General features: G+C 44.5%; 4 protein-coding genes across 4 annotated transcripts; 3 read left to right on the plus strand and 1 right to left on the minus strand.

Annotated features, from left to right (window-relative positions):
* Positions 1-3,017: 3,017 nt before the first annotated feature.
* PSMB8 (proteasome 20S subunit beta 8) lies at positions 3,018-28,028 on the plus strand. The gene is made up of 6 exons (XM_073598271.1): positions 3,018-3,582; positions 12,521-12,665; positions 15,145-15,256; positions 21,730-21,859; positions 22,377-22,581; positions 26,053-28,028. The coding sequence occupies exons 1-6, from the start codon at positions 3,451-3,453 to the stop codon at positions 26,142-26,144; spliced, it is 816 nt and encodes a 271-aa protein (XP_073454372.1). The 5' UTR covers positions 3,018-3,450; the 3' UTR covers positions 26,145-28,028.
* A 44,366-nt stretch (positions 28,029-72,394) lies between these two features.
* TAP1 (transporter 1, ATP binding cassette subfamily B member) lies at positions 72,395-104,574 on the minus strand. The gene is made up of 12 exons (XM_073598272.1): positions 104,354-104,574; positions 95,297-95,815; positions 93,392-93,506; positions 89,035-89,165; positions 86,510-86,715; positions 86,121-86,318; positions 84,645-84,773; positions 82,786-82,974; positions 81,836-82,009; positions 77,506-77,665; positions 77,286-77,422; positions 72,395-75,076 (listed from the first exon to the last, which is right to left on the minus strand). Exons 2-12 carry the CDS (start codon positions 95,805-95,807, stop codon positions 74,846-74,848), a joined length of 2,181 nt encoding a protein of 726 aa, XP_073454373.1. The 5' UTR covers positions 95,808-95,815; positions 104,354-104,574; the 3' UTR covers positions 72,395-74,845.
* On the plus strand, positions 104,564-193,338 carry TAP2 (transporter 2, ATP binding cassette subfamily B member). The gene is made up of 12 exons (XM_073598273.1): positions 104,564-104,772; positions 129,265-129,783; positions 134,735-134,849; positions 145,181-145,311; positions 155,147-155,352; positions 162,323-162,520; positions 168,185-168,313; positions 171,892-172,080; positions 181,820-181,993; positions 185,259-185,418; positions 188,758-188,894; positions 188,981-193,338. The coding sequence occupies exons 2-12, from the start codon at positions 129,273-129,275 to the stop codon at positions 189,164-189,166; spliced, it is 2,136 nt and encodes a 711-aa protein (XP_073454374.1). The 5' UTR covers positions 104,564-104,772; positions 129,265-129,272; the 3' UTR covers positions 189,167-193,338.
* A 23,805-nt stretch (positions 193,339-217,143) lies between these two features.
* On the plus strand, positions 217,144-245,761 carry LOC141107503 (major histocompatibility complex class I-related gene protein-like). Its single transcript, XM_073598274.1, has 5 exons — positions 217,144-217,272; positions 234,632-234,898; positions 240,057-240,332; positions 241,249-241,539; positions 244,986-245,761. Exons 1-5 carry the CDS (start codon positions 217,161-217,163, stop codon positions 245,114-245,116), a joined length of 1,077 nt encoding a protein of 358 aa, XP_073454375.1. The 5' UTR covers positions 217,144-217,160; the 3' UTR covers positions 245,117-245,761.
* The last annotated feature ends 20,527 nt before the right edge of the window (positions 245,762-266,288 follow it).

Below are 266,288 nucleotides of genomic sequence, written 5' to 3' on the forward strand. Positions count from 1 at the left end.
TCCAGAGTGCGGCTATCCAGGATTTTCTTCACTTCACTGCAATTCATGCAAAGCCAGCACCTGAAACAAGTTCTTACTAGGGCATTTCGGATCAGGGAGTGTTTGTGGGCTGCATCTCCTTTTTCTTTGTTTACATATGTGTGAACCTTTTATAGAACTATATCTAATTAGTGGAGACTGCGAGCCAGGCCTTCTCATCCACATCAGTGCCTGACCTCATAAATGTGCTTCTGGAAGAATGGCCAAACATTCCCATAGACACACTCCTAAACCTTCCCAGAAGAGTTGAAGCTGTTATAGCAAAGGGTGGTCCAACTCAATATTGAACCCTATGGACTAAGACCCCATACACACTATTAGATTTTCTGCAGATTTTTGTCTTCAGATTTACCAAAACCATGTAATATGAGGTCAAACCTTAAGGCTGGTCATACATGGTTGAATTTTCGAAAGACTTTTCTTTTGAAAATCAGAAAATTTGTGCGTTTTGTGATCCGATGGCGCCATCATTGATTTCGAAATTCGACCAACCAAGCCTTCAATTTCACCTCATGTTGCTACAGAAAAGAATTTTCGTGGCTGGGAATCTTCCAGGAATTTTCTTTTCTTGCACATGCGCATTTCTTTTTCGATTACATTTCTCGGGCAATTCTCCCATCATTGATTAAAAAAATCGTTTGTTTACCAAAAGATTTCCAACATGTCCGATTACTCAAATCCGATGGCCGCACGAAAATCGGCTGTTGCTGTAGCCCACTAATGGTGTGAAATACGAATGAAAATTCTTAGATAAGATTTTTCTAAAGAAAATTCTTTCGAAAATCGACCCATGTATGGCCTACATAAGAGTTTCAATTTGTATGCAATCAGGCAGGCCCTTGCACTACATGTTTTGGTAAATCTGAAGAAAATATAATCATGTGTATGGGGTCTAAAGACCCGTACACATGGTCAGAAAATATGAAGATAAATTTCGTCTGATGAACGATCTGCCGATTTTCTGATCATTAGTATGCTGCTTTTGACAGCCGATTACGAATTTTCGGCAGACAAAAACAGGGTTGAAAAATTTTGTCTAATGTGACCACAACGTCCGATTTTCTTTTCATTGGTACTGTTGTCTGACCAAATAAAATCGGAAGAGCAAGACTACGCATGCTCAGAAATGAAAGAACACATACAAAACAATTCAACGCATTACGTCACTTCTGACTGTCATCAGAACATTTTCTTGACTTCACTTTCAATTTGAAACTAGCATCCAACAAAAAACTAACGACAATTCGTCCAATAATCTGACCGTGTGTACGGGGCTTAAGACTGGGATGCCATTAAAGTTCATGTGCGTGTAAAGGCAGGTGTCCTAATACTTTTGACAATATAGTGCATTTAAAATCAAGTAAGACCCCATACACACTATTAGATTTTCTGCAGATTTTTGTCTTCAGATTTACCAAAAGTAAGTGCAAAAGTGTAGTGCAAGGGCCTGCCTGATTGCATACAAATTGAAACTCTTAAAGGGGTTGTAAACCTTCGTGTTTTTTCACCTTAAGTCATCCTATGCATTAAGGTGAAAAAACACCTGGCAGTCACCGGCCCCCCAGCCCCTTTGTTTTACTTACCTGAGCCCCGAATTTCCATCAGCGTGTCCCCACCGTCCCTCTCTCCACAGGTTCCAGGCTCTTGATTGGATAGATTGATAGCAGTGCAGCCATTGGCTCCTGCTGCTGTCAATCAAATCCAATGATACAGGGGGGGACAAGTCCTGGATTCAGCCTCTATGGATGCTGAATGCTGGACTCAAGGGCGCGCCTGCAAGGTAACCCCCTCGGGAGAGCGCTTCTCCCAGGGGGATATCTAATGCGGGGAGGAGCCGCAAGGGCCACCGAGGGACCCCAGAAATGGATGTTCGGGCCCACACTGTGCAAAACAAGCTGAACAGTGGAGGTAAGTATGACATGTTTGTTATTTAAAAAAATAAAAAAACAATCCTTTAGTATCACTTTAAAGTGGTTGTATAGTCTTTTTTTTAAACTTTTACCTACAGGTAAGCCTATAATAAGGCTTACCTGTAGGTAAAAAAAAATCTCCTAAACCTGTATGGTTTAGGAGATATTCCCCTTGCTATGAGCCGCTGACTGCAGCAGCGCATGCACACAGGGGATTCTCAGCTGAAGGCCCGGCAAATGCCGGACCTTGCCGGGAAAGAAATCTCCCACGCACATGCGCGGGGGTGATGACATCGCGGCTCCAGCCACTCACAGCGCTGGAACCGCGATACCCGGAAGACACGCCGAGGCAACATGTCAGCTCCCTCGGCGTGGACCAGGTAAGATACCGACGCCTCATTCTAAGGTAAGTATTTCATAATGAGCTACCCTGTTTCCCCGAAAATAAGACCTAGCGTGATTGTCGGTGATGGCTGCAATATAAGCCCTACCCCCCCAAATAAGCCCTAGTTAAAGTCCTTGTAGGTCTTATTTTCAGGGTAGGGCTTATTTTCGGGGAAACAGGGTAGGGCTTATTTGGGGGGTAGGGCTTATATTGCAGCCATCACTGACAATCACGCTAGGTCTTATTTTCGGGGAAACAGGGTAGTATGCGGTGCATACTAGCTCATTATGCCTTTTGCTTTACAGGGGTAAAAAAAAAAAAAATTTCAGCGGGTATACAACCGCTTTAAGGTTTGACCTCATATTATATGGTTTTGGCAAATCTGAAGACAAAAATCTGCAGAAAATCTAATAGTGTGTATGGGGTCTTAGAGGTCTTCCTAGCCCTCTAAGATAATACTTTGGATCGATAGAGGTCAGCTATGCAGTGAATGTCCCTGGAAAGAGTGTAAAATGTTTCTAAATTTGTGACATTTTGATGGAGAATCGTGCTATCGGTCATGCTCTCTCGCACCACTGAAACCCCCAACAAAGTCAACTGTCCAGCAGAGAACGGTCGGGTAAATCGATCTGCTTTTTATCCTTTTTAATTCTCACATTACTTCTAACTGTTAACAACAGGCCAGGGGAGGAGGAGAGAAGATCTGCAACGCTACTTTCACTTTCTGTATGGGGCGAAGAAGACGACAAGGGAGAGGTGCAACGCAGGAAAAAATAGAGAAAAGAAACGTGGCGGAGGAGAGAGGGTGAGCAGAAAGAGAAGAGAGGGAGAAGGAAGGAGAGAAGAGAGGGAGAGATAGAGAGGAGAGAAGAGAGGGAGAAGGAAGGAGAGAAGAGAGGGAGAGAGAGAGAGGAGAGAAGAGAGTGAGAAGAAGAGAGAGAGGTAGAGAAAGAGTGGGAGGGAGAGTCTTAGTAACATAATTAGAGGAAGTAAAAATTAGATCAGCACAGAACTACAAAGTATTTATTAAATTTATTCAGACTACTAGATATATAAATTTGAGGAAATAGCAGCAGTTTAGTTCCTTGAAAATACAGTTAATCCAGAAACTCCAAGATGGCCCTTCTAAGTGTATGTGGACCCAAACACACCCGGGACTGGCAGATGCCCTTCAGCGGGGATAAAATGAACCCCACCGTTCCTTTCAGGTTGTACGACACTGAGATGGCCGTTCCTGCCGGATGTCAGGTACAGATATTTTTTGCTTAATAATATGTATTGAAAAGAATCTACTTGTTTTGTTGTATTTTATTTCTTTGTATTAAGCTATATAAGGATTCATGCAATTGGGCGGTTTGAGCCCTCAGCATTAAATCCTGGTGTTTTCAGGTGCGGGGGGGAGGTTCAGCAACAAGGCTGAATACATAGCGATTGGACAATGCTCCCAAGCGTTACATGCGTTTAGCACTGTTTGCATTCAGGGACATGCCCCAAGTGCAGGAACCCATGTGGCCCTGAGACCCCATTCACACTCGTAAGACTTGTCATGCTACTTTGGACTCAGTTTCCCAATGAGTACAGTTCATATCTGTGTGACTTAAAGAGGAAGTAAACCCTGTCAAAAAAAAAAAAAAACACCCTGCCAGACAAAGGCATTATGCGGCAGTTTTTTTTTTGTTTTTTTTTAGCCAGTGGCGTGCAAAACACACCTCAAAAACTTCCACCCGGTGCCAAAAAAAGTGCCCACACATAAAGAGTGAAACACAAAAACGTGCAACGGGTGTACAGAGTCCTCCACTAGGGAAGGACCTTACCCTGATCCCCCGGGGCGTTAGGCTCCAGACAGGGACTGAGGTACTCAGACAAAGGGTCCATCTGGCTGAAACCAGGCAGACCCCATCAACTGGAAGGTCTGCCGAAGCAGACCAACCCAAGTACAGTAGGGCTCCCCCAAAGGGAGACCCCTCAAAGGAAAGGGCGAACCAAGCCAGAAGGCCTATGTCCACCCCCTCCCAAGACTTTCAGAGTAGGCCTGAGGACCCACACCCTACTCGCCACACAGTGACAAAACGTGTATACATCACAAACAAAAAAATACAAAAAAGTGACAAACGAGTAAAAGAAAGAGTGGGGAAGATAGTGAGATGGGAGAGTGAAAGTGGCCATTGTGCTATACAATGGCCGGCCCTCCGGCCAGGCATAAAAATTTCCCCTGGTCCCAGCCAAAAGGCCCGGCCCAAGAGGCAGGTGTGAAAAACGTGTGTTGTGGTGAAAGTGACAATGGTGCCATAAAATCAAGTGCTTACACAGCGTGACTATACGGCACCCCTGAACTGCCACTTCAGGGGCACATTCACCACTGGCTTTTCGAAGCAACCCTGACCCACAGCCCAGACCACAGCAGCCCCCACCCCAGGCAGAAAGGCATGGAGTTCTGGAAGCTTGGTGAGAGCCCCTCACCATCAGGCTCCACCGTCGCTCCCATCACTCCTTCCTAATTACATTCGGGAAGTACTAACCACTCCCCCCTAAAAGAGGGGAGTAAGCGTTCTCTCCCAAATAACTGTCCGGAGCTAGATCCGCCCCAATCCAGGCCAGAAGGCCAGGGTCCCAACCCTCCGGTTCAGACCCCGTGGTTCTCCATCCCCATCAGAAGGCTTCCCTTTCGGCTACAAACCGCTCCAGGTCATCTTTACTCCAGCAGGTTTTGCATAGCAACCGCAATCCCGTCTCTATTTCGCCATGGATCAGGGATGGAAGCAAGCGCCACCTCCTGGAAACTGATAAGAACAGATACTACACTTGATCTTAGCCAAAAGGCTGAGTGCATAGCAGAAGCGCAATATGAATTACTTACCTGAGATCGAAGCCCCCGAAGTGACCCTCGTTCACGTCCTCTGTCACCGCCATGATACCCGGAGTGACTTCCGAGTATCGCTGCTCCAGCGCTGTGACTGGCCGGAGCAGCGATAACGTTACTCCGGCGCATGCGCACGGGAGCCGTTGATGACAGCATGATCGCCTTCACTAACGGCATGCTCAGTGCGCATGCACCGTAGACATCGGTGCCCGTTTTTAGGAAAATATCTCCTTAACCATGTAGGTTAAGGAGATATTTCTTGCACCTACAGGTAAGCCTTAATCTAGGCTTACCTATAGGTTGAAGTGGTCTGTAAGGGTTTACAACCACTTTAAAGTTACAGCACTTTTACCTATAGGTAAGTCTATAATAACACTTACCTGTAGGTACCGTGAATATCTCCTAAACTTGCACGGTTTAGGAGATATTCACTGTATCCGCATGTGCCTACGTCATCGGCACATGCGCACAGAAGAAACGGACCGCTCGTGCCGTTTCTTCAGTATCCGTGCCATGACCGGCGGCTCCCGCATGCATGCGTGGGAGTGACGTCATCGCAGCTCTGGACAATCACAGCGCCGGAGCCCGCAAACCTGGAAATAACTCCGGGAGACATGTCACCGGTCACAGTGGTGGGCGGAACTGCTGCAACAGCTTCGATCCAAGGTAAGTATTTCATATTGAACTAGTATACAAAGCATACTAGCTCATTATTCTTTTGTCTTGCAGGTTTTTTTTTTTAAGAGTTCACAACCACTTTAAAGTGGTTGTAAAGTCAGAAGGTTTTGTATCTTAATGCATTATGCATTAAAATATAAAAGCCTTCTGTGTGCAGCAGCCCCTCTAATACTTACCTGAGGTCCCTCTAGCTCCAGCGACGTTGTAGGAATGTCTCGGCAGTCTGGGACTCCCCTTCTCATTGGCTGAGACAGCAGCGCCGCGCCATTGGCTCCCGCTGCTGTTAATCAAAGTCAGTCAGCCAATGAGAATAGAAAGGGGGCGGTGCCGGGCCACAGCTCCATGTCTGAATGGGCACAGGGATCTGTGACTTACCTCGGGTGCCCCCATAGCAAGCTGCTTGCTGTGGGGGCACCCAACAGGAGGGAGGGGCCAGGAGAGCCTAAGAGGGACCTGAGAAAAGGAGAATCAGGGCTGCTCTCTGCAAATCCACTGCAACAGAGCAGGTAAGTATAACATGTTTGTTATTTTTAATAAAAAAAAAACAAGACTTTACAATCCCTTTAAAGTCGCCTGTACTAATTGGGTCTGACTTTCATGCGACTTGAGGGCCATAAACTTCAATGTAAACCTTCAAAAGTCAAAATTGCACCTGTATGATATACATGCAACTTGTGAAAAGGATGCCGGCATACCAAGCCATTCAGGTCTGGTATGGATTTTAAGTGGAACCCCATGCCAAAATTTAAGAAAAAATGGCGTGGGGTCCCCCCCAAAATCCATACCAGACCCTTATCCTTATCCAAAACATACAGCTTGGCAGGTCAGGAAAGAGGGGAACAAGCGAGCCTCCCCCCCTCCTGAACCATACCAGACCACACACCCTCAACATGGAGGGGGGGCGCTTTGGGGCAGGGGGCTCTGCCCCCCCAAAAGTACCTTGTCCTTATATTGATGGGGACAAGGGCCACTTATCCACAAACCTGGCCGGTAGTTGTCGGGGTCTGCAGGCAGGGGACTTATCAGAATCTGGAAGCTCCCTTTAACAACCCCCCCGCCCCAAAGCACTGCCCCATATTGAGGGCATGTGGTCTGCTATGGTTCAAGAGAGGGGAGCCGCTCGCTCGTCCCCCCCTTTCCTGTCCTGCCAGGTTGCATGCTGGGATAAGGATGGATTTTGGGGGGGACCCCACGCCATTTTTTTTAAATGTATTTTTTATTGCTGCCATTCTTTTATTTACATTCAGCTGTCAGTGGGGAAATCTGCTGACAATTGATGAGTCATTGTTAAGGATGCGGCAGGTGGCTTCCTGGGCCATTCCTTAACATCCAGCTACTCTTCACTCAGAAATCGATTTGGTTGATCAATTTTCGACCGATGTGAATTCAAATCGTTCTGAAAACTTGGAAGTCTTTAGAAAATATAGAAACCAAAACGAAATAAATTTTTTCTGTTCTGCACATGTATAACGACTTTGTAGAGCACAAACAGAAGGATCACATTGGTCAAAGCCAAAGTTGCATCAAGTCGCACTGTAAAGTCACAATGGAAATTGCGTGATTTATAAGTCGCACAAGTGTGAATGGAGCCTTAAATGCCTTTAAGTATCATTTAGTACAGCATTAAGTCGTTGTGTATTTCAGCCTAGATACTGATAGGCTTCTGGCAGCAGGGCTGGACACTGCACATGCGAATCCTGAAAATGCTGGGACTTGACACCGATGGGCCAAACTGACCGTGTGCATGTACCATAAATGGTATTTTTTGCTAGGGTAGATTTTCATTGAAAATGATGTGTTATATATTCTATATATATTTTCAACAATTCTCAAAGTTCTTTTCCCTGAGACAGTGTACCTTCATCACAGATGGCATATAGGCCTTGACTCTTTTTTGCCATTAGGTTTGGGAGACTTAATGGGAGACCCGTGATTGGCTGTGGGCAGAAGCCCTATTGAAAACAATGGGAGGCTGACAGCTCCCACAGCTATTTGTGGCCACAGGTAATCACTCATAAAGCAATTACACATGATTAATTGTCCCTGGATGCAGACTGTCTACATCCACGGTCGATCATCTTCAGGTAATCGCTCCATCAGCAATTACATCATATTGTCAAAAGTATTGGGAGACCTGCCTTTACACACACACATGAACTTTAATGGCATCCCAGTCTTAGTCTGTAGGGTTCAATATTGAGTTGACCCACCATTTGCATCTATAACAGCTTCAACTATTCTGGGAAGGCTGTCCACAAGGTTTAGGAGTGTGTCTATGGGAATGTTTGACCATTCTTCCAGAAGCGCATTTGTGAGGTCATGCACTGATGTTGGATGAGAAGGCCTGGCTCGCAGTCTCCGGCTCTAATTCATCCCAAAGGTGTTCTATCAGGTTGAGGTCAGGACTCTGTGCAGGCCAGTCAAGTTCCTCCACCCCAAACTCTCTCATCCATGTCTTTATGGACCTTGCTTTGTGCACTGGTGTGCAGTCATGTTGTAACAGGAAGGGGCCATCCCCAAACTGTTCCCACAAAGTTGGGAGCATGAAATTGTCCACAATGTCTTGGTATGCTGATGCCTTAAAGGGAAAGTACAGCCAAAGTTCGTTTGGCTGTACTTCTCCTGTGGATCACTGGAGTGCAATTCATTTTGCACTCCTGTGACCTATTTTCAGCAGAGAGTGGTCTGAAGTCCGCTGTCTGCTAATGTCACAGAGCCGGGCCACCCACATGCCTGGACTGCCACCCGGCTCAGCCTCTCAGCAAGCCGCTGAGAGACTGAGCTGGCCGTTCCCACCCCTCCATAGCTGTGAATGCTCGGGGAGCTGTGAGAACCGATCGATTGGCAGTATTAGATCGCTCGGTTTCTCAGTGTAGAGGTGGCGGGAGACAGATGCAGCATCGGATAAAGGTAAGTATAAATGTGCAATAACCCTGATTCCCATACTTCTCTTTTAAGAGTTCCCTTCACTGGATCTAAGCAGCCAAGCCCAACCCCTGAAACCTGATAGAACACCCTTGGGATGAATTAGAGTGGAGACTGTGAGCCAGGCCTTCTCATCCAACATCAGTGCCTGACCTCACAAATGTGCTTCTGGAAGAATGGTCAAACATTCCCATAGACACACTCCTAAACCTTGTGGACAGCCTTCCCAGAAGAGTTGAAGCTGTTATAGCTGCAAAGGGTGGGCCCACTCAATATTGAACCCTATGGAGTAAGACTGGGATACCAATAAAGTTCACGTGCGTGTAAAGGCAGGTGTCCCAATACTTTTGATAATATAGTGTAGATATGAGCAGCCATGAATAGCTGTGGAATCTGTCAGCCTCCCATTGTTTTCAATAGGGCTTCTGCCCACAGCTAATTGCCAGGAACCCCTTGAATGCCCAATGTGCCACGGGTCTCTTCCAGGTCTTGAAGGCCTAAAGTCTTGCAGTAATTAAAAAGGAAGCAGTTTTGCTTTGTATGGGACAGCTGCCCTCAACTACAAACTACACAAAAGTCCCCCATGATAAAATAGAAGGCAGCAAAGGAAGCTGATTGCCCAAAGAGCTAGCAATCAGAAATAAAACACAGTTTCTTATTACCTGACCTTAAAGAATATGTAAACCCGACATTTCATATTCCTGATATGTGCCTGCTGTGCCATGTACTTCAATGATAAAGTCTCCTGTTCTCTTTGTATTGCTTCCTTGGTGTGAAATCTCTGGTGTTCCTGCCAGTGCCTCTGTTTTCTTATTAAAAACGGACAACACTAGGCATGAGAGCACAGCGTGGTCAGTTTTCTGGTTGTGCTGGGAGCTAATCCAATGATCAGGGTTGTGTTGACATGCCCCCCCTGCACAGCTCTTCACTAGGAAGGACAATGTACTGCTGTTTCTCCCCCACTAAATCCTGCTACAGCTGAGAATAGACAGTATGTGACCACTCCCCCACCAGGGGCGTATGTATAGGGGTCGCAGGGGTCGCCATTGTGACCCAGCCCCATGCTTCGGGGTGCCCATTATTGTATTCTGTTTTTTTTCTATACTATTCTAATCTGTTCTTTTTTATTCTATTCAAATTCAAATTGATTCTAATTGAATTTTGGGAAATGGTTATATTCTTTCTATTCTAATCTATTCTATTTTTTTATTATTTTCTTCTTTTCTATTCTAGTCTATTTTATTCTTTTTTTCTATTCTATTCTTTTTGTATGTATTCAAATTCAAATGTATTCTATTTGAAATTCGAATTTCAGAAGATGGTTATATACTTTCTATGTTATTCTATTCTATTTGTTCCTATTATATTCTAGTCTATTCTGTTCTTTTATTTTCTATTCTATTTTGTTCTGTTTTACTCTAATATATTCTATTCTTTTATTTTCTATTATATTTTTTCTATTCTATTCCTTTATTTTTTATTCTATTTTATTCTCTTTGGAAATTGGAAAACTATTCAAATTTGAAAAGTATTCGAAAAGTATTTGAAAATTATTCGAATTTGAATTTCGGCCAAATTTTTTTTGTTAATTCGGATTCGTTTAAATTCGGTTCTATTGTAATGTGGAAATTCGGATACATCCGAATTTTCGAAAAAACGAAAATTCGCCCAAATTTTAATTTGGAACGGAACGAACCGCACATGTCTAGTTGGAGGCTTAAAGCTGCTCTGGCTGAACGGGGCGATGCATTAATTTTTGAGGCAATACAACCCCAGGGACAAATACCCTAAAAACAAAAAGTCTGCACTTGTCCCTAGGCGCAAACTGCTGTAAATGTCGGTGGCACTCAGAGCGCCATCTAGCTGCAGCAGCTTTCACACTCTCATAAAGTTTTAGCCGTGATTCACACTTGTGCAGTCGTGCGGCCCATGTTTGCACGGATACGGCAGCTAGGGTTGCCACCTCATCCCTTTAAACACGAACACATAGGAATTACACAGGTTCTGAGGCTAATTTAATGCAGATAAGGCAACAAGTAAGTTTAATTACCACTTTAATCAGCAACAGAACCTGTGTAATTAAAGGGGATGTAAAGTCAGAAGGTTGCATTCTATGCATTAGGATAAAAAGCCTTCTGTGTGCAGCAGCCCCCCCCCCCCCCCCCCAATACTTACCTGAGCTCCAACTCGATCCAGCGAAGTTGTAGGAACGTTTCGGACTCCTCTCCTCATTGGCTGAAACACCAACCAATCACCTAGGTCAGGGATATGCAATTAGCGGACCTCCAGCTGTTGCAGAACTACAAGTCCCATGAGGCATAGCAAGACTCTGACAGACACAAGCATGACAGCCAGAGGGAGAGGCATGATGGGACATGTAGTTTTGCAACAGCTGTAGGTCCGCTAATTACATATCCCTGACCTAGGCGATCTCAGCAAAAGTGGGAGCAGGTACCTGTCAAAAGTAGGTACCCGCTCCCCCCCCCCTAAAAAAAATGACATTCCATATGTGTCAAGGGGGTTAGAGGAGTGCTTAAAGCGGAACTTCCCCTTTTGGGTGGAGTTCTCTTTAACCACTTCAGCCCAGGAAGGATTTGCCCCCTTAAAGTGGGGTTCCACCCAAAAAAAAAACCTACATAGAAAATCCTAAAAAAATATACAAAAAAACATTTCGATATTTTTTTTTTACTCACCTCTAAATGCCTGTTGCTAGGGGGTCCCTCTTAGTCTGCCTCTTCCTTTGCCTGGGCTGGTGACATCACTTCCCCCTCGGCACAGGAAGGGCTCAGCTCTGCTCCCTCCCTCCTGTCAATCATCTGGGACCCATTACAGGTCCCAGGTGACTGAGCGGCCAATCACAGCGCTCGGCGCCGCTCGCGCATGCGCAGTGGGTGCCGGGCTGTGAAGCCACAGCCCGGCGCCCATAGTTGCAATGCCGGCGCCGCCGAACGGAGGGGGAGAGGAGCGGTGCCATTTTTTGCGATACGGCACTGTGTCTCTTGAACTGACAATTGCGCGGTTGTGCGACGCTGTACCCAAATAAAATTGATGTCCTTTTTTTCCCCCCACAAATAGAGCTTTCTTTTGGTGGTATTTGATCACCTCTGTGGTTTTTATTTTTTGCGCTATAAACAAAAAAAGAGCTACAATTTTGAAAAAAAAAAAAAATTTCTGCTATAAAACATCTCTAAAAAAACAAAAAACTGTAAAACGCATCAAAAAACTCACTGGAACACACATGTCCTTATTTAGGGCTGGTTCATACCATAAAAACGCACTCCAGATCTGTTCCAGATGCGTTTCTGCATGTGCGTTTTTAACTGTTTTATGATGCGTTCCGGTGAGTTTTTGGTGCGTTTTTGATGCGTTTCTGGATGCATTCCAGGTGCTTTTTTTTTTCTTTCTTTTTCCTTTTTTTTTCACTATACTAGGGTCCAGTGCCTTTTTGATGCAAAAAAAAAACGCACTGGACTGCATGTAGTGTAAACTGGCCCTTAAGGTTAAGAAAAAAAAGAGGGGGAAAATGCACTGGACTGCATCAAAAACGCACCAGAAATGCATCAAAAATGCACTGGAACGCATCAAAAACATGCACACAGAAAAGCATGTGAAGTGCGATGCTATGATGTGATTTTTAGTAGAGGAGGCTGTAGAATTGTGTAGAGGAGGCTGGCTGAGGATACATGCTTGTTGTTACATGTGTACTGTATTCCCACCTCACAGCCAGCACAATTCCTTCGCCGTATGGAGGAAGGGGAGAACGGTGTGAAGATCGAGCCCTGGCACGGGACCACAACTCTGTCTTTCAAATTCCAGCATGGGGTGATCGTGGCGGTCGATTCAAGAGCCTCAGCTGGGACTTATATTGGTAAGTCATTCATCATTTTTAAAGTGACTCTAGAGCCCAAACCTTTTATTTATAATGCTATATATAGCATGGGGGGAGGATTAGAGCCCCTGTAATGTTTTTATTGTGGTCTGTGTCTCTGCTGGGGAGATTCACCCTCTCAGTATGCAGATGATGACCTCAGTAAGTGGATGATACCTGAATAAAGATGACACCATACGTCTGGAGAGAAAATAATATCTTATATCCGGGCCAGTGGCTGCTGTTGCTCAAAATTTTTGGGGGGCGCAAACAAACTGAAAAAACTCTGAAAAAAAACCCCATAAATTGCCGCCACTGTGCCCATAAAATGCAGCCACTGTGCCCATTAATTGCCACCACTGTGTCATCAAACACAGCCACTGTATCAAATGCTGCCAGTGTGCCCCCCGCCGGCCCACCGTCTGCACTTACCTGTCTCGGTTGGACAGCTCCTCGATGTCTTCTCCCGTCTTCTCTTCCCATTCTCTGCTATGATTGGACACCTGGCATCCAATCACAGCTCCTGTCATTTCAGCCAATCAGGTGACGGGTTAACAAATCGAAGCACCTGATTGGCGGAGAGGCGGTTTAGTGTTAGGAAAGTGAATATTGATTTGCTTTTCTAACACAGCTGAGTGACCTGTGCGCATCCCAATACTTTTGGCAATATAGTGTATGTATTAAATATCCATAGCTGGAATTCTTCTTTAAAGTGGTTGTAAACTTTAGACATGAAATATGAACAAAGCATATGTCTCTATAGTGTGTACTTGTCGTAATCCAGAGCACTAACTGTAATTTCTGTCTGAATCGCTTCTGAAAAGTTTTCCTGACACCAAGAGAAAAAAGGTGACAGGAGAGGGAGCTGCAGCAGATTGACAGCCTCAGCTCTGTTCCTGTGTGCTGTGTGAAGGGGTGGTGGGGGGTGCCCCTTCCCTTCCCTCCAATCAGCTCTCAGAGCTCTCACTGAGATCTTCAGAGTGTAACTTCAGCTCTCCACCTAGGGTTGCCACCTCATCCCTTTCAAACCGAACAAATATGAATTACACAGGTTCTGTGGCTTATTAAGGTGGTAATTAAACTCACTTGGTGCCTTATCTGAATTAATTTAGCCTCAGAACCTGTGTAATTCATATGTGTTCGTGTTTAAAGGGATGAGGTGGCAACCCTATCTGCATCCCATTTTTTCTGAACTCTCAGATAAGCTTTAGAAATTTTGCACTTTGAATGAATGTAGTGGAGAGAAGGATGAAGATAAACAGGTACAACTTATGGAAGAGGATTTGTTTCAAACCCCCTACCCCTCCACCTGCCAGCCCCACACTTATACCATCCAGGTCACGGGCAGCTTCCCCAGGTTCTCCTCCCGGGCCAATCCGGTCACTTCTCTTCCTGGCCTTAGGACTTGCTTCCTGTCCTGATTGGTCGGGAGGAGAAGCAGGAAGACAATAGCAAATGTTGATTTTCTTATGTCACAAGTGGGTGGGCTCGGGGCACAGTGCTCCCCGAGCCCAACCTTTCTAAAAAAAAAAAAAAACTCATAGAAATCCATGCGTCCGGCGCCCCGCATGGACATTAGGGGCCGGCGTATGGACATTAGGGGACGGTGCATGGACATTAGGGGGTGGTGCATGGACATTAGGGGGTGGTGCATGGACATTAGGGGGTGGTGCATGGACATTAGGGGCCGACGTATGGACATTAGGGGACGGTGCATGGACATTAGGGGGTGGTGCATGGACATTAGGGGGTGGTGCATGGACATTAGGGGGTGGTGCATGGACATTAGGGGATGGCGCATGGACATTAGGGGATGGCGCATGGACATTAGGGGCCGGCGTATGGACATTAGGGGACGGTGCATGGACATTAGGGGCCAGTGCATGGACATTAGGGGGTGGTGCATGGACATTAGGGAGTGGTGCATGGACATTAGGGGGTGGTGCATGGACATTGGGGGCCGGTGCATGGACATTAGGGGCCGGTGCATGGACATTAGGGGGTGGTGCATGGACATTGGGGGCTGGCGCATGGACAACCAGACACTGATAGAAGTCACACGACTGCTATATACTGCTGATTAGAAAAGGTATTTAGCAGTTTAGATTTACTAAAATAATGGCATTTCCATGTTCTGTGTACTGTGGGAGAGCAGATATAGTGAATGCAGGGTCCTGGGGAGACCAGATATAGTGAATACAGGGTCCTGGGTTTAGTAACACTTTAATATAAAACTGTGGTACTCTTATCCTTTACAATCCATTCTCAGACCTTGTAACCTGTTTGATACTCCGCCTGACTATCAATGTATTTTACTACCAGCAATTCAGTCATTTTTATCATGAGAGTGAGGACTGCGGCTTATGTTACTCCAAAGCACACCTGTATATTATTTCCTTCTATTACTGTATGTTTTATGGCTGTGATATTATTCTTTTACTGCCTCGTGGTAATTCGTTTGTACTTTGCATTTTCATAGCGACTCTGATAGCTAACAAAGTGATTGAGATTAACCCTTACTTGCTCGGCACTATGGCTGGCTCAGCTGCAGATTGTCAGCATTGGGAAAGACGTCTTGCAAAAGAGTGCAGGTAAGTGACATCTGAAACTTTCTTCCTTTCCGAAAGAGTAAGGCTCGGTTTCCACTGTTGCAAATTGTCATGCGACTTTGGTCTGCAAAGTAGCATGACAAGTCGTACCCCATGATTTCCAATGAGTACCGTTCATACCTGTGCAACTTCAAGTTGCAGCGACTTCAAAGTAGTCCCTGCACTACTTTTGTCCCACTCTGATGCGACTTGAGGTCCATAGACCTTAAGAATACACAGGCATTGCTTCAAGTCCCATCAAAATCGCAGCAAAAACCGCATGACTTTCAGGTTGCAATAGTGGAAAACTAGCCTTAAGGGTTGTAGCCTTTTGTAGTAGGAAAGTGAAAATGTAGGCAATATCTTGCATTGGTTTTGGCGCAGCCCTATTTACTTTAAATGGGTCACATTCAGTGGCGGTACTGCCCATTGAAGGCAGCAGGGGGTGTACAACGCTCTCTGGACAATGTGCTTAAAGTGGAAGTAAACCCATCAATAAAACAGTTTCATTTTCGGCACGTGCCTAAAATGTAACACTACCATTGGTTGTGCTCTCAACCAAACTGTCAAGCCATCCAATGGCTGGTGTCAGAACTGATCACATGTGCAGCATCATGGCAGTTGTAGATTAAACAGAGGCCAAGATGGCAGCTGCCTTGGCTGAAAACGATAGGGGGGTTAACTTCCACTTTAAAGGAGGCAGTTTGGGGGAGGGGTAGAGCTGTACAATTCTGGACAAAATGAAAATCACAATTTTTTTTGCTTAGAATAAAGATCCCGATTCTTAACATCATCGTAACATCATCTTTCACATTATACAAAAAAACTAGGCAAACTTTACTGTTTTGTTTTTTTATTAAATCATTAAAGTGTAATTTTTCCCCCAAAAAAATGTGTTTGAAAGACCGCTGCACAAATACTGTGTGACATAAAATATTGCAAAAAATGCCATTTTATTCTCTAGGGTGCTAATATATATATATATGTATAATGTTTGGGGTTCTAAGTAATTTTCTAGCAAAAAATATTGATTTTTTTTTATTGTAAGCAATAAGTGTCAGAAAAAGGTTTAGTCTTTAAGTTCACCTTACAGATTTTACTTTAAGTGGTTAAACTGACCTCATTTAAAGACCGAAGTTCATCCATTTGATCTAAAAGAACTAAATGTTACATTGTTTATCTTTATCTCAGCCTAAGGCTGGCCATACATGTCCAATTCTCTTGTGCAATTTTCCTTTAGATTTACCAAAAACCATATAATAGGAGGTCAAAACTAAACAACCTTCAATTGTATCCAGTTAGGAAGGCCATTGCACTACGTAGCTTAAGGTAAATCTAAAAGAAAATTGCACAAGAAAAATAAACATGCATGGCCAGCCTAAGCCATGTTGTGATAAACTTGGCAGGTTGCCTGTTTTTTCTTTTTTTTTTTTTTGACAGCTGTCAGCAGTGAGCAGAGAACTCTCTGCACTGAATCAGGAAAATGCTGTGTTAAGATCGTGAGGGGGCAGAATCGCGATCTCGATTCTGTAATGAAAACCGTGGCTCAGGCACCTACTTTTACTGACAGTTTTTTTCAATTTTGGATAGATTAAAGGGTAACTCCACTAATAGTAAACAGGACAAATAGAGAGGGTAAATCTCCCTAATGGGGGCACAGACAGCAATAAAAACTGACAAGCGATCTATTGCGTCTTGATTCCATGGAAATTTATTTTTTAATTGCCTCTAGTTACAGTGTAAGCTTCATACTTTAAAAAACACATTTTTTTTTAAAACCCGCGCCTTTAAATATATTCAGTCACACAAAACTATTGCCTGCGAGTTAACTTGTGTAATAATTTTTCATATATTTATTTATTGCAAAGTGGTTGTAAACCTCAGACATGAAATATGAATAGAAAGCATATCCCTCTGTGGTGTGTACTTGTATCAATCTAGAGCACTACGTGTCATTTCTGTCTGCTGCTTCATTCCTCTGCTATTTGCATGAGTCACATCTGAATAGTTTTCTTGACACCAAGTGTTAAAAAGGTGACAAGGGAGGCAGCTCCAGCACACAGTCTGTGATTGACAACCTCAGCTCTGCTCCTGTGTGCTGTGTGAAGGGGGTGTGTCCATTCCCTCCAATCAGCTACCAGATCTTTCCTCACTAAGCTCAGCAGTGTGTAATTTCTGCTCTCCACCCCCGTCTTCTGAAACCTCAGACAAACTTTATAAATTCTGCACTTTGAACAGGTATAGAGAAGAGAAGACTGCAGATAAACAGGTACAACTAATGTAGGAGGCTTTGTTTCATCTCTGTGTATCACCTGAGGCCAGTCACTTCACTGGGTACAGTATATGTGAGGGTTTACAACCACTTTAACCGTTGGACTAGCAATGGCCTCCTAAGAAGGCGCTGCTTTTTAGGGCCTTAAGGGGCCTGATCTCGAGGTTTGTCTGGGGTGGCAAAAAACCACGAATTGCTCGATCAGTCCTGAGTAGGGGGAAAGAAAAAGGGGAGCTTGCACTCCCAGATTTTAATAAATATTACACATCGGTGGTACTTGCACGAGTTATTGAATGGTCAAAGGGGGCTTTGGATAGGAGGTGGGTAAATATAGAACACAGTTTGAGTAGTAGAGACTTAAGTCACATCATCTGGAACCCTCCTAAGTTTAGAGCACTGAGCACAGAGACTGCGACACTAACACATAATTCTTTAAACTTTTGGGATCAGGTCCACACCCAGAATAAGTGGACTTATAATTCACCTTTGATATATTCGAAAGAGAATATTTTTTTTGAACCAGGGTGGAGGGAGGTGGCAGGGAATTGGATTAAAAGGGATAGTACACAATTAAAAGATGTAATTAGAGAGGGGAAAATATGCACGTATTCTGATCTAATGGACAGGGCTGAGAATTTCTCGATTGATCCATGGAGGTACCTCCAGCTGTCTTTTTTTATCGGGAAATTGCCGAAACCACTCAAAAGTGAAGAAGAGTATAGGCCCCTTGAGCAGCTCTGTGTGAGGGAGCAATTGAGGGGCCTTGTTTCTCAAATCTATAAGATTCTGAATGAGAGGGAGGGGCTGGAGGTGCCCCCATATATCAAGAAATGGGAAAGGGAGCTAGGGTCACGGTGTAGTAATTTCACATTAGGTAAGATTCTGAAGATGCTACATAAATCAGCAGTAGATAGTAAGAGGACAGAGATACATTTCAAATGCCTAGCAAGGTGGTATGCCACCCCAGACAAAATTAGCAAATTTGACCAGGCAAAATCGGAGAAATATTGGAGGGGGTGTGGTGCTGTGGGAACGATGGCACATATCTGGTGGGAGCGTGCCGTCAATAAAACATTCTGGGAAAAAATGATAAAACTAACTAAAGTAATTACGGGTAAAACCTTGTTAGTAGATCCATGGGTTTGTTTATTCCACGGTACCGAAGAGCCCATTAAGCAATATCAAAAATCCATCGTACCCATTTTGCTGGACGCGGCCAAGAAGCAGATTGCTTGGAATTGGCTGGATCCAGTAAGCCCAAACATTCGAGATTGGCTCTTCTGTATAAATGAAATATACAATGTGGAGTGTTTGGATGGTGAGGGAGTAGAGCCAGATGAGGGGGAGGTACGGGCTGATAAATGGGCAGCATGGCAGAATTATAAAAGCTCTTGGAGCTATTTGGAGGAGATTAAAAGAGAGGTCTGATGGGGAGGGGACTTAGGATAGGCCAGCTAGAACAGGAGTGACTTATTAGCATTACTATGACCATCTGCAGGCGGGGGGATGGGGAGGGGTCGGGAAACGTAAGTGGGTATGTAATGATATGATTCTGTAAGGAGCGTTTATGTAGACTCTGTTGGATGAGGGTTATTTATTTTTTGTATTTGAAAATTTAAATAAATAATTTTTAAAAAAAAGAAGGCGCTGCTTTTTTGATGGCCCTCCTAGCCTTCCTACTGGTGACTTGCCCTGTAGCTACACCCAGAGACCCCTCAACCCAATAATGGTGTCAGACAGACTACAGATCCTTTTTCTTGCAATTTATTGGCTCATCTTAGGGAGAGTGGATCAGGGGTAAAGAATACCAAAAAAACATCAAATCAAAAATTCCTCCTGCTTAGTAAAATTCTCACAGAACCATTTAGGCCCAGATGGGATATTGTTCTCGAGTATCTTTTGGCCTCTGCCGCAGTTCAGGTCAGCTTTAGGATATTTTATACCTCTACTACAGGCTTTGTAGGCTTTGTAGGCCCAGACAGCTTCCTTCTGGTTTCTGCAGCTTCTGCCATAGGCCAGGTTAGAACTCTTCAGGCCTCTGCCACAGGCCAATATAGGACTCCCTATGCCCAGACAGGCAGCTGGGAAACACTCTTCTTGGTTCTGGCTCCCTTCTCCAGGCATAAGGCCAAAGATGGAATCTCTGCTGCTACACCCTCTCTAGTCAAGAGCCTGAGAGGGAAGGACTGGACACTGCTACATTCCCATCTACATCAGGCAGAGCATGGGAGGCAAGGTACCTTCTAAAAAAGCTTCTCCATCACTGGCATAAACCCCTCCATGAATGACCACAGCAGAATGAATATTCATAACCCAATACATTGTATCTCCTCACTCTGTCTACTGGAGAATACTTCCCAAAGCAAATAATGTCTTTGGGTTTAGGAGAAACCAATCTCTAATGCCGCGTACACACAGTCTGACTTTTCGGCTACAAAAGTCCGACAGCCTGTCCGACAGACTTTCGACGGACTTTTGGCGGACTTTTGGCGGACTTGCGGCGGACTTTCTAACGAACGGACTTGCCTACATACGATCACACCAAAGTCCGACGGATTCGTACGTGATGACGTACACTGGACTAAAATAAGGAAGTTGATAGCCAGTAGCCAATAGCTGCCCTAGCGTGGGTTTTTGTCCGTCGGACTAGCATACAGATGAGCGGATTTCTGGGTCCGGCGGAGTTACGACGTAAAGATTTGAAGCATGTTCCAAATCTAAAGTCCGTCAGATTTGTGGCTGGAAAAGTCCGTTGAAAGTCCTGGGAAGCCCACACACGATCGGATTGTCAGCCGGCTTTGGTCCATCGGCATCTGTCAGACTTTTGTAAACGAAAAGTCCAACCGTGTGTACGCGGCATTAGGCCCTTTCACATGGACCGGACTCCGCCAGGAGTCTACCTGCTCAGCGGGCATTCTGTTCTCCGATCTCTGCTGAGCAGGCAGATGGCTTGTTTGTGTCCCCTCCACCGAACGCAGGCATAGCAGCTGTTCTCTATGTGCGATCGGATGTAAATGGACTGCCTGTCCATTTACACCTGACGGCCATCCGATCCGTTCTGCTAAATCAGGGGTCTCCAAGTTTTCTAAACAAAGGCCCAGATTACTGTCCTTCACACTTTGAGGAGACCAGAGTGTGAGTAGAAAATGCCCTGGCAGTAATAGGAGCAAACAATGTCCAATCATTGACATTAGTAGGAGGAATAGTACCCCATTGTTGGTATCAGTGAGAAGAATAATGTCTTGTATCAATGGGAGGAATAGTGCTCCAAGAGCCAGATAAAGGCAAGTAAAGGGCTGCATCCCCCCCCCCCCCCGGCTTCAGTTTTGAGACTGTTTTTAGTGGATAGGATTGGATGTCAGCGTGTGTCAATGGACCCATGTCTGTTGACACCTACAGCTCCATTGAGAGCAAAAGATCATGGATGGTTTGCTCAGGTCTGCCTAAAAAACTGACATGTGGACCCTATTGGCCCACCCATGTGAAAGGGGCCTTAGAACCTAAACAAACTTTAGCCTAGCTGTAAACTCTATAAATAGTCTATGAACACTCCAGCTTAAGACAGGGTCGATACAGACCTATTGATTCCTTTTTTTAAGGTTCTTTGAAGCTCAAAACAAACACCAGGTCAAAAAAAGTGAGCACGCGAAAGTGAAGCACAAAAAAAAGTGAAAGAACCCTAGCCCTGATATCCCGGGTGCAAGACTCCTGACGGGGATGGGGTTATGCGTGGTCCACCTGGTTGAAACTAGGTGAACCCCTTTCTTCAGGAGACCTGCCAAAGCAAGTGTGGATCCTAATGTGAACCAATAAGATACATAGCAGAATAATCAAAACGCATCATGGCCGTGGCATGTGTATGCCCCCATATGGCTGCCTCTGCAACTTGGGGGGGTGCGGTTGGGGGGGTGGTAAAAACCCATCTCAAGTGCGTTTTTAAATACCTTCCCAATCGCAACTAAGCAAAGCCTCTCATTCCCAAGAAACAAAAGGTTTTAGCCCCAGAAAACTTGAGTCTTGGTTTACAGGTTATACCAGCCATATAATACTCATGGTGAACATTAACAGAACCAAGGTCTGGCTGCATGGAGGTGACGTTTGCAGACACATAAGGAACATTTTTTATTTTTTTTACTGGACTGACTTTATATTAGCTCCATTTTACAGTAATTTTTCTTTACAGATTGTTCTTTTTGTTGTTCAGGTTATACCAGTTGAGAAATAACACAAGGATTTCAGTGTCCGCTGCATCCAAACTCCTGTGCAACATGATGCTGCAGTACCGTGGGGCAGGCCTGTGTGTGGGCAGCATGATCTGTGGCTGGGATAAGAAGGTAAACCCCCACACTGACCAATTCTTCTTATTTAGGCTGGCCATACATTATACAATTTTCCTTTTTAGATTTACCAAAACCATATAATATGAGGTCAAATCTGAACACTTTCAAATTGTATGCAGTCAAGCAAGTTCTTGTACTACATAGATGAAGGTAAATCTAAAGTAAATTGAATAAGAAAATTGTATAATGTATGGCCAGCTTTAGGTGGGCCTGTCTCAATTTCCTGAACTCAGAAGGTCAAGCTTTTCAACAATGGCCATGCTTCGATGGATGAAAGATTGGGCCACGGTTTCCATTTTTTATCTACTCTCGGTATATAGGAAATATGTAGTTCATCCACCATTTGTTATTTCTATTGCTCCCTACTTCTTGATGCAGTGACATCCAACATTGCTGTGAGATAAACATCCTTTGAAGAATTTGTTACAGTTGGTTGTTAATTGAGTCCAGCTTGGGACTTTCGTACTGAGTTAGGAATATATTATGATTCCTGGTATTCTCAAATCTGCAGGGTCCTGGCTTGTACTACGTGGATGAAAATGGCACGAGGTTAGCCGGTGACCTCTTTGCTGTGGGTTCAGGGAGTTCCTTTGCATATGGCGTGATGGACAGTGGATATCGTTACGATCTGACAACTGAAGAGGCATATGACCTTGGCCGCAGAGCAATTAGCTACGCCACACACCGCGATGGGTCTTCGGGAGGAGTGGTCAACAGTGAGTAACGGCTTTCAGATAACGGTTGCTTTATACATTATCAACTTATTCATTAATAAAAACTACTAACCATAATTGGAAGAGTCTGGTTTACAATTAATGGTATTGAGATGTCTGAGCAGCACAGTGGCTAAGTGGTTAGAACTTCCTCCTGGCAGCACTAGGGTTGTCGGTACGAGTCCCAACCACCAGGGGCGTATCTACCGCGAGGCAAACAAGGCTTTTGCCAGGGTTGGCATTTTTATGTGGGCCGGCATGGACCCTCCACCCCCCTTCCCCTCGCCATTCCTGCACATTCCTAATATTGTTCGCCACTGACTCCACTGCTCCACACTGGACCTGACAGCAGCAACCTGTGACCCTGCCCTCCTTCCCAGCACTGTCCCACTGTCCCTCCCTTACACTGGGATTGGGTATGACCGCGGCTCCTTCCCAAAGCCGCATCCTTCTTCCTAACCTGTGGCCACAGACGGAGGAGGAGGTAGCAGGAGGAGAGGCTTGCTTATAAGGGGCTTCATGATCCATCCCTGCAAGGGAGTGCAGGAGAGCCAGGGTGGGGGAACATAGCTCAGACACTGAGCACCCCATATCTGTCATCCGGATCAGCCCCAGACCTCTGCTGCAGAGATGGTGCTGGGTGATCTCTTCTCCTAGTGAGGGGTTTGGGGGAACACTGTGGCAGGTTAGTGAGGGGTTTGGGGGGAACACTGTGGCAGGTTAGTGAGGGGTTTGGGGGGAACACTGTGGCAGGCTAGTGAGGGGTTTGGGGGGAACACTGTGGCAGGCTATTAAGGGGTTTGGGGGTAACACTGTGGCAGGCTAGTGAGGGGTTTGGGGGGAACACTGTGGCAGGTTAGTGGGAGGTTTGTGGGGAACACTGTGGCAGGCTAGTGAGGGGTTTGGGGGGAACACTGTGGCAGGCTAATGAGGAGTTTGGGGGGGAACACTGTGGCAGGCTAGTGAGGGGTTTGGGGGGAACACTGTGGCAGGCTAGTGAGGAGTTTGGGGGGAACACTGTGGCAGGCTAGTGAGGGGTTTGGGGGGAACACTGTGGCAGGCTAGTGAGGGGTTTAGGGGGAACACTGTGGAGGGCTAGTGAGGGGTTTGGGGGGGAACACTGTGGCAGGCTAGTGAGGGGTTTGGGGGGAACACTGTGGCAGGCTAGTGAGGGGTTTGGGGGGAACACTGTGGCAGGCTAGTGAGGGGTTTGGGGGGAACACTGTGGCAGGCTAGTGAGGGGTTTGGGGGGAACACTGTGGCAGGCTAGTGAGGGGTTTGGGGGGAACACTGTGGCAGGCTAGTGAGGGGTTTGGGGGGAACACTGTGGCAGGATAGTGAGGGGTTTTGGGGGAACACTGTGACAGGTTAGTGAGTGGTTTGGGGGGGACACTGTGACAGGCTAGTGAGGGGTTTAGGGGGAACACTGTGGCAAGCTAGTGAGTGGTTTGGGGGGAACACTGTGGCAGGCTAGTGAGGGGTTTGGGGGGAACACTGTGGCAGGCTATTAAGGGGTTTGGGGGGAACACTGTGGCAGGCTAGTGAAGGGTTTGGGGAGAACACTGTGGAGGGCTAGTGAGGGGTTTGGGGAGAACACTGTGGCAGGCTAGTGAGGGGTTTGGGGGGAACACTGTGGCAGGCTAGTGAGGGGTTTGGGGGGAACATTGTGGCAGGCTAGTGAGGGGTTTGGGGGGAACACTGTGGCAGGCTAGTGAGGGGTGTGGGGGGAACACTGTGGCAGGCTAGTGAGGGGTTTGGGAGGAACACTGTGGTAGGCTAGTGAGGGGGTTGGGGGGAACACTGTGGCAGGCTAGTGAGGTGTTTGGGGGGAACACTGTGGCAGGCTAGTGAGGGGTTTCGGGGGGAACACTGTGGCAGGCTAGTGAGGGGTTTGGGGGGAACACTGTGGCAGGCTAGTGAGGGGTTTGGGGGGAACACTGTGGCAAGCTAGTGAGTGGTTTGGGGGGAACACTGTGGCAGGCTAGTGAGGGGTTTGGGGGGAACACTGTGGCAGGCTATTAAGGGATTTGGGGGGAACACTGTGGCAGGCTAGTGAAGGGTTTGGGGAGAACACTGTGGAGGGCTAGTGAGGGGTTTGGGGAGAACACTGTGGCAGGCTAGTGAGGGGTTTGGGGGGAACCCTTGGCAGGCTAGTGAGGGGTTTGGGGGGAACATTGTGGCAGGCTAGTGAGGGGTTTGGGGGGAACACTGTGGCAGGCTAGTGAGGGGTGTGGGGGGAACACTGTGGCAGGCTAGTGAGGGGTTTGGGAGGAACACTGTGGCAGGCTAGTGAGGGGTTTGGGGGGAACACTGTGGCAGGCTAGTGAGGTGTTTGGGGGGAACACTGTGGCAGGCTAGTGAGGGGTTTCGGGGGGAACACTGTGGCAGGCTAGTGAGGGGTTTGGGGGGAACACTGTGGCAGGCTAGTGAGGGGTTTGGGGGAACACTGTGGCAGGTTAGTGAGGGGTTTGGGGGGAACACTGTGGCAGGTTAGTGAGGGGTTTGGGGGGAACACTGTGGCAGGCTAGTGAGGGGTTTGGGGGGAACACTGTGGCAGGCTAGTAAGGGGTTAGTGAGGGGTTTGGGGGAGCACTGTGGCTGACTAGCGGGGGGGGGTTACTACCCCACATTCCACCAGAATCCCCGCACAGCCACCAGAGACTCTGCACAGCCACCAGAAACTTTGTGAGCCTGAGCTCTTCCTCTGGACTGTTACCAGTGTTTTTTGTTTATGGTTTTAGGTGCCATTTAGCCCCCGTTCACACCGGGGCGGTTTTGAAATCGTGATTTCAAAGCCTCACATCAGTGCAATTTACACTGCCGATTTCATTGCGGCTTTGCGACTTCATACAACAGAAGTCTATGCAAGTTGGCAAAAAGTAGTGCAGGAACGTTTTTCAAATATTTGAACGGTTCCATTGCCAACAATGGGGTGCGACTTGTCATTTGGAACTGTAAAAATCGAATGACAAATTGCGCCGGTGTGAACGGGGGCTAAAAGCCCAAGTCTGAAGAAGTGCAAAAAAAAAAAAAAGAATTGTGAGCTGATGACTTCCAGCACTCCTGGGCACTACCCAGAGGCCCCAGGTGCATGTGAGCCCCGTAATAATCTTGCATTATATAATTCTTGCCAGATGTCCCGGATTTGCTGGGACAGTCTCAATTTTTACTAAGCTGTCCCGGGATGGCCGTGTCCTAGGCAGCACCCCAGAACCTAGGTTGCCAGGACTGCAGGGTTAAATCTACAATTTGAATGGCATTTCTCCCCCACCCCTGTTTCCAGTGATCTTCCATTGCTTTGTAGAGGTTAAGGAAGAATATTACACATTTTTGTTCTTAGGTTTACGGAAACTTCTTTACAATCTGTACTCTTGGTCTGTCTTTGCAAAATGCTATGCAAAGCTGATTGAACGGGAGAACCAAATCTATGTCCACACAACCAATGACCGTTCTTGTGTTTCTTTTTCCTGGCAGTGTACCATATGAAGGAGGAAGGCTGGATTAAAGTCGGACAATACGATGTCAACGAATTGCTGTATAAATACACCGAGGAGAAGAGCCAGTAACTAGAACGCCGTCTTAAAATCCTCTGTGACCTTAAAGGGGCTTTCTTCTTAAACTGTAGACCTATCCATTCCTCTTATCTTGATAATTAAATGTTCTGTGTGGCGCAGAATGCACATTTTCATGACCCTACCATGCCAAAAAAAATGAGCCCCTTATGTCATTCATTCATGTTTTGGTGGAGCTTCCTCTCTACTCCCCTCCCTCCACCAATACCAACACTGCAACATCATCACAGGCTGTGCTTTGTGAATGGGAAGGGGCACACAGGGGCAAAGACATGACACCAGTGCCAGGGTCAATCATCATTACATCACTGGTGTCGGCAAAGGGTTGGAAGAATGAGTAACAGGAATCTGTACCAGCTTACTCAACTAGCAAGAACCTGTCAAGATACAATAATTAGAGCTGCCATTGCTGACTTCTTTTTGGAAGTGCAAGTTCCAGGGCTGTCATCCTCATCTGTGCTTTGTTACCTAATCAATGGGAATCATGACTTACTAACCATGGATTGTTTAACCACTTCAGCCCCGGAAGGATTTACACACTTCCTGACCAGACCATTTTTTGCGATACGGCACTGCGTCGCTTTAACTGACAATTGCGCGGTCGTGTGACATTGTACCCAAACACAATTGGCATCCTTTTTTTTTCCACAAATAGAACTTTCTTTTGGTGGTATTTGATCACCTCTGCGGTTTTTATTTTTTGCGCTATAAACAAGAAAAAGCGACAATTTAAAAAAAGGAAAACTTTTTACTTTCTGCTATAAAACATTTCCAAAAAAAAAGTAAAAAAACAAATTTATTCATCAGTTTAGGCCGATATGTATTCTACTACATATTTTTGGTTAAAAAAATAGCAATAAGCGTATATTGATTGGTTTGCGCAAAAGTTATACCATCTACAAAATAGGGGATAGATTTATGGCATTTATATTATTTTTTTTTTTTTACTGGTAATGGCGGCAATCAGCAATTTTTAGCGGGATTGCAACATTGCGGCGGACAGATCGGACACCTAACTGACATTTTTGACACCTTTTTTGGGAACCAGTGACATTAGTACAGTGATCAGTGCTAAAAATATGCACTATTATTGTACTAATGTCACTGGCAGGGAAGGGGTTAACATCGGGTGATTAAGGGGTTAAATGTGTTCCCTGCAGGTGTGTTCTAACTGTATGGGGACTGTGTGATTGGGGAAACTCACAAGTCCATCTTCCTGCTTAGCAGAAAGACAGGATCTATGTGATCTCCCCTGTCAGAACGGAGATTTGCCTTGTTTACACAGGCAGATCCCCGTGCTGTCACTGCGGGGAACAATCTGATTGGCTCCCCATCCGGCGGCGCGTGTGCACCCACAAAAGCGAGTTCCCGAGCCGACCTAATCCTGCGGCGATTTGCGGGATGGTGTCACCTTGCCACAGTATAATGACGGCGTCTGGTCGGCAAGCGGTTAATCTCACAGTCTCACTACGTAGTGAGGAAAGGATAATGATGACAGACAGGGCTTATGTACATGGGTGGTTTGTCTTGTAAACAGGGCCAAAACTAGAGGGGGTGAGGGGGACATGTGCCCCAGTTCACATGTCGTCGTCCCCCCCCGCTTCACCATCGCTGGTAAAGAGTTACAAATGGATGATTTTGGGCGCCCGGGGGGCTGTATGCTGCACCTGTGCCTACCCGGCACCCCAAAAAAGCCCAGTTTTTGTGCCGTACAAGAAAAACCACCTATGTGCATGAGCCCTAAGACTGAAACTACAGATAAAGTCAGCTGTGGCAGCTCCCCCACTTCTATCCTGAATTATTCTGTGTTCCTTTAATTTTTTAATGATCATTTTTGTCACACTATAACCAGCTTTTGAAAATAAACCGTTAACTGAGTCATTGGTCTGTATTTATTGTTTTTGTGCCATAAGAACCTAACCGTAATGTTTCACAGCGCAAGTGTTTTCATGCATTGAGGCGTGGTGAGTGCACACTGCATTTGGCAGCCCATTGAAAAAAATTGGCTGTAAGGACTCATTTACATCTGCAACTGGGGGGCGGTAAAACACAGCGGTTGAGTCACATTTTTACCACCCCTAAAGGCACCCCTTTTGCTGCAGAGGCAGCGGCTGGAGGTGTACACATGCCACAGCTGCGATACTTTGCCACAGAAAGACCTCGCGAGTGCGGCACAGTTTTCTGATTTTTAAAAGATTAAAGCATGAGGTGAGGAGGCAGTACAACACCTCCTTAATGTCTGTCTAATGTGTTGTGTCAAATATAGCCTTGAAATAAAAGACATCAACGCCAGAAGAGCTGCATTCGACTCATGTATGTTTACTTCAGAATATGCTCCGTACATACGAAGGATCCCTCTCCTTTTGTTATCAGGAGAGTGATGATGATTATAATGCGAGTACAATATTTATAAGGATTTGTTACATTACATTCTATGAGGGGCAAAAGCCCCAAATTATACGTCACAAGTACGCATTTTACTTACCCTGTTTCCCCCAAAATAAGACCTAGCGTGATTGTCGGTAATGGCTGCAATATAAGCCCTACCCCCCAAATAAGCCCTAGTTAAAGTCCTTGTAGGTCTTATTTTCAGGGTAGGGCTTATTTTCGCAGAAACAGGGTAAGGCTTATTTGGGGGGGTAGGGCTTATATTGCAGCTATCACCGACAATCACGCTAGGTCTTATTTTCGGGGAAACAGGGTAGTATTTCAACACAGGTTTGGCTAACTTTAAGGGGTCACTTTAACCCAAAATATTTTAATATGACAAGTTGTTTTGACAGAAGGGAGAAATAATTGTAGGAATAACTACTTGGAAAGAGATTAAGTTGACATTTAGACAGGGACTTTCTATGTCAACATCTTTCCATATCACATCTTCCGAGAATTGTGTCAGGTCATTGGCAGAACATTTTAATGTCAACTGGTCAGCCACATGTGTTGCAATACCAAAAGAATTCAGAAACATTTTACAGACAAAAAAAGTACCATATATACTCGAGTATAAGTCAAATTTTTTAGCACATTTTTTTGTGCTGAAAGTGCCATCCTCGACTTATACTCGAGTCAAGCACTTTTCTGCAGCAAAAAATTTCATTTTCCGAACCGACTTTGGGACCCCGTATCTCAGGGCCACTTGATGCTAGGAACCCCAAATTTAGTGTGCAAACCCAATGGAACTGGTACCATAACATATCCAAAGCTGAAGTTCCTAGCACTAAGTGGCCCCGACATACGGGGCCCCAAAATCGGTTCGGAAAGTCATTCTCTGCTGCAGAAAAGTGCTTGACATTTTCTGAACCGATTTTGGGGCCCCATATCTCAGGGCTATTTGGTGCTAGGAACCCCAAATTTGGTATGCAAACCCAGTGGAACTGGTACCATAACATATCCAAAGCTGAGGTTCCTAGCACCAAGTGACCCTGAGATACGGGGCCCCAAACCCGGTTCGGAAAATGTCATTCTCTGCTGCAGAAAAGTGCTTGACATTTTCTGAACTGATTTTTGGGGCCCTGTATCTCAGGGCCACTTGGTGCTGGAAATTTTATGGAGCTAGTTCCACTGGGTTTGCACACCAAATTTGGGGTTCTTAGCACTAAGTGGCCCAGAGATACAGGGCCCCAAATTCGGTCAACTGTGTCCATCTGCAGCAATGTCATTTCGGGACCCTTTGGGTTCAGAGACCCCAAATTTTGGCTGCAGCTAGGGGGCATCTAGGAACCCTTAACTACCGAGTTTGAAGTTCAGGGGACCTATGGCTGCAAATGGGCACAGTGATGCTGCAAATGGGCATTGTTGACCCTCTTTTCCACTTACAGTAGCTGCGCATTTCTCACCCTTGTCTTATACTCGGGTCAATAAGTTTTTCCCATCTTTTTTGTTGTAAGTTAGGGCCTCGACTTATACTCGGAACGACTTATACTCGAGTATATACGGTATAAGAATTATCAAAAATACAGCTTTATATTGAAGAGGAACTCTGGATACATAAAAAGATATGGCTCCTATATCTCATATCTTCACAGCCCCTCCTGTGTTTAGAATTCTTTCGGTATCCCTTTTAAGCTTCTTCTGTGTCTTTAGGTTGATCTCCAGGTATACGGATCACCATCTCATGAGCAGTTCTGACTCGAGACCTTAGGGGTCAGAAGAACCAATATTAGTACCAGCACGTGTGATTATCTTCAAACAACATTTGCATAACAGGTGCACATTTAACTATTAGGATTATGAGGATTATAATTCCTACAATGTAAAAAATACCGTGCAAAATTCCAGAAAACCATCCTGCAATACCTGAAAACCAGTTGAGAGGATTGAGCCAGGAGAGCCAGATTTCCCAGCTTCCTTCGACCCAAGCAGTTTCGGTATGTTCTTTGCGGAATTTAACCTTCATTTGTTGTACCTTTTCTACATGCGAAATGATGGCATCTTCAGTCTTCGTATCATTTCCAATGTAGTTACAACAAGTAGTTCCCACTATGGTGCATATTCCTCCTTGATTGGCCGTGAGATAATCCAGCACCAGCCGGTGCTGCAAAACCTCTTGTTTGATCATCTTTAATTCTATAGCAAGGGCTATAAAGTTTCTATCATACAAGGCAGTAATGTTATCCATCAGGTCTGCCAAATCAATGATGAAACTGAAAGCCTTTTTAATACAACATCTATTTACCCAAGGAATAGAAAACGATGGTTTAATCTCTCTGTCATGTGACTCAATATTGGTGAAGTTATCATCTGACTTAGGATAAAATGTAGGCCTGTCAGGAGAATCATCATCTTTCTCATTAATCTCAGAGTCTTCTTCTTCCTCTTTTCCTCCCGGGATTTCATCTTCTCCGAGAGCTGACTGATCAGTGAGGTCCCTTTTAATAAGGTGCACTAAGTCTTTTTTAAGAACGTGTACAGGTATTTTGTGGAGCTGTGTTTCTTGAAAGTCATTGTCCTCCATATACCAAGTAGCAGGTATGACTCTACCAAAGTAACAAACCCCATTAGAATTCAGAGGAACCCAAGTATATGCTTTCTTTCCACATATAAAGTAATAACCTGGTGGGGCAGCACAAGCTTTATTGAAATTATATCCTTGTAGGCACATCAATAGCTTCATATTATTCTGCCGGGAATGTTGACGATGTGTGTAATCATGTAACTCCTGATATCTGTCAGTACTCCATACAACATCCTTACCATCAAACCAATACTTGATATCGGCATTATCCATGCAGTTGGAGTTCCCAATCAATCGGGTAGTATCCTGGTAACCCTGGGAAAGTAATTCAGGTGTATAGGTCCATGTAAAGTTAATGCAGACAGCTGGTTTTCTCAATGGAGCATTTGTGAATAGTAGGAGTGAAATGACTCTGTCAATCATTGTTCTACTAACATCACCAAAATGTGCACTGTCCTCTATTTCAGCTAGAGTGCTAGGTATTCCTAACAAAGGTATAGTCTTATGAGAAATAGGTGCATGTGTGCATATCCAGCAATTAGTGATATTCAGCTTCTTGGCAGCTTGCAGGTGCATAGCTACAAAAGAGTTATGGAAAGGCTCTGCCAGCTTGGCATGATACTCATGCGCAGCTTCCCTTCGTGCTCTCAGATCAGCATCTGAAACTGGTTAACGTTGTGACATTTCTTCCATTATAGTAGCATTAAAAAGAAAAGTGTCTTGTATCTTACCCTTTTCTTTCTTGTATGTCCATTCATATGCCATGACTGTAATCCATACCACCACACCACCGCAGAGGATAACACTCCAGAGCCTCACATTCATCTTAGGCCCTAGGAGATTCATTCTGCAGTTTTCTTGCTCGCGCACGAGTCAGTGGAGGAGACCTGGAAGGTAAAGGTACAGAACAATTCTTGCCAGCAGCAGACCGGCTTATATTCTCTTTTGGAATCACAGACTTCTTACAGTGTGAACCATGCACCCAATACTTATAGTCTTTCAGCTTCACTGCAGTAGGAGACACAAGAATGACCTGAAATGGTCCTTTCCACTTAGGAGACAAAGTAGTCCGGGGTGTGTGATTCTTGATATACACCCAATCTCCTCACTTTAGTCCATGAGTTCCTTCACTCGTGTCCACAGGTTGTCCTGCTTTGGCTCTGGAAAAAGTATCAGAAAACACATTTGCCAATTTGCGAACATATTCTATCATGGAATCTTGACCATTTTTTAAAGTCACTGTCTCGGGCTACACAAGAGATGAATATAGTCTTTAAGGCGGTCGCCCAAATAATATGTCAAAAGGTGACAGTCCATGTTTCTCTTTAGGGGTAGTCCTAATGGCTGCCAAGGCTATAGGTAACGCTTCTACCCATGTGTTTTGTCCATTAGCAGTTATTTTGGCCAAATACCTCTTCAAAGTCTGATTGTTGTGTTCCACCAGGCCACTAGCCTGAGGTCTGTAAGGAGTATGCAATTGCTGTTTCATACCCAAAATATTCACTACTTCTGCCATGAGCTTGTTGTCAAAATGTGTACCTCTATCTGAGGAAATTATTGACCCTATACCAAACCTTGGGATCAATTCCCTCGTCAGACATTTTACCACAGTTCTGGCATCATTTTTCGACGTGGGCCACGCCTCTGGCCAGGCCAAAAATTGATCAATGCAAACCAAAAGATACTTAAATTGACCACAAGGTGGCATATCCGAGAAGTCAATTTGCACAATTTGAAATGGCTCCTCAGTATGTGGAATATGCTTCATGGGAGTGGGCACTGACTTCCCAATGTTATGCATTTGACATATAGAACATTCAGTAACCTTTTTAGCAGCATATGCCTAAAAACCTGGAGCCCACCAATCTCTGGCTACCACCCGACACATCCCTCCTGTTGAGACATGGCAAGGCCCATGGCTCAAAGCAAACAAAGAAGGAAATAATGTTGGAGGAGCAACCAGTCTGTGTTTTAGTTTCCATAGACCATCTGCTCCACAAACAGCTCCCTTTGTGGTCCAAAAGGATGTATGAGGCGAGCTTGCCTGTAGAGCTGATAAAATATCCAGATCCACTTGAAGATCTGTGAGCAGGAATGTTGGAAGCGCTGTAGTTGGCTTATAAGAATGTATAGCATCTTTAGCATACCTATCAGCCAAAGCATTTCCAAGTAATATACTATCATCTGCCCTGGTATGTGCTTTACATTTAATTACTGCCACTTTAAGAGGCAGCTGGACCGCTGCCAATAGTCTAACAATTAATTCTTTATGCTGTATAGGAGTTCCTGCTGCTGTTAAATAACCCCTTTCTTGCCAGAGTTGTGCAAAATTATGTACTATACCTACAGCATAAGCTGAGTCACTATAGATATTTACAATAGCCCCTTCTGCAAGTTCCAAAGCAACACACAGAGCAGTTAGCTCAGCTGCCTGTGCTGATTTTGAATTCTGCAGAACCTCTGCATGTAGTAATTTACTGTCACCATTAACTACTGCACAAGCAGCAAGTGTGAGGTCATCAGTCCTCCTAATGGAAGATCCATCTACAAACAAATCAGCACAAGATGGCAGACCTGAGATGGGTTCATCCTGCAAGTCAGGTCAGGGCTTGGTCACACTGTCAATAAAGTTAGCACAATCATGAGTTAGGTAGACAGAATCCTCAATTTCCTCGTTGTCATCTTCCGGCAAGAAGGTGGCCGGTTTCAAGGTCTGGCAGCGTTGGATTTTGAGGTTGGAAGCTGATAGCAAAACCAAATGATAATGTGTTATTCGTTGAACAGAAAAATGTTTAGTGTAAGCACTATTCAGCATAGCTTCCAAGTCATGCGGACACATTAAATACAATGTATTGCCCAGTACTAGGGATGAGCCGAACACCCCCCTGTTCGGTTCGCACCAGAACATGCGAACAGGAAAAAAATTTGTTCGAACACGCGAACGCCGTTAAAGTCTATGGGACACGAACATGAATAATCAAAAGTGCTAATTTTAAAGGCTAATATGCAAGTTATTGTCAATAAAAGTGTTTGGGGACCCGGGTCCTCCCCCAGGGGACATGGATCAATGCAAAAAAAAGGTTTAAAAACGGCCGTTTTTTCAGGAGCAGTGATTTTAATAATGCTTAAAGTCAAACAATAAAAGTGTAATATCCCTTTAAATTTCATACCTGGGGGGTGTCTATAGTATGCCTGTAAAGGGGCGCATGTTTCCCGTGTTTAGAACAGTCTGACAGCAAAATGACATTTTGAAGGAAAAAACACATTTAAAACTACCGCGGCTATTGCATTGCCGACAATACACATAGAAGTTCATTGATAAAAACGGCATGGGAATTCCCCACAGGGCAACCCCGAACCAAAATTTAAAAAAAAAAATGATGTGGGAGTCCCCCTAAATTCCATACAAGGCCCTTCAGGTCTGGTATGGATATTAAGGGGAACCCCAGCCAAAATTAAAAAAAAAAATTGACGTGGGGTTCCCCCTAAATTCCATAGCAGACCCTTCAGGTCTGGTATGGATTTTAAGGGGAACCCCGCGCCAAAAAAAAAAAAAAACGGCGTGGGGTCCCCCCAAAAATCCATACCAGACCCTTATCCGAGCACGCAACCTGGCAGGCCGCAGGAAAAGAGGGGGGGACGAGAGTGCGGCCCCCCCCCTCCTGAACCGTACCAGGCCACATGCCCTCAACATTGGGAGGGTGCTTTGGGGTAGCCCCCCAAAACACCTTGTCCCCATGTTGATGAAGACAAGGGCCTCATCCCCACAACCCTGGCCGGTGGTTGTGGGGGTCTGCGGGCGGGGGGCTTATCGGAATCTGGAAGCCCCCTTTAACAAGGGGACCCCCAGATCCCGGCCCCCCCCTGTGTGAAATGGTAAGGGGGTACTTACCCCTACCATTTCACTAAAAAACTGTCAAAAATGTTAAAAATGACAAGAGACAGTTTTTGACAATTCCTTTATTTAAATGCTTCTTCTTTCTTCCTTCATCTTCTTCTTCTTCTGGTTCTTCTGGTTCTTCCTCCGGCGTTCTCGTCCAGCATCTTCTCCGCGGCGTCTTCTATCTTCTTCTCCTCGGGCCGCTCCGCACCCATGGCATGGGGGGGAGGCTCCCACTCTTCTCTTCATCTTCTTCTCTTCTTCATCTTCTTCTTCATCTTCTTCTTCTTCTTCTCTTCTTCCTTCTTCTCTTCTTCATTTCTTCTCCGGGCCGCTCCGCAGCCATGCTGTGGAATGGAGGGAGGCTCCCGCTGTGTGACGGCGTCTCTTCGTCTGACGGTTCTTAAATAACGGGGGGCGGGGCCACCCGGTGATCCCGCCCCCTCTGACGCACGGTGACATGACAGGACTTCCCTGTGGCATTCCCCGTGACGTCACAGGGAAGTCCCGTCAAGTCACCGTGCGTCAGAGGGGGGCGGGGTCACCGGATGGCCCCGCCCCCCGTTATTTAAGAACCGTCAGACGAAGAGACGCCGTCACACAGCGGGAGCCTCCCACCATGCCAGCATGGCTGCGGAGCGGCCCGGAGAAGAAATGAAGAAGAAAAGAAGGAAGAAGAGAAGAAGAAGAAGATGAAGAAGAAGATGAAGAAGAGAAGAAGATGAAGAGCGGGAGCCCCCCCCCCATGCCATGGGTGCGGAGCGGCCCGAGGAGAAGAAGATAGAAGACGCCGCGGAGAAGATGCTGGACGAGAACGCCGGAGGAAGAACCAAAAGAGCCAGAAGAACCAGAAGAAGATGAAGGAGAAAGAAGAAGCATTTAAATAAAGGAATTGTCAAAAACTGTCTCTTGTCATTTTTAACATTTTTGACAGTTTTTTAGTGAAATGGTAGGGGTAAGTACCCCCTTACCATTTCACACAGGGGGGGGGCCGGGATCTGGGGGTCCCCTTGTTAAAGGGGGCTTCCAGATTCCGATAAGCCCCCCGCCCGCAGACCCCCACAACCACCGGCCAGGGTTGTGGGGATGAGGCCCTTGTCTTCATCAACATGGGGACAAGATGTTTTGGGGGGCTACCCCAAAGCACCCTCCCAATGTTGAGGGCATGTGGCCTGGTACGGTTCAGGAGGGGGGGGGCCGCACTCTCGTCCCCCCCTCTTTTCCTGCGGCCTGCCAGGTTGCGTGCTCGGATAAGGGTCTGGTATGGATTTTTGGGGGGACCCCACGGCGTTTTTTTTTTTTTTTGGCGCGGGGTTCCCCTTAAAATCCATACCAGACCTGAAGGGTCTGGTATGGAATTTAGGGGGAACCCCACGTCAATTTTTTTTTTAAATTTTGGCTGGGGTTCCTCTTAATATCCATACCAGACCTGAAGGGCCTTGTATGGAATTTAGGGGGACCCCCACATCATTTTTTTTTTTTATTTTGGTTCGGGGTTGCCCTGTGGGGAATTCCCATGCCGTTTTTATCAATGAACTTCTATGTGTATTGTCGGCAATGCAATAGCCGCGGGTAGTTTTAAATGAGTTTTTTCCTTCCAAATGTCATTTTGCTGTCAGACTGTTCTAAACACAGGAAACATGCGCCCCTTTACAGGCATACTATAGACACCCCCCAGGTACGAAATGTAAAGGGATATTACACTTTTATTGTTTGACTTTAAGCATTAATAAAATCACTGCTCCTGTAAAAACGTCCTTTTTTATAAATTTTTTTTGCATTGATCCATGTCCCCTGGGGCAGGACCCGGGTCCCCAAACACTTTTTATGACAATAACTTGCATATAAGCCTTTAAAATTAGCACTTTTGATTTCTCCCATAGACTTTTAAAGGGTGTTCCGCGGCATTCGAATTTGCCGCGAACACCCCAAATTGTTCGCTGTTCGGCGAACTTGCGAACAGCCAATGTTCGAGTAGAACATGAGTTCGACTCGAACTCGAAGCTCATCCCTACCCAGTACTATGTCAGTAGTTTTTTCTACCAGCAGAGCAGCTGCTGCTACTGATTTTAAACATCCAGGAAGTCCCCTAGCTACACTATCCAGAGGGTAGCTGTAGTACCCTACCGGACGTTGTTGGCCACAGAAATGCTGTGTCAAAACTCCATTTGCATGGCCATTTACTTCTGTACAAAAAAGATAAAAATCCTTGCTATAGTCAGGCAAACCTAAACTGGGTACAGTTAACAAAGATTTTTTAATCAATTTAAATGCTTCTTTGATCGCTGGAGTTAACTCATCCGTTGTAAATTTGTAATTGCTTCTGGTATGGCCTTTCAACAAGTCTTGTAGGGGACCTATGATTGTAGAATATTGAGGTAAAAACTGCCTACAATATCCCACTAATCCAAGGAATGCTCTCAAAGAACAACAGCATGTAATGTAAAGTGCTTATAGACTGACAATACTGTATGCATTATACGTATCTATCCAGCAGGTGGCACTGCAGTGTTATAGTGTTATGGAAAATCTATTGTAATGCAATAAGAGGAAGTATTATCTTTCCTCTGTTCTGTGTACTCTTTTGTGTTTCCTGTCTCCATGCTGAAAAGATATGTTCTAATATCCCTCCATAAAAGTAAAGCTAATCTCTGCATCCAAGAAGCTTCCAGCGCATTATATCAATACTCTGCACAACATTATGTTCTCTAAAAAGTGATGCAAATGCAGATCACTCTTCAGAGAGCAAAGCAGGTGTAAACAAGGCCTAACATGGAAATGTAGATCCAGCTGCCATTTTTTTCAGTGCAGTGGCACAGCACATGGCACATTGTGGCGTGCTGCGATGCAGGTATGTTTCTGAATGGTGCTGCATCTGACTAACACACTCATGGGTGTTGATTTAAGGCTGGGTTCATGTACTGTATCTGTGGGGCCAGGTTCTGTGCATTGAGTCCGGTGTGGTTTATATTCAGCAGCTTAGGTGCGATTCAGGTGTGAATTTGGCACTTAAATCGCACCTGTATCGGACTGAAAAATGCACAGCACCCTTTTTTCATTTGCACTGCAACCGGCCCGCATATATGTGAACTGGCTCCATTGAAAGCTGTTCTGGTTCACATGTTATGTGAATTTGATGTGGTTCAAAATGCATTTGGACTGGACCATAAAGAGGGAACATTCTGCTAACTTCCATTATCGAATTATGCGCAAGCAGGGCCATCTTTAATATTGATTGGACCCTGCACCCCCCCAATGCAGTTTTGCTCTCCACCTGCTCTGAGACATACAATAAATAGCAGCTGGACTCAAAATCAGTTTACTGAATCAGATCAGGCAGCTATTGTGATTGGTTGCCAGAGGTTATAGTGCATCATTACCGCTCACTGGTTGCTAGAGGTTACAGCACATGATTTCTGCTTGTTGTTTGGTTGCTAGAGATTACTGCGGATATGACCTTAAGGGGGCATGATATACATATTAATGCCACCAGCCACCGCTATTTACATATCAATGCTGACTCTATTTACATATGAATGCTGGTAATTTACATGTAAACACAGGGTCTGCAGGTAAGTCATCTGTACACAACAATAGGGCAGAGCTGGGCAGCATTTGTAGCAGTAATTCACACTGAGATATTTCTTGACACAGCACGGGACTAAAACCTCAAAGGATGAGGGGATTTAAACCAGGATAGTTGGCAAGTATGAGGCAGCTGCTTTGGGCCCCACAACAATGACAGGGCCCAGGACAGCTGCCCCTTTTGCCCTGCTTTAAAGACGGTCATGTGCGCAAGCAAAAATGCTGTTTTTTTTCTTGCATGTGATTGGGTATTCTTTGCAAAGTGAAGCTTTACTTCAGGGGTCGGCACGTGGGCCGCACCCTTCTCACCACTGCTAAATGTCCGGCCCATCAGTGCACATGATGAATTCACGTGCACCCGACCTGCCGACACTGTTTTTCCGAGCTGGTGGATGGCTTTCTTGGGTCAACAACCGATGCGTCCTCCATCCCCGCCACCTTCTGTGGCTCGTCTGGGCTCGCCCATCCCACCGCGAGGCTCGAGCGAACTGCCATCACATTTGCCACCTGGCCAGGGACCAAAATGAAGTTAGAACGACAGTATTCAAAACAGCCAAACTTGGCGTTTTGAATGCTTTTAAGTGCAAAGGAGGGATTTGGGGTCTTATAGACCCCAGATCTCTACATAAAGAGTACCTGTCACTGCCTATTACTGTCACAAGGGATGTTTACAGCAATAAAAGTGATCCAATTTTTTTTAAAGAGACAGTGTAAAATTAAAATAAAATAAATAAGATTTTTTTTTAAAGCACCCCATCCCTCCATGCTTACACAGCTGGGGCTGTGTAATATGAAGGGGGGCTGTATAATATGAAGGGGGGGGCTGTATAATATGCAGGGGGGCTGTGTAATATGCAGGGAGGCTGTATAATTTAAAGGGGTCCAGAGGTATGGGCCTGTGTAATGTAAAGGGGTCCAGAGGTGCAGGGCTGTGTAATGTAAAGGGGTCCAGAGGTGAAGGGATTGTGTAATGTAAAGGGGTCCGAAAATGCAGGGGGCTGTGTAATGTAAAGGGGTCCAGAGGTGCAGGGATTGTGTAATGTAAAGGGGTCCAAAGGTGCAGGGAGCTGTGTAATGAAAAGGGGTCCAGGGGTGCAGGGGGCTGTGTAATGTAAAGGGGGCCAGAAGTGCGGGGGTTGTGTAATGTAAAGGGGACCAGAGGTGCACGGGGGCTTTGTAATGTAAAGGGGGCCAGGGGTGCGGGAGTTGTGTAATGTAAAGGGAGTCCCCTGCAATTTGGACAAAATCTTCCTTTGCAGTGTGGCCCCTTGCACTGCAAGGGTTAAATGCTCATTTAGTCTAGTGGTGCAGGGTTAAGCTGTATTACTTACCCACTCCCTTGGTGCATCAGGCTCATGCTCTGTTCCCTTCAGCCTGCAGCTCCAAGTTGTGGGTGGGCTGTGGGTAGTTTCTTCACACTATCATGTACAGTGCAAGGCTAGTAACTCTGCTTTGTATGTACAGGAGAGGAGGCAAGCATGCAACCGCGACTGAGAGTGCCTTAGGACTTGTTCACATATGTCAATACTCTGCTTTTAAGCAGCATCTAAGCAGCATTTTTAAAGCTTCATACTGTAACTGCCCTTTAATGCCTGCCATGAATATTACAATAGGCACCAAACAGTACAATACACACAAGAGCGGTAGGATTGTGTTAAAAATTAAGCAGCGTGTCACTTTCAAGGCTTACCAGCCACCTCCATTATTTTCAATGGAAAGGCGCCGTAAACACACCTATAGCATTTATGGTGTGTTAGTGAAGCATTTATAAACTGTTAGCTGGGTTCTGGGGGAGAGGCAGTGGAGGTTTATGTATCCCAGAATGCACTGGGAAATAATAGAGAACCAGGACAGAGCAGATCCAGCCACTTCCTGGTTGTACAGAGCAGCCATGTGGAAACACCATTAGCTTCTGTGTGCAGGCAAAAGCACCAGCCAGCCAACAATACTGGCAGTGGCAGGCAGGAGCAGAGGCACTGGAAATTATTGTGAGTGGCAAAGCGTTTTGAGTCAGCAAAGTGTCAATGCCAGCAAGTGACTTCACCACCAAGTGATGGACAGATTCAATACCTGATCTTGAGGCAAATATCAGCCATGAAATCTGCTCACTGCCAATGACAAGGCATGGGGACTTGATGAGAGAAATAATTCTTATCAGAAATGGCAACAAAGAGAAAACTTATGTTCCTCACACCAGTGATGGGACACTATGCCTCTCAATAACACCAATTTGGGGGGAACTATTCCTCCCACTGACACCAATGGTGGGACCACTATTCCTCCCAATACCACCAATGATAGGGCACTATTCCTAACCACTGACACCAAAGATGGGGTACTATTCCTTCCACTGACACCAATGATGGGGCACTATTCCTCTCACTGACACAAATAATAGAGTACTATTCCTCTCAAGGACACTAATGATGGAACACAATTTCTGTCACGGACACCAATGATGGGGGACTATTCCTCCCCCTGACACCAATAGTAGGGTGCTATTCCTTTCATGGACATCAATGTTGGGGCACTAGTCCTCCCATGGACACCAATGATGGGGCACTATTCCTCTCAAGGACACCAATGATGGGGAACTGTTCCTCCCAATGACACTAATAATAGGGTACTATTCCTCTCACGGACACCAATGATGGGGCACTATTCCTCCCACTGATACCAATGATGGGGCACTATTCTTGTCATAGACAATAATGATGGGGCACTATTTCTCTCACAGGCATAAAAGATGGGGCACTATTCCTCTCAACAACAACCATGGGGCATTGTTCACTCCCAGTTATGACAGGACATTTTTTACTCCCACTGGCCACAGTCAAGCCCCTCTAAAGTCTGAAGGACAGTAAATTGGCCCTTTGTTTAGAAAGTTTGGAGACCCCTGTTCTAGAGGGCTCTAGAAGTATAGTGGGAGAGAGAGCAGAACAGGCAGCCTTATGGAACTCCGGCCAGTCCCTGGGGTGGTGTGCCCAGAAGGTGGAAGGGGAACCCATAAGTAGTTTGAGAGAAAAACAAGGTGCGCCAAAAACTAAGTGCAACAGAAGATGCAACGAATGGTATATTTAGTTAAAATCAGCCAAATGGCTACTCACACTAATATAAAGATCAATAGGCATATGACAGTATTATACTGACGCTCCCGTAGAAGTCCGTGTGACGAAACGTACGTAGGGCGTGGCCTTTGACTGAACGCCTTGCTGACATCTCCCTGCAAAGCTGACGCTTAACCATTGTACACCGCTCATTTTTTCCATTACAATGTGAGTACCCTTTTTATCTGACCTAATAAATAGTGGTTTTAAATGGTTTCACTCTATGGAATCCTTTCTTCTTATGTCCTTATGATATCATCCTGGTCCTGGTCTTGCCAAGTACTGCTGCACAGTGGCACATACTGTGACTACTCGTTACCCCTGCAGGGGATATACAGCTGGTGAGTCTCTGCACAATCACTACGCGAGACACCAGCACTGGATTAACACCTGTTGTGTGCTTTGAGGAATCCCACAACGGACGCCTTTTTACACTTATAGTGCACCGGGGACATACCCATATGAACTGTTTATTATCATAGAACCATTTGCATGGCACGTGTGTTTAGTACTTTTCAAAGTGACCTCTTTATAGGGCACTTGTCACTTTGTTATTTGCAACATTTGTAGAGCAATATTTTAATATTTATTTATTTAGCACTAGACACTTTAGAATCTTTTGCATGTCACGTGTGATGTAGTTATTGCAACTTTGTGTTTTCTAGTGTTTAGACATAGACCACTTCATGCTCTTAGCAGTGGTTAATACTGTTTTTTCCTTTTGAGGGAATAACGGAAAATTGTATACTCACCTTTCCGTAATTTTCCTTTCCTGACGCATCTTCATGGCAGCACACACTGGGTTGTGACTCCGCCTCCACAACCTGACAGGATTGGACTAGCTATAAAAGTTGAAGAGAGACACCCCCTACTATTCTCTGTATATATCATCTAAAAACAGGGAGGGTTCCTGTGTGCTGCCATGAAGATGCGTCAGGAAAGGAAAATTACGGAAAGGTGAGTATACAATTTTCCGTTTTCCTGACGCCTTCATGGCAGCACACACTGGGAAATAACTCGCCAGCGGGTGGGTGCAAGAAAAAGTTTTATTTATTAAAGAGTTGTAGAATTGGCTCTAATGATGAATCTGCCAAAGTCTGCTGTTGTTAGCTGAGCAGAATCTATCTTATAGTGAGAAAAGAATGTAATCCTGGACGACCAGGCCGCTGCTTTACAGATTGTTTCTGGTGAAACTTTACAGTATGCTGCCCATGAAGTTGCCACTGCCCAGGATGGGTGCGCCCTGATGCCTTCCGGGATAACCAGTTGTTGAATAGAGTAAGCCTTTTTGATAGAGTTAACCAGCCAGGATGCAATCGTTTGGGAAGTTGCTGGATGACCCTTCCTAGGACCATGTGGAACTATGAGGAATGTATCCGACTTCCTAAAGGAAGCTGTGGCTTCCAGATAATTGGTAATGCTAGTTTTCACATCTAATGGATGGGGTACGCCTTGGTTGTTAGTGGAAGATGGAAGGATGATATCCTGTTTGTAATGAAAAAAGGACGATACTTTAGGAATGAAATGATCCGATGGTCTTAGTACCACTCTATCGGGATAGAAGATTATATATGGTTCCGTTATAAATAATGCTGTAAGTTCCGAAACTCTCCTTGCCGATGTAATGGCGATAAGGAAGATTTTCTTCAAGGTTAGGTTCCAAAGAGATTGAGTCAGCCGGAAAAAAAGGAGGTTAGACAGCGCGTCAAGAACTGTAGAGAGATCCCCTAGCGGAAATGTTGGTTTTTCCAGAGTTCTGATCTGTAGGCAGGCCTTCATAAACTAGATTTCCAGAGCATGTAGAGCCCATCTAATGCCCATTTCAGCTGATAGGTTGGAAACGTGATGTTGTTGGGAGAGGCCCAGGCCGTTGCAAGCTGAGCTGTAGTGGGGCTGTAACCAAGGCCTCCTCGGCCAAAAAGAGATCACTGCTATCACCGTGGCTGATGATCCCCAAAGCCTGGACAGGAATTTTGCGATTAAGGGAGTTGGTGGAAAAATGTATCCCAATTTGAAATTCCACGGGTGGATCAGGCAGTCCACTCCCTCGGCTGATGGGAAGGTTGCTCTCAACAAAAAACTGTGGCATTTGGTGTCCACAGGAGTAGCTGCCAGGTCGATCTCCGGTATTCCCCAAGTTTCTGAAAGGAGAGAAAAAGGCCTGCTGGCTCAATGACCACTCGTTGTTAGAGAGAAGTTCCCTGCTTAAACAGTCGGCCAGCAGGTTCTGTGCTGCTGGGACATATACTGCTCTTAGGTCTATCAGATGTACCTGTGCCCAAACCAGGATAGGAACTTCTTCCATCAGTGTGCGACTCCTCATATCTGCCGCCTTTCAATATATGCTACAGCAACTCTGTTGTCCAGAACGCTCCTCCCTTTGAGGTACGGAGCAAAGGCCAGGAGTTCTTGAAAGGCTGCTCTGAGCTCTAGTATATTTGATACTATACCGTAAGTTTGAACTGCCACTGTCCTTGGGCTGTAAGGTTCTGGTAATGGGCTCCGCATTCCCTCTGACTGGCATCTGAAGTAACGATTTCCGGAGGAGGAGGGACTAAATGCTTGAACCTCCTGAGGTTGCTGAAACGTGTCCACCACCACATTGATTCTTTCACATGTCTGTGCATGTAGATTGTCTGAAGCATTGATGCCCCACTCCACTGCCTTAGAAAGGAATTCTGTAGCACTCTCGTGTGCCACTGAGACCACTGGATCATGGGTAGAGTTGCCGACATGGAACCCAGGATGCTCATACAGACTCCGGCTGGTAAATGTGTTGCTGAGATTAGCCTCTGTATTTTTTAGACTAGAGCCATAACCTTCTGCTGAGGAAGCTGTATTCTGTTCAGAATGGTGCCCAATTCCGCCCCCAGGAATATCATCTTTTGTGTGGGATGCAGCTTGCTTTTCTGCCAGTAAGATCCTCCAGTGCGGAATCAAGATCTGGCGATTTCCTGCTAGTAGTAGTATGTCGTCCACATAATGGTGTATTCTTAGACCCTTTTCTCTGATATATGCAATGATGGGTAGAAAAACTTTGGTGAAGGTTCTGGGAGCCGTTGAGTTGCCGAATGGCAGGCACTGGAACTGGAAGTGATAGTGATGAAAAACTGAGAAATCTTTGAAAGGCAGGATGTATTGGGATATGAAGATAGGCGTTTAATAAATCTACGGATAGCATCCAGTTTTTTAGATTCACTGCTAATAGTATGAACTGGAGGCTTTCCATCTTGAAGGCTTCAAATTTGATGTTCTTGTTGAGTTTCTTTAAGTCCAGTACTGGTTGAAAATCCCCTGCTTTCTTTTTTACAAGAAATAGGGGAGAGTAACGTCCTCTGCCCCTCTAACGCAATGGAGTTTCCAGGATAGCCTCCTTTTGCTTTAACTCCGTTATATATCCTAGAAGGATCTTCCTTTTGATTGGAGAGGACGGGAGCTTGGTTGGGCAAAGGTGGTTTCTGGGAATTTGGTTAAGAACATACACTTGTGACCAAACTTGATTGTGGAGATGGTCCAAGGGTCTTTGATGTTTTTCAACCATATTCGAGTGAATCTCTAGAGCAGTGGTTCTCAACTCCAGTCCTCAGGACCCACCAACAGGCCAGGTTTGCAAGATAGCTGAAATACATCACAGGTGATATCACTTGCTGCTCAGTGATTGCAGTATTCTAGTCTGCAACTCCCCTAGGTAATACTTAAAATCTGTCATGTTGGTGGGTCCCGAGGACTGGAGTTGAGAACCACTGCTCTAGAGTCTGGCGCCCACCCTTGGAGGATGGGCGGTCGTACCTTCAAAAGGACCTCTGCTGTTCGCCCGAAGGGGTGGTTTTTGGTTTTCCGCATTTTCAGGAAAGATGACTGTGTGTTTCTCCAGTTTTGCTTAAACTGTTTACCTGGTCTATAGGTCTTGGCTTCTCTGTATCTTTCAGGAAGGTTGCATTTATAGGTAGGACCTTTTGGTGTTTTGGTTCTCCTATCCGAGGGAATAAGGCCTGACTTGCCTTCCGTCACCTTGGAGATTGCTGAATCCAATTTGGAGCCAAAGAGATTAGATCCGTCATACGGAATTTTGCACCAATTTGTTTTTGATGCAGCGTCGGCAATCCGAGGTTTTAGCCACAAAGCCCTTCTTGCCATCACCGAGGCTAACATTGTCCGGGCCAAGCATCTGATGACATCCACTGAGGCTTCTGCTATGAAATCACCTGCCAGCTCGAGTTCTTGAAGAGAAGTAATTATTCTCTCTTGATCTGCACCCTCCTGAAGAGATTTTTCAATACCGGAAGCCCAACCTAAGATGGCTCTACCAACTGCTGCCGTGGTGACTGCCGGTCTACAGGCACCCCCTGCCATAGAATATGCTTTTTTTAAGTTCTAGATCGATTTTTCGATCTTAAATATATCGGAAGGTGACTGCATCCTCGATGGGTAGAGTGACATGCCTTACTAAGCGCATTAGGGAAGCATCCACAACAGGAGCGATAATCAAGGGGCTAACCTTAGGTCCCTTCAAAGGATACATCTTTGATAGCCTATTGTTAAGGCTGGGCTTTTGTCAGATCTTTCCCATTCATCCTAATTATGTCCTTTAGTTCATCAAGCACGTGCGACATGCTAGTTTATCTGGCAAAGCGGTGGCGCCACATACCCAGCAGGCATTTGCTGCGGGACGGGTGTGATAGCTTCGGCTGCAATGTGGAGAAGTTGATCTTTTATGATGCGATCGGCTAAGCCGTGAGTGGCTGTGCCGAGAGTGACCATGCCAGGAGTGACCATGCCGGGAGTGACCATGGTGCGAATGACTACGGCCGGAGTGTCTATGAAGCGTGACCGGCTTCTGCGGGATTGTCTGCTTGAAGCATGGCTCGACTGTTCCCTATGTCTTGATCCTGACCTGGAAGGGCTGTCAGAAGGTGCCATGATAGCTGGTGTACTCTCTTTTTTCCTCTCTTCCATACTTACCACTCCAGGCGGACAGCCTCTTACCTTATTGGATGAGAGTGGTCTGCGTGGGCAGTGGTCCCCATGAGCAGTGCAGATAAGGTAGGAGAAGAAAATAGGGAACCCTGAAAGGATATACAAAAGGTAGGAAAAGAGAGGAAAACAACACAGAAAAACCGGGAATATAAAAGAGAGAAGGATAGGAGACTTGCCTGAAAATCCTGGGTCATACATACAGCGTTATGTAGGAAATACAGTGATTTGGAATCACTGACAGTAATGTCAATGTTTTTTTTTTTTTTTTTTTAAAAATGGCGCCACTGATACGGCGGAGCTGACGCTCCCGCGCATGTGCAGAGGCGCTGTGAGTGCGCCAGCACCATCTTGGAAACTGGCACAGGACTCAGAACAGCCCAATCTCCTCCCCCAGCGCGTGCGCAATGCAAGAGGACAGACGCGGCGATCATGACGGAGCGGACCGAGTGCTTGTGGGACTACAGGTCCCAGAAGGTAGGAAAAAAGCATAAACTAAATACTACAAAGAATAGCGATTAAAAGAGACCACTGAAATATAAAAAAACCCTTTTTTTTTTTTTTTAAACTTACCCTCGTGCCAGATGATACTGATGTTGATGCCCCTGAGAACACCAGAGCGGAGCAATATGGTGAGAAGGACGCGGCGGCCACGATGGAGAAGATCCAGTGTTGTGGGACTACAGGTCCCAGAAGGTAAAAGAAGCAAGCATACGTTTATTGCCACCAGGTAAGGATTAAATAGGGGTGTAAAAAGAGGAGACCACTGCATTTTTTAAAGCTTTTTTAAAGCTTATTTCCGTGCCAGATAATTCTGTTGTTGATGCCCCTGAGACCACTAGAGTGGGGTTCCCTCCATAGAAGCTCCTTTAGAGACTGTACAGGAGGGACTTCCAAACAGGAGAGGCTTGAACCTGCTGGGGCGATGCGGTAAGAGGCTGTGATGTCCATCCAATCTTGTTCAGGTGAGGATAAAAAAGAGAATAGTAGGGGGCGTCTCTCTTCAACTTTTATAGCTAGTCCAATCCTGTCAGGTTGTGGAGGCGGAGTCACAACCCAGTGTGTGCTGCCATGAAGACGTCAGGAAATAGCACTAGACACCTTGGATGCAATTTATTGCACTCATTATGCTTCTTATGTTTAAATCACCAGTCACTTTAATCCACAGGAGTGGTAATAACTGCCATACATATTTCACTTAAGGGAATACACACGTGACACTTTGGATATAATTGTATATATGCAGACATTTCTTTTACAACTTTGGGACAGCGCCACACTCACACACTTTTCTTTTTTCAGTATTATACTGTGGTCACTCAGCGGGTCCTCGGTGGATGGTGGTGTGTAGATGTTAACATGAGAGGAGAGGAACAACCGGCCAGACATCCGTCCTTTCGTCTCGGAACCAGCATAGAACACACTCGGAGTCACATCGGAAGTGACGTCGGAACATTGAGACAACGTTTCAAAGCATCCGCTTCTTCTTCAGATCTAAATGGCTATAGAGCTAGTACAGGCAGTCCCTGACTTACGAAGGACTCCTACTTATGAACGACCTTAATGCCGGCTACTTGTGCTCTACGCTGGTCCTGGATACCTCCAAGCAGCTATCTTGCCACATTCCACACTGCAGTACTTCATGTACTGCATGGCCAGAAGAGACCCAGAAGCGCCCGGAACATCTCACATCCCTGCACAGGCGGATGCCAGAACATCCCACATCCCTGCACAGGCGGATGCCAGAACATCCCACATCCCTGCACAGGCGGATGCCCGGCCGGTTGTTCCTCCCCTCTCGTGTTAACATCTACACACCACCATCCACCGAGGACCCGCTGAGTGACCACAGTATAATACTGTTATATGCCTATTGATCTTTTTATTAGTGTGAGTAGCCATTTGGCTGATTTTAATTAAATATACCATTCATTGCATCTTCTGCTGCACTTAGTTTATGGCGCACCTTGTTTTTCTCCCATTGTTCTTCCAGAGACTGCTTCACTTTCAAGGGAGCTGCCACTAATGCTGCATATGTATACTTCCTGGACTTTATAGATGTTTAGTTGTGTTATCAGTGTGCTCCGGTACCCTCTCGTGCGCCATTTTGTTTTTTGTCTTGTCATAAGTAGTTTGAGGCCTGAGAAGCAGAGCAGTGTTCCTAGGTCCATTCCTGCAGGAGGATTTCCCTGTTCAGGGGTCTGCACAGCCAAAGTGAAGACATCAAGGTCTCAGCTAGCCTGAGCTGGGGAACCTATACAAAGATCCATTGTCCTGGGATTGAGCTGGGTCAGTAGGAAGCTCACTGGAGAGAGCCAAGAAGAAGTTGCTGGGAAGGAATCCAACTGTCCTGCGGTGGTGTCTGCCTACAACTCCCTCACTAGGAAGAACCTGTGGATATTGGCAGGAGGCAACCGGTGAGCCTGTGGCTAAGTGAGTAAATGACTCCCAATGCTGAGCAGAAATGCCAGTGTGAAGCTTTTAACTTCCCTAGGGAATACAAGTCACTAGCAGCATCAGGAATGCCATGGGACAATTAGGTGCAGCCAGCAGCGGGTGAAGAGCAGCCATAAGTGCAGCCAGCAGCTGCCAGAAGTTGAAGAGTCCTCAAGTTGTTTCAGTTTCAGTTCACCAGGGGTATCCCATGCTTCCTATCCACCATCCAAGTTCCTGTTCCAATAAAAACCTTAAAAAGAACCCCTAGATTGTTTTCTAAGCCAGTGAAAAAAATGAAGAATATACTGTGTGACTGGCTGTGTGTGCTACAAAGAGGGGAAATAGCACCAGGTTCACAAGGGGTTGATCAGGGGCTGTTTAGGGGGTGCACCACTTACCACATGGTTAAGATGTTTTTCAGGTGACACAGGATGCCCCATATTAGTTGTGGTTCACATCAGCCGGGGTCTAACAATCTCAAGAAGGGCATCAAACCCGTACACCATGCAGGTGTAATCAGAGAACTTTTGGGGGTACGCCCACAATTTGTGGTAAAGGGTATGGAAATTATCTGAGAGACTATGGGATTTGGAAATACACAAATATACTGAACAAGAAAAAATATAGCACTTTTTTTTTTAAACACAACACACAATGTCCACTTACACAGAAGTATTTTCTGATGTGCGGGAGCTGAGCTGAGATGACAGAAGATGATTGCAGAACTCTGTTGCTCAGCTCACAGGAGCGTGGTATTTGTAGCAGCAGGAGACACAACAGGGAGCGCTTGTGGATGGGGAGAAGTTGAAGATAGGGTGACATGCTGGCAACTAGGGATGCGCTTTATGTTAGGGTTCGCCCGTTCGCCGAATAGCGAACAATTTGGGATGTTCGCGGCAAATTCGAAAGCCGCGGAACACCCTTTAAAAGTCTATGGGAGAAATCAAAAGTGCTAATTTTAAAGGCTTATATGCAAGTTATTGTCATAAAAAGTGTTTGGGGACCCGGGTCCTGCCCCAGGGGACATGTATCAATGCAAAAATAAGTTTTAAAAATGGCCGTTTTTTCGGGAGCAGTGATTTTAATAATGCTTAAAGTGAAACAATAAAAGTGTAATATTCCTTTAAATTTCGTACCTGGGGGGTGTCTATAGTATGCCTGTAAAGTGGCGCATGTTACGTCGCCGCGAATCGGCATGCGCACATGTGCATGGGGATTCGTCTAGCGCATCCATGGCGAGTACTAGCAGGATTGCCTATTCTTCGACCAATTCCCTGACATATACTTACCTGCTCTGTGTAATGGTTTTGCACCACTGCAGCCGATCCTCCTCCTCTCGGAAAGCCCCGCCGACGCTCCTGGCTCCTCCCGCTTGACCAGTGCCTCCAATAACAAGCTGTTTGCTATGGTACATGTGTCCATAAGACACATAAACAATGGCTCCGCCCCATCCCCGCTCTTCTCCTCATTGGCTCACTGGTTGTGATTGACAGCAGTGAAAGTAAAAAACCTTCAGCTTTAACAATCACTTTATTAACCCCTTAAAGACCAGCCGCCGCAGTTGTACTGCAGCAGGTTGGCTCTCCTGGGCGAATCGCCGTCATTGTACGTTGGCCTCTTTAAGACCACTAGGGGGCGCGTGCGCTGCGCACCTCCGGAGCCGATGCACGTGGCCATTGGCCGCGATGTCCGCGGGCCACCTGCGTTCGCTCCTGAGAGATATAGGACGGGGATCTGTCAATGTAAACAGACAGATCTCTGTTCTGTCAGGGGAGGATAGACAGAGCTCCTGTTCCTAGTGATTAGGAACAGTGATCTGTCTCCTCCCCCAGTCACTACACTGCCCCCACAGTTATAAACACCTCTCTAGGGAACACTTAACCCTTTGATCACCCCCTAGTGTTAACCCCTTCCCTGCCAGTGACATTTACACAGTAATCAGTGCATTTTTATCGCACTGATCGCTGTATACATGTCAATAGTCCCAAAAATGTATCAAAAGTGTCTGATATGTCTGCCGCAATGTCGCAGCCCCACTAAAAATTGCAGATTGCCGCCATTACTATTAAAAATAAAAATGCCATAAATCTATCCCCTATTATGTAGACGCTATAAATTTTGTGCAAACCAATCAATATACACTTATTGCAATTTTTTTACCAAAAATATGTAGAAGAATACATATTGCCCTAAACTGAGGAAGAAATTTTTTTTTTTTTGGATATTTATTATAGCAAAGTAAAATTTTTTTTTTTTTTTTTAAATGATCGCTCTTTTTTTGTTTAAAGTGCAAATAATAAAAACCACAGAGGTGATTAAATACCACCAAAAGAAAGCTGTGTAGGAAAAAAAGGACATCAATTTTTTATGGGTACAGCGTTGCACGACTGCGCAATTGTCAGTTAAAGCAACCCAGTGCCGTATCGCAAAAAATGGCCAGGTCATTAAGGGTTAAAGAGGTTGTAAACCCCCCAAAAAAACCTGTAAGACAAAGACATAATGAGCTACTACTAGCTCATTATGAAATACTCACCTTAGAATGAAGCCCTCTTAGCGGCGCCCACACACCGCTGAGATGGCTGACATCTTCCCCAGTGTTTCTTCCGGGTTTGCGGGCTTCAGCGCTGTGTTTGGCTGCAGCTGCGTTGACGTCACTCCCACGCAAATGTGCGGGAGCCCGTCGGTTACGTCACAGGGCTCAGAAGAAAAGGCTTTGCCAACCGTTCCTTCAGAGCGCACGCGCCAATGACGTAATCGGCGGTGTATACAGTAGACATCTCCTAAATGGTGCATGTTTAGGAGATATTTACAGGACCTACAGGTAAACCTTTAGGCTTACCTATAGGTACAAACAAACAAGGGGAGTTTACGGCCTCTTTAACTCATACAGCCCATGTGAAAGGGGCCTTATGCACATTAGGTGATAGCCTGCAGGGGGTGATGACATCAACAGTAATGCTTGTACTTGACAAATAGTAAGGGGAAATCTTTGAAAAAGAGATGCATGCAGCAATAATGGCAGAGGAACAAACATTTAGATAAAACCTTGTGAGCTGCTATATAGTACCAAAAAACTGCCGGCACTTCCCACACTTCCAAAATATGTGAAAATACAAAAAATGATACAAAATAAGTGCAGCGCTATATCAAAAATCAAATGTGCATATACAAAATGATATCCAATGTGCATATACAAAAATTATATACCGGTATATAAAAAAGTGCAATATGCTGTACATTTCCTGATACTATGCAAAAAATATTCATTGGCGGTTGCAAATATTCATTCACTGTTGCAACACACCTGGGTGGGCTCCGGATGCAATGCTTTGCACCCCGAGCCCACCCTATCTTGAAGCCTATTAGAGCCTCTGGCTCTAATCAGTGCTTCAAAAAACACACCCCCGCCATAGGAAGTCATGCGCCTGGCGTCCTGCAAGGGGATGGGCGCATGGATAGGGAGGGCTGGCGGCATGGATAGGGGGTGCACAATGGATGGGTCTGTTTTTAAAGCTTAAAGCATAACTCCACTTTTGTTGAGAAAAAAACATGTTTTGTTGAGAAAAAAAACAACATTCCCCCTGGGTGATCTATGGACACTGCAAGAATTAGAGCAACCTTTGTTGTAGATTCCTACCTTTTATTATTCTAAAGAAATCCCTGTGTGTTTGTTATCTAATTGAAGAGGTTTCATAATCATCTGTCAGCTGTGGCAGCTGCAGGGCACTAATGAGGAAATCTGCTGGGCCCGCATCCCTTTAGACGTGTTAATATTGGAAATATCTCACCTAAAATGACATTTTTATTGCAGGGGATGCCTGAAATCTGACTTGTATCTTAGTGCAGACTTCTGGGAAAATTGGTGAGCCAATCACACAAGCAGGAAATTATGTTTCTGGGGAGTGGTCAGTACACCCTCTGTGTACATAACAACTCCAGTTAGCCATATTGCATTACATATATAGAAATTTACATTGGCTGCAGATTGAAAAGGAAAGGTAGTTTTTAATAACATTCAATTACAATATGACTTGTATCGCAATTGTGCACACTATATTATTTTTTCTTTATTTGCTATTTTTTTTGGTGGAGTTACCCTTTAACCACTTCATACATCGCCCATAGTATAATGAGCTCCGCAGGAGGGATCTCCCATCCTTAGTGGGCGTCATATGACGTCCTCGGCTTCCCGGTCATCTAGAGGGCGCGCGCCGCCGCATCACTTGGTAGCCTGTGTGCGTGCTCGGTGGCCGCGATGTCCGCCGGGCACCCGCGGATGCATCCGAATGTCTGAATAAAAACATAACGAATTTCAACTAATACAAATAAATTTTAGCGAACATAACAAATGAATTCGACATGATTCGGTAATTCGTTAAAGATCTAAAGAAACAAAAGGTCAACTCAAAGTAAATCTTACAGTCCAATCAGCTGATTAATTTTGTGCTGGAGGTTGGATTACTAGCAAAGTGCATTCCTGAGAACTGAGTGAGAAGGGTGTTGTATTGTATTTGAGCAGAGGAGAAGAGATATTGTCATTGTGTGTGTTGTATTGTATTTGAGCAGAGGAGAAGAGATATTGTCATTGTGTGTGTTAATAGATTCAATAAACAAACGACTTTCCAAACTATGAATCATTATCATGAATATATATATATATACAGTGCCTTGCGAAAGTATTCGGCCCCCTTGAACTTTTCAACCTTTTGCCACATTTCAGGCTTCAAACATAAAGATATAAAATTTTTATTTTTTGTGAAGAATCACCAACAAGTGGGACACAATTGTGAAGTGGAACGAAATCTATTGGATTGTTGAAACTTTTTTAACTAATAAAAAAATGAAAAGTTGGGCGTGCAAAATTATTCGGCCCCCTTGCGTTAATACTTTGTAGAGCCACCTTTTGCTGCGCTTGCAGCTGCAAGTCGCTTGGGGTATGTCTCTATCAGTTTTGCACATCGAGAGACTGAAACTCTTGCCTATTCTTCCTTGCAAAACAGCTTGAGCTCAGTGAGGTTGGATGGAGAGCGTTTGTCAACAGCAGTTTTCAGCTCTTTCCACAGATTCTCGAATGGATTCAGGTCTGGACTTTGACTTGGCCATTCTAACACCTGGATACGTTTATTTGTGAACCATTCCTTTGTAGATTTTGCTGTATGTTTGGGATCATTGTCTTGTTGGAAGATAAATCTCCGTCCCAGTTTCAGGTCTTTTGCAGACTCCAACAGGTTTTCATCCAGAATGGTCCTGTATTTGGCTGCATCCATCTTCCCCTCAATTTTAACCATCTTCCCTGTCCCTGCTGAAGAAAAGCAGGCCCAAACCATGATGCTGCCACCACCATGTTTGACAGTGGGGATGGTGTGTTGAGTGTGATGAGCTGTGTTGCTTTTACGCCAAACATATCATTTTGCATTGTGGCCAAAAAGTTCGATTTTGGTTTCATCGGACCAGAGCACCTTCTTCCACATGTTTGGTGTGTCTCCCAGGTGGCTTGTGGCAAACTTTAGACGAGACTTTTTATGGATATCTTTGAGAAATGGCTTTCTTCTTGCCACTCTTCCATAAAGGCCAGATTTGTGCAGTGTATGACTGATTGTTGTCCTATGGACAGACTCTCCCACCTCAGCTGTAGTTCTCTGCAGTTCATCCAGAGTGATCATGGGCCTCTTGGCTTCATCTCTGATCAGTCTTCTCCTTGTCTGAGCTGAAAGTTTAGAGGGACAGCCAGGTCTTGGTAGATTTGCAGTGGTCTGATACTCCTTCCATTTCAAAATTATCGCTTGCACAGTGCTCCTTGGGATGTTTAAAGCTTGGGAAATCTTTTTGTATCCAAATCCGGCTTTAAACTTCTCCACAACAGTATTACGGACCTGCCTGGTGTGTTCCTTGGTCTTCATGATGCTCTCTGCGCTTTCAACAGAACCCTGAGACTATCACAGAGCAGGTGCATTTATACAGAGACTTGATTACACACAGGTGGATTCTATTTATCACCATCAGTCATTTAGGACAACATTGGATCATTCAGAGATCCTCGCTGAACTTCTGGAGTGAGTTTGAGGCACTGAAAGTAAAGGGGCCGAATAATTTTGCACGCACCACTTTTCAGTTTTTTATTTGCTAAAAAAGTTTAAAATATCCAATAGATTTCGTTCCACTTCACAATTGTGTCCCACTTGTTGGTGATTCTTCACAAAAAATTAAAATTTTATGTCTTTATGTTTGAAGCCTGAAATGTGGCAAAAGGTTGAAAAGTTCAAGGGGGCCGAATACTTTTGCAAGGCAATGTATATATATATATATATACATACATAAATATCGAATTTCAACAAATACGAAAGAAATTATAGCGGATATAACGAATGAATTCGACATGATTCGAGATTCAGTATAACGAATATCGACACTCTACAATTAATAACGAATATTCTGAAAACGAATTAATGTAACATAACAAATATAACAAAACGAAATGATGTATTTTACGAATGACAATGAACCGAAACTAAACAAAATTTCCCGCTGTGCACAAGTCTAGTGTTAACCCCTTCCCTGCCAGTGACATTTACACAGTAATCAGTGCATTTTTATAGCAACGATCGCTGTATAAATGTAAATGGTCCCAAAATAGTGTCAAAAGTGTCCGATGTGTCCGCCGCAATGTCACAGTCATGATAAAAATCACAGATCACCTCCATTACAAGTAAAAAAAAAAAAAAAAAAAGGCATAAATCTATCCCCTATTTTGTAGACGCTATAATTTTTGCACAAACCAATCAATAAACGCTTATTGTGATTTTTTTTACCAAAAATATGTAGAAGAATACGTATCGGCCGAAACTGAGGAAATTTTTTTTTTTTTAAATTGGGATATTTATTATAGCAAAAAGTAAAAAATATTGTGTTTTTTCAAACTTGTCGCTCTTCTTTTGTTTATAGCGCAAGAAATAAAAAACGTAGAGGTGATCAAATACCACCAAAAGAAAGCTCTATTTGTGGGGGAAAAAAAATGATAAAAATGTAATTTGGGTACAGCGTAGCATGACCGCGCAATTGTCATTCAAAATTTGACAGCGCTGAAAACTGAAAATTGGCCTGGGCAGGAAGGGGGTGAAAATGCCCGGTATTAAAGTGGTTAACTGAACAAGTTGAAGCTAGAAGCTGATTGGTTGTTATGCACAGCCGCTCCAGATTCTGTCTGCTCCAGTTTTGATAATTGTCATCCATGGTGCCTTGATTTCAGTTAAGAGAACTGTCAACCTTTTGGTGACAAGCAATAAAAACGTTTGCTGTAGCTGCAGCTATACTGTACTATACTGTACTGTACTTCGTTTTATTATACTTCATATCTAAGCAAGCCATGTTGTCATAAAAATGTTCAAAGACAAATATCAGTTCTATGACTTTAAGTCTGGAGGGGGTTTCCAGGCATCAAACAACCTGCTGTGTTTGCTGTCAGTTATCTGCCTGTCTGCAGGTGATCATGTGACTTTCTTGGCACGTCGGAGGCTTACCACGAACACGGCTGATTTCTCGGAAATCATCATAGGCTACAGTTATGCATGCAGCGCCTTCATTGTTGTACTTTGGAAAATCCCTGCCGCTGGGGGGGAGGCAGGCTGAGATATGATAGGCCGGGGAAGGAGGATATTAATAATAGAATGTGTCAGCGTCAAATACTTTTATTTTGTTTTGTTTGGGTGGAGAGGGGGAGGTAGAATCTCTTTGAGACTTTTACTGCTTTTATGGCTGGTTTTGTACGATTGTAACTGTGTGAAAAGAAGTGAAGAAACCTAAAGAGGAACTGCAGTCTGCTCACATCATTTGTAATAAAAACAGCTTTGCCATTCTGAAGCTTCCCTCCAACCACTTTTCATATTATTTTATATATACTGTGATTCTGTACTTGCCAAAAATTCTGCAGAAATCTCCCTCCACTGAGTCTGGCTGCATCCATTTTAACCATACCGCCCAAGTGTTTGAGATAGAAATGAGGGACACCTATCAGCAAAAGTATGCAGGAATAGGACACGCCCCTTGCCACGCCCCCTTAAAGAAGACTTGTACAAAAAAACAAGATGGGTTAAACCCACAAGTGCTTTTTTTTACCACTACTATTCCTTTATATTGGCTTTTGGAATTTACAAATGCAGCAATTTAGAAATCAGATGAAAGGTTTAGTGCTGTAAAACACTTTAAGATTGATAAAAAGTGTATTTCATATACATCTATATGGATCAGACCAAAATGAGGGGCAAATGAGGAGGAAAGAGGGACAGAGGGACATTGCTCCAAATCAGGGACAGTTGGGAGGTATGATTTTAACTGTGGGCAGCGGAAGCTGCTCCATTTTCACTTCCTGGATTTACACAGACACACACCTCCAGCTCTGCAGCTCGCATTGGCCCTCTTATGACTCATCCCCCCTCCCTTCCTGAGAGTGTGAGAGAGAGCTGTGCATGATATCATAACCCTAGGCTAATGACCAGACAAGAAACAGGAAGTGGGCTGTATAATTTATTTACTGGCAGAAAAAAAAATGTTTTACTATCCAAAGTTAAAACAAGGGAAGAAGATTTAATAGATGGAAAGTTGAAAAAGTTACTGAAGTTCTGCTTTAAATTACTGATTTAAAGTGACAATAGAAAAACATTCTGTTCAAATTTGTATTATTAACCACTTCAGCTCCGGAAGATTTACCCCCTTCATGACCAGGCCCTTTTTTGTGATACGGCACTGCGATACTTTAACTGACAATTGCGCGGTCATGTGACGCTGTACCCAAATAAAATGTACAGTAATACCTCAGATTGCGAGTAACGTGGTTTACGAGCGTTTCGCAATACGAGCTAATATTTTCTAAAAATCCTGACTCGGTTTGCGAGCGTTGTCTTGGAAAACGAGCAGGATTCAAGCCTCTGGGATGTGCGGGGGCGCCAGTGACACTCCGTTCCCAATTGTTTCCGAGCCTCTCCGAGTGCATCCGAGTGTTTCCGAATGTCTCCGGCGCCCCCCCCACCTCTGGTTACATGCGGTACTGCATACACTAGCAGACAAAAGAAGAATTCCTCAGATTGGGACTTTGAAACGGGCCACAAACAGTTTGATGGTAAAAAAAATATTCAAAATTTCTTACACATTGATAATATATATCAACATGAACATGGGGATATACGCAACAAACACAAATATTGGGAGAAGAAATTAAAACCAGCTGCAAGGAGAAGCCCAGAGTTTTGTCAGACAGACAGAATGTCCAACGCGTTTCGAAAAAGATCTTCTTCAGGGACAGAGGGCTTGCGGGTTCCAGATCTAAAGCTTATATCCCAAATGTTGATGCTCCACCTATAAAGACAAAGAATCGGAAATGAAAAGAAAGCTATGCCTGTCAGAGCAGTGCACAAGCAACAGAAAATGTGAATGACATCAGCCAGAGGTCCGTATATTATGGGATGGTCTTATTGTATAACTTAGTGGTATAACTCTATATGGACCGTAGCCATAGAGGAGAGGTGGAATAGTACTATCCGCTTGATGCAGGTCCAGTTGATAGAGAGTGTATATCAAAAGTTATTAAACCATCCAGAACATCAAGGGTTAAAGATGGTTGTATCCATCAGCCAGATAACTGGATGTACCTTATGGATCTTAAAGATGGAGTCCAAATCATGTGGCTGGAGATGTGGCTGGTGGTGTCTTGCAAGGTCCACAATCAGTTTAAGCAATTTGTTGTGGTAGAGGGTCTCTTTAACCGCTTCCCGACCGGCTCACGCAGATATACTGCGGCAGAAGGGCACGTACAAGCAGAATAACGTACCTGTACGTTGCCCTTTAAGAGGTAGCTTGTGGGCGCGAGCGCGCGCCCGCCAGGAGCTCCGTTACCGTGATCGCAGGTCCACGGATGAGGAAGAATGGGGAGATGCTAATGTAAACAAGCATCTTCCCGTTTTGCCTAATGACACTGACACTGATCTCGGCTCCCTGTGATCGGGAGCGCTGATCAGTGACATGTCACACATAGCCCCTCCCCCTCACAGTTAGAATCACTCCCCAGGACACACTTAACCCCTCCCCGCCCCCTAGTGGTTAACCCCTTCACTGCTAGACACGATTTTACAGTAACCAATGCAATTTTTTAGCATTGATCGCTGTATTAATGCCAATGGTCCCAAAAATGTATCAAAATTGTCCGATGTGTCCGCCATAAACATCGCAGTCACGATAAAAATCGCAGATCGCCGCCATTACTAGTAGAAAAAAATTATCCATAAAAATGCCATAAAACTATCCCTATTTTGTAGACGCTATAACCAATTTGCGCAATCCAACGCTTTTTTTAGATAACAATATGTAGAAGAATACATATCAGCTTAAACTGAGGAAAAAAATGTTTTTTTATATATTTTTTGGGATATTTATTATAGCAAAAAGTAAAAAATATTGCGTTTGTTTCAAAATTGTCGCTCCTTTTATGTTTATAGCGCAAAAAATAATAACCGCAGAGGTGACCAAATACCACCAAAAGAAAGCTCTATTTGTGGGAAAAAAAGGACGTCAATTTTGTTTGGGAGCCACGTTGCATTACCGCGCAATTGTCAGTTAAAGTGACGCAGTGCCAAATCGCAAAAAGTGATCTGGTCAGGAAGGGGGTAAAATGTGGGGCTGTCCGGGGCTGAAGTGGTTAAACATACACTAGCAGTGCCACTGGAACGGATTATCTGAGTTTCCATTATTTCCTATGGGAAAACTCGCATTGATATCCGAGTGCTTTGGATTACAAGCATTCTTCTGGAACTAATTATGCTCGAAATCCAAGGTACCACTGTATATCCTTTTTTCCCCACAAATAGAGCTTTCTTTTGGTGGTATTTGATCACCTCTGCAGTTTTTTTTTGTGCTATAAACAAAAAAAAGAGCGACAATTTTGAAAAAAATAATATATATATATATAAAACATCCAATAAAAAAGTCAAAAATCAAATTTCTTCAGTTTATGCCAATTCGTATTTTGCTACATATTTTTGGTAAAAAAAAAAAAATCCCAATATATTGATTGGTTTGTGCAAAAGCTAGAGTGTCTACAAAATAGGGGATATTTTATTTATTTATTAACTAGAAATGGCAGCGATCAGCGACTTATAGCGGGGCTGCAATATTGCAGCAGACAAATCGCACACCTAACTGACACTTTTGACACTTTTTGGGGACCAGTGACACTAATACAGTGCTAAAAAAATATGCTGGTTCACACTGTGCACATCAATAGAAACACACGGCCCAGTATCCTAGGATGGCAAGGCACTCCCCTCCTCCTCCCCCCTTCTTTCTCCAAACAAATAGACTGATAGGAGACTGCTATGTCCACAGTTAAAGCACTATGAAACCCAAAGGCAAACATTTATTATATTTCAGCATACTGATTCTTAGATGTGATGGCTGCATTCGTTTTCTTTTTTTAGGCTTTCTTTCCTCTATTTTCATCTGGTGATCAGCCAGTAAGTCTGTTGTGTTTCACAAGTTCAAGCTTTCCAGCAGAATGTATTGAGACAATGTTAGAGACAAACCACTTAGCACTAGCAGGGGTGATTAGCCACTTGACCTCTGGAAGATTTACCCCCCCTCCATGACCAGGACATTTTTTGTGACACAGCACTGCCTTACTTTATCTGACAATTGAGCGGTCGTGCGATGTTGTACCCAAATAAAATGTATATATTTTTTTCCCCACAAATAGAGCTTTCTTTTAGTGACATTTGATCACCGCTGTTTTTTTTTTTGGGGGGGGGGGGGAGGCTATAAACAAAAAAAGCCAACAATTTTGAAAAAAAAAAAACAATATTTTTTACTTTCTGCTATAAAACGTACCCAATAAAAAAAAATAGATAAAAATCTAATTTATTCATAAAGTTAGGCCGATATGTATTCTGCTACATATTTTTGTTAAAAAAAATCCCAATAAGTGTATATTGATTGGTTTATGCAAAAGTTATATTGTCTACAAGATATGTGATATATACTGGAATTTTTATTTATTTATTTTATTATTATTTTTTTATACTACTAATGGCGATGATCAGCAACTTATAATGGTCCTGTGATATTGCAGCAGACAGTCTGACACTAACTGACACTTTATAGGAACCGGTGACTCTAATACAATCATCAGTGATAAAAAAATATACACTGTCACTGTACTAATGACACTGGGAAGGGGTTAAACATCTAGGGCGATCAAAGGGTTAAATGTGTGCCTAGCCAGTGTTTTTGCGTACTGTTTGTGCTCTTTTCACTAAGGGATGTGATGACTTTTATTCCCGGCTTGGCAAGGAAAATCCATCACATCCCTGCTGACAGAACAGAGCTCTGCCTTGTTTACATAAGCAGAGCTCTGCTCTGTGTCTCTCCTCGCCGATCAGCGGGTGACGGAGGACATCTATTGGCCGGCAACCACTGATCAGCTTCTGCTGTGTCAAATCACAACTAGACATGTGCAGAACGAAACAAAACGTTGTTTTGTTTCGTTTCGTTTAGATTCCTTATTTGCAAAAGTTTGTTTAGTTAAACTCGTTTAATTTGTTTAATTCGTTTTCAGAAGTCATTTTGTTTATTTGTTTTCGAACTGATTCACACACATTATTTATTATCTGCAGGACAAGAACGAGAGAATATGTTTGTGGGAAAATACACGCAAATACAAATAAATAAAAAAATGTAAAAGTCTGAAAAAGTATCTGTAAGTAAATGTTCTGCTCAAACAGGAGTATTGTGTGAGAGAGGCCTTAAGGTGAACTTACACTTTAACCCCTTCCCACCCGGCCTATAGCAGAATGACGCTCGGGCAGTGGCTCTGTTATCCTGACTGGGCGTCATATGACGTCTTTCAGGATAACATGCCGGTGCGTGCCCACAGGGGGCGCACAGCGCGGCGATCGGTGGTGCTGCGTCACTTTGACACACCGCATCTCCGATTGTGGTAAGGAGCCTGTGACGGAGGTTCCTTACCACGTGATCAGCTGTCACCAATCACAGCTGATCATTGCGTGAACCAAGAAGTGCCGGTAAACGGCTTTCCTCGGTTCGCGCTTACAGGGAGAGCCGATCGGCAGCTCTCCTATCAAAAGGGGGTTCTGTGCTGATGATCAGCACATTGATTATCAGTGCAGCCCCCATGAGAGGTGTCCATCAGCTGCCAGTCTGTGCCCCATCAGTAACACCTGACAGTGCCCATCAAAGTGCCAATCAGTGCCCCATCAGTAATGCCTGTCAGTGCCCTTCAGATGCGAATCAGTAATGCCTGTCAGTAGCTCCTCATCAGTGCTGCCTATCCAGTGCCATCTATCAGTGCCCATCAGTGCCACCTATCAGTGCCCATCAAAGCTGCCTATCAGTGCCACCTATGAGTGCCCATCAAATCCACCTATCAGTGCCCATCAGTGCTGCCTATCCGGTGCCATCTATCAGTGCCCATCAGTGCCACCTATGAGTGCCCATCAAATCCACCTATCAGTGCCCATCAGTGCTGCCTATCAGTGCCACCTATTAGTGCCCATCAGTGCTACCTATCAGTGCCACCTATTAGTGCCCATCAGTGCTGCCTATCCAGTGCCATCTATCAGTGCACATCAGTTCCACCTATCAGTGCCCATCAAAGCTGCCAATCAGTACCCATCAAATCCGCCTATCAGTGCCCATCAGTGCTGCCTATCAGTGCCACCTAGTAGTGCCCATCAGTGCTGCTTTTTGGTGCCCATCAGTGCCACCTATTAGTGCCCATCAGTTCCGACTATCAGTGCCCATCAGTGCCCTCAGCAGTGCCCATCAGTGCTGCATATCAGTGTAACCTATCGGTGCCCATGAATTCTACATGTCAGTGCCGCCTCATCAGTGCCCATCAGTGAAGGAGAAAACAAAAATTTTATAACAGAAATTAAGAAAAACTTTTTTTTTTTAAATTCGGTCTTTTTTAGTTTTAGTTTTTAAGTTTGTTTAGCAAAAAATAAATAAAAACTCCAGAAGTGATCAAATACCCCCGTAAGAAAGCTCTATTTGTGTGAAGAAAATGATAAAAATTGAGTTTGGGTCCAGTGTTGTATGACCGGGCAATTGTCATTCAAAGTGAAAGCTGAAAATTGTCCTGGGCAAGGGGGGAAAGTGCCCGGTATTGAAGTGGTTAAAGGAGAATTCTACAAAAAAATGAATAGTTAAACCCACAAGTACTTTTTCTTAACCACTACTATTCCTTTATACAGTTTTTTTTTAATTTACAGACACAAAAATGTAGAATTTGGATGAAAGGTTTAGCACTGGGAAACACTTTTTCAAAGATAAAAAGTGCATTTTATATACATCTATAGATCAGACTAAAATAAGGTGACCAGATTTTTAAAATGAAATCCGGGGACATATTTTTTTTTTTTACTAGTAATGGCAGCAATCGACGACTCTTTGCCCATCTCCGCCGCCGTCGCCCGCCTCACAGCCTGTCAAGTCTAAAGCCCCATTTTTTCTTTCAGATTTACCAAAACCATATAATATGAGGTCAAACCTTAGGAGTTTCAATTTGTATGCAATCAGGCAGGCCCTTGTACTATATGGTTTGGGTAAATCTGAGGACAAAAATCAGCAGAAAATCTGATAGTGTGTGTGGGGCTTTACTCTTCGGGCCCCGGCTACTACTGGGTGGGGAGTGGAAGAAGATCACTCCACCAGAGAAGGCAAGGAGATAAGCAGGCAGGCGGCTGGCGGGGACTTCAGCCAAGGCAGAAGAACATGCAAGTGGAGCTGAATGGGCATGCGCCCGAAACTGAAGAAATAATCCCTCCGTTCCGACCATCACATGATCATCAGAAAGGGGCACAGATAATGGAAAAAAATAAACCCCCATAAGCTAGTAGGAGCGGCAGAGGAGGGGGGGGGGTGCAATTCAGATTTTTTCTTTTTATTCTGCACGGGCTGTCTTTGAAATAATTGCCCCAGCCCCTGTTCAAATCCAATCTGGGGACAAAACTGGGGACAGACTTGGTCTGGGGACAGTGTCCTTAATCTGGGGACTGTCCCCAGAAACCAGGGATGTCTGGTCACCCTAGACTAAAATGAGAGACAAATGAGGAGGAATGAGGGACAGAGGGACATTGCTCCAAATCAGGGACAGTCCCTCGAAATCAAGGACAGTTGGGAGCTATGTGTGTATATTTGTGTGTGTATATATACTGTACATGATTCTACACTTGCGCATAAGGGGGCGCATGTGTGTGCAGCCGGCGTGCCGCTTCTGCTGTGTTTAGTCACCCGCAGAAGCCGATCAGTGGGTGCCGGCCAATGGATGACCACCGGCACCATCGAGGATAGACATAAGACAGAGCTCTGCATATGTAAACAAGGCAGAGCTCTGTCCTGTCAGCAGGGATGGGATGGATTTTGTTTCCCTGCAAAGCACATCCCTTAGGCCTCATGCACACTGTTTCCAGTAAACTCACGTTTTTGGCTTTTCTTTCTGCCCTTAAACTCCCCTCTCCTGCTGTGTCCATGTACACATGGACATTTTTAGCACTTTATCAGCAGGAGAGTTTATAGACTGTTTTCTGATCACAAAAAACCCTGAACGTTCTTAAATGCTCAGGCACAGTTAGCCCTTATTTATTTCAATGGCCAAAATAAATTAAAATTCTGGCCAATGATATAAAAAAAATGATATAAATGATATAAAAAATTCCCAAACTCTGAACTCTAAAAAAATATGTAGCAGAATACAGATTGGCCTAAATGTATGAAGAAATTAGATTTTATTTTTTTTTTGTCAGCCTTTCTTTTATAGAGAAATAAAAAAAAAACAGCGGTGATCAAATGCCACTAAACGAAAGCTCTATTTATGGGGATAAAAGGACAATTTAATTTATGTACAGCATTGCATGCCAGTGCAATTGTCAGTTAAAGTAACGCAGTGCCTTATAGCAAAAAAATGGCCTGGTTAGGAAGGGGGGTAAATCTTCCGAAGGTCAAGTGGTTATGCAAGCTACATTTTTTTTGATCTTTGAAGACCAACAAACACAAGAATTAGAGGTGGTTTCATGTTTAGTGGATGTAAAATCAGATATTAATTTCCTCATTAAGTGTTCTTGCATAGCAAGACCACTTACTGTTATCTCACATATATATTATTATTCTTATTATAGCCAAATTTACCACCCTAACTCCTCCCACAGTTTTTACACTACACAGACAGTAATATACCGAAACGTGCGGATTGTTCCCGATTGGTGTGCTATTACTTTGTGGAACGGTTCGCCAAATGGTTCACAAAATATCGTTGTTTTTGCGGCAAAACTAGTCCCAAAGGAATGAATGGCGAAATGTTCAAAACTAGAGTGGGAGGTGACAAAAGCTGACAACCCCATGATCATACCACCCTAACTCCTCCCACAGCTTTTAAACGACATAGACAGTAAATATACCGAAACGTGCGGATTGTTCCCGATTGGTGTGCTATTACTTTGTGGAACGTTTCGCCGAATGGTTCACGAAATATCGTCTTTTTTGCGGCGAAATTGGTCCCATAGGAATGAATGGGGAAATGTTCAAAACTAGAGTGGGAGGTGACAAAAGCTGACAACCCCATGATCAGCCAAAACATTATGACCACCCCATGATCAGCCAAAACATTATGACCGCCCCATGTAAAAAAAATAATAATTTTTGAAGAAAAAAAAAGAATTTTTGAAAAAAAAATTTTTTGAAAAAAAAATAGAATATCACAAATAGAAAAAAGTTGGGCTGCAAATAACTGAAATATAAATAGAAAAGCTACAATTTCTGGGGAAATTGTGTGAAGTGTTCTTGCCTCTACAACTGGAGTGGGCGGAGTAACTGGGTGGAGTGGCTTGAGTAACTGTTGTGTGGTTGGAGTGGCTGGAGCTCCTGTGAAGTGTTAAAAAGCTTAATATTTTAAAAAGTATAAATAGTAGTAAAAAAGTTGACGAAGTCCCATCATGTGGCTTCGTCAACTTGAAAAAAAAAATAATTCATTTTTGAAAAAAATATATATATATTTTTGAAAAAAAAAATCATTTTTGAAAAAAAAAAATTCATTTTTGGAAAAAAAAAATTAATTTTTGAAAAAAAAAAAATTCATTTTTGAAAAAAAATATATATATTTTTGAAAAAAAAAATTTCATTTTTGAAAAAAATAAAACATTTTTGAAAAAAAAAATTCATTTTTGAAAAAAAATTTTTTTTAAAAAAAAAATTCATAATTTTTGAAAAAAATGTTCAGCTCTTTCAGCTAATGATGGGACTTCGTCAACTTTTTTACTACTATTTATACTTTTTAAAATATTAAGCTTTTTAACACTTCACAGGAGCTCCAGCCACTCCAACCACACAACAGTTACTCAAGCCACTCCACCCAGTTACTCCGCCCACTCCAGTTGTAGAGGCAAGAACACTTTTCACAATTTCCCCAGAAATTGTAGCTTTTCTATTTATATTTCAGTTATTTGCAGCCCACTCCTATTAACCACTTCCCGTCCTTAGGCGTTTAAAAAGCTTGAAGTGGTGACACCAAGATCGTGACTGCAGCCACAGTTATGATTCCGGTATTGTTTTTTTTTAAGCCCCAGCAATTGTCTCTATTGTAGAAGTAATCTGAGCAGCTCTTCTCGCCCGCCCGCCGCCGCCCTTACCGGGCTGTACCATGCGATATGGGAGCCCAGTAGGGATGTGACCGGAGACATCTGGATACGGGAACACAGTGAGAGGAACTGATTTCTCCCACTGTGTGACATCAGAAACCAAAAGTGACGAGTATTTTATCCCTTCCGCTTTCGGTCTCATGTACACAAGCCGGTACCAGTTTGTGAAAGCATCCGATCAAACCAATATCGTTTTGATCAATTGCTTTGGATGGCAGAGGAGAGATCTGAGGTCTAATAGATGTTCACAGTGTTTAAAAAAAATAAAATAAAGTAAACTATGAAATAAGATAAAACTTTCTGTTTAAAGCACCACCGCATTACCTGTTCAGCGTTGCCAACCTACGAGTTTGAAATTTACTGACATGACACCCAAAATTTACTAGCATCGCCAAATTTTTACTGGCGTTTCCAAAAGTTACAAAATTACATTTTTTTTAAGTGCAAATTTCAGTATTTCGGCTACAGACAAGTACAATATGCAATTAGCAATGTGATTTAATGTAGATATTAAGGCATATTACATATTTCTTATTCTATTTGTGATATACAGTAGTAAGTAACTCAGGGACATGACCCAGGAGGGCAAGAAATTAGAATCGTCAGGCACACACATGAAATGGATTCTCACAGTGACAATGACAGCAGTGTGCAGCAGCATAGATAGGTTTGCCACTTTTTTTTCAAGCCAAACCCGAACACTTTAGGGGCTCACGGCAATTTTTTTTAATATACACTATAGGATTGTAACAGACCTGGGACACCTTTGGGCACTCCAAAGAGAATAGTAACACCACACACATAGTGCCCCCCATACCCTCCTGTCAGGCCCTGTTCTGAGCCATATTACTGTCATTACTGTCAGAATAATGTGTCCGGGTTTCAGGTGGACTGAAACCCGGACACATGATTTAAAACCCGGACTGTTCGGGTGAATCCCGGACAGGTGGCAACCCTAAGCACAGATAATGACGACACCTCACCAACACGACACATCCCCTCCTAAGTCACAGTGACAGTCTCTCTCAACACCAGGTGATCCCTTCACTCCACTCCAGTCCAAACAGACAGTCCCACTCCCGGCTTGCCTTGCTCCTGTCTCACAGACCCGCACAAAAGGCTCCGGCCGCTCCGCCCCCTTGCACCATGACATAGTTACATATAGTTACATAGTAGGTGAGGTTGAAAAAAGACACAAGTCCATCAAGTCCAACCTATGTGTGTGATTATATGTCAGTATTACATTGTATATCCCTGTATGTTGCGGTCGTTCAGATGCTTATCTAATAGTTTCTTGAAGCTATCGATGCTCCCCGCTGAGACCACCGCCTGTGGAAGGGAATTCCACATCCTTGCCGCTCTAATGCCCTGTACACACAGTCGGATTTTCCGACGGAAAATGTGTGATAGGACCTTGTTGTCGGAAATTCCGACCGTGTGTAGGCTCCATCACACATTTTCCATCGGATTTTCCGACACACACAAAGTTTGAGAGCAGGCTATAAAATTTTCCAATGTTGGAAATTCCGATCGTGTGTACACAAATCCGACGCACAAAGTGCCACGCATGCTCAGAATAAATTAAGAGACAAAAGCTATTGGCTACTAGGGATGAGCCGAACACCCCCCTGTTCGGTTCGCACCAGAACATGCGAACAGGAAAAAAGTTCGTTCGAACACACGAACACCGTTAAAGTCTATGGGACACGAACATGAATAATCAAAAGTGCTAATTTTAAAGGCTAATATGCAAGTTATTGTCATAAAAAGTGTTTGGGGACCTGGGTCCTGCCCCAGGGGACATGGATCAATGCAAAAATTTTTTTTAAAAACGGCCGTTTTTTCAGGAGCAGTGATTTTAATAATGCTTAAAGTCAAACAACAAAAGTGTAATATCCCTTTAAGTTTCGTACCTGGGGGGTGTCTATAGTATGCCTGTAAAGGGGTGCATGTTTCCTGTGTTTAGAACAGTCTGACAGCAAAATGACATTTTGAAGGAAAAAAGCCATTTAAAACTACCCGCGGCTATTGCATTGCCGACAATACACATAGAAGTTCATTGATAAAAACGGCATGGGAATTCCCCAAAGGGGAACCCTGAACCAAAATTTAAAAAAAAAATGATGTGGGAGTCCCCCTAAATTCCATACCAGGCCCTTCAGGTCTGGTATGGAATTTAGGGGGAGGGTGCTTTGGGGAGCCCCCCAAAACACCTTATCCCCATGTTGATGAGGACAAGGGCCTCATCCCCACAACCCTGGCCGGTGGTTGTGGGGGTCTGCGGGCGGGGGTAGGGTACCCCTACCATTTCACTAAAAAACTGTCAAAATGACAATGACAATGACAGTTTTTGACAATTCCTTTATTTAAATACTTCTTCTTTCTTCTATCTTCCTTCATCTTCTGGTTCTTCTGGCTCTTCTGGTTCTTCCTCCGGCGTTCTCGTCCAGCATCTCCTCCGCGGCGTCTTCTATCTTCTTCTCCTCGGGCCGCTCCACACCCATGGCATGGGGGGGGAGGCTCCCGCTCTTCTCTTCATCTTCTTCTCTTCTTCTTTTCTTCTCTTCTTCTCTTCTTCATTTTCTTCTCCGGGCCGCTCCGCACCCATGCTGGCATGGAGGGAGGCTCCCGCTGTGTGACGGCGCTCCTCGTCTGACAGTTCTTAAATAACGGGGGGCAGGGCCACCCTATGACCCCTCCCCCCTCTGACGCACGGGACATGACGGGACTTCCCTGTGGCATTCCCTGTGACGTCACAGGGAAGTCCCGTCAAGTCACCGTGCGTCAGAGGGGGGCGGGGTCACCGGGTGGCCCCGCCCCCCGTTATTTAAGAACTGTCAGACAAGGAGCGTCGTCACACAGTGGGAGCCTCCCTCCATGCCAGCATGGGTGCGGAGTGGCCCGGAGAAGAAAATGAAGAAGAGAAGAAGAGAAGAAAAGAAGATGAAGAAGATGAAGAGAAGAGCGGGAGCCTCCCCCCATGCCATGGGTGCAGAGCGGCCCGAGGAGAAGAAGATAGAAGACGCCGCGGAGGAGATGCTGGACGAGAACGCCGGAGGAAGAACCAGAAGAGCCAGAAGAACCAGAAGAACTAGAAGATGAAGGAAGATAGAAGAAAGAAGAAGTATTTAAATAAAGGAATTGTCAAAAACTGTCTCTTGTCATTTTTAACATTTTTGACAGTTTTTTAGTGAAATGGTAGGGGTACTTTTGTACCCCCTTACCATTTCACACTGGGAGGTGCCGGGATCTGGGGGTCCCCTTGTTAAAGGGGGCTTCCAGATTCCGATAAGCCCCCCGCCCGCAGACCCCCACAACCACCGGCCAGGGTTGTAGGGATGAGGCCCTTGTCCTCATCAACATGGGGACAAGGTGTTTTGGGGGGCTACCCCAAAGCACCCTCCCAATGTTGAGGGCATGTGGCCTGGTACGGTTCAGGAGGGGGGGCCGCACTCTCGTCCCCCCCTCTTTTCCTGCGGCCTGCCAGGTTGCGTGCTTGGATAAGGGCCTGGTATGGATTTTTGGGGGGACCCCACACCGTTTTTTTTTTTTTTTTGGCACGGGGTTCCCCTTAAAATCCATACCATGTAATTTTTTTTTAAAATTTTGGTTCGGGGTTCCCCTTTGGGGAATTCCCATGCCGTTTTTATCAATGAACTTCTATGTGTATTGTCGGCAATGCAATAGCCGCGGGTAGTTTTAGATGAGTTTTTTCCTTCAAAATGTCATTTTGCTGTCAGACTGTTCTAAACACAGGAAACATGCGCCCCTTTACAGGCATACTATAGACACCCCCCAGGTACGAAATTTAAAGGGATATTACACTTTTATTGTTTGACTTTAAGCATTATTAAAATCACTGCTCCTGAAAAAACGACCGTTTTTAAAACTTTTTTTTGCATTGATCCATGTCCCCTGGGGCAGGACCCAGGTCCCCAAACACTTTTTATGACAATAACTTGCATATTAGCCTTTAAAATTAGCACTTTTGATTTCTCCCATAGACTTTTAAAGGGTGTTCCGCGGCATTCGAATTTGCCGCGAACACCCCAAATTGTTCGCTGTTCGGCGAACTTGCGAACAGCCAATGTTCAAGTCGAACATGAGTTCGACTCGAACTCGAAGCTCATCCCTATTGGCTACTGCCCCGTTTATAGTCCCGATGTACGTGTTTTACATCACCGCGTTCAGAACGATCGGATTTTCCGACAACTTTGTGTGACCGTGTGTATGCAAGACAAGTTTGAGCCAACATCCGTCGGAAAAAATCCATGGATTTTGTTGTAGGAATGTCCGAACAAAGTCCGACCGTGTGTATGGGGCATTACAGTAAAGAACCCTCTACGTAGTTTAAGGTTAAACCTCTTTCATCACATCACATGACATGCTCAGGCACCATCTCTGCCAGACCCGCACTCCGCCTCGCTCTGTCCGAATACATTATAGTAGGCACTCAGATGGTCTCAGGATGTGCATTTATGAGCTGAGTGTCACAGCCATATTTTTTACTGGCAACCTTTGCCTTTTACTGACATTTACTGGCAGGAGAAAAGTACCCATTTTTTACTGGCTGCCAGTAAAAATACTGACGGTTGGCAACACTGTACCTGTTGCGCGCTGCACTTATTTTATATATTTTTTTAGCACTCAGAACATGAAAGGAGATTTTTCAAGTAAGCCAATATTGGATTGTCAAAATAACTATTGTTTGTATTGCTAATAAAATGCTGATGTTATAAAATGAAAAGTATCCAAATTATATTTCACTATCAGGAGCACCAAGAGGGATACCTTGGCATAAAAATCTACAGATTTGCTCAACTGTATTTACCATTACAGGTAATGGATTTTCATCTAGTTTTTCATTTACAAATAATGCATCAAGATGGGTTAGACGTCATGGGGTAATAACATTCTTCCATTGTAGTCCTTGAAAGATAAAAGAAGCCAATGAAAGGTTCAGCCCACCAACATCCACATGTAACCGAAATATCAGTTCTTGGTTGATTTATATTTGCACTGAAGTCTGTGCTGGATACCGTGTTTCCCCAAAAATAAGCCCGGGTCTTATATTAATTTTGGCAATGAAAACCACAGTAGGGCTTATTTTCGGGGTAGGTCTTACTATGTAATGGGCTGTCTTCTCTGCCTCTCTGTCTCCCTGCCTGACTGGAATCCCCAATGTGAACTGAGTTAAAATGTTTGTAAAATCCTATAATCCACTCTATTACAGTATTATATAATGAACTATTTGTGTGTTTCTGTAATATAATTGTGCCAAACACCTTCGTTATAGCGCCGCTCTGCACTTCTGTGACCCGCGGGAGCTCTCTTCCCTGCATTTATATTATAGAAACACACACATTGTACATTATGTACTACTGTAATAGAGTGGATTATAGGATTTTTCAAGCATTTTAAACTAGGGCTTATTTATGGGCTAGGGCTTATATTGCAGCCCTCCTGGAAAATAACGCTAGGTCTTATTTTTGGGGTAGGTCTTTTTTTCGTGGAAAGATGGTATGTTAGGGCCAGCTTGGCTATACATGGTAATCAATGGAAAATAAACCTCTATAATTTTCACAAAGCAGTCACATATAATGATGAGGACAACATACTAGAAAAAAAAAAACACTTTATTTACAGAAATGGATCTTTATGAAGACAAAGTCAAAATTCACACCATACTGGTGCGTTCACTCATGTTTCCATCCTGTCAAACAATAGAAATACTAATGTAACATTTTATATACAAAACCATATGCAAGTCCTAGCACTTCATTAAAAAGGTACCCCAAAGAAAGTTTGGTAATAATTCACAATATAAGTAATTTACGTGTGTTCTGTTTTTACATGTATTGCTTGATTAACTTATTATAAAAAGCTCTGTCCAAATGCTCAAAGTGAACCAATGCTAGTGCAAAGTGAAATACCAGGTACTTCCAAGTATGGGGGGGGGGGTGACACTCTGCTATAATGTAGCACTTGTTGCCTAAACAGCCAATCTCCAGGCTTGAGTGAAGTAACCAGGGGGTAGGAGAGAGCCCCTATCCCTGTGTAAGCTCCAAACAAGTTAACTTATGCAGAGCTGCTTCCCATCAACAGAATGCAACAGCAATTAAAGTAGAACTATAGGCAAACATTTTCCTTCATTTTGGATAGAGTAAGAGAGGATTATAACCCCAGCAGTAGCGGCCGCTCATTAGGGGCGCCACCCCCCTAATCCATGTGCTCGGCCTCTACCTACATGCAGGGCACTGAATGCATGGTTTACAATGTTGTTTTTTTTTTAAACAGGTGATTAGACCCAGAGGCTCTAATTGGCTTTAAAAAAGGGTGGGCTCGGGGAGCAGAGCACTGCCCCCTGGGCCACCCTGTTGTGTGACATTAGCAAGTTAATATTCGTTAATGTCTTCCTGTTTCTCCTCCCGGCCAATCAGGAAGCACGTCCTGAGACCCCATTGGTCGGGAGTCCGAAGACCCAATTGGCCGGAGGAAAAGTGACGGCCGGGACAGGGAGGAGGGAAGCCACCGATGCAGCTTGCATGGGGTAAGTGCAGGGCTGATGGGGGGCCTGGCGGACCAGAGGGCGGGAGAGAGAGCCGGGGGTGGGATGTTTAGGTATGGTGTGCGGTGGCGGGTTAGAGTGATGGGGGAGGATTAGTGTGGGGTGGCGGGCTGGAGCAACGGTTTTAGAAAAAAAAAACTGTAAGGTTTTTTTTTGCCATCTGTGTCCCATTGGGGAGATTTACCTGTCCCATAGCCAAAATAGGAGGTGAGAGGAAATCCCTGGTAATTAGGGGAACCTCTTGGGGACCCCCAGGTCACCAGAATTAGTGTCCCCATTAGAAGGTTTTCCCTCTATTGCTTTTCAGGGGACAACCTAAAATTTGGGATTTTCTTTTACTTTCACTTTCAATGATAATGGTAAACAGGACAAATAGAGAGGGGGAATCTCCCTAACTGGAACACAGACGAAGAGGTGTTCTAATTTCTCTCCACTCAATCCAAAACTTTAAAGACAAAACTTTATTTTTTATTTATTTTTTTATACTTTAAGTCCAACTCCAGCTATCTCTTCATGAATCCCCCATCCTTTTTCCCAAGTGTTTTTTGGTCTTTTTCTGGTCCTTTTCTTCCTCCTATGTTAGGCGGGCCCTGGGCTCATAGAAGGGTTCTGCATAGAGCAGCACCTTGCCCTGACATAGCACTACCCTCTGAAGCATTCTACTGTGGGTCTAGGATGGTCTGATGATTCGCACCTAATAGATGAGTGCTTGATGCCCTGGGCTTAAAGCGGAAGTAAACCCATCCATAAAACAGTTGCCTTTCCGGCACGTGCCGGAAATGTAACACTCCCATTGGTTGTGCTCTCAACCAAACTGTCAAACCATCCAATGGCTGGTGTCATAACTGATCACTTGTGCAGCATCATGGTAGTTGTAGATTAAACAGAGGCCAAGATGGCAGCTTCCTTGGCTGAAAAGGATAGGAGGGGTTTACTTCCACTTTAAAGGAAGTGGCTGAAGAGTACTGTCCTGGATTGCAGGCTGGAAAAAACTGTGGAGGGGGGGGGTTTTCTAACAATGGCTGTGTTATTTATTTTTTATTATTTAAAGAAGCACGAGTTGGGCTTTGAATTTACTTATAGCTCATACCTAGCTAAAGAACAGGTTTACGTTAGGATACAAAAGTTCATGTGTAACCAGCGCAGGCCATTGGCCAATGCTGTATATAGTCTCATCTAACAAATGACACACCCAGATGCTATTGGCAACAGATCAACACAGATGCTGGGAACCTTAAAAGGTGCTTGCAGAGTTTCAAAGTGCAAGTATTCCATTAAACTGTAGGCCACTTCATGTGTCCTTTTCAAGACAGTTCAAGAACATTTGTGCAGTACCTTCCTTTCTAAAATGCTTAGACGCATTGAAAAAGTAGAACTTAGTAACTCAGAGATAAAAGAAATGATGTCTACAGTGTCATATGTCACATTAAAAAAAATGGTTTTCAGATTGGCCACAGCTGGAAAGGAAGGATTTGAAGACTTTTGTTCTTTTGTCTTGTGATTACAAAGACTTGGCCTTCTCTCCGTCATCCTTCTGGAAAATGCTGTGTTGTTTCTCCCACAGTTTCCAATAACTGCCCTGTTTGTCCAACAACTCTTGATGTTTCCCCGACTCCTTGATCTGACCCCCCTCCATCACCAGGATGTGGTCAGCCTTCTCCAAGATGTTCATCCGATGAGATATAAGAAGAATTGTGCACTTCTCAGGGTTATTCAACACCGTGCTCTGAATCTAGAGAAAAGACCAAGTGTTAGGCTCGATTCACATCTATGCATGTTGCTTTTGAGCGTTTTTGGAGGGTTTTTTTTCATGCTTGCCACGTTTTTGAGCCGCGATTTTGCCGCGATTTTGCCGCGATTTGCGTTTTGCGTTTTTTTTTTTACATTTTTTTTTACAGTCTTAGGCTCGATTCACACTAGCGCGTTTTTTGATGCATTTTGCATTTTGCAGAAATGCACGGGAATTTTTTAACATGGGTTCCTATGGAACATGTTCACATCAATGCTTTTTTGTTTCTTTGCGTTTTTGGAAAGGGTCGGGGACTTTTTTTCATGCAAAATGCAGCGTTTTGCATGTAATGGATTTCAATGGACAAGCATCAAAAACGCAAGTGCACCGTTTTTGCAGCGTTTTTGCAGCGTTTTTGGTGCGTTTTTGGTGCGTTTTTGCGGTTTTTTTATTTTTTTAAATTTTTTTTACATTTTTTTTAGACTGTAAAAAAAACTGTAAAAAAAGAAAAAAAAAAAAAAAAACGCAAAACGCAAATCGCGGCAAAAACGCGGCTCAAAAACGTGGCAAGCATGAAAAAAAAACCTCCAAAAACGCTCAAAAGCAACATGCATAGGTGTGAATCGAGCCTTATGGGGGATATCACATTTGACTTGTACCTGGTAAAATGTATTTTTTAAACAAGAGAAAGGGAAGTGAACTATCAAGGGTCAGTTGTCATTCTACCATTTTCTTTTAGATTCCACCCCCTAACGCCTTGACATTTAAAGAGTACTATAGATATTTTTTTTAAGAATAATATGTACCAGCTACAATTCTAGATCAGTGGTCTCTAAACTGTGGCTCAGGGGGGCAGATGCTGCCCTTTGCATGCTTTTATCTGGCCCTTAGGGAATTATTCCCCACACTGTTGCTGACATAGTTCCTGCCACTGACACCAACAATGGGGCACTATTCCTCCCACTTACACCAATTATGGCACACTATTACCTTCAGTGACATCAATGATGGGGCATTATTCCTCCCATTAATACCAACAATAGAGCACTATTCCTCCACATAATACCAATCATGGAGCAATGTTTACTCCCACTGACGCTAGGACATTTTTTTCCCCCACTGGCCACAGTGTGCCCCCCCCCCCCTAAGGTTTGAAGGACAGTAAACTGGCCCTTTGTTTAGAAAGTTTGGAGACCCCTGTTCTAGAGCATCTGGGAATGGCAAAACCAGGGGCAATCTATATTGCAAATACCAGTTTCAGCTCCAGACTAATTACTGGCCTAATGCTCTGATGGTCAGCATGACTAACCAATATTGAGGTGTAGGGAGGTAAGAAGAGGTGTCCCAACTTAAGTATGCATGGGATACAGGCTATGTGTGATGATACCATGGTCACAATAAATTGTGTTCCTTTAATCCTTACCTAACTACAATAAACTGAGATTGTTGTTACCCTACTTCTGCAGAACCTAAAAAGTATTATAAACTGTCATACTATATGCCAGTGTTTCCCAACTCCAGTCCTCAAGGCGCACCAACAGGTCATGTTTTCAGGATTTCCACTATTTTGCACAGGTGATTTGATCAGTTTCATTGCCTTAGTAATTACCACAGCTGTTTCATCTGAGGGAAATCCTGAAAACATGACCTGTTGGTGCGCCTTGAAGACTGGAGTTGAGAAACACTGCTATATGCTACATTTTGATCGGTCTCAGGGCCCTTTCCTCTGGTCCCGGGTCCTTCCCTCCAGGCCTTGGGCCCTTCCCACTAATCCCGGGGCCCTTTATTCCCATTATGGTACCCTTTACAAGCCTCAGTTCACACTGCTATGATTTATCATGCGACTTTTGGCACATAGTTGCATGACAAGTCAAAACGCATCTATTTCAATGGGTGTTGTCTTAATCAATGTAACTCAAGTCACATCATAAAAATAAAAGGTTCCTGCATTACTTTTCTGTGACTTTGGTGCGATTTGAGTGCCATAGTCTGCAATGTTAAAATCCAAAAGTTGCAAGGAAATCACAAGAAAGTCGCAAGAGGTTGCAAGATTTTGGGTTCAGAGCAGTGTGAACCAAACCTTACAATCCCGCAGAAGGGATCCTTTTCACTTGTTCTGCAGCGCGCCCCCTTTCTGCCGTCTTCACTTCTACATGGGCTTTGACAATCTCGTGACTACATCATGAAAGATATAGAATTGAGGCTTTCTTACTTTAAGCTCAGTTTCCGTGTCGAGGGAGCTGGTGGCATCATCAAGGATGAGGATCTTGGGTTCCCTCATCAGAGCCCTGGCCAGGGCTATTCTTTGCTTCTGCCCTCCAGATAGAAGTCCTCCTTTCTCTCCAGCTCCTTATTAGATAATGTATACAAAGTATATTATATTATGTATATCATTTTCTGGGAAGAAAGCCGTGTATATTAGAAATACCAACCTGTATCATAACCATCCTCTTTTTCTGAGATGAAACCATCAGCACTAGCAGATACGGCCACTTTCTTTACCGAGGCCAAAGGGAGATTCTCCAACCCATAACATATATTGTCCTTCAAGGACCTTGCAGTAATGACTGGTTCTTGACTCACAACAGATACCTATGATAAAGAAAACAAATGATGAGGAAGACCATAATCTCTGGGCTCAGGAATAAAAGTGTTGAAAAGGGAAAACAGTTATTTTTTCATCAGAATAACCAAAAAACTCTTCTGTTCTCTCATGCTACACTGGAAGCATAAACAGGAGATCTGTTTTTTATGCAGAGCTGCACCAGATTTTGCACTATCCAGTTTTAGTAAATCAACCCCACTGTCTCTCAAAAGGGCATTTCCTGACCCCATTATACCTACCTTAAATTGACACAAAACAATAACCTTATTCTCTAAAAATATTCCATGACATCCATTATTTAATAGCCATGTAATCTCTTTTTTTTTTAAAGTCGTTTCTTACTGTGTTTTATGTCTTCTTGTAATGTCCTCTTTGAGCTCCCAAACTTTTCCCTTTCTCTTCTGTAGGTTTGGTTTGAGCAGTGCATATTAGCTGGGGTCATGTGCACTGTTCCATGCACACAAAGACTTTCATAGTCCATAGTCCATCTCGGGAGCAAAAAAGAGAGGGTGGCTACGGTCCCACATATAGTGGCACCATGGAGAATGAACATAGACACCAGTGGCAGCTGGTGCTAACGTTTTTTGGGGGGCGGCAAACAAACCCCCCCCCCCAGGTCCGCACTCACCCATCCACGGCACGGTCCCCTCGCACTTACCCCTCCACGCCATGGTCCCCCCGCACTCAGCCCCTCCGCGGCTTCCGCAGCTTCTCCTCCCGAACAAGAGGCAGATCGGGAGGAGAAGCTGGAAGACAATAGCGAATATTGATTTGCTATTGTCACAAGTGGGTGGGTTCCTGGCGCAGAAACCAACCTCAGGCTCTAATCACATGACTTGAAAATAACACACTCATACAATCGTGTGGGTCCGGTGCCCTGCATGCAAACTAGGGGTGCCTCTAATGGACTGGCCACTGGTAACCACCCTCTAACAGAAAATCAGATCACAGCAGCAAAAAAAAAAAAAAAAAGTAAAAAGGAATTTGGAGGAGGCTGATAGCAATAGAAGGTACCATACTGATTTAAGAAAATATACTTGAATAGGATTTTATTTTTTAAATGTGTATTTAGCATCACTTTAAATGCTGTACCTGGCAGCTACTTCCTCCTTTGCAGCCAGCACTTAGATTAGCTATGTGTTGATTACCTAGGAGAGGTGTCATGTCTACCCCAATCGTCCAATTATGTGACAGTGCTTGCCAAAGGGATTGGCTGCAGGTAAGGTAAGTATAAGGTGGTCCGGGGGTGCCCTTTCTAGACATGCTGCCCCTTTTTTCTACATAAACAAGGTAAAAGTATTCAAGTATTCTACAGTCATATCTGCAGAAAATGTTTAACCTTGCAATGGACAACATTATGCAACAGCATAACATTATGGGGTTCATTTACTAAAATTGGAGGGTGCAAAATCTTGTGCAGCTGTACATGGTAGCCAATCAGCTACTAACTTCAGCTTGTTTGACAAAAACCAGAAGCTGATTGGTTAGTATTCAGAACTGCACCAGATTTTGCACTCTTCAATTCTAGTAAAGCAACCCCAATGTACACGGGACAGTTTTACAACCTCTCCTGAAAGATTTAACTTGACGGATAGTAACCGACGTTTAAAATGTCCGTTTTGCCGCGTTTGCGTTTAGAAGCGTTTTTTTTTAAATTGCCGCGTTTAGAAGCATTTGGCACTTGAAATGCCTCTAAACTCAGCTTCTGAACCCATTTTTTTGCGTTCCAAAAAAGCCTCTAATCTCAACTGCCTAGAAATGATTGTAAACAACCCTGTGTACATGTACTGATAAGATAACATAGAGGAGAGTTGCAGTTAAAAAAAAATGCTCAACTTTTCCTAAAAGTCTGTTTAGCAGCAGCAGTGTAGTTGTGAAATAAGGATGGCTGATGACAGGAAATGTTGTTGCACGGCTTGAAGAACTTCCTGTGCAAAAAGTTTGAAATGATCACTATCCAGCTGTCAGTTTCACTGTGCAGACCTGAAAGCTGAACTCTAGGCAAATAGCTAAATATACAAATAAAATACATATATGAGAGCTGTTTGTTTTTATTACTGCAGTTTTACCTTTACCTACAGGCAGTGGGGGCCCGTAATGCAGGGTGCAGGGGCGTGGACCCCCTTATCCATGCGTCCGGCCCCCTAATCTAAATGCAGGGCGCTGGGTGCATTGATTCCAATGGGGCTTTTTTTTTTTTTTTGAAGCACGTGATTAGAGTCTGAGGCTCTAATAGGTTTCAAAAAAGGGTGAGCTCGGGGTGCAGAGCACTGTGCCCTGAGCCCACCCAGTTGTGTGAGAGTAGCGAATTAATATTCACTATTGTCACACTGATTCTCCTCCCTTCCAATCAGGAAGCGTTTCCTGATTGGCCAAAAGGAGAAGCGATCCTATTGGTCGAGGAGGAGGGAAGAGACGCATAGCCGCCTTGATGCAGCGGAGGCCACCACCCGTTGGCACGCCATAGATGGGGTAAGTGTGAGACTGGTAACCCGACCGACAGAGGGGTGTTGTGTAATTGACCCAACCCAAGGTGCGGGTTACTCGGCCAGAAGGGGGGGTTGGGGGTGGCTGTGGGTGCATTGTTTGCCACCCCCCAAACAAAAAACCATCATCTGCTACTGCCTACAGGTATCCTTCCCGCTCTCCCACTCCCCAATCTGTGACTGGACAGTGAAAGAAGAAGCAGCAGACTGATGAGTTAATCTCTGTCACTCTGCTCTCTCCTATCAGCATGGTCCTTGCACTGCAATACACCTGACTGGATGTCCTGTCACTGTGCACAATACGGCCGTTCCTGATGAAACATCCTATAACTCAATCAGCGGGTGGCCCGACATCCTTTAATTGAAGAATCAAAGGAGCTGGGCAGAAAAATGTTTGCTGAACTGCAGCTGCATCTGATTGGCTGGGCTGGCTGTCAAAACAGTGGGAGATTTCTCCATTCACGCTGTAAAGCTAAGGATTCAAATAAGAATAAACATGACTCTTGTAGAAGACAATATTGGCTTATCCTGGAGTTCAGCTTTAACGTATGAAGATGCTAAATATAATTTTTATAAGCCTCAACGTGAATGAACACGCTCCATAATATAGATGTTTCTAGGCTTTAAGCGCTGTTGGCAAAGTTACCCTGGGGGCAAAACCCTCTGCAACCAAAAGGGAAATTATTGAAAGACTATTAGAGTAATTGAACTGTGGCCCACGGGCCAGATGTGGCCCTTTTCTTGCCTTTATACGGCCATTGGGTCATCATTCCTACCACTCATGTGATGCACTATTGCTCCTAAGCACACCAATGTTGAGGCACCATTACTTCCACTGACACAAGCAATGGGACAAAACTGTTCTCATTGACCAACAACAGGGTGCTATTCCTCTAATTGACACCAATGATGTGGCACTATTCCTCATACTAATACCAATGATGGATCACTATTCTTCCCATTGACATCAATATTTCTCCAGTTGACACCACCGATGGGGCACTATTTCTCCCACTTATACCAATAATGGGACACTATTACTCACATTGGCCAAAAGGCATCAACCACTGGGTCAAAAGGCATGTCTCACATATTCACTGTTAATGGCACCCCAAATGCTGCAAGCAAGAATTGTCTTTTATGTAAAAACGCCGACTAATACATGGTTACCAACGCTGGGTCACTATTCTTCCCATTGACACCAAAATGGGAGCACTATTTCTCCAGATGACACCTACGATGAAGCACTATTCCTCTCACTGACACCAATGATGGGGCACTTTTTCCCCCATTGACACCAATGATTGGGCACTATTTCCTCCATTCTCACCAAGGCTGGGGTACTGTTCCTCCCACTAACACTATTGACAAGACACTACTCCTTCCACTAATACTAATGATGGGGCACCATTTCCGTTCCTTCAGACCAAAGACCAAGCCTGAGGCATTGTAACTCCCGCAGACACCGGGGCATTTTCTACTTCCACTTGTCACAGTCCAGCCCCCCTAATGTCTAAAGGACTATAAACTGGCCCTTTGTTTAGAAAGTTTGGAGACCCCTGCTCTAAATCTTAAATGACACTGCATACCCTGGAGCCTAAATCAGGCAGAAAATGCTCCTGGTAGTAAGTGAAGCCTTTCCTACTCCTATGTTGCCACCAATACACTTACCTTTTTGCAGTAGTACTTGTTGTCGTATTCAAACAAAGATCTCCCATCCAGTAGGATCTCCCCATTCTGTGGTTCATAAAACCTGAGCAGCAACTGGACAACCGTGGACTTGCCGGCATCACAAGGGCCCACCAGTGCCGTCACTTGACCTGGACGTAGCTCAAAGGAGACATCCTAGGGATTTAAAGGGAATACATTACCACCATTACATGGAGTCTTTAAATGATAAAAGGATAGCTATAGTGCAGGGATATGCAATTAGTGAACCTCCAGCTGTTGCAGAACTACAAGTCCCATGAGGCATAGCAAGACTCTGACAGCCACAAGCATGACACCCAGAGACAGAGGCATGATGGGACTTGTAGTTTTGCAACAGCTGGAGGTCCGCTAATTGCCTATGCCTGCTATAGTGTATAGGTAGTAAGGGTTAAATATCATACCTAGAAGCTGAATTTCCAATAAATTACAGAAGAGCTGTTTTCTAGTAATCTGAGATCTAACCTATAGACAAATTTGCAATCATTCAGAGTGATGTTCAGCTTCTAGAATGTTTGCAAATATGGTACAAACTTTCCAAATAATAATGCATATAAGATCATCTGGTTTACATTTTTTCTGTAAAGGTGAACTAGCCCTTTAAATAGACTCTATCACCAACTTAAAAAAATTGCAGGTAAAACCACAGAAAAAAATCAAGTTTTTTTTAAATGCTTTATAGCACACTAGCCCACATATAAATAAAATCATTCCAACTGAAAATGTATAAATCCCATAAAAGTAGCTATGGCACAGACTGTTTCCCTTTACAAATGATTTTTGGGCTTATTCTGTATGGCGATTACTCATAGCAGCCAATTCAATTCATATTTCAATGATCTGTCTGCAGTCAGCTGATATCTTATTGACCTCTATGGGTTAGTACACTACTAACTAGGACTTTGTGACGGTACCCGAAGAGCTGGTTGATCTGGTCGCCTAGAATAAGAGAAGGTGACGTTTCTGAACTGGACGTAGCCATGGAGGTTTGTTGGCTGAAGACTTCCTGGGGGTGGCATCTGTGGGTTTCTGTCCATGTACTCAAAGACCTTTTCTGAAGATCCAACTGCTTTTCGGACATCAGGATACATCCTTAACAAGACCTGAACAAGAACCAAGAAAAAGCTTACAGACTGTTATTTAGACTTGTTTCCTTTTTCTAGAAAATCTATCCACTGAAGAAGCAAATAACTAAACTCCTGCATTGTTCTACAACCCCAATTCCAAAAAAGTTGGGATGCTGAATGATATCTCCATAAAAATAGAATACAATGATTTGCAAATCTCAATCTCAATCTCACTGGGCACCAGTCCTCAGGAGGGATGTACTGGAAATGGAGCGAGTACAATGAAGGGCAACAAAGCTAATAAAGGGTCTGGAGGATATTAGTTATGAGGAAAGGTTGCAAGCACTGAACTTATTCTCTCTGGAGAAGAGACGCTTGAGAGGGGATATGATTTTAATATACAAATACCGGACTGGTGACCCCACAATAGGGGTAAAACTTTTTCACGGAAGGGAGTTTAATAAGACTCGTGGCCACTCATTAAAATTAGAAGAAAAAAGGTTTAACCTTAAACTACGTAGAGGGTTCTTTACCGTAAGAGCGGCAAGGATGTGGAATTCCCTTCCACAGGCTGTGGTCTCAGCGGGGAGCATCGATAGTTTAAAAAAACTATTAGATAAGCACCTGAACAACCACAACATACAGGGATATATAATGTAATACTGACATATAATCATACACATAGGTTGGACTTGATGGACTTGGGTTTTTTTCAACCTACTCCTCACCTACTATGTAACTATGTAAGAAGGTCCCTCTCATCTTCAGTCCAGAAGACTCTTCAGCTTGAATGTTATTAATTCATACACAAGAGAGGGAATCAGGAAAATACTCCATTATGAACACTAGATGGAGCAGATGATCATAGGAACTAAATACCTATTTACTATGGTCGCCGGCTTCATCCAGTGGCCAAAATGTGGTTTCCCGAACCGCTCTATTATTTATTAATGAAAAAAATTCAGTCTGGAGAGAAAATAGCCTAATAACATTCAACTTTGCACAGAACAAATGTACATGCAGTCTTACAGGACAAACAGCTCTGCTGAGTAAGATACTTTATAAAAAAATTATTATTTTATGGACTGAAGTCCATAGCAGCGCCGCTTTTGATCTTTGTCCGCAGTCACCAGATAGAGGATCTAGTAGTGACCACTCTATGAAATCAGAATTTCAGTCTCTTAAGAGTGTGGTAAAACCCAGTTTGGGTCCTGGAGTCCAGAGACTTTGTAGAGACTTGATGAGATCTCTCATTTTGGGTTCAGGTTTTGCTGACGATCAGCACACTGCTTGCTTAGGGATTGGAGAGGTGACTAGTGTTCAGGGCTCCATTCTGATGGACAGGGGAGGTCTCAGCTCAGGAGTCAGGGGGGCTCCTCTTAGAAGACAGGTGGGAGCCAGCGCAGCAGGGTTCTGCTTGCTGCATGCATATAGTGTGAGAAGACTGTCAGGAGGAGACAGGCAAGGGCCTGATGTGTAAGGCCAGGGAAGCAGTGCTGCAAGTGTAAGCCAGGAGACTGATGTGCATTTGTTTTTTGGCAATAAAATGCTGAAAACCCCCTGCGAGGGAGAGTCGGGTGTGTTTTTTGGGACTTTAATAAAAATGGGCCAGAAAAGTCCTTAAATATTTGCCTTAATGCTCTACAGTTTAAAGCTATTTTTCACAATATAAATACATCATGACACGGTTCACCCCCATTTCTCACCTCTACAGCTGATGTAAACTGCAGCTCATACATCACAAAAGACACCAGTTCTCCTCCGCTGACCTCTCCCTCTGTCACTAGACGTCCACCAAAATACAGAATGCCCACCTTCAGAGCCAGACCTGAAAGCTTCAAGGAGAACATAATCATTAACATCACTTATTAAAGCCAAAGCATTTTCATTTTTGGGCAGCGGTCGCCCTGCCTCCTCCCTCTCTCACATTTGGATATTATTTTTATTCTTTTTTCAAGGCCTAGGTGAGAATGATGTTAGCATCTTCCCATCCCCCCTCCCAGATTCTGTGCAGATGTTGCCATAGGGCTTCAGAACTCTGTGGCACATCTGTGGACACCTGGGTTTCCCCTGCACTTGTGCAAAAATGGCTGTTATGGAGGTTCCAAAACTGTCACTTTTGAACACACACTGGAAATTTCTTGCACATACACAGATGTTCAGATGGACTCTGCCAGGACCCAAAGGCGCTCTTTAGTTTCAGACAGAATGGGGGTCAGGTCCGCTTTATGAGCCTAAAGAAGAGTGTGTGTCACACATTGCTTTCAAAAGCTAGTCTATGTGTGGGGAGGTGCAGCGTGGTGCAACATCAGTAAACACTCAGAGTTCAATTGCAAAAAACAGAACTTGTATTAAAGTTAGAGTTCGCAATTCATAACAAGCCACGGTGGGAGGACACCCGACTGGGAACGCTCACAGGATGTGTAGCAGAGCAGGTTTTAAATGTGCCAACAGTGTCTGTCTGGAGGGGAGGAATGCAGGCTGGCTGGTTTTTGCTCAAACTGGGAGGCTACCAGGAAGCATGGCGTGTCCCTATCCTTTCCCTTTTCATCAAGAATCCCTCCCTATCACTATCCACTGTCCCTACCAGAAGGGAGACTTGTTCCTGCACTACCCACATGCTAAATGTGCACCAAGACTGGGAGCCAAGGCCTTAAAGCGGAAGTAAACCCATCCATTTAACCATTTCAAAAAAGTTACATTTCCGGCACATGCCAGGAATGTAACACTCCCATTGGTTGTGCCCTCAACCAAACTGTCAAACCATCCAATGGCTGGTGTCATAACGGATCACATGTGCAGCATCATGGCAGTTATAAATCAAAAAGAGGCCAAGATGGCAGCTTCCTTGGCTGAAAAAGATAGAAGGGTTTACTTCCACTTTAAATAGGCTCTGCCTGACCCACGATGGCTGCCAGAGTCACATGGGATGGCAGCATCCAATTGGATAGCTTCCCCAGTGACAAAGGAATCCATAGAGGAACCATATTTCTCTTGACTTCCCCTCCAACTGCAAAGCCACTACAGTGTAGAAAATAGACAGCACCAGCCTACATAGGCACATCTGTAAGCCTTTTTAACCATTCTTCTGATGTTCAAGCAATGACAGGAGCATGACATAAAGAATTATTACACATAGGTTACACAAAGCATGCCCAGGGTGGTCGTCACAATGTACTCACACTGTTGGCTAATCCATTGAAAGCATACGCCAGAGACTCCATCTTGTGCAGCTGGTAGGTATCGTGGAGCCTTGCCTCATGCCGTAGACACTGGCCCTCCTCATTGGCAAAACTGCGTACTGTCTTCATGTTGGAGAATGTCTCCAGAGCCACCTGATTGACTTTTGAGAGGGATTCCTGGACCTTCCTGGCCAGATTCTGGGGGACAGAATAAGGAACAGCAAAACAATAGTTCAGTGACAGCGCTACATGGATGAATGGGTGATTTTTGCAGTGCCATTTATAAGCGGCCCTGCAGAAATAAGCATCCACCACTTTGTTGTTTTTAGACATACAACGGTAGGTAAAGGCTTTGAAGCCCTTCAAGATTCACATATCTTGATTCTCACCTGGTAAAATGATCCTGAGAGCTGGGGCACAAGCGTGATGATCAACAGGCACAGCATAGTGAAGACTGTAAGCTTTGGAGACAAACTGACCATGTATATCACCAAGAAGATGAGTCTCATTAGATACCACATCAAGAGGCTCAGATTGTGGCTGAGGGATTCGCTCATTGCTGTGATGTCAGATGTGATGCGCGATGTGATGTCACCTGCCAGGAGAGCAATGCATCTATCAAAAAGTCTGAAGAGCTATCTGGACAGCTCCTGGGCATTAGAATTGAGGAAATCATTGACTTGAGGATCCATCAGTATGCCCGGTAATTACAGCATCTCCATCACCTCTACAATTTCCCTGTGCAATCTTAAATCTGACCAAATGATGTCTTTTAGATGTTTAGATGTATTTTAGATGTTTTGACAAAGCAGGTCCAGTACTTTAAAGTATAATATTACTTTCAGTAGTAAAACACTGCATAGTGGTAAAAAAGAAATGTTCTCATAAAAAAAATCTAAACCTGCCATTGATCCATAGTAAGGCAAAATGTTTCAGTTTTACCCTAAGGCCCCTGTCACACGAAGAGTCTGATCAGGTCCGCCTGTCACTTTTTCAGGCAGACCTGATCAGAAAGTCCATTAACCCCTATGGGCTGGCGGGTGTCAACAAACTTGTGTCCATTTACAACCACCTACCTCCAATCCAATCTGGTCTGCTAAAAAAAAAAAATGGAACGGGATCCATCCTCCTTCGTCTAGGCAGATCGGATGGGAGTAAATGGACAGCGGAGTCTGTTTACTCCCAAATATAAATGGATACTACCTGGATTACCAATCCCCAGTAGTACTTCCTATGAATATTAATAGCCATTTATATCTTGTAAACACATCCAGCTATTTCTTAAAGAGTTTACCAAGTTGACTGGAACCATCTCTTCTGGAAGACTATTCCACATTTTCATGCCTTTTATAGTGAAGAACTATTCCTCTACATGAAGATGCAAGCATATGTAAACCCCAAAGCAAAAAATGTAATATATTGCATTTTACCTGTCTTTAGATGTGGTGATTGTACTAATTTTCTTTATTGTTTTTTTTATTTTTATTAATGTTTATCTAGTAGTCCTGCAAATAACATACTTCTTGTCCTAGGGTGACAACACTCACTACACTGTATTTATGTAGGGAGCCATGGTTATCACCCAGGATTTAGAATACAAGAATGTTATTCATCATATTATGGTGAGCAGGGGGACTTGTAGTTCACAGAACATAGTTTGGGAGGTAGATAAAACTGTTTGTACTTTCAGGTCAGTGCACAGGAAGTGACTAGGATGCAGCATTTTAAGTGGTTCAAAAGGCTCAAAGCCGAGTTCCACCCAAAAGAGAAAGCTCAGCTTGTCTGCCTCCTCCCTCCCTCCGCTGCCACATTTGGCACCTTTTTGGGCGAGCGGGTACCTGGCTTTGACAGATACCCACTTCCGGCTCAGTTCGCCATGCCGTGAAGAGAGACGGAAGTTTGGCCCCTCCCTCCCCCCCCCCCCCCCCGCAGTGAGCTCATTGAGAAAGTGCAGCGCAATTCGCACATGTGCAGTAGGAAACTGGCAGTAAAGCCGCAAGGCTTCCTTGCCAGTTTCCCTTAGCCAAGATGGCTAGTATCCTAATAATAAAAGTCAGCAGCTATAATATTTGTAGCTGCTGACTTTTAATTTTTTGGGGGCGAACTCCTGTTTAAGGTTCTTTACCTTAATGCAGTCTCTGCATTAAAGCATAAATAATCCCATTGACTTAACAATTTCAAAAATCAGTTATGATCCTGGCACGTGCCGAAATGTAACTGTCTCATTTGCTTGTGCTCTCAAGCAAACTGTCAAACCATCAAATGGTCAGTGTCATAACTGATCACATGTGCAGCATCATGGCAGTTGCAGATCAAACAGAGGCCAAGATGGCAGCTTCCTTGGCTGAAAAAGGCAGGAGGGTTCAGTTCCGCTTTAAGGGCCAGTTTACAACACAGAAATGCAGTCTGGATGTGTTCTGGATGCTTTTCTGCATGTGCGTTTTTGATGCTTTACAGTGATTTTTTTTTCTCCCTCTTTTTTCTTCACCTTAAATAAGGACATGTGTGTTCCAGTGCGTTTTTGGTGTTTTTAGGTGCATTCCAGTACAATTCAGTGCAGAAAAAATGCAGCATGTTCTACTTTTTTTTTCAGGAAATGGAATGCACTGAAACTGACCGCGCTGGTGTGAACTATGCCACTGAAAACCATGTGACTTACTATCCATGTGTATTTGATGCTGAAATAAAAATGCACTGGACTGCATGTGGTGTGAACTGGCCCTAAGGTAAAAAACCTTCTGTGACTAGGATCCCCCCCAGTCCCCCCAAATAATTAACAGGGCCTGATCTCAATTCAGAGCTATGCTAAACATCTATAGAGGTGAAAGTAATGATTGGATCAATGTTGCAGTGAATTCTAAAACCTCATTTAAGGGTGGACTTGTCCATTAAATGACTACTTGGTCTATATTACCTGTAGATTCGGTATCAAAGAAGGTTACATCCTGCCTCAGGACCGAGCGTAGGACTTGTTCCTGTGTCTGGGTGTGGACCAGACTCATGGTGACGTTGTAGATGCAGTCACAGAAAAATTCTGTCAAGGCACTGCAAAGCAGAAGATGTTATTAAAGTAGAACTCCAGGCTTTCATAGTGGGATATTGTTTAATGAGCAATGAGCTATAACATTTTCCTTGGAATTTGATCATTTCCAACTATGGCGAAGTGGTCATATTAGGTCAATGATTTCAAGAGCATCCCCACCCATTTGTTACATGCATCTGCAGGATAGGGAATACCCTGGCCGCAGCTGATTGGGAGCTGATTTGGCATGCATTGATAGCTTGTTTCCATGTTTGGTCTGACCCTAAGTTCAGAACAAAACCAAGCTCAATATATATTGTATAGGTGACCACCCCCTTCACTGCATCATGAGTCCATTCTACCCAAAGGGTAACTAAAGCCAAAACTTTAGAGTTTTGACCCCTATCAGTTTTTTTTCTGCCCTCTGTATTCCATAGATGAGCTTTCCCTTGAAATCCCTCCAAAGTGAGGAATTTCCCAGTTGTCACCAGGGCCACCAGAAATGGTATCACTATTGGAAGATTTCCCCTCTATTACTGTTCTGCGGGCAGCCCAAAGTTTGGGATTTTCTTTTACTCTTACTTTCGATTCTAACGTTAAATGGGATACATAGAAAGAGTGAATCTCCCTAATGGGGGCACAGACAGCAATAAAAATTCTGACAGGTGTTCTAATCCCTCTCCACTCCATTCGAAACAAAAAAAAAGTATTGCCTTTAGTTATACTTTAATGATAGAAAACAGTAATGGCGCCACACCAATGTTCCAATAAGTTTTTAAATTAAATAATTGGTGGACATAGAAAGCCAACACATTTTAGGGGTTCAGAAACCCCTTTATCACAGCTTAAAGTGGTTGTAAACCTAGTTACACCACTTGTACCTACAGGTAAGCCTTTAAAAAGGCTTACCTGTAGGTACTGTAAATATCTCCTAAACTTGCACGGTTTAGGAGATATTTAACATAAAAGCTTGTGCCGACGTCATCGGCGCATAGGCACTGAAGAAACATCCCGCTCCTGCCGTTTCTTCAGCAGCCGTGCCATGACCAGCGGCTCCCGAGCGCATGTGAGGGAGTGACATCATCGCGACTCCGGCCAATCACATCGCCGGAGCCCGCGAACCTAGAAATAACTCCGGGAGACATGTTGCCAGTCACATCGGTGTAAGGGGACCGCTACAACAGTGTCGATCTAAGGTAAGTATTTCATAATGAGCTAGTATACGATGCATACTAGCTCAATATGCATTTGTCTTACAGGTTTTTTTTTTTTTTCTTCGGGTTTACAACCACTTTAAATAGTATGTAATCTAAAAACTGGGTAGACCAGGATATTGATGATATTTAGAAATACAAAATCAAGAATCAGGTACTCTCATCAGCAGAATCTGTTGTGATCCTGCACTTCTTGCGCATGTATATATAGTGCCTTGAAAAGGTATTCATACCCCTCCTTGAAATTTTCCAAATTTTGTACAACCAAAAACGTAAATGTATTTTATTGGGATTTTATGTGATAGACCAACACAAGTGGCACATAAATGTGAAGTGGAAGGAAAATTATAAATGGTTTTCAAAATGTTTTACAAATAAATATCTGAAAATTGTGGCGTGGATTTGAAATCAGCCCTTTTTACTCTGATACCCCTAACTAAAATCTAGTGGAACCAATTGCCTTCAGAAGTCACCTAATTAGTAAATAAATAGAGTAAACCTGTGTGTAATTTAATCTCAGTATAAATACAGCTGTTCTGTGAAGCCCTCAGAAGTTTGTTAGAGAACCTTAGCGAACAAACAGCATCATGAAGACCAAGGAACACACCAGACAGGTCAGAGATAAAGTTGTGGAGAAGTTTAAAGCAGGGTTAGGTTATAAAAAAATATCCCAAGCTTTGAACATCTCACAGAGCACTGTTCAATCCATCATCTGAAAATGGAAAGAGTATGGCACAACTGCAAACCTACCAAGACATGGCCGTCCACCTAAAGTGACAGGCCGGGCAAGGAGAGCATTAATCAGAGAAGCAGCCAAGAGGCCCATGGTAACTCTGGAGGAGTTGCAGAGATCCACAGCTCAGGTGGGAGAATCTGTCCACAGGACAAATATTAGCCGTGCACTCCACAAATCTGGCCTTTATGGAAGAGTGGAAAGAAGAAAGACATTGTTGAAATAAAGCCATAAGAAGTCACATTTTCAGTTTGCGAGAAGTCTGCTGTTTGTCACAGCCAACATGTAGAAGGAAAAGCAAAAGTAAAACGCTATGTGTGGCGGAAAACAAACACCGCACATCATCCTGAACACACCACCCCCATCTTAAAACATGGTGGTTGCAGAATCATGTTGTGGGGATGCTTTTTCTTCAACTGGGACAGGGTAGCTGGTCAAAGTTGATGGGAATTCAGGGCAATCTTATGCCGCATACACATGGTCTGACTTTCCAACAACAACGTTTTGTTGGGGGAAAATTTGAGAACCTGCTAGCCAACATTTGTTGGCGGAAAGTCCAACACCAAATGTTCGATGGAGCGTACACACGGTCAGACTTTCCGACAACAAGCTCACATCCAACATTTCCCGTCGGAAAATCCAACCGTGTGTATGCGGCATAAGAAGAAAACCTGTTATGCCCTGTACACACGGTCGGATTTTCCGACGGAAAATGTGTGATAGGACCTTGTTGTCGGAAATTCCGACCGTGTGTAGGCTCCATCACACATTTTCCATCGGAATTTCCGACACACAAAGTTTGAGAGCAGGATATAAAATTTTCCGACAACAAAATCCGATGTCGGAAATTCCGATCGTGTGTTCACAAATCCGACGGACAAAGTGCCACGCATGCTCAGAATAAATAAAGAGATGCAAGCTACTGGCCACTGCCCCGTTTATAGTCCCGACGTATGTGTTTTACGTCACCACGTTCAGAACGATCGGATTTTCCGACAACTTTGTGTGACTGTGTGTATGCAAGACAAGTTTGAGCCAACATCCGTCATAAAAAATTCTAGGATTTTGTTGTCGGAATGTCCGATCAATGTCCGACCGTGTGTACGGGGCATTAGAGTCTGCAAAAGACCTGAGACTGGGGCGGAGGTTCACCTTCCAGCAGGACAACGACTCTATAAATACAGCTAGAGCTAAAATGGAATGGTTTAGATCAAAGCATTAACATGTGTTAGAATGGCCCAGTCAAAGTCCAGACTTAAATCCAATTGAGAATCTGTGGCAAGACTTGAAAATTGTTGTTCACAGACGCTCTCCGTCCAATCTAACAGAGCTTGAGCTATTTTGCAAAGAAGAATTGGCAAAAATGTCCCTCTCTAGATGTGCAAAGCTGGTAGAGACATCCCCAAAAAGACTTGCAGCTGTAATTACAGTGAAAGGAGGTTCTACAAAGTATTGACTCGGGGGGGGGGGGGGGGTGATATTTATTTGTAAAAAATTTTGAAAACCATTTATCATTTTCCTTCCACTTCACAAATATGTGCCACTTTGTGTTGGTCTATCACATAAAATCCCAATAAAATAAATTTACGTTTTTGGTTGTAACCTGACAAAATGTGGAAAATTTCAAGTGGTATGAATACTTTTTCAAGGCACTGTAGGTATTTATTTTTGTCATTGCCCCCATTGTGGAGATTCAATCTCTCTATTAGTCCTGGTAACCACTGCCAATTGTGGGCGAATACAAAAGTTTGAGCAGTCAACAGAACAGGAATCAGTCAAATCTTCCATAGGGGACACTTGTTTCAGTGGCAACTCTCTTAGAGGGAATTTCCCTCACATTTCAGAGAATCTCTCTCATTTTCTATTGTGTCTACAGGATAGGATATGAAGAGAAATCTCCCCAATGGGATGCGTTTGGCATAAAATTTAGGTTTTAATCATTACCTACTCCAATAAAAATTAAGGAAATGTTTTGTCTTTAAATAGACGTTAACTATGACATCTTGGACTGGTAGGACCCCATGGCCTGGCAACATGCTTGAAAGCTGAGAAAATATAATATATCTCATGTCTTTAGGCATGTGTAGTCACTCTGAGCAGCCAAATGGATGTAAACCGAATGATGAACTATGATGTCCGGCCAGTTAACTTTGGTCAATGCACATAACTTGCTTAAAAAGACTGCATGCGTACGCCAGAATGCATTGGCTGCTTCAGTGAAGGGGCGGGGCTAAGTATGTCACAAACCTTATCAGTGTGGGTGGGGCTTACTCTAGGTAACACAAGACATTCCTATTCTCACCTGGACAAGGTGATGATGGACATCATAATGATGGCGTTCCTGAAAACGGAGGAGTCTTCTTTGCTCTGGATCCAGTCCGTCATACGTCCCGTGTAGGAGGGCAAAGCCATCTCACCTATTAGGACAAGCAAAATATTAAGGCAATTATTGGAAACTACATAAAATAAGGGATGATCTATAAAGCAAATAAAACAATTGAACATGTGTGCTGCCACCAATTTATTTTGTTAACTTGTTTTTTGACATGTAACCCCCTCAATCCTTTCTTTAGGCTACTAGTTCATAGAGCCCTTAGCGAGACCCTCCCCACCTCTCCATGCTCCAATAACCCAGTTTGTGTGCACCAAATGCCTCTGCAAACCCAGCTATTACTAGGGATGCACAAATATTTCAGCCACCGATAATAGGCGTTTAGAAATAAAGGTGTCGAGAATGGCAAACTCATTTTTTCATGTGACTGTGTGCATTTTTGATGCATTTCAATGGGAAGGTGTGTTGCACCGCAACAGAAGCGTAATGGACCAGTATGAAGACATACATAGTATTTAACCTCCCTGGCGGTATGATTATTTCGGATTTTAGGTGCTGAAAGCAGTACCATTATTTTGCATGGAAATTTGGCGTTTTATATTGTAGGCCTGTAATTCTTAACAATAACACACTTAAAATCTGTCCAAAAAACAGTCTAGTAGATATCCCGGGTGTGATAAAGTTTGAAACACAAAAACATAAATTATAATATAATAAAAAAAAAAAATAATTAAAAAAATATATATAATAATAATAAAATAAATTTCCCCACGATTCACTATCGCTCAATTCTGCAAGTGTTCTAATTTACTATCGCTGTTTTCTAGCTGGTCTAAAGCCACTTTTAAAGGAACACTTTTTGGTTGCTATGGACAATCTCCAGTTTCCAGGCAGAAAGAACAGTATATATAACATAAAACTGCATGCAGGGCATGGGCCAAAGCACTGGGGACAAAAGGGATGTGAAATGATTTCATACAGTACTGTAATCTGTAAGATTACAGTACTGTATGTGTTATGATTTTTACAATTTTTTGAATTTGCCGCCAGGCTCCGCCCCCATGCGTCGCGACGCTCGCAGGGAACGGAGCCTGGCACGGAGAGGCTTCGGAGGAGACAGAGCCCACGGACACAGCGGGGGACATCGCAGGATCCTGGGGACAAGGTAAGTAACGGCGCACCAGGATCCTGCGATGTAATCCCGAGTGTGGCTCAGGGTTACCGCTAATGGGACTGAATTTTAACCCCGAGCCACACTCGGGAAAACCGCCAGGGAGGCTACAGGGATGCATTTTTCTATGTTACATATATATCTCTATCTATCTATCTATCTATCTATCTATATATATAGATATATATATATATATATATAGATATATATATATATATATCTATATATATATATATCTATATATATATATAGATATATATATATATATATTTATTTTCAAAAACTGTCCATTTCGGTTTTCAGCCAAGTGCATCCTCAATTTTCAGTTTCAGTCCAGACCATTTTTTATTTTGGTGTGCCACTAGCTGTTACCATATAAAAGTTGCAGTGACATCATTGCTGTGCTGTACATAGCCTATGCGGAGAGCAGAGCTATGGGAGGGGCCTAGCAGACCCACCCACTACAGGCTGCCTGCAGAAAACTACAGGAGGGGACAAGACCAGTCACCCTGCACAAGGAGAGAAAGGAGCAGTCACTGGTCTTTATTACAGGAAGCCTCACACTGGATTACTGCACAGATCTGGAAGAAATACACAAAGATCACCAAGATTCAAGGAAGAATACAAACATCTCTTTAATTTGGACAATTTTTACTTATTTAGCTTTGACCATTCCCTTCTTTATGGCAAGGCCTTCTACATACCCCATGATGACAGCACCAGAAACACAGCGACCACCATGAACCTGCCAACGTAGGATCTTAGAAGTTTAATTAACCGCCACAGGGAACCCGAGGAACTCCCAGACTCATCCTCGTCATCCTCACTGGATGGAAAGAGCTGGTACCTGATGACTCCAGAGATCAGTGTGAGAAGGTAAGAGCTGAGGAAAAGGTCCATCCTCCCCCAGCTGTACAGGAGCTTTGCGCTAGTCTGTGGTAACAGGAGATCAGTGAAGGTCACACAAGTTGGGACCAGGAGGCTCAGGACTGCACAGAAGATGAGAAGAGTGTCCCTCTGTAACCACGATGGAAGCTTGAATTTTTGACTGATCACATGAGCGCCCAGGATCAGGACTGTCAACCGGAACAAGCTCATCACCCAGACCAGCAGGAAACCCAGAGGGATGAAGCCATTTAGAAGAGACTCAAGGTGGCGGAAGATGAGAAGATCCACACCAAAGAGGCAAGACAATGACCACAGGGAATTCATCATGGCAGAGTCTAATGACAGAAAGAAAAACAAATTGTCTTAATGAAACATCACTGGAGATAGGTGCATATCCAGGTGCATCTCATAAAATTAGAATATCACGAAAAAGTTAATTTCAGTAATTCAATTCAAAAAGTGAAACTCATATATTTCAAGCATTTCGTTCTTTGAATTTTTATGATTATGGCTTCCATCTAGTGAAAATCCCAAATTCAGTAGCTCAGAAAATTAGTATATTACATAAGACCAATAAAAAAAAAGGATTTTTTACACAGAAATGTTGGCTTACTGAAAAGTATGTCCATGTACAGTATAGTATGCACTCAATACTTGGTCGGAGCTCCTTTTGCATGAACTACTGCAATGATGCGGTAATGTACCAATACCTGGTTTAATGATCATGGTATTACTGTTTGATTGGCTAGCAAACTCACCTGACTTAAACCCCATAAAGTACCTGTGGTGTATTGTCAAGAGGAAGATGAGAGACACCAGACCCAACAATGCAGACAAGCTGAAGGCCTCTATCAAAGCAACCTGGGCTTCCATAACACCTCAGCAGTGCCACAGGCTGATCGTCTCCATGCCATACCGCATTGATGCAATCATTAATGCAAAAGGAGCCCCAACCAAGTATTAAATGCATATTATACTTTAGATGGACATACTTTTCAGTAAGCCAACATTTCTGTATTAAAAATCCTTTTCTTTTTTTATTGTTCATATCTTATTTTATTTTATTTTATGCACAATAAAATATCTTTTCTGATTTAAAAAAAATCCTTTTTTTTATTGTTCTTATGTAATCTAATTTTTTGAGATACTGAATTTTGGGTTTTCACTAGCTGTAAGCCATAATCTTCAAAATTAAAAGAAAGAAATGCTTGAAATATATCACTCTGTGTGTAACGAATCTATATAATATACGAGTTTCACTTTTTGAATTAAATTATTGAAATAAATTAACTCTTTGGTGATATTCTAATTTTATGAGATGCACCTGTCTATGTATATATATTTTTATATGTGTGTATTTTTTTTATAAAGAACAATGATACAAATATGTACAGCACACATATAGTAAGTTAATGAATGAGATGCTCAAGAGAAGATTATGTATAAAGATAGAAGTACCACATTATTAATGTCTTCCAGTGACTTCCCTGCAAATATCTCATAATTACTGTATCTTATAATATATAGAAATTTACCCAACAAAACGTAATGTTCTTTAGCAAGGAACATACATTCCACTTTAATAATTATGCTACCAAAATTAGTGTTTGCTGTAAATTGCCTCCAGCATTGCTCCTGTTTCTTCTTACCGGAGGGTGCAGCCCAGAGCCCCTGAGCAACAGGAAATCTTTAGGCTGTCAGCAGACTGGCCTCTAGTGGCTTTTTACAGTACAAAAATAGAGAGCAAATGAGTATTTGCAGACCAGGGAGAGACGGAGTATTATTGGAGTTTAACCGCTTTCAGACCGCCCACCACACATTTACTGTGGGCTGGCTGCGTGAAACAACGTACCTGTTCATTGTTTCTTACCCGGGTCCAATCCCACTCCTGCTGTGATTGGACACAGCGGGAGCCAATTAGTGGGTCTGGCGGACACGATGTCCACCGGGACCCACTGATTGTTGACAGGAGAGGCAGAACGGCGGTCTGCCTATGTAAACAAGGCAGACCACCGTTCTATCAGAGAGAAAGATGGAGATCTTGTGTTTCTGCTAAGCAGAAACACGGATCTCTGTCTTCCTCCAGTTAAGCCACCCCCCACACAGTTAGTAATCACTTCCTAGGAGCACGCTCAACCCTTTGATCACCCCTGATGTTAACCCCTTCCCTGCCAGTGTCATAAGTACAGTGAGAGTGCATTTTTTTAGCACTGATCACTTTATTAGTGTCACTGGTCCCCAAAAAGTGTCACTTAGTGTCCAATTTGTCCGCCGCAATGTCGCAGTCCCAGTAAAAGTCGTTGATCGCCGCCATTACTAATAAAAATAAAAAATGCCATAAAAATATTGCATAGTTTGTAGACGCGATTTTGCGCAAACCAATCAATGTACGTTTATTGGGATTTTTTTTTTTTTTTACCAAAACCATGTAGTAGAATACATATTGGCCCTAATTGATGAAGAAATTTGATTTTCTAAATTGTTTTATTGGATATGTTTTATAGCAGAAAGTAAAAAATATTGTTTTTTTTTTTTTCAAAATTGTCGCTTTTTTTTGTTTATAGCGCAAAAAATAAAAACCGCAGAGGTGAACAAATACCACCAAAATAAAGCTCTATTTGTGGGAAAAAAAGGACATCAATTTTGTTTGGGTACATCGTTGCATGAATGTGCAATTGTCAGTTAAAGCAACGCAGTGCCGAATCGCAAAAAATGGCCTGTCATGAAGGGAGTGAAATTTTCCGGGGCTGAAGTGGTTAAACATTATAGGCATTTATTATTAATGTTTTACATAGCTATACCTGCAGAATGGGCCAGCCTGAAGGGATCTAGCAGGACTTCATTTTCTAACTAAAATTCCACTTTAAGCATTCACACAGGCACAATGCATGATTGCCATATTATTTGTAATTCGATTATCTCCTGTGATCATCAACTCCATCTAGTGGCAATACTGCAGTATTTTCTAAAAATACTTCACATTAAAAAAAAAATGCATTATGGCCGATGGAGCTGCAGCTCACAGCCGATAATCATATTGCAAACAATACGATGATCATTCAGTGTGCCTGTGCTAATGCGTAAAGTGATATTAAACCCTCATTTTTTTAGGCACTTTCATCATCTGATTTAATTAGGGTGGCTCCCTTCTCTTGTAGTGTCCTATGGAGTCACCCTTACATGCAGAGATTACAGTTGTGTCTCACTACACAGTGTGTGCATCAATGGAAACACACAGCCCACAGACGTTCAGGGAAGCTGCACTGAGGGAGAAGTACCCAGCAGCATTGAAAGCACGAGAGTAGGCAGGGCAGGCGCTCGCTCGGAATACTTGCTGGAGAGTAAAGGCACGCTGCCCTTGTTCTTGTCTCCCCTTGACAGGTGACATATCAGATGACCTCTCGGAAGATTACCCCTCTCCTCCTGTTTCTGCAATAATTTTGAAATTTCACTCATCATCACTTTCTATTTTGTATTATCCTTTGTGCCCAACCTACAGCCCAGGCGCTGGATTTGGCCCTTTGGTCTTTTTTTAATATGGCCCTCGATGCCCCTGCAGGCAGTCATTTCTGTTTTCTGAGTTGCCTACTCAAGCCAATGAAGAAAAATATTATTGAAATCGACTTCAAGTCATTAAATGATTTGGTATGTTTCTATTGTTTCTACTAGCTTTTTTCTGTTCTGTCTGTTCCTTTTCCCTGTCTATATTTTGTGTGACACAAGACATTTGTAAGAAGGTAGTATGGAGCAAAAATGTGGAAGTGTGGATTTGTACAGGGAATGTGATAGCGGTGATCTCCAGCAGTCCTTTGAAATGCGTTTATAGTCTATGACTGTCTCTGTCAGCATGTCAGCAGAGTCCAACAACTCCTATGGCATTTCTGAAGTCTCTGCCCATCTCTTGTAGTGTGCCCATAGTCTCTGCCCATCTCTTGTAGCATGCCCATAGTCTCTGCCCATCTCTTGTAGTGTGCCCATAGTCTCTGTCCATGTCTTGTAGCATGCCCATAGTCTCTGCCCATCTCTTGTAGCATACCCATAGTCTCTGCCCCATACAGTGGCTTGCGAAAGTATTCAGCCCCCCTTGAACTTTTCAACCTTTTGCCACATTTCAGGCTTCAAACATAAAGATATAAAATTTTAATTTTTTGTGAAGAATCACCAACAAGTGGGACACAATTGTGAAGTGGAACGAAATCTATTGGATATTTTAAACTTTTTTAGCAATTAAAAAACTGAAAAGTGGTGCGTGCAAAATTATTCGGCCCCTTTACTTTCAGTGCAGAAAACTCACTCCAGAAGTTCAGCGAGGATCTCTGAATGATCCAATGTTGTCCTAAATGACTGATGGTGATAAACAGAATCCAGCTGTGTGTAATCAAGTCTCTGTATAAATGCACCTGCTCTGTGATAGTCTCAGGGTTCTGTTGAAAGCACAGAGAGCATCATGAAGACCAAGGAACACACCAGGCAGGTCCGTAATACTGTTGTGGAGAAGTTTAAAGCCGGATTTTGATACAAAAAGATTTCCCAAGCTTTAAACATCCCAAGGAGCACTGTGCAAGCCATCATTTTGAAATGGAAAGAGTATCAGACCACTGCAAATCTACCAAGACCTGGCTGTCCCTAAACTTTCAGCTCAGACAAGGAGAAGACTGATCAGAGATGCAGCCAAGAGGCCCATGATCACTCTGGATGAACTGCAGAGAACTACAGCTGAGGTGGGAGAGTCTGTCCATAGGACAACAATCAGTCGTACACTGCACAAATCTGGCCTTTATGGAAGAGTGGCAAGAAGAAAGCCATTTCTCAAAGATATCCATAAAAAGTCTCGTCTAAAGTTTGCCACAAGCCACCTGGGAGACACACCAAACATGTGGAAGAAGGTGCTCTGGTCCGATGAAACCAAAATCGAACTTTTTGGCCACAATGCAAAACGATATGTTTGGCGTAAAAGCAACACAGCTCATCACACTCAACACACCATCCCCACTGTCAAACATGGTGGTGGCAGCATCATGGTTTGGGCCTGCTTTTCTTCAGCAGGGACAGGGAAGATGGTTAAAATTGAGGGGAAGATGGATGCAGCCAAATACAGGACCATTCTGGATGAAAACCTGTTGGAGTCTGCAAAAGACCTGAAACGGGGACAGAGATTTATCTTCCAATGAGACAATGATCCCAAACATACAGCAAAATCTACAAAGGAATGGTTCACAAATAAACGTATCCAGGTGTTAGAATGGCCAAGTCAAAGTCCAGACCTGAATCCAATCGAGAATCTGTGGAAAGAGCTGAAAACTGCTGTTCACAAACGCTCTCCATCCAACCTCACTGAGCTCGAGCTGTTTTGCAAGGAAGAATGGGCAAGAATTTCAGTCTCTCGATGTGCAAAACTGATAGAGACATACCCCAAGCGACTTGCAGCTGTAATCGCAGCAAAAGGTGGCTCTACAAAGTATTAACGCAAGGGGGCCGAATAATTTTGCACGCCCCACTTTTCATTTTTTTATTAGTTAAAAAAGTTTCAAAAATCCAAAAGATTTCGTTCCACTTAACAATTGTGTCCCACTTGTTGGTGATTCTTCACAAAAAATTAAAATTTTATATCTTTATGTTTGAAGCCTAAAAGATTGAAAAGTTCAAGGGGGCCGAATACTTTCGCAAGCCACTGTAGGTGTGCACAGCCTATTGCATTAGGGTGTGCACCCCAAAGTTCACACACACATGCACAGTAGAGCAGTGGGTGGTGTCAGTAGAGCAGTGTATGGTGTCAATTTTTTAAAAATTATTATTATTTGTTTTATTATTTATGTATAATATTATTTTTAATATTTTTAAAAAATTTTTAAAAATATTTTTTTAAATTTTGGATTAATATTTTTAATAATTTTTTTATTTTTATTTTTTGCAATAGTTTTTTAAATTATTTTTGTATACGGTAATATTATTTTTAATATTTTTTAAAAATTTTTTACAATATTATTTTTTTAAATTTATTTTTGTATAATGTTATTTTTAATATTTTTTTTTATTTTTTTTTTTTTTTCAATTTGTTAGGAGCCCCATTGAAAGGCTTTGGTGAAATAGCAGAGAAATGAACTGAGGACAGAGATTCCCCAGTCCCCTTCTCTGTAGCCTCAGCTGCCCTGGGGGTTTGGCAGGGGGAATCTGCATCACACAGGGTGATTAGGGTGTGCCTAGGTACCTCCGGCACACCCTGTGCGCACGCCTATGCTCTGCCCATCTCTTGTAGCATACCCAAAGTCTCTGTCCATCTCTTGTAGCATGCCCATAGTCTCTGCCCATCTCTTGTAGCATGCCCATAGTCTCTGCCCATCTCTTGTAGCATGCCCATAGTCTCTGCCTTTCTCTTGTAGCATACCCATAGTCATGCCCATAGTCTCTGTTCATCTCTTGTAGCGTACCCATAGTCTCTGTTCATCTCTTGTAGCGTGCCCATAGTCTCTGTTCATCTCTTGTAGTGTGCCCATAGTCTCTGTTCATCTCTTGTAGCGTGCCCATAGTCTCTGTCCATCTCTTGTAGCGTGCCCATAGTCTGACTGTCTCTTGTAGCATGCCTGTAGTCTCTGATCATCTCCTGTAGCATGCCCATAGTCTGACTTACTCTTGTAGTATGCCCATAGTCTCTGCCCATCTCTTGTAGCATGCCCATAGTCTCCGCCCATCTCTTGTAGCATGCCTATAGTCTCTGACTGTCTCTTGTAGCATGCCCATAGTCTCTGACTGTCTCTTGTAGCATGCCCATAGTCTCTGACTGTTTCTTGTAGCATGCCCATAGGGGGGTTATTTACTAAAGGCAAATCCTCTTTGCACTACAAGTGCACTTGGAAGTGCAGTCGCTGTAGATCTGAGGGGGAAGCTCTGAAAAAAAGGGGAAGCTCTGCTGATGTTATTATCCAATCATATGCAAGCTAAAATGCTGTTTTTTATTTTCCTTGCATGTCCCCCTCAGATCTACAGCAACTGCACTTCCAAGTGCACTTTGCACGTGTAGTTTGCAGTTGGGTATGCAACAGGAGACAGTCAGGGACTATGGGCATGCTACAAGAGATGGGCAGAGACTAGAGGCATGCTGAAAGAAATGGTCAGAGACTATGGGCATGCTACAATAGACAGTCAGAGACTATGGGCATGCTACAAGAGATGGGCAGAGACTAGAGGCATGCTACAAGAGATGGGCAGAGACTAGAGGCATGCTACAAGAGATGGGCAGAGACTAGAGGCATGCTACAAGAGATGGGCAGAGACTATGGGCATGCAACAAGAGATGGGCAGAGACTATGGGCATGCTACAAGAGATTGGCAGAGACTATGGGCATGCTACAAGAGATGGGCAGAGACTATGGGCACGCTACAAGAGATGGGCAGAGACTATGGGCACACTACAAGAGATGGGCAGAGACTATGGGCACACTACAAGAGATGGGCAGAGACTATGGGCACACTACAAGAGATGGGCAGAGACTATGGGCATGCTATAAGAGACAGCCAGAGATTATGGGCATGCTACAAGAGATGGGCAGAGACTATGGGCACACTACAAGAGATGGGCAGAGACTATGGGCACACTACAAGAGATGGGCAGAGACTATGGGCATGCTACAAGAGATGGGCAGAGACTATGGGCATGCTATAAGAGACAGCCAGAGACTATGGGCACACTACAAGAGATGGGCAGAGACTATGGGCACACTACAAGAGATGGGCAGAGACTATGGGCACACTACAAGAGATGGGCAGAGACTATGGGCACACTACAAGAGATGGGCAGAGACTATGGGCACACTACAAGAGATGGGCAGAGACTATGGGCACACTACAAGAGATGGGCAGAGACTATGGGCACACTACAAGAGATGGGCAGAGACTATGGGCACACTACAAGAGATGGGCAGAGACTTCAGAAATGCCATAGGAGTTGTTGGACTCTGCTGACATGCTGACAGAGACAGTCATAGACTATAAATGCATTTCAAAGGACTGCTGGAGATCACCGCTATCACATTCCCTGTACAAATCCACACTTCCACATTTTTGCTCCATACTACCTTCTTACAAATGTCTTGTGTCACACAAAATATAGACATCTTATCTCTTTAGCATGCTTCTAGTCTCTGACCATCTCCTGTTGTATGCCAGTAGTTTTCAGTGTCTTCTCCCCTCAGCATCCCCTGAGAAAGTCCCTTCTTCAGTGGAGTCCTTGTGCTGATCCTCCCACTACTGTCCCCTCAGCGCTGTGCTATTCATCTCCTCAGGGACATACTAAAAGGGATGACAGAGAGGAATGCCCATAGACTTTAACAGGGAGATGGGATGCCCATAGAGAATAATGGACATTCCCTTCTGTCATTCACCTTTGTCATGCCATAGAAAACAATAATAATCCCACCTAATCGCAATATTAAACATGACCACTGATATTTAAAAGTAGGTTTGCTAATGATTCATTTGATATGTCTAAAGATTCTGTCACTAATTTAAATATTTTGTTCCATTATTCTCTATGGATTCCATCTCCCTATAAAAGTCTATGGGGCATTGCATTCTGTCATCTCTTTACTATGTCCCCCTTCCCCTCCTCTGGGGTCTCCTGACTTCTCCTCACCACTAATAGACTCCGTTTTACTAAACTAAAGAGCCCACAAACAGCTTCTCCTCGCCAATTAACCCCTTGTATTCCAGGGACAGGGTCACTCTTCCACTAGTGTCCTTTTCATTCAGTAATTCGTTTGTTATTAATTAAAGTAAACACCCCCCCCCCCCCTCCTACATTATACATCTCTGTATGCTGACATCTAAGATTAGGAGATGAATACTCTGTTCCTGGCTGTGCGCTCTTTAGGACTTACCTGTCTATGTCTGTATGTATGTATGTACTCCTCTGTCTGTCTGTCCTTAGCAGGACGTCTGATGTCCTCTCCGGTGTCTCTGTTCTCCGGTCTCTGTTCTCCGGTGTTTGTTCTCCGGGGTCTGGTCTCTGAGGCTCCTCCCGTGTCTCCGCCCTCTGTCGGTCATCTATCAGACTGTCCCAGCCCCGGTAATCTCCGCTTTCCGGGAATCGGCTTCTATTAAAGAAAAGAGAAAGTGAAACTATCAGCAGAGAAATTCCCCCCATGCGGGCGGCGCCTCCCCTCCCCCTCCATATACTCCAACCGAGCGACACCGAGCACCGATCAGAGCGGAGCACAGCACCGACCCGACACCTCCATAGGAGCCCGACTACCCCAACAAACACAGGACCCGACACCAACCACCCTGCCCGGGGACGGTAAGTAGTGCCCTCTGTACATGCTGGTCTCCTATATAACCATCCATTGTCCGCTCTTATCATAGATCTCTGTCCACAGTCACTTTATAGATCTTATTGTATTCTTTTGTTGGCAGATCTTCTTATTATTATTCTGTATGTGTCCCCCGGACAGCTCAGCAATATCGGATGTGACACTTCCTATGTAAAATAAATACTTCATAATATTGTATCATAATAATATATAATGGCAGATCTGAGAGATACAAATGTTACACTTTGTTACAAAACAACATCCAACCTGAGAAGAACTAATCTAGAGGAGCATGTCTACAGCCTCTGACCATCTCCTATAGTCTCTGACCATCTCCTACAGTCTCTGACCATCTCCTACAGTCTCTGACCACTTCCTACAGCCTCTGACCATCTCCTACAGCCTCTGACCATCTCCTACAGTCTCTGACCATCTCCTATAGTCTCTGACCATCTCCTACAGCCTCTGACCATCTCCTATAGTCTCTGACCATCTCCTATAGTCTCTGACCATCTCCTATAGTCTCTGACCATCTCCTACAGCCTCTGACCATCTCCTATAGTCTCTGACCATCTCCTATAGTCTCTGACCATCTCCTATAGTCTCTGACCATCTCCTACAGCCTCTGACCATCTCCTATAGTCTCTGACCATCTCCTATAGTCTCTGACCATCTCCTACAGCCTCTGACCATCTCCTATAGTCTCTGACCATCTCCTATAGTCTCTGACCATCTCCTACAGCCTCTGACCATCTCCTACAGTCTCTGACCATCTCCTATAGTCTCTGACCACCTCCTATAGTCTCTGACCATCTCCTACAGCCTCTGACCATCTCCTACAGCCTCTGACCATCTCCTATAGTCTCTGACCATCTCCTATAGTCTCTGACCACCTCCTATAGTCTCTGACCACCTCCTATAGTCTCTGACCATCTCCTATAGTCTCTGACCATCTCCTATAGTCTCTGACCATCTCCTACAGTCTCTGACCATCTCCTACAGCCTCTGACCATCTCCTACAGTCTCTGACCATCTCCTATAGTCTCTGACCATCTCCTACAGTCTCTGACCATCTCCTACAGTCTCTGACCACCTCCTACAGTCTCTGACCATCTCCTATAGTCTCTGACCACCTCCTACAGTCTCTGACCACCTCCTACAGTCTCTGACCATCTCCTACAGTCTCTGACCATCTCCTACAGTCTCTGACCACCTCCTATAATCTCTGACCATCTCCTACAGCCTCTGACTATCTCCTATAGCCTCTGACCATCTCCTATAGTCTCTGACCACCTCCTATAGTCTCTGACCATCTCCTACAGTCTCTGACCATCTCCTATAGTCTCTGACCATCTCCTACAGTCTCTGACCATCTCCTACAGCCTCTGACCATCTCCTATAGTCTCTGACCATCTCCTATAGTCTCTGACCATCTCCTACAGTCTCTGACCATCTCCTATAGTCTCTGACCATCTCCTATAGTCTCTGACTATCTCCTACAGTCTCTGACCATCTCCTATAGCCTCTGACCATCTCCTATAGTCTCTGACCATCTCCTATAGTCTCTGACCATCTCCTATAGTCTCTGACCATCTCCTACAGCCTCTGACCATCTCCTACAGCCTCTGACCATCTCCTATAGCCTCTGACCATCTCCTATAGTCTCTGACCACCTCCTATAGTCTCTGACCATCTCCTATAGCCTCTGACCACCTCCTGTAGCCTCTGACCATCTCCTATAGCCTCTGACCATCTCCTATAGCCTCTGACCATCTCCTACAGTCTCTGACCATCTCCTACAGTCTCTGACTATCTCCTACAGTCTCTGACCATCTTCTACAGTCTCTGACCATCTTCTACAGTCTCTGACCATCTTCTACAGTCTCTGACCATCTTCTACAGTCTCTGACCATCTCCTATATTCTCTGACCATCTCATATAGTCTCTGACCATCTCCTACAGTCCATGACCATCTCCCATAGCCTCTGACCATCTCCTATAGCCTCTTACCATCTTCTATAGTCTCTGACCACCTCCTATAGTCTCTGACCACCTCCTATAGTCTCTGACCATCTCCTATAGTCTCTGACCATCATCCTATAGTCTCTGACCACCTCCTGTTGCATGCCCATATTCTCTGTCCATCTCTTATAGCAAGCCTGTAGTCTCTTAATGTCTCTTGTACCATGCCTGTAGCCTCTGACTATCTTTTGTAGCAAGCTGGTAGTCTCTGACCATCTCCTGTTGCATGCCTGTAGTATCTTAAAGTGCTTGTATACTTATTTTTTAAACTTTTACCTACAGGTAAGCCTATAATAAGGCTTACCTGTAGGTAAAAAAAATATCTCCTAAACCTGTACGGTTTAGGAGATATTCCCCTCGCAATGAGCCGCTGACTGCAGCGGCGCATGCGCACATGGGATTCTCGGCTGAAAGCCCGGCAGATGCCGGTGTCTTGCCGAGAAAGTTTCCCCGGCGGATAAGGACCCCCCTCTACTGCACAGGCACAGCGCTTGCGCAGTAGGAACAACAAGGGAGCCGCCAAAAAGAGCCAAAGCTGAACACCTGAGTCAGCTGTACACGGCGCCTGCGCACTACATTCTACCCTATGTCCACGTTAAAGCCCCACCAAGTGGACATAGAGTTAGAATAATATGTCGAGCGCAGTGAGGCCATGCCCGAAGCGTGGCGAGTGCAGTGAGCCCACGAGGGGCGTGTTACAAACTCTGAAGGCATGTGAAGCCCACAAGCATTGATTTCCTGGATGCGGTGAATGCTGTTCATTCACAGCTTGTTCACACGCATGATTATTGTTTCCGCACTGAATCATGGAAAGCCTGACACTAAGCTCCCAGGAGACAGTGCGGCGCCGGGGAAAGGCAATAAACACGCCTACTCCCATGGGAGGAGAGACAGGAAGCCACAATAAAGTACAATATAAAGGTAATTACAGCGATAAAAAAAAATTTGTGCGGCATTTGAACATCTATGCAATTAACTGAAGAGGATAAGATTAAGTTAAAAATTTGAGTGCAACCCCGCTTTAACCACCTCAATACCGGGCATTTTTGCCCCCTTCCTGCCCAAGCCATTTTTCAGCTTTCAGCGCTGTCGCACTTTGAATGACAATTGCGCGTTCATACAACACTGTACCCAAATTAAATTGTTATCATTTTTTCCCCACAAATAGAGCTTTCTTTTAGTGGTATTTGATCACCTCTGCGGTTTTTATTTTTTGCGCTAGAAACAAAAGAAGAGTGACAAGTTTTAAAAAAAACAATAATTTTTACCGTTTGCGATAATAAATATCCAATTTTTTTTTTCTTTAAAACAAATTTCTTCTCAGTTTAGGCCGATATGTATTCTTGTACATATTTTTGGTAAAAAAATCGCAATAAGCGTATATAGATTGGTTTGCGCAAAAGTTATAGCGTCTACAAAATATGGGATAGATTTATAACATTTTTTTTTTTTATCTTTTTACTAGTAATGGCGGCGATCTGCGATTTTTATCGTGACTGCGATATTGCGGCGGACACATCGGACACTTTTGACACATATTTGGGACCATTCACATTTATACAGCGATCCGTGCTATAAAAATGCATTGATTACTGTATAAATGTGACAGGCAGTGAAGGGGTTAACACTAGGTGGTGATGGAGGGGTTAAGTGTGTTGCTAGGGAGTGATTCTAACTGTAGGGGGCGGGGACTCACTAGGGGAGGAGACCGATCGGTGTTCTTCTGTACTGGGAACACACCATCGGTCTCCTCTCCTCTGACTGGACCGTGGATCTGTGTGTTTACACACACAGATCCACGGTCCTGCTGTGTTACCGGTAATCGCGGGTGCCCGGCGGACATCGCGGCCGCCGGGCAAGCGCACCGGGTGCCTAGTGACACGGTGGGTGCGTGCCCCCTGGTGGCCTAGGAAAGCGAGGACGTCATATGACGCCCGCCCGCCACGAGAGCTGCGCCTCCTGGCCGTCAATTGACGGCCGGCGGTCGGCAAGCAGTTAAAGTGGAACTACAGGCAAAACTTTTTATTTTTATTATGGATAGAGCAAGGAAGAGTTATAACCCCGGTCAAATTTTTTTTTCCGCCATTTTTGTCCCATTGCAGAGATTTCCCTTCACTTTCTGTCTCATAGCCAAACAGGAAGTGAGAGGAAATCCCTGTAAATCAAGGGAATTTCTTGGGGACCCCCAGGTCACCAGAACTAGTGTACCCATTAGAAGATTTCCCCTCTATTACTTTTCTGGGGACAACCCAAAATTTGGGTCATTTCTTTTACTTTCTCTTTCAGCCCAGGTTCACACTGAGTGCGGGGAATGAAATCGTGCAATGTCAGCTAAACTCGCACGATTTCATTCCCGCGATTTCGGCGGCGATTTCAGAGACATCTGTGCGGGGTTTCTGCACAGATGTCAATGGAAATCGCACTCCGAAATCAAAAAAAGTACTAGAAACTACTTTTTGAAACTACTTTTTAGGACGGCGCCATTGCCAACAATTTCCACCGATTTGACATGGGGATTGACGTGTCAAATCCCATGTCAAATCGCACCAATGTGAACCAGAGCTGAATGATAATGGTAAACAGGACCAATAGAGAGAGTGAATCTCCGTAACCTCCCTGGCGGTATGATTATGTCAGATTTTTGCGTCTTAAAGCGGTACAATTATTTTGCATAGAAATTTGGCGTTTTATATTGTAGGCCTGTAATTCTTAGCAATAACTCACTTAAATCTGTCTAAACAAGAGTCTAGTAGTCATCCTGGGTATGATAAAGTTTGAAACAAAAAATCATAAATTATAATATAATAAATAAATATAAATAATTTAAAAAAATATTGATATAATAATAATAAAATTAATTTCCCCACGATTTACTATCGCTCAATTCTGCAAGTGTTCTAATTTACTATCACTGTTTTCTAGCTGGTCTAAAGCCACTTTTGACATAAAGGGACACTTTTTGGTTGCTATGGACAATCTCCAGTTTCCAGGCAGAAAGAACAGTATATATAATATAAAACTGCATGCAGGGCATTGGACAAAGCACTGGGGACAAAACTATGGTGAAATGATTTCATACAGTAATGTAATTTGTAAGATTACACTGTATTGTATGTGTTATGAATTTTAAATTTTTGTAATTTGCCGCCGGCTCCGCCCCTGTGCGTCACGACGCTCGCAGGGAACGGAGCCCGCCACACAGAGGCATCGGGCAGAGCCCACAGACACAGGGGACATCGCAGACAGGGGGGGACATTGCAGGATCCTGGGGACAAGGTAAGTATACCGCACCAGGATCCTGCAATGCAATCTCGAGTGTGGCTCAGGGTTACTGCTAATGGTGCTGAAATTTAACCCCGAGCCACATTCGGGAAAACCGCCAGGGAGGTTAATGGAGGCACAAACCGCAAAAAAATGGTGTTCTAATCCCTCTCCACTCCATCCAAAACTTTAGTTATAATTTAATACTTTATACAGCCCACTTCCTGATTCTTGTCTGGTAAAAATCCTAGGCTTATGATATGCAGAGCTCTCTCTCACTCTCGTGAGAGTTTGCCAGGAAGGGAGGGGGATGAGTCATACGAGGGACAATGAGAGCTGCAGGGCTGCAGAGCTGGAGGTGTGCCTCTGTGTGTATGTGTAAATCCAGGAAGTGAACAGGCAGCAGCTTTAGCTGCCCACAGTTAAAATGGTTGCAGCCAGACTCAGTGGAGGGAGATTTCTGCAGTATATTTGTCAAGAACAGAATCACAGTATATATAAAATAATATGCAAAGTGGTTGGAGGGAAGCTTCAGAATGGCAAAGATGTTTTTATTACAAATTATGTGAGTAGACTGCAGTTCCTCTTTCAAGATTGGCCAAAACCAGAAATCAGAAAGCAACTGAAGAAATGTAATTCCAGTCCCGCTGCTTGGGATAACAACCGAGCTGCTTCTAAAAAACAGTACCGAGGTGATGTGTGCAGCTGCAGGCATCACCCCGCTACAACCCCTTCAAGCCGAAGCTGCATATTTGCGTACGGTCGGCGTTAAGGGGTTTAAAATGTCCACGAGTCGGGTGCACGTGAATTCATCATGTACAATGACGGCCCAGACATTTAGCGGCAGTGGGCCGGGTGCCGACCTGCTTTATGGTCCGTGTGACGGAAGTGTGGTTAGAAGGTGCGTCCTTTAGTTAAATATTTGGTGCTAAAAGTGCTCCTCTCTTCCATCTCAGAAAGTTAGAGAGAGAGTACACCTGTGTAATCCTATCCTATCAGTTCTATATGTTAAAGCAATTCTGTCAAAAAAAATAAATAAATAAAAGTAAAAAAAAGTGCCCTGTTCAGAGAAGATTCTAAACCCTCGTATTGGCTCCTGCTGCTGTCAATCACAGCCATTGACGAGGAGTGGGGGGCGGGGCTAAGATCTGTTCTGTGTGTCTTATGGACACACAGAGCAAGGCTCAGGAGTGAGCACGCACGAGTGCCCCAATAGCAAGCAGCTTGCTCTGGCGGCACTCGGCGGGGTGGAGGAGCCAGGAGTAATGGAGGGGGACCCAAGAAGAGGAGGACTGGGGCTGCTCTGTGCAAAACCATTACACAGAGCATTTAGGTATGACATGTTTAAAAAAAAAAAAAAGCTTTACAATCACTTTAAATATATCTCTCCTCGTGCCATAACATCAGGGCTGCTGATAAGGCAGTACAGCCAGCCCCCCTGTACTGGGCCTGGGCCCCATCAGTTCAAAAGGGGGGCTGGGCACCTACTGAGCAGGAGGGGTCAGCTGTACTGTCTTATTGCAGACATCAATCCTCTTCTGCCTCCCCCCTGCCAGCTTCTCCTAATTTTTTCCCCCCTGGGCTTCACTGCAGGGGAAATGGCTCTAGCACATACGCCCCTTCCATCTGCTGTCTGGGCCCCCCTGTGTCCCCCAAAGCCCTTCTGGCTTCCTACTCTTTCCTCCTGTCGGCAGCTGCTGCGGGCACACAGGGGGATGTTTCAGGAAGGAGAGCGGGGAAGGGGTCGGTAAATATAAAATGTATTGGTCCCTTCCTCTACTGAATGAACACAGTGAGTGATCAGTACCAATCACTCCTGTGTCCATTCATCACGGAAGCATAGTAAACTGTGTTTACTATGCTTCAGTTTGTGAGTGAACAAGAGCCTCAGAGTGTTTCCAATTCATTGATCCGTGCAGCTGAGGCTACAGAAAAAGGGACTAATAAATCTATGTCCTTAGTCACGGTCAGGGATGGGGGGGGGGCCTGTCAGATAGGCTGTATGGGGCCCTGTGATTTTTTAACAGCAGCTCTGCATAACATCATTGCAATATCAAAATAACCATTTGTGAATGAGTCAGCTCCCCCCCTGCTCCCCCCCATGTTTCATGTATTGCATCTAGCAGATTCAGTCACGCTGTAACCGATGCTGGCCGCGTGCCAGCCTGAAGAATCAAGTCAACTTTCAGTTTCTCCCCAGCCGGGCCATTTTGTAGACTCCCTGAGTAACAAGTCGCATAATGGCTGACAATACGAACATGTCACCAGGAAGTCATAAAAAAATGAATAAATCGATCCTGATATCTAAATGTGGAAGTAGCTCCATCACTATAATCTCATATGAGATTTAAAGGCATAGTCCACCGTTTGGAAAAATATAATAAAAATATAATAAATGCACCAACATTGATAAAATACAAAAATGTACATTTATTAAATATTTGCATTCAGCACTGCAAAGCATTGCAACTGCAATCAGTGCATCAGAGGTGCAAAAACACGCACAGGCCTAGGGCTTTATCCCAAATAAAATGTATTAAAGCGGAGTTCCATTCGGTTTTGTATTTCTAAAAAAATCAGCAGCTACAAAAAGTATAGCTGAATATATATAAATACGCTGCGCTATCCAAAACATAAGATCCAGCACAAAGTGCTAAACGTGCTATATAATATTAAATAAAGTGCTAAGTAGCAACATATGCAATATTAATGTGATAATGTGCTTATACATGCAATGCGATAATGAATAAAGTGCTAAATCTGCAATATATGCAATATTAAATTGATAATGTGCGTATACGTGAACACCTCTGTGATAACATATAAATATAAATGACTATCTTATATATTGCATAAAATCAAAAATCGCAGAGAAAATGATAATCCCAGAATAGTACAAGCAAGAAATACATATCAATAAAATGCATAAAAAATATATGAAGTGTTATATATTAATGTGCAATAATTAGTGCAATAATAAAACGAGTCCATAGGTGCTCCAACAATCCATGCGATTCAGTGAAATGCCAAAAAAAGGTTGCTGTGTCCACACACAAATGCTCCCCCTAGGTGATATCTGCTCACCTTAGGGCGTGTGGCCTTGCTGTTAGGCTTGGTCAAAAACGCCTTTGAACCACGAAAGGGTTCTGTGGTACATCCAGGATCCTGAGTTGATCATATGTCACTGCGCCTCAAAGGAATGCGACTTTTAACCTCGGTATACCAACTAGAGAGAGGGCTTCATGGTGTAGTATAAAACACTTTTATTGAACACAGTAAAATCCCATGCAGGGTACTCACATTTACATGGCGCTTCAGGGAGCCACTCTAAAAAGACACAATATAGTGTGATAAGCCGGCCGATATCGGGCTGGTATGCTGATCGTGTGCATCAGGTCCTCCGCCCAGCGTTCCATCCTGTCCCCTTCCCCAACGCGTGTCGATACAAGGGGTATTATGTATCTTCCTCAGGGGGTAATTTTGTTACAAAATTACAAAAAGTACAGCTGCTGACTTTTAACCCCTTCAGATCCGCACTATAGCCGAATGACGGCTACAGCGCGGATCTGCTTTGCCGGGAGGGCGCCAATAGACGTCCTCCCCTTTGCATGCTAGCCACGCCCCCTGAAGGGCGCACGTGGTGTGCGCTGTGATTACTCGAGTCGATGAGACTTGGGTGATCACAGATTGGAGTAAGGGGTCGCTCCCGACCCCTTACAACGTGATCAGCTGTCAGCCAATGACAGCTGATCACGTAATGTAAACAGAAGATCGGTAATCATTTTTTTTTCTTCTCACACTAACAGCGTGAGGAGAAAAAGAAGCCGATCACCGGCTTCTGTTGAAGGGACATTGGTCCCGAAGAGGAAGAGGCGAAGCTATCTCATATGTGCCAACCAGTACCGCCTTCCAGTGCCATGAATCAGTGCCCACCAGTACATAATTGCCAGCAATCAGTGCCACCTATCAATGCCCACGAGTGCCACCTATCAATGCCAATCAGTGCCTCATCAGTGCCACCTAACAGTGCTGCCTATCAGTGTCACCTACCAGTGCCGATCAGTGCCCATTACTGCCACCCATCAGTGCCCATCACTGCCACCCATCAGTGCCAGCTATCAGTGGCACCTATTAGTGCCCTTCAGTGTCACCTATCAATGCTCATCAGTGCCGCCCAACAGTGCCACCCATCAGTGCCATCTCAGTGCCCACTAGTGCCACCTAATCAGTGCCCACCAGTGCCCATCAGTGCCACCTTATTAGTGCCCATCAGTGTCCCTTATCAGTGCCCATCAGTGTCGCCTTATCCGTGCCCATCAATGCAGCCTATCAGTGCCCATCAATGCAGCCTATCAGTGCCCATCAGTGCAGCCTATCAGTGCCCATCAGTATAGCCTCATTAGCGTACATCAATAAAGGAGAAAAATGACCTGTTTGCAAAATGTGTTAACAAAAATATAAAACTGTTTTGTATTTAAAAAAAAAAAAAACATCGGTGATTTTTGATTTTTTTTTAACAAAAAAATAAAAAACCCAGAGGTGATGAAATACCACCAAAAGAAAGCTCTATTTGTGGGGAAAAAAATGATAAAAATTTCATTTGGGTACAGTGTTGTATGACCGCGCAATTGTCATTCGAAGTGTGACAGCGCTAAAAGATGAAAATTGGACTGGGCAGGAGGGGGGTTTAGGTGCCCTGTAAGCAAGTGGTTAATAAACACACACTCCCCTGTCCCACAATCAAGTGAGGCAGCTGCCCAACTCTCAGTTCTCTCCCCTCGGTGCCGGCACACACTGAGTGGCTCTTACAAGCCTCTCTGTCTGCTGCATGTGAAATTCCCACTCTCCTCTGTCAGTTCCAATCAGTGCTGCCTATCAGTGCCAATCAGTGCTGCCTGTAAGTGCCGATCAGTGCTACCTATCAGTGCCAATCATTGCTGCCTATTAGTGCTTCCAATAAGTGCCAACCAGTGCCCATTAGTCCTGTCTATCAGTGCCAATCAGTGCTTCCAATAAGTGCCAATCAGTGCTGCCTATCAGTGCCAATCGGTGTCAATCAGTGCTGCCGATCAGTGCCAATCAGTGCCGCCTATCAGTGCCAATCGGTGCTTCCAATAAGTGCCCATCAGTGCTGACTATCAGTGCCAACCAATGACACCTATTAGTGCCCATCAGTGCCGCCTATCAGTGCCAACCTATGCCACCTATCAGTGCCGATCAGTGCTGCCTATCAGTGCCCCTCAATTCTGCCAATCCGTGCCCATCAGTGCTACCTATCAGTGCCCATCAGTGCTGCCTATCAGTGCCCATCAGTGCTGCCTATCCATATCCATCAGTGCCACCCATAAGTGCTGCCTATCTGTGCTGCCAATTAGTGCTCATCAGCGCTGCCCATCAGTGCCGCCCATCAGTTCCACCAATCAGTGCACCTTTCAGTGCTGCCAATCAATGCTTTCTATTAGTGCCAGTCAGTGCTGCCAACCAGTGCCGTCAATCAGTGGCCATCAATGCTGCCAATCAGTGACGCCTATCAGTGCCAATCAGTGCGCATCAGTGCTGCCAATCAGTGCCGATCAGTGCACTGAGAGCAGGGATGGGGAGATGAACTCAATGTGCAGACAGGCACATTGTCCATGGGGGCCGGCCTGGTGGGGTACAACTGAAATCCGTTGATGTTTATTAATGCCACATGCTGATCTTTATTATAATAGGTAATCACCTCTCTACTATTTACAATAAACAACAGGAGGTAAAATAAAAAAGTGTCAGTAAAAGGCTTGCTGCTAAGCACTGTTATGTGTTCCCACACCAAAAAAAAAAAAAGTACAGCGCTATCTTATTGATAAATAACTTAACAATAATGGTGAAACCCTCTAATGTATGGAAATCTCAATAAACTTCAATATTACTGATAGTTCTGGGATTTCCCTATCAATTACCTCAATATCAATCTCTGTGATATGTAACAACACATATAATACACATCAAACTGAAAACAAGACATAAAAAAATGAAACTTAGCAGGGATGGTGGAAACCTCTCCTATGGATATTTGTCATACAGATTAACTTGAAGTGCAAAAACTTTTTTTGTTGGGCGGTTCACACCATTACAGCAATTTGGAATTTTTTATTTTTGATTGTTACACTTACCGTATATACTTGAGTATAAGTCGTTCCGAGTATAAGTCGAGGCCCTAATTTACCACAAAAAAAATGGGAAAACTTATTGACCCGAGTATAAGACGAGGGTGAGAAATGCACAGCTACTGTAAGTGGAAAAGAGGGTCAACAATGCCCATTTGCAGCATCACTGTGCCCATTTGCATGCCTCACTGTGCCCATTTGCAGCCATAGGTCCCCTGAACTTCAAACTCAGTAGTTAAGGGTTCCTAGATGCCCCCTAGCTGCAGCCAAAATTTGGGGTCTCTGAACCCAAAGGGTCCCGAAATGACATTGCTGCAGATGGACACAGTTGACCGAATTTGGGGCCCTGTATCTTGGGGCCACTTAGTGCTAAGCACCCTAAAATTGGTGTGCAAACCCAGTGCAAACCCAGTGGAACTAGCACCATAAAGTTTCCAAAGCTGGGGTTACTAGCACCAAGTGGCCCTGAGATACAGGGCCCCAAAAATCAGTTCAGAAAATGTCAAGCACTTTTCTGCAGCAGAAAATGACATTTTCTGAACCGGATTTGGGGCCCCGTATCTCAGGGCCACTTGGTGCTAGGAACCCCAGCTTTGGATATGTTATGGTACCAGTTCCACTGGGTTTGCACACCAAATCTGGGGTTCCTAGCACTAAGTGGCCCTGAGATATGGGGCCCCAAAGTCGGTTCAGAAAATGTCAGGCACTTTTCTGCAGCAGAGAATGACATTTTCTGAACCGATTTTGGGGCCCCGTATCTCGGAGCCACTTAGTGATAGGACCTTCAGCTTTGGATATGTTATGGTTCGGAAAATGAAATTTTTTGCTGCAGAAAAGTGCTTGACTCGAGTATAAGTCGAGGGGGGCACTTTCAGCACAAAAAAATGTGCTGAAAAATTCGACTTATACTCGAGTATATACGGTAATTTCTTATATGTTTTAGTTACTATTATAATGTGAATTTTTGCACTTGAAGTTCATTTTTCACCACCCTTGTTAAGTCCATGTCTTTATGGACCTTGCTTTGTGCACTGGTGCGCAGTCATGTTGGAACAGAAAGGGGCTATATATATATATACATACACACACACACACACAAACACACACAAGTGTTTGAGCTTTGGGGTGCACACCCTAATGCAATAGGCTGCACACGCCTATGGAAATAACCATTTGTAGCAGAGAATGAGTCAGCTCTCCCCCTGCCCCCCCCCAATGTTTCATGTATTGCGTCTAGCAGATTCAGTCACGCTGTAACCGATGCTGGCCGCGTGCCAGCCTGAAGAATCAAGTCAACTTTCAGTTTCTCCCCAGCCGGGCCATTTTGTAGACTCCCCGAGTAACAAGTCGCATAATGGCTGACAATACGAACATGTCACCAGGAAGTCATTAAAATAAAAAATAAATAAAAAGAGTATATTGATCCTGATATCTAAATGTGGAAGTAGCCCAGTCACTATAATCTCATATGAGATTTAAAGGAGAAGTCCAGCCCAAGTTCGTTAGGCTTTGCTTCTCCTATAGATCGCAGGAGTGCAATTTGTTTTGCACTCCTTTGACCCGTTTTCAGCAGAGAGTGGACTGAAGTCTGCTCTCAGCTGATGTCACAGGTTTTTGATTGAAAATGTATACTTTATTTTGCAAGAAAATATACAAAAAACAAATACTTAAACAGGGTACATTCAGTACTGCGACGCAGCGCATAAATACACTACATAACAGTACATTGCCAAGCATACAAATAAATTACATTCATCCTGCGGTATGATGCCTAATGTGTTGTGCAGAGTAATAGTACCCCAAAACATCACATCATGCATGACGCCGCATTACCCTGAAAGCAGTACTTTAAAACCATTTCACAAAAAGTCCGGTCATACAGTCAAATAACATTCAAATGGGCAACGGGTGTGATGGGGGGGTTGGAGAAGGTGGGGTAGGGGAGGGAATAAAGAGTTCACAGGCCCGAAGCTTTATTTGAACTGCCAAAGGATACACGGGTGGGAGGGGGGGGGGGGGATGGGGAAATCTTCAGACCTCCTCTTCCTCCTTGAAGTCCATCAAGTGATAGTCTCTGAGCAGACTGTGAACCAGTCTGCGGCAGTCCTCGATGGACATCCTCTCCCGCTGGTGGATGAGGCGCTTTCTGGCGCACCATAAAGCGTCCTTAAAGCAGCACAGCACCCGCCAGGCACCGTCAATGTCCTCCTGTGAATGAGTTCCACAGAAGAGTCCGTTCAACACACCAAAGTGTGTTATAGCAGTCTGTGGTACAAAGTCTTTGAGTTCAGGTTCCAAGGCCCTCAACAGGTCCTGTGCAAAGGGACACTCCCAGAAAACATGCAGAGCAGTTTCCTCCTGGATGATGCAAAAGGGGCAGTGCCTGTATCTGCACAGGTTTCTGGCATGCATGAATGTCCTGAGTGGCAACCCCCCTTGGATTGCCATCCATGCCAGATCTTTGTGCCTGTTGGTGAGTCTCTTTGAAGAAACATTCCTCCAGACCACTTTACAAGTGGCTGAAGGGAGGCCTGGAACAGTCTCATCAATGTCCGATGCTCTGATCAACTTGTGGATAGTTTTTGGCTTCCACAAGTCGGGCTTCACTCCATGTAGCCCCAGCTCCTTAATAAACTTGAAGGTGTCCAAGTAGTACCAAGGGGTGTCCCAGTTGTAGGGGATGGAGCTGTCCCATTTGTCCCAGAGGAAAAAACGGGACATAGAGTTACCACCAGAGTCCACAGTTCTGTCCACCAATGTCCTGCGGATGCAGTTACATGCAAAGCACACCCTCAGTAGTGTAGCGATGTCGGGCACGCCCTTACCGCCCTTGAGGGGTTCCTTGAACATAACCGCCCGCTTCACTCTGTCCATTTTAGAGCTCCAGATGAAGTGAAACACCGCCCTGGTGATGGCCTTACAGGTGTTGACCCGAGGGGGCCATGCCTGGGCGAGGTACTGCAACACAGGGAGGATCTCGCTGCGGAGTACCAGTGTTTTGCCTTCGATGGTGAGTTCTCTGAGGCTCCAAAGTCCAAACTTCTGTCGCATCTTAGACAGTCTTTCCTCCCAGGACTTCAGGGCTGCGCCCTCAGCTCCAAACCAGACCCCAAGGATTTTGATGAAGTCCGTCTTGACGCTGAAAGGTATTGGTGCAGAAGAAGGCAGGAACCACTTTCCGAAGAGCATGACTTCTGACTTCCCGCAGTTGACCTTTGCCCCTGAAGCTTGGCCGAAGTCCTCACAGGTCTGGGCGAGTGTGTCGATGGAGCGCCGATCAGCACAGAACACCGTCACGTCGTCCATGTAGAGTGAGCACTTGACCTCCCGTCTGTCCGGTCCTGGTGCGGTGATCCCTCTGATCTCTGGGTTCCATCTGATGCTTCGGGCGAAGAGCTCTATACAACAAACAAAAAGCAGAGGTGAGAGAGGGCAGCCTTGTCTGACCCCAGACAAAATTGGAAAGGGGTCAGTTTTCCAGCCATTAACCAGCACCAAACTAGAAATGTCAGTGTACATCACATTCACATACGAACAAAACATTTCCCCAAGACCAAACCTGCGCAGAGCTCTGCACATAAACTCATGGGAGACACGGTCAAAGGCCTTCTCCTGGTCAAGACTGACCAGGGCCGCGTGCACACGGCGGCCATGAATGTACTGGACCGTGTCCCGGACAAGCGCAAGGCTGTCCGCAATCCTGCGACCAGGAATGCCGCAAGTCTGATCCGGGTGGATGATCTGTCCGATGACAGACTTCAGCCTGTTGGCCAGGACCTTGGCGAGGATTTTGTAGTCCACGTTCAGAAGAGAGATCGGACGCCAATTTTTAGGATCCGATCTCTCCCCCTTCCGCTTATACAAAATCGTGATCATCCCCTCCCTCAGTGACGGAGGCATTCTGCCCTCCACCCCCATCTCCTCGTACAGCTCGAGCAGGTCCGGGCCCACGAGATCCCACAGTGCTACATAGAGCTCAACTGGGAGACCATCGCAGCCCGGGGTCCTGCCCCGCCTAAAGGATTTAGCGGCAGAGTGCAGCTCCTCCAACACCAAGGGGGCGTTGACGGTTGATGAACCTGCAGGATCAATTTGGTTAGAGATACCTGACAGGAACCTGTCGGCCGCCTGTGTGTCCGTTTCTTTCGGGGAGTAGAGGTTGGTGTAGTAGTCGCTGACCACTTGCATCACAGCCTTCTTCCCCTTCTGGAGTGTTCCGGTCTCGTCACGCAGCTCTGACAAGGGTGTGTGTCCTGAGTGAAGTTTCCTGAAAAAGAAAGAATTACACTTCTCACCTTTCTCAAGATTCTCCACCTTGGCACGGAAGACAATGTGCCTGGATTCTTCCTCGAAGTGTCCTTTCAGGCTCTTCTTGGTGTCCTCCAGGTCCTGCCTAACGTCCCAGCCGCAGTGATGAAGGTCCTGCAGGGACTGCAACTGACGTTGCAGTCTCCTGAGTTCCCTCCTCCTGGCGCACACACGCTGGCGTCCCCTTGCCTGAAAGAAGCTGCGCAGCTTAACCTTCACAAACTCCCACCAGTCACTTACCCTTCCGAAGAATCTCTTTTCCTCCGTCCAGGTGGCATAGGCCTCCCGGAGTTCCTCCATCAGTTCCTCGTTTTCCAGCAGGGTGCTATTCAGCTTCCAGGAACCCGGTCCGCGGGCAAAGCCCTCGCCCAGGTCACCCCGAAAGTGAATAGCCCTGTGGTCAGAGAAAAAGCAGGGGACCATGGAGAACTCACGATGCTTGACTGTTCTTGAAGTGAGCACGAAGTCAATCCTGGAACGCACAGATCCATCGGGTCGGCACCACGAATAGTTCACGGTCCCTTTCCCTATGGATCCCACGGCGTCCTGCAAGGAGGCCTCCGAGATCATCTCCTTGAGCAGCCTAGAAGTAGCATCAAGTTTTGCGTATATGCTGGAGCTGCGCCCATCCTCCTCGATCGGACAGTTAAAATCACCGCCGATCACTACTGCTCTGGTGGTGACGAGTTGGGTCCGCAGGGTCTGGAAAAGTTCCAGCCGCGCATTCTTGTCTGGAGGGGCGTACACGTTGATGAGCCTAACTGGCTCTTCCACCCACGAGCCGTCTATGACCAAAAGACGGCCACAGACTAGCTCATGGATAGAGTCAACCGTGAAGCGCCCACCCCTGACCAGAATGGCTACTCCTGCAGACTTGCAATCGCCACCCCCAGACCAGTAGGAGGGACCAAGGGTCCACTGGGAGGACAGATGAGTGTACCTCCTCAAGGGAGGAAGGGCGCACTCCTGAAGCATGTAGACATCACTCTGCTGACTTGAAAGAAAGGTCAGGACCGCTTGCCTTCTAGATGTATCCCTGATACTCCTCACATTAATGGAAAAGATTGAGATCTCAGCCATAATGAAAAAGGGTATGAGGGTCTAGTTAACAAGGGTCCGAACTTACCTCCCCGGAGGGGGGGGGTGGCTCTTCCGTTGCGTCTTCTGCCTGTCCTGTGTTCTGGGCCAGGCCCAGCTCTTCAAGGACAGACTCCATCATCTGCTGGCTGATGTGGACGTTGGGGGGGAGGTCATGCTCAGGGTCGACCACGATCTCCTCCCCTTCCTCCTCCTCTCCTGCAGACTCTAGGTCCTCCACTACTTGCACGGGTCCATCGCTGTCACGTTGGGCCCCGTTGGGCCGTTTGGTGGAGGTGGCAGGTTCCTCAGCTGTTGGGCTCTCTGGCTTACGTTTGCGGCTTCCTCTTGGGCCACTGGTGGGGGTGGAGGGGGGTGGGAGGGTGGGGAAGTCCTCCAGGGAGGACAGGTTGGGGGGGGAAGGGGTGGGGAGGGGTTCCTCCGGCACAGAGGGGGTGGGTGGGGATGTGCTGGAGGTAGGGGATGGGGTAGGGGCAGGGGCAGGGGTAGGGGCAGGAGGGGCGGGAGTGGACTTACCTTTGGCCTTTCGAGGTTCTTTCGGTTTTTCTGGCAGCTTCCTCCCGGATGGCTTACCCTGGCTTACAGCTCCAGCGTAGGTCCGGGTTCTCTGGGGGCAGTGTCTGAAGACATGCTCTGCCAATCCGCAAAGGTTGCAGGCTTTGGACCTCGGACAGTCCTTGGTCTCGTGGCCTGTCACCCTACAGAACTTGCAAGCAAGCTCTGTACAATCCTTACCTATGTGTCCCGGCTGCCCACACTTGTTACAGTTGTAGGGTATGCCGGGATAGAAAAGGATTTCTGCGGAGGATCCCAGGGAGAAGAAAGGCTGCAGGTGCTGGATGTCCCCCGAAGGGTCTTTCCTCAGTTTGCAGAGCACAGACCACTTACCTATCCAGAAGCCGTTGGCATCGAAGATTTGGATCGGGTCCTTCACCACGGTGCAGAACCTCTGGAGGTAGGTGGCTATGTCCTTTCCACTGGTATGGGGGTTCCTCATGGCCACTGTCACCCGCTTTTCGTCCCGTGTTATGGGGCAGTTCGCAGTGAACTTCCGGAAAGGGGATTCAGGGCCACTGGTCTTCACCATCTCCCAGTATCTCCTGCAGACCTGAAACGACACAAAAGTTATAAAGAATATACCTCTTGTGAAGGCCTGCACAGAAAGCGTCTCCGCTTTGCTGAACCCCTGTTCCAGGATCATCTTCTTTCCGAAGATCTCCGGGGTCATGTCGGGGACTCTTCCGTCCACCTCCTTCAGCTGCAGCACGACCGTCTGCTTCATCCATGGCTCCAAAGCTGGGAGCCCGTCTGCAGGCTGGTCTGGCTTGGCTGGTCCCGGTCGGCTGGTGCCGGCCGGGGTAGGGGCAGGGGTTGAGGCAGCGGCATTCCCGGGCTTGGAGGAAGTGGCTGGAACGGGGTTCTTCTTCTCTTTTCCGGTCTTCTTTTCGCTCTTCCCCATCGTCAAGGAGTTGGATGTCGCTTCAGATGTTTCTTAGGCGGCTTCCTTCTGGTTCCTCGACGTCTTCGCTCTTTCTCTTAGCCTTTACAAAGGCTCTAGCATCTACTGCCCGGAGGTAGTAATGCGGAGTGGGGGAGGAGGGAAGACCGCAATCTCGTTCCTTGTGGGGGCTAAGCCTCTAACCCAATAGCAGCAAGTAGGTGAAGCTGAATTTAATCAACGATCCTACCAGGCCGAGCAGAGGGTACCCCACAAGGACCAATTAGCTTGGATAGATGCAAGTGGTTCTCAACGTCCTAGCTGTGAAGCAGGGACACCCCTAAGGGCTAAAGTCGATACTACACTTGATCTTAGCCAAAAGGCCGAGAAGCTGATGTCACAGGTTTTTTTGAAAGCCTATGGCGTGCAAAACACACCCAAAAACTTCACCCGGTGCATAAAAAATGTGCACACACATAAAGAGTGCTCACAAAAAAGTGCCACGGGTACACAAGACGTGCCAATTCCCTGATCCCCCGGGGCGTTAGGCTCCAGACGGGGACAAAGGTACTTACAATGGTCTATCTGGCCGAAACCAGACAGACCCCGTTCTCTGGAGGGCCTGCCGAGACAGGACCCACCCAAGTACTAGGTGGGGCTCCCCCGAAGGGAGACCCCATGAGAGAGGGCGAACTAAGCCAAAAGGCCATGTCCACCCCTTCCCAAGACGTTCAGGGCTGGCCCGAGGACCCGCATCCTTACTAATCGTGCAAAACAAGACGTGACAAACTACATAGGATTCAAATAAATAAAAAAGTGGGGGAAGGGATAGTGAAGAGGAGAGTGAAAGAAGTGGCCATTGTGTAAAACAATGACCAGGCCCTCCGGCCAGGAATAAAAAATTCCTCTGGTCCTAGCCAAAAGGCGCGGCCCAAGAGGCAGGTGCAAAAAAAGCGTGTTATGGTGCAGTGACCGTGGTGCCCAAAATCAAAGTGACTGCCACTCACAGTGATCTTATGGCACCCCTGGCTGCCACCCAGGGGCACTACTCCATAGGCTTTCAAGACCTACCCCGGCCCACAGCCTAGACCACGACAGCCCCCACCGCAGACAGAAAAGGCATGAGGTTCAGGAAGCTTGGTGAGAGCCCTTGCCCCGAGGGCTCCACCGTCACTCCCATCACCCCTTCCAGTTTCACATTTGGGTAAATGGATACTAGCCACTCCCCCCCTCCTGCAAAAGGGGAGTAAGCATTCTCCTACCCAAATAACTGTCAGCAGCTAGAGCTACCACAATCCAGGCCAGAAGGCCAGGGACCCGACCCTTCAGCCAGACCAAAATGCAGCACCCATCCCCACCAGGAGCACCCTTCCAGACGGCTCAGACTCAACCATTGGCCGGTCCCCAGTATACTGTCGGGCAACACGGCGTAGTCCCTGCTGAGTATCGCCTTTCCAGGTACTATGACACCATTGGATTTGCTGGCCCTCCCCAACGAGAGTGACACAGCGCCTCCTCTGGAAACTGATAAGAACAGATACTACACTTGATCTTAGCCAAATGTCACAGGTGTCTGACCAGGCACCACATCATCCCAACAATGGTAGTCAGGATCTGCCAGGTGCCTGGACTGACACCCCGCTCAGCCTCTCAGCAAGTCGCTGAGAGCCTGAGACGGCCCGCTCTGCCCCCTCCACAGCTCAGCGCTCCAATGATCATGGAGGGAGATGAGCAGAGAGCTGTCACAGTCTGCAGCTCTCTGCTCACGGAGCCCTGAAAACCGAGTGATCGGTGGTGTTCGATCGCTCGGTTCTCAGTGTAGAGGCGCCGGGGGACAGATGCTGCACCTAGGTAAGTATGAATATGGGAAAAAAAAAACCCCAAAAAATACTTCTCTTTTAAAGGCCCAGTCCACCTTTTGGAAAAATATAATAAATGCACCAACATTGATAATATAAAAACATGTAAATTTATTAAATATTTGCATTCAGCACTGCAAAGCATTGCAACCGCAATCAGTGCATCAGAGGTGCAAAAACACGCAGAAACGAAAGAGGAGCGCACAGGCCTTGTGCATTATCCCAAATACAAGTATTAATATTAAAGGAGAACTGTACTTCTGTGGATCACAGGAGTGTAGTTCTGCACCCCTGTGACCTCTATTCAGCAGACAATGGGCTGAAGCCCGCTGTCGGCTGACATCACAGAGCCGGTCTGTGTCTAATCACAGCACAGCCCTAGCGCCAGCGGAGTGCTCGTACGCTCCCTACCCAGTAGTGTATTTAGGTTTTGTGCTGCCCTAGGCCTGACTAAACTCGTGCACCTCCTAATTTGAATATGACCACCCCTTCCTGTCAAGGCCACACCCCTTGCTGTTTAAGACCCGCCTGAAATTTTCACGTGGGGACACTAGTTCTGAGGGCCTGGGGGGAATGGATTCCCTTAATTTGCATAGATTTCCTCTCACTTCCTGTTTGGCTCTGGGGCAGGAAGTGAAGGGAAATTTCTGCAATGGAACAGGGATGGTAAAAAATAAACTGACAGGGGCTATATTATTATTCTATCCAAAAAAAAAGTGTTGCCTATAGTTCTACTTTAAGCACAAATTTCTGATAATTTTATGGAGAGGACTAAGAAGATATAACCATGCCAATGGTGCAGCAGAAAACATATAGCACAGTGAGGAAGGTTTGTGCTTCCGCATACCGGAAGCAGTGCGGCCGCTTTATGGGGGCCCTAGACTAATTTGCCTCTCAGCCCAGTCTGCCCCCCGGTGGGGACTCTTACCGTGCTGTCCCCCTGCAAAGTGCTGCCCTAGGCCTGGGCCTTGTGCTGCCCTAGGCCTCTACCCAGAAGTGCTGATCATGTACTATTCACGTGATCCAGCACAGGAGAGCCACTCTGCCACTGTATAACTGAGTAATGCAGTCGGCAAGTGGATAATAATAGTAATATTAATAATAAGAAAACATAAAAAATAAAAAATAGCTAGGTTTGATCTAGGTCAGTGCCAGGGTTACTATAATGCCCCGTACACACGATAGGATTTTCCGACAACAAAACCATGAATTTTTTTCCAACGGATGTTGGCTCAAACTTGTCTTGTATACACACGGTCACACAAATGTGTGAACGTGGTGAACGTGGTGACATACCACATGTACGACGAGCCGAGAAAAATGAAGTTCAATAGCCAGTGCAGCTCTTCTGCTTGATTCTGAGCATGCGTGAGCTTTTGTGCGTTGGACTTATTTACACACGATCGGAATTTCCGACAACAAGTTTTGTTGGTTGAGAACCTGCTCTCAAACATTTGTTGGTGGAAATTCTGACAGCAAATGTCCGCTGGAGCACACACACACTCACATCGAACATTTCCCGTCGGAAAATCCAACCGTGTACGCGGCATAAGTGTAAGGCCTGAATCACACCTATAAATTTTAAGTGCTGTTTGCATTTTGCAGATTTGCACTACAGTCCATTTAACATGGTTTCCTATGGAACACGTTCTGTAGTGCAAATTTGCAAAATGCAAAAAGAACTAAAAATGCATAGGTGTGAATAAGGCCTAAGGGTCACGTCAAGTGTCAAAAGGGCAGGTTCAGTTTTTTTTTAAATTAGTATTTGTGTCAGTGTGTTTTAAGTAGGATAAAAAAAAAGCAAAATGCACACTATTGTTTCTGGGCCATACTACAGGTGCATACAACAAATAGCACACACATATGTGGTATAGCTGAGATTGTCAGGAGAAGGACAATTTATTTTGGGCTGTTCTTTGATTTTTTTTTTACCATTTTGGGCCAAATTTTCTTTGATACTAAACAAAATCCGGAGATTTTGTAGTTGCAAGAATGTGTACAGTTTTACAAACACATGTCAAAGCTGAAAAATTGTGTTCAGACGTTAAAGTGGTAGCAAAGTCTTTTTTTAAACTTGTACCTACAGGTAAGCCTATAATAAGAGTTACCTGTAGGTACAGCGAATATCTCCTAAACATGCACAGTTTAGGAGATATTCACATTACATGCAGCCGGTGACGTCACCAGCGCATACGCTCTGTGCCATGTCCGTGACTCCCACGCACATGTGCGGGAGTGACGTCATGTTGGCTTTGGCCAGTCAGACGAACCCTGATGGAAGACCGGGTGAAGATGGAAGCCCTGTCAGCGGTAACAGCGCGCCGCTGGAGGGCTTTGTTCCAAGGTAAGAAATGCATAATGTGTTAGTATGAGATGCATACTAGCACATTATGCCATTGTCTTGCTGTTTTTTTTTTTTTTTTTTAAAGCATTCGATTTATTACCGCTTTATGGTTTGTTTTACCCTCCGCCTAAAACAGTTAAAAGTGGCAGTTGTGTGTGAACCCCCCTTTTTTTTTGTGTCTGTAAGGGTTTACTTATCTCTTGTAGAGATGTATTATTATGCAATTTAGTTGTTTATATAGTATTTAGAACTATAATAGACATCTCAGTTTTTGGTATGTAGTCAGGTTGATTGTATTTGTGAGTGGTTTCTTTATTGTTATTCTGTGTTTTGAAATTCTAAAAATCAATACATATATGTTGGTACAAAAATGGCAGTTGTTTATGAAAAAAAAGTGTTTTAGCAAAGTAAATGTCAGATAAATGTCAGCCATTATCTTTTTAATGGCTGGGGATGGCTAGGTTGTCCACATTAGGAAACATAAGGTGTGTTGCCTTTGCATTACAGTATCATGCACATTAACATGATGTCACATTGTAAATCCGGAGTCAATAAGCTAACAATTCTGAATTTGTCAGTTGTGCAGTTTGTAGAGTTTGTGCAGTTTGTAGAGTGATGCATTTTACATGAATAACCATTCCATTCCTTTGGAAGTGTTTTGTGTCGCAGCAAACTGGGATTGTAATGCATCACACTGAAATGTAGAAGTGTGAATATAGAAGGTTAAAGTGTATGTAAGAATGAAATAAAAAACACGTTCCGTAAATGTCTCCAATTCATGCAAATTTTTCCACATTTTGTGTCCATATAAAACACTGTGGGGGTGATTTACTAAAACTGGAAAGTATCAAGTCTGGTGCAGCTGTACATGATACCCAATCAGCTTCTAACTCAGTTTATTCAATTAAGCTTTTAGAAAAAAAAACTGGAAGCTGGTTTCTGTGCAGATCTGCACCATATTTTGCATTCTCTGGGTTTAGTAAATCAACCCCAGTATGCATAAAAAAATATCTGTTGATCCTACCAACAATCTAGTGAGCTTTTTTTTGCTGTACTTTTTTCTTCTGCTGCTAAGAAAGCCTGAGCAATGTTAATAGTCCTGCCCAGTTCTCCTCTTTGGGTTTTTATGTAGTCTAATAGCCCGTACACACGATCCGAAAATCGGATGACAGGTTGTCCGACTTTTTTCGCTTAATAGTCGCAAGTATGAATTGAATAGGTTACTAAAGTTACAAAAATTCTGTTACGACAGAAAAAAAATCGGAAGTGATGTCATGTGTTGTAATGTATTTGTATTGTATTTTCGGGCGACAACTGTATTGACTAAACGAAAATCGTACGATCTGGTATCGTACAAGGAAAATTTTTGTGCTTGTCCGATTGAAAATTATATCGGATGAATTGTCGTGATCTGCTCTCGAAAGCTCTGTACTAATGATCCGATTATTGTACGATCGAAAGCTGTGTTTTTCGTCCGATTTTCGGATCGTGTGTACGGGCCATTAATCAGGAATAAACTGTCTAGGCCCTAGAAAGTTTATTCCTGATTTAGACTACATACAAATCTTTAGACTCTAGGGTAGGTACGGTGCTTCTTCATAGATACAGTACAGGGAATGAACATTGTTACTAGGGATGATCTTAGGTTCAATCCAAAGGTTGCTTCAGACCGGGAAGAAAGCTGTGGCCATATAGTGTCAATAATGTCATGAGCACCCCACCCCTTTGTATACTTGCAGGTATGAGGCAGGGTATGTCCTGGTTCCAGCTGATTGGGCCGGCATTGACAGTTCCTTCCAGGTTTGACCAAACATGGACATGGACTGAACCCTAGGCTCATCCCTGGTTGTCACCCTATTAAGGTTGGAAGTGTGTTGATTCTACAATTTTTTTTATGTTTCTTTTAATAATAACACTGTTACAACATGTAATTTTAGTTAATAAATTACTAATTTCATTTGGTCTTCAAGTGAGAATTTACCAATGTCTATTTTGTTTTTCAGGTCCCTGAATGTTTTTCACAATGAAATCCTTCTCTTTTCCACTCGTTGTCTTCTTGCTGGACTCCTCACTAAGTTATGTATTGTCCCTCCTTGTGTATAAATACTACCCCATATATTTCCTGGATGTGGTGTGGCTGGTGAATCTAATTAAAGTCCCCCTTCTTAGAGAAGTATCCCAGAAACTACCACGTCCATGGTGGATCCCATCATCTCTTCTCTTCATCCTGACGCTTTGCCTAGCGCCTCCTCTGCACCAGACGCTCCGATTCCTTCTCTTGTCCCAGGCTCCAGAGCTACACTCTGGTCTAGCCAGCTCTCTGCTCTATCACATGTCCTCATCTCTGGCCTGTATCCTCTGGGATCTCCTGTCACCTTTAATATTTCCAGAAGAAGATCCAGAGGGAGATAAAAATAGAAAGCAGAAAGAAAGGAAGAACTTCTTCAGGCTGATAAAGCTTTCCAAGCCAGACTGGCCTTTCCTGACCTCGGCTTTTGTGTTCCTGATCCTCGCATTGTCACGTAAGTTCCCATAAAAATCTGCAGGTGTAGGTTGTGCTAACAATGCAGGCCATTTTTTTTTAAATCTTTGGTGGTGCGCTAAAATAAAAACCCGTAAGTGAACAAAAAAAGTGCATGTGAAGCGTACACAAAAAAGTGCACATAAGGGTATTCCTTTTCTCCATCCCCCAAAGGAGTAGGACCTTACCCTCACCTCCTGGGGTGCAAAGCTCCTAACAGGGGCAGGGCTCAAACATGGCCCATCTAGCCAAAAGGTGTAGTGGACCCCTCTCCTCATGGTCAGTCAAAATTAAACAACGAGTACTAGGTGACGGGCTCTCCCAAAGAGAGACTCCCCCGATTCAGGGGAGGAGGGAATCTGATGGGCACACATACTCCGCGTAGACTTCAGGGTAGGCCTGAGGACCTTCATTCTCCATCCAAGTGAAAAGAAAAAAGTGACACACATGAGAGAAATAACTAAATAGTGCCAGTGCATAGACTGGGCCCTGTGGCCTGGTAGCTAAAAAATTGCCCTGGACTTAGCCATAATCCCTAATTGCATTACAGTGAGCTTTTGCTTAGCGTATGCAGGGCAAAGTAACAGGGACACTTCAAACAGGAAGTTCACCTTTTCAGAAAAAAATAAAAAAGGTGAACCTCAGATTTTGGAGCACATCCTGATGGCTTATGCTCTGGTTTTTTCTGGTCCTTTAATGGAGTGCAGCATGGTTTGCTGCCAGCACTGCACCTAAGTTGCATTACTCTGGTAACATGGAGGGATGGTAAAGCACTACAAAAAATGTTAATGAGCCCTAAAGTAGAAGCACTTTTGGGTTTAAAGAGCAACTTCACCTCTTCCCACCATTTTTTTTTTTTACACCCCTGCTTACCGGTTGCTGGGCTGTTCAGATCAGTTCAATTCAGATGCTTTCCCACCCAGCGGATCCAGCATTGTCCTGCTGTTATGTGCTTCTTCTCTGTCAGTGCTCAGGTCCCGCTCCACCATCCTCCTCCATAACATCACTGGGAGAAGGCGGTCGCTTCTGGGTTTAGGCACTCACCGTCCAATGATGCGCCCCCCCCATGCTCCTTTCTGAATAGGAATTGATGCCTGCTGGGATATGTAAGGTGTCTATATCACAGGAGGCTTTAGGGGTTTCATGTACTGGATGGGAGTAAGGTTTGGAGAGGGTGAAAGTCCAGTTTTAGTGTTAAGTTCCGCTTTAAAGTTTGTTACATAAAAGCAACTTTCGAAAAATTTGGTAAAGAGGAGCTCCAGCCCCCCCCCCCGAAAAAAAAAAATTAAAAAGTCAGAAGCTTCAAGTACTATAGATTCTGAATTTTAATATTAGGGCATTTACTAGTCCAGGAATCCAGCGATGTCCTCATCCGAGTCGATTTTGCAGTCGGCTATTGGGTGCTGGAGCCGCCATCTTGACTAAGGGAAAAAGGCAGTGAAGCCTTGCAGTTTCACAGCCAGTTCTCTACTGCGCATTCATGAAGCACGCTGTGCTTTGTGAATGGGCCACCTGTGAAGGAAGGGGGTGTGAAGGAACTGGGCTGGAAATGGGAGCGGGCACCTGTCAAAACCAGGTACCAGCTCCCCCCCAAAAGGTGCCAAATGTGGCAGCGGAGGAGGCAGACAAGTAGAGCTTCACCTCTTGGGTGGAGCTCCACTTTAAGACCAGAGGGGTGTCACCTTTTTAACTGGTAGGCAAATGGCCGTTCAGATGTAATATCTACTTCGTGAAGTATGGAATCGGAAGTATGGAATCTTTACTTTAGCGATTGATGGGAAGTGTATTGCGCATTCATATCCTCAAATTGACAGCTGGCTTGGCCAATCAGGAGGATGGGGAGCAGAGTGCACTTCATTAGGTGATGATCTATCAGTGTAGCTTCTATATTTTGCAAAGCAGACATCAGAGTTTAGTCAGTTGTCTCAGCCCAGACTGACCAATCAGATTCTCCCTTTCATAACACTGTATTGGATAAAGAAAAAGAGAATCATAGCAAATAAATTATTTTTGTTCCTTTCTTGGGACATTTTGGGAAATAGGGAACATTACAAGGAAACAAAGAACAGTTTGAAAATGACTTGCTGAGCCATTGCTAGACTTGCCAGGTTTCACATGTTTGTTGTACAATTGCAGCGAGTCTACATTGCATGACTCCAGATCAACTTTCTTTGCAAACATTCTGCAAGTCCTGGTTCAGCTATGTTGTGCAATAGTCATCCCACCACAGGGGTCACTGTGGCTGAATCTTCATGCTGTAGACTCACCACTGCAACTTTGCTCTTGCTAGAGACTTGGGCAAATTTGCTACAAATTGGAAAAGTGTCAACTAGAACTTGTGCTCCAAGAGCTCTGCAAGTGTACAACTTGCCAGTGAAAATGTGCAGAAAGTTAACAGACTTACAATTCAACACTGCCACAAATTTGGGGTAAATTATCCTTGCTATCTGGGCACAGATTTGTTTCCTCATAAAATTTGGACATATATGGAATGATAAACTGCACCCACCTAAACCAAACTATTACCTACCTTCAACTGAACCTCCAAAAGTGGGCAGTACTACCACCCAATCAGTTAAGATGGGTCATACAGGTAGGTGGGTGGTTAATAATATAACCATACCTCCCAACTTTTTGAGATGGGAACGAGGGACTCCTACAGTGCCTTGAAAAAGTATTCATACCCCTTGAAATGTTCCACATTTTGTCATGTTACAACCAAAAATGTAAATGTTTTTTATTGCGATTTTATGTGATAGACCAACACAAAGTGGCACATAATTGTGAGGTGGAAGGAAAATGATAAATGGTTTTCAATTTTTTTTTACAAATAAATAAGTGAAAAGTGTATTTGTATTCAGCCCCCCTGAGTCAATACTTTGTAGAACCACCTTTCGCTGTAATTACAGCTGCAAGTATTTTTGGGGATGTCTCTACCAGCTTTGCTCATCTAGAGAGAGACATTTTGGCCCATTCTTCTTTGCAAAATAGCTCAAGCTCTGTCAGATTGGATGGAGAGCGTCTGTGAACAGCAATTTTCAAGTCTTGCCACAGATTCTCAATTGGATTTAGGTCTGGACTTTGACTGGACCATTCTAACACATGAATATGCTTTGATCTAAACCATTCCATTGTAGATCTGGCTGTATGTTTAGGGTCATTGTCCTGCTGGAAGGTGAACCTCCGTCTCAAGTCTTTTGCAGACTCTAACAGGTTTTCTTCTAAGATTGCCCTGTATCTGGCTCCATCAATCTTCCCATCAACCCTGACCAGCTTTCATGTCCCTGCTGAAGTAAAGCATCCCCACTACTTGATGCTGCCACCACCATGTTTCATGGTGGGGATGGTGTGTTCAGGGTGATGTGCAGTGTTAATTTTTCACCACACATAGAGTTTTTCTTTGAAGCCAAAAAGTTCAATTTTGGTCTCATCTGACCAGAGCACCTTCTTCCACATGTTTGCTGTGTCCCCCACATGGCTTCTCGCAAACTGCAACCAGGACTTCTTATGGCTTTCTTTCAAGAATGGTTTTCTTCTTGCCACTCTTCCATAAAGGCCAGATTTGTGGAGAGCACGACTAATAGTTGTCCTGTAGACAGATTCTTCCACCTGAGCTGTGGATCTCTGCAGCTCCTCCAGAGTTACCATGGGCCTCTTGGCTGCTTCTCTCATTAATACTCTCCTTGCCCGGCCTGTCAGTTTAGGTGGACGGCCATGTCTTGGTAGGTTTTCATTTTGGATTATGGATTGAACAGTGTTCTGTGAGATGTTCAAAGCTTGGGATATTTTTTTATAACCCAACCCTGCTTTAAACTTCTCCACAACTTTATCACTGACCTGTCTGGTGTGTTTCTTGGCCTTCATGATGCTGTTTGTCCACAAAGGTTTTCTAACAAACCTCTGAGGGCTTCACGGAACAGCTGTATTCATACTGAGATTAAATTACACACAGGTGCACTCTTTTTACTAATTAGGTGACTTCTAAAGGCAATTGGTTCCACTAGATTTTAGTTAGGGGTATCAGAGTAAAGGGGGATGAATACAAATACACGCCACACTGTTCGGGAATTTATTTGTAAAAAAATGTTGAAAACCATTTATCTATTTCCATCCACTTCACATTTATGTGCCACTTTGTGTTGGTTTATGACATAAAATCCCAATAAAATACATTTACATTTTTGGGTGGCTGGTGGCGTGGCACTACCCAATCCCCCCCCATTCGGCCGGCGGCACGGCACTACCCCCCACCCGGCGGTCGGTGGTCCGGCACTTACCCCATCCAGGTGGTGGGCTGTGGTGTCATCCAGCACAGTCCACCCGCCATGTATATCCTCTCTCTTCCTCGGGCGGCGAAGTGCAGGCAGAGGCTCTGGTGTCTGCTCTTTCAACGGCTTCCTCTGCCGTGTGTCCTAATTGGCAGGGAGTAAATGCTAAATAGATCAGGGGGCCAGACGCATGGATTCTATGGATGGGCCGTCACTGGTTGTAACACGACAAAACACGGAACATTTCAAGGGGTGTGAATACTTTTTCAAGGCACTGTGTTAGCAAAATATGTAGGCATAGGACACACCCCTAGCCACACCCCCTTAAAGGAGAATCGTACAAAAAAAAAAAAAAAGGATTGTTGAACCCACAATTTTTTTTACCACTATTATTCCTTTATACTGGCTTTTGACATTTACAAATATAACAATTTAGAATTTGGATGAAAGGTTTAACACTTTTAAAAAGATAAATAGGGCATTTTATATACAACTTTTATAGATCAGACCAAACATGAGGGACCAATGAGGAGGAAAGAGGGACAGAGGGACTTTGTTCCAAATCAGGGACAGTCCCTCGAAATCAGGGACAGTTGGGAGCGATGTCATATTACGAATTAAAATAATGTAATATGTTTACCGGAATTTTCACAGTAACTCTCCAATCCCCATTATTGTCCCCAGTTGAAATGTCAATCCCATATTACATGGGGCGTGTGATCGATATTTTGTCCAACAACTACAAGGAGTCAGAGTTCCTGAAGAACATCGTATATATGGCCTTCTTCTCTCTCACAAGGTAAGCTAAGTTTATTTATTGTATTGATGCTACATGTTGTATGGATAACTGGCAAAAAGATTTCGTCCTATGATTCAAAATGATACTAAACAGAGAAGTGTTAATTGCCATAATTCATCCACATAGATCGTATATACTATGTATTTTGTGTTATTTTTTTAATCCTGTAAGTACCTTATTACTTCAGCTCTGTTGTGTGGTCACATGATCTCTCTCTGTTCTTTGCCATTTGCAGAGAAAGATCTTTGGGAGGGGCTTCTATGCTCTCTACATATGAGTCTGTGCACAGCCCTGATTGTCACATGACTAAAAAAAAAAAAATGATTATATATATAAAAAAAACAGTTTTGCAGCTCCCAATAAATCTCTATTGAACATCAAATGTGTATTTTTTGTGCATTAATATGATGTAGGCGGAGTCAGAGATGATTGACACTAGTCATTTTGTTTAGGCAGCATCTGTATCCAAGGTTCTTATTTTACTTTACAGATATTAGCAATTACATTTCATATATTTAATACTGATTTATATTAGAACTAAACTTTTTTTGTGCGTTTCCTAGTGAATCAATCAGCATACAATATCCCGCCCCCATAGTGTTTAACAGCTTGCCGACCAGCCGCTGGCATACTGCTGCGCGAATCGCCGTAGGTGTACGCCGGCCGCTTTAAGAGCAATAGCGACGCCGGAGCCAATGCGCATGACCGGCGGCCGCGATGTCCGCCGGCCACCCACAATCGCTCCTCAGAGAGCCAGAACTGGGTTCTGTCAATGTAAACAGACAGGTTCCCATTCTGACAGGGAAGGAGAGCGAGAGATCTGCTGTTCCTAGTGATCAGGAACAGCGATCTCTCTCTTCTCCCAGTCAGTCCACTCCCCCCACAGTTAGATACACCTCCCTAGGACACACTTAACCCCTTGATCGCCCCCTAGTGTTAACCCCTTCCCTGCCAGTGACATTTATATAGTAATCAGTGGCTATTTTTAGCTCTGATCGCTGTATAAATGTCAGTGGTCACAAAAAGTGTCATAAGTGTCTGATCTGTCCGCCACAATGTCGCAGTCTCGCTAAAAATCACAGATCGCCGCCATTACTAGTAAAAAGTAAATAATAAAAATGCCATAAATCTATCCCCTATTTTGTAGACACTATAACTTTTGCGCAAACCAATCAATATACGCTTATTGTGATTTTTCCTACCAAAAGAGTGTAGTAGAAAACATATTGGCCTAAACTGATAAAGAAATTATTTTTTTTTAGTTTTTTTTTTTGGGGGGGGGGGATATTTATTACAGCAATAAGTAAAAAATATTGTTTTTTTTTTCAAAATTGTCGCTCTTTTTTTGTTTATAGCACAAAAAATAAAAACCGCAGAGGTGATCAAATACCACCAAAAGAAAGCTCTATTTTTGGGGAAAAAAGGACATCAATTTTATTTGTGTACAACGACCGCACAATTGTCAGTTAAAGCGACGCAGTGCCGTATCGCAAAAAATGGCCTGGTCATTAAGGGGGCAAATCCTTACAGTCCTTAAAGGAGAACTATAGGAGCAAAGGAGGTTTATAACCCCTGTCAGATTTTTTTTTTTACCATCTGTGTGCCATTGTGGAGATTTCTGTTCACTTCTTGCCCCGTAGCCAAACAGGAAGTGAGAGGAAATTCCTGGAAATTAAGGGATTTCATTGGGGTCACCAGATGTAGTGTCCCCATTGGAAGATTTCCCTGCTGTTACTTTTCTGGGGACAACCCAAAATTTTGGATTTTCTTTTACTTTCACTTTTCAGGGCTGCAGAGCTGTAGGTGTGCCTCTGTGTAAACTCAGGAAGTGAACAGGCAGCAGCTTCAGCTGCCCACAGTTAAAATGGCTGCAGCCAGACTCAGTGGAGGGAGATTTCTGCAGCATATTTGGCAAGTACAGGATCACAGTATATATAAAATAATATGCAAATTGGTTGGAGGGAAGCTTCAGAATGGCAAAGGTGTTTTTATTACAAATTATGTGAGCCGACTGCAGTTTCCCAATAGGAGGACATGAGGGAGGGGAAGAAGGGAACTGAAACTGGAGCATGCTCAGTAGATGAAAACAGCTGGCTTACACAATCTCAGGCTGCAGCGGGGACACAGAGAAGACAGGAAGGACAGCTGAAGGCAGGATCAACCAAGTCTGTTTCACTCTACACAAAATGAATGCTGTAATGAGTTGTTCATAGTCTGGATTTGTATTGCAGCCTTAAAGTAGTTGTAAAGTTAGTATTACAAATAACCGGCATCCCCTCTTTTGTAGGAAGATATCAATTACTGTGTGCCAGTTTTTCTAAAATTATAATTCCAAATACCTTTTTGCACAGCTCCGCTGTGCGGTCATGTGACCTCCCCCTCCGCTCTCATTCCCCGACCTAAAGAGAGCAGCGGGAGGGGCTGAGATTCCCCTCTGATATCAGCTGGTCAGCAGGGGGAGATCACATGACTGAACAGCGGCGCTGTGCAAGAAGGTATTTAGGATTACAATTTTAGAAAAACTGACACACTGTACTTTATATCTTCATACAACAGAGGGGATGCCAGTTATTTGTAGGTCCTACTTAACAGCCGCAGGGAATAGCGGCAGGAGGAGAGCAGAGGGAGGTGGGGAGAAGAATGATTCACACAGAAATAACAGGCAGGGAGGGAGGGGGAGAGACTCTGACCATATAGATGGATGATGGAGTCACGTAAACTGACCACAATATTATAGATCAGCAGCCATGATTGCCATGGTCAGTACACATAGGGGGACACAGGAACAGGTAGCATCAACCAGGTATTTTACAACATAGAAAGGGATAAATGACACTTCACAAGCACTATGCAGTTGATCATGTTTTAAAGGAACAGGATCATTTATTTTTTTGTTAGGTTACAACCACTTTAACTACTTCCCCCCGGCCTATAGCAGAATGACGGCCGGGCGGTGGTTCAGTTATCCTGACTTGGCATCATATGACGTCCAGCAGGATAAGAGCTGCCGTGCGCCCGTGGGCCTCTGATGCAGGCTCTTTACCACGTGATCGCCGTGTCCAATCACCGTAGGACAGGAAGTGTGTTAGGACTACAGAACACCTCCACCTCTTCTCATCTCAGTAACATTGGAGAGAAGAGTTCTGGCTAATTACAGTGCTAACTGATAACAATAGAGCAGAGGCAGGGTGTAAAGGAGGCTACAAACTGGTGTTAGTAGTTTTATTTTGTTTTTGTTGTTTTATTATTATCATTTATATTCTTTTTACTATTTCATTTTATTGTACTTATTTTTTACATATTTTTTAGGACCTCCCGTTAGGGTGCTTTGGCGAAATATTAGGTGGTGTAAACAGACCCGTGATGTCTCACTTATGAGACAGAGAAAGGGACTGAGTACAGATTCCTCAGTCCCTTTCTCTGCAGCCTAAGCTGCACAGAATGAATGATCAGGAATAGCTCTGTATAGACCGTTCATTCATAAACTGAAACATAGTAAAAAAAAGAAAAAGGCCCCTTTCACAACTTGTGCGACTTGTCCTGCGACTTGGGATTGCAAAGTCGCATGACAAGTCGTATCCTATGATTTCCAATGAGTACCGTTCATATCTGTACAGCTTCAAGTCGCAGCGGCTTCAAAGTGGTCCCTGCACTACTTTGGTCCGACTTTGATGCGACTTGAGGTCCATAGACCTCAAGATTACACAAACATTGCTTCAAGTCGTGTCAAAGTCGCACGGCTTTCAGGTCATACAAGTGTGAAAGGGGTTTTACTGGCCCCTTCCCCGCTCTCAAATCTGACAGATCCCATGCAGCAGCCAGTGGGAGGGGGAAACACGGCAGAGGGGAGGGGGGGGCAAGGAGAGCACACAGGGGCCCAGGGCAGCAGGACAGGGATAGGGAAGTGGTGGGAGCAGCATGTAGAGGAACTGATGCCCTCAATTTCCCTCCTGCAGCTGCTGAATGTCTGTGGGAGGGAGAGGAGGAGAAGCGGGCATTCAGCAACTACATGGAGGAATCGATTCCTCTACATGCCTCCGCCCTCGCTGCCCTCCTATCCAGGCATACAGGGGGGCCACATGGGCCCCCTAGCTCATGAGGCCCATGCGATCAGAGGTGGCCTGTCCATAAGGGGTGCAGGAGCGCCGCCCCCCTAATCCATGCGCCTGGTCCCTAATCTACATGCAGGGCGCCGGATGCATGGATTTCAATTGTGTGTGTTTTTTTTTTTTTTAAAGCACGATTAGAGCCTGAGGTTCTAATTGGCTTCAAAAAAGGGTGGGCTCTGGGCGCAGTGCTGACCCCAACCAGTTGTGTGACAATAGCAAATTAATATTCGCTGCAGCTGTCAGGAGAGACGTGCCCGGTCACATGAGCGTCGAATGGCGCTCTGACATCAGGTATAGACAGGGGCACACAGGACTAGGAAACAGAGAGGTTTATCTAAAGATATGACTTTCATTTCTTGTAAAAAAAAAAAAAGATATGACTTTAAAGTGTTACTAAACCCACAACAGTAAAATCAGTCTGTATATGCAGTAAAGCATGCTTGTTATACTCACTGTGGAACCTAAGAGGTTAATCCTACGCATTGTGTAAAAAGGCTGTTTGATGCTGTATGCACAGACCTCCCCTGTGTATAAAGATATGCAGCGTTAGAATACAAACAATGATGTAAATAAAAATCCACTGTCATTGAGCCTAAAGAGTCCCTGTTCCAATAAATGGCATCACCCACAGTGTAAATATGACAAGCTGAGGTGAACTATGAAATCCTCCACCGCACACCAACACATGGGGCCTCTTACCACAGATAGTGGACCCCTAGGTTATAAGTGATCAGATAAGCATGATATATCCACTATAGCACGACTCCACTCTGGTACCAGACAGCTGAATCTCATAGGGTCATAACATGGGGTGAATCCACAGGTTCATATGTAGGATAAAAGAGAAGCAGCTCCTCATAGTGTAGTATGTTAATGCAAGATGATTTTATTAAGTAAAAAGCATACAGGGTACTCACATTTGGAGAATTAAAACGAGTATTTCAGGAACACAAAAAGTTCCCAACCAACAAAATGCACTTGTAGTGTCGGGACATTAGATCTCCGGGCTCCACCCAAGGTTGGTTGGAAACTAATGTTAACCATGTGTGTATTGCTAGAGAGGTTTTATTTTCTTGGGAGAATGCATGTGATCAGCACAGGGCCAATCAGCACTGTCCAGACATGTCCAGACAGAGGGTCAGAGAAGCCCTGCAGCCTCATAGGACAGCTCAGTGCAGTATGAAAACTCCTCCTACAAGCTTCACCAGGAACTCATAGAAATCACAAGACTGCTATATACAGCTAATGAGAAAAGGTATTTAGCAGCTTATATTTACTAAAATAATTGCATTTCCATGTTCTGTGTACTGTGGGAGACCAGATATAGTGAATGCAGAGTCCTGGGTTTAGTAACACTTTAAGACAATTTTTTTTTTTGGTCAACATTAAAATCATCAATTAGAAATTTGCTCATTTCCATCAGATTCAACAAAAATATTCAAATATTCCACCCTTGCTCTTGAGTTTTTATTTTGCTTGCTCTAGTTTAAAACAATTGTTAAATCATCCCCTTGAACTCTTATGCCGCATACACATGATAGGACATTCCGACAACAAAACTTAGGATTGTTTCTGACAGATGTTGGCTCAAACTTGTCTTGCATACACACGGTCACACAAATCTTGTCAGAAATTCCGAACGTGGGAACATGGTGACGTACAACACGTACGATGAGCCGAGAAAAATTAAGTTCCATAGCCAGTGCGGCTCTTCTGCTTGATTCCGAGCATGCGTGGAAATTTGAGCGTCAGAATTGTGTACACACGCTCGGAATTTCTGACAAGTTTTGTTGTTGGAAAATTTGAGAACAAGCTCTCTAACATTTCTTGTCAGAAATTCCGACAGCAAATGTCTGATGGAGCCTACACACGGTCGGATTTTCCGACAACAAGCTCAAATTGGACATTTGTTGTTGGAAATTCCGACCGTGTGTAGGCGGCATTAGACAATCAAATGGAAGTTCTGAAAACAATTTCCCATTGGAATTCTACAGGTAGAAGGCCACCACAAGTAATGGGTACAGCAAGAAATTAAAACACGCAACTCACTTCCACTTTTTTTTTATTCTAGGGTCTTGGCTGACTATAAATATTTAATGAAAGCGATTGCTTGAAATTTTCAGAATGTTCCTCTTGTGTTGGAGGGCATTAATATTTTGTCTCAGGCTTTTCTTATCATACAGGGTGGCACCAGTTCCCCACACTTTATTGTTTTACTGCATGTGTACTGCTGTAATTATAAGAAAAGAATTGCATGAGTCTTAGCACTGAGTTGAGTAGAACAAGGAACCTTCTCTGGAAAGTACCTTCCTCTCCATAGCGAGCCATGGATTAAAGTGCCACTTAACCCACATCATAACAAACTATGAATAAACGGTGTATTACATGCTGTTCATACTCACTCTGTCACTATGAGATTAGCTTTCTGTAATCTGCAAAAAAACCTTGTTGGTCCTGCTGCTCTCTACCCCCCCCCTTCTGTTCATGTCCCCAATGCAGCTAGGGAATTTGCAGCAGTGTTGGCAGCTCTACACATGCTCAGTTTTCTGTGAGTTTCTATGCTGAGCATTTCATCCCTATCACATGTGAACAGCCCGGATCACACATGTGGATGTATACACAGTGGTAAATGACAGCTCACTCCACTATGACCACTAACCAGCTAAACACAATGGGGGTGGGATATTACACGTAGATTGATGGTGGCTTCACCTCCCTCTTATTCTAAGACACCGGCTGGAGGAGCCTGTGACTGGCAGAAATACACCCACACCATGTTATTAACAAAAGATAATTAATATTTGATTTCAAATATATATTTGTATGACAATTTCAAGCGGAGGTTCACACAAAAATTGAACCTCCGCTTTTCGGAACCCTCTCCCCCTCCGGTGTCACATTTGGGACCTTTCAGGGGGGAGGGGGGTGCAGATACCTGTCTAAGACAGGTATTTGCACCCACTTCCGGGTATAGACTCCCACTGGAGTCTACGCCACTTCCTGTCCCCCCGCACTGTCTGCTGGGACACACACGGGTCCCAGAGACAGCAGGGATCTTTCGGGTTGCGCAGCGCGACTCGCGCATGCACAGTAGGGAACCGGGAAGTGAAGCTGCAAGGCTTTATTTCCTGACTCCCTTACCGAGGATGGCGGCGGCAGCATCCGAGGACCGAGGCACGGTTCGGTCTCGGGTGCCGACATCGCTGAACCCTGGGACAGGTAAGTGTCCTTATTTTAAAAGTCAGCAGCTGCAGTATTTGTAGCTGCTGACTTTTAAAAAAAATTTTTTTGCGGGACTCCCGCTTTAAATTAGTTTATTGATAATAAATATTTAGTTTTATTCTGTATTCCAAAGGCTGATTTTTTTTCTTTTTATTATTATTTTTAACATTTGACCAGTAGCAGGGGACTAGAAGCTCCTCCTGCTTATGTTTCCCTGCAGACAGGCTGGGAAAGAGTTGGATCATGTGACAGCTGAAATTAGGTAAAAGGTACTTAGATTTTTTTATTATTGAATTAATTACAGTGCCATCATCCACATACAGTAAGACCCCTTTCACAGTGGGGTGGTTTGCAGGCGTTATTGCGCTAAAAATACCACCTGCAAACCGCCCCTAAACAGCCTCCGCTGTTTGTTCAGTGTGAAAGCACGAGGGCTTTCACACTGAAGCGGTGCGCTGGCAGCAGAAGAAAAAATCTCCTGCAAGCCGCATCTTTGGAGCGGGGAAGGAACGGTGTATTCACCGCTCCTAAACCGCTTCTGCCCATTGAAATCAATGGGACAGCGCAGCTATACCGCGGCAATACCGCGGCTATAGCCACGCTATACGAGGGGTTTTAACCCTTTATCGGCCGCCAGCGGGAGGTTAAAACCGCACCGCTAGCGGCCGAATACCGCGGTAAAGCAGCGCTAAAAATAGCGCTGTTTTACCGCCGACGCCCCCTACCGCCCCAGTGTGAAAGGGGCCTAATAGAAGGGACAGTGTCTATTAAACAGTGTGTGTTTAGTATCACTTTAAATGGAAAGATCTTGGGTAATATTGAAGGTAACAGGGAGTATGTGGAAGGAGCAAAGACAGAGTCTCTCAACGGGGGCAACTATTAAATGCAAATGCAGGTAACTAAACAATAATAAAATGAATGATAAAATGAAATAAATGTCTAAAAAGTCCAAACACTAGGGCAGGCTAATCTGACAGCTGTAGCTGGCTCTGGAGATCAGGAGGGATAAAAACAAAGAAAAGCGCCACTAAGTTTAGTAGGACTGATAGTATTTAATAGAACTCCCTTAAGGGGCTACGCACAGGATAAGAATAAAAACAACCTCATTATAGTAGGTGGTCCGGGATGCCAGGTGGAGGAAAAGTCTGCTCAGCCGCCAGGTAGAGCGCTGTGTGTGTCCCTGAGATGAGGAGGAGGAAGCTACCGGTATCTCTCACAGCCTCGATGGACAGCAGCGTGGAGGCGGGGTGACGTCAGCAGGCCCAGGATGCAATCTTCTTTTCTTTTTATAAGGCAACTCAACATAAGTTACCCACTAGTTTAAGAGTTTTCCTGACAAAACTAAATCAGAATATAAATATGCATACAATTCCCAACACACAGCTAACTGCCTGGCCAATTATCGCAAAAATAAACACGATCAGTTCTCACGTTCAGAAAGATCAGGGGTCTTGCTATGGGGGCACTCATTAGGGGAGAGGAGCCAGGAGCGCCAGTGAGGGACCCGAGAAGAGGAGGAAAAAAAGCAAACGTAGTACCAATATTCAACCAAGGGCTGAGAAATATACCTGAAAACTACAGACCAGTCAGCCTAACATCAATAGTATGTAAACTGTTGGAAGGAATGATAAGGAATCATATCCAAGAATTCGCCAGTGAAAACAGTATAATTTGTAATAACCAACATGGGTTTATAAAAGACCATTCTTGCTAGACCGACCTCTAAAATTCTAGGAGGAGGTGAACTATAATTTGGATGGAGAAAAGTCTGTCGGCACAGTGTATCTAGATTTTGCTAAGGCATTTGATACGATACCCCAGAAATGCATAATTTTTTAATTTTATTTTTTTATTTTTGCATTGATGATATTGTATGTACCTGAATAGAAAACTGATTGCAGGAGTGTGTCCATAGTGTGGTGATAAATGGCATATTTTCTGAATGGTCCAGCAGCAGCTGAAAGCCATCTTCTTCTCCTCTCTCTCCCACTGACTTCCAGCTGCTGCAGAGAGCACTATACAGGGGATCGGTTCCAGTTAATGCCCCCCTGCCGCATTGAGCACGCTCCCTTTGCACCACACATTTCCCCCTGCTGTCTGGGCCCCCCTGTGTGCCTCCTTACCCCCGCAGTGTTGCCGGCATCCCTCCTCTCCTTCCAACTGGCAGCTGCAAACACACAATACAATCCTTCAGGATGGAGAGTGGAGGCAGGGTCCGGTAAATGCTGTATGTCATGTTTATCAGCCCCTTCCTTTCCTGAATGAACACAATGAATGGTTGGTACCGATCGCTCACTGTGTTCATTAATAACTTAAGCATAGCAAACTGTGTTTATTTGGAGGGGGGAGGGCCCTGTCAGTTTGATGGTATGGGGCCCTGTGGTTTCTAACAGCAGCCCTGTACATAACTATGTCTTAATGTGAGACTTCATAACATAACATAACATAATGTGAGGTATGTTATCAACCGAAGCCTGTTTGACTCATAGAACGTACTTTCTTTTGAGTTCAAACCATCCGGTAAGCTTACATGTGCCTTGGTGGTGGCCTTACTGCACTGGTGTCTTCAGTTTTTCACCCATTATGTTGAATGCCAATGCGGTGATTAGGATCTTCAATTTCCTTAATATACACTGTGGGCTTTAAATCTTTTCACTGACTTATTTATTCAACTTTTTCTAAATATTTCTAGTAACTTACACAGCACATATCACACGTGGTATTTTTTGTGATTTTTTTTGTGATATAATTATTTTTTATATATTTTATTAGCAATCATGGTTTGTAGATTTATATACCGTAATTTGATATACAGAGATTTTGTGATTCACCTTTCAATGGTAATGGTTGAGTTATGTTACCCAACTCAAACACTTTAGCGCCACACTTATACACTTTTGTGATTTTTATAACATAACGGTGTCTTACCTTAGCACAGTGATGTGAATGGGCTCTGTAATATCGGTGTACCTGGATATTCATTCATATGTCTCTCCTTAGTTCTGTCTGTGCAGGATGCCGGGGAGGATTCTTCATATTCTGCTACTCTCGTCTCAATATCCGCTTACGGGAACTCCTCTTTCGAGCTTTTTCTAGACAGGACATTACCTTCTTTGAAACAACGAAAACAGGTAACTGGTACAGCTTGGACCAATGTAAATATATATGTTCCATGGCTGTGGGATGCCCATGGAAGTCCATTACTACAATCATCTCCAATAGCTTACAAGTCCTGTGCCAAGTGGCTTCCCTGCTGCATTGTGAACATAGGAGGTCACTGGCACAAGCGCCATTCACTTGCAACGAAGATCACTGAATCTATCACTGAATGAATGCAAAGCGTTTTCTGATTGAACGAGGCAGAGAGCTGGGCCGGTGATGAGAAGAGGTCCACCTCATCCAGTCAAAGAACACTTTGGTGTTGATTTACTAAAACTGAAGAGTGCATAATCTGGTGAAGCTGTGCATAGAAACCAATCAGCTTCCAGTTTTGTCAAAGCTTAACCGCTTAAGGATCGCCCCACATACATATACTGTAGCAGGATGGCCCTTTATCGCGAAATCACGTACCTGAAAGTTCTCTCCTCAGGGTCTGGGGCATGCACGTGCGCCGGCGGCGGCCCGCTCCCACTGTGATTGGACACAACGGGAGCCAATCAGCGGAACTGGCGAACCCGATGTCCGCCATGAGCCACCGATCGCTCCAGAGGCAGACAGAATGGCGGTCTGCCTATGTAAACAAGGCAGATCGCCGTTCTGTGACAGGAGAAGACAGAAATCTTGCGTTTCTTCTAAGCAGGTACATGGATCTCTGTCTTCTTACAGTCAAAGTACCTCCCCCACACAATTGTAAAGGATTACCTAGGCAAACAATTAACCCTTTGATCGCCTCTGATGTTAAACCCTTCCCTGCCAGTGTCATTAGTACAGTGACAGTGCATATTTTTTAGCACTGATCACTGTATTAGTGTCATTGGTCCCCAAAAAGTGTCACTTAGTGTCTGATTTGTCCACCACAGAAATTGCAGTCCCGCTATAAGTCCCGCCATTACTAGTAACAAAAAAAAAATCTATAAAAATTCCATAAAAATATCCCATAGTTTGTTGGCACTATGGGGTTGATTTACTAAAGGCAAAAAGCCTGTGCACTTTGCAGTTGCTCCAGAGCTTAGTAAATGAGCAGAAGCTCTGCTGAATTCCATCATCCAATCATGTGCAAGCAAAAATGCAACTTTTTTTTATTTTCCTTGCACATGATTGGGTACTCTTTGCAAAGTGAAGCCTTACCTCATTTACTAAGCACTGGATCAACTGCACTTGCGGAGGGCAACTGAACTTTACAAAGTGCACAGTTTATTTAGTAAATCAACCCCTATAACTTTTGCGCAAACCAATCAATATACGCTTATTGGGATTTTTTTTACTAAAAATATGTAGCAGAATACATATTGGCCTAAATTGATGAAGACATTTGAATTTTTACATTTTTTTATTGGATATGTATTATAGCAGAAAGTAAAAAATATTGTTTTTTTTTCAAAATTGTCGGTGTTTTTTTATTTTTAGCACAAGAAATAAAAACCACAGAGTTGATCAAATACCACAAAAAGAAAGCTCTATTTGTGGGTAAAAAAAGGACGTCAATTTTATTTATTTGGGTACAACGTCGCACTACTGCGCAATTGTCAGTTAACCTCCCTGGCGGTATTCCCGAGTCTGGCTCGGGTTGGATTTTTCCATACCAAAAGCGGTATCCCCGAGCCAGACTCGGGCTTGCATCGCAGGATCCAGGAAGAGTATACTTACCTTGTCCCCTGGATCCTGCGATGTCTCCCCGCTGTGATCGGCGAGCCGCTGTGTCTCGCTAACAGTGCCGAGCTCCGTTCCCTGCGAGCGGTGCGACGCACGGGGACGGAGTTCGGCGGTAAATTCAAAAGTGAAACACATAGTATAGATACAGCATACTGTAATCTTATAGATTACAGTACTGTATCAAATAACTACACATCCCCTTTGTCCCTAGTGGTCTGCCCAGTGCCCTGCATGCAGTTTTATATATATAAAACTGTTCTTTCTGCCAGGAAACTGGAGATTGTCCATAGCAACCAAAACTGTCTCTTTACATCAAAAGTGCTTTTAGACCAGCTAGAAAAAAGCGATAATAAATTATAATCACTTGCAGAATTGAGCGATAGTGATTTGTGGGGAAATCCGTCACCAAACACTAAAAGTAACAAAAGCGACAATTCTGCAACTGAGCAAATTTCAGTGTTTTTGATTTGATTACATTATTATATAATTTTTATTATTATTATATTATTATTTGTTATAATTATTTATAGTTATTTATTATATTATAATTTTTTATTTCGTTTTTCAAACTTTATCATACCCGGGATGTCTACTAGACTCTTGTTTGGACAGATTTAAGTGAACTATTCCTAAGAATTACAGGCCTACAATATAAAACGCCAAATTTCTGTGCAAAATAATTGTACCGCTTTCAGCACCTAAAATCAGAAATAATCATACCGCCAGGGAGGTTAAAGTAACGCAGTGCCGTATCACAAAAAATGGCCTGGTGATGAAGGGGGTAAAACCTTCCGGGGCTGAAGTGGTTTATTGAACAAGGTGAAGTTCAAAGCTGATTGGCTACCATGCACAGCATCACCAGATTTTGCACTCTCCAGTTTTAGTAAATCAACCCCTTTGCATGCAATGAGAGAATGCAAAGGGGTTGATTTATTAACCACTTGCCGACCGCCTCACGCCTATATACGTGAGCAGAGCGGCACGGGCAGGCAAAATCACGTACCTGAAACGTGATTGCCTTCCCGCGGGTGGGGGGTCCGATCGGACCCCCCCCCGGTGCCAGCTGCGGTCGGCATTTGGTTGGGAGCGATGACAGACGAGGGGGAGGCCATCCGATCGTGGCCCCCCCCTCGCGATCGCTCCCAGCCAATGACAAACATCCCCTGCCTCTGTATAGTACACAGAGGCAGAGGATGTGATGTCATCTCTCCTCGGCCTGGCAGTTTCCGTTCCAGCGCCGAGGAGAGATGACATGTAAGTGCACCAACACTCACACACAACACAGTAGAACATGCCAGGCATACTTTACACCCCCGATCCCCCCCCGATCGCCCCCCGATCCCCACCCAATCACCCCCCCCCGTCACAAACTGACACCAAGCAGGTTTTTTTTTTTTTTTTTTTTTCCTGATTACTGCATAGTGTCAGTTTGTGACAGTTAGCAGTGGTGGGACAGTGAGTATTACCCCCCTGTAGGTCTAGGGTACCCCCCTTACCCCCCCTAATAAAGTTTTAACCCCTTGATCACCCCTCCTCACCAGTGTCGCTAAGCGATCATTTTTCTGATCGCTGTATTAGTGTCGCTGGTGACGGTAGTTAGGGACGTAAATATTTAGGTTCGTCGTCAGTGTTTTATAGCGACAGGGACCCCCATATACTACCTAATAAATGTTTTAACCCCTTGATGGCCCCCTAGTTAACCCTTTCACCACTGATCACCGTATAACCGTTACGGGTGACGCTGGTTAGTTCGTTTATTTTTTATAGTGTCAGGGCACCCGCCGTTTATTACCGAATAAAGGTTTAGCCCCCTGATCGCCCGGCGGTGATATGCGTCGCCCTAGGCAGCGTCAGATTAGCGCCAGTACCGCGAACACCCACGCACGCACCGTACACGCACCATACACCTCCCTTAGTGGTATAGTATCTGAACGCATCAATATCTGATCCGATCAGATCTATACTAGCGTCCCCAGCAGTTTAGGGTTCCCAAAAACGCAGTGTTAGCGGGATCAGCCCAGATACCTGCTAGCACCTGCGTTTTGCCCCTCCGCCCGGCCCAGCCCAGTCCAGCCCACCCAAGTGCAGTATCGATCGATCACTGTCACTTTTTTTGTAGCGTTTTGGTGAACTGGCAAGCACCAGCGGCGTAGTACACCCCGGTCGTAGTCAAACCAGCACTGCAGTAACACTTGGTGAATGTTTTGAACGCTACCATGCACTAGTTGAGTGTTAGCGTAGCGTACAGCATTGCACAGACTAGGCACACTTTCACAGGGTCTCCCAAGATGCCACCGCATTTTGAGAGACTCGAACCTGGAACCGGTTACAGTTATAAAAGTTACAGTTACAAAAAAAAAGTGTAAAAAAAAAAAAAAACACAAACAAAAATTAAAAAAAATAGTTGTCGTTTTATTGTTCTCTCTCTCTCTATTCTCTCTCTATTGTTCTGCTCTTTTTTACTGTATTCTATTCTGCAATGTTTTATTGTTATTGTTATTATGTTTTATCATGTTTGTTTTTCAGGTATGTAATTATTTATACTTTACCGTTTACTGTGCTTTATTGTTAACCATTTTTTTGTCTTCAGGTACGCCATTCACAACTTTGAGTGGTTATACCAGAATGATGCCTGCAGGTTTAGGTATCATCTTGGTATCATTCTTTTTAGCCAGCGGTCGGCTTTCATGTAAAAGCAATCCTAGCGGCTAATTAGCCTCTAGACTGCTTTTACAAGCAGTGGGAGGGAATGCCCCCCCCCCCCCACCGTCTTCCGTGTTTTTCTCTGGCTCTCCTGTCTCAACAGGGAACCTGAGAATGCAGCCGGTGATTCAGCCAGCTGACCATAGAGCTGATCAGAGACCAGAGTGGCTCCAAACATCTCTATGGCCTAAGAAACCGGAAGCTACGAGCATTTTATGACTTAGATTTCGCCGGATGTAAATAGCGCCATTGGGAAATTGGGGAAGCATTTTATCACACCGATCTTGGTGTGGTCAGATGCTTTGAGGGCAGAGGAGAGATCTAGGGTCTAATAGACCCCAATTTTTTCAAAAAAGAGTACCTGTCACTACCTATTGCTATCATAGGGGATATTTACATTCCCTGAGATAACAATAAAAATGATTTAAAAAAAAAAAAATGAAAGGAACAGTTTAAAAATAAGATAAAAAAGCAAAAAAAAATAAAGAAAAAAAATAAAGAAAAAAAAGCACCCCTGTCGCCCCCTGCTCTCGCGCTAAGGCGAACGCAAGCGGCGGTCTGGCGTCAAACGTAAACAGCAATTGCACCATGCATGTGAGGTATCACCGCGAAGACCAGATCGAGGGCAGTAATTTTAGCAGTAGACCTCCTCTGTAAATCTAAAGTGGTAACCTGTAAAGGCTTTTAAAGGCTTTTAAAAATGTAGTAATTTTGTTGCCACTGCACGTTTGTGCGCAATTTTAAAGCATGTCATGTTTGGTATCCATGTACTCGGCCTAAGATCATCTTTTTTATTTCATCAAACATTTGGGCAATATAGTGTGTTTTAGTGCATTAAAATTTAAAAAAGTGTGTTTTTTCCCCAAAAAATGCGTTTGAAAATCGCTGCGCAAATACTGTGTGAAAAAAAAAAATGAAACACCCACCATTTTAATCTGTAGGGCAATTGCTTTAAAATAATATATAATGTTTGGGGGTTCAAAGTAATTTTCTTGCAAAAAAAAATAATTTTTTCATGTAATCAAAAAGTGTCAGAAAGGGCTTTGTCTTCAAGTGGTTAGAAGAGTGGGTGATGTGTGACATAAGCTTCTAAATGTTGTGCATAAAATGCCAGGACAGTTCAAACCCCCCCCAAATGACCCCATTTTGGAAAGTAGACACCCCAAGCTATTTGCTGAGAGGCATGTCGAGTCCATGGAATATTTTATATTGTGACACAAGTTGCGGGAAAGAGACAATTTTTTTTTTTTTTTTTTTTTTTTTTTGCACAAAGTTGTCACTAAATGTTATATTGCTCAAACATGCCATGGGAATATGTGAAATTACACCCCAAAATAAATTCTGTTGCTTCTCCTGAGTACGGGGATACCACATGTGTGAGACTTTTTGGGAGCCTAGCCGCGCACGGGACCCCGAAAACCAAGCACCGCCTTCAGGCTTTCTAAGGCCGTAAATTTTTGATTTCACTCCTCACTACCTATCACAGTTTCGGAGGCCCTGGAATGCCCAGGTGGCACAAACCCCCCCCCAAATGACCCCATTTTGGAAAGTAGACACCCCAAGCTATTTGCTGAGAGGTATAGTGAGTATTTTGCAGACCTCACTTTTTGTCACAAAGTTTTGAAAATTGAAAAAAGAAAAAAAAAAATTTTTTTTCTGGTCTTTCTTCATTTTCAAAAACAAATGACAGCTGCAAAATACTCACCATGCCTCTCAGCAAATAGCTTGGGGTGTCTACTTTCCAAAATGGGGTCATTTGGGGGGGGTTTGTGTCATCTGGGCATTTTATGGCCTTCAAAACTGTGATAGGTAGTGAGGAGTAAAATCAAAAATGTATGCCCTTAGAAATCCTGAAGGTGGTGCTGGGTTTTCGGGGCCCCGTACGCGGCTAGGCTCCCAAAAAGTGCCACACATGTGGTATCCCCGTACTCAGGAGAAGCAGCTGAATGTATTTTGGGGTGCAATTCCACATATGCCCATGGCCTGTGTGAGCAATATATCATTTAGTGACAACTTTTTGTAATTTTTTTTTTTTTTTCTTTTTTTTGTCATTATTCAATCACTTGGGACAAAAAAAATAAATATTCAATGGGCTCAACATGCCTCTCAGCAATTCACTTGGGGTGTCTACTTTCCAAAATGGGGTCATTTGGGGGGGTTTTGTACTGCCCTGCCATTTTAGCACCTCAAGAAATGACATAGGCAGTCAGAAACTAAAAGCTGTGTAAATTCCAGAAAATGTACCCTAGTTTGTAGACGCTATAACTTTTGCGCAAACCAATAAATATACGCTTATTGACATTTTTTTTACCAAAGACATGTGGCCGAATACATTTTGGCCTAAATGTATGACTAAAATTTAGTTTATTGGATTTTTTTTATAACAAAAAGTAGAAAATATCATTTTTTTTCAAAATTTTCAGTCTTTTTCCGTTTATAGCGCAAAAAAAAAAACCGGAGGAGGTGATCAAATATCATCAAAAGAAAGCTCTATTTGTGGGAAGAAAAGGACGCAAATTTCGTTTGGGTAGAGCATTGCATGACCGCGCAATTAGCAGTTAAAGCGACGCAGTGCCGAATTGTAAAAAGTGCTCTGGTCAGGAAGGGGGTAAATCCTTCCGGGGCTGAAGTGGTTAAAGGCAAATAGACTGTGCACTTTGCAAAGTACAGTTGCCCTCTGCAAGTGCAGTTGCTCCAGCGTTTGGTAAATGCGGGAAAAGCTTCACTTTGCAAAGAATACCCAATCATGTGCAAGGAAAATGAAAAAAAATAGCATTTTTGCTTGCACATAATTGGACGATGAAAGTCAGCAGAGCTTCTGCTCATTTACTAAGCTCTGGAACAACTGCACTTAGCAAAGTGCACAATCTGTTTAGTAAATCAACCCCACAGTGTAGGAAAAAAACTAATTTTGGCTAAAGCCACATCCGAATTGGAAAGTACAAAAAGATACGGGACCAGTAAAGACAGAACCCGTCTATATAGCTGGACTTTTAAGGCTCAGCATGGGAGACACAGCAAATGTATAGAAAATATAAATCTTTATTGTACATATTTAACCACTTCAGTCCCGGGAAGGTTTTACCCCCTTAATCTCCAGGCTATTTTTTGCGATACGGCACTGCGTTTACCAAATAAAATTTATGTCCTTTTTTTCCCCACAAATAAAGCTTTCTTTTAGTGGTATTTGATTGCCTCTCTGTTTTTTTATTTTTTGCGCTATAAACAAATAAAAGAGCAACAATTTTGAAAAAAAAAAACACAATATTTTTTCCTTTTTGCTATAAAACACATCCAATAAAATAAAAAAAAATCAAATTTCTTCATCAATTTAAGCCAATATATATTCAGCTACATATTTTGATTTAAAAAAATCCAGATAGCATATATTGATTGGTTTGCGCAAAAGTTATAGAGTCTAGAAATGATGGGATATTTTTATGGAATTTTTCTTTCTTTCTTTTTTTTTTACTAGTAATGGCGGCGGTCAGCGTTTTTAAGCGGGACTGCGACATTGCAGTGGACAAATCGGACACCTAACTGACACTTTTGACACTTTTTTTGGGACCAGTGATACTAATACAGTGATCAGTGCTAAAAATATGCACTGTCACTGTTTTAATGACACTGACAGGGAAGGGGTTAACATCAGGGGCGATCAAAGGGTTAACAGTGTGCCTAGCTGGTGCTTGCTAACTGTGTGGGGGTTGCTCTAACTGGGCAAAGACAGAGATCGGTGTTCCTGCTTAGCAGGAACACAAGATCTCCATCTGCTCCCCTGTCAGAACGGTGATTTGCCTGGTTCACGGGTGGCTAATGGACATCGGGTCCGCAGGACCCGCTGATTGGCATGCCCTTTGTCCGGTCAGTGTGCGTTCTCGCCTCCGGCAGCGTGTGCATGCCCCCCAGTGGCTATTTAACGAAATGACGTACAGGTACGTCATTTCCGGCAACAAAGCTGACCTGCCGCAGTCGGCAAGTGGTTAAAAGACAAATTCATAAATAACAATGGCATATAAGCCTATAAATGATCCGTAAGGTACTGTTGTAAACAGACTCTACTGCGGTACTGGAAAACTGGAAACAAATCAATTAGTATAGATATTACATAACTGCAAATGAAAGACTGTGAGTTTCCGGTAGCCAATCTGGCAGGTCAACGTTGCGTAAATAAAACGGCTTCTTCAGGACCCACTATGGCAAAGTAGAGCAACAATTCCTGTGATGGATCATAAAGCACCCAAGGAGTACAGTCTGGGGGCGGGCATAGGGGCAACAGGACCCACCGCCAATAGGTGTGGGATCTGCCACGAACAGCGGTGCAGCATAGGGACTAGATAATGGTGAAAAATTGTTCAGCCTTCAACAATTTAATTCAGTAATCTTCAAAAAATCTTAATAGTCACCAGTGTAGAGTAAAGTGAAGCAGGCCAGGATAAAAAGATCAGATGGTCCCAGTGTTACTTGCGCCTACCACAATAGTGCCCATCATCAGTAGGATATGTTGCCCATACACGTGCACCTCCCGCCCGGCCGGCCCCACAGTGTTCTCTGAATGGCACCCATGCCAAGTGTGCGACCAACTTACTGAACGTTGCAGGTCAGCCGCAACTGCAGTATTTACCATCAGTGAAGTGACACTTTGCATATGGCATGAGTTGTTTTGTATTAAACACAAATATCTTTTGTGTTTTTATATGTGATCAACGTTAGTGAATTGATCCCAGCATTCATTGTTTTCCTGGTCCTATCCTGGCTTAAAATATGGTGATAATGTGTATGTTTCTACTGATGCAGTGTCAGCCCTGCTCAGTTCTCCTTTGCCACTGCTTAAATTGTATGTCTCCTTCAATTAACAAATATCATATTTTGTACAGCTCCGCAATCCATACACAATTTCATGTTGCAATCTTTCAAAAATGCTGCAAATACAGAAAAAAATGTTGATCTGACAAACATCCAGTGAGCTTTTAGCTGCCTGAGCTCCTTGCCTATGCGGAACTGTAATCCCCTGTAGTGTTGTCAGCCCTGCCTTAGTTCTTCACTGCTGGACTTCAGAACACTGCCCCCTATGTTACAGCTGACAACACTGCTTGGGATTTCAGTGCAGTACAGCACTGTGTTGTCAGTTCACTACAGGAATTTAGGAGCACACTGGATTTCTGGCAGATCATTGGGTATTTTTTCTGTCTCTTGGAGCATACTAAAGAAGCAAAACACAGGAAATGCATGCATCCATTGCAGAGATGGGCTGTATATGATTCATTTTAAAGTAGTGAGGACCCCTTTACCATTTCTCAAAACAGATTACTTCACAATTCGGATCAGACTGGCAACCTGCGTCAAATCCCATCCTGGTTCAACTGATTAATTCTTCATTCATATTTTTATTTAGATACAGAGTTAACTTCATCACTGTTTACTAATATGTCTTTTATTGGCTTTCTGCAGGAGAGATCACGTCTCGGCTGTCACATGACACAACGCTCGTTAGCCGCTCCATCGCCGCCAACGTGAACATCACCCTGCGGATGCTGGTGCAATGTATTGGTCACCATTACTTTATGATATTGGTGTCCACGAAGCTGACACTGCTCACCCTTATCAGCACACCACTCATCTGGATTGTACAGAGCCTATACAACAAGTATCACCAGGTATATACATAGGAACATATACATAGGCACGGGGGTATATCAGGTGTCCCAAAACTCCAAATTTGATTAGAGACACAGCATTCAAAACTGTAATTTAAAGCAACTCTAAGAGCCCATTGACACCCCTGCTGTGCGTTAGTGCACATGTGTTAACATATGTTATGGCGCAGCAAATGCATAAAATCGTGCATTTACTATTTCTAACAATACAGTGTAATGCACATTATCACACAGATATTAGAAAGATGTGCAGGGCTGCCATTCGTAAACATTCGCTAAATAGGCGTGTGCACAGGGTGTGCCGGTGTGCCTGGGCACACCCTAATCACTCCATGCTGTGCTGATTCCCCCTGCTTCCTGGAGCCCCCCTGTCCCTCCCCTGTACAGTGCTGCCAGCTTCCATCCTCTCCTCTCCTGTGCTGGATGTTTCAGGATGCAAAGCGGAGGAAGGGGCTGTTAAAATTTGTATTTACCTGCCCCTTGCTTTATTGAATGAACACAGTGATGCATAGGCGTGCACACAACATGTGATGGGTGTGACTTGGCGCTAGGGTTGCCACCTTTTCTTCGAGCCAAACCCGAACACTTCAGCGGGGCTTGGCATTTTTTTTGTTTCATACACTATGAGATTGTAAAATACCCAGGACACCTCTGTGTGCCCTAGGGGGGTAGTAATGCGGCACGCGCAGCAGTGAACAGTGGGTGTAGCCAATTGTATATAGTGCAGGTGTGTAAAGTACAATATAGTGTATATGTAGTGTGTAATGTTTGGTGGGGAGCCTCCCAGTGTAATATTTTTTTTGGGGGGGGGCTGATATAGATAGATAGATAGATAGATAGATAGATAGATAGATAGATAGATAGATAGATAGATAGATAGATAGATAGATAGATAGCGTATGGTGGGGAGGGGGAGTGGTGAGGACTGTATGTATGGTGTAAGGGGGAACACTGATGTAAGGGGGGGCTCTGGTGACGAGATCACCTCGTATCAGAGTCCACTGCATTCCCCTTTACATCAGAGTTCCCGTTTATGTAATTGTCCACAGAGTTCCAACTTGCATTTAAAATGGAAACTCTAATGTGTGTGTGTGTGTGTGTGGGGGGGGGCTCTGGTCACCATAGAGCACCTTCCACAGAGTGAATGCACCAAAGTAAGGTGGGGGGGGGGGGGTTATGATATAGGAGATGGTCAGAGAGTGTGCGAACATCATACAAAAGATGATCAGAGACTGCAGACATAGTACAGGAGATGGTCAGAGACTGCAAACATAGTACAAGAGATGGTCAGAGAGTGTGTGGACCTGGTACAGGAGATGGTCAGAGACTGCAGAAGTACTACAGGAGATGGTCAGAGACTGCAGATATGATACAGGAGATGGTCAGAGACTGCAGACATGATACAGGAGATGGTCAGAGAGTGCAGACAAAGTACAGGAGATGGTCAGAGACTGCATACATGATAAAGGAGACGGTCTGAGAGTGTGTGGACATGGTACAGGAGATGTTTAGAGACTGCATACATGATAAAGGAGGTGGTCTGAGAGTGTGTGGACATGGTACAGGAGATGGTCAGAGACTGCATACTTGATACAGGAGATGGTCAGAGACTGCAGACAAAGTACAGGAGATGGTCAGAGACTGCATACATGATACAGGAGATGGTCAGAGACTGCAGACATGATACAAGAGATGGTCAGAGACTGCATACATGGTACAGGAGATGGTCAGAGACTGCAGACATGGTACAGGAGATGGTCAGAGAGTGTGCAGACATGGTACAGGAGAAGGCTAGAGACTGCAGACAAAGTACAAGAGATGGTCATAGACTGCAGACATAATTGGGCTAAAATTGCACCTGGGTCACATATGAATCGTACAGAATGCACAGCGCGTTCCTGTGTTTTCATAGTGTGAACCTGCCCTGTGACCTGGAACCCACACTTTGCTCCACTAACTTGCTTGGAAGTGTGGCACTAGTATGGGCACCTGGAGCAATTTTCCACATCTCTTGTGGGGTGCCAAGGGCCACCTGCTCTGTGGCAGACATCATCTCTTTAATATTGGGGGGAGAGGATATGTGCTTAAGGGGTCTGGATTTCATATCCAAGCCCCCTTGTAGCACAGGTAGTAAAGTGCCCCCTAGAAGATACACCCCCCCCCCCAAATTACTCATAGTGAACTGTAGGCTAGTTCCCCCCTCACCCTCTTGTTCATGCCCCCCATCCTCTGGAAGACTCACTGTGGATTAGTTCAGATAGATGATCTCAGTCCGGCAGCGTTGTCGGCAGCGTGGTGAGCCTTCTCCTCCCCTCCTCCTCCTCTGTGTACACAGGAAAACAACACAGCAGGAGGAGGAGGGCGGGTTCACTCCACGGCACTCTCTCTGCACTGTGTATGTGTCCTGCAGCTGGGGACAGCGGGGAGAGATGTCGGGTCTGCCCTGTCATAAAAAGTTGAGCTCAGGGGCGGCGTGGAATAGGGGAATGTACAGTGCACAGTACAGAATGAGGTCGTGTGGAATAGGAGAATGTACAGTGCACAGTACAGAATGAGATGGTGTGGAATAGGGGAATGTACAGTGCACAGTACAGAATGAGGTCGTGTGGAATAGGAGAATGTACAGTGCACAGTACAGAATGAGGAGGTGTGGAATAGGAGAATGTACAGTGCGCAGTAAAGAATGAGATGGTGTGGAATAGAGAAATGTACAGTGTACAGTACAGAATGAGGTTGTGTGGAATAGGGAAATGTACAGTGTACAGTACAGAATGAGGTGGTGTGGAATAGGGGAATGTACAGTGCACAGTACAGAATGAGGTTGTGTGGAATAGGGAAATGTACAGTGTACAGTACAGAATGAGGTGGTGTGGAATAGGGGAATGTACAGTGCACAGTACAGAATGAGGTGGTGTGGAATAGGGGAATGTACAGTGCGCAGTACAGAATGAGGTGGTGTGGAATAGGGGAATGTACAGTGCACAGTACAGAATGAGGAGGTGTGGAATAGGAGAATGTACAGTGCACAGTAAAGAATGAGGTGGTGTGGAATAGGGAAATGTACAGTGTACAGTACAGAATGAGGTTGTGTGGAATAGGGAAATGTACAGTGCGCAGTACAGAATGAGGAGGTGTGGAATAGGAGAATGTACAGTGCACAGTAAGGAATGAGGTGGTGTGGAATAGGGAAATGTACAGTGCACAGTACAGAATGAGGTGGTGTTGAATAGGGGAATGTACAGTGTACAGTACAGAATGAGGTGGTGTGGAATAGGGGAATGTACAGTGCACAGTACAGAATGAGGAGGTGTGGAATAGGGAAATGTACAGTGCACAGTACAGAATGAGGTGGTGTGGAATAGGGGAATGTACAGTGCACAGTACAGAATGAGGTGGTATGGAATAGGGGAATGTACAGTGCACAGTACAGAATGAGGTGGTCTGGAATAGGGGAATGTACAGTGCGCAGTACAGAATGAGGTGGTGTGGAATAGGGGAATGTACAGTGCACAGTACAGAATGAGGTGGTATGGAATAGGGGAATGTACAGTGCACAGTACAGAATGAGGTGGTGTGGAATAGGGGAATGTACAGTGCACAGTACAGAATGAGGTGGTGTGGAATAGGGAAATGTACAGTGCACAGTACAGAATGAGGAGGTGTGGAATAGGAGAATGTATAGTGCACAGTAAAAAATGAGGTCGTGTGGAATAGGGAAATGTACAGTGCGCAGTACAGAATGAGGTGGTGTGGAATAGAGAAATGTACAGTGCACAGTACAGAATGAGGTGGTGTGGAATAGGGAAATGTACAGTGCGCAGTACAGAATGAGGAGGTGTGGAATAGGAGAATGTACAGTGCACAGTAAGGAATGAGGTGGTGTGGAATAGGGAAATGTACAGTGCACAGTACAGAATGAGGTGGTGTTGAATAGGGGAATGTACAGTGTACAGTACAGAATGAGGTGGTGTGGAATAGGGGAATGTACAGTGCACAGTACAGAATGAGGAGGTGTGGAATAGGGAAATGTACAGTGCACAGTACAGAATGAGGTGGTGTGGAATAGGGGAATGTACAGTGTACAGTACAGAATGAGGTGGTGTGGAATAGGGGAATGTACAGTGCACAGTACAGAATGAGGAGGTGTGGAATAGGGAAATGTACAGTGCACAGTACAGAATGAGGTGGTGTGGAATAGGGGAATGTACAGTGCACAGTACAGAATGAGGTGGTATGGAATAGGGGAATGTACAGTGCACAGTACAGAATGAGGTGGTCTGGAATAGGGGAATGTACAGTGCGCAGTACAGAATGAGGTGGTGTGGAATAGGGGAATGTACAGTGCACAGTACAGAATGAGGTGGTATGGAATAGGGGAATGTACAGTGCACAGTACAGAATGAGGTGGTGTGGAATAGGGGAATGTACAGTGCACAGTACAGAATGAGGTGGTGTGGAATAGGGAAATGTACAGTGCACAGTACAGAATGAGGAGGTGTGGAATAGGAGAATGTATAGTGCACAGTAAAAAATGAGGTCGTGTGGAATAGGGAAATGTACAGTGCGCAGTACAGAATGAGGTGGTGTGGAATAGAGAAATGTACAGTGCACAGTACAGAATGAGGTGGTGTGGAATAGGGAAATGTACAGTGCGCAGTACAGAATGAGGAGGTGTGGAATAGGAGAATGTACAGTGCACAGTACAGAATGAGGAGGTGTGGAATAGGGAAATGTACAGTGCACAGTACAGAATGAGGTGGTGTGGAATAGGGGAATGTACAGTGTACAGTACAGAATGAGGTGGTGTGGAATAGGGGAATGTACAGTGCACAGTACAGAATGAGGAGGTGTGGAATAGGGAAATGTACAGTGCACAGTACAGAATGAGGTGGTGTGGAATAGGGGAATGTACAGTGCACAGTACAGAATGAGGTGGTATGGAATAGGGGAATGTACAGTGCACAGTACAGAATGAGGTGGTCTGGAATAGGGGAATGTACAGTGCGCAGTACAGAATGAGGTGGTGTGGAATAGGGGAATGTACAGTGCACAGTACAGAATGAGGTGGTATGGAATAGGGGAATGTACAGTGCACAGTACAGAATGAGGTGGTGTGGAATAGGGGAATGTACAGTGCACAGTACAGAATGAGGTGGTGTGGAATAGGGAAATGTACAGTGCACAGTACAGAATGAGGAGGTGTGGAATAGGAGAATGTATAGTGCACAGTAAAAAATGAGGTCGTGTGGAATAGGGAAATGTACAGTGCGCAGTACAGAATGAGGTGGTGTGGAATAGAGAAATGTACAGTGCACAGTACAGAATGAGGTGGTGTGGAATAGGGAAATGTACAGTGCGCAGTACAGAATGAGGAGGTGTGGAATAGGAGAATGTACAGTGCACAGTAAGGAATGAGGTGGTGTGGAATAGGGAAATGTACAGTGCACAGTACAGAATGAGGTGGTGTTGAATAGGGGAATGTACAGTGTACAGTACAGAATGAGGTGGTGTGGAATAGGGGAATGTACAGTGCACAGTACAGAATGAGGAGGTGTGGAATAGGGAAATGTACAGTGCACAGTACAGAATGAGGTGGTGTGGAATAGGGGAATGTACAGTGCACAGTACAGAATGAGGTGGTATGGAATAGGGGAATGTACAGTGCACAGTACAGAATGAGGTGGTCTGGAATAGGGGAATGTACAGTGCGCAGTACAGAATGAGGTGGTGTGGAATAGGGGAATGTACAGTGCACAGTACAGAATGAGGTGGTATGGAATAGGGGAATGTACAGTGCACAGTACAGAATGAGGTGGTGTGGAATAGGGGAATGTACAGTGCACAGTACAGAATGAGGTGGTGTGGAATAGGGAAATGTACAGTGCACAGTACAGAATGAGGTGGTGTGGAATAGGGAAATGTACAGTGCACAGTACAGAATGAGGAGGTGTGGAATAGGGGAATGTACAGTGCACAGTACAGAATGAGGTGGTGTGGAATAGGGGAATGTACAGTGCACAGTACAGAATGAGGTGGTGTGGAATAGGGGAATGTACAGTGCACAGTACAGAATGAGGTGGTGTGGAATAGGGGAATGTACAGTGCACAGTACAGAATGAGGTGGTGTGGAATAGGGAAATGTACAGTGCACAGTACAGAATGAGGTGGTGTGGAATAGGGAAATGTACAGTGCACAGTACAGAATGAGGTGGTGTGGAATAGGGGAATGTACAGTGCACAGTACAGAATGAGGTGGTGTGGAATAGGGGAATGTACAGTGCACAGTACAGAATGAGGTGGTGTGGAATAGGGAAATGTACAGTGCACAGTACAGAATGAGGAGGTGTGGAATAGGAGAATGTATAGTGCACAGTAAAAAATGAGGTCGTGTGGAATAGGGAAATGTACAGTGCGCAGTACAGAATGAGGTGGTGTTGAATAGGGAACACACAGCACAGAGCACAGAATGAGGTGACGTGGGATAAGGAATGCACAGTGCAGAGACCAGAGTGTTGTAATGTAGAATAGGGAATGTATCTCCAGCATCAGTACATGTACAAAAAGAAAGGCAATTATTGTCCAGTCTCTCTTCTCCTCACTGCTACCCTGCATTATTTGCACATACTGTAGAAGCATCAATGTACAGCCTTGCATTAGGTTGCAATGCTGTACAGGTGCTCTCCACGTGTCCCTCACTAGTCCTACATCATACTTGATGACCTTAAAGAGCTGTAACTGGACCAGCAGTAAAAGAGTAGCAGCTCTGGAGGATCAAGAGCAAAGACTAAGGAAAGTAGTTCACCTCATTCCTATTCCCTCAGACAATGCAAACATTTATCCCTTGCGGGGCAGAGGGGGCATCACTTCACTCGAAGATGACGGTGCAGAAGTTGCAGCATGTAAAAACCACCATTATTATATGATGGTTATTCGTGAAAACATGGTGACTTCTTGTATTATTATTTTCTAGGATCTAGTGAAGAAGGTGCAGGATTCTATTGCTAGCTCCAGCGATCTGGCTCAAGAGATCATTGAATCCGTAAGGACAGTAAAGAGTTTTGCTGCGGAGGAAGAAGAGGGAAAGCGGTATTCCGAGGCTCTGATGAAGACACATCGTCTGCAGTGCAAGAGGGATTTTGTCCGTGCTATATACCTTCTTGCTATCAGGGTAAGTTTAGGTCTTATCCATGGATACTACTAAATTATTATTTTTAATTTTTTTAGTGGCCAATAGGCATATCATTTACGATGCTGTGAAAAGTATTTGCCCCCTTCCTGATTTTTTTACATATTTTTCACACTTAAATGATTCAGAGCATCAAACTAATTTTAATATTACACAATAATAACCTGAGTATGAGTAAATGCAAAATGCAGTTTTTAAATGATGATTTCATTTATTTTGGGAAAAAAGCTGTCCAAACTTGCCTGGCCCTATGTGAAAAAGTAATTGCCCCTAAACCTAATAACTGGTTGTGCCACCTTTAGCAGCAACAACTTCAATCAAACGTTTGAAAGAACTGGCAATGAGCCTCTTACATCACTGGGAGGAGTTTTGGTCGACTCTTCTTTGCAGAATTGTTTTGTTGAATCATGAACACCGACCTTACCTGAGGCAAGTGAGGCCCGCAGTTCTTTAGATGTTGTTCTGGTTCTTTTATGACCGCCTGAATGAGTTGTCATTGTACTCTTGGAGTCATTTTGGTTGGCTGGCCACTCCTGGGAAGGTTCACCACTGTTCCAAGTTTTCCCCATTTGTGGATTTGCTCTCACCATGGATTAGCTGGAGTCCCAAAGCCTTAGAAATGGCTTGGTAACCCTTTCCAGACTGATACATGTCAATTACTTTGTTTCTTATCTGTTTTTAAACTTTAAATTACGGCATGATGTACTGCTTTTTGAGGTCTTTTAGCATGCTTCACTTTGTCAGACAGCTTCTATTTAAGCGATTTCTTGATTCAACAGGTCTAGTAGTAATCAGGCCTGGATGTGGCAAGTGAAATTTAACTTAGCTTTCCAAAAAATGTGGTTAATCACAGTTCATTCCTGATTTAGCAAGGAGGTTTGGATGGCTTTTTTCCCTTAATAAATAACAGCCTAATTCCCTGTGCTATGAGATGCCTTGAGTAACCTCTGTGGTGAAAACCCAGCACAGGCCAACATTAAGGTCTGATTCACACCTATGCATTTTTACTGCTTTTTGCATTTTGTAGATTTGCACTACAGTCCAGTTAACATGGTTTCCTATGGAACACGTTCTGTAGTGCAAATATGCAAAAAGCACTAAAAATGCATAGGTGTGAATCAAGCCTTAAAAAGAAAACATAAAAAAGTGCCTATTTTTTTTTGTAAAACAAATTTGGCATGTATGTACTTCCCTTTCCTCCAGTTTTGTGTGTTCAATTATATATCTTCATATTAACATTCATGTTACATAAACAAAGTGCAGTTAAAGTGATACTAAAAGTTTGCGTTTTTTTTTAATTTTTATATAACAATCATACTTATCTCCTCTGTGCAAGGGTTTTGCACAGCGTGGCCCTGATTCTCCTCTTCTGGGGTCTCCTGGCAGTGCTTCTGGCTCCTTCTCTTCTCGAGTGCCCCCTTGGAGAAGTGCTTTCCCTAGGGGCACTCGTGCAGACGCGCTCCCGAGTCCTGCTGCTGCGTCCATTGACACGGGCAGCAGGACTCGGCCCCTCCCCCTGGCTCCCGTCTCACTGAATTTGATTGACATCAGCGGGAGCCAATGGCTCCTGCTGCTATCAATTTATCCAATGAGAACCCCCAAGCCAGCAGCTGGAGCTGCTGGGCTCATGCTTGTCGCTGGAACAATCGGGCTCAGGTAAGTAAAAGGGGGGCTTTGGGGGGCTGCTGCATTACAGGAGGTTTTTCACCTTAATGCATAGAACTTTACAACTCCGTTAATCATTTTAAAGATATTCCTGACAATGTAACTTGGTAGCTGGTGCAATGTTTTGTAGGAAATAATAAACGCACATTTTTTTTTTCCTGCTAAAATATGTGCATTTATTATTTTTTTCCTAAAGGGGAACTTCGCTTTTAAGTAGCAAAAGTAAGAACAATAAGAGAAAGCTTGTGAAAATGAAAAAGTCATATAAAGTATTACTTTAACTCATTTGTGAGTAAAGGTCAGTGATGCCTAGTTGCCCAGGCTAAATCTATAAAGCTTATAGAAAAAAAAACCTTTAACGTTTTATTCTTCTTTGCAAATATTATTTTTAAATACTGTAATTGTAATACTCTAATCTGACAATTACAGTTTTAAAAAGATGACTAGCCATGCAGATTTTTTGGCTGGTGGCTCTCAAAGGGGAGGATATTTTTTATACTTAAAATTTTTTATTGAATGTTCAAAAGTAAAACAAGAATATTTTAGTTATATATTGAAACAGTGTTGTCACGGAAATACCTAGATAAGATTCCAAAATAAAGAAGTGCTTTAAAGTAAGTTACCATAAAATACTATAGTCAAACCAAAAACTTTTAAGGTGTTTAAACATTTATATAATCCCTGTTTACCCCAAAGGGAACTCACTGTAAACAAGGGATTGTAGCTTAATGTATTAGAAAGAAGAGGAAGGAAAAGGAAGATGGTTGGAAGTTACCTTACTAATCAGAGTACTTTGGAGAAGATAATGGTTCAAAAACAAATTTAACCGCTTGCCAACCACCTCACGCAGATATACTGCAGCAGAAGGGCTCGAACAGGCAGAATCACGTACCTGTACGTTGCCCTTTAAGAGGCGGCCAGCGGGCGCGCGCGGCAAGCCCCGTGAGTCGGGTCGCGGGTCCCGTGGACTCGATCGCCGCGGGGATACCCGCGATCGCCTCACGGGGAGGAAGAACGGGAAGATGCTAATGTAAACAAGCATCTCCCCATTCTGCCTAGTGACAGTGTCACTGATCTCTGCTCCCTGTCATCGGAGCAGAGATCAGTGACATGTCACACACAGCCATGCCCCCCACAGTTAGAAACACGCCCCTAGGACACACTTAACCCTTACACTACCACCTAGTGGTTCCACCTTCACTGCCAGTGCCATTTACACAGGAATCAGTGCATTTGTATAGCACTGATTGCTGTATGAATGACAATGATCCCAAAAATGTGTCAAAAATGTCCGATGTGTCCGCCATAATGTCGCAGTCACTATAAAAATCGCTGATCGCCGCCATTTAGAAAAAAATAAAATTATTAATAAAAATGCCATAAACTATCCCCTATTTTGTAAACGCTATAACTTTTGCGCAAACCGATCAATAATCGCTTATTGCGATTTTTTTTTTACCAAAGATATGTAGAAGAATACGTATCGGCCTAAACTGAGGAAAAAAATTGTTTTTTTATATATTTTTTGGGGATATTTATTATAGCAAAAAGTAAAAAATAATGCCTTTTCTTCAAAATTGTCGCTCTTTTTTTGTTTATAGCGCAAAAAATAAAAAGCGCAGAGGTGATCAAATACCACCAAAAGAAAGCTCTATTTGTGAGGAAAAAAAGGACGTCAATTTTGTTTGGGAGCCACGTCGCGCGACCACGCAATTGTCAGTTAAAACGATGCAGTGCCGAATCGCAAAAAGTGCTCTGGTCAGAAAGGGGGTAAATTCTTCAGGGGCTGAAGTGGTTAATAGTTCTTAGTATTTTTCAGAAAATGTTAAGCCTTAGGTTGTGAGATCCATTCATTCCAGATTTTAAGAAATTTAGCTGTGGAGCCCTTTTTGTGCGCTAACATTAATTCATAGTGAGCCTGAGAGTTTAGTCTCAAAATAACATCTGATAGGTTAGGGGCTAATGTAGATTTCCATAGTTTAGTTATGGTGAGTCTTGCGGCTATTAGGACATTAGCAACAATAGTCCTATACTGTGGTGGGTATAGGTCTAGATTTAGACCTAATAAGGCAGTTTCTGGTGTGAGTGTCTTCAAGTTTCCTGTGAAGGATGCGATAAAGGAGGAAATTGTCTTCCAGAAACTAGATAGAGCCTTACATCCCCATAGTGTCTGTATTAAATTGACAGTATGAGTATTAATTCTCCAGCATGTGGCGGATGAAGAGGGAAATATTTTGGAAAGTGTGTATGGGGTCAAATACCAGCGGTTTAATATTTTTGGGGCATTTTCCCAACGTTCAATACATGATGTTGCTGTACTGTTGACTTGTATGGCTTTCTGCCATGTTTCCCATGAAAAGGTTTGAGAAAGGACTTTCTCCAATTTAATCATATTCGTAGTTTTGGTTTGGAGTGGAAAAGATAAGAGGAGTTTATAGAAATGGGATATGCCTCTCTTCTTTCTGCTTTTATAAGAAGTGAAGAATTCCCATATTCCTTCCAGGGGTTAAAGTTCTTACTAAAGGTTTTAGTGTTAAGCTTATTTGAGATTCTGGTTTTATGTTCTTTGGGTAAGTGATGGAAAAAGTTGATTCCCTGTTTAGACCAATTAGCGCCCTAGCCCACATTCCAATACCATTAAGAGTTATTGAATATTGCAAATTGTGTCTTAATATAACATCCTGTTCTAAACAGGGGAGGATGTTTTTTAACCGCTTCAGCCCCGCCTTCTGAATGACCAGGCCACTTTTTGCGATTCGGCACTGCGTCACTTTACCTGACAAGTGCGCAGTCGTGACGCACTGTACCCAAACAAAATTGATGTCCTTTTTCCCACAAATGGAGCTTTCTTTTGGTGGTATTTGATCATCTCTGCAGTTTTTATTTTTTGCACTATAAACAAAAAAAAGAGCAACAATTTTGAAAAAAACACAATATTTTGTACTTTTTGCTATTATAAATATCCCCATTTTTTTTCTCAGTTTAGGCCAATATGTATTCTTCTACATATTTTTGGTAATAAAAATCACAATAAGCGTATATTGATTGGTTTGCGCAAAAGTTATAGCGTCTACAAAATAGGGGATAGATTTATAGCATTTTTATTATTCTTTTTTTTTTTTTTTTACTAGTAATGGCGGGGATCTGCGATTTTTATCAGGACTGCGACATTATGGTGGACCCATCGGACACGTGACACATTTTTGGGACCATTGGCATTAATACAGCGATCAGTGCTATAACAATGCATTGATTACTTTAAAAATGTCACTGGCAGGGAAGGGGTTAACACTAGGGGGCGATCAAGGGGTTAACTGTGTTCCCTCACTGTGTTCTAACTGAAGGGGGGGGTGGGACTGTCTAGGGGAAATGACAGATTGCTGTTTATACTTTGTATGAACAGACGATCAGTCTCTTCTCCCCTCAGCGAACTGGGATCTGTGTGTTTACACACACAGATGCTGGTTCTCGGTGTGTCACGAGCGATCGTGGGAGCTCGGCGGTCATCGAAACCACCAGGCACTCGCATCGGCTCCAGGGGCACGCGCCCCCCCCCCCCCCCCTAGTGGCCACAAGCGACATTACATAACGTTCCGCCCAGCCGTGCCAAACTGCGGCGGCTGGTCGGCAAGGGGTTAATATATCCACAGAGCAGGGTATCATGCTGGAGAATGTTTATACACAGATTTCAGACAGTAAAGGGTTACATTTATTAGTGCAGTAATGTCTTAAAATGTCACATACTACCTGAAAAAGTAACAGAATTGATGATAAAAATAATAAACAACTCTTCCTTTTCTCATGTTTTTCTCTTTCCACTTCTCTCTATCCACCTTTTCTTCCTCTCCCTCTCACCCTTCCTTTTTCTACAATCTTTCCCTCTTATTCTCCCTCTCTCCATCCCGCTTTCCTACACTCCCCCTGCTTTCTGTGTCCCCTTTTCTTCGACCATTTCTTCTACTTACCTTTTTCATCTTCTAGACTGTTAACCTAGGTACTCAGGTAGCAATGTTGGTGTATGGGCACAAGTTAATCCAGAGCGGAGCAATTACCAGCGGGCAGATGGTGTCCTTCATGTTGTACCAAATAGAGTCCGGAGACTATTTACGGGTGAGTGATAAAGCATATCCAGTCGGGTCCAAAAGCTATAAATGCATTTCGTGTGGAGGTTGATTACCCCTTCAGTTTTCTTCACACATCATACAGAGATTCCTCAGTCCCTTTCTCTGCAGCTTCAGCTGTACTGGTCATGAATGGGAAGTGTTCTGTGTTGAGTGTCTTCCTGTTCATTCACAAACTGAAGCATAATAATCACAGTTTACTATGCTTCAAGTGATATTAAAGGCTCATTTTTTGTTTTGTTTCCCTGTACAAAATAATTTATTAAGAGAAATTCAATCAGACAGATTAGGTGAACAATGAGATGGTTATATCATATATGGCGTAAACAAAATAAAATCCAGTCTAAGGTATAAAACAAGAAAATTGCATAGCTTCCAAATTCAGCATATTGTGATAACTAAAGTCCATAAGTCTTTAGTTGAGAAAGCTTGAGATTCCAGAATGTATCACATGAGCTGAAACCAAGACACCCAAGCATAATTATGAAGATCATGGAACATTTAAGCATGTTAACTGTGGATGTCTATAGAGATAAATATATAATATATCATTAAGAGAATGTGATCACTGTAACCATCCTCGCCCGAGCCATGCTCGGCGGTCTGATGATCGATAAGACCCCTTTCACGCTGAGGCGTTTCTCAGGCGCTTTTGGGCTAAAAATAGCGCCTGTAAAGCGCCTGAAAAAGGGCTCCCCTGCAGTCTCAGTGTGAAAGCCCGAGGAGGAGGATTTCTTGGACCAAAAATTGGTTGCTTTATTAATGGTGACCAGTTATGTCATATGCCTTTGCTGTGGGAGCTCCAGGAGAATAATCCAGAATTATCTCCAGATGACGGACCCCTGCTTTCACCAACTTTTGGCATTGTTGGCCCCCTATATTAAGAAGCAGGACACATGCATGAGGCTTTTATTTTATTTTTTGGTGGAATAATGATTTGATTTGTTATATTTTCTATATTTTTGGATGCATAGAATGCACTTTTTGGTTAAGTTCTATTGGCAGATAGTATGTCTAATTGTATTTGTTTTCTTTTTTAATGCACAATAAAAAATACTTGGCTATGTGTTTTACTTGAAATGACAGTTTGGGAGTTGGAAGTTACATTTAAAAAAATACAATGTAAAATTGACAAGGGACACCAACGTATTTGTATCTTTGATCATAAAAAATACGGGATAATGGTGTTGTGGTAACTTGCCCCAAAAAACAAAAAACAAAAACATAATAATATTATCCTTGATATCACTAGAAAAAAAAAAGCCTTTAAAAATTTGTTTGCAATAATTCCATCAGTATCAGCAGCAAAGCAGCTTCATTATTATCCCATTAACAAAGAAGAGAATTGTGCGCTGCATTTGGAGATTTCATAATTTGCCACGTCACGAATGTTAATCCTCCATTACGAACGCTAGTTTACAACACCGACCGCTTATGGCTCATACTTACTTCCAAGCATGTGTGTTTGTACTTTGGACTTTTGTCCGACGGACTTGTGTACACACGTTCAGAAAATCCGCCAACAGAAATTTGTCTGCGGAAAATTTTAAAACCTGCCATCCAACATTTGTCCGCGGAAAATCCGATCGGGTTTCCCACCAACAGCCTGTCATCACACAATTCCTGTGTGAAAATCCAATCCTGTGTACGCGGCTTCAGAGTAAATACACCTAAAAAGAAAAATGGAGTGAAAACAAGGAAAAAGAAAGAAAAGGAGGAGAAAAAGAGCCAGGAAGAAAAGAAGGAGGTGAGGAGTCCTACGGGGTGTGTGTCAGAGAGTCATTACATTGAAAGAAGTTTATTGTCATATTTGAAAGGTTGGGTATATGCGATCCACGGTTGTCAGAACATAAGAAATTTATTGTGTGTGTCCAAAGAAAAAGCCGTCAGCTTCTTGTTTACCATGATGTTGTTCATACGATTCTTAACAGCTTCAAAGCTGAGCACAGGAGTTTTCCAAGCCCTCGCAAAAGCCAACTTAGTTGCAGTAAAAAGATGCAGAGCGAATTGGCATTCCGGACCAAGCAGTTCTGCAATCGGCTTATAGAGAAGGGCCTCGTAGGGGTCCCAATTGATATTGGTGTGAAATATGTTACAGAGAAGGGTATATACACTCTGATCCATATGTTATACTTACCTGCTCGGTTGCAGATGGTTTTGCACAGAGCAGCCCTGATCCTCCTCTTCTCGGGTCCCTCTTTGGCTCCTGGCCCCTCCCTCCTATTGAGTGCCCCCACAGCAAGCAGTTTGCCACGGGGGGGGGGGGGGGGGGGGGCACCTGAGCCGAGCCGAAGCACTGTGTGTCCATTCAGACATGGAGTTCTGGCCTGGCCCTTCCCCCTCTCTCTCCTCATTGGCTCTCTTACTGTGATTGACAGCAGCGGGAGCCAATGGCGCTTCACTGCTGTCTCAACCAATCTGGAGAGTCCCGTACAGACGAGTCTCTCGTGCAACATCGCTAGATCGAGATAGAATGCATTAAGATAAAACACTTTTTGCCTTTAGAACCACTTTCAGTATGAATAAACACGGTATAAAATCGCTCATTCAGAAAAGGAAGGGGCTGGTAAATGATGTATTTACCAGCCCCTTTCTCGGCTTTCCATCCTTAAATATCCCCCTGTATAGCCGACAGCACAAGGCGGTGGGAGAGGAGGGAATCCGGCAGCACTGGGGATGGAGGGGGTAGGTCCACGAAGGGAGGCCCAGGCAGCAGCTGCATGGGTTGATTAGTGTGTGCCCAGGCACACCCGGCACACATTGTGTGCACACCTATGCAGTTCATGAGCTGCTGGAACACTTTGCGAAGCAGAGGGAGGGGACGTTAAGCAGACAGTGTAAACATAAAAAGTAAAATAAATAAATAATAATTTAAAAAAATGTAAAGCACCCCCATCCCTCTGTGCTTGCATGCAGAAGTGAAAGCATACCTAAGTCACTCACACATATGTAAATGGTATTCAAACCACACATATGAGGCATTGCTGAGAACGTTAAAGCGAGAGAAATAATTCTAGCGCTAGACCTCCTATGTAACTCTAAACAGGTAACTTGCAAAGGCATTTAAAGCGTTGCCTATGGAGATTTTTAAGTACCTTAGTTTGTTACCATTCCACGAGCGTGCGCAATTTTAAAGCATGACATGTTAGGTAGCTATTTACTCAGCGTAACATCATCTTTCACATTATACAAAAAATCGGGGTAACTATTGTGTTTTGTATTTTTTTTTTATTAATTAAAGCGTATTTTTTCCAAAAATATTGCGTTTGCAAAACCGCTGAGCAAATACAGTGGGACATAAAAAAATTGCAACGATGGCCATTTTATTCCCTAAGGTCTTTGTTAAAAAAAATTACAATGTTTGGGGGTTATAAGTAATTTTCTAGCAAAAAGTACTGACTTAAACAAAAAGTGCCAGAAAAAACCTGGGCGGTAAGTGGTTAAGCTGGTCCAATACCAGCACGTCTTCCATAGTGCAATACTATTGTGTATTTTTGCCTAATGTATAGGAGTACCTTAAGAAATATACTGTCCTCACAAAACTTCTCTTCTCTCTCTCATTGTCAGTCTGTATTTCACATGCTCAGTGAGATCACTCATTCCGCCGGAGCCTCCACCAAAGTATTCCAGTACTTGGATCAGCAGCCTGAGGTCTCCACATCTGGATGTCTGTGTCCTGAAAATTTACGTGGAGTGTTCGAGTTCAGGAATGTAACATTTTCTTACCCTTCCCGTCCCGAGACTCCCGCCCTGAAGGTGAGCATGTGCTTGTGTATACCAAATACCAATTGCCTAGCTGTTTTTTTTTTTTTTAATCTAGTGCAGTGGTCTCCAAACTGCGCCTCACGGGAGGGATGCGGTCCTTTGCCTTTATCTGACCCTTGGGTCACTACTCCTTTTTTGAAGAGAGACTATTCCTCCCACTGACACCAATAATGGGGCACTATTCCTCCCACTGACACCAATGATGGGGCACTATTCCTCCCACTGACACCAATGATGGGGCACTATTCCTCCCACTGACACCAATGATGGGGCACTATTCCTCCCACTGACACCAATGATGGGGCACTATTCCTCCCACTGACACCAATGATGGGGCATTATTCCTCCCACTGACACCAATGATGGGGCACTATTCCTCCCACTGACACCAATAATGGGGTACTGTTCCTCCCACTGACACCAATGATGGGGCACTATTCCTCCCACTGACACCAATGATAGGGCACTATTCCTCCCACTGACACCAATAATGGGGCACTATTCCTTCCACTGACACCAGAGATGGGGAACTAATTCTCCCATTGACACCAAGTTTGGGTCTTTATCCTTCCAACTGACACAAATAATGGGACACTATTCCTCCCACCGGTCCACAAGGGCTGTGACCAATAGAAAAGTCTAAATAAATAAATAAATGATCATTTGACTAACATTTTTTAACAAGTTAAAATTTAAAAAATGTCAGTCATGTCATGATTTATTTAAAAATAAATCGTTCTATATGTGTGAAAGAGCACTGCGGGGCGCCGGACTAATAGAAGTCTATTAGGTCCGTCAACGTTAAACAAGCACATAATTATAGCCTGAGGCTCTAATTGGCTTGTTTAACATTGTGCTCGGGGCGCAGAGCACTGTGCGCCAAACCCTCCCACGTTTGACTATAGCAGATCAGAATTTGCTAACGCATCACTTCCAGTTTCGCAACCCTTTAGGTATCGGGAGCCGTGACAGTCGAGGATGGGCAGGTAAGGACCTGGAAGGGTTTCCGCTAGGGATCGACCGATATTGTTTTTTCGGTGCCGATACGATACCGATATTTCGACCACTTCTCCCGCCAATAGCCAACATTTTTTGCTGATATTTTGTACATTTAAATTTTTTCTTTTTTTTACACTGTCATTTTACATTTTTTTTGTTTTTTATCACTGTTATTGCTGTCACAAGGGATGTAAACATCCCTTGTGACAGTAATACGCATGTGAGAGGTACTCTTTATGGAGAGATTGGGGGTATATAACACCCCGAATCCCTCCTCTGCACTTCAAAGTATTCAAAACGTCAAGATCTGTGTTTTTGAATACTTTATTTTTTTTAAAACTGGCGCCTTTAAGATACCAGTAATCCGGGAAGTAATGTCATGACTTCTGGATTACTAGATCCGAGCCACGAACGTAGCATCGGCTTTGTTCGGGTTTTCGGCCAGCTGGTTGCTCGGTCCTCCTGGTGGGACAGGAGACCCCGGGCGAGCCGCAAAAGGGGGGGGGGACGTCCCCTCCCGCTGCTTGTAATGACAGTTGAGCGGCTGCTGAGCCACATCGGTTTTTATTGCAATAAAACCGACTGTCCGCTCTAAAGAACGGTACCGGCAGCTGCATGCATCACCCCGGTAAAACCCCTTGAAGCAAAATCAGTAATATCGGTCAGTTTTTTGACCGACACCGGTACTTCTAAAAAAGTGAATCTCAGCCACACCAATAATTGGTCGATCCCTAGTTTGCGCCCCCCAAAAAATGTAATCACCAGCCGCCACTGCCTCCCACTGATACCAACGATTGGGCACTATTCCTCCCACTGATACCAATAAAGGGGCACTATTCCTTCCACTGATACTGATGATGGGGCACTATTCCTCCCACTGATACCAATGATGGGGCACTATTCCTCCCACTGATACCAATGATGGGGCACTATTCCTCCCACTGATACCAATAAAGGGGCACTATTCCTCCCACTGATACCGATGATGGGGCACTATTCCTCCCACTGACACCAACGATTGGGCACTATTCCTCCCACTGATACCAATAAAGGGGCACTATTCCTCCCACTGATACCGATGATGGGGCACTATTCCTCCCACTGATACCAATAATGGGGCACTATTGATCTTTTATTAAAAGAATCAAGCAACCAATTTTATACAAAAGTAAAAAACAAAACCATAGTACAAAACTTCAACAGAAATCCAAGGAATACACATCCATGTTCAGAATATATACAATATATACATAATCCACTACCAAAATTATTTACATAAAGCAGCAGAGAGGGCCTAAGAGGCACAACCCATCACCTATGTACGCAGCCATTTATCAAAAATTAATCCAAAAAAAAAAAAATAATAATCTAGGGTGATAAGAGACAGACAGCCACACCCGGGAAAGAGACTCCTGGCAGTCAGGGAGGCCTGAAACCCCTCCACGCCTTCAACCAAGCCCCCTGACTCTGCTTGTCTCTCTCGAGCACCCGAATCTTCTCCACCTCATGCAGAATGTCATACACCACCACCTGAACAGGAAGGATTTTACGCCGAATGCAGACCTGACACCGTTCGTTCCAAGTGAAGTAACGGACTACTAGGCTAACTAGAAAAAGTGTATCTAAACAAAAAACCCCACCAGTATTGAATGCTCCGTACACCCACTCAGCATAACCCAGCCTGGAGAGGAAAGGGACACCGAGGGCCCGTCCCACCTGTTTGTACACCTCTATGTTAAAAGGGCAATGAAGCAGAAAATGGTCCATAGTCTCCTCCTCACCTGCACACTCCTCCCGAGGACAGCTACGATCCACCCCACTGCGGAATTTCAAATTGCCCCTAACATAGAGTCTCCCATGGAAGCACAACCAGGCCAGATCCCTGAATTTAGGGGGTACTCTGTCCAAATTAATAAGTCTTAACCCTGCCCTCAAAACTGGGCCTGGGCAATCCCTTAAGGCCAGTGGGTCATGAAAGACTTCGCTCAAGACTCGACTCATAAGGACTTTCCTCGGAACCGATCTGAGATCTTCAGCCGACAATCGCCACTGCCGTAGTAACTTCAGGCACGGAGCGACATAGGCTGGTAGCTGACCACGATGACCCCTGAGATTCTTCACTTGGCCACCTTCTTCCCAAAGTCGTAGAAAAGGCCTAAACCAAGATCTAAATATGCCTGCCCATCCAGGAGGTTCCACTGCAAGCATATTACCAATATTAAACTTGAGAAAAAGCAGTGAAAAGAAAAGAACTGGGTTGACCATACCTAAGCCACCCTCCCTCCTGGATAGATAGGTGACATTCCTCTTGATGGGGTTCAGTCTGTTCCCCCACAACATCTGGAAGAACACACTACTGACCCTAGCATAGAGAGACACTGGCAAGATGCAGACAAAGCTGACATACAAGAAGATCGGAATCAGGTAAGTCTTAATCAGATCAACCCTTTCCCTCATAGATAACTTCCATCTCTTCCAGCTGACCACCTTAGTATTGGCAATTTCCAGTCTGCCTTCCCAGTTTTTGAGGCCATAATCGCCAGGTCCAAATTCAATGCCTAAAATCTTAATTCTTTCCTGGGGCACTGGAAAGGTGTCCGGGAGATCAAACCCCTCACCTTCCTTTCCCATCCAGAAAACTTCACTCTTTTCCTGATTGATCTTGGAGCCTGATGCTTCAGAATACCGTGATGTCAGAGAGACCACCTCCTCTGCTTCATCCGCCCCAGTGACAATCACCGACACATCGTCCGCATAGGCAACAACCCTCAAAGGCGGCTCACCCGGAAGCCCCACTGGCACCCCACACAACATGCCGCTCTCTAGCCTCCTGATGAAGGGGTCGATTGCAAACACATAGAGCAGGGGACTCAGGGGACAACCCTGGCGCACCCCGGAGCCAACCTCAAAGGACTGCCCAACCCAACCATTAACAAGAGGAAAGCTCTCTGCCCCCTCATACAAGACTTTTAACCAATCGACAAAACCACCCGGCAGACCGTACTTACTAAGGAGCAACCACAGGTACTCATGGTTAACACGATCAAAAGCCTTTGCCTGATCCAATGTCAGCAAATACTTTCCCCAGCCTGCAGCCCTGCACCGCTCCAAGGCCTCCCGGACAGCTAAAACTGCTGTGAAGGTGCACCTACCCTGGACCGAACAGTGCTGATGGCGAGAAAGCAAAGACTCTGCTACTGACGATAGGCGCCAGAAAATGATCTTTGCCAGTATCTTTCTATCGACATTAAGAAGGCTGATGGGGCGCCAATTCTCAATCATCGAAGGATCTTTACCCTTTGAAAGAAGAATCACAGCTGAGTGCCTCATGGAAGAGGGAAGTACCCCCTCAGCAAGGCAACTGTTAAAAACCTCTACCAAATGTGGGGCCAGAATAGACTTAAAAGCTTTGTAAAACTCAGCCGTCAAGCCATCCGGTCCAGGTGACTTTTTGATGGCAAGCTGTTCAATTGCCCTTATCACCTCTTCAACTGTGATCTCCTCTGTCAAATTCGTCAATGGGACATCTTCATCATTTAGACCTGGAGTAGAGTCCAAAAAGCTTTCCATCTTGTCACGGTCAAGCTCTTTCCTCCCAAGAAGGTCAGCATAAAAGGACCTCACGACCTCCAGAATCCCTGACCTGGACTTTGTCAAGGAACCTGTACTGTCCTTAAGGCCAACGACCGTTTTAACAGCTACACCTTGTTTGCAGTTCTGGTAAGGGTCAGGCGAGTGGTACTTCCCATAGTCCCTCTCCAGAACCAAAGAGGCATGCCGGTCATATTGACACTTCCTGAGAAGGAGTTTCACTTCGGAGATTGCCCCAGGATCTCCTCCTCTCGAGACAAGAATATCCAGCTTCCTCCGTAAACGTTGGTAGGTCATGTATTTATTAAACTGCTTTCTATTGGCTAGGCCCCTGAAGAATCCAGCAATCCTCTTTTTGGTCAGCTCCCACCACTCAGCCTTGCTGCTACAAAAGTCCAGGATGGTCACCTGTGCCTGAAAGAATTCCTCAAAGGATTGTCTAACATGTTCTTCCTTGAGTAGAGTCGAATTCAATCTCCAGATGCCCTTGCCCCTCTGAGGGGCGTCTGAAGCATTCAGGACCACAGATAGCATACAGTGATCAGAGAACTCTACTGCCTGCACCACTGGGGGTGAGAAAGCAGAGGTCTCCTTCAAAAAAAACCTATCTATTCTACTCTGACTATTACCTCGATGAAAGGTGAACCCAGTGTCATCCGGGAGGTGCTTAATGTGCACATCCACAAGACCAGCATCCCTAACCATACTATTTAAAAAAACGCTATCATATCCCAGCCTGTCCTTGAAGTCCTTCCTGTCCTTGGGCCTAGTTACTGTATTAAAGTCACCTCCAAAGACCACTTGCCGGGATGTAAAAAGAAATGGCTTGATCCTTGTAAAAAGGCATTTCCTGTCCCACTTTGTGTGCGGTCCATAAACATTAATTAGGCGCAGGTCCTGCCCTCCCACAAGGACGTCTAAGACCATACATCTCCCAATCTCCACCTCAATAACCCGCCGGACAGTTACCATGCCGGTTTTAAACAACACCGCCACACCGCCGTAAGGCTCGGCCGCAAGAGACCAGTAAGATGGACCATACCTCCACTCTCTCTTGGCCATATGAATATCTGCCAAGGAGGTGAGCCTAGTCTCTTGCAAAAATAAAATTTCAGCATCTAATTGGCTGAACAAAAAGAAGGCCATAGAACGAGCTCTTACTGACTTAATGCTGGCGACATTTATTGTCACCACTTTTAACGGAGGGGGAACCGCCATTTGGGTTATTGGGTGGTTTGCTTCTTAGCTCCCCTCTGCTGCTCATCACCAGAAGCCTCTCTCTTTCTTGAGGCCGCCTCAAACTCCATTGCGGAATCAGAACTTCGCTCCGAAGAAGCTCCAGATGAAGAGATATCCCAATTAGAGGACCTATACCGGTTGGAGACAGGCACTGGAGCCTGTTCTGTCCTCACCACCTGCTTCTTCCGCTTCCCAACCTTCCTTCTCTCCTCCAGGTACTGCAGGTCAGCTTCAGAGATGCCCTTATCTCTTACTTTTTTCTGTGAAGTCTTTACAGAAGACTTCTTTACAGAGGAAGAAGCAACCTTTTTAGTACCCACTACCACTGCTGGTGGGGGGGGTGCTCCCTTTGAATCAGACTTAGGAGGGGTAGACTCCTGGGGGGTAACTGACTCAGGGGGCACAGACTTGGAAGGTTCTGACACAAGAGGAGATGGTACAGTAGGCTGGGGGGAGACAGATACAGATACAGAAGGAATACTTACAGACACATGAGGGGTGGCCACAGGAACTGGAGAGGGATCCTGAGCAGGACCAGGGGAGTCAGTCACCGCAGAGGAGGATGGTACACCAGGGGCCTCACCCTCCATCCTGTCCAGCCTTGACATGTCATCAATTACCTCCTTCTCCATATTGTGCCAGGCTTCAGGACATCTGCTGTAGGGGTGGCCAAGGCGCAGGCACAGGTTGCACCTGATCATTTCGGTGCAGTCCTTAGCCATATGACCCTGACCTCGACACACTGAACATATCAAGGCTGAACAGGAGGAACTCAAATGCCCCTTTTCTCCACAGCGGTGACACAGCTTCGGCTGACCAGGGTAAAAAACAGTCATCCTATCCCTCCCTATAAAAGCTGAGGAGGGCAGGTGACGGACAACATTCCCATCCCTGGCCAACCTGACTGTAACTGACCAACCCCCAGTCCAGATGTTACGCTCATCAAGGATTTTATTGGGCTTGGTCAAAACCTCCCCATAGTTCCTTAACCAAACCTCTAGATCCCGGGCAGGGACACTCTCATTAGTGAGGATAATTGTGATTTTTTTTACTGTAGACCTCTGAGAAACTGCAACTGGGGCCAGACCTTCCCATTCAGGTCTTGACCTGCAATGAGCCTCATATCTCTCCCAGAACAGGTCAAGACCCTCTGGCCTGGTGAAGCTAACTGTATAATCCCGTGTCCCAGCTACATGTATAAAGGCATACAGATCATTTGCCCCAAAACCCATCTCTAAAATCAAATCCACCACCGCACGCCGTGCTGGAGGGATCGCACCACCTTCCCATTTCAGAATAACAACATTACGTCTGGGACCCCCAGCAGAAGCCAGAGACCCAAGACCAGATTCTGGGGTGCTCAAAGTGGTAGCCTGTAGGGGAAAACCCCGCTTGGGGGCAGAGCTACCAGGAGCAGAGCGTACCACCTGAGCAAAGGTAAGTTTTTCAGGGCCAAGGCCCCACACTGAAGTCATAGCAGTCTGTACATTACTATTATTATTCACTGCTTGAACGGAGTTGGTAGGACTGTCCACACTTGAACTGGGACCATTGTTCATCACACTGGTACTGGGATGATTTTTATCAGTCACACAAAACTTCACATTCCCATCAGGAATAATCACAGTTTCTGCTGCAATATCAGCTGTCTCCTGAAGCTGTGCTGTAGAGTCCTCAGCAGCTGTGGGGCAAACAGCTTCAGCCAAAGGGGGGTTAATAGGCTCTGCTGAATCTTGTAGTTCATCTGCAGGAATGTCATTTTTTAAAAGCAAACTTTGCTGTACTGCAGCATCAGCAGGCACAGCATTACTACACATAGGACTAGCAGCCTGACTCTCACTGGGCACATTGTCTGTATCAGTCACAGTGTTGAATGCCACAAAAATTGTTTTATCCACGATATGGGACTTGACAGGCTTTACCTTGTCAGGCACATTATCTGTTATGTCCTCATCATTAAATGCCAGCTGATCCCCCCGCATAGGAGACTCCATTACCTGGATGGCCCTGAGCATGCCTCCTGAGTCCTGGGAAGGCATGGGGCTGCTTACCTCTCCCTGAGGGGGCAGGGGGTCAGAACTGGGGGTCTCCTCCTCCACCTCCATCTTTGTCATCCTCGCAAATCTTTTATCGTTACAAAACTTTTCTTTAAATGGCCCATCTCTGCCTTCCATCATGGCCACAATGGTCTCCTGGTGTTCCACCCGAACCTTGGCCAGTTGGATCTCCGGATCCATGGATCCACGTTTCTGGCTATGCAAGCCCTCACGTTGCCTTCTCAGGCGCTTCAGCTCCGCTCTGAGCTTGTAGAGCTTGTCTCTTTCCCTATTCAGGACCTTAATCCCGGCCACCACTCGCTCCCGGATGGCCCCGGAACCTTCATCTTCACCAGGGGCAGAGAGATCACCAACCATGGGTTGTATAGGGGCAGGTATGTTACCTGATGGCCCAGGAGATGGCTGTGAGCTTCCAGCAGGAGAGGCCCTGCTGGCCTCCATGGCTTCCCCAGAAAGGGGCCAGGAGAGCTGGGATAGATTTCCTCACCAGTCCCCTCTCACACAGATCTGCAGCAGCTCCAGAGAGACAGCCTCCTCCTGACACACCTGTGCTCCAATGATGGGTGGGGCACTATTCCTCCCACTGATACCGATGATGGGGCACTATTCCTCCCACTGATACCGATGATGGGACACTATTCCTCCCACTGATATCGATGATGGGGCACTATTCCTCCCACTGATACCGATGATGGGGCACTATTCCTCCCACTGATACCAATGATGGGGCACTATTCCTCCCACTGATACCAACGATTGGGCACTATTCCTCCCACTGATACCAACGATTGGGCACTATTCCTCCCACTGATACCAATGATGGGGCACTATTCCTCCCACTGACACCAGCGATGGGGAAATATTTCTCCCATTGACACCTGACATGGGCATGGGATATTATTCTTCCAACTGACACCAATGATGTCATTTTTTTTGCTCCCACTGACCACCAAGCCTATGGCATTGTTTACTCCTACCGATGCTTGGACCTTTTCTTCTCCCACTGGACACAGTCCGGCCCCTCTAAAGTTTAAAGGGCAGTAAACTGGCCCTTTGTTTTAAAAATTTGGAGTCCCCTGATCTAGTGGCTTTAAAAGTTTATTTGGCTCTGATAAGTATTGAGCTCAAGAAAGTCAAATAAATATCAGAAATCCTGATCTGCATACTTGTCTGTCGTCAGGAATTCAAAGTACTAAAGCAAGAGGGTCATCATGGCAGCCAGGCAATTTGCATTTTCAGGAGAGCTCAGCAGTGGCAACCTCCATATTTTTGACAGGTTTCCTTCAGGATGCTTTTGAGTTGCTTTTGCATTTACTTTGCCTGATACAAAAAAAGTCCATATACATAAGCCCATAGACTGGCCATATGCAATCAAAGGTTCAGATACTTTATGTGACAATCAGATTTTCCAGCAATTTGTATATTTTTTCTTGAATATGTTTTTTTTTAAGCACTAAGGGTGTTAATTCACATAGCTGTTCGTCCATTAAAACTGCATTTAAATTTGTTCAGTGCGAATGGGGCAAAACTGAATGTTCTCTGGATACGTTGACTTTTGTTTGAATGTGTGATGGGGGGAGGTACAGAACTACGGGCATTAGATGGCTCTAAGAAGCATACTTTTTTCCTATGATAGTCAGTGCCATCTAGTGGCCATACCATGTAACAAATTAAAGAGAATACAGCTGAGAACATTCGATTTTGACTCATTCACACAGAACAAACTTCATTGATGAATGAGCAGCTATGCAAATGTTTTTGATAAATGCACCTCTAATTTTTTTTCAGCCTGTGGCTTCCCCCATACATTGGGGTGTGCTTATGTATAATTTTGTACCCTTCAGGATGTGTCATTCACTCTTAAGCCTGGCACTGTCACAGCTATAGTGGGGCCCTCTGGTGGTGGCAAGACGACCTGTGTGGCACTGCTGGAGAGATTCTACGAGCCACAGAGTGGAGAAATCTTACTTGACGGAATACCACTGGCCAAATATAAGCACCAGTTCCTCCACAGTAAGGTAATCTTTTTCTACCAACTTATTTATTAAAAGCAAACCACCTTATTTAATAAATAATTGTAATTTTAAATATGCGCAGGGGTAGATTTACTAAAACTGCTGCACACAGCATCTGGTTGAGCTCTGCATAGAAACCAATCAGCTTCCAGGTTTTATTGTCAAAGCTTAATTTAACAAGCTGAAGTTAGAAGCTGATTGGTTACTCTGCACAGCTGCAACAGATTCTGTGTGCACCAGTTTTAGTAAATCCCCACCATAAAGTCTGCATTCGGATCCCCCGCTCCTTGTCGAATTTTTGACATGTGATGGTGCCTGGGCAGCCCATGATTCTGCACCCACGTCTATGAGCTGCCTGCATGCAGCTCCAAGCTGGAGACACATGTAGCAAAAAGCAGCTCAGTGCAAAGTACGGGTTTTAGCAGCTGTCTCAATAAGCCCTTGGGCCCCTTAAACAGCCAGTGGTTAACCACTTAAAGTGGTGTTCCGACCGAAATTGTACTTTTTAAATAAAAATACCCCTATAATACACAAGCTTAATGTATTCTAGTAAAGTTAGTCTGTAAACTAAGGTCTGTTTTGTTAGTTTATAGCAGTAGTTTGTTATTTTATAAACTTACAGCAGGCCGTTGCCATCTTAAGTGTGGGCATCTGAAGCCAGACTATATTTCTTCCTGGATCTCATCCTTGCAGATCTCGCACATGCTCAGTGCAGCACAAGCAGTGTAATAGGTTTCAGGTCAGGTTTCCATAGCAACGGCAGTGTCAGAGGAAGTTGCTGCCCCTTCCCAGAAGGCATTGCAAACAGGAAATGATGCAATGGGCCGCGGCCAGGGAGGAGGAAGTGAAAAATGAATACAGCAGATATACAGTAGGTTCTGAGAAAATTTTTTTTTAAATATCCAATTCGTTTACAGTGAACAGTTTAGTGAGGGATGCTGAAGAGTTGTAAAAGTGGGTGGAACTCCACTTTAAGGACCAGAAGGATTTGCCCCCTTAATGACCAGGCCATTTTTTGCAATATGGCACTACGTCGCTTTAACTGACAATTGCGCGGTCGTGCGACGTTGTACCCAAACAAAATTGATGTCTTTTTTTCCTCACAAATAGAGCTTTCTTTTGGTGGTAATTGATAACCTCTGCGTTTTTTTGGGGGGGTTTTTGCGCTATAAACAAAAAGAGTGACAATTTTGAAAAAAACACATTTTGTACTTTTTGCTATAAATATCCCCCAAAAAATATAAAAAAACAAATTTCTTCTTCAGTTTAGGCCAAAATGTATTGTACAAATTTTGGTTAAAAAAAAAAAAATCGCAATAAGCGTATATTGATTGGTTTGCACAAAAGTTAGTGTCTACAAAATACGGAATAGATTTATAGCATTCCATATTTTATTTTTTTTACGAGTAATTGGGGCGATCTGAGACTGGGACTGCGACATTGCGGCGGACAGATTGGACACTTTTGACACTTTTTTGGGACCAGTGACATTTATACAGCGATTAGCGCTGTAAAAATGCACTGATTACTGTATAAATGTCACTGGCAGGGAAGGGGTTAACACCAGGGGCGATCAAAAGGTTAAATGTGTTCCGCGGGAGGTGTTTCTAACTGTATGGGGGCTGGGCTGACTGGAGGAGGAGAGAGATCGCTGTTCCTAATCACTAGGTGCAGACGATCACTCTCAGTTCCCTTGTCAGAATGGGGATCCGCCGTGTTTACACTGGCAGATCCCCGTTCTGCCTCTGTGTGGAGCGATCGCGGATGGCCGGCGGACATCGCGCCGGCCACGTGCACAGGCTCCAGGGCCGTGCGGGCACCTGCTATATCCGTTACACGAAGCGACGTACAATGGCGGTGATTCACGTAATAGAGGCAACCTGCCGCAGTACAACTGCGGAGACTGGACTTTAAGTGGTTATGGGGGCGTGACAGGGGGTGTGTCCTATACCTACATACTTTTGCTAATAGGTGCCCCTTGTTCCTATCTTAACCACTTAAGGACCGAGCCTCTTTTTGAGATTTGTTCTTTACAAGTTAAAAACTGTTTTTTTTTTGCTAGAAAATTACTTAAAACCCCCAAACATTATACATTTTTTTTCTAATACCCTAGAGAATTATATGGTGGTCGTTGCAATACTTTCTGTCACACTGTATTTGCGCAACGGTCTTACAAGCGCACTTTTTTTTGGAAAAGATACACTTTTTTAAATTAAAAAATAAGTTAACGTTAAAGTTAGCCCAATTTTCTTTATATTGTGAAAGATAATGTTACGCCGAGTAAACTGATACCCAACATGTCACGCTCCAAAATTGCGCCCCCTCATGGAATGGCGAAAAACTTTTACCCTTAAAAATCTCCATAGGCGACGTTTAAAAAATTCTACAGGTTGCATCTTTTGAGTTACAGAGAAGGTCTAAGGCTAGAATTATTGCTCTCACTCCATCGATCGCAGCGATACCTCCCATGTGTGATTTGAACATCGTTTTCATATGCGGGCGCTACTCACGTATGTGTCCGCTTCTGCATGCGAGCTCGGCGGGACTTATTTATTTTACCTTTTATTTTTTTATTTTTACACTGTTCTTTTAAAAAAAAATGGTGTCACTTTTATTCCTATTACAAGGAATGTAAACATCCCTTGTAATAGAAAAAAAGCATGACAGGACCTCTTAAATATGAGATCAGGGGTCAAAAAGACCTCAGATCTCATATTTACACTAATTTGCAACAAAAATAAATAAAAAAAATTAAAATGTTGTAAAAAAAAATGGCCCTTTGGCTAAGAGTGGAAGTAATGTTTTGACGTCGCTTCCGCCCTGCAATGGTATGGAGATGGGGGGGGGACATCTTACCCTCACTCGTCTCCATACCCAGCATGTGAAAGGATCTGATCTCCTCCGCCGCTGCCGACGGCTCCAGTAAGCAGCGGAGGGCACCAGAGCGAGGCGGGAGGGGGGGACCCCTCTTCCACCACCGATAAAAGTGATCTTGCGGTGAATCCGCCGCAGAGACCACTTTTATCTGAAAGCGGGCCGCCGGCCTAAGAAGAGGATACCGGGGTTATGGCAGCTAGCTGCTGCCATAACAACGATATTCCTCTTCAAAGTTAGGACGTATATCGGCGTGCGGAGGTCCGTAAGTGGTTAAAAAGTTGGGAGGTATGGGCATTTCCATGTTTTGTGTACTGTCGGAGACCATATATACTGAATGCAGGGTCCTGGGTTTAGTAACACTTTAATTGCTAACCAATTATATATTTTATAGGTTGCTCTGGTAGCTCAAGATCCAGTCCTGTTTGCTGGAACAGTCAAAGAAAACATTGCTTATGGTCTTAACAGCCCTTCTGAAAAGCAGCTGGTGGAAGCAGCAAGGAAAGCTAAAGCTGGTGGTTTCATTGAAAGAATGGATAAGGGATATGACACAGGTAAGATGGTGCCATCGGCCTCAAAGGGTTCCAGCATTAGAAGATTCAATTCTGCCAGCAGAATCCCAGTGATAGTTTTGTACCTTATTAGTTCTCCATAACTTTAATTATTAGAAGAACAAACGTTCAGAAAGAACATTCATATGTTATTTCAGTATCAAAGAAATTCATTAAAAACAAAATATCCAGCCACTGCTATTGTAGCAATATTAAAGGTTCTAAACTCACTCCACGGTCATTTATTTAGGATCTATGAGAGCTCTCAGACCTCTAATTACCAAGACAGTTCCTACTATCTTCGCATCCCCAAGCATAAGCTGCCCACCCACTTCTATGCATCTCGGGTACTACTTCCAGAGTTATAGCAGAACTTACTGTACATGTATGTAAACTGTATATCAGCCACAATAGCTTTCATTTTGTTTAATTGTTGTGTTTCACAATGTACAGTACTGTGCAAAGGTTTTAGACAGGTGCAGGGGCGGACTGACCATTGAGCCACTCGGGCACTGCCCAAGGGCCCTGGGCCACTAGGGGGCCCCATCAGGGTTGCCAGCATCAGTAAAACCAGGGATAGTATCTATAAATCTGTGTTTTTTTTTACATCTGTCTGCGTATACTGTGTGTACATGTATGTGTATACTGTGTGATTGTATACTGTGTGTGTGTATACTGTGTGGCCCCATAATCTCTGACTGCCTGGGGGCCCCATAATCTCCTATTGCCCGGGGGCCCTATGAGTTATCAGTCCGTCCCTGGGCAGGTGTGAAAAAATGTCCCTTTCACTCAGGGCAGACTCCGCCATGAGTCCGCTTCCTCAGTAGGGGACCTGTCCATTGATCCCCGCTGAGCAAGCAGATGACTGGTCTGAGCAGAGTGGACACAGGCACAGCCCGCTCTCCTCTATGGGAGGTCGGATGTAAACAGACCACCTGTCTGTTTACACCCAACTGCCATCAGATCCGCTAGATGGAAGATGAACGGATCACCATCCGTCTGTTTTTAGAGGATCGGATTGGATGTAAACGGGTGTAAGCAGACACCTTTCCGTTTACAGATGGCACTCCATAAGGAAGAATGGAGCGCCTGAAAAAACGAAATGCCGGACCTGGTTGAACCGCTAGTGTGAAATAGGCCTTAAAATGCCTTCAGTAGTAGAAGTGTTAATAGTTTATTTTTTATCAGCAAATGAACAGAATGAACAGAAGAGACATCCAAATCAAATCTGTATTTGTTGTGACCGCCCTTTGCCTTCAATACAGCATCAATTGTTCTAGGTACACTTGCACACAATATTTGAAGTAACTCGGCAGGTAGGTTGTTCCAAACATCTTGGAGAACTAACCACAGATCTTCTGTGGATGTCGGTTACCTCAAATCCTTCTGTCCCTTCATGTAATCCCAGACAGACTCCATGATGCTGAGATCAGGGCTCTGTGAGGGCCAATCCATCACTTCCAGAACCCCTTTTATTCTTTACGCTGAAGATAGTTCTTATTGACATTGGCTGTGTGTTTGGGGTGGTTGTCCTGCTGCAAAATAAATTTGGAGCCAATCACACGCCTCCGTGAGGGTATGGCATGATGGATAGGCATCTGCCTGTATTTCTCAGCATTGAGGACACCATTGATCCTCACCAAATCTCCAACTCCATTTACAGAAATGCAGCCCCAAACTTGCAAAGAACCTCCGTCATGCTTCACAGTTGCTTCACAGTTGCCTGTAGACACTCTTTTGGAAAACATTAGAAGAAGAAGAGCGCAAGCTGTTCCACGAGGCTAACTACATTGCTTTTGAATGGGATGTCCAACAAGCTCATATAGGTGTGATGGTCAAGTGTCTGCAAACATTTGGCCATGTAGTGGAGGAGATAGGGATACCCACCCACTTCCAGCCTAGTTTGTGGTACACAGGAATTCATGAAAAGCTAAAATAAAGGTAACTTTGCAGCAGTTAAAATAGCAGTACTTAGTGGGGAACTTAAAGAGGAGGTTCACACAAAAATTGAACCTCCGTTTTTGGAACCCTCCCCCCCTCCAGTGTCACATTTGGCACCTTTCAGGGGGGAGGGTGGTGCAGATACCCGTCTAAGACAGGTATTTGCACCCACTTCCGGCATAGACTCCCACGGTGTCTAAGCCTCTTCCTGTCTACCCGCGCTGTCTGTTGGGACACACACGGGCCCCAGAGACAGCAGGGACCATTCAGATTGTGCAGCACGACTCACGCATGTGCAGTAGGGAACCGGGAAGTGAAGCCACAAGGCTTCATTTCCTGATTCCCTTACCGAAGATGGTGGCGGCAGCATCTGAGGACCGAGGGGCGGTTCGGCCTCGGGTGCCGACATTGCTGGACCCTGGGACAGGTAAGTGTCCTTATTTTAAAAGTCAGCAGCTGCAGTATTTGTAGCTGCTGACTTTTAAAAAAAAAAATTTAGCGGGACTCCCGCTTTAATTTTTTTTAAACTTTTCTACAGCAAGGCTGATTGTTACACAAAACATTTTGTAATTTAATACTAAAGTATAGGTATGAATATTCAGGTATGGACCTATAAGTGGAACTAAACCCACTGATTTAAGGGTTCTCTAAAAGAAAGCTTAGAGTTCCTTCACACCAACCCCATTGGGCTGCATTGCCCAAAGTAGTCTTGACACATAGAATAGTGTTCTAAGTTCCCACAAATTAAAGCAGAACTTCCAAAAGTGAAACTTCTGCTTTAAGCACTCCTCACCCCCACATCTGGCATGTAATTTTGTTTTTGGGGGGGAGCGGGTACCTAGTATTAACAGGTACCCAGCCCCCACTTCCGACTGGCTGCCTGGGCAACTCCTCTCTCCCTCCCTGCAATCTCCTAGGATACGTCACAGGTCCCAGAGGATTGCCTGGCCACTGAGAAGGCACAGCGCCACTCGTGCACCCGGCTGTAAAGCCGCAAGGTGTCACAGCCAGGTGCCCACACTTGCAATGACGGCGCCGCAGAGGAAAGGGAGAGGCTTCGGACGGCCGTATCGCTGGACAGTGTGTAATTATTAAAAGTCAGCAGCTACACTTTTTGTAGCTGCTGACTTTTAAAAAATTTTAGAAAAAAATGGAACTCCGCTTTAAGTCTACAAAAAAAAATATATGGGTTCTCAACTAAACTTTCAAGTCCTCAAAAATCTGGTGTCATAGGTGTCACATGTGCAGCAAAATGGCAACTGCAGATCTAAATAGAAGCTAAGATGGTGCCATCTTTGGCTGCATGATAGGAGGGTTTTGTTCCACTTTAAGGTCCATTTCTGCTTGTAGCCCCTGGAGCAGCTCAGAAATAGATTCTATATGTCACATTGTGTTTTTCAGATGTTGGCAGCAGCGGGGCTCAGATGGGTGCTGGGCAGAAGCAGCGGATCGCTCTTGCACGTGCTCTCTCACGCCTTCCCAAACTGCTTATTCTAGACGAGGCTTCAAGCTGTCTTGATGTTGAAACGGAACACGAGGTGAGTGAGCGCAGGCATTGGTCTTAGATCCTCTTAGTCAGTCTTGTGTTTTTGACGTTCACTTTCACCATCTGTTTCTACTACAGATCCAGCAGTCTCTACAGAGTATTCCAGACCTCTGTCTTCTGATCATCGCCCACAGGCTGCGCACTGTACAAAAAGCTGACCAGATCCTGGTCCTGGAAAAGGGACAGCTGGTGGAGAGTGGGACTCATGATGACCTTGTAGGGAGAAGAGGAGTCTATCTAAAGCTCCTGCAGAATCATGACTAAAGTTGACTCAAGATGATAGTGTTACTGATGGAGTTTATAAAAACCAAACAAGTTGTCTTGGTTTTGTGAATGATGCACTTTGACAAAGGTAACCACGGTTCCTTATGAATGCACAAACAGTGTTACAGAAAGCAACAAAGCAACGTTTGTGTAAATGACCACTATATGAACACAAAGTACTTGACATGACTTGTGACAAAAAACCAGAAACCCTCGAAAATTTTAGAAACTATTTTGTGGTCATCTTGGTAATGTTTGGACATCAAACCTACTGGCTGTGTATAACCTACTACTGGTAGCACCTATCCATGCACTGAACCTTCCACATTGTGACTGTACTAGTACTAATATATGTACTAATATAATCACTAAAAAGGAAATTATTCAAATCCAATGACCTTTCATTTTTGCATTTTCCTGGACGCATTGGATGTAGAGCATTCTCAAGGGAGAAGGTTGCACAGTGCTAAATGATTGGCAGGTGGTTTCATATGTACTATGAAAAAATAATTTGCCTGAAAGGAGCAATATAGGGCTTGAACTATAACTAACCCTTTGGCAAACAAGCTATTTAAACTGAGTATATGATGAAATATAAGGATTTACCTTCAGTGAAATCTGTACGAGGTGTGGCAATTCCCACAGTCCCAGTATGGACTGTAATGAAAAAAATGTTTGCTTGTCACCTTCAAAGTAGTCTCCTTGTGAAGTGACGCACTTTTGTAGATGACTGCACCACTGCCAGAATCATTCCTGGAATTTGTTTTCCAGAACGCTGCGCAGTATCTTCATCACGGCACATTGGATGTCCGAAATGACATCAAATCTGTGTCCTTTTATGGGATTTTTAAAATTTTGGAAAGTCGTGTGGTGCACTGCTAAGTCAGGGAAATAAAGTGATTTGGCAAGTTTTGAAATGGATTTCTGGGTCGGGAACTCGCGAACACTTAACGCATTATGTGCAGGAGCATTGTCGTGGTTGAGAATTCACTTGTCAGGCCAGAGTTCCAGTCTTTTCCTCCAAACAGGTTCCCGTAACCTTTTCAGAATTTCCAAGTAACAATGTGGGTTAACCATTCTTGAGTCATTGTGGACATCTTCCCGAACCTTTTTAAACTGCATATGCGGTTTAAAAACACTATTTCTTCATGGGATGTTCACCATAAGCATGTTGTAACAGCTAAGGTTTAACTCACACTTTTGCCAATATTCACGCAAAATTTGATGTTAATCCGCTGCTCTAGATTCCTGTCACTCATATTCCGCCAACCATATAAGGCACACACGTGTTATTCCTTCTACTACTCCATAAAGACTAAGTCAACTTTTTTGCAACCCAGTGCAAGTTAGAACATGTCAGAACAGGCTTGGGTGCGAATGGCTGCTTGACCCACCACCATAGTGCTAAGCCGCAGGCATTACAGGAATTAAATTGTCACACCTTGTATGTCAAAATGATCAGTAGATTCAGGGGTATGAACTTAATTGCAAATCTTGACTTCTGTTAAAGTCAGTGGCGGCTGGTGCTCAATAATTTAGGAGACAGGGGGGCCAACCCCCCCCCATGGGAGATGGAGGGGAAGATGGTGATAACCCCCCTGCGGGAGATTGACGGACGGGGATGCGGCGATCCTAGGCCTCCTTATCTTAGGAGGCAGATGACGAGTCCTGGGATGACACTCTGATCTCCCCCCTCCTCCCTCTACTGTCCGAGCCGGGGAGTGCAGGATAGGGGATGTTATGCGGGTGAGCCGTCCCTGGAGAGGGAGCCAAGTCCCGGCTGGAGAGGACCACTGGCTGAGCTGCTCCCTGACTCTTCCTAGCTCCAGGGCCATTGTTTCTCCTTCCGACCGAACAATAAGTGGGTCCTAAGACTCCCTGGCCAGTCGAGTCTCAGGACCCGCTTCCTGATTGGCCAAGAGGAGAATCAGGAAATAATAGCAAATATTAATTTGCTAATATCACACAACTGAGTGAGCTTAGGGTGCAGTGCTCTGTGTCCCAAGCCCACCCTTTTTTAAGCCAATTAGAGCCTCAGCTCTAATCATGTGCTTAAAAAAAAAAAACCCCATTTTAATCCATGCATCCAGCATCCTGCATGTAGAATAGGGGCGGGCATAGGGATTAGGGGGGCGGTGCCCCTGTGCCCCAAATGGACAGGCCGCTACTGGTAAAAGTGAAGCTTGGTCTTCTGACAACCCACTATTGGTACTTGTTTGATAGTAGATCTGAGAACAAGAAACACACACAGATGAGCATTCCTAGTTCTCTCCAGAATTGTTAGTTAAAGTTGCCACGGCAGGGGGGTGGTTACATTTGGACCTATAAAATCGTGTTGTTATTACAAAGTGGTTAATATATTGAGTGATAGCAATGGCCAATAGAGAGGCTGTCCATTGGGCTTTGGGGCTATGAACAAAGATGAAGCAATGTGAAATAGTCTTCCAAACCCAATAATTTGCAGAAATTGGTAAATATTCTGCACGTAATTCGATGATGGAAGCAAGCATACATTAACTACACTTTGGTAAATCAATCCCTCTGACGAGTCGTTTTAAAATGCAGAAAAGCAAAACCAGGGCACAGGTCCCTGGTGGTGCCTTCTGTGAAATGTAAGGATGGTTTCACAATTTTAATATGTCCATAGGTGCACTTTGTACAGAAATTTTTAAGAAATGGAATTTGTAACACTCTATACAGTACTGTCTATCCATATAAATAATAGGGCAGCCATTACAGTTTAAGGTATAGCTATTGGTGTTGTTATTTTTATTGTATTCTCTCCCAGTCAGAGCAGAAATGTCAGTATGTTCTCCAGGGAGGGTACCCTGTCTCCTGCCCAAGCTCAGGGATGATAACTGATACTCTGTCTGGGGCACAGGAGGAAATTAAAACTATCAGCTAACAAATCCTTTCATTTTTGTTCATGTAATCCTGATAGCACCTCTGTTAATTTACAGTTCATATGGGTGTGTGGGCTGTCAGTACTGAGCCCAGGCAGGAGATGGCCTTACTACCTGACACTATGGGGTTGATTTACTAAAGGGCAATTGCGAGGGCAATTGCTCCAGTGCTTGGTAAATGAGGTAACGATTCCCTTTACAAAGAATGCCAACCACATGCAAAGGAAATTTAAAAAACAGCATTTTTGCTTGCACATAATTGGATGATGGAAGTTAGCAGAGCTTCTGCTTATTTACTAAGTTCTGGAGCAACTGCTTTTGCAGAGAGCAACTGCACTTTTATAGACTGTGCACTTTTGCAAAAGTTGCTCCAAAGCTTAGTAAATGAGGTAAAGCTTCACTTTGCAAAGAATACCTAATCATGTGCAAGGAAAAAATACACAGCATTTTTATTTGCACATGATTGGATGGTGGAAGTCAGCGGATCTTTTGCTCATTTATAAAGCTCTGGCGCAAATGCTCTTGCAGAGGGAAACTGCACTTTGCAAAGTGCACAGTCTATTTGGCTTTAGTAAATCAAGTCCATTGGCTCAGCATTTTCTTTTTTAAATAGACCCCTAAGTATGCACACTCAGATTGTTACAATAGCCCCATTTCTAGGCTGTAAGGAGCCCATAGAGGCTGCCTGCCTCTTGTTTTCTCTGAGGCCAAAGAACTAACACTCGGTCTGGGTTGCAGGAGGAGAATAAACTGTCAATTAACTAACACTATAGTTTTCTCTGACAGCCTAATTGTTAAAAACAGTAATATATTAGTGTTTGTTACCTGCACTGAGCCCAGCCAGAAAATGGGATGGCCTCAGAACCCAAAACCCAGTCTGGCACTCTAGTTGTGACAGGGAGAGAGTAGGAGTAAATAATAAAAACATACTAATCTCTGAGAGATGCACTATAATAACAATTCCAGTAATGTGGTGCTACTACAAAGGCCCACAGGTGACTGATTCTCTTTAAGAATTTTCTTTTCTCCAGTTGAATCCCTGGGATATCATGCTGTATGTATATATTGACTAAAACATATACTGCTTTTTGGAAAACATTGAAAACAGTCTGAGTCTTCTTTATCGATCCAAGATATTTAATAGGTTGTGCATTTTATTTTCCTGCTATTATTTAGATTTGGAAATTGCATAATGCAACAATACCTTTTTTAAATAGTTTGTATAAGAAGAAACTGTAAATATTATATTATAAAAATATTTCTTCAAAATGTTACATTGTTTTTTGTTTTTTTCAGAGACGTGCTATTATAATTGTATTGATTGTATATACAGTGCCTTGAAAAATTATTCTTACCCCTTGAAATTGTCCACATTTTGTCATGTTACAGCAAAAAATGGAAATGTATTCTATTGGGATTTTATTTGATAGACCAACATAAAGTGGCACATAATTGTGAAGTGGAAGGAAAATGATAAATGGTTTTCAAATTTTTTTACAAATTAATATGTGAAAAGTGTGGCGTGCATTTGTATTCAGCCCCCTTTACTCTGATACCCCTAACTAAAATCTAGTGGAACCAATTGCCTTCAGAAGTTACCTAATTAGTAAATAGAGTCCACCTGTGTGTAATTTAATCTCATTATAAATACAGTTGTTCTGTGAAGCTCTCAGAGATTTGTTAGAAAAACTTAGTGAACAATCAGCATCACAAAGGCCAAGGAACACATCAGACAGGTCAGGGATAAAGTTGTGGAGAAGTTTAAAGCAGGGTTAAGTAATAAAAAAAATATCCCAAGCTTTGAACATCTCACGGAGCTCTGTTCAATCCATCATCCGAAAATGGAAAGAGAATGGCACAACTGCAGCCTACCAAGACATGGCCATCCACCTAAACTGACAGGCTGGGCAAGGAGAGCATTAATTAGAGAAGCAGCCGAGGTAACTCTGGAGGAGCTGCAGAGATCCACAGCTCAGGTGGGAGAATCTGTCCACAGGACAACTATTAGTCGTGCACTCCACAAATCTATTAGTCGTGCACTCCACAAATCTGACCTTTATGGAAGAGTGGCAGGAAGAAAGCCATTGTTGAAAGAAAGTCATAAGAAGTCCCATTTGCAGTTTGTGAGAAACCATGTGGGGGACACAGCAAACATGTGGAAGAAGGTGCTCTGGTCAAATGAGACCAAAATTTAACTTTTTGGCCTAAAAGCAAAACGCTATGTGTGGCGGAAAACTAACACAGCGCATCATCCTGAACACACCATCCCCACCTTGAACCTCAGAGGAACTCCCATCAGGAAACCCTTCATCAGGTTCATGAACTAACTGGTAGGCTTGCTCTACTAGCTCTGAATTGCCTTACACCTGAGGCACAAATTCAGATGCATCAGGCCCGGAGCACACCCGAGTGCTGATTAGCAGTTGATGTGGAGGGAGTGGCATCCATGGGCTCAGATGGCCACAACCATTCTACCTCCAGATCATCATCACTGCCATCTTCTATTGTTGTGGCCTCATCTGGCAGTAGAGGTTGAGACTAAGGATGAGCCGAAAACACCCCCCCGGTTCGGTTCACACCAGAACTTGCGAACAGACCAAAACTTCGCACGAACGTTAGAACCCCATTGAAGTCTATGAGACTCGAACGTTCAAAATCAAAAGTGCTCATTTTAAAGGCTAATTTGCATGGTATTGTCCTAAAAAGGGTTTGGGGACCTGGGTCCTGCCCCAGGGGACATGGATAAATGCAAAAAAAAGTTTTAAAAAGGGCCGTTTTTTCGGGAGCAGTGATTTTAATAATGCTTAAAGTCAAACAATAAAAGTGTAATATCCCTTTAAATTTCGTACCTGGGGGGTGTCTATAGTGTGCCTGTAAAGGGGCGCATGTTTCCCGTGTTTAGAACAGTCTGACAGCAAAATGACATTTCAAAGGAAAAAAGTCATTTAAAACTACTCACGGCTATTAATGAATTGCTGGCCCGACAATACACATAAAAGTTCATTGATAAAAACTGCATGGGATTTCCCCACAGGGAAACCCCAAACCAAAATTAAAAAAAAACTGGCGTGGGGGTCCCCCTAAATTCAATATCAGGCCCTTCAGGTCTGGTATGGATATTAAGGGGAACCCTGTGCCACAATTAAAAAAAAAATGATGTAGGGGTCCCCCCTGGATTTTAAGGGGAACCCAGCGCCAAAATGTAAAAAAAATTGGCGTGGGGTCCCCCCAAAAATCCATACCAGACCCTTATCCGAGCATGCAACCTGGCAGGCCGCAGGAAAAGAGGGGGGACGAGAGAGCGCCCCCCCCTCCTGAACCGTACCAGGCCACATGCTCTCAACATTGGGAGGGTGCTTTGGGGTCCCCCCTAAAGCACCTTGTCCCCATGTTGATGAGGACAAGGGACTCATCCTTTTGGATAGAAATACTCCTCTGGTAACTCTTCCTTGGCTTCCCCCACTATACCATGTTGTGTGATGGGTGTGACTGGATTTACCCGCCTTAACATCATTCAGGCCTGAAGCATCACTGGAGAATCAGTAACATTACGAACACTGACAGGAACCTTTCCATGGGTTCTCTGTAAGGCCTTCATAGAAATAATATGGATATGATGTAATCATTGTTCTAACACTTCCTCCTTAGCAGAATACATGCAGCATGTTTTGAATTACAGAGCTGACTTCTTGAAAATTCAATCAGACATTTCTATTCAATGGTAAGAAATTTCACAAATGTAATAACTGCATACCTCCCAACATTTTAAATTGGGGATGAGGGACACCTACTATCAAATGTATGTAGGCATAGGAAACACCCCCTGTCACACCCCCTTAAAGGAGAATTAACCAAGAAAAAAAGGTTAATTAAATCCACAAGGTTTTGTTTTAACCACTACTATTCCTTTATGTTGGCTTTTAAAATTTACAAATGCAGCAATTTAGAATTTGGATGAAAGGTTTAGCACTGGGAAACACTTCTTGAAAGATAAAAAGTGCATTTTATATACAACTATATAGATCAGACCAAAATGATGGACAAATGAGGGGGGGAGAGGGACAGAGGGACTCTGCTCCAAATCAGTGACAGTCCCTCCAAATCAGGGACAGTTGGGAGCTATGTACCTGTTTAGTGTTTTGTGTGGGAGGTGTACTAATAGGGGATTTTTGAAAATCCCGGAGTTCTGCTTTAAAAACAAGCCCTTATCCACGTCAGGGTCTATAAGCATCGTAGAGAAATTAAAAGTTGAATTCATGATATGGTTCGATCAATTCAGTCGATTGTGAGGAAGACAAAAAAACAATAAAGCATGAACCAATTTTCTCCAGCAGGGGAAACAATTCCTTCCTGATCCCCCGATAGGCAATCGGATATTCTCTGGATCAACTTTACTTATAAATATCAGTATTTAGTTATAGTATGTACATTTAGGAAAGAATCCAGCTATTTTGTAAAGCAATCAACTGAGCTGGACAGAACCACCTCTGGAGGGAGTCTTTTCCACATTTTCACTGCTCTGACTGTGAAGAAACCTTTCCATATTTGGAGAGGAAATCTCTTTTCCTCTAGACATAAAGAGTGCCCCTCTTGTCCTCTGTGATGACCTTAAAGTAAGTAACTCAACACCAAGTTCACTATATGGACCCTTAACATGTTGGTCATATCCCCCTTAGCACACAGTGCCGAGGTCAGTAGTAAGCAAAACAGATTGCAGAGGTCAGGATTAAGTAATGCAGAATTCAGTAGTAAGAAACACAAATTTCAGAAGTCAATAGTACGTGCCTCAGATTGCTATTGTCAGTAATAAGTAAAGCTAATTACAGAGATCAGGTGTAGGTAATGCAGAGTGCATAGGTTAGTAGTAAGTACTGTAGAGTGCGGGGACCAGTAGTATGTAACACACAGGGTACAGGAGTAAGTAAATCAGTTTTCACAGATCAGTAGTAAGGCAGAGGACAGTAGCAAGTAATGCAGAGTTCAGAGGTCAGTAGTAAGCAAAACTTAGATTGCCAATGTCAGGAATAAGAAATAAAGAATTCAGGGGTCAGGAGTAAGTAACATATGGTCAGATGTCAGTTATAAGTAAGGATGAGCCGAACACCACCAGTTCGCTTCGCACCAGAACCTGCTAACGGACCAAAAGTTTGCACGAACTTTAGAACCCCATTAAAGTCTATGGGACTCGATCGTTCTAAATCAAAAGTGCTAATTTTAAAGGCTAATATGCAAGTTATTGTCCTAAAAAGGGTTTGTGGACCCGGGTCCTGCCCCAGGGGACGTGTATCAATGCAAAAAAAAGTTTTAAAAACGGCCATTTTTTCAGGAGCAGTGATTTTAATGATGCTTAAAGTGAAAAAAAAAAAAGTGAAATATTCCTTTAAATATAATACCTGGGGGGTGTCTATAGTATGCCTGTAAAGTGGCACATGTTTCCCGTGCTTAGAACAGTCCCTGCAAAAAATGACATTTTTAAAGGAATAAAAGTCATTTAAAACTGCTTGCGGCTTTATTGTAATGTCGGGTCCCAGCAATATGGATGAAAATCAGTGAGACAAACGGTATGGGTACCCCCCAGTCCATTACCAGGCCCTTTGGGTCTTGCATGGATATTAAGGGGAGCCCCGCACCCAAATTAAAAAAAGGAAAGGCGTGGGGCACCCAGGCCCTATATACTCTGAACAGCAGTATACAGGCAGTGCAACCAAGACTGTAATTTTGAACTGGTACATTTTTAAAGTGTAGCTCCAGCCAAAAAATCTATTTTTAAGCTTTTTGGAAAACATAGGGAAGGGTTATCACCCTTGTAACATGTGTTTTGCTGTCTTTGCTCCTCTTCAGATTTCACCTCGCTTTCTGTCCCAATGACAAATGTTTTTTGAAAATTTGGGGTATTTAGTGAAACAAGGATTGGTGATAAAGCATCAGTGAAGAGGAGACACGTTTTTCCCATATTAACTCTTACAGGAGAGCATTTCCTTTCCTTCATCTCACTTCCTGTTGTCACCTTCCGTTTGCAAGTAGGAGTCGTTTGTAAGTTGGATGTTTGAAAGTAGGGGCCTGCCCTATATACTCTGCAGAAATTGGGGCCTTAGGTGTTGGTGTTGCCACAACACTGTAAGCCCTCACAGTTATGCCCTTTACACACGATCGGACATTCCGACAACAAAATCCATGGATTTTTCCGACGCATGTTGGCTCAAACTTGTTTTGCGTACACACGGTCGCACAAAGTTGTCGGAATTTCCGAATGCCAAGAACGCGGTGACGTACACCACGTACGACGAGACTATGAAAGGGCAGTTCAGAACCAAGCGCGCCACCCTTTGGGCTCCTTTTGCTAATCTCGTGTTAGTAAAAGTTTGGTGAGAGACGATTAGCGCTTTTTCAGACTCGTGGCTTTCAGATCGTTTTCTGCTGTTCAGTTTGTGCTTGTGGGTTTGTATCTGTTCTTCAGTGCGTGCAGTGAGTACAATTGACTTGTCATTGTGTTCGTGTTCGTTCGTTACTGTTTTTCAGGTCGCTCTTCACAGGCCTTGCTGTTCTTCAGTGCGTTCTGTTACTTCGTTCTGAGCAGCCGACCGTTTTCTAGCCATGTTACGTATACGTACTCCTCGTAGAGTTCGTGCTGTACGGGGGCTTGGTGTTGGGGTCCTGACCTTGACACAAGTCCAGTCCATGAACAGGGTGGGGAGGAGTTCATGGATCAAGAATTGGTTGCTCCAGTGTGACCAATTCTGTCACATGCCTTTGCTCCGTGAGATCCGTGAGAATAATCCTGATGATTTCAGGAACTTTCTCAGGATGACGGACCCCATATTTCACCGTTTGTTGGCTTTGCTGACCCCCTATATCAGCAGGCATATAACAGATACAGACATAGGCCTGTCCTTCACCTCTGTACAAAATGTAGATAGCCTTCCGTTTTTAGACCTTGAGCTTTTTCATAACACTCACATTTTCTCACATAATTATACCAAACCCACTGCAGGGAATTCTTATCTACAATTTGATAGCTGCCATCACCCGCAGTGGGTCAATAACATCCCGAAAGGTCAGTTCTGTAGACTGAGACAAAACTGCACTAGAGATTCAGATTACATCTCTCAAAGCGTGCATCTCAAAAATAAATTTTTAGATAAGGGATACCCCGACAATTTGGTAGACCAGGCCTATACCACCTTTCTTTCCGGAAAAAAACCTAAGATTAAAATACAGCTGGAAAATGATACTGTGCGCTTTATTACCAGATACCATGGCAAATACAAGAAAATGGAGCATATTCTCCATAAACACTGGAATATTTTAAAACAGGATCCCTTCCTTAGTAATAGCCTCACTAATAGACCGAAGGTTACCTATAGAAGGGCCCCTACCCTAAAAAATAAGATAGCACCCAGCAAACCAAAATGCACCAAACCTAATAACCCTCTGGTTCTTATCCCTCTCACTGGCATGTATAGGTGCAATAAATCACTTTGTAAAACTTGCGCTTTCGTGCGACATGGTCAACGGAGCTTTAAACACAAAGAGAAGATATACCAGTTGGAGGGCTTTTACAACTGCTCTACTGAATATGTGGTTTATTGCTTGACATGCCCATGAAGATCCTTATATGTTGGTCGCACTATTCGTCCATTGTGACAACGTTTTGGCAAACATCGCAGATTCATTGAGAAAGGTTGCGATGAACATAGCATTCCTCGCCACTTTTTGGAGCATCATAATCAATCAACTGCTGGCTTACAGGTGTGGGTCCTAGAGTCGATACCCCGTAACTTGTCTGAGGCTGAACGGTTCTCCAAGCTATGCGAACGCGAGACTTTTTGGATCTACACCCTTGACACTCTTGCTCCCAATGGGTTAAATGAAGAATTAGAAGTCAACACCATCATATAACCCTCTAGCCCTGATCTCTTTGTTCCCACCCCAGTATGGATCTATGTATATGTATCTTTGGTATTTTTGATATAAAATATACATCTCTATTTGTATTTTAACAGCATATATGTATGATGTATGTTGGTTTTTTTTTACGCATACACATACATTATATATTTTTTACGTTTATTTTTTATTTTATTAGCTATTGTTCCCAGTATACATAATTGTCACTGAAAGTCCCCATTATGTTTAGTTATCTATTAGCTTAGCTACAATGTACCTTTAGTTTTTTGTTTTAAAATATCTTTAATAGGTAATAATGTATTGAAATATATTTAAAATATTCCTAATAGCTAATAATGTGTTATCCCCTTCCACCCACTATCCATTTTCAGATAGAAGTCACTGTCACGTGACATATTACCATTCTTGGTTTACTTCTGGTCTTCCTTCAGCAATATAATTGTTATCATATATATATATGTGTCTTTTTCATGATATATGTATATGTATGTATAATTTTTACTGTTATTATTATTCTTTTTTCCTCCCTCTCCTTTTCACCTTTTTTAATATTTTTTCTTATTTATTTTTTCTTATTATTATTTATTTTTTCTTATTTTTTCATATGTATATTTTTTTTCATACTTTTTATATATATATATATATATATATATATATATATATATATATATATATATATACTTTTTACTAATATTTTTTATTTTTTCATACATTTTCCCCTTTTTTTATATTAACTATTAGGTCCGCCCCCTCCTTTCCCTCTCCTTCCCTGTCAGCGTTCTTTGTTTTTAATCCTAGTCTGGTTTTTAACACATCCCTTGTAATACTTGGATTCAGTTAATTTTGTCTCCCCCATCAGCCGTTAGTGTGTTTTTTCCTTCTATGCGGAGCTATATAAGGTAGTGTTCTTCCCCATTTGCCCTACACTTGATAAAGGAGCGCGCATGCCCAGTGGGAACTTCGTGTATGCTCAGAAACGCGTTGTGGTTCTCTTCACCCCGGTGACGTCACACGTCCTCGTCTTGGATCATCCAGTGCAGCGGCCTGTCTGCTTCCTCCCACGGGGATCAAGGCCATCTCTCCTGCTCAACATCACCGTATCCATGCCATGGACGCTGGGATTGTCACTGGAGCTGTCTCCCATCTTGTAGCCGGTCTTCTCCTTACTCAGTTGTAAGTGTGGATAACCTGTTGTTGTCAGTAATAAATACCTGCACTCAGAGGTGCTTTTCTCTTTTTTCTATATCAGCAGGCAGGATACCTTCATGCGGCAAGCCATCACTCCGGAGCAGAGGCTTGTCGTCACCCTGCGCTACTTGGCGACGGGGAGAAGCCTGCAAGTCCTCAAGTTCTCGACAGGCATCTCACCCCAGGCTCTGGGGATCATTATCCCAGAGACCTGTTCTGCCATCATTCAGGTCCTGCAGAAGGACTATATTGAGGTAAGATTTTTATCCTTTAACATCACATTTTATTGTATTTAATGTTTGATAATATATTGTATTTCTTTCCTTATTCCCTAATTACCATGATTGTAATATGCTGTGAATGTCCCCTTTGTCCTCTTGCATGCTGGATTTTTATGTAATTTTTTGTTGTCCTTCATACATATTTGCCTTCACTTACCTCCCCAGCATGTTCTCCTGGCCCTATATTCACCTAATGTAGTCACCTAACAATGTATTTTGTCAGCTCCATAGTAGTGCTTTACCCTAAATACCCCCTAAAAAGTGTAAAATTGTGATTTGTGCTTTAAATCCTGGCATAGTGCCAGAGGCTTTTTTTTTGTGTCCCAAAATCATTTGGAACCCTCCCTCCCCCCAACTGCTAACTCAGCTTATACCAATCATCTATCTGCTGACTTTGCCAAACCCATACACACTATACCCACCTCTTTAGTTGTCAGATTTATGGATGAATTCCCCAAAGCATGTAGTGCAAGGGCCTGCCTGAATACTTATAAATGGTACTGTTTAAAGTTTTTGTATCCTATTGTTATCTTGATAGGTAATAGCAGAATGTAAAAATGTGCTAAAATGTGTACAGTGTGTATTTATATCTTTGTATTATGACACTTCTTAGCTGTCCAGTGGGCTGCCAATAGTGTAAAGTAAGGAGAGGCTGGCCAAAGTAATACACATTATTTAGGCATTCATCTCTCAATGAAGTAGAGAGGGTTACCTGTCCAAAACATATCCCTCCCATAAAATTTTAGAAATGGCCCATGAGGGGGGGGGGGGGGGAGGAATCTAATAGGTGGACCTTATACCTTTGTCTTTAAATACTCCCTAAAATAAATGTTATACTGATGTTGGCCAAGATTGTTTGTGTCTAATCTGCTTTCAATGTTTATGTGCAAAATGATTAATTTATTTTTCTTGTTTTACTCCACAGTTTCCTTCCAACCCACAGGAATGGCAGAATGTGGCCTCCCACTTTGCCCAGCGGTTGGACTTTCCTAACTGTGGAGGGGCAATTGATGGGAAACACGTCCACATCGTCCCACCACCCAACTCGGGGTCATACTATTACAACTATAAGGGGTTCAATAGTATTGTGATGTTGGCGGTGGTGTCGGCTACATACAGTACCTGACCGCGAGATTGTGTTTCCAGCGCGATCCCATCGCGCTGGTTCTCGGCGACAGGGTACTGTGCATGTCGCGCTGGCTCGCTCATCAGGAAAGGAAAACTTTTTTTCCTTTCGTGATGAGCGACAGGTAGTGCTGACAGCTGTCTGGTATGAATCCTTAGGGGTAACGCCGTGCCAAATTTTAAATGAAAAAACCGGCGTGGGTTCCCCCAGGGGCATACCAGACACTTAGGTCTGGTATGAATTGTAAGGGGAACCCCCTACGCTGAAAAATCGGTGTGGGGGTCCCCCCCAAAATCCATACCAGACCCATATCCAAGCACGCAGCCCTGCCAGTCAGGAAAGGGGGTGGGGACGAGTGAGCCCTCCCCCCTCCTGAACCGTACCAGGCCGCATGCCCTCAACATGGGGGGGTGGGTGCTTTGGGGGAGGGAGCGCCCTGCGGGCCCCCAAAGCACCTTGTCCCCATGTTGATGAGGACAAGGGCCTCTTCCCGACAACCCTGGCCATTGGTTGTTGGGGTCTGCGGGCGGAGAGCTTTAATAAGGGGCCCCCAGATCCCGGCCCCCCACCTTATGTTAATGAGTATGGGGTACATGGTACCCCTACCCAATCACCTAGGAAAAAGTGTCAATAAAAAAAACACTACACAGGTTTTAAGAGTAATTTATTAGGCAGCTCCGGGGGTCTTCCTCCGACTTCGGGGGTCTTCTTCCGACTTCGGGGAGTCTTCTTCTGACTTCTCCACTCTCTCCGGCTTTTTCTCCCGGTGTTCGGCCTCTTCTCCCGGTGTTCCGCCTCTTCTCCCGGGCCCCTCCGCTATCTCCGCTAGCGGGGGGCCCGGTCTGCTGCCACTGTCCAGTTCTTCTCCCGTATCTTCTGCCGTACTCCCCCGCTATCTTCTTCCAGCTCTTTTGCTAGCGGGGGGCCCGGTCTGCTGTGCTGTCTTGTCCTCTTCTCCTGATGTTGACATGACGCTCTCTCCTGCTGGAATGCGGTGTGCGCGCTGCGGAGCCATTTATATAGGCAGTGACCCCGCCCCCTTGTGACGCAGGGACTCTGGCGCAGGGACTCTGGCGTCATAAGGGGGTGTGACCCCAGAGTCCCTGCGCATGCTGGGACTGTGATGTCCCAAGGGGGCAGGGTCACCGCCTATATAAATGGCACATGAAACATTGATTGGAAGTGGGGTACAATTGTCTATTTTGGCAGAGTTCCAAGATGAAGAAATATTTTTGTCCTTTGTCAAACTTGAATACTTACCTGTTTTGTGCAAGCTTCACAGATGGAGACACCCCTATAGTATCCACTGGAGCACCTGTGTGGGACCCCCTAATAAAAAGGTTGTTCTTGTGTCCTACACTAGTGCAGATGTGTAAACAGCTGCTGAGTATCCTCTCCTTAGGCCTCTTTCACACGGGGCAGATCAGTCATGATCCGCCCCGTGAACATCCGCTTGCTCAGCGGGGATAGCTCCGCCGATCCCCGCTGAGCAGGAAGATGACAGGTGCATCGCTGCACACTGTGCAGCGACGGACCTGTCAGAGCGCCGCTCTCCCCTATGGGGGGATCGGATGATGACGGTCCGTAGTGTCCGTCGTCATCCGATCCGATCCGAAAACGGAGGAAAAAGTAGGTTTTTCCTCCGTTACACTTTTCGGATCGGAGCGGGTCGGATGTCAGCGGACATGTCACCGCTGACATCCGACGCTCCATAGGGATGACTGTATGTCCGTTTTTCATCCGAAAACGGATGGATGAAAAACGGACATACGGATCATCCGTGTGAAAGAGGCCTTACACAGAATCTAGTTTGCAGTTCATTCTAGTTACAAACCCATCTAGACAACAAAATTTAGTTAACAGAAGTATGCCTGGAAAAATGTTTAGAACTGCATCTGGACAAAACATGGTGTTTTCTATGCCGAACGAACGAATAATGTGCCCATGAACATGAAGGTTGCCATTTTAAACTGTGCAACAGTTAAGAAAAGCACATGGAGCAGCACGAACGTAATAAAAATAACGAACAGGAACACAGCACAACTACTTACTTTTTTGCAGCACTCTCCTGATCCTTCTATACTGATCGTGCTCTCTTAATTTGAGGTCCGACCACCGCTTCCTGCGTTGATCTTTCGATCGTCGTACCCCAAAATTCCGGTGCAGACTCTTGACTACTTTAGCCATGATCTTGGCCTTTCTGACATTGGGGTTGGGGTAAAGTCCATACTTCCCGTCATAGTCGGCCCTCTTCATTATGTCGACCATCTCCAACATCTCCCCAAAGGACATATTTGAGGCCTTAAACCTTCTCCTCCGGGATCCAGACGTTTCAGGCTCCGGGCTTCCCTCCTCCTTCTCCTCCTCGTTGGTGTAATTATCAGACACCTGCTGTGTCTCTGCCATGTGCTCTTCCCCACTGCGCCAAACGAGAAGGGGAGGGGAATAGACTAGAAAGAACGGCAGGGGCGGGCGGAGTTTCACGCATGCGCAGTGTATATAAAGCGTAAGACGCATGCGTAGTACGTACGATCTGTGAGCGGAGGAAGGAGTATCAGAGGCGCCGATCGTGATAACGAAGGTAAGATATAAATTGGGCCTATACTGCTTCTAGATTGAGGCCTGTATTTGGACAAGTTTAGAAGACTTTAGGCTGACATTAGGGTTTGTCTGGTGTTGTGTCTTGCAGTGAAAATGGATCTAGTCAATGATCAGGAGTTTATGCCAATCTTCATAGATATGTTCAGAGAGTTGCGCTGTCTGTGGCAGGTAAACCACCCTGATTATAAGAACCAAACAAAGAGGAAGGCAGCGCTGGATAATTTGCTGCAATTTGTGAAGCCAGTGATCCCCACAGCAGACATCCCCTATTTGAAGGCCCTAATTGGTGGCATGAGGAGTACATATCTAAGGGAGCGCAAGAAGGTCCAGGATTCCCAGAGATCAGCAGCAGCAGATGACCTTTATCTCCCCAGGCTGTGGTACTATGACAGGCTGCATTTTCCGGCAGGTCAGACTGAACCCAGGCCAGCACTCTCCACTCACTCTTCCTTCCACGCTTCCTTCCCCCCCAGCTGAGGCTTCTGACGCCCAACCTGGGCCTTCCAGGCAGCAACATGTGGAGGAGCCCAGATTGAGCCAGGTATAGCATTCTTGTAAATATTGCTGGTTGTCCAATTAATGATGTTAAACAGATGTTAGTTTGGAGTACTAATTTATGATTGTGATTGATGAAGCAAAAACTAAAACCATGTTCCTTTTTCATACACAGGGAAGTCTCAGCCAGGAGGTGGCCGGGCCAAGTAGGCTGCCCAATACTCAGGTCTCTCCCCTTCCACCTTCAAAGACATAGTGGCAGGAAGAGGAGTAACCTGGAGGAGGCTGCAATAGGCCTATTTTGGAAGGCTAATGAGGCCCTCAGAACACCCCACAGTGTGGAAGAGGATTTTGGTGAGCTAACTGCATGCAAAATGATGCAAATGAACGATGGCCAACGACTCTTATGTGAGTTTGTAATTTTAGAAGCTCTAAATAAGGGGTTGAGGGGCCAACTCACATGTGAAAGCCACATTTGTGAGCTCACCCATGGCCCTCCTCCTCCAGGTCCTCCTCCTCCACCAGGTCCTACTCCTCCTCCTGCCACACCTCCAACACCAGAGCCACAGCTGGGAAGGAAGCGTGTAAGGAAGACCAGAGAGTGATGGCCCTGGGTTCAGTCTGGTCTGGCAAAATATGCAGCCTCTTGTATGACCACAGCCTGGGGACAATACATGTCATCTGCTGCTTTCATGATCTCTTGGACTTCTGGACCAGACTGCACTCCCTTATATAAGGACTCCTCGGGCCACCAATTTTGCTGTAAAATAATTGATGTGTGCCCTGGGGGTCAAAGGCTTCGCCAATTTCTGATGTGTATCCAGCGTTGCCTCCCTCTTTGTTTGGTTCTGAGCCCTTAGGGTCGGTTCACACTAGGACGACTTGTCAGGCGACCTAGCCGCCTGACAAGTAGCATCCCGTTCTGTACAATGGAACCGTTCTAATCGGAGCGACGCAAGTCGCTCCGACTTAGAAAAAGGTTCCTGTACTACTTTGGGGGCGACTTGAGGCGACTTGCATAAACTTCTATATAGAAGTTGTTTTGCAAGTCGCCGCCCCTGTCGTGTCCAGGTCGCCTGAGGCAGTCGCGCTGCAAGTCGCGCTGCCTAAGTGTGAACCGGGGCTTAATAAAGGAATTTTTGTTTCAATTATACTTGCCTATGTGTGTTTTCCTTCAAAAAAGGACAGTTTGTTTGTGAGGAGGCAGGTACATTTCAAAAATACTATGTGAAATTAACAAGAGACACCAACACCAAACAATCTCCTTGAGATTAAATAATACAAGATAATAATGGTGTTGTGGTAACTTGACACACAAAACACACCCAAAAATATTCTGGAGTAAAATAAAAAAAAACAAGATCAGGCTTGAAAAAAATACAAAAAAAAAAAATATATACCTTTTTTGTCAGATGTGACAAATCAAAATATATTGATAAAATTACGATAAATCATAAAGAAATAAGTTTGTGAGAACTCTGTGTGAATATGAGCAGCAAAACTACTTAATTCTTCTAGCATTATAAAGAACAGAGTGCGCTGCATTAAACAATTAAAACATTGCAGCCTAACAAAAGTGCTATATCCATTCCAAATGCTAATTTTACCAGACCGAGCAGTTCCGTCTCGGAATTTATTCTGAGCATGCGTGGCACTTTGTGCGTCGCAATTGGCCACAAACGGTCGGAATTGACGCGATCGGATTTTGTTGTCGGAAAATTTTATAGCCTGCTCTCAAACTTTGTGTGTCGGAAAATCCAATGGAAAATGTCAGATGGAGCCCACAAACGGTCGGAATTTCCAACAACAAGCTCCGATCGCACATTTTCCGTCGGAAAGTCCGACCGTGTGTACGAGGCATTACTCTTGGTGGGCGCAGGAACGGGCCGTGCTGTGAAAAATTAGATCAAGAATTGTAATTACATGCCATTGTTGAACAGTGGTAGAAAAATTGGGCCTTTGGTGGTGGTGGTGGTGCTGGTGCCACAACACTGTAAGTCCTCACAGTTACTCTTGGTGGGCGCTGAAACGAAGCCCTGCTGTGAAATATTATATTAGGAATTGTAATTACATGCACCTGTTGAACAGGGGCAGAAAAATTGGGCCTTTGGTAGTGGTGGTGTTGCCACAACACTGTAAGCCCTCACAGTTACTCTTGGTGGGCGCAGGAATCGGCCCTGCTGTGAAATATTAGATCAAGATTACATGTCCCTGTTGAACAGGGGCTGAAAAATTGGGCCTTGGGCACTGGTGCTGGTGCCACAACATTGCAACCCCTCACAGATACTATAGTTGGAGTGCAGGAATGAGCCCTGCTGCAAAGTATTGCATCACAAATTGTAATTATACGCCCCTGTTAAACAGGCTGAAAAATTGGGCCTTGGGCACTGGTGCTGGTGCCACAACACTGCAACCCCTCACAGATACTATAGTTGGAGCGCAGGAATGAGCCCCGCTGCTGCAAAGTATTGCATTAAAAATTGTAATTACACGCCCCTGTTAGACGGGCAGAAAAATTGGGCCTTGGCCACTGGTGGTGGTGCCCAGAACCAAAAATGTTCTTACAAGCTATCAGCATGAAAATTGAGGAGGAGGATTGTGACTCAGCATAACAGGATAGTCACTCAGCATCAGTATAGGCAGTCTTGAAGGGATCTCACATTTAAAAAAAAATCAGTCGGTTACATCAGCATCAGGTCCTTGGTAGCTGGTGATCCAAGATTGATTCATTTTTATGAAGGTCAGCCGATCGACCGATTCGGTGTACAGGCGTGCCCTGTGATCGGTTACAAAGCCTCTAGCAGCACTGAATGTGCGTTCCGAAAGAACACTGGATGCAGGACAGGCCAGTAGCTCAATTCAGTCTGATCTTGCCCCTAGGTAATCCTGCACCATGTGAATCAGACGCTGGCGATGGTTGCTGGAACCGATCAGACCTTGGGGCTGCGGACTAAAAAATTGTCTGAACACATCTGTCAGCCGGCCACCTTCTCCACCGCTCCTTCTTTGATTGAATGAAGCCTCAGCAACACGTTGTCCAGGAGGACCAGGAAATTGTAACCTCCCAGGCTCTGGAAACGCGTTGCACAAACCTTTCTGCAAGGCCTCCCGAAGATGTTTAATCCTCTGCTCCCTCTGCAACGACAAGATAAGGCCCCCAACCTTACCTTTGTAACGTGGATCAAGGAGAGTTGCCAGCCAGTAATCATCCCTCCTCTTGATACCACGAATACGAGGATCCTTCTGCAGGCTTTGCAGGATCAGGGAGGCCATACAGCGTAGGTTTGCTGAGGCATTCGGTCCAGAGTCCTCTGGGTCACTAAGGATGATATGACCTGCAGCCACCTTCTCCCAGCCACGTAGAAGTCCATGGGTTTCTTCGGACTGTAAATGATCCCTTGAAGGCTGCTTGTCAGGGACGTGCTGGTACTGTTCAGGGGAACATGCGCACGCGGGCCCCTTCCTGAATTATGCAACAGAATTCGCCCACTGGTGTGTGCTGGTGCGCTCCCCACCTGTGCGCGTGTGCACGTGCGTGGCGTGCACGCGCGTTAGCACCGTTATGCACCAAGGAGCCTTTAAGAGGGTTATAGCTGCACTTATGCAGCGCTGTTTCGTCTGCAGCTCTGTACCAGTGTTTCCTGTATTCATTTGCTGATTGTTTGCTGTTGTTACTGACCCGGCTCCGTCTGACTCCTCTACCATCTCCAATCCTCCCCGGCCGGCCTGACTCTGCCTACCTCTGCTGTGACCCGTTGCCGAACTCCTGCTTGTCCTACTAACTCTTCTGTTTGCCTTTTGTACTCATCTGCCTGATCACCTGCCAACCCGGACTGTCTGACTCTGCCTTCTGCCTACTGCCTTGTGTTGCTGTGTTCCTGGCCTTCTCATCCAGCTCCAGGTGCCGCTGTTCCTGCATCTCCTGCCTTCAGCTTGCTGATCCACTTCTGCCTGCTGTCATCTGCAGTCCAGCCATTCCTGGAGGATCTCTACTCCGTTCCTGTGCCGGCCGCTGCAACTTACATCAGGCACTCCTACCCACTGTGCTCACGAGACCACTGTTCCCACTCCAGTGGCTCCTGAACCAGCGTTGCAAGAGGGGTCTTCTCCTACAAGTCGGGCTCAACTACCAGGTACCTAACACTGCTGCTGATGCTGAGTGCCAGGCTCCACCTCCATGCTGACACAATCCTCCTCCTCCTCGTCCTCTTCCTGTGTGATTGGCGGGCACGCAGGAACACTGTCTGGATAAAGGGGGCCTTGAGAGGTAAGGAAGTCCTCCTCTTCCTCCCTCTGTTCTGCCTCAAGTGCCCTGTCCATTATTCCACACAGTGTGTGCTCCAACAGGTGGACAAGAGGGACAGTGTCACTGATGCATGCACTGTCACTGCTCACCATCCTCGTGGCCTCCTCAAATGGTGACATGACAGTGCATGCATCCCTGATCATGGCCCACTGGCGTGGGGAAAAAAAAACAAGGTCCCCTGACCCTGTCCTGGTGCCATAGTCGCATAGGTACTCATTGATGGCCCTCTGCTGTGTGTGCAGCCGCTGCAGCATGTCCAACGTTGAGTTCCACCTGGTGGGCATGTCACAGATTAGGCGGTTCTTGGGTAGGTTAAATTCCTTTTGCAGGTCAGCCAGCTGAGCACTGGCATTATATGACCTGCGGAAATGTACACAGACTTTCCTGGCCTGCCTCAGGACATCCTGTAAGCCCGGGTATCTGCCCAAGAACCGCTGCACCACCAAGCTAAGGACGTGAGCCAAACAGGGCACATGGGTCAGTTGTCCCTGTCGGAGGGCGGAGAGGAGGTTGGTGCCATTGTCGCTAACCACAATACCTGCCTTATGCTGGCGTGGCATAAACCACCTCTGAACCTGCCCCTGCAGAGCTGACAGAATCTCTGCCCCAGTGTGGCTCCTGTCCCCCAAGCACACCATCTCAAGCACCGCACGGCATCTTTTTTCCTGCGTGCTTGTGTAGCCCCTTGAACGCCTACGCAGCACCGCTGGTTCCGAGGACAAATCAGCACAGGAAGAGGCCATGGAGGAAGAAGAAGAGGAGGGGGTGGAGGAGAGAGGTGTGGCAGAATCACCACTAGTAGAATTTTGGAGGTGTGGTGGCAGAACAACCTCCAACACTACTGCACCCTGTCCTGCATCCTTCCCAGCTGCCAGAAGAGTTACCCAGTGCACAGTGAAAGATAGGTAACGTCCCTGTCCATGCCTGCTGGCCCATGAGTCAGCGGTAATATGCACCTTACCGCTGACCGCCCTGTCCAGCAAGGCCAAGACATTGCCTTCCATATGCCGGTAGAGAGCCAGAATCGCCTTCCGTGAGAAAAAGTGGCATTTGGGAACCTGCCACTGAGGAACCGCCCATTCCACAAACTCACGGAAGGGGCAGAGTCTACCAACTGAAAAGGCAGCAGTTGAAGTGCTAGCAATTTAGCCAAGCTAGCATTCAACCGCTGGGCATGTGGATGGCTGGAAGCGAACTTCTTTTGGCGGTGCAGCAGCTGGGGCAGGGAAATTTGCCTGGTACAATCTGACGTCGGTGTACCGATAGCAGTTTGCCCGCAAGTACTTGGCTGTGACACACCTAATTCTACACCTTTATTCCTCCCAGTGCAGGTTTTAGAGAGGACTGAAGGTATAGTGGGGTTGGAGATCCCAGCTGATGAGGAGCAAGGAGAGGTCCGCTTTGTTCTTTGGTGTGGGTCTTTTAGGTACACTTGCCAACGAACTACATGGCAGGTCGACATATGTCTGGTCAAGCATGTGGTGCCCAAACGGGTGATCTTTTGGCCACGCGAGATATGCTTGAGACATATGTTGTAAATAGCAGCGGTGGGATCTGATGCACTCATCTCAAAATAGGCCCACACCAAAGAACTTTTGGAATAACGCGCAGAGACAGCAGCGCCCTGCACATGTGGAGCTCTGCGGTGTGATGCAGTCAGTGTGCTGACCTTAAGCTGGCCCCTGGAGGGCATCCTGCCTCATTGGAGATGTGCCTCCTCCTCCTCCTCCTCTCTCATATCAGGCACCCACGTGGAGTCAGTGACCTCATCATCCCCTCCCTCCTCATCATGGCAGTATGCTACAGCTGGGGGAACATGACTGCCAGAATGCTGTCCTTCTGGGGCACCCCCTCTCTCGTTACTGCCTTCCTCTAGCTGGGTACCATCATCGGAGCCTTCAAAACTCTGGGCATCCTCCTGGAGCATGTACCCAACACTGTGGTCAAACAGTTCGGGGGACTCCTCAGGAGGACATGGTGGAGCTAGGGAAGGAGTGACTGATGCCATTGAGCCAAGGGAAGAGGCCGCGTTGGCAGCTGCTTTGCCTGACAAAGTACCCTGAGCCTGGGTGAGAGAGGATGAGGATGGCTTGGTCATCCACTCTACCAAGTCTTCCGCATGTTGTGGCTCAACACGGCTAGCTGCCGAAAAAAAGGAAAAGCGTGTCCCATGGCCACGTGCTGATGAGGATGCACCGTCTCCACGACCAGCACTGTTGCCTCTAGACACAGAGCCTGCTTGCCCTCTTTTATTGGCTTGTGACTGTCTGCCTCTCCTTGTTGGCCTTCCAGACATACTAATGGCCTGCAGTGAGATGTAGCTGCACAAAGCTGGGATGTATATATATATACTGATACTGCAGCTAGCAGAACCAACTGCCTGCCTGTGGTACTAATAGGATCAGAAGAACACCACCAATTTTCTTCAGGTAGCTTTAGGTGCACACTGTGCAGAGGACACAGTACACCAACTGTAAATACTGTAGCTGCCTGCCTGTGGTATTAATAGGAGCAGAACCTCAGCAATTGTCTTCAGGTAGCTTTAGGTGCACACTGTGCAGAGGACGCAGTACACTAACAGTAAATACTGCAGCTGCCTGCCTGTGGTACTAATAGGATCAGAAGAACACCACCAATTTTCTTCAGGTAGCTTTAGGTGCACACTGTGCAGAGGACACAGTGCACTAACTGTAAATACTGTAGCTGCCTGCCTGTGGTATTAATAGGATCAGAACAACAGCAAATGTCTTCAGGTAGCTTTAGAGCAAAATATTACAGCGCACACATGCAAAAAAGACATTTACCTCCAGCAGGGCTAGTTTAAAACACCTAGACAATCTAAAAAATATTAGCAAAAAATATGAGGATTTGGTCACACCATATTGCTATATGGTGCTAAGCCCACTTACTGCGACAAAGTACCCCATGATTAGTGGGTCCTACACAATCCATGGATTGGGAGATCCTGCTTCTCTGAACCATGAGAGCAAACACTCTTCTATATGGGAGAACTTTGAGGTCTCCACTCATGACAAGTGGACACTAATGAGAGGCACTTAATGAAAGAGTGGGGTGCTCCGCACCCAAAGGGATTTGGTCAGAATCCATATAATAAACAAACAAGATATTTGGGGGGCACACCCTAAAATATGCATTAAAACTGGTGCAGCCATAAGACCATACAGCAGAGCAAAATATTACAGCGCACACATGCAAAAAAGACATTTACCTCCAGCGGGGCTAGTTTAAAACACCTAGACAATCTAAAAAATATTAGCAAAAAATATGGGGATTTGGTCACACCATATTGCTATATGGTGCTAAGCCCACTTACTGTGACAAAGTACCCCATGATCTCCCAATCCATGGATAGTGTAGGACCCACTAATCATGGGGTACTTTGTTGCAGTAAGTGGGCTTAGCACCATATAGCAATATGGTGTGACCAAATCCCCATATTTTTTGCTAATATTTTTTAGATTGTCTAGGTGTTTTAAACTAGCCCTGCTGGAGGTAAATGTCTTTTTTGCATGTGTGCGCTGTAATATTTTGCACTGCTGTATGATCTTATGGCTGCACCAGCTTTAATGCATCTTTTAGGGTGTGCCCCCCAAATATCTTGTTTGTTCAGGTAGCTTTAGGTGCACACTGTGCAGAGGACACAGTACACTGACTGTAAATACTGCAGCTGTCTGCCTGTGGTATTAATAGGATCAGAACAACAGCAATTGTCTTCAGGTAGCTTTAGATGCACAACAGGAGCAGGAACGGATCTAGCTAAACTGAATACAGTGTATATATATATATATATATATATATATATATACAACACCTAGGATGCATATATATACACAATACACTGTAAGTGCAGCTAACTGACTCGCCTGCCTACTCTATCTAACTTAAATCAAATGACACTGTCTCTCTCTCTCTCTCTATCTCTCTCTCAATGCCAAAACACACTGCACAGGGCCGACGTGCAGGCAGCCTTATATAGTGTGGGGAGTGTACTAAAGCCCCTGAGCCATAATTGGCCAAAGCCACCCTGGCTTTGGCCAATTACGGCTCTCTGTACAGACGGCGCTGTGATTGGCCAAGCATGCGGGTCATAGTGAATGCTTGGCCAATCATCAGCCAGCAATGTACTGCAATGCCGCAGTTAATTATGGGCCGTGATGCCACTCAAATTTGGTGCAAATGGCCCATATCATTCGCAATTCGACGAACGTTCGAACATGCGATGTTCGAGTCGAACATGGGTTCAACTCAAACTCGAAGCTCATCCCTAGTTATAAGTAGTGCAGAGTTCAGAAGCCAGTAGTAAAAAATACAGCATTTACAAATAAGTAATAAAGAGTGGAGTGGTCAGTAGTAAATAATGCAGAGCTGAGTAAAGTCAGTAGTAAATAATAAAGAGTGTAGAGAGGTCAGTAGTAAATAATAAGGAGCGTAGAGGTCAGTAGTAAGTGTCACAGTAGTAATAATGCAGTGTTCAGAAGTCAGTAGTAAGAAATGCCGAGTGCAAGGGTCAGTAGTAAATAATGCAGAGTACAGAGGTAAGTAGTAAATAATGTAGAATGACGGAGTCAGCAGTATGTAATGCTGAGTTCAGAGTTCCATAGTATGTACAGTGCAGGGCTCAATAGTAACACAAGGATCAGAGGTCAGTTGCAAGTAACGAACAGAGTGCAGGGGTTGGAAGTAATGCAGAGCTCAGAGGTCAAAAGTATGTAAGGCAGAGTTCAGGGGCCAGTAGTAAGCAGCATAGTTTTCAGAGATCAGTGGTGAATAATGCAGAGTTCACTGGTCAGTAGTAAGTAATGCAGAGGTCACACATAGTGCAGAGATCAATAGTAAGCATTACAGGATGCACAGGTCAGGAGTAAGTAACACAGAGTATAGGGGTCAGTAGTAAGTAAAGCATAGTGTAGGCATCAGTACTAAGTAATGCAGAGTTCAGTTGTCAGTACTAAGTAATGTGGAGTGCAGGGGCCAGCAGTACGTATAGCAAAGTTTAGTAGTAATTTACACAAAGTTCAAAAGTCAGTAGCAAGCAATGCAGAGGTCAAAATCAAACAATGCAGAGTACAGGGATCAGGGGTAACACACACTGCAGAGGTCAGGGGTTCGTAACACAGCATGCAGGAGTAAGTAACGTATAGTGTAGGGGTCAGAAGTAAGTATTGCAGAGTGTTGGTGTCAGTAGTAAGTATTGTAGAGCGTTGGGATCAGTAGTAATAGGGAGTTTAGAGATTATGAGTATCTAACACACAGAATGCAAGGGGTAGGAGTAAGTAATACAGAGGCCAGTAGTAAACAACGTATAGTGCAGAGGTCAGTAGTAAGTAACGCAGATTTCAGAGTACAGTTTTCAAGTAATGCAGAGTTTAGAGGTCAAAGCTAAGAAATGCAGAGTGTAGTGGCCAGTAATCAGTATTTAGGCAGGTGCAGTCTGTTTTCTTCACTGTGGCAATGCAGGAGGAGAGGAAGTCAAGAGGAATGTGGTTCCTCTGTGATCTCCTAGGTCACTCGGCAGAAATTTGGTTAGATGCTGACAGCCAATGTGACACTGATGGCCATTTTGGATCAGGCAGAGCCTATTTAAGACCCTGCCTCGCTCATTTTGAGTGTGGACAGAGTAGGGACAGGTTACTCATTTGTCAGGGTCAGCAATAGCGGTAGAGAAAGGTTCCAGACGAGAAGGGAAAGTTTAGGGACACACCACTCCTCTCGGAAATCTCCCTGCTTGGGCTTGGATGGCCAGGTTGGACTCCGCCCCTCAAGACAGAGGTGGTCAGCTTAGCTGAGACCTGCTCCGCTTCACACTGTGACAATTGTAAGTGCTCCGGGTTGGACTACCTTTCACAGGGTTGTTTGAACTGTTTATCTGTATTTAATACAAATTCTGCAATACTTCTGCACTCAGTGTGTGTTATTGCTGCTGCACCACACTGCACCCATCCATAAGCAACACAGAGTTCAGCGATCAGCAAAGTGTAAAGTAATTAGCTAGTAATGCACAGTTCAGGTGGCAGTAGTAAGACAGAGTTAAGAGGTCATCAGGCATAGAGTGCAGGGGTTAGGAGCAAGTTAAGCACAGTTTAGAGGCCAGCAGTAAGTAATGCAGAATGCAAAGATCAATAGTCAGTAATGCACAAAAGTCAGTAGTAAGTAGCACAGAGTTCCAGGGTCAGTAGTAAGTAATGCAAATTTCAAAAGTCAGAAGTGGTCAGTAGTAATGCACAGAGTGCAGGAGTTGGTAGTAAGTAATGCATAAGTCAGGAGTAATTAACACAGAGTACACAGAATACCACAGTAATAGAGTAGTGTAGGGTGCAGGGGTCAGTAATAGAGTAGTGCAGGGTTCAGTAATAGAGTAGTGCAGGGTTCAGGGGTCAGTAATAAAGTAGTGCAGGTTTCCGGGGTCAGTAATAAAGTAGTGTGGGGTTCAAGGGTCAGTAATAAAGTAATGCAGGGGTCAGTAATAAAGTAATGAAGGGTTCAGGGGTCAGTAATAAAGTAATGCAGGGTGCAGGGGTCAGTAATAAAGTAATGAAGGGTGCAGGGGTCTGTAATAAAGTAATGAAGGGTGCAGGGGTCTGTAATAAAGTAATGAAGGGTGCAGGGGTCAGTAATAAAGTAATGCAGGGTGCAGGGGTCAGTAATAAAGTAATGAAGGGTTCAGGGGTCAGTAATAAAGTAATGAAGGGTGCAGGGGTCAGTAATAAAGTAATGCAGGGTGCAGGGGTCAGTAATAAAGTAATGAAGGGTGCAGGGGTCAGTGTGTAGAATGCACAGAGTGCAGTGCGGGGGTCAGTAGTGAGTAGCCACAGCATGCAGAGGTCAGTAGTAGATAATCTTGCTGGGATGATGGGCAGCACTGGGACTGATCCCTATGTAGCTCATTGATTGTATATGACACTCCTTGTTAAGATATTCTCCCATATAGGAGGAACACATGAAGCGGTCCCCTCTCCCTCCTCCATGGACACTTTGTTAGCTCGGTATGTGTTGCTCGGTGAAGGGAAGTTGTGCTCTCTATATTACACATTGCTCGAAGGGAGTCACTAACCACGCCCCCACCAACAACTGATTGGGCAGACTCATAAATAGGGAGGGACTCCCGTTATTGGCGGCTTTATGCCCGCCGGACAATTTGAAATAATCTCACAACTGCTCGGATCTCATGTCGGGGTTCCTGTGGCTCTTATATCGGATGTTTCATTCATTAATATTATTCTCCCATGCGGGGGTCATCCTGCTGGTGTCCTGTCTGTCCGTCTGTACAGTCCATGCAGGTAAGAGGGGGGAGGGAGGGGCTCTCAATGTATCCTTCTCCACTCCTCCATTCTCCAGCAATAAACAAGGATCTGTAGCTACCTGATACTCCGGGGTCACATTGTATATATTACAAATCCTGGAGCCAAAACCATTTGGTTTTATGAATGAGCCAATCAAATTTAAATGAATGAGGTTTTTTTTTTTAAATATAGTAATCAGCACAATAGTATTTAGAACAACAGAAACAAAACTTCAGTAAAACAAAACAAATACATTCCAAATAAATTTGTCCCCATCGGGGTCGTCCCCCCTTACATCGGGGTCGTCCCCCCTTACATCGGGGTCCCCATCGGGGTTGTCCCCCCTTACATTGGGGTCCCCATCGCGTCCCCCTTACATTGGGGTCCCCATCGCGTCCCCCCTTACATCGGTGTCCCTATCGCATCCCCCCTTACATTGGGGTCCCTATTACAGTCCCCCCTTACATCGGGGTCCCCATCACTGTCCCCCCCTTACATTGGGGTCCCCATCACAGTCCCCCCTTACATCGGGGTCCCCATCACAGTCCCCCCTTACATCGGGGTCCCCATCACAGTCCCCCCCTTACATCGGGGTCCCCATCACAGTCCCCCCCTTACATCGGGGTCCCCATTGCGTCCCCCCTTACATCGGGGTCCCCATCGCATCCCCCCTTACATCGGGGTCCCCATCGCATCCCCCCTTACATCGGGGTCCCCATCGCAGTCCCCCCTTACATCGGGGTCCCCATCACAGTCCCCCCCTTACATCGGGGTCCCCATCACAGTCCCCTCCCTTACATCGGGGTCCCCATCACAGTCCCCCTTACATCGGGGTCCCCATCGCGCCCCCCTTACTTTGGGGTCCCCATCGCCCCCCCTTACATCGCGTCCCCCCTTACATCACGTCCCCCCTTACATCGGGGTCCCCCCTTACATCGGGGTCCCCATCACAGTCCCCCCCTTACATTGGGGTCCCCATCACAGTCCCCCCCTTACTTTGGGGTCCCCATCACAGTCCCCCCCTTACATTGGGGTCCCCATCGCGTCCCCCCTTACATCGGGGTCCCCATCGCGTCCCCCCTTACATTGGGGTCCCCATCGCGTCCCCCCTTACATCGGGGTCCCCATCGCGTCCCCCCCTTACATCGGGGTCCCCATCGCGTCCCCCCCTTACATCGGGGTCCCCATCGCGTCCCCCCTTACATCGGGGTCCCCATCGCGTCCCCTCTTACATCGGGGTCCCCATCGCATCCCCTCTTACATCGGGGTCCCCATCGCATCCCCTCTTACATCGGGGTCCCCATCGCAACCCTCTTACATCGGGGTCCCCATCGCAACCCTCTTACATCAGGGTCCCCATCGCAACCCTCTTACATCAGGGTCCCCATTACAGTCCCCCCCTTACATCGGGGTCCCCATCACAGTCCCCCCCCTTACATCGGGGTCCCCATCACAGTCCCCCCCCCTTACATCGGGGTCCCCATCACAGTCCCCCCCTTACATCGGGGTCCCCATTACAGTCCCCCCCCTTACATCGGGGTCCCCATCGCGCCCCCCTTACATCGGGGTCCCCATCGCGCCCCCCTTACATCGGGGTCCCCATCGCGTCCCCCCTTACATTGGGGTCCCCATCACAGTCCCCCCCTTACATTGGGGTCCCCATCACAGTCCCCCCCCTTACATTGGGGTCCCCATCACAGTCCCCCCCCTTACATTGGGGTCCCCATCACAGTCCCCCCCTTACATTGGGGTCCCATCACAGTCCCCCCCCCTTACATTGGGGTCCCATCACAGTCCCCCCTTACATTGGGGTCCCATCGCATCCCCCCCTTACATTGGGGTCCCCATCGGGGTCCCCATCGCGTCCCCCCTTACATCGGGGTCCCCATCACAGTCCCCCCCTTACATCGGGGTCCCCATCACAGTCCCCCCCTTACATCGGGGTCTCCATCACAGTCCCCCCCTTACATCGGGGTCCCCATCACAGTCCCCCCCTTACATCAGGGCCCACACCAGAGTCCTCCTGTTACATCCAGTTCTCCATCACAGACCCTCTCTTACATCCACATTAGAGTTCCCCCCTTACATCGGGGTCCACATCAGAGTCTCTTACCCCAAAGATCCACAAAAGTCTTGCAGCGGTCTGGATTTGGCCCACAGGCTGAACAGTGTTTGCAGCCTATTAGCAGGTACTGTTTGGTATTCTGACAGCTTTTTTTTTTTTTTTTTAAATTGCCAAACAGCAATTTTACATTGCGGGACTACACCAAGAGTTTTTCTTGTAGTTGTGGTTCGGCCCCATTGATATCAATGGGAGAGTTTGAAAGGCGATGTCACCTGTCAAACTCTGCAGCCCATACTGAAGTGTTGCTTGGATTGTGAAGACTTTGGGCACCGCTGGGCTCTCCAGTGAGAAGAATGATGCCATGCGCTGTGACTGGTTGGTGTGGCCTCACTGTGCTGACAGTTGGAGCAGCTTGAAGGCCAATTCCACCATTGCAAAAAATAAATGCACCCTTAATGATTAATAAAAATGTATATTTATTACTTTTTTGCTTTTGATGCCTGAAAAGCATTGCAACGACAAACTTTGGATGGTGGGTGCAATGTTCAGATTCCTGCAGATTATTCTTCCAGCCCAGGTCCATACCAAGGTACCTTTAGGCTACAAAGCTGGGGAAAGGATCAATGGACCAGAAGTGGGGAGACATCACCACACTTGAGCTCCATTGAGAACTACATGTGTTTTTTTTTTTTTTTTAAATCTACAACTCCCTGTGAATGAATGATGCAGCCATGTGGATGGAGCCATGCTCTGCCACACCTAATTCAAATAATGACAGGCCTATGCGGGGAGAAGAGCCCCCAATTTCAGTAAGTTGGGTGAGAAGACACAGGGGTGGAGTGCTGCTCTAAATATTAGCTATTTAAATGGAAACTGAGCCTACTCGCTGTATGCACAGCACACATATGTCATAGTCCTTTTATGTACAAAATATGCATTTAATCCGTTCAATACCAGGCACTTTCACCCCCTTCCTGCCCAGGACAAGTTTCCGCTTCCAGCGCTGTCACATTTTGAATGACAATTGCACGGTCATGCAACACTAGCCAAACAAAATTTTTATCATTTTCTTCCCATAAATAGTTTTCTTTTGGTGGTGGTTGATCACCACTGGGGTTTTTATTTTTTGCTAGTTTTTTCTTTGTTTTTATTATGGCATCTGAAGTCCACTCGTGTGTATTTCCATTAATACAAAAACATATTTGGGGGGCACACCCTAAAATGCGTTTAAATTCAAGATGGTGCTGCTATAAGACCTACAAACAGTACAAAATAATTAGCGCACACATACAAGAATGACATTTCCTGCAAGGCTAGTTAAAAACACCTGAACATATTAAAAAAAATACGGGGGTTTGGTCACACTATATGGTCATATAGTGCTAAGAAATGTCATTCTTGAATGTGTGCGCTGTAATATGTTTTGTAAGATTTCCATGATTAGGTGCAACTGACTACCCAGCATGCACCTCCCAATCTTGCAAAAGAAAAAATATATGCAGTGCTTATAATAATACAATGGAAATTATATAAACAAATCTAGACAATATTGTGATAATGTCCACCACGTGAAACTGACAAGAATATGGTAAAAAACAAAAAAGTCTGGTGAATATGGATAATGTCCATAGGTTAATATTTGTAGGGCAGTAGACATCAATGAAGGTCGACAGGTAAGGAAATCTTGTGAGGAAACTGCCACCAAATATCTGAAGGCTTACCAGAAAGGTTGGACTTGAAGGGGCGTATACCTCTCAAGTCAAACAGGCTTGGGTGACAAACACCATTATGATGTGGAACCAGCAACAATCTGGATAGCCTCGGTCGCACTAAACTTGATACGGTATAGGTCACCAGTTGTATTCAAACAGACATCAAAATATGGTACAGCCGATGGGGAGGATGTCCAAGGAGGTTTAAAATCAGCTCAAATGGTAAAACCTACACAGTGGATGAGCCGGTGTCACCATGAGTCGAGATCCCGCCGGAATCCCTTCCTGTCCGCCACGCACCGAGGGCTCCGGAGCCCTCGGTGCATGGCGGAGAGGAAGGGATTTTGGCAGGAACTCAACATGTGGTGGCACCGGCTCATCCACTGTGTAGGTTTTACTGCCTAGGAGAAGCTCTCTCCCAGGGGGTTACCTTGCGGGCGCGCTCCCGATTCCAGCATTTGCGTCTATAGACACGAACGCCGAACTCGGCCTCGCACCCCTGGCGCCCGTGTCATTGGATTTGATTGACAGCAGCGGGGGCCAATGGCTGCGCTGCTATCATTCTATCCAATCAACAGCGAGAACCCCAGGCAGAGAGACAGCGTGTCTCCGTAGGTCAAGTTTGAGGGGTCAGGTAAGTAAAACAGGGGGCTGGGGGGCTGGTCACTGACAGGTGTTTTTTCACCTTAATGCATAGGATGCATTACAGTGAAAAAACACGAAGGTTTACAACCCCTTTAAGTGGTTAAAGCGTTAAAGCCACTTTTTTTTTTCATGTATCTAGCATAATGCATTATTAAATTAAACAACAATTTATGATGTTTAATAGTGGATGTTAGTAACATTTCTTTTGTACTCACAATTTTGTACATCCTCTTCTGGCCGTTGCCATGATGATTGTGGGGGGGGGCTCTAATACAGGAGGTGTGTTACTGGCCAGATCACCAGGGGAGGGCAGAGGGGAAAAGCCTAAAAAAAGAATACGAATGCAGCCACCATATCTATTGATTAATAAACTGCAATATAGTGTTCCTTTTTTAGATTTTGGGTTTAATATCGCTTTAACTCTCCAATTTATGTGTATTGCCCAATTGGATATGCATCTTTCCTGAATGAGACTTTATTGAGCTAGAAGCTGATTGTTGCTGTGTATTGTTCTTGTTGAATAAAGCTGCTTGTGAATACATTGTAACAGTTAATGCCATGCTTTGTGACATAGTTACAGTTTGCAAGATTGATGATTAGCTGTGATTGGCAGCGTGACGCTTTAAATGTTCACATGCTACAGAAAACAAACCATTTCCTTGTACAACTGTAACTTTTTTTTTTTTCTTTTATGTTATACTTCCTCACACAGTTGGCTACACAGGACCAGATACATATTTCCTGTTCACTAGCACAACACTAACAGCATCAATCAATGGGCTTTATTTACTAAAACTAGAGAGTGCAAAATCACAGTTTTTTAGATAGTGTAGCTGTGCATAGTAGCCAATCAGCCTCTAACTTCAGTTTATTCAATTAGGATTTGACAATAATACCTGTAAGGGTATTGGTTTCCAGTGGCGTCACTAGGGTTGGTCTCACCCGGGGCGGAAAAAATTGGTGTCACCCCCCCCCTTCACCAACTATAGTCCCCCCTCAGTACAGACCCCCCTCCACTAACTCTAACTACAGACCCCCCCTCCCGCAGTATAGACCCCCCTCACAGTGCAGACCTTCCCATCAGTATAGACAACCCCCCTTAGTGTAGACCCTCCCCATCAGTATAGAATCCCCCCTCTTATTGCAGACCCCCCATCAGTATAGAATCCCCCTCTTAGTGCAGACCCCCATCAGTATAGACTCCCCCTAGTGCAGACACCCCATCAGTATAGACTATAGACGCCCCCCTCAGTGCAGACACCCCATCAGTATAGACACCCCATCAGTATAGACCCCTTAGTGCAGACCACCCATCAGTATAGACACCCCCTTAGTGCAGACCCCCATCAGTATATCTGAATCTAGGATGGAAAAGGACCTGGGGGTCCTAGTGGATGATAGGCTCAGCAATGGCATGCAATGCCAAGCTGCTGCTAATAAAGCAAACAGAATATTGGCATGCATTAAAAGGGGGATCAACTGCAGAGATAAAACGATAATTCTCCCGCTCTACAAGACTCTGGTCCGCCCGCACCCGGAGTATGCTGTCCAGTTCTGGGCACCAGTCCTCAGGAGGGACGTACTGGAAATGGAGCGAGTACAAAGAAGGGCAACAAAGCTAATAAAGGGTCTGGAGGATCTTAGTTATGAGGAAAGGTTGCGAGCACTGAACTTATTCTCTCTGGAGAAGAGACACTTGAGAGGGGATATGATTTCAATTTACAAATACTGTACTGGTGACCCCACAATAGGGATAAAACTTTTTAGCAGAAGAGAGTTTAATAAGACTCGTGGCCACTCATTACAATTAGAAGAAAAGAGGTTTAACCTTAAACTGCGTAGAGGGTTCTTTACTGTAAGAGCGGCAAGGATGTGGAATTCCCTTCCACAGGCGGTGGTCTCAGCGGGGAGCATTGATAGCTTCAAGAAACTATTAGATAATCACCTGAATGACCGCAATATACAGGGATATGTAATGTAATACTGACACATAATCACACACATAGGTTGGACTTGATGGACTTGTGTCTTTTTTCAACCTCACCTACTATGTAACTAAGTATAGAATCCCCCTTAGTGCAGACCCCCCAATCAGTATAGACTATAGACACCCCATCAGTATAGACACCCCCCTAGTGCAGACACCCCATCAGTATAGACACCCCCCTAGTGCAGACACCCCATCAGTATAGACCCCTTAGTGCAGACCCCCCATCAGTATAGACACCCCCTTAGTGCAGACCCCCATCAGTATAGAATTCCCCTTAGTGCAGACCCCCCAATCAGTATAGACTATAGAAACCCCCCCTCAGTGCAGACCCCCCATCAGTATAGAATCCCCCCTCTTAGTGCAGACCCCCATCAGTATAGACACCCCCTTAATGCAGACCCCCCCATCAGTATAGACTCCCCCCTCAGTGCAGACCCCCCATCAGTATAGACACCCCCCCTAGTGCAGACACCCCATCAGTATAGACTATAGACACCCCATCAGTATAGACACCCCCCTCAGTGCAGACCCCCATCAGTATAGACACCCCCTTAGTACAGACCCCCCCATCAGTATAGACTATAGACACCACCCTCAGTGCAGACCCCGCCATCAGTATAGAATCCCCCTTAGTAGAGACCCCCCATCAGTATAGACACCCCCTTAGTGCAGACCCCCATCAGTATTGAATCCCCCCTTAGTGCAGACCCCCCATCAGTATAGACAACCTCCCTTAGTGCAGACTAGAGGTCGACCGATATGGGTTTTTCTCTGGCCGATACCGATATTTAGAAATTGGGGCGGCCGATCGCCGATATATGATGACGATTTTTGTGGCTGATATTTTAGGCCGATTAAAAAAAAAAATCTCACCCACTCCTCCCTGCTTGCTCCTGTCACTCTACCACACACTTGATGTCCTCAGTACAGATGGCACTGGTTTGGCACTGACAGGTGGCACTGGTTGGCACGTGGCACTGGTTTGGAACTGACAGATGGCACTGGTTGGCCCTGGCAGGTGGTGCTGTCTTGTGGCACTGATTGGCAGGTAGCACTGACAGATGGCACTGATTGGCAGTGGCACTGGTTGGCACTGATTGACAGTGGCACTGGTTGGCACTGACAGGTGGCACTGGTTGGAGGAGGCACTGGTTGGCACTGGCAGGTGGCACTGGTTGGAGGAGGCACTGATTGGCGGTGGCACTGGTTGGTGGTGGCACTGGCAGGCATTGGCAGGTGGCACTGGTTTGGAACTGGCAGGGGGCACTATTGGCACTGGCAGGTGGCACTGATTGGCTTGGCACTGGCAGGTGGCACTGACTGGCGGCAGCACTAACAGATGGTACTGATTGGCACTGGCAGGTGGCACTGACAGGTTTCACACTGAGCCGAGTGTAAACTGTGAGTGAAACTAACAGAGGAGCTGTCAAAATTGAGCTTAAAGTGGATGTAAACCCAATGTCATCCTTTCTAAACTACTGCCATAGGGGTTATATATAAGGATATACATGTCTCCTGCATGTATCTTTACCTGTCAAATGTCTCCCCTCTGTCTGTTATTAGACCCGAAAAACTGCATATTCTGTGGGTGGGTCTGTTGTCTGGAGCTCGTGGGTGGAGTCGTGATGTCAGTAGACTCCCCGCCCACCTCTACACTCCCCTTGTCAATATGCATTTTCTCTGTGTATTTCTTACACTGAACTTCTGCTATGATCTCTAACATCCAGTGAAAAGACAGGAAAGTAACCACATGACTTCAGCATGCCAAATCATGGTGAGGTGTGGAACAGCCAATCCTTGCAGAGCTGCTGAAGAAAGGAGTGGGGGAGGGAATTAAAAAATACTGCCTGTGTCTTAGGCCCCTTTCACACTGGGGCGGTGGGGGCGTCGGCGGTACAACAGCGCTATTTTTAGCGCTCCTGTACCGTCGTTCTTGCAGTGGTATTCGGCCGCTAGTGGTGCGGTTTTAACCCCCGCTGGCGGCCGAAAAAGGGTTAAAATCCCTCGTACAGCGCGGCTATAGCCGCGGTATTGCCGCGGTATAGCCGCGCTGTCCCATTGATTTCAATGGGCAGGAGCGGTGAATACACCGCTCCAAAAAAGCGGTTTGCAGGACTTTTTTCACCGCCCTGCCTGCGCACCGCTTCAGTGTGAAAGCCCTCGGGCTTTCACACTGAACAAACAGTGGAGGCTGTTTAGGGGCGGCTTGCAGGCGGTATTTTTAGCGCAATAACGCCTGCAAACCGCCCCAGTGTGAAAGGGGTCTTAGGCTGTCACTCACAGCAAGGGGAGGATTTGACAAAGTTTTTGTCAGTTTGTCAAGATTTCTTTCACTGAACAATAAAAGAGGATTGCTCAGAGATGGATTATCTCTGTGTGGCAAGACTGGGCTCAAATGATAGAAAATCTTATACTCTACAGTATGATATAAAAAAATATATATTTTTCGGGTTTACATCCACTTTAATGTCGGGGTGGACGGGACCCGGCCGGGGTGGGCGGGACCCAGCAGCTGTCAAACAGCAGCCAATGATTGGGCTGCTTAAGAAAAGGGGCGGGGCCACATACACATAGCGGCCCGCCCAGATCCCATTCTATTGGCTGTGTTTGATAGCTGCTGGGTCCCGCTCACCCCGACATCAACCTTAATTCTGACAGATCCCTCTCTCTCCTCTGCGTTACCTGTCAGTTTCACACACTCAGCGGCTCTGGCAAGCGTGTGTGGAGAGGGGAGGAGGAACGGCCAGTGTTAAATATCGGCCTAATTTAGATAATAATCGTCCCATGCCGATTTATCAAAAATAGCCAAATATCGGCCGATATATCGATCGACCTCTAGTGCAGACCCACATCAGTATAGACTATAGACACCCCCCTCAGTGCAGACCCCCCCATAAGAATAGAATCCCCCTTATTGCAGACCCCCCATCAGTATAGACTATAGACACCCCTCCTGAGTGCAGACCCCCCATCAGTATAGACACCCCCCCTAGTGCAGACACCCCATCAGTATAGACTATAGACACCCCCCCTAGTGCAGACACCCCATCAGTATAGACTATAGACACCCCCCTCAGTGCAGACCCCCCATCAGTATAGAATCCCCCCTTAGTGCAGACCCCCCATCAGTATAGACTATAGACACCCCCCCTCAGTGCAGAACCCCCATCAGTATAGAATCCCCCCTTAGTGCAGACCCCTCATCAGTGTAGACACCCCTTAGTGCAGACCCCCATCAGTATAGAATCCCCCTTAGTGCAGACCTCCATCAGTATAGACAACCCCCTTCAGTGCAGACCCCCATCAGTATAGACAACCCCCCTTAGTGCAGACCCCCATCAGTATAGACTATAAACACCCCCCTCAGTGCAGACCCCCCATCAGTATAGAATCCCCCCCTTAGTGCAGACCCCCCATCAGTATAGACTATAGACACCCCTCCTTAGTGCAGACCCCCATCAGTATTACCTGGGTGCGGTAGCTCCCCCTCCAGCGACGCCATTGTTGGTTTCTATGCAGAGCTGCACCAGATTTTGCACACTCCAGTTTTAGTAAATGAACCCCTATGTATTTTAGGGTTGGTCCACACCATGCAGTTTTGTGCTGTGATTTCAGCCCATCCATTTTGAATGGGCTAAAATCGCACAGCACCAAAAGCAGTTCATGAAATCTGGTGCGATCCTTGCGATCTGGTGTGGGCAACCGCACTGCGTTTTGCAACCTGCATTTGGGGTGTTTCATAACGTACTATTGACACCCGCTACAGATCACATCTGCAGTGCAATTTGAACGCGGAGTGGGGAATGCTCACAAAACGTAGGTTGCCAGCACCGCCCTAAAGAAAATCGCCATTGGCACTTAGAAATTCGCCAATGCGCATGTGCGCACGGGCAAGAATGGCCGCAAGGATTCATATGCCGTGACAGATTCTGGTGCCCAGTGGCTTATTTAACCACTAGCTATCCGCCCGCTGTCATATGACGGTGGGACGAGGCAGCTCTTGTTCTGGGCGGACGTCATATGACGTGATTGCCTTCCTGAGCCACTAGGGGGCGCGTGCGTGCCCGCTGCGTCACTGGGGACCCGGTGTGTGTGCCCGGCAGCAGCGATGTCCGCCGGGCACCCGCAATTGCCCAGTAACTGAGCAGGACCGTGGATCTGTGTGTATGTAAACGCACAGATCCACGTCCTGTCAGAGGAGAGGAGACCGATGGTGTGTCCCTTGTACATAGGGACACCGATCGGTCACCTCCCCCAGTCAGTCCCCTCCCCTCACAGTTAGAATCACCTCCCTAGGACACACATTTAACCCCTCGATCACCTCCTAGTGTTAACCCCTTCCCTGCCAGTCACATTTGCACAGTAATCAATGCATTTTTATAGCACTGATCGCTGTATATATGAATGGTCCCAAAAATGTGTCAAAATTGTCCGATGTGTCTGCCTCAATATCGCAGTCACAATAAAAACTGCAGATCGCCGCCATGACTAGTAAAAAAATAAAAAAAAATAGAAATGCTATAAATCTATCCCCTATTTTGTAGACGCTATAGCTTTTGCGCAAACCAATCGATATATGCTTATTGCGATTTTTTTTTTTTTTTTGTTTAGTTTACCAAAAATATGTAGAAGAATACTTATCGGTCTAAACTAAGGAAAAAAGTTGATTCTAAAAAATAAAAAAAAATGGATTTTTATTATAGCAAAAAGTAAAAAATATTGTGTTTTTTCAAACTTGTCCCTCTTTTGTTTATAGCGCAATAAATAAAAACCACAGAGGTGATCAAATACCACCAAAAGAAAGCTCTATTTGTGGGATAAAAATGATAAAAATGTCATTAGGGTGCAGTGTTGCATGACCGCGCAATTGTCATTAAAAGTGCGACAGCGCTGAAAGCTGAAAAATGGCCTGGGCAGGAAGGGGCTGAAAGTGCCTGGTATTGAGGTGGTTAAAGTGCTTGTAAACTCCAAAAACAAAATAATACAAAAAAAAACCCCTGCAAGACAAAGGCATAATGGACTAGTATGCATCGTATACTAGCTCATTATGGAATACTTACCATAGATCGAAGCTGCAGTCCCAGGACACCGCTGTGACCGGTGACATGTCTCTCAAAGTTATTTCTGGGTTCCGGCACTGTGATTGGCCGGAGCCGCTATGACATCACTGATCCGAGTGGGAGCCACCGGTCACGGCATGGCTCCTGAAGAAACAGCACAAGCAGGCTTGTTTTTCAGTGCGCATGGCGTCGGTACATGCGGATACAGTGAATATCTCCTAAACCGTGCAAGTTTAGGAGATATTCAAGGTACCTACAGGTAAGCGTTATTATAGTCTTACCTGTAGGTAAAAGTGCTGTAACAGGGTTTACAACCACTTTAAAGCCAGCAGCATGAGGCATTAGTTGCTGGATGATCTTCAGCTCCCCCCCCCCCCGTGAGTTCCTGTATTCCTGTTCCTGATATTATTGGATTTCCTGTTACTGACCCAGCTTGCCTTTGACCTGTCTTGTCTGCATTCCTGGCTTTGACCCTTGGCTTGTTCCTGAGACTCTGCTTCTGCCTGATTATCAGCGTATGACCACGGCTGACTCCTGACTCTGCTTGCTACCTTACTTCTGGATGACCTTCTGTGAATGACTTCTGGCTCCTGACTCTGCTCCTGGTTCTTCCATCTGCCAAGTCTCACTTGGTTCTCCTGAGCGGCTCCTGCCCAGCAGTGTATCCTGCTCCTCAGCCGCCATCTCTGCTTTTCTGAGTATAGCACTCCCTATTACTACCTTCACGGGCGCTCTGCACTTAGCCGCAATGGAAGCCCTCTCAGAACTTTGGCCTCCAACCAGGTACGTGACAACCTCATTTACTAAGCTCTGGAGCAACTGCACTTGGCAAAGTGCACAGTCTGTTTGCTTTTAGTAAATCCCATAATGTAGCCATAGATGCATAGAAATTCAGCCGGTTCAGCAGGGCTGAATTTTGATCCATGTGTGGCCATTGATGCTCAACAGAAGTTGACCAATGGACCTGTTGGGGAAAAAGGTAGAAATTTTGGAGGCTGAAACATTAGCTGAAAATGGTGTTATCGGGTGATTTTGCCGATAAAGAAAAAAAAAAAGGCTCTGAAAACGCATGCGATTTTGCTGCAATTTTACCGCAACTTTGCCACAATTTTTACCGTGATTTTACTGTGCTTATGGTGTGTTTTTCATAGGTCACATTACTGAAATAACATATCAAAAACTTAAGATAGGTGTGTTATTGCTGAGTTTTCAATGCATTTCAATGGGGAGGTGCGTTTTTGGTGCAGGTTTTCTATGAAGTAATTAACGACCGCCTCACGCAGATATACTGCGGCAGAAGGGCACGTACAGGCAGATTAACGTACCTATACGTTGCCCTTTAAGAGGCGGCTTGCGGGCGCGCGCCCGCCGCAACCTCCTATGCCTCGTTTCCACTGAGCGGATCAGTACGGTACACTATTTTGGGTGTTTCCATTTTGAAAGCGGCCCATACAACCGAACCGTACCGCTCCATTCAGGGTCCTGCTTCAGATGTGGGGCCATAGAAGATGGAACGGTTCGGTTAGGGCGGAGCTACGATACATTCCACTGATTGGCTGACAGAAAACCCTCTGCCGTGCTATGCTGAGGCATTTTTTCTAAACCCTGTATGGCCCCTTGTGGTCCCACTTGCAGTGGAAACGCTCACCAGAATAGACCGGACCATTCTAGGCCCTTCAAACTGTACCGACCCGAACTGATCTGCTCAGTGGAAACGAGGCACTAGTGTGTTTGCGGGTCCCGCGGACTTGATGTCCGTGGGGATTCTCGCGATCGTCTCACGGAGACAAAGAATGGGGAAATGCTGATGTAAACAAGCATTTCCCCGTTCAGCCTAATGACACTGTCACTGATCACAACTCCTTGTAATCTGGAGCGGTTATCAGTGTCGTGTCACATATAGCCTATTCCCCCCACAGTTAGAATCACTCCCTAGGACACACTTGACCCCTGCAACGCCCCCCTAGTGGTTAACCCCTTCACTGCCAATCACATTTACACAGTAATCAATGCATGTTTAATCGCACTGATTGCTATGTGAATGGTCCCAAAATAGCGCCAAAAGTGTCCGATCTGTCCGCCATAATGTTGCAGTCACGATAAAAATTGCTGATCGCTGCCATTACTAGTAAAAAAAAAAAAAAATATTAATAAAAATGCCATAAAACTATCCCCTATTTTGTAGACTCTATAACTTTTGCGCAAACTAAACTGAGGGAAAAAAAATGCGCAAACAGCTGTTTAGTGACGTAGCCGCACCGGAAGTGACGGGGCCGAGGTTTTTCATAATTCAAGCTTTTTTTTACAACACCGCCATGTCCCTCACCTTGTTTTGTCACTGCCGCATCACTAGTCGTCCCATTAAAGTGAATGGGACTGTTGGTGAGTCAACAGCGGGTCAGAGGAGGAGCCTCTGCGGGACATAGATGACCGTTGCTCTTTTAAAAATTATGATTTAAATCAAGCTATTTTACTAGTGATTAAGGTCATGATTTAAATCAAATCCACCCTGATTTGCACGGTTCATATCTTAGATATTTTTACGAATGATCACATATACTGAGTACGAAATAAGGTTTTAATTGCATATTCTTTATTAGAGATCTATGGCTGAAGGTTTACATAAACAATGATTCATGACTATTTATGATCAATTACCATGCACTTTAAAGCCTCGTTGTGCGTTCTTTGTTGCATGCTGGTCTCATGTCGAAAGTGAAGAGGTTACTCACCATACGAAAATTTTGTACGACAGAATACAACTCCAGAATTAACGTAATTTGTTCAATAGTTTTGTATGTATTCTTTCTAAGGATGCACCGAAATTTCGGCCACCGAAACATATCGGGCCGAAAATGACCTTTTCGGCAATTTGCCGAAAAAGAATTCACGCTTAAAATGGGGCGGGCCTGGGCGGGGGTCCCGCCCCTGGTGCCGTCCATTACGGGGGTGTCGTCAGGGTCGATCCTAGGTGGGTGCAGCTCACCCGGGCGCCACAGGGGTGGGGGCGCTGAAGCGCCAGAGTGCACCCCTCCATCCTCCTCCTCTCCTTGTCTGTGTCGAGAGGCGGCTCTCCCCGCCGCTCGCTGCCGCCGCTGTGTTTCCCAAGACCGTCTCCCCTCCCTCCTCCTGTCAGAGGAGGAGAGCTAAGCAGCCGGAGATCGGAGCGGCTGTCTCTGTGTGGAGAGAGACTAGCCACGCAGTGACGTCGCTGAGGGAGCGGTCCATGCCTGCAGTGACATGTGTTCTCCTCCTCCTCCTCTCTGTCTTAACTCCTGCCTTCTGCGATCTGTTCTCCACCTGTTCTCCCATCTGTTTCTATGTACCATAATGGAGGGGGTTTTTCGTACAAAAACCGTAGTAATTAAATCAAAATCAGACGTTGAGTTCATGTACGACAAAAATGTTATAGTCTGTACATCCAGCTTTTGTCTGCCGGAAAACGGAATCGGCTAAGGATCCAAAAATCACCAACTCGTTCGTCGGGCAAAATTTTACTTCTGATTTTCGTATCGTGTGTACGGGCCTTTAAGGGAATAGGCGCAGCAATAAGTAGTTTTTTTTACATTATATATATATATATATATATATATATATATATATAATGGTTTTTTTCTTTACCAAGGGTATCACACTCCCTGTTTTTTTGAAGAATCAATTTGTATGTATGTATTGGGGACCTTGAGACCAAAAATTTTGGTAAAGGTGATGTGAACTACCATTGCTGTCTATAACCAAAAGTGAAATTAAAGGCAAACACGGCACAGCTTCCTCGCTCCATATTCCACCCAGTACCTCCTGGCTTCTAGAAACTTCTCCAAGCTTCTAGAACCAGGGGGAGGTACCAGAGGGTCAAAAATACTTTTTCCTACCCTACACTGAGCACTAAGGGGACTACATTTATAACAAACTTACCTGCTCTGTGCAGTGGTTTTGCTCAAAGCAGCCCTGATCCTCCTCTTCTCAGTTGCCCCGCCAGTGCTCCTGGCCCCTTCCTCCTGTCAAATGCCCCCAGAGCAAGCAGCTTGGAATGGGGGCACCCAAGTAGCTGCTGCTCTGCGTTTCTATTCAGACACTGAGCCACGGCTCGTCCCTGCCCCCTCTCTCTCTCCTCATTGGCTCAATGGTTGTGATTGCTATTTTCTCAGCCAATGAGAGTCCCTGGAGAGCCAATGATCTTGTGTACATTGCTGGATCAAGGGACATTTCAGGTAAGTATTATGGGGGCTGCTTCATGAAGGTAAAAAACATTCAGCCTTTAGAACCTCTTTAAGAAGACTAACCTTTTAAAAAAGACCTGGTGAGATAGCTGTATGGAATAAGCCATTGCATAATTTTGGCAATATAGTGTGGATGAGCGAGTTTGGGGTGAAGGAACTTGACTGGCCTGCACAGAGTCCTGACCTCAACCCGATAGAACACCTTTGGGATGAATTAGAGTGGAGACTGCGAGCCAGGCCTTCTTGTCCAACATCAGTGCCTGACCTCACAAATGTGCTTCTGGAAGAATGGTCAAACATTCCCATAGACACACTCCTAAACCTTGTGGGCATACAGACTAAAACTGGGACGCCATTAATGTTCATGTAAAGGCAGGTGTCCCAATACTTTTGACAATATAGTGTATGTAAAATTTAGAAAGTTTAAAATCACAAAAAATGTTGAGTTCACAAACATACAGAAACTATCACTATTTGGAATCATTATTATTAATAATTATCATTTTTTGCTGCAAAATGATCATTAAAATGTTGAGATCCTCACTGACCATTTTTTCCCCTCCTTAATAGGCTCACTCAGATATTGCCAGAAGGAAGTTTAACAGATTTGATTACCGTATATACTCGAGTATAAGTCGAATTTTTCAGCACATTTTTTTGTGCTGAAAGTGCCCCCCTCGACTTATACTCGAGTCAAGCACTTTTCTGCAGCAAAAAATTTCATTTTCTGAACTGAATTTGGGGCCCCGTATCTCAGGGCCACTTGGAGCTAGGAACCCCAAATTTGGTGTGCAAACCCAGTGAAACTGGTACCACAACATATCCAAAGCTGGGGTTCCTAGCACCAAGTGGCCCTGAGATACGGGGCCCCAAATACGGTTCGGAAAATGTCATTCTCTGCTGCAGAAAAGTGCTTGACATCTTCTGAACTGAATTTTGGGGCCCTGTATCTCGGGGCCACTTGGTGCTAGAAACACCAGCTTTGGACATTTTATGGTGCTAGTTCCACTGTGTTTGCACACCAAATTTGGGGTTCTTAGCACTAAGTGGCCCCAAGATACAGGGCCCCAAATTCAGGCAACTGTGTCCATCTGCAGCAATGTCATTTCGGACCCTTTGGGTTCAGAGACCCCAAATTTTGGCTGCAGCTAGGGGGCATCTAGGAAGCCTTAACTACCGAGTTTGAAGTTCAGGGGACCTATGGCTGCAAATGGGCACAGTGATGCTGCAAATGGGCATTGTTGACCCTCTTTTCCACTTACAGTAGCTGCGCATTTCTCACCCTCGTCTTATACTCGGGTCAATACGTTTTTCCCATTTTTTTTTTTGTGGTAAATTAGGGCCTCGACTTATATTTGGAACGACTTATACTCGAGTATATACGGTATTCATAATGCATGCAATACCCATTGACCATTAATTTTTACAGTCCCTATACCTGGTAAATTAATAAAATACATGTGTGGTAAATTCAGCTTCTGTTTGTATGGTAATGCTTTTAGTGATCTGAATAGCCACATCCTTTAGGTATTGTGATCCGAGTCAATGTGGCTGAGATCCTGAGACGGCCTCTTTTGCATTGTGTGCTACTAAAAAATACAAAAAATGTGAAGACTTTTTTTTTCCTTGTAATAAATCAGATCCAATGTCTCTTGTATCTACAGACAGTCACGTCCTTCAGTATTATTTCACAGCCTTAAAAAAGAGTGGGGAACCCCTTCACTGGTACTCCATTGTGGGAGTAATGGATGGCCTACAGCTTGCAAAGTATAAGAGCGATACCCAAAAGGTTGACAGCCAATATGTTTGGATGAAGGACTCCAGGGAGCCACAGATGTGGGAGAAGAACGTCACCCAGCTGGCCCATAAATATGAGCAAGCACACCGCAACACTCTGCAACGCATTGAGAGAATGTTCAACCAATCTGTCGGTAAGAATATAAGTGTTTACCTAAAATGGTGTGAAGGATGCAGGGTTTTTTTTTTTTTAAGAACTTGCTGAACCCTACAACCCCAGCCCTTACTGTTTTGTAGTATCTATAAGACCCTCATTTTGGTTTACATAGAAAATGTATTTTTTGAACCAGGTTTCAAATGCAAAAAAAACAATGTAGTATGACAATCTGCCAACAAGTCCTATAGATCATGTTATAGTGCTGGTGGAAGGTGCAAGCTAATTAAAGGGGTTGAAATTGCCTAACAATTGTCGTGTGGCCAACTTTAGTCCTCCTTCACACAGGTGTACTTGAAGGTGAAGTCCAGCCTGAGCTCTTTTGGCCTAGCTTTTCCTATTGGTCACAGGAGTGCAGTTCGTTCTGCACTCCTGTGACCTGTTTTCAGCAGAGAGCGGGCTAAAGTCCGCTCTCTGCTGACGTCACAGGAATCAGTCCAGGCACCACGTCATCATGGCAATAAAATCTTGATCTACCAGGTGACTGGACTGATGCCTGTCTCAGCAAGCCGCTGAGAGCCTAAGACGGCCGCTCCGCCCCTATACAGCCCAGCACTCCAGTGAGCGTGGGGAGAGGGGCAGAGCGGAGAGCCGTTGACTAACAGTCAGCAGCTCTCTGCTCGGGGAGCTGAGAGAACTGAGCCATCAGCGGGATGGGACAGATGCAGTATCGGACCGATGCTGCATCCACCTAGGTAAGTATGAACCTGAAAAAAACCCAAAAAACTTCACTTTTAAGCTTTCACCCATTGAGGGCCGTGTTTGCCCACTTAGGGATGCACAGGTGTGCCATGCATACCTGTGCAGGAAGTTGTCCCATTCATATCAATTGGGATGCAGCAGCAGCATGGACACAGCCACTGCTCCCAGTTTGACATCCTTGCAGTAGACATCAATGGGACTGCCTGCACAGAGATACCCAGACCACCTGTGCATTCCTATGTGGTTAAGCACGGCTTACACCCATGTAAATAAAGCCTTACAGCAGGGGTTGGCAAGCTATCAATTGCGATCTACCCATCAACTGCGGTCAGCCAATGGGTAGATGATGAACACAGCCCTGCTCTGCTGGTCCTTCCCCTCCAGCCTTTACAGCTCTCATCTTCACAGCAGAGCAGAGAGTGGGAGGCAGCACAGTACTGGATGGTGGGCGAGAGCGGGAGCTGCCTCAGTTAACCTTTCAAATTGTTCAGCAGGTGATTGGTTGCTAGGATGCTGAGCAGTCCTTGCAACCAATCACCAGCTTATTAATATGAAAAGTTAACTCTGGCAGCTCCCGCCCTCTATCCAGTACTGTAGTGCCTCCGCTCTCCGCTCTGCTCTACACCAGTTGTACGGTAGCTCTGTTGTGTGTTTGTGTGGGGTGGGGAATGATGTGAAGGGAAAAGAGGACACTGCTTTGGGGGGGGGGGGGCACAGGACACCAATGTGTGGGGAGGGGGGAGGTAGAGAATACTGCTATGGGGGGGCAGAGGACACTACAGTGGGGTACCCCGATATTTCTGGCAAGACAAATTTATTTCAAACAAACGTTTGACTTAAAGCTCAACTCCATGTTCCTCATACTTCACCCCTTTATCCCTGCCACTTTAAAAACCATCCCATTTTACATTCCTTTTTTCTTTTACAGTCTTCTGGTCTAGTGATGTCATGGTCCCTTCCTCTTTCCCTGGCCACAGCGGTGGGTAGGCTCTACTCCTGGACAATGCTGCACTCATGCGATGGCAAGAATGTATTCTCCTCTCCGAGCTGAGTGGAACAGTTAAGCATAAGTAACATGACTAAAAAGTGAAGCCTACAGCTTTATAGCCAGTACCCTCTACAGCCCTCAGAAAAAAACAAAATGGCAGGTTTGGGCTCACATGCACATTACTCACACATCCCATAATAATGTGCCTGTGGGACCCTTGCAGATACTCTATGTTGCCTATCATTCCCCCCCCCCCCCCAATCCTAGATGCCCCTGTCCTGGTGTGCTTATTGCACCATCTGCAGGATTAGGACGCTGGGTACAACAAAAAGAAGCCTTCCTTCATTGTGGGGAGGCCCACCAGATGGCCCTTGGCACCATAAAGGGACACGTTTCTGCCTTGTCTTTACTCTTCCAATATCCCACGGCCTCTTACCTTGGTCTGTACCTTTTTATTGTCTGTATCTTTATTCAAGGGGTTACTCAAGTTGTCTCCCCCTTCTAAACCCTTCTAATGCAGTGGGGCTTGAATTTAGTTATCTCTGTCCTCAAACAAAACCCCTCTTTGAAAACATTCAGAAAATTCCATTACTGACATTCTCCCAGAAGTTTACCTTTCTTAAAGCCATTGTGTCAGCACGCAGAGGATCTGAATTAGCCACTCTTTGCTGCCATTTTTGATTCTTTATAGAGATGAGGTTGTTTTTCATCCTCAGTTACAGTGCCTTGAAACAGTATTCATACCCCTTGAAATGTTCCACATTTTGTCATGTTACAACCAAAAACGTAAATATATTTTATTGGGATTTTACGTGATAGACCAACACAAAGTTTTGTACATAATTGTAAAGTGGAAGGAAAGTAATAAAAAAAATACAATTTTTTTTACAAATAAATATGTGAAAAGTGTGGGGTACATTTGTATTCAGCCCCCCTGAGTCAATACTTTGTAGAACCACCTTTTACTGCAATTACAGCTGCAAGTCTTTTTGGGGATGTCTCTACCAGTTTTGCACATCTAGAGTGACATGTTTGCCCATTCTTCTTTAAAAAATAGCTCAAGCTCTGTCAGATTGGATGGAGAGCGTCTGTGAACATCAATTTTCAAGTCTTGCCACATATTCTCAGTTAGATTTAGGTCTGGACTTTGACTGGGTCATTCTAACACATGAATATGCTTTGATCTAAACCATTCCATTGTAACTCTGGCTCTGTGTTTAGGGTCGTTGTCCTGCTGGAAGGCGAACCTCCACCCCAAGCCTTTTGCAGACTCCAACAGGTTCTCTTCTAAGATTGCCCTGTATTTGGCTCCATCCATCTTCCCATCAACTCTGACCAGCTTCCCTTCCCTGCTGAAGAAAAAGCTTTCCCACAACATGATGCTGCCACCACCATGTTTTACGGTGGGGATGGTGTGTTTAGGGTGATGTTCATTGTTCATTTTCCGCCACACAGCTTTTTTCTTTTAGGCCAAAAAGTTCAATTTTGGTCTCATCTGACCAGAGCACCTTCTTCCACATGTTTGCTGTGTCCCCCACATGGCTTCTCACAAACTGCAAATGCGACTTCTTTTGGCTTTCTTTCAACAATGGCTTTCTTTTTGCCACTCTTCCATAAATGCCAGATTTGTGGAGTGCACAGCTAATGGTTGTCCTGTGGATGGATTCTCCCACCTGAGCTGTGGATCTCTGCAGCTCCTCCAGGGTTACCATGGGCCTCTTGGCTACTTCTCTGATTAATGTTCTTCTTGCCCGGACTGTCAGTTTAGGTGGACGGCCATGTCTTTGTAGGTTTGCAGTTGTGCCATACTCTTTCTTTTGGATGATGTATTGAACACATCTGTGAGATCTGTGAGATGTTCAAAACTATTTTATCATTTTCCTTCCACTTCACAATTATGTGTCACTTTGTGTTGGTCTATCACATAAAATCCCAATAAAATACATTTACGTTTTTGGTTGTAATATGACAAAATGTGGAAAATTTCAAGGGGTATGAATACTTTTTCAAGGCACTGTATCCTTCTCACCGAAAGTTGTATCGGCCTTTCATTTTAATGAGGACATTCTGCCTTTTTTGTGTCATAACCCTTCCATCCTAAAGAAGTGGCTCTTCATTGTCTGCTTTTGCTTTGGGCTTTTAGAGTTTACTTTGTGAAAGTGGAAAATACTGTGCTGTCACTTTAAACATGAAACAGCAGCCAGCACAGCAAAAGAAAATTGCAAGTGAATAAAAGATAAATTGCAGCAAGGCATAATGGGATGCAGGAAGTTACACAGACAATCTTATAGGTACTATGTGAGGAGATACAGATAAGGGTAATCTAAATGTGTCTTTTTTAAATGCAGACAACCAGAAGTAGCAGCTTTGCAGGGACTAAAGCTTGGTTCACACCTAAATTGGCCGCAGATCGCACAGCTACGCTGTCCATCCCTGTTCTCCGAGGAATCAGGGCAGAATCTTTGCTTGAATTCGGCCCTGAAAAGGAGGCAAAGACGCACAGCGTTTATGTGCAGTGCACTCCGCAACCCCCCGGAGACATGTGAACCGGCTCCATAGAGAGCCGGTCATATTCTCCTGCTATGCGAATTGGATGCGGGGAAAGCCGCATCCAATTCGGATAGGTGTGAACCCAGCCTAAAGAACAGATGCTACACATGATCTTGGCCAAAAGAATTCCCTGTTCATTACCAGAGATGTCTTAGGAAGGGCCAGCCAGTTTACCATCTACTATTTCTGGATAGATTAGTCAGACTGTGGTTAAGGTCTGTTGTGAGCGCTGCACCTTCTGTTCATTCTTTGTGGCAAACCCCCCCCCCGTTTCCCTTTACTGCTCATTCCACCAGGACTCTGAGCGCATTCCTGGGCTTATCACCAGTGTGCCCTGCCTCTCAGATTTGCAAGGTGGCTGCCTGGTTGTCTGTTTAGACCAGGTTTTACAAGGTAGACATTGCCACTTCTGCCAAAGCTAGTTTTGGTCGCAAGGTTTTGCAGGCATCAGTTTGAGTCCTGTTGGAAATAGTGCCTCCTTGCTTGTTGGATAGTTGTGCTATGTCCCCACCCTGATATCTGGCACTGTTTTTGTGATGTCCATCTGGTCCTGAGCTACTGATTTGGCTGTGTTCTTCTTCAGTGAACGAAAGAGAAAATGGTAGTTTTGTACTCCCTGCAAAATCCTTTTTTTTCTGAGTTCATTGAGGGACACGGCGCCCACTCTTTTAAGTGGATATTTTGTCTCAGTGTTATTTTCTAATATTGCTGGCTAACTGATGTGTGTTGCAAATGGGGGGTTGGCCACCAACAGGGGCTGTCCCTGGGTTGTGCTCTGTTTCTTTTTCTGTATCTAGCATCCTACTCCTGCAAGTGACACAATACCTACCGATCTGGCCGTGTCCTTCAATTAAAAAGATTTTACAGTGAGTATAAAAGTTCAATTTTTCTCTTGCAGACTTTCACACATACCAAATAAAATTTGAGTGCGTGTATTATGAGGACTGCAGCATCGGCGGACACACGGAGTTTGGATACAATGGAAGAGAACTCGTCTTCTTTGATAAGCAGGCATTAAAGTATTTCCCAGCAGTGGAGAAAGCACAGATATTAACACAGGAATGGAACAGGGATCAGCAAACCACTCGGGCAGATAAAGAGTTTTCAGAGGAAAACTGCGTTGAATGGATTAACAAGTACAGGAAACATGTGAAAGAGGAACTGAAAACAAATGGTAAGGGGAATTCTAGGATATAGCTAAACTGTCTCTTTAAAGGATGACTTCTCCTTTAAGTGGACCTATTGATTTAACGTTAGCAAACAGTTACATCACAGAGCTCTCTCATGGGTGACCGCATTTTATGAATGGACTGTAAAATGCATTTAGAAATGTGCCATGCAGAAAATAACATTCGCAGTGGCTTTTTCCTCTCTGAATTAAAATTCATCCTCTTAGTGATGTTCCCTTTTAATAAGTCCCCACCCCCCTGATTGCAGCCCACCTGGGATAATACTTACCTTCCTTCCCTCTCCATCTGTGTATGTGCACCTTGTCCCCATTCATTCCTTTGAGTAGTCATACCAAGGCCACCTTAGCAGTCCCTTGGAGTAAGGCTTACCCCTAGAAATATATAAGACCTCAGCATGCATGCTCAGTATGAAGAGGAACCAGCTTGGACCATGTCAGAGGAAAGACTGCTGGATTATGGAGGACGGGGCTGTACTCACCGATGTGTGGGTGGTGTTTATAAAAGGACAGCATTACTAAAGAGGATAATTTTGTTCTTCTGAATGAACCTGTACTTTGCTCACGCAGGCTGTAACCATTAGGAATCTTCTCCCTCGCTTCTTGTGTGGTCACCCAGACAGGAAGTGAAGTCAAACTCTCTCCCAACAGATACAGGGATAGTGATAATCAAGGAATTTCCAAGTCCATATTCAATATATGATATGTTCAAAATACTGTAGCTCCCACACTTGTATAGCACTGGGAAAGTGCTATGTACAGTAGATGTCAGATCTAAAGTATTTTGAACAGCTATAAAAATCGTATATATTTTTTTATTAATCTTATTGTATTTTTCTCGTTCTATTGACCTGTGAAGATGACTTCTGAAGATGATCTATTGTTTTGTAAAATTTACTGTCAGTCCCACCAGAGGTGAAGGTGTGGGGTCGCCATCGTTCAGACGGGATGACCAGACTTCAGTGCCTGGTGTACGGGTTTCACCCCCGATCTGTGGAGGTGAAGTGGGTGAGGAATGGGGAGGACCATCTTCCTTCAGATGAACATACTCCAATTCTCCCCCATCCTGATGGCACCTATCAGATCAGAGTCAGTGTGGAAGTTCTGGTCAGCAATGATACATACTCCTGTCATGTGGAACACAGAAGCCTGGAGAAGACACTAATTGTGAATCTAAACGAGATGGAGCTTGAAGGTACATATCAGACAAGATGCATAAGTAGAATAATATGAGATAACATTTGAATTTTCCGTTGCATTCTTACCAATCCTCTAATGTAGTGGTAGGAAATGAGGGACTGTTTTTAGTGCGATATATTTAAGCAAAGGACTCGCTCTTTCCTTATTCATACAATCCATAAACATCTAAACACAAATCCCAGCTAGTTTTTTTTTTTTTTAACCCCTTGCCGAGCTCCCCCTTTTTCAATGGTGGGAGATGGAAGTGGAGTTTCTGATCATGTGAGTGCTGTGGTTTTGGAATGAGGAGTCTTTCCCATCAGATTGATTATTAAGATTGATTATAGTGTGGTCAGAATGCACAGGTGCCCCATCCAGTCCCACTGCCAGCAGCCTGTAAAACTCTTAAGAGAGGCTGGAAGCTACTATGGCAGGATGGTGCGCCGAGTGGTGCTAATGTTTAGGGCAGTATACGCCCAGGGAGAATGCCTGGAACGCAGACATATTGCATTCTGGGCATTTGTCTCTGGACGCATACTGCCCTGAACATTACTACGACTGAGTGTACTGTCCAGAGGCTTGCAGCCTGTCATAGAGCTTTACAGGCTGCCAGCAGTGGGGCTCGACAGTGTCTTCCATCCACACCAAAATGTCAGGATCTTTTGCACTGGACCTAAAAGTGACCAAGAGTTGTCAATGACAGCTCAGCCAGTGTGTTGGGAGCATGCAGTGATCAGAATATAAAAATGGTGTGATATGGACACGTGTTGCTGTCAAGGCTCCCTCGCTCTGCTGCTGCACAAATGTGTTGGCCAGTCAGCAAGAGGTTAACCACTTAGCGACCACCCCACATACATTCACTGCGGCAGGGCGGCTGTTCTGTGCCAGATCACATACCTAGTACCTGATCTGACACTTCCAGGTCTGGGGCGCGTGCTGCCGGCAGCCCACTGTGATTACACCCAGCGGCGGGTACCTCGGACTCACTGTCTGCTAGGGCCTGCCAATTAGACAGTACACAGGCAGAGCAACAATCTGCTCTGCCTGTGTACTGTGCCTGTGTACTGTGTAGTGTCCGATTTGTCCGCTGCAATATCGCAGTCCCGCTATAAGTTGCTGATTGCCGCCATTACTAGTAAAATAAAATAAAAATATCCCATAGTTTGTAGACGCTATAACTTTTACGCAAACTAATCAATATGCACTTATTAGGAAATTTACCAAAAATATGTAGCAGAATATATATTGGCCTAAATTGATGACGTTTTTTTTTTAAATTGTCGGACTTTTTGTTTATAGCGCAAAAAAAATAACTGCAGAGGTGTTAAATACCACCAAAAGAAAGCTCTATTTGTATCGCAAAAAATGACCTGATAAGGAAGGTGGTGAATCCTCTGGAGCTGAAGTGGTTAAAAGAGAAGTATAGTCTGTTGTCAGCTGACATCACAGAGCCGTTCCAGGCTCTGGAAGGATCCTGACCATATTGTTGGGATCCACCCAGCTGCCTGATTAACAGCTGGCTCTGGCTCTCAGCACATGGCTGAGAGCCAAAGCCAGCTGGACCCTTCTCTAGCCCGGTGCTTCAGTGAGGGCTGGAGGGGCAGAGCAGAGACTGCTCTCTGTTCTTAGCAGACCAATAAGTGAGTGATCAGCGGTCATGCGATTGCTCATTTCTCGGTCTTAAAACCGACATGGGACAGCTGCAGCATCACACCGATGCTACAGCATAGAGGTGAGTATGTATGTATGTTTTATTTTTTTATAACCTCAAACTTCTCCTTTTGATAAAGTGAAAAAAACTTTTTATTGCTGCCTATTTTTTAGAAGTTTTTTTAAGACGCAAGCTAAAAAAGAAGTGGGGGACAATCTTCCCACTTACTGCCCGACGGGAATAAAGAATAGGAAGTGAGGGGAAATCTACTCAACTGGGGCATAGATGCCAATAAAAAAATTATATTTGAATGGGGAAGGTTGAGATCATTGTGAGGATTGAATTGCCCTTTGTGTCTCCATATGTGATATTTGCCCTTATTTTCTTTCCGGGTTATAGGTGCCAGACAAAAACAGGAAGAGAAGATAAATCTCCTCTAGAGGGGCAGATCAGCATTTAAAATCAGAATGACTTGCCCTTCCCTGCTCTGGCAAATTCAGAAAAACAGTCTTTTGTCTTTGGATATACTTTAACCCTTCAACCTAACCCATTAAGTTAAAGTAGAATTGTGGCCTCCTATTTAAAATAACCAATGAAATATTAAATACATTTGGATGAAACTTTGTGCATCATATAGTGCATAAGAAATACTTTTGGCAGTTCAATAGCACATTTCTATACACAAGTCTACACATAAGATCTTTAATGATTAGCATTTGAGAAGGAAAGAAGGACAAAGATTTGGTTCCAAAAGGGAGGCAGTTGCAAGCTCTGCGTGTGGTTAATGGGTCAGTCAATTGCAAAGCACAAAGATAATATCTGTGCATATTGGATAATGTTAACAGTTTTTATTAAAAAGCTAAATGACTATGCATATTGCACTAATTACTATAGATTAGGGCTGTGGAAATTAACGATTAATTCCTCGATTAATCATTAATTTTCTTGATCAATCAAAATTCTTTTCATCGGTACTCACCTCTCCGCCAGCTTTTGGGAGTTCCATCAGAGATCCGGTGACGTTACAGACATTGACAACACCAAACTCCTCCCCCCTTCACCAAGTGCCTCTGTCTGCTAACGAAGGGAAGGGGGGAGGAGTCCGGTGACGTTAATGTCCGTGACGTCACCGGACAGCCTGGACAGTGCTGGTAAATATGGATATGGTTAACTGGAATCATTAAGTGAGCTAAGGGTAGGTAAATTTGATAACCTCCGTTTTTAACATTGTTGTCCTTAGAGGCTAATAAGCTGTGATATTTTTGCCGTGTAGATCGGTTTCTGCTGTTGCCATGACAGCGGCGCTTGCTTTTGATTGACGCGTGATGTCCTAGCCATGCCCCGCTATGTCCAACTTCGGCCGTTGCCATAACTGGCTAAAGTGATGCCTACTTGCCTACCATAAAGTGACTGGCATCCAATATACTAGATAAGTTTTATAATTTAAAGTTAAACTAACTTTCTACATTTTTCTTAAAGTTTAATAAAAAAATTTACTTACATCAGTGCTACAGTTTGAATTTAAAACGTATTTGTGTGAACTGTGAAGTTAAGTCATGGATTGTGGAAACTAACTAGTGTCGGGTGATTGTATATAGTGTATACCACATTTACCACTGACTAATGCAGAGTTGCAATGCAAGGAGATCAGCTAAAAGTAGTTGGATGTGCGTTATAATTAATTGAAATTAGTCGATTAAAAAAAATTGATTTATCGAACATGAAAATTTTAATCAGTAACAGCACTACTATAGATCAGTGTGAATGGTATAGATCTACTCTTACAGTGGGCCTACCTCTTCTCTTTACAGGCTTCCTAGACCAACACCATCTTCCAATCTCTATCTATCAACGCAGTCGGACAATTGGATTTTCACTCTTAGCATTCTCGTTTTTAGCCATTACTTTTTTTATGTGCGTGTACTTTTTTTTGGTCAGGTAAGTATAAGAAATATAAAAAGCTAAAAATCCACGCTTGGGTATAGATATAGCTGCAGCCTCCCCAACAAAGACTCCACAAAGTGGTGTCCCAAAAAACATATATAATAAAAAACGGGGATGTTGGCGCTGCTAATGAGTATAATTAAAAAACTCCCCCAAACACAGTGAGGGTACAGGGCAAAGAAAGTGAATGAATCTTGAACCACTATAAAACAGTGAAACTCTCTGAGTTACTAATTGTGTTATTTAGTTCAAAACAAATACAGTAAAATCTTGGATTGCGAGCATAATTCATTCCAGAAACATGCTTGTAATCCAAAGCACTTGTATATCAAAGCATTTTTTTTACAGGGTATAAAAGAGAAGAGAGGCACCTCTAAGTGTAGCAATAAGTTGCTAAATGTTGTACCTTCATTAAATGTAACCATATTGCTACACTTAGAGGCTCCTCTCTTCTTTTTTATACTCAGTTGTGATATGACGCTACTTGTATATCAAGACATCGCTTGTATATCAAGGCAAAATTTATTAAAACATTTTGCTTGTCTTGCAAAACGCTCTCAAACCAAGGTTTTACTGTATAAAGTGCAAATCTCTAAACAGTAGGATGAAAACCTTATGATAGATGGTGATTAGAGTGTTTTTTTTTTTTTTTTTTTCACAGCAGGAAGTGATAAGAAATGTCTCCTATTGAGGGAAATCCTCTTAGAAAGTTGTCACAGAAACAGGCATCCCTGTTAGTAGATTTTTTTTTTCTCTTCTGGTTCTGACAACAATTTAAAATGTTGAATTTCCTACCACTTTCACATCTGGTGATGATGGTCAGCAGAACACATAGGGTCAGTCTTCCTAGTGAGATCACATAGTGCAATCAAGTCCTGACATGGACACTAATCCTTGTCCACTATATATAAAAAAAAAAACGTAAAAAAAAAAAAGTTCAGCTTTAGATAGCGTTGATTAGCATTTATTATAAAAAGTTTTAGAGATGCTGCTTGAATCATAATGAAGCACTGCTGTCTAAGGCCGGCCATAGACGGAATTTTGATCCATCTGTGGGCAAGCTGGTTGTAGTGAAGATGATCTATCGATTGCCTTCAGTACAGCCAGCCTGTGTTTTTTTTTTTTTTTTTTTTTTTTTTTTTTTTTTTCGGGCGATCTGTCGGGGGTATAGCCTCCAACAGTGATCATTGTATTTTGCTGGTGGGGAAGGCTCCCCGCCAGCATAACCCAACACTGCTGCGGGAGTGATTGACTGTTTTCACAGGTGGGAGGTAGGAAAATTGCATAATCTGTGGCCTGCATTAGCCTGATGTACAGAGTCATTATTTTGCATTATGTGTCCTATTTCTACAACCTGTTCCCTTTCAATTTCTAAAGCCTGAAAATGAAATCTTTTGAAGAAGAAAGTTTTAGAGAAAAAGGATGAAAACTGCTCCATTTTCTACAGGGTAGTAAATGGCCCAGTTGGCAAGATGATAGCTAGTTCTAATTCTTCTTTTATATAAAGGAACATATAGGAGACATCTGCCTATCTATTACTTAGTTATTGTGTTCTCTCAGTAGGGATGGCTTTCCATGCCCCCCCTTTGCTGTCGGGAGAATGCAATAGTTCCCCAGGAGGGATTCCACCCCGACACTGACTGTTGATGTGGATATTGAGCGATTTTTCTTTCCTGCAACCTTTGGCCGCTCCATTGATCCCCGCTGAGCAGGCAGATGATAGGCCCGTCTCCGCTCACTGTGTGGAGACTGACTTGTCAGAGCCCCGCTTTCCTCTATAGGAGATCGGATGAAAACGGATCCACCTGTCTGTTTTCATCCAATCCCATCCGATCCTCCAGACGGATGGCAATAATGGGTCTCCATCTGTCTGGGTTTAGCGGAGGGGACCGGATCGGATAGTGGCGGATGTCAGCGGACATGTCACAGCTGACATCCGTCACTCCATAGATGTGAATGGAGCGTCTGATCAGGCCCGCCTGAAAAAACGGACAGGCGGACCTCATCAGACCGCCCGAGTGAAAGGGGCCTAAGGCTGGATTCACACCTATGCATTTTTTGTGCTTTTTGCATTTTGCACTACAGAACGTATTCCATAGGAAACCATGTTTTATGGACTGTAGTGCAAATCTGCAAGATGCAAAAAGCACAAAAAATGCATAGGTGTGAATCCAGCCTTATGCTGTGTACACACGGTCGGATTTTCCGACGGAAAATGTTCGATGGGAGCTTTTTGTCGGAAATTCCGACCGTGTGTAGGCTCCATCGGAATTTCCGACACACAAAATTTGAGATCTGGATATCAAATTTTCCGACAACAAAATCCGTTGTCGGAAATTCTGATTGTGTGTACACAATTCCAACGCACAAAGTTCCACGCATGCTTGGAATCAAGCAGAAGAGCAGCACTGGCTATTGAACTTCATTTTTCTTGGCTCATCGTACGTGTTGTACGTCACCGCTTTCTTGACGATCAGAATTTCCGACAAGATTTGTGTGACTGTGTGTACGCAAGACAAGATTGAGCCAACATCCGTCGGAAAAAATCCATGGATTTTGTTGTCAGAATGTCCGATTGTGTGTACAGGGCATTAGTGTTCTGTCGCGTACACATGATCGGACTTTCCGCCAACAAAACCGTGGATTTTTGTTCGAATGATGTTGGCTCAAACTTGTCTTGCATACACATGGTCACACAAATGTTGGCCAACAATTCTGAACGTGGGAACGCGGTGATGTACAACATGTACGACGAGCTGATAAAAAGGAAGTTCAATAGTCAGTGCGGCTCCTTCTGCTTGATTGACTTTTGTGCAACGGACTTGTGTACACATGATCGGACTTTCCGACAACAAGGTTTTGTTGGCAGAAAATGTGAGAACCTGCTCTCAAACATTTGTTGGCGGAAATTCCGATAGCAAATGTTTGATGGAGCATACACACGATCGGACTTCCTGACAACAAGCTCACAACCAACATTTCCCGTCGGAAAGTCAGACTGTGTGTACGCGGCATTCCTGTCGGTGTGAAACTGCCTGACTGTACGATGTGTGGGTAGACAGCTCACACTGACAGACTGCAGGAGACCTGCATTGCATCAGTGATCTGCTGATTGCAGGTGCAATGCTTTCCAGGCTCCTAAAAAAAAAAAAAAAAAAAAAAAAAAAAAAAAAAAAAAAAATAAAAAATACTAAAAATAATGCGTGCAAATAACAACAGCGCAAATCTCCAATAGGTGCGGTGAAAAACACACACTGAAGTAATGAGAACAGTGACAGTAATCCCACATGTTGTTGTTTGCACGCATTTTGGGACTCTCAGATTTATTTCATGTACCACTTTTATACTATTTATTTTATGAATTGTGCAGCACTGTTGTATTTTTATTATGTATTTGAGGTATTTTGTTTAAGGTAAACCTTGAGTGTCAGCATGCAGTTTGCCTTCATTGTAGTATTTTGTCAGCGCTGAATATCTTTCTCATATTTTTTATTGCATTGTTTCAGCAGGGAAAAGAGGGACACGCAAATAAGGTCTGTTTTAATCCTGCTGCCTTCTACTATAAGGCTCGGTTTCCAAGAGTGTGACTTTTCATGCGACTTGGGACTGAAAAGTCGTTTGACAAGTCGTACCCCATGATTTCCAATGAGTACCATTCATTACTGTGCAAAGTCAAGTCGCAGCAACTTCAAAGTAGTCCCTGCACTACTTTGGTCCTACTTTGATGCGACTTGAGGTCCATAGACCTCAAGAATACAAAGGCATTGCTTCAAGTCGCGGCAAAAAAAACGCGGTAAATCGCCCGACTTTGGGGTTGCAATGGTGGAAACCGAGCCTGATGCCGTGTACACACGACCAGACTTTCCGGCAGAAAAGGTCCGACGGAACCATTCCGTCGGACATTCCGATCGTGTGTGGGCTTCATCTGACTTTTTATTTTGAAAATTCTGACGGACCTAGAAATAGAACCTGTTTCAAATCTTTCCGCCGGAATAAGTTCCTAACGGGAAAACCGCTCGTCTGTATGCTGGTTCGACGAACCAAGAACGACGCAAGGGCAGCTATTGGCTACTGGCTATTGAACTTCCTTTTTCTAGTCCCGTCGTACATCATCGAGTTCTAAACAAACAGACTTTGGTGTGATCGTGTGTAGGCAAGTCCGTTTCAGCGGAACTCTGTCAGAAAGACCGTCAGAGTTCATTCTGACGGAAGGTCCGGTCATGTGTACGCGGCATAAGTCTACTGTTTTTGGTCCATGGACACTTGGTATCCTAATGCCACAACAAAAAAAAATGCTTAGTACCTTTTTGCTACAGCTCAGATGCTCAGTTTTTTTTTATGTTGGAAACACAATCCTCAGTTTGGCATTGTTCTGGGACCATAGAAGGATAAGGCTTATCGAGTAGTTCACTGAGTTCATTATAAGTTGCTTGCTTCAGCAATCATTATATTAGGCCATGTGATTATTAGGCACTACTGTGTTACTTGTCATATCAATCCTTATCATTTTGTGAATTGAGCTCACTTTGCCTAATGTCAGAAATACCCAACACTAATGAAGGAAAACCAGTTTAGGTCTGGACTGGTTTGTTTGATGCTGCTTTCACCTAAATGGAGGAATAAGCTTCAAGCCTTGTGCTGAAGCCTAATGAATCTGTCTATGCTTGTATGTCAATAAACTTTTTATACTGCATGCGTAATAAAATTTGAACAAAATAAGTGAGCTGGCTTGATTTTTCTTAAAAGTAGAATAAAACAAATAAGCTAAATATCACATTTCTAGGACAGCTCATTTAAAGTGGTAGTAAAGGTTGGAAAAAAAAAACCCTCCCTGCAAGGTAAAGGCATAATTGTATCGCATACTAGGACATTGTGAAAGACTTACCTTGACATTAAGATCTCAAGCGGCATGCATTCACAGCTGCAGAGGCTTCCATCTTCACCTGATCTTCCTTCTGGGTTTGCAGGCTGCAGGCACTTAAATGGCCGAGCCGCAACAATGTTACTACCGCGCATGCACAGGTATGTCGTTCCTGCAGAGTGCATGTGTAGGTGACATCATCAACTGCTGCTCACTAGAACACCTCCTGGTGCACTAGGAGATATTCATTTAGCTTTATTATAAGCTTACATGTAGGTTAAAATAGAGAATTTACTACCACTTTAAAGAGAAATATTATGATCCAAATATTATGATAAACCTTGCCGTCATTGAACAATCACACATGCAATATACCTGCCGGTTGACATTCCACTACCTAACACAAGTGGCAGTTAATGAAGGATCACATGACGATGTACAAGCGATGATGACAGATCATATAGCCATTTCCTTTGAGTCCCTGTCCTTGTATATCTCCAAACTGGCAGCTGATTGAGTTGGGGTACACAATTATGTGGTTTTACTAAAACTGGAGCGTGAAAAATCTGATACAGCTGTGCATGGTAGTCAAATGGCTTCTAACTTCAGCTTGTTCAGTTAAGCTTTGACAAGAAAAACTGGAAGCTGATTGGTTTCTATGCAGAGCTGCACCAGATTTTGCACTTTCCAGTTTTAATAAATCAACCCCAAAGTTACAAAAATAGCATTTTGAAAACAATCATATTGAGCATTTCTTAGTGTGAACTAACTGGCTAGTTTAAGCCCCCAGGTCACACCAGTGCAACTTGATAGTTTCAAATCACAATGCAAGTCGCACCCTAATGTCTGCAATGGATAAAATCTACTCCATCGGCAGTGCACCGATTTTGAAAGTAGTTCTTGCATTATTCAAGTTCAGGTACAACTTGCATAAACCTCTGTATGAAGTCACAGATGTCTTCCAAGTATCACTTGAAGTAGTACTACTTTGAAATCGTGCTACTTCAGGTGAAGTAGCGTGATTTCAATGTCGCAATTGGTGTGACCGGGGGCTAAGCTGTGTCATGCGATTTGACAGTTTTAGAATCGCATGACAAGTCACATCCTATTGTCCGCATTGGAAGTGGTCAAATCGGTGCACCCATTTTGAAAGTAGTTCCTTCACTACTTTTTGCAAGTTCAGGTATGACTTGCATAGACAGCTATGCATGAAGTCACAGATGTCTTCCAAGTAGCACCTGAAGTAGTACTACTTTGAAATCGTGCTACCTGAAGTCGCACCCTATTGTCCACATTGGAAGTGGCCAAATGTAGCACTATTTTTTGCAAGTTCAGGTGCGACTTGCATAGACATCTGGGCATGAAGTCACACCTGAAGTAGTACTGAGATGCTACTTTGAAATTGTGCTACTTCAAGTGAAGTAGCATGATTTCAGTGTCACGATCGGTGTGACTGGGGTGTTAATCATGCATGCTAAGTATTGTATAAGTGTAAGACTTTCAGGTATTTATTCCCCTCTCATGCCTCGTCAGGTCTGGCCCTACAATGGGTCCCAGTGGGTCCATTGGACCCAGGCAGCACTTTGAGAGGGGCAGCAAATTGAACCACGGCAGCCTCTCCTCTTTTATTTACCCAGCAAATTGATGACCAAGATTTTTTTTCCAGCTGTTTTGTGTGTCATGACAACTGCCCTCAATGCTGCTCCGCCTGTCCCTATACTGCCTTAGCCTGTCCCTATACTGCCTTAGCCTGTCCCTATACTGCCTTAGCCTGCCCCTATACTGCCTTAGCCTGCCCCTATACTGCCTTAGCCTGCCCCTATACCGCCTTAGCCTGCCCCTATACCGCCTTAGCCTGCCCCTATACCGCCTTAGCCTGCCCCTATACCGCCTTAGCCTGCCCCTATACCGCCTTAGCCTGCCCCCATACTGCCTTAGCCTGCCCCCATACTGCCTTGATAAAAAAATACTGTGGTGCCCGGATCAACCGCTGTAATAGTATACTGCTAACTAAATGATTAAATATATAGTATTTTCTTCAACCTTTCACCTTGCAGTATCAACTGCATGGCGCAGTCCATGCGACCACAAAAACCGCATATGGAAAAAAGAGGAAGGAACAGGCCTTCCAAGAGGGTCACAATGATTTGACACTATGGTTGATTTAATTATATTTTATTGTAGAAAAAACACACCATAGTATAGTATCAAATATAGCAAAAATAACGATCTGAGTAAAACCTTCCAAGATAATTAAAAAGACAACGTTGTCATTAAAAAGAGGGGGGGGGGAGATCGCAGCTGCGCACACATCCATACAATCAGGCATACAAACGGCTCCAAGGATAAGGATTTGGTGAAGTATTGATTGATTGATCCCCCCTTTTTTTAAAGACAACATTGTCTTTTTAATTAACTTGGAAGGTATTACTCAGATCGTTATTTTTTGCTATATTTGATACTATACTATGGTGTGTTTTTTCTACAACAAAATTGAATCAAATCAACCGTAGTGTCCAATCATTGTGACCCTCTTGGAAGGCCTCTTCCTCTTTTTTTCCTATACTGCCCTAGCCTGTTCATATATTGCCCTAGCCTGCCTCTATACTGCCCTAGCCTGTCTCTATACTTCCCTAGCCCACCCCTTGGAATTGAACATAATTGTATGTCATGTAATTTTGCATATAGATAAGGTGCTGTTGCATGAAAATCTGACTTCCTTTTTTTTTGGGGGGGGGGGCAGCATTTCAGTTTTGGACCCAGGCAGCACAATGTCTTGGACCAGCCTGTGCCTCATACACACAATGAGATTATCGGACAAATGATCATCCTTTTTTTTGTTTGCACTCTAGTCTCATTGAAAATGAAGAGGTTGCTAAAGTTACAAAAATTCTCGTACAACAGAATAAACAATCGGAAGTGATGTCATGTTTTGTATTGTGTTTTCGAACGACAACTGTACTGATTAACCAAAAAACGTACGATCTAAGTACAAGGAAAATGTTTGTGCTTGTTCCTTCGGATAATATTAGATGAACTGCTGTGATCGGCTATTGAAAGCTGTGTACTAACAATCAGATTATCGCACGATCGCTTTGAAAGAGATATTTTTCGCACCATTTCCGAATCGTATGTACAGGCCATAAGGGGCGATCACTGTACTCCCCCTGACAACAGCATCTTCTCTCTTTAGAAGGACACATCATCTTTGTTCATCATCCAAGGTTACCATCCACTTCCTGGACTCTGATGCTTTATCAGAGGTGACACAATCATGCAAATTGTGGTGCCTGTGCAGTTCTTGGATGTGCTACAAATTTACAGAGTTGTAGTCTGATAAGTGGAGGACAAGAGACTGAGAAGATGCTTCCTTCTGCTTGCAGAAGACCGATAAAATCATCTCACCCTAGGCAAAGTCACCTGACTGGAGATTTTTTTTACCAATATGCTGTTTATATACAGTATAGAACAGAGTTTCTTAAAATGTTTTAGGTTGCAGCATCCTTTAAAAGTATGCAAAATCTTAAGTCAAAAATGTAAATGTTACTTTTCAATGAAAAACCTGAGCATTGGATGATGCACCCAACTGCCTTTACCTCTTGCCACCCGCCCATAGTATTCTTACTGCAGACAAGTAGCACAGCCAGGCCAGACAACCTACCTATAAGTTGTCTGCCTGCTTCCGGGTTTGGGGTGCGCGTGCCCCCTGCCGATCCGTGCTCTAATTGGACACAACACAAGTAATTCAACATTCAAAATCATTGGCTGAAACCTGGTGATCGGCTGTGTCCAGAGAGTCCCGAAAAAGCAAAATGCGCACTATTGTTTCTGGGCCCTACTACAGGGACAAATACATACACATATGTGGTATCGCTGCAATGAGCATGGTGTATTGGGTTGCAAGAACACTTTCCTAAATCGGTGTAACAATTCAAGTACTTTTATTAACTCACATGTACATGTACAGTAAACATTTGTAATTTTAGTCTATAAAATAGTCTATAAAACCATTCTGTAATCTGATTGCACAACCTACTGGCTCTTTGCCTTCACAGTTCCTGATTCACGTTTCGTTTCCTGGCTGCCGTTTAAAGCCAGAGGTTAGTTACTATAATACAGAAATGTGGCCGGATCTGAGATATCAAACCAATGAGCTGCAGGAAATCTCCATAAGAAAAAAAACTAGTAAAAAAAAGTATAACTCATTCAGCATAGTTTAACAGTGCCTTTTAAAAAGTATTAAAACCCCTTGAAATTTTCTACATTTTGTCATGTTACAACCAAAAACTTAAATGTATTTTATTTTATGTGATAGACCAACACAAAGTGGCACATAATTGTGAAGTGGAAGGAAAATTATATATGGTTTTCAAAATTTTTTTACAAATAATGCAATTACAGCTGCAAGTCTTTTTGGGGATGTCTCTACCAGCTTTGCACATCTAGAGAGTGAGATTTTTGCCCATTCTTCTTTGCAGAATAGCTCAAGCTCTGTCAGATTGGATGGAGAGCGTTTGTGAACAGCAATTTTCAAGTCTTGCCACATATTCTTAATTGAGTTTAGGTCTGGACTTTAACTGGGCCATTTTAACACATAAATATGCTTTGATCTAAACCAGGGTTATACAATTAGCGGACCTCCATCATCCCTCTGCCTCTGGGTATCATGCTTGTGGCTGTCAGAGTCTTGCTATGCCTCATGGGACTTGTAGTTCTGCAACAGCTGGAGGAACAGCTAATTGCATATCCCTGCTCTAAACCATTCCATTCTTTTTTTCTCTTCCCCTTTCTTCTATTTCTGGGAATATGATTGGACATTTTGGGAGGGGAAGAGGGGTGGAGTGAGTGCTATTTTTTCTTTTTTAACCCTCTTGATCAGATAGCCCACATGTCTGTGTTTTGTTATGTTGATTATGTCTTTGTCTGTATATACAGTGGGGCAAAAAAGTTATATTTAATCAGCCACCAATTGTGCAAGTTCTCCCACTTAAAAAGATGAGAGAGGCCTGTAATTGTCATCATAGGTATACCTCAACTATGTGGAAACAAATCCAGACAATCACGTTGTCTGATTTTTGAAAGAATTTATTTGCAAATTATGGTGGAAAATAAGTATTTGGTCACCTACAAACAAGCAAGATTTCTGGCTCTCACAGACCTGTATCTTCTTCTTTAAGAGGCTCCTCTGTCCTCCACTCATTACCTGTAATAATGGCACCTGTTTGAACTAGTTATCAGTATAAAAGTCCCAGAGAGATTTCTACCAATATAAATCTGCCCTCCAAAAATACAACTCCAGCCTCCTCTCTGCCAAGCAAACCTATTTTACCACTCTCATTAGCAACTTATCATCCTGTCCCCATCAACTCTTCTCCACCTTCAACTCTCTACTTAGTCCTCCACTGCCTCCACCCGCCAACTCACTCACTGCACAGGAGATGGCCAATCACTTCAAACAGAAGATTGATACTATTCGCGCTGAGATCTCTACTGTGCCGACACCCTCCACGCTTTACACTTCATGCCCACAGGCACAATCATTATTTCCCTCTTTCAACCCCACCACTACAGACGAAGTTGCTAAACTACTTGCTAATGTCCACCTTACCACCTGCCCTCTGGATCCTGTTCCCTCACAAATGCTACGTTTACCCTCTGGCCCTATACTACACTCTCTAACCCACATCTTCAATCTCTCCCTGTCTTCTGGCATCTTCCCCAACTCTCTAAAACATGCACTTGTCAGACCCATACTTAAAAAGCCCTCACTGGACCCATCCAATCTTAACAACCTACGCCCCATCTCCTTGCTCCCCTTCTTATCCAAACTCCTCGAACGTCTGGTCTACAACCGACTGAGTGTCCACCTCGCTGATAATGGCCTTCTTGATCCCCTTCAGTCTGGATTTCGTCCTCAACACTCCACAGAAACTGCTCTCCTAAAACTAACAAACGATCTACTAACGGCCAAAACCAATCGACACTATTCTGTACTCCTACTCCTGGACCTCTCTGCTGCCTTTGATACGGTTGACCACCCCCTCCTCCTCAAAAAACTACACGCCTTTGGTCTCCGTGACTGTACACTTCGCTGGTTCTCTTCCTACTTATCCAACCGCACCTTTAGCGTTTCTTATAACTCTACTTCCTCCTCTCCTCTTCCTTTCTCTGTTGGGGTCCCTCAGGGTTCTGTTCTTGGACCTCTACTTTTTTCAATCTACACTGCCTCCCTGGGTCAACTGATAGCCTCCTATGGATTCCAATACCACCTCTACGCTGATGACACCCAAATCTATTTCTCTACCCCTCAGCTCACTGCCTCTGTCTCCTCACGTATCAGTAATTTACTCTCAGATATATCAGTCTGGATGTCTCACCACTTCCTTAAACTCAATCTAGCCAAAACCGAACTTATAATTTTTCCTCCCCCATATGCCTCTTCCCCTGATCTCTCTGTCAAAATCGATGGCACAACTATAAACCCATCCCCACATGCCAAGGTTCTAGGAGTAGTCCTAGACTCTGAACTCTCCTTTAAGCAACACATCCAATCACTGTCCAAATCCTGCCGCCTCAACCTCCGCAACATCTCCAAAATATGCCCCTTTCTAACCAATGACACAACAAAGCTCTTAATTCACTCACTGGTCATCTCTCGCCTCGACTACTGCAACTCCCTTCTCATTGGCTTACCTCTACATAGTCTATCACCTCTTCAATCCATTATGAATGCCGCTGCCAGACTCATCCACCTTACCAATCGCTCTGTGTCTGCCACTCCTCTCTGTCAATCCCTCCACTGGCTTCCGTTCGGCCAAAGAATTAAATTCAAAATTCTAACAACTACGTACAAAGCCATCCACAATTTCGCCCCAGCTACATCACTAGCTTAGTCTCTAAATACCAACCTACTCGTTCTCTTTGTTCCTCTCAAGACCTCCTGCTCTCTAGCTCCCTTGTCACCTCCTCCCATGCTCGTCTCCAGGCCTTTTCCAAAGCCTCTCCAATCCTATGGAACTCCTTACCCCAATCTGTCCACTTATCTCCTACTTTATTAGCTTTCAGAAGATCCCTGAAAACCCTTCTCTTCAGAGAAGCCTATCCTACCCACACCTAACTGTATTTTCATTTTTTCCATCAGCTCATCCCCCACAGTTATTACCTTTTGTTTCCACTTGACCCTCCCTTCTAGATTGTAAGCTCTAACGAGCAGGGCCCTCTGATCCCTCCTGTATTGATTTGTATTGTAAGTGTACTGTCTGCCCCATGTTGTAAAGCGCTGCGCAAACTGTTGGCGCTATATAAATCCTGTATAATAATAATAATAAAAGACACCTGTCCACAACATCAAACAGTCACACTCCAAACTCCACTATGGTGAAGACTAAAGAGCTGTCGAAGGACACCAGAAACAAAATTATAGACCTGCACGAGGCTGGGAAGACTGAATCTGCAATAGGCAAGCAGCTTGGTGTGAAGAAATCAACTGTGGGAGCAATAATTAGAAAATGGAAGACATACAAGACCCCTGATAATCTCCCTCGATCTGGGGCTCCACGCAAGATCTCACCCTGTGGGGTCAAAATGATCACAAGAATGGTGAGCCACATGGGGGACCTAGTGAATGATCTGCAGAGAGCTGGGACCAACGTAACAAAGGCTACCAACAGTAGCCCACTATGCCACCAGGGACTCAGATCCTGCAGTGCCAGACGTGTCCCCCTGCTTAAGCCAGTACATGTCCAGGCCCGTCTGAGGTTTGCTAGAGAGCATTTGGATGATCCAGAAGAGCATTGGGAGAATGTCATATGGTCAGATGAAACCAAAGTAGAACTGTTTGGTAGAAACACAACTCTCCGTGTTTGGAGGAGAGCATAGGCGTGCGCACAGGGTGTGCCAGGTGTGCCTGGGCACACCCTAATCGCCTTGTGTGGTGCATATTCCCCCCTGTTTAGACCACTGATATTTCATCCAAAAAAAAAATGTTACAAAATAAAATAATTTTTAAAGAATAAAAATAAAACTACTGACACTGTCCACTGCCCTACTGACACCATCAGTAAATATACACATGCATATGTATTTGAGCTTTGGGGTGCACACCCTAATGCGATAGGCTGCGCACACCTATGGAGGAGAGAGAATGCTGAGTTGCAACCAAAGAACACTATACCTACTGTGAAGCATGGGGGTGGCAACATCATGCTTTGGGGCTGTTTCTCTGCAAAGGGAACAGGACGACTGGGATTTTGAGTGCAAACCTCCTCCCATCAGCAAGGGCATTGAAGATGAAATGTGGCTGGGTCTTTCAGCATAACAATGATCCTAAACACACCGCCCGGGCAACGAAGGAGTGGCTTCGTAAGAAGCATTTCAAGGTCCTGGAGTGGCCTAGCCAGTCTCCAGATCTCAACCCCATAGAAAACCTTTGGAGGGGGTTGAAAGTCTGTGTTGCTCAGCGACAGCCCCAAAACATCACTGCTCTAGAGGAGATCTGCATGGAGGAATGGGCCAACATACCAGCACAAGTGTGTGACAACCTTGTGAAGACTTACAGAAAACGTTTGACCTCTGTCATTGCCAACAAAGGATATATAACAAAGTATTGAGATGAACTTTTGATATTGACCAAATACCGTATTTATCGGCGTATAACACGCACTTTTTTCCCCTTAAAATCAGGGGAAAATCGTGGGTGCGTGTTATACACCGATCCCCGCTAATTGTGATCTATCGGCGGCGATCGCCGCCAACATTCACATAGCGTGTCATTTTAAATATGGCGCCACGGAGTTCGGAGGGACTCGGCGGAGCTGAACGAGCGCCGCCGAAATCACAGTGACTGGGCGGAGCCGAGATACACATAGTCGAGTGTATTCGGCTCTTTCCGGCGCCGCTCACAGTCACGCCCAGTCTCGCCATTGGACCTGTGAGCGGCGCCGGAAAGAGCCGAATACACTCGACTATGTGTATCTCGGTGGCGTTCGTTCAGTTTCGCCGGCGCCGAGTCCCTCCGAACTCCGCGGAGCCATATTTAAAACATGCAGCTATGTGTATGTCGGCGGCGATCAAGCATGGACACTGGGGGCAAGGCTGCACTGACCACTGGGGCAAAGCTGCACTGACAAGACTGCACTGGGGCAAATCTGCACTGACAAGGCTGCACTGGGGCAAATCTGCACTGACAAGGCTGCACTGGGGCAAAGCTGCACTGACAAGGCTGCACTGGGGCAAAGCTGCACTGACAAGGCTGCACTGGGGCAAAGCTGCACTGACAAGGCTACACTGGGGCAAAGCTGCACTGACAAGACTGCACTGACAAGACTGCACTGGGGCAAAGCTGCACTGACAAGAAGACTACACTGGGGCAAAGCTGCACTGACAAGGCTGCACTGGGGCAAGGCTGCACTGACACTGAAAAGGCTGCAATGACACTAACAAGGCTGCAGATGAACACTGATGAGGCTGCATTGATGGGCATTTAAATGTAAGTTTTTTTTCCTTAAACTTCCCTCCTAAAAGTTTTTTTCCTTAAAATTCTCTCCTAAACTTGGGGTGCGTGTTATACGCCGGCGCGTGTTATACACCGATAAATACGGTACTTATTTTCCACCATAATTTGCAAATAAATTCTTTCAAAAATCAAACAATTTTGTTTCTGGTGTTGTTCGACAGCTCTTTGGTTTTCACCATAGTGGAGTTTGGAGTGTGACTGTTTGAGGTTGTGGACAGGTGTCTTTTATACTGATAACAAGTTCAAACAGGTGCCATTAATACAGGTAATGAGTGGAGGACAAAGGAGCCTCTTAACCACTTCGCGCCCGCACTATAGCTGAAAGATGGCTGCAGGGCGGACGCTATCTGCTGGGTGGACGTCCCTGGATGTCCAGCTGTTTACTTCCACGATGCGCGCTCCCGCGGGCGCGCATCGGGGAAGTTCTGTGCTGGCCGTGTCCCTTGGACACAGCCAGTCACAGATCGCCGTAAATGGCCAATGACAGCGGCCGTTTATAGTGCGATCGGCGGTGCCAATGAGAGAGGATCTCATACGTAAACATATGAGATTCTCTCTCATCGTTGGCTCTCCCTCCTCACACAGAGACAGCGTGTGAGGAGGGAGAGCGAACCGCTGCAGCAGTGAGTGTAAAAAAACAGAAAAAAAAGTAGTCAGTGTCATCTGTCATCCCTCCCCACTGTCCTCTGTCCCCACTGTCATCCCTCCCCACTGTCCTCTGTCGCTAGTGCCATCCCTCCCCACTGCCATCCGTCCCCACTGCCATCCCTCCCCAGTGCCATCTGTCATCAGTGCCACGTATCAGTGGCATCTGTCATCAGTGTCACGTGTCATCAGTGCCACGTATTAGTGCCATCTGTCATCAGTGCCACGTGTCATCAGTGCCACGTATTAGTGCCATCTGTCATCAGTGCCACGTGTCATCAGTGCCACGTATTAGTGCCATCTGTCATCAGTGCCATCTGTCATCAGTGTCACGTGTCATTAGTGCCACATATTAGTGCCATCTGTCATCAGTGTCACGTGTCATTAGTGCCACATATTAGTGCCATGTATTAGTGCCATCTGTCAGTGTCACGTATTAGTGCCAAATGTCATCAGTGCCACATATTAGTGCCATCTGTCATCAGTGTCACATGTCATTGTCCTGGTGCTCCAGGGCCTTCAAAAATGTAATAGGTAGTCAACAAATTAGATGTGTAATTTATGCTCCTAGAACACGTGATGGCGCTCCCTGCATGTTGGACCTCTGTATGTGGCCAGGCTGTGAAAAAGTCCCACACATGTGGTATCCCCATACTCAGGAGGAGTAGCAGAATGTATTTTGGGGCGTTATTTGTGGTATACAAATGCCATGTTAGAGAAATAACCTATTATAATGACAGTTTTGTGGGGGGAAAAAAAATCCTTATTTTGCAAAGAATTGTGGGAAAAAATGACAACATCAAAAAACTCACCATGCATCTTACTAAATACCTTGGAATGTCTACTTTCAAAAAAGGGGTCATTTGGGGGGTATTTGTACTTTCCTGGCTTGTTTGGGTCACAAGAAATTAGATAGGCCGTCAGTACTTCAGGTGTGATCAATTTTTTATGATTTGCACCATAGTTTGTGGACTCTCTAACTTTCACAAAGACCAAATAATATCCACTAATTTGGGTTATTTTTACCAAAGATATGTAGCAGTATAAATTGTGGCCAAAATTTATGAAGAAAAATTAATAATTTGCAAAATTTTATCACAGAAACTAAGAAAAATGCGGGGTTTTTTTTCAAAAATTTCGGTCTTTTTTTATTTATAGAAAAAACCCAGAAGTGATCAAATACCACCAAAAGAAAGCTCATTTGTATGAAAAAAAGGACAAAAAATTCATTTGGGTACAGTATTACATGACTGAGTAATTGTCATTCAAAGTGTGAGAGCGCTGAAAGCTGAAAATTGGTCTGGGCAGGAGGGGGGTTTAAGTGCCCAGTTGTCAAGTGGTTAAAGAAGAAGATACAGGTCTGTGAGAGCCACAAATCTTGCTTGTTTGTAGGTGACCAAATACTTATTTTCCACCATAATTTGCAAATAAATTCTTTCAAAAATCAGACAATGTGATTGTCTGGATTTGTTTCCACATTTTGTCTCTCATAGTTGAGGTATATCTATGATGACTATTACAGGCCTCTCTCATCTTTTTAAGTGGGAGAACTTGCACAATTGGTGGCTGACTAAATACTTTTTTGCCCCACTGTTTGTTATGTGGTTTATGTTCGTGTTTGTGCTTATTTGTCCTGTATGTTGGTTCATGTGCACCTCTCGGAGTAAAATATTGTCCCGCCTTTTTTTCCCCCCACTGTCCGCTTGTCTCCCCTCTCCTTCATAGGAAGAACCCATGGGGGATTGGGTGGGGTTGGTGGATTGGGGGGAGGAAAATAGGGTGATATGGAATGGAGTAAAAAAAAAATCTGGCTTAACTATTCTGGTTAGTTTATTTGAGATTAACCCGATATGGCTCCTTTAAATGAAGTGTTAATTTCATGGAATGTTAGAGGGTCTTGGTAGTCCCTCTAAGTAGCAAGCAGCATTTACCTCGTTAGGGAGATTCACACCCTCAATAATATGTCTTCAGGAAACGCATTTAAGTTCTGAGACATTACATTACTTAAAACGAAACCAGTTTAGCACTCAGTATCATGCCACATATACATCATACTCTAGAGGAGTGTCTATACTTGTATCTAATGGATTGGATTTTAAGTGTAGACAAATTAAGAAGGATAGTAAAGGTTGATTTATTTTTTTGTACTGTATAGTATCAGGTCGTTCTTATGTGATTGGAAATATCTATATCCCTCCGCCATATTCTACGGAAGTATTTAAAGAATATATTCAGTTCATATCTGATAAAATAGATAGTGCATGCCTATTGGTTGGTGATTTTAACTACTTAAGCCCCGGACCATTTGGCTGCCCAGAGACCAGAGCACTTTTTGCGATTCGGCACTGCATCGCTTTAACTGACAATTGCGCGGGCGTGCGACGTGGCTACCAAACAAAATTGATATCCTTTTTTCCCCACAAATAGAGCTTTCTTTTGGTGGTATTTGATCACCTCTGCGGTTTTTATTTTTTGCGCTATAAACAAAAAAAATAGCGACTATTTTGAAAAAAAAAACATTATTTTTTTACTTTTTGCTATAATAAATATCCCCAAAAAATATATAAAAAAACATTTTTTCTCCTCCAGTTTAGGCCGATACTTATCCTTCTACATATTTTTGGTAACAAAATCGCAATAAGCGTTTATTGATTGGTTTGCGCAAAAGTTATAGCGTCTACAAAATAGGGGATAGTTTTATGGCATTTTTATTAATATTTTTTTTTTTTTACTAGTAATGGTGGCGATCAGCAATTTTTATTGTGACTGCGACATTATGGCGGACAGATCGGACACTTTTGCCGCGATTTTGGGACCATTCACATTTATACAGCGATCAGTGCAATTAAAAATGCATTGATTACTGTGTAAATGTGACTGGCGGTGAAGGGGTTAACCACTAGGTGGCGCTGTAGGGGTTAAGTGTGTCCTAGGGAGTGATTCTAACTGTGGGGAGGGGGACTATGTGTGACACGACACTGAACACCGCTCCCGATTACAAGCAGCTGTGATCAGTGTCAGTGTCACTAGGCAGAATGGGCAAATGCTTTTTTTTAAAAAGCCTATGGTGTGCATAACACTTCACATCAGCATTTCCCCATTCTTCCTCTCCGTGAGACGATCGCGGGTATACCCACAGACATAGAGTCCGCGGGACCCACGATCACACTCAAGGAGGTTGCGGCGCCTGCAAACTGCTTCTTAAAGGGCAATGTACAGGTACGTTAACCTGCCTGTACGTGCCCTTCTGCCGACGTTTATCGGTGTGAGCCGGTCGGCAAGCGGTTAATAACTATATGGACTCCGCAATAGATAAATATAACGTATTGGATAAGCAAATTGCATTGGGGCCTACAGCCTTTGCTACATATATAGCGGAATTGGGATTGATAGATCTTTAGAGACAGCGTAATCCAACAAATAGGCAATTCTCTTGCTTTCCTAGTAGTTATAAAACCCACTCTAGAATAGATTTAGCGTTGGGAACATATTCGATGTTATCATGTCTTCGTGATATCAAATATGAGGCTAGGGGTATCTCAGACCACTCACCTATAATATTAAACCTCTCTTTTAGGACTAATTCAGGATGTACTCTATGGAAAGTGAACCCATATTGGTTGTCACTTTTTCCATCATCCGAAGGAATTATGATAGAATTAATTACTTATCAGAATATAAATAAACCTTCGGTCTCACTCTTAATATATTGGGATGCGATGAAAGCATAGATTGGAGGTCTCCTTATTGTGCAAATATCAAAAAATAAGAAACAATCTAGACAGTGGGAAAAAAAACCTAGTTGATAATATGATGAAGGCCAAATTTCTATATATTACTAATCCAAATGGAGATACAAAAAAATAATGGCTTCAAAGCCAATTACATTATGCAGAAGTGGCTAAGAAGAAGGCAGAAAATAAGAGATCTTTCCTTCAACAACCATACTGTGAGGAGGGGGAAGGGACAGGACATTTATTGGCAACTATTGTAAAAGCTCAGCGGCCGGCATCATATATAAGGGAAATACAATCATCTTCAACTAAGAGGGCTGATACTACCCCAGAGATATTGGAGGTATTTAGGGAATATTATCAGGCACTATATAAGAGCAGGGCATCCTATACAGAGGAGGCCTTGGGTAGATTTTTTGATACTATTGAATTACCAAATATTTTAAAGGATGAAAGGGAGGTTTTGGAGGGCCCATTAACATTGAATTAGTTAATAAAATAAGGAGAGAACAAGTGCGGGACTTTTAATGAGGCACATGGGAGCAGAAGTAGAGATTGAATATGAATGCGATTTATTAATAAAATGATACAGAAATTCATATATTTACATATTTAGGCACATAGCTCTACATATGTTGGCACATAGCTCTGTGATGATAATCTGTAATCATCAAAAAATGCATTCCAACAAGGACTTCTATTACAAACATATAAATACAATAAAATTGGAACATTCATACATATATAGTTGATAATGTGTACACATAACGGTAGTTTAAGCTCCTACGCCGTTTCGGGACCTTATAGCCACTTATCAGGAGCATAACCGTAGTGACCACCTATGAATAGGGGAGATAGCAGTATTGAATCATTAGACGTCGCCTAAGAGGACAAAACGCGTCGGGTAGGACCCCACTGCCGCCATATTTTCACAGCGCTGTTTTTAAAGGATTTACATGTGAGTGTATTTCTTAATTTTTAATAAATTTTACATTTGTTTATGGATTTACACTATGTGGCCTTTCCTCCTTCCTTCCCATTTGTCACCACCACCACTTGGTTTCTAACACCACTCTGAGGGACATATCAGCCTATGGTTCATCCCAAGTTCACCATCCCTCTGGATCATCTACAGCCACTCACCACCCAAGCTTTGTCTGACCCAACTCGGCATATGCCCCTTTGGGTCCATTAGATCAGGTAAGCCTCTTCATTGTTGGTGGTAGTGTGTCTGTCTTCACTCCAGATGTCATACACCTATTGATGTGCTTCTTGTCTGAAGTCATATAACTTCCGAGGACTTCCTATTACTAAGATCAACACATATATGGAGGATCTTCTCCCACGTTCTACATCTAGAACTGTTGGTTCATTTTTGCTTTGACATTGGACATCTCAAACTTTTTTAGCGCTACACTTATTTTTCCTTTCGATTTGGCATATATCCTGTTGGCCGTGTTAGCTGCTTGTTTGTGTTTTTAGGGCAGCGCAGAATTACTTGGTACATTTTTCCTTCAAGGAAGTTCATAGCCAGTAGCCAATAGCTGCCCTAGCGTGGGTTTTTGTCCGTCGGACTAGCATACAGACGAGCTGACTTTTCGACCGGACTGGAGTCCGTCGGACAGATTTGAAACATGTTTCAAATCTAAGTCCGTCAAACTTTTAAGAAAACAAAGTCCGCTGGAGACCACACACGATCGAATTATCCGACGAAATCCAGTACGCCAGACCAAGTATGCCGGAAAGTCCGATCGTGTGTACGCGGCATTACACTTTTTATTTTGCTTTACTTAGCATTTTGTTTTGTTTCCCTGAAAGTAGTGTTGAAGCCTCAGCTGTACAGATGCCCCTTGAGAAAGCAATGTTACTAGGGATGCACCGGTGACGATACCAAGCATTAGTGTGAGTATTGGAACTCGCCCAAATGCTCCTCTGATACTGAAACCGATGCTTTGTGGTGCAATTTGAGTCAATACAATATGAGTGGGTGCACATTGCACTGCAAAGAATTGCATGTGATTTGAACAGGAATGTGGTGTGATTCCTGTCCGAATTGCATGTGATTTCCCCCACCGCTCTGTGTGTGTGTGTGTGTGTGTGTGTGTGTGTGTGTGTGTGTGTATAGAAAGGAATAAAGCGCCATCTAGTGGGTAGTGTAAAAAATGTTAGAACTTAGGACAGAGCATTAACAGGCCACCGGAGGTGCTCATAGGGCTGGAGAAGATGTAGAGGCAGTCCACCCCCAAGCTGATATTACTTCTGCCCTATACCCACGGGGTCATGGAACATCTCCTCCAGCCTTGTGAGCACCTCTAGTGGCCCTGATTTGCTACCATCGGTGGACCGGGACACCTATGTAGATTATTTTGCATATGGCCAGATGTACTGTGAGTGCTAACATTTTTTAAACTGCCCA

Source organism: Aquarana catesbeiana, linkage group LG09 (assembly GCF_042186555.1).
Source record: "Aquarana catesbeiana isolate 2022-GZ linkage group LG09, ASM4218655v1, whole genome shotgun sequence".
Classification (NCBI taxonomy): Eukaryota; Metazoa; Chordata; class Amphibia; order Anura; family Ranidae; genus Aquarana; species Aquarana catesbeiana.

Bases quoted from the DNA above. Each gene is read 5' to 3' on its own strand.
- TAP2 (XM_073598273.1), top strand. From the start codon at position 129,273: ATGTTTTTCACAATGAAATCCTTCTCTTTTCCACTCGTTGTCTTCTTG. The intron at 172,081-181,819 runs GTGAGCATGTGC...TGTACCCTTCAG, and splicing joins CCGAGACTCCCGCCCTGAAG to GATGTGTCATTCACTCTTAA. The intron at 185,419-188,757 runs GTAAGATGGTGC...TGTGTTTTTCAG, and splicing joins GGATAAGGGATATGACACAG to ATGTTGGCAGCAGCGGGGCT.
- LOC141107503 (XM_073598274.1), top strand. From the start codon at position 217,161: ATGTCGGGGTTCCTGTGGCTCTTATATCGGATGTTTCATTCATTAATA. The intron at 217,273-234,631 runs GTAAGAGGGGGG...TTGTATCTACAG, and splicing joins CGTCTGTACAGTCCATGCAG to ACAGTCACGTCCTTCAGTAT. The intron at 240,333-241,248 runs GTAAGGGGAATT...ATTTACTGTCAG, and splicing joins AGAGGAACTGAAAACAAATG to TCCCACCAGAGGTGAAGGTG.
- TAP1 (XM_073598272.1), bottom strand. From the start codon at position 95,807: ATGATGAATTCCCTGTGGTCATTGTCTTGCCTCTTTGGTGTGGATCTT. The intron at 93,507-95,296 runs GTATGTAGAAGG...TTGTCCTAATAG, and splicing joins TCTGGTGCTGTCATCATGGG to GTGAGATGGCTTTGCCCTCC. The intron at 86,716-89,034 runs GTAATATAGACC...CTCTCCTGGCAG, and splicing joins CTTTGATACCGAATCTACAG to GTGACATCACATCGCGCATC.
- PSMB8 (XM_073598271.1), top strand. From the start codon at position 3,451: ATGGCCCTTCTAAGTGTATGTGGACCCAAACACACCCGGGACTGGCAG. The intron at 3,583-12,520 runs GTACAGATATTT...CCCACCTCACAG, and splicing joins CCGTTCCTGCCGGATGTCAG to CCAGCACAATTCCTTCGCCG. The intron at 22,582-26,052 runs GTGAGTAACGGC...TTTTCCTGGCAG, and splicing joins TTCGGGAGGAGTGGTCAACA to TGTACCATATGAAGGAGGAA.